This window comes from Homo sapiens, chromosome 3 (genome assembly GCF_000001405.40).
Source record: "Homo sapiens chromosome 3, GRCh38.p14 Primary Assembly".
NCBI classification, from domain to species: domain Eukaryota; kingdom Metazoa; phylum Chordata; class Mammalia; order Primates; family Hominidae; genus Homo; species Homo sapiens.
The window spans coordinates 179,075,717-179,312,795 of NC_000003.12; the positions used below are offsets into that span (position 1 = coordinate 179,075,717).

At 38.6% G+C, this 237,079-nt stretch overlaps 2 protein-coding genes, 1 long non-coding RNA gene, 1 other non-coding gene and 1 pseudogene across 10 annotated transcripts, besides 17 other annotated features; 1 reads left to right on the plus strand and 4 right to left on the minus strand.

Annotated features, from left to right (window-relative positions):
• Positions 15,557-15,636: an enhancer, noted in NCBI's record as "active region_20859". NCBI's record gives its function as "activates an Ori minimal core promoter by ATAC-STARR-seq in GM12878 lymphoblastoid cells {active_cell/tissue: GM12878}" and the evidence as "EXISTENCE:reporter gene assay evidence [ECO:0000049][PMID:35858748]".
• PIK3CA-DT (PIK3CA divergent transcript) lies at positions 25,655-72,257 on the minus strand. The gene is made up of 3 exons (NR_125401.1): positions 72,200-72,257; positions 57,053-57,155; positions 25,655-25,839 (listed from the first exon to the last, which is right to left on the minus strand). It is a non-coding gene; the product is annotated as a PIK3CA divergent transcript (long non-coding RNA).
• Positions 71,356-71,465: an enhancer, noted in NCBI's record as "active region_20860". NCBI's record gives its function as "activates an Ori minimal core promoter by ATAC-STARR-seq in GM12878 lymphoblastoid cells {active_cell/tissue: GM12878}" and the evidence as "EXISTENCE:reporter gene assay evidence [ECO:0000049][PMID:35858748]".
• Positions 72,076-72,195: an enhancer, noted in NCBI's record as "active region_20861". NCBI's record gives its function as "activates an Ori minimal core promoter by ATAC-STARR-seq in GM12878 lymphoblastoid cells {active_cell/tissue: GM12878}" and the evidence as "EXISTENCE:reporter gene assay evidence [ECO:0000049][PMID:35858748]".
• On the plus strand, positions 72,410-164,377 carry PIK3CA (phosphatidylinositol-4,5-bisphosphate 3-kinase catalytic subunit alpha). 2 transcript variants are annotated; one of them, XM_006713658.5, is made up of 21 exons: positions 72,410-72,503; positions 123,034-123,461; positions 123,974-124,183; positions 125,574-125,824; positions 127,828-128,073; positions 128,787-128,872; positions 133,879-133,984; positions 134,470-134,622; positions 134,715-134,849; positions 142,494-142,618; positions 143,480-143,561; positions 143,855-144,019; positions 144,233-144,336; positions 145,270-145,441; positions 148,365-148,471; positions 148,984-149,105; positions 150,246-150,324; positions 153,556-153,726; positions 154,288-154,405; positions 154,509-154,660; positions 158,378-164,377. In XM_006713658.5, the coding sequence occupies exons 2-21, from the start codon at positions 123,110-123,112 to the stop codon at positions 158,646-158,648; spliced, it is 3,207 nt and encodes a 1,068-aa protein (XP_006713721.1). In that variant the 5' UTR covers positions 72,410-72,503; positions 123,034-123,109; the 3' UTR covers positions 158,649-164,377. The 2 variants fall into 2 exon arrangements, with proteins under 2 accessions (XP_006713721.1, NP_006209.2); NM_006218.4 differs by lacking the exon at positions 72,410-72,503 and adding an exon at positions 72,641-72,887.
• Positions 72,686-73,155: a silencer, noted in NCBI's record as "silent region_14910". NCBI's record gives its function as "represses an Ori minimal core promoter by ATAC-STARR-seq in GM12878 lymphoblastoid cells {active_cell/tissue: GM12878}" and the evidence as "EXISTENCE:reporter gene assay evidence [ECO:0000049][PMID:35858748]".
• Positions 72,686-73,504: a biological region, named in NCBI's record as "H3K27ac hESC enhancer GRCh37_chr3:178866509-178867008".
• Positions 73,005-73,504: an enhancer, noted in NCBI's record as "H3K27ac hESC enhancer chr3:178866509-178867008 (GRCh37/hg19 assembly coordinates)". NCBI's record gives its function as "activates a minimal SCP1, AML or CMV promoter by ChIP-STARR-seq in naive H9 embryonic stem cells {active_cell/tissue: H9 hESC(naive)}" and the evidence as "EXISTENCE:reporter gene assay evidence [ECO:0000049][PMID:30033119]".
• Positions 73,216-73,265: a silencer, noted in NCBI's record as "silent region_14911". NCBI's record gives its function as "represses an Ori minimal core promoter by ATAC-STARR-seq in GM12878 lymphoblastoid cells {active_cell/tissue: GM12878}" and the evidence as "EXISTENCE:reporter gene assay evidence [ECO:0000049][PMID:35858748]".
• Positions 74,066-74,115: an enhancer, noted in NCBI's record as "active region_20862". NCBI's record gives its function as "activates an Ori minimal core promoter by ATAC-STARR-seq in GM12878 lymphoblastoid cells {active_cell/tissue: GM12878}" and the evidence as "EXISTENCE:reporter gene assay evidence [ECO:0000049][PMID:35858748]".
• Positions 83,110-83,189: a silencer, noted in NCBI's record as "silent region_14912". NCBI's record gives its function as "represses an Ori minimal core promoter by ATAC-STARR-seq in GM12878 lymphoblastoid cells {active_cell/tissue: GM12878}" and the evidence as "EXISTENCE:reporter gene assay evidence [ECO:0000049][PMID:35858748]".
• LOC124900560 (small nucleolar RNA SNORA25) lies at positions 93,367-93,494 on the minus strand. The gene has a single exon (XR_007096309.1). It is a non-coding gene; the product is annotated as a small nucleolar RNA SNORA25 (small nucleolar RNA).
• Positions 98,838-98,917: a silencer, noted in NCBI's record as "silent region_14913". NCBI's record gives its function as "represses an Ori minimal core promoter by ATAC-STARR-seq in GM12878 lymphoblastoid cells {active_cell/tissue: GM12878}" and the evidence as "EXISTENCE:reporter gene assay evidence [ECO:0000049][PMID:35858748]".
• Positions 111,666-111,890: a silencer, noted in NCBI's record as "fragment chr3:178905170-178905394 (GRCh37/hg19 assembly coordinates)". NCBI's record gives its function as "represses an EF-1alpha promoter that drives an FKBP-Casp9 reporter gene in an ReSE screen in K562 erythroleukemia cells {active_cell/tissue: K562}" and the evidence as "EXISTENCE:reporter gene assay evidence [ECO:0000049][PMID:32094911]".
• Positions 163,987-191,334, minus strand: KCNMB3 (potassium calcium-activated channel subfamily M regulatory beta subunit 3). Of its 6 annotated transcripts, NR_028135.2 has the most exons (5): positions 183,232-184,175; positions 175,027-175,218; positions 168,779-168,977; positions 167,093-167,568; positions 163,987-164,348 (listed from the first exon to the last, which is right to left on the minus strand). NR_028135.2 is itself a non-coding variant. In NM_001163677.2 (4 exons), the coding sequence occupies exons 1-4, from the start codon at positions 190,992-190,994 to the stop codon at positions 164,280-164,282; spliced, it is 522 nt and encodes a 173-aa protein (NP_001157149.1). In that variant the 5' UTR covers positions 190,995-191,334; the 3' UTR covers positions 163,987-164,279. The 6 variants fall into 6 exon arrangements, 5 of the variants coding, with proteins under 5 accessions (NP_001157149.1, NP_055222.3, NP_741979.1 ...); NM_001163677.2 differs by lacking the exons at positions 167,093-167,568; positions 183,232-184,175 and adding an exon at positions 190,933-191,334; NM_014407.3 differs by lacking the exons at positions 163,987-164,348; positions 183,232-184,175 and adding an exon at positions 175,320-175,899 and having other exon boundaries at positions 167,048-167,568.
• LRRFIP1P1 (LRR binding FLII interacting protein 1 pseudogene 1) lies at positions 181,544-185,851 on the minus strand (annotated as a pseudogene).
• Positions 185,469-185,898: a silencer, noted in NCBI's record as "silent region_14914". NCBI's record gives its function as "represses an Ori minimal core promoter by ATAC-STARR-seq in GM12878 lymphoblastoid cells {active_cell/tissue: GM12878}" and the evidence as "EXISTENCE:reporter gene assay evidence [ECO:0000049][PMID:35858748]".
• Positions 187,089-187,590: an enhancer, noted in NCBI's record as "H3K27ac-H3K4me1 hESC enhancer chr3:178980593-178981094 (GRCh37/hg19 assembly coordinates)". NCBI's record gives its function as "activates a minimal SCP1, AML or CMV promoter by ChIP-STARR-seq in naive H9 embryonic stem cells {active_cell/tissue: H9 hESC(naive)}" and the evidence as "EXISTENCE:reporter gene assay evidence [ECO:0000049][PMID:30033119]".
• Positions 213,585-213,879: a silencer, noted in NCBI's record as "tiled region #12572; HepG2 Repressive non-DNase unmatched - State 23:Low". NCBI's record gives its function as "represses a minimal TATA promoter and a strong SV40 promoter by Sharpr-MPRA in HepG2 cells {active_cell/tissue: HepG2}" and the evidence as "EXISTENCE:reporter gene assay evidence [ECO:0000049][PMID:27701403]".
• Positions 215,245-215,987: an enhancer, noted in NCBI's record as "H3K27ac-H3K4me1 hESC enhancer chr3:179008749-179009491 (GRCh37/hg19 assembly coordinates)". NCBI's record gives its function as "activates a minimal SCP1, AML or CMV promoter by ChIP-STARR-seq in primed H9 embryonic stem cells {active_cell/tissue: H9 hESC(primed)}" and the evidence as "EXISTENCE:reporter gene assay evidence [ECO:0000049][PMID:30033119]".
• Positions 225,925-226,341: a transcriptional cis regulatory region, noted in NCBI's record as "candidate enhancer chr3.5052 targeted for multiplex CRISPR interference". NCBI's record gives its function as "positively regulates MRPL47 gene expression in K562 cells {active_cell/tissue: K562}" and the evidence as "EXISTENCE:mutant phenotype evidence [ECO:0000015][PMID:30612741]".
• Positions 233,978-234,027: an enhancer, noted in NCBI's record as "active region_20863". NCBI's record gives its function as "activates an Ori minimal core promoter by ATAC-STARR-seq in GM12878 lymphoblastoid cells {active_cell/tissue: GM12878}" and the evidence as "EXISTENCE:reporter gene assay evidence [ECO:0000049][PMID:35858748]".

Here is a 237,079-nt window from a genome sequence, read left to right on the forward strand (position 1 = left end):
TTTTCAACACAATCCTTCCTTACAATCAGAGTAAAGCAATACAAAAATCTCAAATCCAGCAAAATAGGCTCTCGTGCATTTTAATAATATTCTAACATTTTTTAGCCTAAAAATAAAATATGAAGAAATAGTGGAAACATGGCAACAGCAGTCGCAAATTTTTTTTCCCTGAATTCCCCTAATTTTAAAAATGGACCTTGAGAAGAATGTGTATTCTGAAAACAAAAGGGGGGGCGCACAAAATAGATAGCAAAACCAAAGGCCTATAGCCAACTATAACAAAATATAGGAGGGAGTGGGGACAAACCACCAATAGCTACGAGACCTGTGTGGCATCAACAGGAGAAAGTAGAGAGAAACAACAGGGCAACTGACAGAAGAAAACCAAGGTGCTCTCAGCTCTCCATATCCACTGGGTTCTGCAACCACAACTATGGATCAAAAATATTTTTTAAAAAATTTGAAAATAATATAACAATGATCTACAGAGCATTTACTTTGTATTAGCTATTATAGCAATCTAGAGATGATTTAAAGTTTACTGGAGGATATACATATGTTATATACAAATACTATGACATTTTATATCAAGGCAGCTGCAGATTTGGGTATGCTGGGTCTGGAGGGTCCTGAAACCAATCCCCCACATACTGAGGGACAGCTGTAGCTGATGGGACTCACTGGAAAGTTCAGAGAGCCAATTTGAGAACAGTAACTGAAACTGAGAGGAGCTTTGCGCTTCTAAGAGTGGATTCGTGCAATGGGTAAGAGGGGAGTTTTGACAGGACTTGTGGATGGAATGGTTATATAACAGGCACTGTAGCTTAAAGAAAATTAAAGTTAGTTTCTGGGCCAAGTTTGAGGACTAATAACCCTGGAAACACAGACCTCAGAGCTAACTGAGAGTGTGTTCCTGAGTAGACTATACAAGACACAATATTTATAGGTTCTGCTACTAGAAAATGGGAGAAGGGGAGTAGTGAAGCAAAGGGGATGTTCTACGGTTTTGATTGGTGCTCATTGACATTATATGTAAGATAAAGCAAATATGTGCTTAACGAACATGTAGGCCTTGGAGTCTGGAGAGGAATGATTGATTTTATCCTGCCTTTGTGTTTTATCTGATAGACAAGGTTGTAATTACCACAAGTCAGTGAAATATTTGACAGACTCCAGCCCTGCAGGTGTGAGTACAGCTTAGTTCATAAACCTAGATTTTATTAGCCATATCTCCAACCTGTAGCTATCTTGGGCCACTTTTAAAATTTATATTCTGATTTTCATTTTTCCCATAGACTGAAGCAGTTTGGGGCCCATAAACTCTCGGATCTAACTATCCCAAACTCCTTTCCCAAATGGAAGAGAAAATGCTGGGATTTGAATCCAAAGAGTATAGGTTAGAAAAATAGGAAAAAAAAAAAAAAACAGGAAGGAACCAGGAGATCTCAGAAAGTAAGTCACTGCCTTTGGAAAATGACAGGAGGACAAGAGCAGAGGGAGCTCTAGAGTCTGAATTAAGAAATGTGTCCTAAACCACCTATCCGTCAGCTTCTGATCACATCTGTGATTCAACTGCCAGCTTGCAAGAAATACAGATGGCAAAGAAATACCTTAAACTACACTCTGGGCCTGAGCTCAGCAAAATCCAGACTATAGGACAATGACCTGATATATACAACAAGTACATTACACAGAAAAGGCGGGGCAGGGAATGAAAAGGGAATGTGGAGATTTTTTAAAGTCTTAAAAGATTTTAGGATATAGGCAAAATCAAATTACAATGTTTAAGAATGAATGCTTGGGCGATAAGCCATAACAAAAAGCAAAGAGTTAATTACAATAAAAATTGGAATAGTGGTTCTTTTTCCCAGCGGGTAGGCAGACGGGGTGTGATTGGGAGAAGAAACATGGAAGGTTTCTGAAGAAGCTGGCGAATGGTGAGGAACCTCCACCATTTACCAGCTACTCCAGTGTCCGCACTGTTTGCTAGCTTACTACTTATTAAATACTAAGCTACTTACTAAATTACTAGTTTACTAAATAATAACCACTATCCTTACTACTTACTAAACCTTACTACTACTGGAACAGTAGTCCTCACTATTCACACAGGTGGCGGTCAAGAAATAAAACTTCTAATAATGCATTAAACTGTAATTTTTAATGCATTTTTCAATATCTATGTCATATTTTACAATACAGAAACTTTTAAAAACAGAAGAAAACTAATAATACCTTGTCATTGTATAAAATGCAGAAAGATATAAAGCAGAAATAGACTTCTCATAGTCACACCATGCTTTTTTTTTTAAGTTTGCACCATTTCCTTTCAGGCATTTTTCTACCCATGTAAAGACATATTTTTAGTGAAATTGGATTACGCTATATATGTATCTTTTTTTTTTTACTTATATCGTAAGTGCTTTCAATAAATAATCCTAGAACGTGGCACTTTCAATGGCTCCATAATATTCCATCCAATAGACATAGTAAAATTTAAACATTCAGCCAGGCACGGTGGCTCACACTTGTAATCCCAGCACTTTGGGAGGCCGAGGCAGGCGGATCATGAGGTCAAGATATCGAGACCATCCTGGCCAACATGGTGAAACCCCGTCTCTATTAAAAATACAAAAATTAGCTGGGCATGGTGGCACGCGCCTGTAGTCCCAGCTACTCGGGAGGCTGAGGCAGGAGAATCACTTGAACCCGGGAGGCGGAGGTTGCAGTGAGATGATATCATGCCACTGTACTCCAGCCTGGTGACAGTGCAAAACTCCATCTCAAAAAAAAAAATTTAAACATTAACTTGTTGTTGGGCATTGAGTTTCTTTCCACTTTCTCACTAAAATAAACAGCACCTCATCATTGTTCATATATCTTGATTTGAATTTATAAATATTTTTATTAGATTAAATTATTATAATATGAAGTTACTAGATCAAAGGGAATGAACGCTTTTAAGGCTTATAATACATTTTGCCAAATTGGCTTTCCGAAACAGTGGCCCACTCAACATTCCCACTAGGCCCTTTCTGAGTGTGATCCTCTCACTGTTCACACACAATATTGCTTATTACAAAATTTTTCTTCTTTACAATTTGCTAAGCAACAAAATGGTATGTTGACATTTTCATGTCTTTCCTTATTTAATTTTTGCAGTTATTTTTTGAGAATTGTCTGATTTTGTCCTTTATTTTTCTTCTGGAGACTAATCTCATTTATTATGCAGTATACACTTTTGAGAACATCAACCCATTGTCTCTTTATGTTAAGAGTAGTTCTCCTAGTTTTTTGTTTACTTGCTCTCTCTCATGCACTCTCTCTCTGTCTCTCTCTCTCTCTCTCTCTATATATATATATATATATTTTTTTTTTTTTTTTGAGACAGAGTCTTGCTTTGTCACCCAGGCTGGAGTGCAGTGGCGCTATCTCGGCTCACTACAACCTCCGCCCCCTCCCCCTACCCCCAGGGTTCAAACGATTCTCCTGCCTCAGCCTCCTGAGTAGCTGAGATTACAGGCACCCACCACCACACTCAGCTAATTTTTTGTATTTTTAGTAGAGACGGGGTTTCACCATGTTGGCCAGGCTGGTCTCAAACTCCTAAGCTCAGATGATCCCCCTGTCCCAGCCCCCAAAGTGCTGGGATGACAGGCATGAGCCACCGCACCCGGCCAATATTTTTTTACTTACAGAAATTTTAGGCCACGCATGGTGGCTTATGCCTGTAGTCCCAGCACTTTGGAGGCCGGGGCAGGAGAAGGCCTTGAGCCCAGGAGTTTGAAACCAGCCTGGGCAATATAGTGACACTTCATCTCTACAAAAAATGAACAAAATTAGGCAGGCATGATGGGATGCACCTGTAGACCTAGACACTCAGGAGGTGACGGAGGGAGGATTGCTTGCACCCAGGAGGTTGAAGCTGCAGTAAACTGAGATTGGGTCACTGCACTCCAGCCTCGGTGACAAAGCAAGACAAGACAAGACAAGAAAGAGAGAGACAGATAAGGAAAGGAAGTTTGACTCATCCTATGGGTCTCGGCTTCTATGACACCTCTTCTGTGAAGTCTATTCTAACCCTAAAGTTGCAGTCACCAGTCCCTCCTGGGTGCATATATGCCAAGTATCCCATACCTCCCTTCGTAGATCTGAGAAAGAAGCCAACATAATACCCTGCTCCTGTGCTGAACAATGTTAAAACCAAACATAGTTTCCCATCTTCTGTTAAATGATTCTGAGACCAGCCATACTTTCCCGTACCTGTGTTTAACAAAACTAGAACAAGCAGAACAAAACTTCGTTACTTGCTTCTGGAAATTTTTGCTCCTAAAAGATCAGAATGTGAACCTATTAAAAGAGCTACTTGTGAAGACGAACTGCTTGCTCTTTTAGAGACCCTTGCCTCACTGAAACTGCCCTCTGGAGGGGCCCACATGGCATGTGACCTTAGAAGTAGATCGTCCAAGTTCCAGTCAAGCCTTTAGATGGCCGCCTCCTGACTTGACTGCAACCTCATGAGAGACCCTGAATCAGAACCATCCAATTAAATCAGTCCCAGAGACCTAACCACAGAGACCATGTGAGGTAATGAATGTTGTTATAAACTGCTAAGCTTAGGGTAATTTTGGGGTTTTTTGTTTTTTGGTTTTTTTTTGGTGGGGGGTTGTTTGTTTTTTGAGACGGTGTCTCGCTCTGTCACCTAGACTGGAGTGCGATGGAGCGATCTCGGCTCACTGCAACCTCCATCTCTGCCTCAGCAGAGGCAATTCCTCTGCCTCAGCCTCCCCAGTAGCTGGGATTACAGGCACCCGCCACCACTTCCAGCTAATTTTTTTGTATTTTTATTAGAGACAGGGTTTCACCATGTTGGCCAGACTGGTCTTGAACTCCTGACCTCGGGCAATCCACCCATCTCGGCCTCCCAAAGTGCTGGGATTACAGGCGTGAGCCACTGTGCCCAGCCAGCTTGGGGTAATTTTTTAGGCGGAGATTAATATAAGTCCCCCTACCTTTTTGTGACTCTTTAAACTATGTATACAGATTACTTCGTTAAAAATGTGTATCTCTCATTCCTAGTTTTTTGTTTGTTTTATTTTTACTTTCCTTGCTTAGTATTTGTTGTTTATACTTCTTGATTAACTTTAGAATCACATTGTCAAATTCCTCAACTTCCATTGCGATTTCAATTGAATTTTGTCAAATCTATACATACATTTGTGGATAAGTTAAAATTTTACACTATTCTCTTTCCTACCACTGTACAATGATTGAAGACTTTCATGCTCTTCACTAACATTTTGTGATTTTCTTCATTGTATGTACAATATTTAATGAAATTCTAAAAAAAAAAGCATTTTCTTTTATGTAATATTTCTGGCATAGAGAAAAATTACCAAAGTCTTGAATTATATTCAAGTGTTTAAAATACTTTATTGTCTACTTGTACTATTGCTAAAATTCTACACTCTTCCTTGTGGACAGGTCTATCAATATACAAGAGAGAAAATGAATATTTTTAATACAATAGCAATCACATTTCTTTTCTGTATCCTGTGAGTTATATGATTATCCAATTTAGGTCTTATGATCTGAAAGCAGTAGAAATAATTAGCAACTTTCCTAAAAACTGTATTCCTTTTCTGATCCAATATTCTTTTCCCTCTCTCAACCTACACAACTTCTCTGCTACTTCTAAAATTACTAGAGTTAACTTTTGTTTTAATTCTGTGTCTCTTATTCAAATTGGTTAGCTTTCATTGTTGCTTTGCCATTGACATCGCTAGTGTGAACTTAATTTTGTATACCCATTATGACAAAGAAAATCAAACCATATTTCCCTTTGACCTTTTACGCTTGCAGTCACAATACTATTTTGAGGAAATGCTTGTTCATTATGCATACATACATTCTTATCTGCATCATTTTGTGTATGTGTTTATCAGTGCTGTCCAACAACGAGAAGAATGATACATTTATTTAATGTTGGAATGTAAGGATACTACAGTAAGAGCCTACTATGCCAGGCACTATACCCTAGCTAGGTACTCTAGCCAGGGCTTTTATACCCTAGCTCATATCATCCTCATGTTGACCTAAAGAAAAAAATGATGCAAATTTAATATAAGTAGAGAGTTTAATTGGGGCAAGTTTGAGGATTGCAACCTGGGAGCAGAGATTCATGTTGCCCTGAATATATGTTCCAATTAGCAGCAGTTACAAGTAGGCTTATAAAGCAGAAGAGGCAGTTCCTAAGTTGTTTACCAAGAATTTACATTACAAAACATGAGAGCCAGTGAAGTGGCTCACATCTATAATCTCAGCTACTCGGGAGGCTGAAGTGGCAGAATCCCTTGAGGCCAAGAGTTTGAAAGCAGCCTGGGCAACATAGCAAGACACCATCTCTAAAAAAAAATTTTAAGCTGTTGTTTGACTATACATTGTTCTTTGTAACACAAATTCCAGAACATTGAGATAGTGAGTGAGGCAGCTAGTCAGGAACAAATGCCTTTAAATAACTGCCCCAGGCACAAGGGGGTTAGCGCATGAATGACTGAAGTCCCATATTCATGTTGTTCTTGGCCTAATAAGTTTTGTACACCTTGCATAGCTCAGACTGCTCTGAGATATTTTTCTTTTCTCAGTCACAATAATTCCAGTGAGGTAGATATTATTTTACTTATTTTAGAGATGATTCTGAAATGTTAGGTTACCGTTCAAAGTTATTCAGCTTACATCTCCCTGTACCTTTGTTTCTACTAGATCAGAGCTTCTCAGACTTGAACATGCATGCGAATCACCTGGCAATCTTTTTAAAGTACAGATAATGTCTCAGTAGTCTGACGTTGGGATTGTGATTCTGCATTTCTAACAAGCTTCCAGGTGATGTCACACTTTGAGTAGCAAAGCATAGATCACAGTGAATTTAAGGCAATGTGACTCATTGGAAGGATTACAAACTTTGGAATTTGAGCATCTGAATTCAAATTTGAATGCAGGTACTTAAGGCCTTCTGACTTAGCATGGAACTTCACTTCCCTAATCTAAAATGCAGAAAATAAGACCAGCTTCATAGGATTGTTAGGTTGAAAAAACAATGTATTTCCAGTACCTGACATGTAGTAGAAGCTCAATATTGATTTGTCTTTCCTTGGGAGATTAGAATGTTGCTATAAATCTTCTAGTTATTCAATATGTATGTTTTTTGTGACAATGACAGAAACACACTCAAATTGATTTGGTCCAAAGGAATGGAAAGACCCTGGAGATTCTCTAGTAGCCCTACTATAGGGAAGGCAGCTGGGAACCTGGAAGTGAGGACTCAGATGCTGCCTGGAGTCTCTCTTGCTCTTTAGGAGTTGTTTCTTTCTTAGGGCAAACAGAGTTCACTCTGCTTCACTGCAGCCTTGGTTCTCCCACAAGGAAGGAAACATGGGTGCCCAGAGTTCCCAAGGCTTTCAGCTCATGACTTCCACCCTCAGGAAAGACCGAATCTCATTCTGTTCCAAACTTAACAACCTTGACCCAGAATTTGCTTGAATAAGAGTAGGTCAGATGTCCATGCCTGGATCCATCATCTCTGGTCAGAGGGACAAGCTCAGAGAAGCAGGTCTTGCTGTGAAGTACCAGCTACTTCAATTGGTCAGCTGGTGACAACTATACTGACTGACATTTAAGTGCTGGAAGGAAAAACTGAACTAGGTGTCAGGAACCTAGGTAGATGTACTGATTATGCCACTCATTTCTGAAATGATTTTGGATAAATCAATAGCTCTGGGCATCATCTTTATTTGCATAATAAATTATTTGGATTAGATTATATCTCAGTCATAGACAAATATAACATTTTATGAATCTCTCTCTCTCTCTCTCTCTCTATATATATATATATATACAGATGATAGAAATGTAGGATTTCTTCAAGTTTAAATGTAAGCTGCTTAAAAAAAATCTACAAAATGGCACATTGCCCTTTAGTATTTTCCAAACTATTGAAGAATGACAGTTATGCCTGACAAAGTCCTAGAGGTCCATACCAGTGCTGATGTTCTTTAATGTCAAGGTGACTTACAAGTTGCATTTGAAAAAAGAGTGCACTTGAAGTTGATAGAACTCTTTATGATTTGTTATAACTCTGGCCTTTACTGTCAAATTAGTTTTTCTTTTCAAGCAAGGCAATCCCACCCTCCCTCTGCTTAACAAAACAAGGGCTTGAAACAACAACCACAGGTAATAGAGGCATGTCTACAGTTGAAGTTTCATCTAGAAACATATGAATAGAGAAAGGTTCATTGGTGTCCAAAAAAGTGGCCATTACTTTAGGGGAATCCATCACCTCATTCATGTATTCATTCATTTAACAAATTCAGTCAAAGCCTGCTTTGTGTCAGGTACTATTCTAGATGCTGGGGATACAGCAGAGAACAAGACAAAGAAATCCCTAAGCTCTTTGTTCTTGCATGCTAATTAAGAAGATAAACAGGAAGTCCTAGCCAGAGCAGACAGGCAAGAGAAAGAAAGAAAAAGCATCCAAATAAAAAAAGAAGTGGTCGAATTAGCTCTCTTCTTTGATGATACGATTCTATACCTAGAAAACCCCTGAAGACTTCACCAAAAGGCTCCTGGAACTGATAAACAACTTCAGTAAAGTTTCAGGATACAAAATTAATGGCATTTATATACAACAGTAATGTTCGAGCTGAGAGTCAAATCAAGAAGAATACAATTTCACTTACAATAGCAACCAAAAAAGGAATAGGAATACCTCTAACCAAGGAAGTGAAAGATCTCTACAAGGAGAACTATGAAACACTGCTGAAATAAATCATAGATGACATAAACTAATTGAAAAACATTCCATATTCATGGATTGAATCAATATTGTTAAAATGGCCATACTGTCCAAAGCAATCTATAGATTCAACACTATTCTTATCAAACTACAAACATCATTTTTTACAGAATTAGAAAAAAACTATTCTAAAATTCATATGGAATCAAAAAAGAGCCCAAATAATCAAAGCAATCCTAAGCAAAAAGAAAAAAGCTGGAGGAATCACATTACCCAACCTCAAACTATATCATAAGGCCATAGTAACCAAAACAGCATGCTACTGGTACAAAAACAGACACATAGACCAATGGAATAGAGTACCTGGAAATAACAGTCAGCTGATCTTTGGCAAACTTGACAAAAATAAGCAATGGGAAAATGACTCCCCATTCAATAAATGGTGCTGGGATACCTGGCTAGCCATATGCAGAGGAATGAAACTGGAACCCTACCTATCACCATACACAAAAGTTAACTAAAGATGGATTCAGGATTAAATGTAAGACCTCCAACTATAAAAATCCTAGAAGAAGATGCTGTTGAGGTTGCGGAGAAAAAGGAACACTTTTACACTGTTGGTGGGAGTGTAAATTAGTACAACCATTGTGCAAGACAATGTAGTGATTCCTCAAAGACCCAGAGGCAGAAATTTGACCCAGCAATCCCCCAGTCAAAGACTATGCTGAGTATTAGTAATTCAGGTAGTGAAAATATACTGTTAATAAGGTTCTCTGACAGAAAAGACAACCCCAGTTCCAAAGATTGGAGGTGAGCAGGAAGACCATCTCACTCTTTTGCAATTTTTTTTTTTTTTTTTTTGAGACAAAGTCTCGCTCCGTCGCCCAGGCTGGAATGCAGTGGCATGATCTCGGCTCACTGAAAGCTCTGCCTCCTGGATTCATGCCATTCTCCTGCCTCAGCCTCCCAAGTAGCTGGGACTACAGGCACCCACCACCACACCTGACTAATTTTTTGTATTTTCAGTAGAGACGGGGTTTCACCGTGTTAGCCAGGATGGTCTCGATCTCCTGACCTCGTGATCCACCCGCCGCCTCGGCCTCCCAAAGTTCTGGGATTACGGGTGTGAGCCACTGCACCCAGCTCTCTTTTACAATTTCTCAGCATCCTGTGGAAAGCAAATAACTGGATTTACCAATGCATCCAGGTTGGTCAGGCACTGGAGAAACAATAAAACTTTACTTTAGAAATGGAGAAGGAAGTCTGTATCTCAAGGAAAATCAAATTTCACCCCAAGCCTGACGTTTGTCATCAAATGGGAAGAATTGCCTTCATAATAAGGCCTTTCAAATGATAAATGGAAAATTTGTACAGTAAACTTTAATAAACATTCAATGTAGTCATGAAAGATTAAAGATTTTAGAAAAACACTTAGATATCCTAATTTATATATCTTGGTCAGCTTCTCTTCAAGTTTATTTAATTGTTTCTATTGTTTAATTTCACTTTTCTTTCGGTTTCCATTTAGTAGGAGAAGATCCACCAGTAATTGAAGATCTTTCTGAAATCAGTTGAAGATCAGTGAAATAGATGACTGTCATGTGTTCTGGAGAATAACTGGGCAAATGAGCACATCCTATTCTCAACAGCATAAATGTACTGAGGCAAACAGGCAACTTTGTTTTATTGGGCTAGTGCAATAACTCAAAATATTATTATATTGCAATTTATTTTCAAAGAAATCATCAGAGACTATAAGATAAACAAAAACCAAAAGAACAAAATGAATATATCACAAGGAAAAGTGTTTGTCTAGAAAGGCAATTTATTAGGAGTCTGGATGTGATTTTTAAAAAAGTCTGTTTCTTGGATTTCTTTATATTTGTATTATAATCATACATTGCAAACTCTGTCAACCATTAATCTTCCCAAACATACCAAAGCTCTGAAAGCCTCAGTTTTTAGAATCACCCCCAAAGATTTACCTTATCAAGGCAATTTCTATATTTAATAAGGTCTTGCTGTGCAAAGGGTATGTAATGTTGTAAAGATAAAGTCATAAATAGAAATGTCATTCTACAAAACAAAGACAACACAAAAAGAATAAAAAGCCATAAGCTGAAAAAAATCTTTGGCATATGTATAATCAATAAAGGATTAGAAATCAGGCTGGGCGTGGTGGCACACGCCTATAATCCCAGTACTTTGAGAGGCTGAGGCTGGTGGATCGCTTGAGCTCAGGAGTTCGAGACTAGCCTGGGCAACATGACGAAACCTCATCTCAACAAAAAATACAAAAATTAGCCAGGTGTGGTGGTGTGCGTCTGTAGTCTCAGCTATTCAGGGGCTGAGGTGAGAGGACTGCTAGAGCCCAGGAGGTCGAGGCTGCAGTGAGCCGTGATCATGCCCCTGCACTCCAGCCCCAATGACAGAGTGAGACCCTGCCTAAAAAAAAGGATTAGAAACCAACAAAAGATTAAAATTATACATGTGTACACAACATACAAGAATTCTTTATAAATATATTTATATTTATAAATATATATTATTGTGAATTAATCAAAAGGATAAAACCCAATAGAAAAATAGGCAAAGGTAATAAAAAGAATTTCAAGGAAAATAAATCTCAAATGGCTAATAAACTTATATAAAGATGTTTAACATAATTATCAGGGGAATGAAGTTTTTAATTAAAATTACAACCTCAATGAGATATCATTTCACACCACCATATCAGAGAAAAAAACCTGAAAATTCAAATTCCCAATTTTGATAATGATACGAAGCAATTCTCATTCTTTGGTGAAGTTAAATTGGCACAGACCCTTCGGAAAACAGTTTTTAATTACGTAGTATAGTTGACCATGTGTATACTCTACGGCTGAACAATTTCAGTCCTAGATATAAAATCCAGGAAAAACTTGTACCAATGTTCATCAGGAAATGTGAACAAAAATGTTTACAGCAGTACTGTAAAAAAAAAAAAAAGAGAAGAAACCCAAATGCTCCTCAAGGTAGAATTTATTAATAAGTTATGGTATATTCATAAAATAGAATACTACAAAGCAATGAAAATTAAACTACAGCTACTTACATCCACATGGATAAATCGCAAAAACAATGCTAAACTGAAAAAACAAGCCAAAGAAGAACACATAAAGAGTGATTACCTTTATATAAAGATTAAAAACAGGCAAAACTAAGCTATGTATTATTTAGGGACATGTTACCAGGTTGTAAAAACAATAAAGAAAACTAAGGGAGTTATTAACACAAATTATGGATAGTAACTCCTTCTGGAGATGAATGATTGGCATGCAATCCAGCAAGAATATATCCAGGGATTCCAGCGTATTTAAATTACAAACACTTCGTCCATTAGTGGGTATATGAATATGAATTATTTTTCCTTAAATTATACATATAGGTTTTCATATACTTTTGTGTATGTATGCTATATTTTCAAAATAAAAATAAAAAACAAGACCTACAGAGTGTAATCGTAGGATCAGAGAAGGGAGATTGAGCCTCTGATAGAGACGTTAGGTCAGTGGTAACGAAAATCACACCAGTGTATACCCTATGGTCGAGTTATTAACCTACCAAGTGTGGATTTAATTAAACTCTCAAGCGACTATCTTTCCCATATTAACAAGTTCTTGGGAGCCATCTTGTTAATCCTCCATTCTGGTTACATTCATGAGGATAAGCCTTTGAGACACCCTTGCTGGCTTTTTACCACATAAGACATTCAGAGAAAGAAAAGGTTTTTCATCATATTGTTTGGAAATAATTAAGTCAAACAATAAGTTTCATACACTATTAATAAACTATGTGGCCTTGAAGAATTTACTTAATTTGGACGAGCCAGTTTCCTTATCTGCAAGATAATAGCACTGTGGCAAAGGCATTTATTGCTATCAATAGGCTTCCCCCATGCTTTCCAATCTCTTTGCAGTTAGAGGGATCACATGACTACTAATGGCCAATGAGCTTTGAGCAGAAGTGACGTGGAACTTCCTGGACAAAGGGTTTAAGACTGCCTATGCTTATCCTCCCCATCAAGGCACTGTGGAAGCCACATGAGAAGTAGGAACAGAGAATTGCTGCTTAGGGAGTTGCCCTCCCAGACCCATAGTAGACTTTGTGTGAGTGAGAAATAGAGTTCTATGTGTTAAGCTACTAAGATTTCTAGGTTTCTTTTTATCACAGCATAACCCAGCCTATACTAGCTGATACAAAGCCTTGTCTTGAAACCAGAAAACATGCTGTTCAAGTGGTCACTCACTACTCTCAAACTAGCTATTTTTGCAATTCTCTGGGCATCCTTCAATGAAATTAGCTGCATATGTCTGACAATTTTTTTTTTTTTTTTTTTTTTGAAATGGAGTCTCGTTCTGTCGCCCAGGCTGGAGTGCAGTGGCACCATCTCGGCTTGCTGCAAGCTCCGCCTCCCGGGTTCACGCCATTCTCCTGCCTCAGCCTCCCGAGTAGCTGGGACTACAGGTGCCCACCATCACGCCCGGCTATTGTTTTGTATTTTTAGTAGAGACAGGGTTTCACCGTGTTAGCCAGGATGGTCTTGATCTCCTGACCTCGTGATCCGCCTGCCTCGGCCTCCCAAAGTGCTGGGATTACAGGCATGAGCCACCGCGCCCAGCTCATGTCTGACAATTTTTAACTTTGTTTTAATTTTAAATTTTGAAATAATTTTAGACTTACAAGAGTTGTAAAGTTAGTACAAATAATTCCAATATAACCATCACACAGGTTTCCCAGATATTAATGTATAGCCTATAGTATAATAATAAAAACCAGGAAATTCACATTGATAGAATATTTTTAAACTATAGACCTTATTCAAATTTTACAAATTCTACCAATCATGTCCTTTTTGGGGAACCAGGATCCCATTCAAAATTATATGTTGCCAGCACAGCAGTGTTTTGTAATTGTCCTTATAGAGATCTTTCATCTCCTTGTTGAGATGTATCCCTGGGTGTGTGTGTGTGTGTGTGTGTGTGTGTCTGTTGTAAATGGAATTGCATTCTTGATTTGATTCTCAGCTTGAACACTATTGGTGTATAGAAATGCTACCAATTTTTGTACAATGGTATTGTGTCCTGAAACTTCACGAAGTTGTTTATCAGTTCTAAGAGCCTTTTGGCAGAGTCTCTAGGGTTTTCTAGGTATAGAATGATATCATCAGCAAAGAGAGAGAGTTTGACTTCTTCTTTTCCTATTTGGATGCCTTTTATCTCTTTCTCTTGCCCGACTGCTCTGGCCAGGATTTCTAGTACTATGTTGAATAGGAGTCGTGAGAGTGGGTACCCTTGTCTTGTTCCAGTTTTCAATTGGAATGGTTCCAGCTTTGGCCATTCAGTATTATGTTGGCTGTGGGTTTGTCATAGATGGCTCTTACTTTCAGGTATGTTCCTTTGATGCCTAGTTTGTTGAGTGTTTATCATGAAGGGATGTCTGATTTTATAAAAGTTTTTCCTACATCTATTTAGATGATCATAGGACTTTGTTTTTAATTCAGTTTATGTGGTGAATCACATTTATCAATTTGCATATGTTGAACCAACTTTGCATCCCAGGAATAAAGCCTACAGAGGTGATACAAGTAAATGAAAAAACATTCCATGATCATAAATTGGAAGAATCAATATTGTTAAAATGTCCATACTGTCCAAAGCAATGCACAGATTCAACAGTATTCCTATCAAACTACCAACATCATTTTTCACAGAATTTTTAAAAAATGATTCTAAAATTTATATGGAATCAAAAAGGAGCCCAAATAGTCAAAGCAATCTTAAGCAAAAAGAGGCATCACATTATCCAACTTCAAACCATACTATAATGCAAGCTTGTCCAACCTGTGGCCCAGAATGGCTTTGAATGTGACGAACACAAATTCATGAACTTCCTTAAAACATTATGAGATTTTTTTGCAATTTTTTTAGTTCATCAGCTATCATTAATGTTATCGTATTTTACGTATGGCCCACAACAATTCTTCTTCCAATGTGGCCCAGGGAAACCAAAAGATTGGACACTGCTCCTAAGGCTGCAGTAACCAAAACAACATCATACTGATACTGAAACAGACACATAGACCAATGGAACAGACTAAAGAACCCAGAAATAAAGCCACACACCTACAACCATCTGAACTTTGACAAATGCAACAAAAATAGGCAATGGGAAAAGAACTCCTCATTCAATAAAATGGTGCTGGGATACCTGGCTAGCCATATGCAGAATAATGAAACTGGACCCCTACCTATCACCATATACAAAAATTAACTCAAGATAGATTAAAGACTTAAATGTAAGACCTCCAACTATAAAAATCCTAGAAGAAAACCTAGGAAATACCTTTCTTGATATCAGCCTTGGCAAAACAAAAAACAAAAAACAAAAAAAAAACAGTAAGTCTAAGTCCTCAAAAGCAATTGCAACACAAACAAAAATTGATTTGGAACCTAATTAAACTAAAGAGCTTCTGCACTGCAAGAGAACCTATCAAGGGAGTAAACAGACAACCTATGGAATGGGAGAAAATATTCACAAACTATGCATTTGACAAAAGTCTAATATCCAGAATCTATAATAACTTAAATAATTCAATAAGCAAAAAACAAATAACCCCATTAAAAAGTAGGCAAAGGACATGAACAAACACTTCTCAAAAGAAGACATACAAGTTGCCAACAAACATATGAAAAACTGCTTCATATCACTAATCATCACTAATCATAAGAGAAATGGAAACCAAAACCACAATGAGATACTATCTCATACCAGTCAGAATGGCATTTTTTAAAAAGTCAAAAAATAACAGATGTTGACAAGGCTGTGGAGAAAAGCAGACATTTATACACTGTTGGTGGAAATGTAAAATTAGTCCAGCCACTGTGAAGAACAGTTTGGAGATTTCTCAAAGAACTAAGAGTTGAACTACCATTCAACTCAGCAATCTTATTACTGGGTATATACCCAAAGGAAAATAAATTATTATACCAAAAGGACCCACGCAGCTGTATGTTTGTTGCAGAGCTATTCAAAACAGCAAAAACATGGAATCAACCCAGTTGCCCATCAATGGTAGACTGGATAAAGAAAATGTGGCACATATTACCATGAAATACTATGCAGCTATGGAAGAATGAAATAATATCCTTTGCAGCAACATGAATACAGCTGGAGGTCATTATCCTAACTGAATCAATGCAGGAACAAAAAATCAAATACCACATATTCTCACTTATAAATGAGAGCTAAATACTGGGTATGCATGGACATAAAGATGGGAACAAATAGACACTGAGGACTACTCGGGAGAGAGGGAGAAGGGCAACACTGAAAACTACCTGTTGATACTATGCTTACTACCTGGGTGATAGGTTCAATCACACCCCAAACCTCAGCATCACACATACACTTTTGTAACAAACCTGCACATGTACCCCGATTCTAAAATAAAAGTTGGAAAGGAGAAAATAAAAACCACATGTGGCATTTGATTTCATATCACTTTTAGTGTGTAATAATTCCTTAGTCATTGCTTTTCTTGACCTTGATATTTTTGAAGAGTACTGGTCAATTTTTTTGTAGAACATCACTCAATTTCAGTTTGTCTAGTGTTTCCTCATGATTAAATTCAGATTTTGTATTTTTGACAAGAATATCACAGAAGTGAGGCTGTGTTCTTTTTTTTTTTTTTTTTTTTTTTTTTTTTGAGACAGAGTCTCACTCTGTCTCCCAGGCTGGAGTGCAGTGGTGCAATGTTGGCTCACTGCAACCTCCGCCTCCCGGGTTCAAGCAATTCTCCCGCCTCAGCCTCCCAGGTAGCTGGGATTACAGGTGCATGCCACCACGCCCGGCTAATTTTTGTATTTCTAGTAGAGACAAGGTTTCACCATGTTGGTCAGGCTGGTCTCAAACTCCCGACCTCAGATGATCCACATACCTCGGCCTCCCAAAGTGCTGGGATTACAGGTGTGAGCCGCTGCACCCAGCTGAGACTATGTTCTTTACAGTGCATCATAACAGAAGGCATATGATGTGAATATGTCTAATTATTGGTGGTGTTACCTTTGATAATTTAAGGTGGTGTCTCCCAGGTTCTTCCACCGTAAAGTTACTCTTTTTATCCTTATAATTAATCAGTGTCTTGTGGGGAGATACTTTAATATTTTGTGAATATTCTGTTTACAAGATCATCATACTTTCACTAATTTTAGCATCCACGGATGATTCTTGCCTGAAATAATTGTTACGGTGGTGTTTGCCAAATGGTAATAATCCATTTTCCATTATTATTCTACATGTATTAGCTAGAATTCAACTGTAAGAAAGAGCTTTCCATTCTCCTCCATTTATTTATATATTCAATTATTTATTTATATTGGTATGGACTCGTGCATTTATTTTATTCTATGGGCTATAACCCATTATTGTCATCGTTTAATTTGTTGCACAAATTGTCCTAGATTTGGCCAATGGAAAATCCTTAAAGTTGTCTCTTGTGTCCTTTGATGTATTCCCATTACTATTTAAGCACTTTCTTATTTTCTGGCACCACAAGATGTTCTAGGCTTCTCCTCCTACTTTCCCTGTCATAGTCCTAGAACCAACTACATGTCCATAGAGCCCTAGGTCTTTTCACTGAAGAATGGTATTTAGAAACCAAGATGTAGGCACTAACTATGCCTGACAACTTTCTATGCCTTGCCATTTAGGAATTTCCCAAATCTCTGCCTGCACTGATTATTGTGATTTTTCTACATTACTAATTTACATCTTATTTTCTGTTTACCGCTGCAGCTCCTCTGTTTATATTAAAGCCCAATCAAGAAGTCCTAGCTGGTATTAAATTCAGTACATGGGCTTATTTTGTTTAGTCATTAACATTTTTTAAATCGGTAGATTTCACATGAGACAAATCCTAGCTTCTCTTGAAAATCAAGAGTTCATCTGAGCATCATGCTTAAGAGCATGGACTCTGGATTTGAAATTGGGTTTGAATTCTAGCTACGCCTATCACTAGCCATGTCACCTCAGACAAGTTACTTAACCTCTCTCATGCTTCAGTTTCTCATCGGCTAAGTGGGGCTAATAATAGTATGCAATCATAGGGTTGTTCTGGGATTAAATAAATTAATTTATATAAAGCACTTAAAGCAAGGTCTTTAAATAAATTAATTTATATAAAGTACCTAAAGCAGAATTATATAAAGTACTTAAAGCAGGGTCTTTAAATAAATTAATTTATATAAAGTACTTAAAGCAGAATTACGTGTTAGGTTTTGTCATTATCTAGTAACAGTAGGACTGCAGTCCACATTGCAATAATCAGCTACAACTAAATAACAGCTGCTGAGTGTGTCAGAATGGCCAAGTGGTCTAAGGCACCAGACTCAAGCTTTCCCTTCCTGCACTTGGGACTTCTGGTCTCCACAGAGAGGTGTGGGTAAATAACAGCTGCTGCCTTCACATACATCATGCATTCCTCACCACCCACAGTCCCCACTACTCCTTAGAGTATGACCTGTACTGAGGGAGAGTGTCATGTGGCATTTATCATCTTATGATCCACCTATTATCTACTTGGCCCTGGAAGTCATTTGAATATGTACCCTTGCTCTAATAGGAAAGGCCTATTATAAAGCAAATCATACAATTCAATGAACTTGGCTCAGGTTTTTAAAACTATGACATTTTGAAGGTTTCCTTCCATTTCACCAACTACCTCCAAGTGCTATTTGAGGTTAGCAGCAACTCAGAAAAGAGATATGCCTCTTTCTCTTTTGATTATTCTAAGTCAAGAGCTAAAAAAACTTACCTGAATGTATTTAATGCCCTACAGATCTTAACCCCCTTTTTCTTGATGAAACTAGACCCCATCCAAAACTGTCCCACTTCCAGGGTGTGAAACATCATGCCAAAGCAGAGCAGACTGACTTATTCTAGTACTGTTTCTTTCTTTCTTTCTTTCTTTTTTTTTTTTTTGAGATGGAGTCTCACTCTGTCACCCAGACTGGAGTGCAGTGGCACGATCTCGGCTCACTGCAACCTCTGCCTCCCGGGTTCAAGCAATTCCCCTGCCTCAGCCTCCCAAGTAGCTGGGACTACAGACGTGTGCCACCATGCCTGGCTAATTTTTTGTATTTTTAGTAGAGATGGGGTTTCACCGTGTTAGCCAGGATGGTCTTGATCTCCTGACCTTGTGATCCGCCTGCCTCAGCCTCCCAAAGTGCTGGGATTACTGGCATGAGCCACCACGCCCAGCCATCATCTAGTACCTGTTTCTAAAACAACACATATCTTCCCATTCCTCTCCATTTTCTTTTTTTTTTTTTTTTTTTTTTTAAGACGGAGTCTTGCTCTGTTGCCCAGGCTGAGCTGCAGTGGAGTGATCTCAGATCACTGCAACCTCTGTCTCCTGGGTTCAAGTGATTCTCCCACCTCAGCCTCCTGAGTAACTGGGATTACAAGTGTGTGCGGCAATGCCCAGCTAACTTTTGTATTTTTAGTAGAGACGGGGTTTCACCATGTTGGCCAGGCTGGATCTTGAGCTCCTGACCTCAAGTGATCTGCCTGCCTCAGCCTCCCAACGTGCTAGGATTACAGGTGTGAGCCACCACGCTAGGACACTCTCCATTTTCATAGCTCCCAAATAGCATATTCAATCTGTCTCTCTCTCTCTTTTTCTCTTCTCTTTCCCAGTACACAAAATACACACATATGCACACATGTGTGTGCACACTTTTATAGAGACAGATGGCATCCTGTTCTCTTAAGAAAAAAAGGAGTTTGAATTGTTGAAAGCTAGTGGATATGCAGAACTCAGATAAATATAACCTCTTCAGAAGCAGGGAGTGGGATGTTGGAATTAAACTAAACTAATTCCTATTTTTTCCTACTACCAAGTATTTCTAACTCCATTTCTTGACACCGCTGGTAATGTGACCCGATAGTAGATATTATTCAGCCTCTGCAATCATTTTGGAACAGTACTCTGATTTTCCCTTAGAGAACTGTTTCTACCCTGGTACACAGAGTATAAAATGACTGTCAGTCAGGGTGTCACCCTCTCCTAGACAGGGAGTGAGGACATGATCCAAGCTAAGTCCAATCAATGACCTCTCCTAGGAATCAGAATTTTGAAACAAGTGAAAAGGAATGGGAACAGTTTCAGACAATTCATTTTGGTAATGGCACCTTGAAGAGAATTCCATGACATCTGGACCATGGATCTCACTAATATTAGTAATTTAACCTCTCTAAGCTTCAAGGTACTTATCTGCAAAATAAGCATAATAATAAAAATTGACAGAAAAGATACTGAGATTAAATTAGATAAAACATGTAAGCAAAATATCCATCACTGTGTCTCAAAAGGGAGTTATAGCTCAATAAAGCAGAGGAATAATAATTAATTATTACTATTTAGAATGAGCACTATGATTCCAGGCTAGATTTCATATTGAATATAATAAAAATAGCTGACTATATTTTCCTTCAGAATTGCCAGAAAGGAGAGACTACAATTTCTCCTGGAACAAAGCCCAGGAATTCACAACTTTTCTTTCTTTCTTTTACTATTATTATTTTTTCTTCTTCTTCTTCTTTTTTTTTTTTTGAGACAGAGTCTCGATGTGTCGCCCAGGCTGGAGTGCAGTGGCGCAATCTCGGCTCACTGCAAACTCCGCCTCGTGGGTCTACGCCATTCTCCTGCCTCAGCCTCCCGAGTAGCTGGGACTACAGGGGCCCACCACCACACCTGGCTAATATTTTTGTATTTTTAGTAGAGATGGGGTTTCACCGTGTTAGCCAGGATGGTCTTGATCTCCTGACCCCGTGATCCACCCTCCTCGGCCTCCCAAAGTGCTGGGATTACAGGCGTGAGCCACCGTGCCTGGCCCACAACTTTTCTTTCTATGAGCAAGATCTCATATCCCTCTTGCTATGACGAGAGAGGGATATAGGCATTTCAGTTTCATTCAGCCTGGGCCGTCACTTCTTCCAAGCTTCTAAGAGCCTCCCTAGCAATTTGTCTGCACTATTCTCTGGGGTCCTTGTCAGGAAATCTCACATCCCAAGAGAGTGGCCCCAAGTCAATACACTCTTCTTTATCCAGTCTTTCATTTCAGACCTTGGCCGGAACCTTCCGTAGCTCCTTTCAGTGCAGGTAGACTAATTCTTGCAGCTTCTTTGGGACATGGTCTTTTTCTTTCCATGTCAAGTCTAGCTCATTCCTGTATGGGCTATACTGTTACTTAGTCTTAGTTATCAGCCTGGCAGCCGGGAAAGGTAATGCAGATCCTGAGGGAGCCTGTGTTGCTTCGCACAGCAGAGGCCTCCGTAGTGTCTTCCCATACTGGGAATAGGAGATGAGAGTGCTAACTCTTAATAGAGAGAGATGGGTGCCTCTGAAGGTTCTGAGGGTACAGATCTCCAACTCAATGGGTAGCTCCAGAATAGAAATTGCCTATTAGAACTCTTACAATCTACTTTATATATTTGAATATAGAAACAATATTTTAAATTAGTTACTGCCAGGAAAAAATGAATCAAAAAGCATGTCATGATAAATGAATAAGATGCTATTGCAATGAATGTATCAATTTTGCAAAATCAGATTGGAGCAAGCTATTACCAAGTATCAGTTTCAGTTTCTTGTCAATTTTCTCTTCTCTCTTGGAGTAACAATATTTTGGGAATCCCAGAGTCTCAAAAATATGTGAACAGAGATGACAAGAAGTTTGTATGTATGTATGCTTGTTTGCTTTTACTACATTGTAAGCTATGAGGAGAAATAATCAAGGAAAGACACTTAGAATGCAGCTACAAAGACAGAAAGCAAGCAGAAATTTCAAGTTACTGTAGGACATTCTGTGAGAACAAGTCACTAATGACATAAGGAAGACTGATAGGTTCCCTACTCTGGGGTCAATCTTGGGATTACCTATCCAAAAACATTTTCAGTGAATATAGTGACATTTTACCATTGAAGCTGTAATTTTTATCACATTTAAATAGTTTGCAGTCTTCAAGATCAACTTTCTGCACACAATGCTCAAACTTCATTTTTGATTGAAGCAATACTATTGTTTTCAGTGAAAACTTTCGCAATTTATCATGTACCATCCTTTTAAACACACTAAGTAAAGGGAAATGGTTTTGAGACGAGATGTTCTCAAAATGAAGCAGGCTGATCCGAAGGTAGTGAGTTATGTCAGTTGTTTGTTCCTAGTCAGTTATAAATCGAACTCCTGTTTCTACTTCCCCACTTCTAGCCATTGCATTTGACTAGTCTAAATATATAACAGAAGCAGTGTTCACTAATAAATTCAAGATATAAGCACTCCCAAAGTTTTACATGTGATTAATTTGGCCCCATTTATTATTTTTTAAGTTGCTGCTCTGTTCACTAACAACTCATGTATTTTATTGAAATATTTTTGTTTGCACTTTGCAAATAGACATAATTTCACAAATATTCTCATTGCAAATAGTAGTAAACAAAAATCAGTGAAAAACTAGATCAATATTTGTCTTCAACGTAACGTGTGAATACACTTTGAGCATATGAAAATGTATCCTTCAATAATAGAGTTCAAAAAGGTCCACTGTTTCAGTTCAAATACCAATTTTTGAGGCAAAACATGTTTTGGCCAAATCTGCAGTTCCAAATCTTCATCAAATCTCCTCCTGGTCAGTAGCTTCGTTACCCACAAGGATTCTGAAACAGATTTTATAGGTGGCTTTAATTATATCATTTTTTTGTTTAAATTATTGTATGGTTTTTTTTTTTCAGTTTGAAAATTTTTAGTGACTTTCTTCATTTGTGTGGTTGGTTTTTAAACACCACTGAAAGAGCGGTTGTTTTGTATAGTTACTCATCCCCATAAATCATACTAAGGTTTAAGCTATTTTGTACATCCCCAATAAGACTCATGCTTACAGAAATATCCACGGAAGAGGCATCTCCTGCCCACCAAATATCTATATGCTTCTCCACATTTCCTTAAACACTTGCAGCCAGATAATCTCAATGTAAGTATTCTCGGCTGGGAAAGAAAATACGTAAGCAATTTCTAAGTCAAAGCATTTAACAGCCAGTACATGATCTTCCAAATATGGAAGCTGTGTTTTGCGATGAGTCACAATATGAAAGCAGACTAGCTACCCGAGTATCTGTCTGGAAGGGAGCTGCCCTGGAGAGTCTATCGGATCTATAATCAACTAGGCAAGTGAGAAATAAGCCATTGCATTAAGCCACTAAGATTTTGATGTTAATATGCTACCACCCATAACCTAGAATCTGAGTACATTCTCCATTTTTTCATTTACTGCTGCCTCCTACTGCTCACTCTACTGTAGTTGGAGTAATGCTAACTTTTTTTCTGGGAAGTTTAATGAGGAAGTCTTCAGGGACCCTTCCACTTGTTCACAACCTTTGATCATTTTGGTTATTTTATTTTAGTATGAACATTTTATATATTCATGGGTTTTAAGCTTATGCATCAAAATGTTTATTTTCCACCATCAATGGGTGGTCCTAATTGAAGATGTAATTTAAAATATGTAGCATTTTAAGATGACAAAAAGAATCATTACAATAGCTCTTAAAATGGAATTTCAGGTATATTTGTATTACAAGAAAACTCACTGGCATAGGAAGTAAAACTAAGCAGAGCTTCATATATGTAAACAAAACATTTGTTTATGGGAAATTATGTTAGTAAGTTACACTGATATGTGAGAATGAAATGTTTTCTATAATCAAATTATAAGTAAATACACAAACAAATACATATAGGAATTTGAAAAGATGCAACCTCATGCTTCAAAATAATGAATATGTAAGCCTCTATAGGATAACTGAGAAATCACATGGTCTGGGTGCAAGCAATACTCTGGAGGGAGTGGATAATGAGGAGGAAATTGCATTTACATAATCTAGACTCATAGTAATAATGTACTCAATTGTGTATGGGTGGGGAGGGGAGCAAATAAACCAATGATATAAAAGTCAAAATTTCTTAGCGATTCTTGGTTTGTAATAATATAAAAACACATAAAAATTGAACAAATATAAAATATAAAATTTGTATAAATGCAAACGATAACTGCTGCTTTTGCTTATGGATTTATATGACAAATGTTTTAAGAAAAAAAAAAAAATCCAGCTGGCTGCAGTAACTCACGCCTGAAATCCCAGCACTTTGGGATGCCAAAGAACGTGGATCAGTTCAGCCCAGCAGTTCAAGACCAACTTGGGCAACATGGTGAAACCCCGTCTTTACAAAAAAATACAAAAATTGGCCAGCAGTGGTGGCACGCACCTGTGGTCCCAGCTACTCAGGAGGCTGAGGTGGGAGGATCACCTCAGCCAGGGAGTCCAGGGAGGTTAAGGCTGCCGTGAGCAGAGATCGCACCACTGCATTCCAGCCTGAGCGATGGAGTGAGACTGTCTCCTACACACACACGCACACATACACACACACACAATCCATGACTTTCCTCCAAAATCTTAACATAGATTTCAGAAAGATGAGACTTGTGAATTCTTTGGGTTTAATTACCCCCAGCACACTAATATGTATAATCCCGGGGTAAAATTACTGCAATTTGAGAAGCTTCACTTCCGTCTCCCTGAAGATTATGCTTGGATCATACCAGGACACCTGAACACTTTGAATTTTGATTGATTGCGTAGATTTTTCATCAGTGCTTTCACTGAATGATATTTCATTTTTATGCCATCAATTTACATTAAGGGAGTAACAGAAAAAACACATGTAACTCACTACTAGAGCTATTTTTGGTATATTGTTGAGAGCATTGTACACAATTGCATATAATGTCCCCTTTATGCAGTTCAAAGAAATAAATGTCTTTCCTACCTCAGTCTAGAAAAAAAATCAACTTTCCTTTTCCTAAGAGACTGGTTTTTTTTTTTTAAGCTAATAACACTGTATCTTATAATTTGATCCCTGTGGTGGATATCCTGCCAAGATGGCCCCCAGTGATCCCAGCCTCCTGATATTCACATTCTTAATTGATTTCCACAATGTACCAGAGATGGTCTCTGTGACCAAAAGAATACTATAGAAATGTTAGTATGCCATTTCCCAGACTAGATCATAAAAGGCATTATAGCTTCCTCTCTACCTTTCTTAAATCACTCATTTTGGGTAAATCCAGCTGCCATGTTATACAGACACCCAGGCAGCCCTGTTCAGAGGCATGGTAAGGAACTGGTGTCTCCTACCAATAGCCAGCCCAGCAAGGAGCCAAGGTCAGTAGCCTTGGCCAACAGCCATGTGATGAGTTATCTTGGAAGGGGATCCTTCAGGCCCAGTCAAGCCTACACATAACTGCAGCCCTTGTTGACATTTTAACTGCAGCTTCATGAAAAATTCTGGGCCAGAACCACCCAGCTAAGCCACTCCTAGGTTCCTGATCCTAAGAGATAATGTTTGTTGTTTTAAGCAGCTGAGTTTTGAGGTAACTTGTTATACTGTAATAGATAATTTATCAATCATCTTCACTCTTTTTTCTGGCTGTTATGGATACTAGATTCAAACATGAAACTCACCTCTAAAATCTACACAGGACTCCCATCATTTATTTTTTTTACCCTAGCATTATTTTTTTTGCTGTATTTCCTTATTTTTTTAATTTTAATTCCATTTTCTGTTTATTTAACTTTACTACAATATGCCATAAGCCACCTCGAATAGTTTTGGGGAATGAGGCAAAGTAATTTTTATGACAAAATATAACCAGAGGAAGATAATAGAAGCAAATAAATAAAACATTGCATGTTACACCTAAGTTTGAAGTTTTCTTCAATGTGGAGGAAACTACAGTTTTATTTGAAACTTTTAAAACAGATTTAAACATAAGTTCTAGATAGAAAAAAATAAAGATATTCAACAGTTATAAGTGATTAGAAATGAAGATCATATTTTTATCTTCTAAGTAGTGATTCCCAAGCACCAGTCCATAAATATATTTTCACCAGTCTGTCAGAAAACAAGAAAAGGAACAATGCATTCAATTTTCTATTACATTAAATTTATTCAACTTAAATTTGACTGTTCATATTGAGATCTATCGTCTTCCTAATTTTTATGTGCCTTCTTTTATAATATGACCATAACAGTCAGTGGTGGTTGTTTGATGTTCTTAATCATACAATTTCCCCATTCCCTCTCCCCAGCATTTATGTGTTTTTGTTCAGTTTTGTCTTATTAAGTGTTCACTGTGCATGAAACTACTAAGTGCAGGAACCCCTGCTCCTAGAGAAGTACTGAAGAATGGTGGGGCAGGGGCAGGATAATGTTTGAGGGGGGGAAAACACACCTTCAATTTACCCTTTGTTTTCATAACACTAACTATAGGAGCAAAAGCTCAACACCTTGTATCTCAGGTTTCCCCCTCCCTGATCTGGTTGAGTGTCATTATTCTAGAGCAGTCAGGTACCTACCTTTGGACCTTAGGCCCTGCGGAGATATATAAGAGAACATCCAATCCTTTGGCACACAAAAATTATCTGTAGTCTGAAAGAGTATCTCCAGATAATATATACACTATGCTTGAAATATGTAGAGATGCTGGGTACAGTTAATCAAATTCCATTAAAAGTGGTCTAACTTCAGGGAGATTTTTATATATTGTGTCTTCTCCCAATTACCAAATACAAAAATACAATTACTATACCATAGGCATTTTCTTAAAATTTTTCATGCTTTTAAAAAGGGGCCTTTGAGATAGTGGGGAACAATTGGTGCTATATAAATGCTTTTAAATAGATTATAGGAGACTTAAAGAAGAAAATTGACAAGAAAGCATAACTAAATGGTTGAATATTTTTCCCCATAATACAAGCTGCTGGGAAGGTTTTCAGCAGTGACGAATTCACAATCTGACACATAACTCTTTAATTTGCTTTATAAGGTTAAGTGGTTCCTTGCTGCCATCTCCAAATGAAATTAAGTTGCCTCACTTTAAAAGGTGAAATTCTTTCTTTTTCAGATTCTCCAAATAATTTGTTCATTATTTCTAATACTCTGTTTATGAGACAATAAAACCAATTTCCATAAACCACTCTAGAGAATTAGTAATTACTTCATATAGCAGAGCTCCAGTTTCCACAAGTAATGTAAGAAGATGGTCACAGACTACAACTTCTCAGTGAGGAGTCAGTATATTCTTTATCTCCTGTGGTGTTTTGAATATTTAAACATGCCTGCAGTACTGTACTTTCCATTTCATTTTATCTCACCTGTGCTTTGCATTTCCCTGTGATAAACTATCTATTGTGAACTTACATCTTTCCCAATACCGGATATTGTATTCTTTGAGTAACAGAAACACATGTTCAGAATCAATCTAGCCAGTTTTTAATTTGGGGAGGATGAGAGATACACCTGAAACTATTCTGCTACCTTTTAGCAGAGCAGATGGACCTGAAAAAAAGAAGGCAAGGAGTTAACCTTTCTTGTTTCTCCAGCAACTTTTCCACAGCTATTTTCCTCCCTTTTCAGCGACTGTTTTCTAATCTAGGTTTGCTTTCCCCTCAAATCTGGAGGATAAATAAAGCTCTGCAAAGTAAATGGCATGTGAAAAAAAAAGCTACATCTTAGAAATGGAAAGCAAAACAAAAACAAAAACACACCTAAACCCAATGCTCGAATGTATAAAACAGGAAAATAAGACCCTGAGTGGCCTATGTGTCCGGACTAAGGTCACACCACTACTTACAACAAACTGCCAGGATTAGAATTCAGGCTCCCCAGGGCCAGCCTAGAGTTTCTCATATGTAGGAATTCATGATGTTAATGGTAGAAGTGGATGGAGAATTGGGGAGGGGGGGAATGAAATATTCTTTTTTCTTTTCTAAGAAACAGGGTCTCACTTTGTTGCCCAGACTAGAATGCAGGGGTATAATAAGAGCTCACTGCCTCAAACTCCTGGGCTCAACCAATCCTCCTGTCTCAGCCTCCCTAGTAGCTAGTACTATAGGCATGCACAACCAGACGTGGTTAATTTTAAAAAAAAATTTTTTTTTCTTTTTTTTAGAGACAGGGTCTCACTATGTTGCCCAGGCTGGTCTCAGACTCCTGGCCTCAAGCGATCTTCTCACCTTGGCCTCCCAACGCAGTGAGATTACAGACCTGAGCCACCATGCCCAACAAAGACGAAATATTCTAATAAGGCATTCCATTTCTAATTTGATGACTCTCCGAGGAAATTCTAAGAGGCCCTATGTCTAGAACGGAAGGAAGTCCTTCATCTGGAGTCTCTTCCATCACAGCAAATGCTGGTTTCAAAAACAATTTAATTTTACATTTGCTTTGAAAAGTCTAGTAATGTTGTCATGGCACACCTACCCAGCCAACATTTTCTTTAGGGCCACAAGTTTTCTAAAAGTGAAATAAATATAAAAAATAAAAACATTTCCCATTTCACAGAATGCAAAAAGAAAGGGGAGTGGAGAGGGAGAGAGAGAAAATGACACTATAATAAGTGTATGACAATTGTCTTGGTCCATCCAGGCTGCTATAACAAAATACCTTAGACTGAGTAACTTATAAACAAAAACAATTTATTGTTCACAGTTCTGGAGGCTGGGAAGTCTAAGATCAAGATGCCAGCAGATTTGGTGTCTGGTGATGGCTTGTTCCTCATAAATGGTGCCTTTTATGTGTCCTCATGTGGTAGCAGGAACAAACAAGCTCCCTGGGTCCTCTTTTATAATGGCACCAATCACATTCATGACGGTGAGGATTTTGCCCTCCTGACCTAATGACCTCCTAAAGGCCCCAACCTTAACACTCTTGCATTGGGGATTAAGTTTCAACATATGAATCTGAGGGGAACACAAATATTCAGACCATAGCAACAGTGAAAGCTAGTGAACAAATTAAATGATATTTTCTGACCTTAATTTACTTACAATTGTTTTAATTATCAAGAAATAATATTACCTACCTCATTTTTACATTTTAAAAATAATTGCCGGCCGGGTGCGGTGGTTCACGCCTATAATCCCAGCACTTGGGAGGCTGAGGCGGGCGGATCACGAGGTCAGGAGATCGAGACCATCCTGGCTAACACGGTGAAACCCCGTCTCTACTAAAAATACAAAAAATTAGCCGGGCGTGGTGGCGGGCGCCTGTAGTCCCAGCTACTCGGGAGGCTGAGGCAGGAGAATGGCGTGAACCCGGGAGGCGGAGCTTGCAGTGAGCCGAGATCGCGCCACTGCACTCCAGCCTGGGCGACAGAGCGAGACTCCGTCTCAAAAAAAAAAAAAAAAAAAAATCATTGTCAGCAAAAGATTAATGAACTTTGAGCAGATGAAGTACAGGAATTCAGGACACAGTGATACTGAACAGAAGGTGTTTCAGATTGCACCTCATCCCATTTCATTACCTCAGAATGTATTTAGTTTTTAAAATTATATTAATTACCATTACTAGACCTACAGTCTCTCGAATTGTATACAGGTTCTTTCACTTACTTAGCTTTAATGCATAGAATCTAATCTCCAAAATTATCATTATACACTATTAAATAATATCATCATAATGATGGCACTCTCTCACCTTTCATTGAAATTTTTATTATGGCTTAAGTTTTTAAACGAATTATGAATGGCAGTACTCCTCAAAAACCAAGAGAATATCATTTTAGTTAACAAAACATTACAACATCAACTTCATTACACTAGATGGCAGCAAACAATGAGAAGGGCCAAATACATAAAAGGAAACACATGGGTACCACATAAATATTGAAACACTGGAGTGAGTAGAGGCAATAGTAATATCTGGGAAAGAGAAATAAAGCTTCATCTTCACTGACTCTTGAACATTTTTCAAGATTTGTCATTAATTATTTCTTTATCCAATAAACATTGATAGATTATTAAATGCATTGACAGATTAAGTAACAAATACATTGACAATAAATTAAACATTGATAGATTATTAAACAAAGACTATAACGAAGTGCTATGAGAGTATTTCTTCTGCTGATTTTATAATTCTCCGATAGCAAGTACGGACTTAATTTGTTGCTTTTGTACAGGCAAAAACTGTATTTTTGTCTTTGAAGACTCCATGTTTTCCCACACAACTTTGATACATAGCAAGTCCTCAGATTTTACACTCAGCTACTTACTAGTCTCCAATCATAATAATACACTCTCATATCTCTGTAGTTTGCATATGTTATTTCTCACATGTGGAAAGATGCCCAACCTTATACACACACACACACACACACAAAACCACAAACACAGACACCATCCCTTTCAAGTTCTTTCTTTTTTGCCAAGCCTTCAGTGACCATCATAAGCATATCAGTGCTCCCATAACGTTCTGAAAATGCCTATATTAGTGATAGTTCCATGTAATAGCATATTTGACTGCCTCCTCCCCTAGACTTTCAGCAGTATGTCATATTTTGGTATAGCCACCACCCAGCATTTCTCTCACAGAGTAGGCTTTCTGTAACATTTTGTTCAGTGATTTAGGTGTGTTATAGAAAGTCAAGCTTCTGTGTTTGAGGTCTGATTATGACTCATAAATGTAGGTACCAATATCTTTTGGTGTGGTAGCATATTGATAAGACTTATGAAACTGGCCAATAAAGGCTGGGTACAGTGGCTCATGCCTGTTATCCCAGCACTTTAGGAGACCAAGGCAGGAGGATCACTTGAACCCAGCAGGTCAAGGCTGCAGTAGCTATAATCACACCAGTGCACTCCAGCCTGGGTGACAGAGCAAGAACCTGTCAAGAAAGAAAAGAAAGAAAGAAAGGAAAAGAAAAGGAAAGGAAAAGAAAAGAAAAGAAAACTTGTCAATAAGTCAGAAGCCCTTCCAAGACAGATCCAAAATTCATGATAACTCATTGTTATGTAATACTAATACTACGGAGAAGTATAAAGTAGAGGAGAAGCAAAAAAAAAAAAAGAGAGAGAGAGAGGTAGCATAAGGAAGAGAATAGTGGGGAGAAGAGAAGTTAGAAGGAGAAGAAGACAAAAAAAAAAGGCTAACAATGTTCCATGCACTATGCTAAGTACTTTATCTCATTAAATTGTTATAACAACCTTATGGTAGATATATAAATAACCCCATTTTACAAAAGAGGCTCTTAAAGTTTAAGAAACTTACTCAAGGACACAGACAGTAGGTGATGGGGTTTACAAAGAGTCTATTGACCTTTATCTTTGTCTGAAAACTACCCTTCAACTAATTCCACATTCAGTCCACTTGTTAGATAAATAATATGTAGGTTTTCTAAATACACTCTTGTAACGTCTTGGTTTATCCATCACACAGCTTTAGGACAGGAGAATTCAAGTGAAACAGTATAGAATCACCACTGAGTACTTCTAACTTACATTAGATTAGAAATATTTGTCAAAGATTATGTGAATTAAGAAATTTGAGGCCGGGTGTAGTGGTTCACGCCTGTAATCCCAGCACTTTGGGAGGCTGAGGCGGGTGGATCACTTGAGACCAGGAGTTCGAGACCTGCCTGGCCAACATGGTGAGACTCTGCCTCTACTAAAAATACAAAAAATTAGCCAGGTGTGGTGGTGTACACCTGTAATCCCAGCTACTGCGTGGGCTGAGGTGGGAGAATCGCTTGAGCCGGAAGTGGAGGTTGCGGTGAGCCGAGATCATGCTACTGCCCTCCAGCGTGGGCGACAGAGCGAGACTCCGTCTCAAAAAAAAAAAAAAAAAAAAAGGAAAGAAAGAAATTTGAGTGCCAATGATAGTTGATTAAATCAGGTTGACAGACTATGTTTAATGCTTCCCATGATTTATAAGTGAGCAAAGCAAACCTCTAGAACAGCAGTTCCCAACCTTTTTGACACCAGGGACAGGTTTTGTGGGAGACAATTTTTCCACAGACTGGGGTAGGGGTGATTTTGGAATGATTCAAGTGTATTACATTTATTGTGCACTTTATTTCTATTATTATTTCATTGTAATATATAATGAAATAATTATACAACTCGCCATAATGTAGAATCAGTGGGAACCTTGAGCTTGTTTTCCTGCAACTAGACAGTCCCAACTGGGGGTGATGGGAGATAGTGACAGACCATCAGGCATTAGAATCTCATAAGGCAGTGCAACCTAGATCCCTCGCATGCAGAATTCACAGTAGGGTTTGCACTCATATGAGAATCTAATGCCACCACTGATCTGACAGGAGGCAGAGGTCAGGTGTTAATATGAGCAATAGGGAGTAGCTGCAAATACACATGAAGCTTTGCTTGCTTACCCACCACTCGCTTCCTGCTGTGTGGCCTGGTTCTTAACAGGCCACAGACTGGTACCAGGGGTTGAGGTCCCCTGCTCTGGAGTATATACATAATTATCTCTTTATAGGATATTTATCATTTACTCTGCTTTATTTTTCTTGATTTTCGTAGCTGACTTGGACATTTGTTTGCCTCCTCTCCCCACACCTCACTCCCAGAATCTGTATCCCCTTCCATCTTTTTGGCTTTTTGTCAGCTATCCTTAATATAAAAAAAAAAAAAATGAAATCCAAAAGAATTAGACAACGCAGTGAGCAAATGAAAACTTAAAATACACAAATAATGACTATTCATGTCCTGTGAAATAATAGACAATAGGATATCTGTGAAACAAGAGCAGGATGCTATAAGAACACTCAGAGGCAAAGTATGTTAGTTATCTATTGCTGCATGACAAATTACTTCAAAACTTAGCAGCTTACAACAAGTATTATCTCACATAGTTTCTGTGAGTCAAGAATCTGGGAGCAACCTAGCTAAATGGTTTGGAATCAGAGTCTCTCATAAAACTGCAGTCAAGCTGTCATCTGGGGCTGCAGTTTTCTGAAGATTTGGAGGACCCTCTTTAAGATGATTCATTACATGGCTGCTGGTAAGATATCTCAGTTTAGCTACACAGACCTCTCCATAAGATTCTGGTGGGTTCTCATGACATAGTTACAGCAAGTAATCAAGAGAAAAAGCAATCAGAAAGCCACAATGTCCTTTATAATCTAGTCCCCAAAGTCACACACCATCGCTTGCTCTTTTTCTAAAATTCATTAGAAGCAAGTTACTAATCTAGCCCATATGCAAGAAGAGGGTTATCAGGCAAAAGTTTTTTGATAGGAGCATCAGAAAATTTGTGGACATACTAAACCACCACACAAGACAAAAAAAATTGCTCTAGGAAATGATTATATATGTGATCAAAGCACGACCATCAAGATAAAAATTCAGTAGAAGTACTATCAGGTAAAGTTGAAAAAATTTGCCCAAAAGTCAAAGATGATTAATATGAGAAAAAATGGCTCAAAAAATAGAGCTTTAATCCAGAAGTTCAAACACCCAAATTATTGGAATTTCAAGAAGAAAGAACAAAGAATATAAAAGTGGGACATAATTGTATTAGGTTGTTCTTGCATTGCTATAAAGAAATACCCAAGGCTGGATAATTTATAAAATAAAGAGGTTTAATCGGCTGACAGTTCTTCAGAAAGTACAGGAAGCATGGTGCTGGCATCTGCTCAGCTTCAGGGGAGGCCTCAGGAAGCTTACAGTCATAATCATGGCAGAAGGCAAAGGGGGAGCAGATGTGTCACATGGCAAGAGCAGGAGCAAGAGAGAGGGTGAATGGGGGGAGAGGCCACACACGTTTAAACAACCAGATCTCATGAGGACTCACTATTGCAAGGACAGCACCAAGCCATGAGAAATCCACCCGCATGTCCCAAACACCTCCCATCAGGTTCCACCTCCAACGCTGGAGATTCTCATTTCAATGTGACATTCAGGTGAGACAAATATCCAAATTATATCGATAATTAAAAGATTTTCCCAGAATTGAAGGACATAAACCTCCAGCTTCATAAAAGGATTCCCTCTTGCTGAGCACAATGTATTAAAAAATGAGCCAGACCAAAACACAAAAACATCAGGAATAAAAAAGAGATACTAAAAGCTTCCAGAATAGAAAGACAAATATATACAAAAAACCAGGACAAAAATGATATAAAACTTCTCAACAACACTGCATCTAGAAAACAATGAGGTAATGTCTTCAAAATTCTGGGTGAATACAACTTCTATATTTTTTTTTTGAGATGGAGTTTCACTCTTGTTGCCCAGGCTGGAGTGCAATGGCATGATCTCGGCTCAACGCAACCTCCGCCTCCTGGGTTCAAGCGATTCTCCTGCCTCAGCCTCCCGAATAGCTGGGATTACAGGCATGTGCCACCATGCTCAGCTAATTTGGTATTTTTAGTAGAGATGGGGTTTCTCCACGTTGGTCAGGCTGGTCTCGAACTCCCGACCTCAGGTGATCCACCCGCCTCAGCCTCACAAAGTGCTGGGATTATAGGCATGAGCCACCACGCCTGGCCAACTTCTATCTTAATTCTATAATCAACTAAATGATTTGCTATGGACTGAATTATGACCCCCCAAAATTTGTATATTGAAGCCCTAACCCCCAGTGTGATGGTATATAGGGATGGTGTATTTGGGAGATAATTATGTTTAGAGGCCATGTGGGGGCCAGTGGCAGTGGCTTACACCTGTAATCTCAAAGCTTTGGGAGGCCAAGATGGGAGGAACACTTGAGGCCTGGAGTTAGAGACCAGTCTGGACAACATAGTAAGACCCCATCTCTAAAAATAAAAAAAAAAAAGAGTGGGGCATGGTGGGATGTGTCTGTAGTCCTGGCTACTTGAGAGGCTGACAGGCAGGGATCGCTTGAGCCCAGGAGTTTGAGGTTACATTGAGCTATCATCATGCCACTGTACTCCAGCTTGGGTGACAGAACAAGACTCTAATAACAATAACAAAAAATAACAATACAAAAATAACAAAATACAAAATAATACAAAAATAACAATAACAAAAAAAGAGGTCATGAGAGTAGAAACCCCCATTATGGGATTTGTGTCCCTAGAAGAGATGTCAGAAAACTTACTCTGTTACTCTCCTCACCACATGAGGACACAGTAAGAAGGCAGCACTCTGTAAGCTAGAAAGAGGGCCATCACCAGAAACCTGCCATATTAGCACTCGGACTTTCAGTCTCCAGAACTGTGAGAAATACATTTCTATTGTTTAAGTTACCCAGTTATGGTATTTTGTTATCATAGCCCAAGCAAAGACGGTATTAATTACTTGTGAGGGGTAAACAAAGAATGTTCAGACATGTAAGGTCTCAGAAATGTATGCCTCATGCTCTTTTAGGATGTTGTAGCTAATACGTGTTATTAAAATGAGGGAATAAAGAAAGAAGGAAAATGACATGAGATAAAATAAGCAGATTTGACACAGAAAATCCATAAAATCTCAATATAGGAACCATGCACTTGTGTTGTTTTAGACTGAAGTCAAAATTGGAGGAGAATATAAGGCTCTGGGGAAAAATGCATATGACATAAATTATCTAACAGGTTTCATCCTATATATAGTCGACTGAGTGTGGAAAGAATTAGCAATATATACATAAAAATGAAACAAATGAAAAGATAGGATAATTTTAACTCCAAGAAATATTAAAAGGTGTATGAGACTGGGTGCAGTGGCTCATGCCTATAATCCCAGCACTTTGGGAGGCCAAACTGGGAGGATTGCTTGAGCCCAGGAGTTCAAGGCCAGCCTGGACAACATAGCGAGACCCCATCTCTTAAAAAGAAAAAAGAAAAGAAAAGGTATATGAAAAATAAAATAACAATAATACTCTCTATGGCTCAAAGTAAATAATATTTACATAATTTAAATCAAGTTCTGACTAAGAAACTTTTAACACAGTAAACCTGGCCATTCACCTGGAAAATTATTGTTATGAGTTTTTTGTTTTTATTACAATTTTCTAAGCAACATCTATCTAGGATCCAAATTCAATATATCTGAGGTGAGGACTAAACATATTTATATTTTATTACATTCCTCAGGTATTTAAAAAATGTGACCAAGTTTGGAAACCATTATTCCAAAGAATTCTGAGGAGAGTGAGATAAACATCTTCATATTTAAGTATCACCTTTCCTTCATATTTAAATACCACCCTTCTCTAAAATTGTTAGACATGGTTTTCTAATATTTTTCAGTGAATAAATCTACTTTTCCCCCCTAGGTCCCAGAATTATCCTCACTTTATGGAATCAAAGTGGAGGAAAGAGGAAAGAATTTGTAAAGCAAATCTTTAAATTTTGAGTTCCGTGTAATGCTCTTCTCATATTCATACACAGCGAATGGTAACCTGCTCTCTAGGAGTACTAAAGAAAATGAAAGGAAGTGACTTAAGCTACAGCAAAATAGCCTGAAAGTAAAGAAGTTTCCTGACATTGAAATTTGTTAAACACTAATGTGGGTGTCCAGAGATGTTATGAAATATTCACTTTGGAGAGTTTTTGGAAAATGTCCCATCTGTAGGGGTTTAGAGAATTAAGCCTGAGGAAGATGACTGGGAAGATTGAAAACATTTACTCATTCATTTAGTAAGTACTAGTTGAGCTACTATTAAGTACCTGGCACTGTTTTAGGTGTTGAGTATTTTAAGATAGGATTTTTCAAATGTATTTGATGATGGAATCCTCAAATGAAAGTGTACAATAAATCTCCATCAGAGGAATTTCGAATATATCATGTTTATTTGGATAAAAAGAAATAGAAAAAAATTCTCACAAACTAATTGCTGCAAGAAAATAAAATACATTAACAAAATACATCAAGCTTAGAAAAACATCTTTAATCTCATGCTTTTGTTATAAAATGATATACATTTGCAAATTATGTTTATACACATTTTTATAGGAGAATCAACTAAATTTTTTCAGAACTTGTGGGATTTCATCAAGGTGATCAGATACAAGATAAATATACAAATCAGTTTTATTTTCTGTAATCAGTTATAAAATGTAATGGAAATGTTGGAGTAGGGATCTGTTCCCTACAGCAACAAAGACAATGGAATATCTATTGATAAGATTATAAGAAACATATAAGCTCTATATAAAGGACCTGGTAGTAATTTACTGAAATACATATCAAAGCACACTTAAAAAATGGAGAATTCCTAGAATGGAAAACTCAGTGTTGTAAAAACGTCTGTTCCCTGCAAATTAACCTATAGATTTAATGTAATTCTAAATAAATTCCCATATGTAGATGGGTAGATAAGCTGGTATAACATGGAAAACAGACTATAAAGTTCATTAGGAGAATAAAATACATTAAAATAGCCAGAAATAGATGCTACATCGACTACAGAAGTTTAATTTGTCTCCCTTTAGTCCCACCTAAAAATGGCATTAAATGTATTTTTGAAAAGGATAAATTCACAAGGAAAATAAGGAAAATCGGGAACACCAACTTACAAAAGATGTCAACAAATTTTTGGAAGGTGGAAACAAGATGGAGAAATGACAACAGAGAAGAGGAGGATGCCGTAAGTTAACCACCAAAACGAAGCATATTGACTCACCTCACTTAACCCCTGGGAGGCTCAAAATATGGTTGAACCAGGTGACCTAGTTCTGCAGATCCTAACAGCTGATCGCCCTCCAATGAAGGCTACTAGTCAGAGTACCACCCAGCTTTTTTGAAGCCTCATTATAAAATATAAACTGATAGCCTGGGTCACCAGGCATTTGAGGAAAGCCCCTAACAATACAATACTCAAATAAAACAGCAGGGAAAATGGAAATCCAACCTAGATGAAAGAAAATGAACAAGACATCCAGACATTTTGTTATGCATATATGCAAAGAACACATTGCATAAATGATATACAAGATGTGATTTTTTAAAAAGTAACATTAAGAGAAAACATAGCTCTATAACATTAAAAGCATGGTCATAAAAATTCAAAATTTAATAGGGGTATTGGACTGATAAGTTCTAGATAGTACAGCAAAGAGAAGATTAAAGAGACAGACTGTAACACAGATAATATTAACAAAAATAAAAATGAATGACACAGGAGGTATAATATCTGACCAATGAGAATTCCAGAAAAAAGAAAATGGTAAAAAATAATGAAAATAAAACTTTCCAAAGGAGAAGAATCTCCATTTAAAAAATCAACTGAGCACTCAGTAGTATGAATAAAAAAAAGAATACACTAGTATCATTAAATTCCAGCATCAGAATCATGAAATTATGGTACACCTAGAATAGCATCTACTCTACTCTTTCAGAGGAAGAATAGAATACTCTATGCTTCCAGAGGAAAATAGATCATTCTAAAATGATGACAACTGATTAAACAAGAATCATCAAAGAATCCTAAAACTAGCAGATGAAAGTAATTTAGGAACAGTATAATTACATAGTCAAGTATTTCCCCCATATATCACTTATTAATTACAAAAGGAAAAATAGTAACCTATAGTGGAGAAATTTGGCAAAAGCACCTAAACCAAGTGATCAAAGTTAGTATCACAAATACTAGGGCAAACTGACGTTGTGTGCCTCTCAATGTGATGTTTTAAGAACAGATCAGCATTTATGTAGTATTCCTGCCAAAAGTATGTAAGCTGAACCCAAGCATGAGGAAATATCTGACAACTCCAAACTGAGGGATATTCTATAAAATAAATGGTCTGTGGTTTTCAAAAATGTAAATGTCATGAAAGACAGAAAGTCTGAAGGACTGTTCTAGATTAAAGAAACATAAACACTTGGAAACTAAACGCAATGTGTGACCTTAGATTGGGTCACAGATCATGATTTTTTTGATGTTTTAAAGGACATTACTAGAATAAATGATAGAATTTTAATAAAGATTGTAGAAAAAAGTACTATATCAATGTTAAATTTCCAGATTTTCATAATTGCACTGTTGTTATGTAAATGAGTATCTTTGTTCTTAGAAAATACACACTTTAATGGCTCAAAAAAAAGGACATTAAAATGGAATCTAATTTCATAACAGTAGGCTGGGCATGGTGGCTCACACCTGTAATCCTAACACTGTGAGGCTGAGGAGGGCAGATAGATCACTTGAGATCAGGAGTTCGAGACCAGCCTGGCCAACATGACAAAACCCCGTCTCTACTAAAAATACAAAAATTAGCCAGGTGTGGTGACGTGAGCCTGTAGTCCCAGCTACTCAGGAGGCTGAGGCATGAGAATCTCTTGAACCTGGGAGACAGAGGTTGCAGTGAGCCAAAATCGTGCCAATGTACTCCAGCCTGGGCAACAGAGCAAGACTCTGTCTCAAAAAACAAACAAACAAGAAACAACAAAAAATACCAGACTAAGCAATAGCTTCATGCTTTTATAATTCAGGTCACGCTGTGCCACCAAATTAGTTCAGATCATATAAGGTTTTGCCACTACATGATTTATGAAAAGAAAAAAACCTGTAGTTTTCGGAGCACTTGAGGTTTCTAAATTGTTGGTAAGAGACTGCAATACACATGAGGAGGATTACCTGGCACAAAGGCAGGATAGGCCAGGCACAGTGGCTCATGTCTGTAATCCCAGCACTTCGGGAGGCTGAGGTGGGAAGGTTGCTTGAGGCCAGGAGTTTAAGACCAGCCTGGACAACATAGTGAGACCCCATCTCTACCAAAAAATTAAACAGCCAGGTGTGGTGGTGTTTGCCTGTAATCCCAGTGCTTTGGGAGGTCGTGGCGGGAAGATCACTTGAGCCCCGGGAGTCAAGGCTACAGTGAGCTATGATCACGCCACTGTACTCTAGCCGGGGTGACAGAGTGAGGATTACAGGCATGAGCCCCCACGCCCAGCCACGCCTTGACCCTTAAATTGAAACGCTACTATTAATGTTCTATCCTTCAAGTGTGTAAGGGCAGAACCATGGTTGATAGCCACTAATTTAACCAAGCAGTTTCAATCTGTGGTTCTCAGAGTGTGGGGACCAGCAACATCAGCATCATGTAGAAACTTGTTAGAAATGCAAATTTATAAATCCCTTCCCAGGACTACAGACTCGGAAACCTTGAGGGTAGAGTCCAGCAATCTGTGTTTTAGCAAGTCTTCACAGTGAGTCTGAAGCTCTCTAGAGTTTGAGATCCACTGGTCTAAGCTCTTACTTACATAAACAGTCTAAGATTGTATGATTGGAGGAAAGTTCAAGAATGTGTGTTCATGCATTAATCACTTCCTAAAAACCACTAAACTGGCATTTATATAATCTTCCTGATCAGATAAAACATCTAAATACTTACACATAAAGACATCTGTGAAAGGAAAATAAATCTTGGAACCCCAGACTCACTAAGCCTAAAGGAAAAGTCAAGCTGGGTCATGCAAACCTGCCTCCCATTTTGGCTCCTAAATAAGATGGCTACAAAGATGAAAAACTACACACCTCCCTCACACTTGGCCCATGAGGAAATCCTTGTGGGCCCCAAGATCTCTACCTTAAACCAGTTCCGGTGAAGCTCACCATGGTGATGTAAATTCATAGCTTATCTTCACAGGTGTGGGGACATAGGACAGAACTCAAAATCATCCCTCCGTTCACCTGAGACAAATGTATATCTCATTGCTTCTTCTGCTCTATTTGTCTATGTTGTCTTATGTAAAAATGCAGATTCACTAATCCAGACAAAGGCATAAATGACTGTTTTCCCACTTCTCACATGAAAATTGTGTATTTCCCAATATCCTGCCCTTTCCTCTTTAAATATTGAAGCCCTCAAAATCATCTTCAGAGAAAGGCATAGACCTGCCTCCCAGGCACACATCCTTAACTTTGGCAAATAAACCTAAAATGACTGAGACTTGCCTCGGTCATTTTTTTTGATTTACACAATAAAGGGAATACAGACTTAACAAAAAAATTCATTTTAAAATAAAGCAAAATAATTTCCCATATCTGAATTGTGACAAGAATTTGAATTTTTTTTCTGAAGAATGGCTTCAGAAAGGGAAAAGAAGTTCCCATATAAATTTCAAGTTTCTCAACACTCCCAACTTAAAATATTTGTACACAGAAATCATTAACAGTTAATTCCTTGACATATTTCAGGTGTTATCTTCTCTTCCCTCAAGGGAAACGATGCATCAAACAGAACTGTGATTTTTCAGGGCTAACTGTACCTCCCTTGGTCTTACTTTACTCTTAAAGAAATATAAGAATGAAGTAAATACCAAGGTCGTGAAGGACAGGCTTAGTTAGGAACCAAGCTGTCTTCTTTCATCTTGAAATACTCATGCTACCTAAAAAAAGAGACACTTGAGTCATTTTTTAAAAATAAGACTTAAATGAATTAATCTTTGTTAAAGTAGCAAAGTATATGAGAAAATACTCACCAAGAAAATAGTGTTTCATGTATTTTTGGAATTAAAAAGGGACTTAGATTCTGAAATGTCAAGTGACTTTTATATGTTTTATTATTTTTTTAAAGAACTTGTGATTATGTCTTCTGAATAAGGCACAATGTGATCAGTCCACACAGGCATAAATTGACCAACAAAAACAAGTTCTTTCTCCATGTATCATAAATGGATCCATCTGGGGTGAACACGCTGGTTAATTAGGGGTTATGACATTGAACAGGATATGTCATCAATGCAGAACTCTAAACAGGGATGGTAAATTCCACTACCCAGTAAAATTTCATGCATAAAAATAAAAAATGAATATGAATTCATGGAATGAAAACCTGATGCACAGTACACGTTTTAAGTATAGTGTTGATGTGTTTCCATTCCTTCAGTGTATTTTTAAAAATTTGAATATACATATATAGAGAGAGAGAGACAGAGAGAGAGAGAGAGAGAGAGAGAGAGATACAATAGAAGCTTTTAGTGAATGTTTAAGCTCTTTCCAAGTCAACATTTTGGGAAAGTTTTCAAAATCAAAAGGATTTTATTCTGCATTGTGACTATTATTTTTACCTATACTCCCAAAGTACATAAGAAATGAGTATTATTCTGACCTATACCCCACTTTCAGCATTGAACAGACAGAAAATCAACAAAGAAACATTGGACTTAATCTGTACCGTAGACCAAATGGACCTAATAGATATTTACAGAATATTCCATCAAACAGCTACAGAATACACATTCTCTCAGTACATGGATCAAGGATAGACCATATGTCAGGCCATGAAACAAGTCTTAAAATATACAAAAAATTAAAATAATTTCAACTAACCACAATGGAATAAAATTAGAAATCAATAACATGAGAAATGCTGGAAACTATATAAACATGTGAAAATTAAACAATATGCTCCTGAATGACCAGCAGGTCAATGAAGAGATTAAGAAGGAAATTAGAAAAATGTCTTGACACAAACAACAATGGAAACACAACATACCACAACCCATGGGATATAGTGAAATTTATAGCTATAAGTGCCTACAACAAAAAAGAAAAAAAACTTCAAAAAAAAAAAAAACTAATGACGTATCTTAAAGAACTAGAAAAGCAAGAGCAAAGCAAACCCAAAATTATTAGAAGAAAAGAAATAATAAAGATCATGGCAGAAATAAATGAAATTGAAATGAAGAAAACAATACAAAAGATCAATGAATCAAAAGTTATTTTTTGTGTGGAAAAGAACAAAATTGACAAAACCTTTAGTGAGATTAACTAAAAAACAAAGAGAGAGGACCCAAATACATAAAATCTGAAATGAAAAAGGAGACACTGCAACTGATAACTGCAGAAAATCAAGGGATCATTTGTGGCTACTATGAGCAACTATAGGCCACTAAATTGAAAAACCTCAAATAAATGGATAAATTCTTAGACACATACAGCCTATCAAGATTGAACCATGAAGGAATCTAAAACTTGAGCAGACTAATATCAAGTAACAAGATCAAAGTCATAATAAAAAGTCACCCACCAAAGAAAACTCTAGGACCCAAGGGTTTCACTAATGAGTTTTACAAAACATTTAAAGAAGAACCAATGCCAGTGCTTCTCAAACTATTCCAAAAAATAGAGGAGGATGGAACACTTCCAGATTCATTCTATGAGGCCAGTATTACCCTGACAACAAACCAGACAAAGACATATCAACAAAAGAAAACCATAGGCCAATATCTCTGATATATATTGATACCAAAATCCTCAATAAAATGCTAGCAAACTGAATTCAACAACATATTAAAATGATCAGTCATCATAACCAAGTGGGATTTTTCCCAGGGATGCAAGTATGGTTCAACACATGGAAATCAATCAATGTGCTACATCACATCAACAGAGTGAAGAACAAAAACCATATGATCATTTCAATTAATGCTGAAAATGCATTAGATAAAATTCAACATCCCTGAAACCAACCTGGACAACATAGGGAGACACTGTCTCTACAAAAACTTTAAAAATTAGCTTGGCATGATGGCACATACCTCCAGTCCCAGCTACTGAGGAGGCTGAGGTAGGAGGAGTTCTTGAGCCCAGGAGGTTGAGGCTGCATTGGGCTGTGATCATGCCACTGCACTCTAGCCAGGGCAACAGGATGACACTCTGCCTCAAAAAATATATATACATATATATATAATATATAATATTTTATATATATTTATATATTATATATTTTTATTTATATATTACATATATACAAAAACATCCATTCATGATAAAAAGCCTCAAAAAACTGGGTATAGAAGGAACATACTCCAACATAATAAAAGCCATATATCACAGAGCCATAGCTAGTATCATACTGAATGGGGAGAAATGGAAAGCCTTTCCTCTAAGATCTGAAACAAAACAAGGATGCCCACTTTTACCACTATCATTCTACATAGTACTAGAAGTCCTAGCTAGAGCAATCAGACAAGAGAAACAAAGAGCATCCAAATTGGAAAGGAAGATGTCAAATTACCCTTGTTTACAGATGATATGATCTTATATGGGAAAAACCTAAAGAATCTACAAAAAAAACTATTAGAACTGGTAAATTGGAGCGCCGCCCGGGAGGCAGCGGCTGGAGGAGCGGACGGGCCCCGCGGGGCCCGAGGGCAAGGAGCAGCCGCCTGCCTTGGCCTCCCAAAGTGCCGAGATTACAGCCTCTGCCCGGCCGCCACCCCGTCTGGGAAGTGAGGAGTGTCTCTGCCTGGCCGCCCATCGTCTGGGATGTGAGGAGCCCCTCTGCCTGGCTGCCCAGTCTGGAAAGTGAGGAGCGTCTCCGCCCGGCCGCCATCCCATCTAGGAAGTGAGGAGCGCCTCTTCCCAGCCGCCATCACATCTAGGAAGTGAGGAGCGTCTCTGCCTGGCCGCCCATCGTCTGAGATGTGGGGAGCGCCTCTGCCCCGCCGCCCCATCTGGGATGTGAGGAGCGCCTCTGCCCGGCCGAGACCCCGTCTGGGAGGTGAGGAGCGTCTCTGCCCGGCCGCCCCGTCTGAGAACTGAGGAGACCCTCTGCCTGGCAACCACCCCGTCTGAGAAGTGAGGAGCCCCTCTGCCCGGCAGCTGCCCCGTCTGAGAAGTGAGGAGCCTCTCCGCCCAGCAGCCACCCCATCTGGGAAGTGAGGAGCGTCTCCGCCCGGCAGCCACCCCGTCCGGGAGGGAGGTGGGGGGGGGGTCAGCCCCCGCCAGGCCAGCCGCCCCATCCGGGAGGGAGGTGGGGGGGTCAGCCCCCCGCCTGGCCAGCCGTGCCGTCCGGGAGGGAGGTGGGGGGGTCAGCCCCCCGCCTGGCCAGCCGTGCCGTCCGGGAGGGAGGTGGGGGGGTCAGCCCCCCGCCCGGCCAGCCGCCCCGTCCGGGAGGTGAGGGGCGCCTCTGCCCGGCCGCCCCTACTGGGAAGTGAGGAGCCCCTCAGCCCGGCCAGCCACCCCGTCCGGGAGGGAGATGGGGGGGTCAGCCCCCCAACCCGGCCAGCCGCCCCATCCGGGAGGGAGGTGGGGGGGTCAGCCCCCCACCCGGCCAGCCGCCCCGTCCGGGAGGGAGGTGGGGGGGTCAGCCCTCCGCCCGGCCAGCCGCCCCGTCTGGGAGGTGAGGGGCGCCTCTGCCCAGCCGCCCCTACTGGGAACTGAGGAGCCCCTCTGCCCGGCCAGCCGCCCCGTCTGGGAGGGAGGTTGGGGGGTCAGCCCCCCGCCCGGCCAGCCGCCCTGTCCGGGAGGGAGGTAGGGGGGTCAGCCCTCCGTCCGGCCAGCCGCCCCGTCTGGGAGGTGAGGGGCGCCTCTGCCCGGCCGCCCCTACTGGGAAGTGAGGAGCCCCTCTGCCCGGCCAGCCGCCCCGTCCGGGAGGGAGGTGGGGGGGTCGGCCCCCCGCCCGGCCAGCCGCCCCGTCCGGGAGGGAGGTGGGGGTGTCGGCCCCCCGCCCGGCCAGCCGCCCCGTCCGGGAGGGAGGTGGGGGTGTCGGCCCCCCGCCCGGCCAGCCGCCCCGTCCGGGAGGGAGGTGGGGGGGTCGGCCCCCCGCCTGGCCAGCCGTGCCGTCCGGGAGGGAGGTAGGGGGGTCGGCCCCCCGCCCGGCCAGCCGCCCCGTCCAGGAGGTGAGGGGCGCCTCTGCCCGGCCGCCCCTACTGGGAAGTGAGGAGCCCCTCAGCCCGGCCAGCCACCCCGTCCGGGAGGGAGATGGGGGGGTCAGCCCCCCCCACCCGGCCAGCCGCCCCATCCGGGAGGGAGGTGGGGGGGTCAGCCCCCCGCCCGGCCAGCCGCCCCATCCGGGAGGGAGGTGGGGGGGTCAGCCCTCCGCCCGGCCAGCCGCCCCGTCTGGGAGGTGAGGGGCGCCTCTGCCCAGCCGCCCCTACTGGGAAGTGAGGAGCCCCTCTGCCCGGCCAGCTGCCCCGTCCGGGAGGGAGGTTGGAGGGTCAGCCCCCCGCCCGGCCAGCCGCCCCGTCCGGGAGGGAGGTGGGGGGGGGGTCAGCCCCCCTGCCCGGCCAGCCGCCCCGTCCGGGAGGTGAGGGGCGCCTCTGCCCGGCCGCCCCTACTGGGAAGTGAGGAGCCCCTCTGCCCGGCCAGCCGCCCCGTCCGGGAGGGAGGTGGGGGTGTCAGCCCCCCGTCCGGGTGGTGAGGGGCGCCTCTGCCCGGCCGCCCCTACTGGGAAGTGAGGAGCCCCTCTGCCCGGCCACCACCCCGTCTGGGAGGTGTGCCCAACAGCTCATTGAGAACGGGCCAGGATGACAATGGCGGCTTTGTGGAATAGAAAGGCGGGAAAGGTGGGGAAAAGATTGAGAAATCGGATGGTTGCCGTGTCTGTGTAGAAAGTAGAAGACATGGGAGACTTTTCATTTTGTTCTGCACTAAGAAAAATTCCTCTGCCTTGGGATCCTGTTGATCTGTGACCTTACCCCCAACCCTGTGCTCTCTGAAACATGTGCTGTGTCCACTCAGGGTTAAATGGATTAAGGGCGGTGCAAGATGTGCTTTGTTAAACAGATGCTTGAAGGCAGCATACTCTTTAAGAGTCATCACCAATCCCTAATCTCAAGTAATCAGGGACACAAACACTGCGGAAGGCCGCAGGGTCCTCTGCCTAGGAAAACCAGAGACCTTTGTTCACTTGTTTATCTGCTGACCTTCCCTCCACTATTGTCCCATGACCCTGCCAAATCCCCCTCTGTGAGAAACACCCAAGAATTATCAATAAAAAAATAAATTAAAAAAAAAAAAAAAAAGAACTGGTAAATTCAGTAAAGTAGCAGAATATAAAATCAATAAACAAAAATTAGTATCCTTCCTTTCTTTTTATTACTTTTTTTTTTTTTTTTTTGAGATAGAATCTCACTCTGTCACCTAGGCTGCAGTGCAGTGGTGCAATCTCGGTTCACTGCAACTTCCACCTCCCAGGGTCAAACAATCCTCCCACCTCAGCCTCTTGAGTAGGTGGGACCACAGACATGTGTCACCACACCTGGCTAATTTTGTAGAGACAAGGTTTCACCATATTGCCTAGGCTGATCCTGATCTCCTGAACTCAAGTGATCTGCCCACCTCAGCCTCCCAAAGTGCTGTGTTTAGAAGTGTGAGCCACCACGCCTGGCCAAAACATCAGTAGCATTTCTATATGCCAATAGTGAACAATCTGAAAATGAAATCAATAAAGTAATCCCATTTACAATAGCTACAAATAAAATTAAATACCTAGAAGTTACTTTAACCAAAGACATGAAAGAACTCTACAATGAAAATTATAAAGCATAGGTAAAAGAAATGGGACACCAAAAAAATGGAAAGATATTCCATGTTCATGGATTGGAAGAATCACTATTGTTAAAATGCCCATACTACTCAAAGCAATCTACAGATGCAATGCAATGGCTATCAAAATACCAAGGACATTCCTCACAGACATAGAAAAAACAATCCTAAAACATATATGGAACCACAAAAGACCCAGAGTAGCCAAAGCTATACTGAGCAAAAAGAACAAAACTGGGGGAATCACATTACCCCAGTTTTTTATACACACACACACACACACACACACACACAGACATATAAATTTGCACGTGTTTAATTTTTACAGTTTACATATACATACCTCAATATGTAATATATACATATATATAAACTGTAAAAATTAAACTAAGTGATTTAAAAAATACAATAGTATTTTATCTTTATAAAGTGAAGGTGGATTTTCTGTTGCTGTTGTTGTTTGAGACAGGGTCTTACTCTGTAGCCCAGGCTGGAGTGTACAGTGGCAAAATTTTGGCTCACTGCAACCTCTGCCCCCCAGGCTCAAGTGAATCTCCCACCTCAGCCTCCCAAATAGCTGGGACTACAGGCATGCACCACCATGCCTGACTAATTTTTTGTATTTCTGGTAGAGACAAGGTTTCACCATGTTGCCCAGGCTGGTCTTGAACTCCTGAGCTCAAGAGATCTGCCCACCGCAGCCTACCAGAGTGCTGGGATTATAAGCGTGAGCCACTACGCCCAGCCAGGATTTTCTTTGTATGACACCAAGCCTGAAAACTAAACAGAGAAAAGACTGGTAGACTTGACTATATAAACATTTAAATATTCTGTACTATGCAAGATATCATAAACAAAATTAACAGATAAATGACAAACTGGGAAACAATATTTGTAACATATAGAGAGGGGTTCCAAGATGGCTGACTATAGGCATCCAGCACTCACCTCCTCCATGAAGAAAAACCAAAATAGCAAGTAGATAATCACACTTCGAATAGAGCATCTAAGACAGAACACTAAGATTCAACAAGGAAATGACAGCAAACACCTGAGGCATGGAAGGAGAGGAAAAGCAAAGTATCCAGTTAGGCCAGGATCAGCTGGGAACCCAGAGAGGTTTCTCAGTGCAGGCAAAGGGTAAGCGAGAGATCCCCAGCAGTCCACATTCCCACCACAAACTCTCATAACTCTAGCCATTGGAGAGCCCCTCAACCTTCTTGGGCCCTTAGCCTCCACTAACAACCACAGCCTAAGCCACTGAGGAAATCACAAACAACACTGACATTATTTATAGCCAAAGAAATCATACAGAGACTACACTACTGCATGCACCTAGAATCAAAACCAAAATGTCCAACCCAACCAACAGCACAGATACATCTTCAAGAAAAAATCTTGCCCTAGGAAATCCAATCCAAAAATTGGAAGAAATAACTGTTATACCAGATGTGCAGATAACAACATAAAGACACAGAAACATGAAAAAGCAAGGAAATATGATGTCTCAAAAGGAACACAATAATTCTCCAGCAACAGATTCCAATAAAAAAGAGATGTATGAAATGCTGGGAAAAATGTTCAAAATATTCATTGTAAAGCTTAGTGAGAGACAAGAAATCACAGAATACAAAGGAATCAGAAATGTGATTCAGGATATGAATGAGATAGATATCATAAAAAAGTATGATACAGAAATCCTGGAACTGAATAATTCAATAAATAAAATTTAAAAATACATTTCAGAGCTTCACCAGTAGACTAGATCAAGCGGAACAAAGAATTTCAGAACTTGAAGACAAGTCTTTGAAATAATCCAGCCAGACCAAAATTTATTTAAAAAAAGAAAAGAAAAAGAATGAACAAAACCTATGTGACATGTGAGACATCATAAAATAATCAAATGTTTGAATTTTTGGCATTCCAGAAGATGAATAGAAGACCAAAGGAATAGAAAGCCTATTTCATGAAATCATAGCTTAAAAGTTCCCAAGTCTAGTCAAAGACTTAGATATCTAGATACAAGAACTCAGAGTTCACCAAATTGATACAGTCAAAAAGGTCTTCTCCTAGCACATTATAATCAAATTGTCAAAAGTCAAAGACAAAGGGAGACTTCTAAAAACAGCAAGAGATAAGCATCTATCATATGTAAGAGAACTCCCCTGACCCCTGCCATCAGATTAACTATGGATTCCTCAGCAGAAACTTTACAGGCCAGGAGAGAATTAGATGATATATTCAAAGTAGTGAAAAAAAAAAAAAAAAGCCAGCCAAGGATACTATACCCAGCAAAGGTTTCCTTCACAAATGAAGGAGAAAGCAAGTTTTTGTTTGATTCCCAGACAAGCAAAAACTGAGAGAATGCATCACCACTAGTCTGATTCTATAAGAAATGGTTACGGGGTCCTAAAACTTATAGTAAAAAAATTGCATCTACCATCATGAAAACACATAAATGTATAAAACTCACTGCTATAGCAAACATACAAATAAGGCAGAGAAAGGACTCAAATGTTACCACTATAGAAAACCATCAAGCCACAATGATAAAACAATAAGAGAGGAACAAGGGATATACAAAACTACAAGAAATCAAATAATAAATCAACGAGAATAAGCCCTCACATAACAATATTAACCCTGAATGTAAGTGAATTAAATTTTCCACTTAAAATTTGTAGGCTGTCTGAATGGATAAAAAAAATTACCCAACTATATGCTGCCACAATAAACTCACTTCACCTGTAAAAACACATATAGCCTGAAAGTAAAGGGAATGAAAAAAACATTCCATACAAATTGGAAACCAAAAGCAATCAGGAGTAGCTATACTTACATCAGACAAAACAGATGGTAAGTCAACAATGGTAAAAAGAGACAAAGATGGTCATAATATAATAATAAAGAGATCAATTCAGCAAAAAGATATAACAATTCTAAATATGTATGCAACCAACAATGGAGCACCCAGGTATATAAAAACAATATTATTAGATCTAACAGGAGAGATAGACTCCAATACAATAATAGTTGGAGGCTTCAACAACCCACTCACAGCATAAGAAAGACCATCTGGATAGAAATTTAACATAGAAATATTGGACTTACTGCACTTTAGACCAAATGGACATAAGAGATATTTACAGAATTACATTCTGTAAATTGCAGTTGCAGAATATACATTGTTCTCATCAGCACATGGGACATTCTTTAGGATAGATCATATGTTAGGCCAGAAAACAAACCTCAACAAATTTTTTAAATCAAAATTATGCCAAGTAACTTCTCAGACCAAAATGGAATAAAATTAGAAATCAATGACCAGAGGAACTTCAGAAACTGTACAAGCAGAAATTAACACATTCCTGAATGACCATTGGGTCAAGGAAGAAATTAAGGGGGAAATCAAAAAATGTCTTGACACGAATGAAAATTTAAATACAGTATACCAAAACCTATGTGATATGGCAAGCAATGCTAATAGAAGTTTATAGCAACAAACATCTACCTCAGAAAAAAAAAACCCACAAAGCTCTCAAATGAACAACCTAATGATATACCTCAAAGAAACAAAAGCAAGAATAAACCAAACCCCAAATCTGTAGAAGAAATAATGAAGATCAAATATAAGAGCAGAACTAAATGAAATAGAGACTAAAAAGATCAATACAAAGGATCAACAAAACAAAAATGGTATTTTTGTTTTTGTTTTTGAGATGGAGTTTCGCTCTTGTCGCCCAGGCTGGAGTGCAGTGGCATGATCTTGGCTCACTGCAACCTCCGCCTCCCAGGTTCAAGCGATTCTCCTGCCTCAGCCTCCCAAGTAGCTGGGATTACAGGCACCTACCACCATGCCCGGCTAATTTTTTGTATTTTTAGTAGAGACAGGGTTTCGCCGTGTTGGGCAGGCTGGTCACGAACTCCTGACCTCTGGTGATCTGCCCGCCTCAGCCTCCCAAAGTGCTGGGATTACAGGCGTGAGCCACCACGCCCGGCCCAAAAGCGAATTTTTTTTTTTTTTTTTTGATTTGGTTAAAACAAACCTTTGCTAAAAGGCAGCACAGAGTAATGCTTGCCTGTAATACTTTATTTTTTTATTTTTTTATTATACTTTGTTTTAGGGTACATGTGCACAATGTGCAGGTTAGTTACATACATATACATGTGCCATGCTGATGCGCTGCACCCACTAACTCGTCATCTAGCATTAGGTATATCTCCCAATGCTATCCCTCCCCCGCCCACCCCACAACAGTCCCCAGAGTGTGATGTTGCCCTTCCTATGTCCATGTGTTCTCATGGTTCAATTCCCACCTATGAGTGAGAATATGCGGTGTTTGGTTTCTTGTTCTTGCAATAGTTTACCGAGAATGATGATTTCCAATTTCATCCATGTCCCTACAAAGGACATGAACTCATCATTTTTTATGGCTGCATAGTATTCCATGGTGTATACATGCCACATTTTCTTAATCCAGTCTATCATTGTTGGACATTTGGGTTGGTTCCAAGTCTTTGCTATTGTGAATAGTGCCGCAATAAACATACGTGTGCATGTGTCTTTATAGCAGCATGATTTATAGTCCTTTGGGTATATACCCAGTAATGGGATGGCTGGGTCAAATGGTATTTCTAGTTCTAGATCCCTGAGGAATTGCCACACTGACTTCCACAATGGTTGAACTAGTTTACAATCCCCACCAACAATGTAAAAGTGTTCCTATTTCTCCACATCCTCTCCAGCACCTGTTGTTTCCTGACCTTTTAATGATTGCCATTCTAACGGTGTGAGATGATATCTCATTGTGGTTTTGATTTGCATTTCTCTGATGGCCAGTGATGGTGAGCATTTTTTCATGTGTTTTTTGGCTGCATAAATGTCTTCTTTTGAGAAGTGTCTGTTCATGTCCTTCACCCACTTTTTGATGGGGTTCTTTGTTTCGTTCTTGTAAATTTGTTTGAGTTCATTGTAGATTCTGGATATTAGCCCTTTGTCAAGATGAGTAGGTTGCAAAAATTTTCTCCCATTTTGTGGGTTGCCTGTTCACTCTGATGGTAGTTTCTTTTGCTGTGCAGAGGCTCTTTAGTTTAATTAGATCCCATTTGTCAATTTTGGCTTTTGTTGCCATTGCTTTTGGTGTTTGAGACATGAAGTCCTTGCCCATGCCTATGTCCTGAATGGTAATGCCTAGGTTTTCTTCTAGGGTTTTTATGGTTTTAGGTCTAACGTTTAAGTCTTTAATCCATCTTGAATTGATTTTTGTATAAGGTGTAAGGAAGGGATCCAGTTTCAGCTTTCTACATATGGCCAGCCAGTTTTCCCAGCACCATTTATTAAATAGGGAATCCTTTCCCCATTGCTTGTTTTTCTCAGGTTTGTCAAAGATCAGATAGTTGTAGATATACGGCATTATTTCTGAGGGCTCTGTTCTGTTCCACTGATCTATATCTCTGTTTTGGTACCAGTACCATGCTGTTTTGGTTACTGTAGCCTTGTAGTATAGTTTGAAGTCAGGTAGTGTGATGCCTCCAGCTTTGTTCTTTTGGCTTAGGATTGACTTGGCAATGCGGGCTCTTTTTTGGTTCCATATGAACTTTAAAGTAGTTTTTTCCAATTCCGTGAAGAAAGTCATTGGTAGCTTGATGGGGATGGCATTGAATCTATAAATTACCTTGGGCAGTATGGCCATTTTCACGATATTGATTCTTCCTACCCATGAGCATGGAATGTTCTTCCATTTGTTTGTATCCTCTTTTATTTCCTTGAGCAGTGGTTTGTAGTTCTCCTTGAAGAGGTCCTTCACGTCCCTTGTAAGGTGGATTCCTAGGTATTTTATTCTCTTTGAAAAAATTGTGAATGGGAGTTCACTCATGATTTGGCTCTCTGTTTGTCTGTTATTGGTGTATAAGAATGCTCGTGATTTTTGTACATTGATTTTGTATCCTGAGACTTTGCTGAAGTTGCTTATCAGCTTAAGGTGATTTTGGGCTGAGACAATGGGGTTTTCTAGATATACAATCATGTCGTCTGCAAACATGGACAATTTGACTTCCTCTTTTCCTAACTGAATACCCTTTATTTCCTTCTCCTGCCTAATTGCCCTGGCCAGAACTTCCAACACTATGTTGAATAGGAGTGGTGAGAGAGGGCATCCCTGTCTTGTGCCAGTTTTCAAAGGGAATGCTTCCAGTTTTTGCTCATTCAGTATGATATTGGCTGTGGGTTTGTCACAGATAGCTCTTATTATTTTGAGATATGTCCCATCAATACCTAATTTATTGAGAGTTTTTAGCATGAAGGGTTGTTGAATTTTGTCAAAGGCCTTTTCTGCATCTATTGTGATAATCATGTGGTTTTTGTCTTTGGTTCTGTTTATATGCTGGATTACATTTATTGATTTGCATATATTGAACCAGCCTTGCATCCCAGGGATGAAGCCCACTTGATCATGGTGGATAAGCTTTTTGATGTGCTGCTGGATTCGGTTTGCCAGTATTTTATTGAGGATTTTTGCATCAATGTTCATCAAGGATATTGGTCTAAAATTCTCTTTTTTGGTTGTGTCTCTGCCTGGCTTTGGTATCAGGATGATGCTGGCCTCATAAAATGAGTTAGGGAGGATTCCCTCTTTTTCTATTGATTGGAATAGTTTCAAAGGAATGATACCAGTTCCTCCTTGTACCTCTGGTAGAATTCGGCTGTGAATCCATCTGGTCCTGGACTCTTTTTGGTTGGTAAGCTATTGATTATTGCCACAATTTCAGATCCTGTTATTGGTCTATTCAGAGATTCAACTTCTTCCTGGTTTAGTCTTGGGAGAGTGTATGTGTCGAGGAATTTATCCATTTCTTCTAGATTTTCTAGTTTATTTGCGTAGAGGTGTTCGTAGTAATCTCTGATGGTAGTTTGTATTTCTGTGGGATCCATGATGATATCCCCTTTATCATTTTTTATTGTGTCTATTCTTCTCTCTTTTTTTCTTTATTAGTCTTGCTAGCAGTCTATCAATTTTGTTGATCCTTTCAAAACACCAACTCCTGGATTCATTAATTTTTAAGGGTTTTTTGTGTCTCTATTTCCATCAGTTCTGCTCTGATTTTAGTTATTTCTTGCCTTCTGCTAGCTTTTGAATGTGTTTGCTCTTGCTTTTCTAGTTCTTTTAATTGTGATGGTAGGGTGTCAATTTTGGATCTTTCCTGCTTTCTCTTGTGGGCATTTAGTGCTATAAATTTCCCTCTACACACTGCTTTGAATGTGTCCCAGAGATTCTGGTATGTTGTGTCTTTGTTCTCGTTGGTTTCAAAGAACATCTTTATTTCTGCCTTCATTGCGTTATGTACCCAGTAGTCATTCAGGAGCAGGTTGTTCAGTTTCCATTTAGTTGAGTGGTTTTGAGTGAGTTTCTTAATCCTGAGTTCTAGTTTGATTGCACTGTGGTCTGAGAGATAGTTTGTTATAATTTCTGTTCTTTTACATTTGCTGAGGAGAGCTTTACTTCCAACTATGTGGTCAATTTTGGAATAGGTGTGGTGTGGTGCTGAAAAAAATGTATATTCTGTTGATTTGGGGTGGAGAGTTCTGTAGATGTCTATTAGGTCCGCTTGGTGCAGAGCTGAGTTCAATTCCTGGGTATCCTTGTTAACTTTCTGTCTCGTTGATCTGTCTAATGTTGACAGTGGGGTGTTAAAGTCTCCCATTATTAATGTGTGGGAGTCTAAGTCTCTTTGTTGGTCACTCAGGACTTGCTTTATGAATCTGGGTGCTCCTGTATTGGGTGCATATATATTTAGGATTGTTAGCTCTTCTTGTTGAATTGATCCCTTTACCATTATGTAATGGCCTTGTCTCTTTTGATCTTTGTTGATTTAAAGTCTGTTTTATCAGAGACTAGGATTGCAACCCCTGCCTTTTTTTGTTTTCCATTTGCTTGGTAGATCTTCCTCCATCCTTTTATTTTGAGCCTATGTGTGTCTCTGCACGTGAGATGGGTTTCCTGAATACAGCACACTGATGGGTCTTGACTCTTTATCCAATTTGCCAGTCTGTGTCTTTTAATTGGAGCATTTAGTCCATTTACATTTAAAGTTAATATTGTTATGTGTGAATTTGATCCTGTCATTATGATGTTAGCTTGTTATTTTGCTCGTTAGTTGATGCAGTTTCTTCCTAGTCTCGATGGTCTTTACATTTTGGCATGATTTTGCAGCCGCTGGTACCGGTTGTTCCTTTCCATGTTTAGCGCTTCCTTCAGGAGCTCTTTTAGGGCAGGCCTGGTGGTGACAAAATCTCTCAGCATTTGCTTGTCTGTAAAGTATTTTATTTCTCCTTCACTTATGAAGCTTAGTTTGGCTGGATATGAAATTCTGGGTTGAAAATTCTTTTCTTTAAGAATGTTGAATACTGGCCCCCACTCTCTTCTGGCTTGTAGAATTTCTGCCGAGAGATCCGCCATTAGTCTGATGGGCTTCCCTTTGTGGGTAACCCGACCTTTCTGTCTGGCTGCCCTTAACATTTTTTCCTTCATTTCAACTTTGGTGAATCTGACAATTATGTGTCTTGGAGTTGCTCTTCTTGAGGAGTATCTCTGTGGCGTTCTCTGTATTTCCTGAATCTGAATGTTGGCCTGCCTTGCTAGATTGGGGAAGTTCTCCTGGATAATATCCTGCAGAGTGTTTTCCAACTTGGTTCCATTCTCCCCGTCACTTTCAGCTACACCAATCAGACATAGATTTGGTCTTTTCACATAGTCCCATATTTCTTGGAGGCTTTGTTTGTTTTTTTTTATTCTTTTTCTCTAAACTTCCCTTCTCACTTCATTTCATTCATTTCATCTTCCACTGCTGATACCCTTTCTTCCAGTTGATCGCATCGGCTCCTGAGGCTTCTGCATTCTTCACGTAGTTCTCGAGCCTTGGCTTTCAGCTCCATCAGCTCCTTTAAGCACTTCTCTGTATTGGTTATTCTAGTTATACATTCGTCTAAATTTTTTTCAAAGTTTTTAACTTCTTTGCCTTTGGTTTGAATTTCCTCCTGTAGCTTGTAGTTTGATCGTCTGAAGCCTTCTTCTCTCAACTCGTCAAAGTCATTCTCTGTCCAGCTTTGTTCCATTGCTGGTGAGGAACTGCATTCCTTTGGAGGAGGAGATGTGCTCTGCTTTTTAGAGTTTCCAGTTTTTCTGCTCTGTTTTTTCCCCATCTTTGTGGTTTTATCTACTTTTGGTCTTTGATGATGGTGATGTACAGATGGGTTTTTGGTGTGGACATCCTTTCTGTTTGTTAGTTTTCCTTCTAACAGACAGGATCCTCAGCTGCAGGTCTGTTGGAGTTTGCTAGAGGTCCACTCCAGACCCTGTTTGCCTGGGTATCCACAGCGGTGTTTGCAGAACAGCGGTTTTTCATGAACTGCGAATACTGCTGTCTGATCGTTCCTCTGGAAATTTTTGTCTCAGAGGAGTACCTGGCCATGTGAAGTGTCAGTGTGCCCCTACTGGGGGGTGCCTCCCAGTTAGGCTGCTCAGGGGTCAGGGGTCAGGGACCCACTTGAGGAGGCAGTCTGCCCGTTCTCAGATCTCCAGCTGCGTGCTGGGAGAACCACTGCTCTCCTCAAAGCTGTCAGACAGGGACATTTAAGTCTGCAGAGGTTACTGCTGTCTTTTTGTTTGTCTGTGCCCTGCCCCCAGAGGCGGAGCCTACAGAGGCAGGCAGGCCTCCTTGAGCTGTGGCAGGCTCCATCCAGTTCCAGCTTCCCGGCTGCTTTGTTTACCTAAGCAAGCCTGGGCAATGGCAGGCGCCCCTCCCCTAGCCTCACGGCCGCCTTGCAGTTTGATCTCAGACTGCTGTGCTAGCAATCAGCGAGACTCCGTGGGTGTAGGACCCTCCGAGCCATGTGCGGGATATAATCTCCTGGTGCACTGTTTTTTAAGCCCGTCAGAAAAGCGCAGTATTCGGGTGGGAGTGACCCGATTTTCCAGGTGCCATCTGTCACCCCTTTCTTTGACTAGGAAAGGGAACTCCCTGACCCCTTGTGCTTCCCGAGTGAGGCAATGCCTCGCCCTGCTTGGGCTCGCGCACGGTGCGCTGCACCCACTGACCTGCGCCCACTGTCTGGCACTCCCTAGTGAGACGAACCCGGTACCTCAGATGGAAATGCAGAAATCACCCATCTTCTGTGTCGCTCACGCTGGGAGCTGTAGACCAGAGCCGTTCCTATTTGGCCATCTTGGCTCCTCTCCCAAAAGCTGATTTTTTAAAAGATAAACAAAATCAATAAACTTCTGGCTGGACTAACCAAGAAAAAAAGTGAAATGACTCAAACAAAACCAGAAACAAAAAAGTTCACATTAAAACCTAGTAGAAATAGATAAATTCCTGGATGCATACAACCTACCAAGATTGAATCGGGAAGAAATAGAATACCTGAACAGGCCAATAATAAGTAATGATGTTAAATCAGTAACAAAAAGTCTTCCAACAAACAAAAACCAAGGACCAGATGTCTGCCAAATTCTACTAAACTTTCAATGAAAAACTAACATGAATTCTTTTCAAACTATTCAAAAAAATGGAAGAAGAGGGAATTCTCCCTGACTCATTCTATAAGGCCAGCATTACCCTGATATCAAAAACAGACAAGGACCCAACATCAAAAACTACAGGCCAATATCCCTGATGAACACAGACACAAAAATCCTCAACAAGATACTAGCAAACCAAATCCAACGACACATCAAAAAGATTATACACCATGATCAAGTGTCATATATCCCATGGTTGCGAGGATAATTCAACATATTCAAATCAATAAATGTGATACATCACATTAACAGAATGATGGACAAAAACCATATGATCATCTCAATTGATGCAGAAAAAGCACTTAATAAAATTCAACATCCTTCATGTTAAAAAAAAAAAACTCTCAACAAACTAGGCATACAAGTAACATACCACAACATAATAAAGGCTATATATCACAAACCCACAACTAACATCATGCTGAATGGGGAAAAGCTGAATGCCTTTCCTATAAGATCTGGAATGGAACAGGAAAGGATGCCCACTTTCACCACTGTATACTAGTCAACATAGTGCTGGAAGTCCTAGCCAGAGCAATCAGACAAGAGAAAGGCGGAAAAGAAAAAGCATCTAAATTGGAAAAGAGGAAGTGAAACTATCCCTCTTTGCAGATGACATGATCTTATATTTAGAAAAACCTAAAGTCTCCACCAAAAAACTATTAGATCTGATTAACAAATTCAGTAAAGTTGCAGAATACAAAATCAACATATAAAAATCAGTAGCATTTCTCTACACTAATAATGAACTAGCTGAAATAGAAATCAAGAAGGAAATCCCATTTATAATACCTACCAAAAAGTAAACTACATAGAAATAACCAAAGTGGGAAAAAAGCTCTCCAAGGAAAGCTACAAAACAGTGATGACAGAAATTGAAGTGGGCACAAACAAATGAAAGGACATCTCATGCTTGTGGATTGGAGGAATTAATACTGTTAAAATGACCACACTACCCAAAGTAACCTACAGATCCCATGAAATTTCTCTCAAAATACCAATGCCATTTTTCACAGAAATAGAAAAAATAATTCTAAAATTTATATGGAAACAAAAACGAGGCCAAATAATCAAAGCAATCTTAAGCAGAAAGAACAAAACTAGAGGCATCATACTACCTGACTTCAAACAGTTACAAGGATATAGTAACCCAAATAAAAATATATTTGAATAAATATAGACATATAAATTAATAGAACAGAATAGAGAACCTAAATATAAATCCACATTTTTTTTACAGCTTACTGATTTTTGACAAAGTCACCAAGAACATACATGGGAGAAAGGACACTTTCTTCAATAAATGGTTCTGCAAAAATTGAATATCCATATGCAGAATAAGGTAGATATTCCATTATATACTAAAATAAACTCAAAGTAGATTAAAGACTTAAAAGAAATATCTGAAAATATAACACTACTAGAAGAAAACACACAGGAAGCACTTCGGGACACTGGTCTAGTCAAATATCTTATGGCTAGGACCTGAAAAGCACAGGCAACAAAAATGAAAACAGAAAAATGGGACTATATTAAACTAAAAAGCTTCTGCACAGCAAAGAAAACAATCAGCAGAGTGAAGAAACAACCGTTGAATAGGAGAAAACATCTGCAAACTATTCATCTGACCAGAAACTATTATCCAGAATATACAAGGAACTCAAACAACTCAACAGCAAAAAGAAAAAAAAAAAAAAAAAGAAACAAAAAAAAATGCCATTTAAAAGTGGAGAAAGGACACGAGTAGACAATTCTCAAAAGACATACAAATGGCTAACGAGTATATAAAAAATACTCAGCATTACCAGTCATCAAGGAAATGCAAATCAAAAATCATGAGATATCATCTTGCCCCAGTTAGAATGGCTATTATTAAAAAGACAAAAAATAACAGATGCTGGCAAGGATTCAGAGAAAAGGGAACTCTTCATAGTGTTGGTGGGAATGTAAATTAGTACAGCCATTATGAAAAGCAGTATGGATATATCTCAAAAAACTAAAACTAGAACCACCATATGATCCAGCAATACCACTACAGGGTATTTATCCAAAGGAAAAGAAATTGGTATGTCAAAGGGATACCTGCACTCCCATGTTTATTGCAGCATTATTCACAATAGGAAAAATATGGAACCAACCTAAGTATCTATCTACCAATTGATGAATAGATGAAGAAAATGTGATCATATATATATATATATATATATATATATATATATGAATACTATTCAGCTATAAAAAGAATGAAATCTTGTCATTTGCAGCAACATAGACAGAACTGGAGGTCATTATGCTAAGTGAAATAAGCCAGGCACAGAGAGACAAATATTGCATGTTCTCACCCATACATGGGAGCTAAAACACTAATCTCATAGAGGTAGAGAGTAGAATGATGGTTACCAGAGACTGGGAAGGGTATGTGTGTTGTGGGCAGAGGATGAAGGAAGATTGGTTAATTGGTACAAACATACAGTTAGATAGAAGAAATAAGTTCTAACGTCCGATAGCAGAGTAGGTGACTATAGTTCACAACAACGTATATTTCAAAATAGCTAGATGAGAGGACTCGAAATGTTCCCAAAACATTGAAATGACACATACTTGAGGTGAGGGATATCGTGAATATCCCTACTTGATCATTACACAGTCTATGCAACTAACAAAATATCACATATGCCCCATAAATATGTGCAAATATTATGTATCAATAAAAATATTTTTAAAGTTAAAAATATATAGTTCATAAGATAGCTCAAATAAACTAATACAAATTTTACTTGTGGATAATACTCTGTGTTTAAAAGATACTATTTGCAAATAATCTATTGCTTCACTCCAAATAAATTGAAAACTATTAGATTTAATTATACTTTGAGATGATACATACTTCTTAATTGTTGAGGGATGTAGATTTTCTTTTCATTGCTAGTGCTTGTCTCTGTAACACATGACACTAGGTGATGTCTGGTGCCACACTTCCATTTGTAATAAAGACCTGTTCCTTTTCTAACAAGCAGCACACATATCAACATGTTTCCCATTCAATTTGAGTCCTTCTATAAATCTAGCACTTTTAATAATGTTTAAGTGCTACGAAAACAGTTTGGTCTCATGGAACTTACTTTCTTGTGCCATGACTCATATAAAGAAACAATAAAACATTTAACCATAGTTTCAAAGTCCTACCTCCAGTATGGTAGGACAAGCCCACTATAGCCTAATTCTCCCTCTAAAGCTCTAGATAAAATGAAATAACTACCTGAGGACTCTGAAAAGTAAATAAAAGTCAGTCAGTCATGGAAGGTAGTCAAAAATGTTGAGGTGCTACCTCCAACAGGTAAGTCTCCCAGGTCTTTGTTTTTCTATCTCATGGCTTTTCCCCCAAGGAAAGGCCCTAGTCACAGAACTGTGCAGAAGAGTAGCAGCATGAGTGGCTAAAACTGCAATAAAAACCTATCTTTCTAGACAGAGGAACCAGGAAAAGAGGCCTCAGAAGGCCAGAATGTGTGGTAATTTCCAGAGAGGAGAGAGCTGGAAAGGGGGATCATCTAAGTCTGTATATGAGCCTATGCAAGACTTGGGCTTATCCCTGAGCTTCGTAAAGGTTGCACAGATCAAAAGAAGCATAGCAAAGGTTTTAAAACCTGAACTAAAATTTAAACTACAAAAGGTGGCTGACTAGAAGCAGCTAGTGTGCACTGCTCTCATGGAGAGGAGACAGAGTGGTAAGTAAACATCAGCTCTTCAACTGAATCATCCAGGAGGACATTCGAGGATTCATCAAGGAAGCAATGCAACCCATGGAGAACAGAGAGGAGTGAGACAGGATAGCTGCTCACCCAGGATTGGTGTGGAGCCAAGGGAGACTCCCCAATCAATGTGGGGAAATGGTGAGTGAGAGCCCCTGGGCACCCACACTTCTGCCATGGACCTTTGCAACCCTGAGCTCAGAAGATCCTTCCTGACCCCTTCCACCTAAGGCCTCTGCACCGACACAGAGAGCTGCATGGAGTCTGGGCAAAGCCACCACTCAGGCACATGCAGAGACCAAGGGGCCCTGGACCCCTACTAGCTCATGGAACTAGTAGCTATAGCTCCAGCAATGGGGGAGGCCAGGCTCTCTCTCATGCCCCTAGGATAAAGGCCAAACCTATATATAGGGCTGAGGAGTGGGCAGACTGAATGCCTCGCCTTTGCTGTACCTTGCTGGACAAGGCCCACCGGCCTGGGACCCCCAGCATGACCACCCCAGCCCCACCTGAGCTCTCAGGCTGGTAGCAGTTCTGCATTTCCCTGGGACAGAGCCCCCAGAGGTAATAGGCAGGCCCACCATTTTTGCCACTGAGCAGCCCCACTCCTACTGGCCTCGGGCTCATGAGAAAGAGCTTAAGGATGACTGTGCTTCAGCACAGCATGGCTGCCTTACGGAAAAGTAGCCGGGACGCCTTCCATATGGGTCCCTGTCCCTGTTACTTTTCACTGGGCAGGGCCTCTCTACCTGGCTGCCAGTACAACTCTGCTGCCCCGACTTGAACACTTCAGTCAGTGGCAGCTCTGCATTTTACTGATGAGGAAATCCCAGAGACAACCCACAGCCACTCTGCCACTGCAGCTGAAGTGGTGCTGCGCTTATTGCCCTTACTCTAGAGAAGGAACAAAGGGACTGGTCACTTCACTGCCACTTCCAGGATACCACAACTGCCAAACAGAGAGGAGCCTAGTCTCTCTTCCTTGTGAGTGCCCACCCTGTACTCTTCACAAGGCAAGGCCCCCAGGAGCATCTATCCCACACCCAACTGAACATTCCTACTGGCAGTAGCTCTGTATTCAATTCAATGACAAGATTTAACTATCCTAAATATATATGCACACAATACTGGAGCACCCAGATTAATAAAATAAGTTCTTAGAGACTTATGAAGAGACTTAGATAACTATACAACAATTGTGGGAAACCTTAACACCCCACTGACAGTACTGGATAGATTGTTGAGGCAGAAAAACTAACAACGATATTTGGGACCTTAACTTGACATTTGGCAAAATGGACCTAACAGACATCTACAGACCATTCCACCCAACATAGAATGTACATTCTTCTCATCTGCACATGGCACATACTCTAAAATTGATCACATACTTGGCCATAAAGCAATTCTCAACAAATTAGAAAAAAAAAATCCTACCAGCCACACCCTTGGAACACAACTCAAAGAAACCAGAAATCAATACCAAGAAGATCTACTAAAACCAAACAATTAAGTGAAAATTAAACAATCAACTCCCCAATGACATTTGGGTAAACAATGAAATTAAGGCAGAAATCAAGAAAGTCTTTGAAACTAATGAAAACAAACATACAACATACTAGAAACTCTGGACACAGCTAAAGCAGTGTTACAAGGAAAGATGATAGTGCTAAATGCCCACATCAAAAAGTCAGAAAGATCTCAAATCAACAACCTAACATCACACCTAGAGGAATATGATAAACAAGAGCAAACCAACCCCAAAGGTAGCAGAAGAAGAGCAGAGCTGAACTGAACTGAATGAAACAGAGACAGGAAAAACCACACAAAAGATCAACAAAACCAAAAGTGGGTTTTTTAAAAGAATAAATAAGAGTGATAGACTGCTAGCTAGACTAATAAAGAGAGAAGATTCAAATAAACACAATTAGAAAGGACAAAGGGGACATTACCACTGACCAAGAATATTACGAATACCTCACAAACTAGAAAACATAATAGAAATGGATAAATTCCTGGAATCTGGTTCAATCCCAAGATTGAACCAGAAAGAACATGGATACTAGAACAGACTAATAATGAATTCTAAAATTGAATCAGTAATTTAAAAACTACTAACCAGAAAAAGCCCTGGACCAGAAAAATTCACAGCCCAATTCTACCAGATATAGAAAGAAGAGCTGGTACCAATTCTACTGAAACTATCCCAAATAGTTGAGGAGGAAGGTCTCCTGCCTTACTCATTTGATAATGCCAGCATCATTTTGATATCAAAACTCGGCAGAGACACAACAAAAAAAAAAGAAAATTTCAGACCAATATCCCTGACAACCATAAATGTAAAAATCCACAATAAAATACTAGCAAACCAAACCTAGCAGCACATCAAAAAGCTAATCCACCACAATCAAGTAGGCTTTATTTCTGCGATACAGAGTGTGGTTCAACATATGCAAATCAATAAAAGTGATTCATCTCATAAACAGAAACAAAAACTACATGAACATCTCAACAGATGCAGAAAAGGCTTTTGATAAAATTCAAATCCCTTCATATTAAAAACCCTCAACAAACTAGACACCAAAGATACATATCCTAAAATAATAGGAGATATCTATGACAAACCCACAGCCAATATCATACTGAATGGGCAAAAGCTGGAACTATTCTCCTTGAGAACTGGAATAAGACAAAAATGCCCATTCCCACACTCCTATTCAACATATCACTAGAAGTCGTAGCCAGAGCAATCAGACAAGAGAAAGAAATAAAAGGCATCCAAACAGGAAGAGAGGAAGTCAAACTCTCTCTCTTCATGGATGATGTGACTCTATACCCAAAAAACCCCATAGTCTCTGCCCAAAGGCTTCTAGATCTGATGAACAATGTCAGCAAAGTTTTAGGATACAAAATCAATGTACAAACATCAGTACCATTTCTATACACCAATAACATCCAAGCTGAGAGACAAATCAAGAGTGAAATCCTATTCACAACAGCAACAAAAAGGAATTGGAATACAGATAACCAGGGAGGTGAAAGAGCTCTACAGTGAGAATTACAAAACACTGTTGAAAAAAATCAGAGGTGACACAAACAAATGAAAAAAATTCTACGCTCATGAATAGGAAGAATCAGTATTTTAAAAATGGTCATACTGCCCACAACTATTTACAGATTCAATGCTAATCCTGTCAAACTACCAATGACATTTTTTAGAGAATTAGAAAAAAACATTCTAAAATTCATTTGGAACCAAAAAAGAGCCCAAATACCCAAAGCAATCCTAAGCAAAAAGCACAAAGCCAGAAGCATCACACTATCTGACTTCAAACTATACTATAAAGATAGAGTAACCAGGCACAGCGAGGGGGCTCACGCTGGTAATCCCAGCACTTTGGGAAGCCAAGGTGGGTGGATCACAAGGTCAGGAGTTCAAGCCCAGCCTGGCCAACATAGTAAAACCCCGTCTCTACTAAAAATACAAAAAAAAAAAAAAAAAAATTAGGCAGGCGTGGTGGCAGACACCTGTAATCCCAGCTACTTGGGAGGCTGAGGCAGGAGAATGGCGTGAACCTGGGAGGCAGAAGTTGCAGTAAGCTGAGATCTTGACATTGCACTCCAGCCTAGGCAACACAGCGAGACTCCATCTCAAAAAAAAAAAAAAAAAAAAGTTACCAAAACAGCATGGTACTGATACAAAAACAGACACATAGACCAATGGAACAGAATACAGAGCCCAGAAATAAAGCCATATATCTATAACCACCTTATCTTCAACAAAGTTGCAAAAACAAGCAATGGGGAAAGGACTCCCTATTTAATAAATGCTGCTGGGATAACTGGCTAGTCACATGCAGAAGATTAAAATTAAACCTGTAACTTTCACCATATACAAAAATCAACTCAAGATGCATTAAAGACTTAAATAGAGAACCTAAAACTATAAAGACCCTAGAAAAAAATCTAGGAAATACCATTCTGGACATTGGCCCAGGCAAAGATTTCATGACAAAGATGCCAAAAGCAATTGCAACAAAAACGAAAATTGAAAAATGAGACCGAATTAAATGAAAGAGCTTCTGCACAGCAAGAGAAACTACCAATAAAGCAAACAGACAATGTATACAGAATGGCAGAAAATATTTGCAAACTACACATCCAACAAAGTTCTAATATTCAGAATCTATAAGGAGCATAAACAAATCAACAAGCACAATACAAACAACCCCATTAAAAATGGGCAAAGGACATGAATAGACACTTCTCAAAAGAAGATAAACACACGGTCAACAAGCCTATGAAAAAATGCTCCATATCACTAATCATTAGGGAAATGCAAATTTAAAGCACAGTGAAATATCATCTCACACCAGTCAGAATGGCTATTATTAAAAAGTCAAAAAAATAACATATGCTGGCAAGGTTGTGGAGGAAAGGGAATACTTATACACTGGTAGTGGGAATGTAAATTAGTTCAGTCACTGTGGAAAGCAGTCTGGAGATTTCTGAAAGAACTTAAAATAGAACTACCATTTGACCCAGCAATTTCATTACTGGGTATACATCCAAAGAAATATAAATCATTTACCATAAAGACACAGGTATGCGTATGTTTATCACAGCACTATTCACAATAGCAAAGACACAGAATCAACCTAGAAGCCCATCAACAGTGGACTGGATAAAGAAAATGTGGTATGCATACACCATGGAATACTACACAGTTATTAAAAAATGAGATCATGGCCTTTGCAACAACATGGATGGAGCTGGAAGCTGTCATCTTAAACGAGTTAATGCAGGAACAGAAAATCAAATACTGCATGTTTTTACTTATAAGTGGTAGCTAAACATTGAGTATACACGGACACAAAAAAGGGAACAATAGACACTGAAGCCTATGGGAGGGTGGAGGGTGGGAGGAAGGTGAGGACTGAAAACTACTTCTCGAGTATTATGAGATTACCTGGGTGACAAAATTATCTGTACACCAAACCCCCATGACACACAATTTACCCATGTAACAAACCTGCACATGTACCCCTTGAACCCAAAATAAGAGTCGGAAAGAAAAATGAAAAAGAAAATTCTAACTATAGCTCAGACTAACCCCTGAGTAGCAAGCACATCCACAGCGTAGGACCAAAGCAGCATAGGAAAGACATTAAAATCAAAACCGAGATTAGAATCACTTTCCACAGAAAGCAAGAGTACACTTAGTCACATGGATTTCCTACTAAAACAAACAAAAAATTAATATTATCCAGAGGATAACAGAACACATAATCAAATCAACATAATATTCAAATTTTCCAATATACAATCCAAAATGACTCGACATATTAAAAAAAAAAACAGGAAAATGTGTCCAATTCTCAAGGGAAAGGACGATCAGCAAATGCCAATCCTGAGTTGATCCAAATGTTGGAATTATCAGAGAAAGACTTTAACGTAGGTACTAACTATGGTCCCTGAGGTAAAGACCTAACTTGAAATGAACAGAAAGGTATAGGTACTCAGGAGAGGAACAGAAACCATTGAAAAAAGAGCCAATCAGAAAATGAAGAGTTAAAAAATACAATATCTAAGATTTTAAAAATATCTGGGGGAGCTCAATAGCAGAACAGACATGACAGAGACAAAAGTAAGTGAACTACAAGATATAGCAACAGAAAATATCCAGCATAGATAGATATGAGGAACAAGAGAGAGGAAAAAAGATTGGAAAAAAAAATGAACAGAGCCTTAGAGACATGTAGGACAATTTCAAAACAGCTAACATTCTTGTCACTGGATTCCCAGAAGAGAATAAAATAACTGGGGCAGAAAAATATTTGGAAAAAGTAATTTCTGAAAACTTCCCAAAATTAGTGAAATACATAATTTTACAAATTCAGGAACTAGACACACACAAACAGAAGAAATAAAACAATACCTCAGCATATCAGAATCAAACCATTTAAAACCTAAATTTTTAAACTTTTTTTTTTTCTTTTTGAGACGGAGTCTCGCTCTGTCACCCAGGCTGGAGTGCAGTGGCGCAATCCCGGCTCACTGCCAGCTCCGCCTCCCGGGTTCACGCCATTCTCCTGCCTCAACCTCCCGAGTAGCTGGGACTACAGGCGCCCGCCACCACACCCGGCTAATTTTTTGTATTGTTTAGTAGAGACGGGGTTTCACCATGTTAGCCAGGATGGTCTCGATCTCCTGACCTCGTGATCCACCCACCTCGGCCTCCCAACTAAATTTTTAAATCTTGATATAATCCAGAGAAAAAAGAAAAATTACGTATTGGGGGAAACTATTTGAATGACCACAGATGAGACCTGAAAATAGTCTTTTTTATGTTTTTTAAATTAATTTATTTATTTACTTATTGGAGACATGGTTTTGCTCTGTCGCCTAGGCTAGAGTGCAATGACATGCTCACAGCACACTGCAGCCTCAAACTCCTGGGCTCAGCGGATCCTCCCACCTCAGCAACAGCCACCCGAGTAGCTGGGGCTACAGATGCATGCCACTAGGACCGGCTAATTTTTTTGTATTATTTTGTAGAGACGGCGTTTCGCCCTGTTGCCCAGGTTGGTCTCAAACTGCTGGGCTCAAGTGATCCACCCACCTCAGCCTCCCAAAGTGCTGGGATTACAGGCGTGAGCCAACACACCTGGCTGAAAATAGTCTTTTACGAATTTCAAAGCTTTGATTTCTCCATAAGTGCACTCCTGGTAACTTGAGAACATTACACATTTGTCTCCTTTCTGTGGCCAGAATTGTTTTGTATTTCAAGTATGGAAAGGAGCTTTGCCAGAATCCTCCCGTGCTAAGTGTAAGTAGAGCAGTTAGACTTTAACATGGTTGTGTGATAGTAATGACATTCATATCTGACTCTAGGCAAGGCATGGCTGGAATGAAAAACATTGACTGTTAAGTGTTTTAAGGTGAACTTCTCAGATACTAGATCTCTTAGCTCACATAGTGGAATTTTGAGGAAAGTACAGGGTTTGCTCTTCATCTCCTAAGAAATGCAATGATGATTCTTTAAAGTACTGATGGGTCAGGGAGGGGAGAAAACCATTAACCGAGAATTGTATAATCAGCTAAAATATTTTGCAGAAATGAAGGCAAAAGTAAAATATTCTCAAATGAAGGAAAATGAAGGGAATTTGTCACAAGCAGACTTTCTCTAAAAAGAATGTTAAAATTCTTCAGGATAAAGGGAAATTATACCAGAAGGAAAAATGGATTTTCAGGAATGAAGCAAAACATAAATGTAAATGGATACGTAAATATAAAAGATTATTTTTCCTCTTGAGTTCTATATGACTGTTGAAAGCAAAAATTATAAAAACATCTGATGGGGCTTCCATATATATAAATGTAATACATATGCCAACTAATGACATAAAGGTCAGGGAGTGGGGTAGGAGACAGTGGTAAATCTACACGGTTGCAAGGCTTCTTTCTACATTTTACTTGAAGTGGTGTAATAGTAATACTAAGTAGACCGCAAAACTTTAGGTATGTATATTATAATCCATAGAATTACCAAAAAATTACCAAGAAATATATTAAAACTACAATATAGAAATTAAAATGGAATATTAAAAATTTTTCAAATAATCCACAAGAAAGCAGGAAAGTAGAAACATAAAAACAAAAGTATAGAGGAAAAACAGAAAACAAATAATAAAATGGCAAGCCTAAATCCATATAATTACATTAAATGTAAATTAAACACAGCAATTAAAACACAGAAATTGTCAGATTGGAATTTTTAAAAAGAGATCTAATACGTGTTGTCTACGAGTAACTCACTTTAAATATAAAAATAGATATAAAAAAGATGGGAAAAAATACCATGGAAAAATTAATCAAAAAAAGCTGGACTGGCTGTATTAATATCAGACAAAGTAGATTTCAGAACAAAGATATTACTAGGAATAAAGAGAGATAGTACAGATTGATTAAAAAGAGTCAATGTATCAAAACACAAGAGTTCTAAATGTGTATACATCTAACAACAAAGCTTCAAAACACACAAAGTAAAAATACACAGAAGTGAAATGAGAAATAAAGAAATCCACAATTATATTTTGAAACATCAATGCTAACAAAATCATCAACTTGGTAAGAAACTACATTCTGCCCAACAATAGCAAACAAAATATTCTTTCATAAGTGCACATGGGACATTCACCAAGATATTCTGGGGCAACACAAATCTTAACTTGAAAAGAACTGAAATCTTAAAAGTACGTGTGTGTATGTGTGTGTGGGTGTATGGTTTTTTTTTTTTTAAGATGGAGTCTCGGTCAGGCGTGGTGGCTCACACCTGTAATCTCAGCACTTTGGGAGGCCAAGGCGGGCGGATCATGAGGTCAGGAGTTCAAGACCAGCCTGACCAATATGGTGAAACCCCGTCTCTACTAAAAATACAAAAATTAGCCGGGCGTGGTGGCACGTGCCTGTAGTCCCAGCTACTCGGAAGGCTGAGGCAGGAGAATCACTTGAACCTGGGAGGCAGAGGTTGCAGTGAGCCAAGATCGCGCCACTGCACTCCAGCCTGGGTGACAGAGCGAGACTCCATCTCAAAAAAAAAAAAAAAAAAAAAAAAACAGTGCTACATGGTAACTCATATCGTTATCTCTTGGTGTGTTTTTATTGTTTGACTTGGCAATTTTATACATCTAAAGTATACTGCTACATAATCAACTTGACTCTTATTTACAAAGGACTTCAAAGCTTAGTAGTGACTTAAGCGCTATTAGAGAATGTTTCGGTGCATATTTGAGTATCAGTTATGATTTTCAATGGAAATAAACCCAAAAGGCAAGTAACTGTCATTATAATTCTGATTATTAGAATAGAACAATAGCTACATACTGGACATTTCACCTCCCGTCTTTAGAACCCTTAGGATGCAATTATTTAATTTTGAAGTATACCATTTTTTGTTTCATTTACAGCCTGAGAATCATTATTTTTTTAAAACCTTCTTTCAGCTCCTAATCCTTGAGTGATGAGTTTGGTCATATAGATGCTTATATCATACAGATATTTTTATATCATATAGATATTTTAAACACTGAATAACATTGCAAAAACCTTTGAAAGCAAGATGACACCTAAGACCAATGGCTTACATATAAGGCAAACATTATCAACCGTGAATTGAATAGTAAATGCTACTCCTGTACCAATGAATGGTGTCATGCATTCAAGTACCAGGTATGGCTTTTTCTGCTATGACACACAACTTCTTAGGGGCAGATAATCACATAACAAAAAACATATTATGTAATTAGCATTTTCTTATTAAAAAATAAATTTTAGGCTGGGCATGTCGGCTGAAGTCTGTAATCCCAACACTTTGGGAGGCCGAGGTAGATGAATCTCTTGAGCCCAGGAGTTGGAGACCAGTCTGGGCAACGAAGCAAGACCCTGTCTTTACAAAAAATAAAACATTTTTAAAAATCACAAATAGGCCAGGTGCGGTGGCTTACGCCTGTAATCCTAGCACTCTGGGAAGTCGAGGGGGGTGGATCACCTGAAGTCAGAAGTTTGAGACCAGCCTGACCAACATGGTGAAACCCCGTCTCTACTAAGAAATACAAAAATTAGCTGGCATGTTGGCTGGTGCCTGTAATCCCAGCTACTCGGGAGGCTGAGGCAGAAGAATCGCTTGAACCCGGGAGGCAGAGGCTGCAGTGAGCCGAGACTGCACCGCTGAACTCCAGCCTGGGCTACAGAGTGAGACTCTGGCTCAAAAAAATAATAATAATAAATAAATAATAAATTTTATAAGGAAAAATATCCCTAGTATATTTTTCCCCACCAAGGTCTACCTATTAATATCTCATATAACTCTGTGCTTGAAACACAATTTGGGATATATTGCCTTAAAATTTACTTTGACTAGCAATTCAGTGTTCCTTTTTTAAAAAAATCTGTACTCTGGAGTAACAGTGTTCTAAAACTGTTGAAGAACATTGGTTCGAGAAAAACATTTAGAAACACAAACCCCTGGAATGTGAGATGAAAATCCGAGCTAAAGGGAGAAAAAGGACGAAAGAAAGAAAACACAGAAAAGAAAGAAATACAGTCAAGTGAAACTACGACCACAAAGAGGAACAGATCCATCTCATTTACCATTGGGGTATGGACGGACGTGCGGTGTTCGAGAAGACTGTTATTGGTCAGAGTTTTGCTCTAGAGGACAAGTAGGACTGTAACATCTCTAGGATGGGTCACTTCCCAAGCCCTCTATTACTTAAAAATTCAAGGAGGAACCGATGCTGGAGTACTTGTATCTCAGACTTCTAATCACTGCTCCTACGCTTTTCCAATATTACAACAAAAGACCAGTAGGGGGAGAAAAACGCACAGTACCGAACCCTTATCAGTAGTAATCTCAAAAGTCAACAGATTGATTTACTCTCAAGCAAACAGACTTCTAAGGTACGCAGCACCAAGACACTACCTTGAATCAAATCTATAGCCTATATGACATTTCTGAAGTCTCTGTTGGCATTACGCGAAAAATCCCCCACGTCTTCTGAATAGTTAGAATTGAATCCTACAAGCTGCTTCGAATCAGAATTCGATTTAAAAAAAAAAATGAGGGCATAGCAAAAGGTCTCCACGAAGTGAGTCAAAGGACTGCAGAGGGCTGTGACAGTGCATTCCGCCTTCGGGATGGTATACAACTTAAACCATGTCGGCAGAAGAACGCACAGCAACGCTTTGTAAAAAGCATTCTTTCTATTATAGAATCCATAACCACGCTGGTTAGCCACTGACAGCGGCGGTTAGCCACCGCACCTCCTCTCACCCCCGAACTAATCTCGTTTCCTCTATGGGTGTAAAAGTGAAATAACCCACTTGCTCCCAATATTCCTTTCTATATCTCTACCCCAGCTCGCCTGCTGCTCGTAGAAACAAATATACTACACGTACGCTGTCCTAGGATGACACAACACCCTCACTACTGCAGAAGACGGATCATTAAACAAACGTCAGAAGAGCAGCCCCAACTGTACATAAACTTCGGGCGGAAAAGCAAGACGCAGGCGCAGTAGCACATATTGTTACCCTATTTGCCCACTCCCTGCTCCTCCTCGCCTCAATTTCGCTTCCGCTTCTTTGCGCATCTGCTTCCGGGGGATTGTAGGCTCTGCCCCTCCTCAGCTCTTACCCTCTTCTGCCGGAGGAGGGGGGGGGCCGAGGGGGTGGGGAAGAGTTCGTTGTTTGTTTACACGATGTGAGCGGAAAAAGAGACCAATAAAGTTTATTCTGGAAACAAAAGGAAAAAAAAACAGGGGCGACGGAGAAAGGAGTCGGGGGCGGGGGCGTGTGGCGGGGGCTAGCGAGGAGAGGGAGCGAGAAGTAGAAAGCGGCAGTTCCGGTGCCGCCGCTGCGGCCGCTGAGGTGTCGGGCTGCTGCTGCCGCGGCCGCTGGGACTGGGGCTGGGGCCGCCGGCGAGGCAGGGCTCGGGCCCGGCCGGGCAGCTCCGGAGCGGCGGGGGAGAGGGGCCGGGAGGCGGGGGCCGTGCCGCCCGCTCTCCTCTCCCTCGGCGCCGCCGCCGCCGCCCGCGGGGCTGGGACCCGATGCGGTTAGAGCCGCGGAGCCTGGAAGAGCCCCGAGCGTGAGTAGAGCGCGGACTGGCCGGTAGCGGGTGCGGTGGGAATGGGGACCGGGTGGGTGCCGGAGACTCCCGGGCGCGCCCGCCGTGTTGGGCGGAGGCTACGGGCTGGTCGTCTCCCAGCGTCGGCCCGCGGCGGAGTTCGCCTGCGATCGCCGCACCCTCTCCCTCGCCTGCCTCTGGCCTCTCCTAGCTGCAGAGGCGAGGGCTCGCCGCTCCCTCTCCTTTCTCTCTGGCTGCCGCCTCGCTCTTCCTTTGCTTCTACTCCCAGTTTTGGGGACGGGGCGGCTGGAGGTTGAGGAAGTGCGCCCAGGGCCGCCGCCCCGGCCGCGGTGGCTCTGTCTCCCGCGCCCTGCACGCCCACCCAGCCCGCGGGTGGAGGGGCTGCCGCGAGGACTGCGGCTCAAGGGACGCGGGCGCGAAACCGCGAGCTTTTCTTGAGGGGCTGTCACGCCCGAGGACTCCGGCCCCGCCAGCCTGGCGGCCCTGCGTTTGCCTCTTACTGGGTTTAAATCGCCCGGCAGGGGTATGGAAGGAACACCGCTCCCCTCACCCCCGCCAGCTCCCCTCCCACCCTTCCTTTCGAGGTTGTTTTTTCCTTTTAGCTGAGACAAACGCTTAGATCTTTCATTCATAGACCTGAGACACTGACTCATGTGACTTGTCTCTTTACTAAGTGTATTATGTGATGCCTGTTCCATGGCTCTTAAGTGGCTCGGAAAGGTAGGGTAGGGCCCGGGATTGGGCTATGTAAACACCAGACGTTCAGCCGGCGTGTTTTTGACCTCGGCTCGAGGGGTTTATTTTAGGATGCTAAAGGAATAGTGATGGTGGCCAACCGTGTTACCAGACTTGGGAATCGAAAGCTATTTTTTTATGTCAATAATTGAGACTGTTTACATGGTTAAATAAAGGGTAGGGTAAAGGGAGCGCAACAAGAGGGTCTTTCTAGAAAACAGTCTGCATATTCTTTAATGAATTAGAGTTGTGATTTCATCTTGGTGAAGCTTCCTCATTCCAGCACTGCGCCTTTGTGCACATGCAGGACCTGGGTTTTCGGAACGATGTTTTGAATCATAGTTTGTGTGGCCGGGGAGAACCCCTTAGAATACTTGGGTAGGTAAATTCCAGGTTATCTCAGGGGATTATTTCTACTGCGACTTTTGAACCACTGAGGGCAATATTGGTCATATGTTATCCTGCTTAGAAATTGAATTTTTCTGAGTATTTGCTTACATTGCACCGTACAAAATTTGTTTATGTGCTGGATTGCGTGTTTTAAGAAAACTTCTGGAAAATACTCAAAATACCGTGTTGCTAAGTTAGTTTGGATAAATCAAAACACTTTGCTTTCAAAGCAACTACAGTCTTAACAATTTAACGTGTCTTTGTATTCAGGTTTTAAGTTTTTGGTGTTTTTTTTTTTTCCTTTTAACTGAAGCACTGAGGTCCGATTGACAGCATAGATCTCCATCTAAACATCACATGTTCTGGAAATTTTTAATTATCAGATTAACTGTTCTGCAGTGTCATCAGCCAAAATTATCTGAAGAGGACTGTGTGTGTTTACGTGTGTGTGTGTGTGTGTGTGTGTGTGTGTGTTGGTATTTTGCTTAAGTTTTTTCATCTCACATTTTGGGACAAAATAAAACTTCATAGCTTTTTTCAAAAGTTTCTTGTGCTTTTTCAAACTAGAGTACTTTCCTATTAAAATCACAAAATAGTTTATTTAAAAATGATAGCATATCGTAATAATAGCATCATGGGGGAAATAACAAGAAAGTAAAGGAATATTAATATTGCATGATTGTGCGTATAAAGTTTTAAAGACATTCCTGTCAGTTTTAAATAATTAAAAATGAAACACCTGTAAATATAGAAGAGTGTTTTTATTTAAGGTTAAAAAAATTTAACTAAATTGGTTATAGCATTAAAGAGATGTTACTAAATACAAATATTGTACTTAAACTGAAAAATGGCTTCATGGAAGTGTAAATTGTCATGGGCCTTGATATATTTAAAAGGGAGACTAAAAGTGCAGTGGTTTTGCTTGCTCTGTGCGTGGAACAGCCTTTCTGGTGGCAGAGCTTCCTTCCTGTCAGGATAAGGTCCTCTCCATCCCAAATCAGTATCCCCTTAAAAAACCAAAGAAAAAACCCAAACTTATAAATAATGCACAACATAAAGTAGACTGTAATAACTTTTTCTCTAAACCAGTTTACTTTGTGTGCCGCTTCTTATAAGTACCCTTTACTGAATAAAGAGTTTTAAACAGTTACGATTACCATTTAAAGGGCACTTGCTCTGTTGATCTGTTTATTTGAAGAGAGGTAACTTAATCCCATTTGATCTCTTGAGCAGCTACAGTAGCATTAAAAGGATCAGTTCTCTATTTTGTTATTTTATATCTTGAATTCCAAGATAGGGGTGATTCTTTAAATGAAGTGTTTCTTAAGCATTATAAAATATTTCATCTCCAGTGAAAGTATTTACAATCTTAAAAATTATTCAGCTTTAGAAGTATATGTCTTAGAATATCATGGTTTACATTTTATTAGCACAGTTATCAAATAGTTTTTCTTAAGTATTACCTTGAGCTATATTAACAGTGCCGTAGACAGAGTGGTATTACTATCCCTAAGAAATGGTATTCTAATCTGAAGTCAGTTGGCAGGTGACAGACTCATTGACAAAACCAACATTTTCCGACTCCTTTCACTGTATCATGCTGCGTCTAATCTCCAGCCTGTTTTTTAATAGAACTGAAGAAATTAGGGCCCAAGGAGGCTTAATTACTGAAGATCTCCATTTCCTATATTTGCAGTAATATCTTTATTTAATTTCCTTTACATCATGAACAGTGGTTTTCAATCCTGGCTACACATTAGAATAATCTAGGGAGCTTTTTAAAAGTACTCTGGTCTCATCCCCAGAGATGCTCATTTAATTGGTCTGAGATGGATCCCAGTTATCTGTGTTTTGTTTTGTTTGTTTTGAAGTTCACCAGGAAATGCTAATAGAAAAGGATGTAAAGCCCTGGCTGTCAAGGACCTGTATATTTGGTCCTTGCTTCTTTCTCTAGGTTTATTTCTCCTCCCTACTCCTGCAGCTCCCTTGGTCTTTTCATACTCTCCTGTGCAAATACAGTTTGTACTTCCTGAGACATTTGAACACTCCATTCTTCTTTAACTGGTTGACTCCTACTCATCTTTCACATCACCTCCTTTGAAAAGTCTAGCTTGAGTTAGGTATCCCTGCTTCCTGTTCCCATAGCATCGTGTACTCCCACTGTCATAGCATTAACCTCACTGCATTGTAATTGCCTATTTCTTTGTCCATATCCTCTACCAGGCTGTAAATTCCATGAGGATAGGGACTCCTATCTTATATACTGTACAGTAGTATTCTTATTGCCAAGCACAGTAGCCTGTACATTACAGCACTTGACTAAACAAATAAATATAGTAGAGACAGACTTCTTTAAAACATGTAGTGATTCATAAGCACCAGTTTTTATTCTTGCCAATTTCATTTAATATTTTTGGTCACTAAAAATGTACAACCCTGAAATTGCCACACATACGAATTTCATTTGGGGACAGTTGAGATGTTATAAATTGTATAGAGTGGCATTCCACCTCAGACATATACACACACACGCAAAAAATGAAGATTATTATCATATATAGTACTGCACTGGAAATAAGGAGACTTGAATTCTTACCCCTGTTTCACCACAAACATTTGGGCACGTCTCAATCTCTTTGGGTGTCATGTATAATACAGAGGGATTGTACGAGGTGCTCTACATGGTTCTCAGTGATCTAGCCTTAAAATTCTGTGAGTATCAACAGTATTGGCTTTGGAATTTGAGGCACCATGGTTCAAAACCTAGTTCTTAAACTTACTGGCAGGATTACTTTGGACAGATTTTCTTATCTGTAATGGGGGTGATTACTATTCAACAGAGTTGTTGAATTAAATGAGATAATGTAGATCCAAGAGAGTTCTTGCCCTGGATCAGGTGCTTAATAAATGTTCATTTCCTTTCTCCTTAGGAAGTGTTAGATCTCATGAGTGGACTTATCTGAGATAACAGAAGGACACAGTTTATGTAATAAATCCTATTTTCCACTTTGCTGACTGTTAGCACTGCAGGTGTGATTAGGGACCAAAAAACACTGTGACATTTGGTTTCAGTCTCTCAGAACCCCATTCCACTGTCAAACACCCAGGTGTTAGTCAACCTGCTTGGGAAATAATTATGCCTGGAAGTTTCAACCAAGAGAGAATAGCAAGTGCCAAACTATTCACACATATATAATAATATGCAGGAGGGTACAGTCTAAACTGATGAACTTACACTGTCTCCAAAGATAAGTAAAATCAGACTTCATCATTCTAAAAAAAGGAAACAAAATTAAGGATGATTTATAAAAGAAAATCCAAAGATTTTGGTGAAGTCTCTGTTCACCAAACCTTAAAATTCAGGAGCCATTATTTAGTAATTTTCAGGTGATATAAGAAATATAGGAAAAATTGGTCTTCTGGTCAGGACTAATTCCAGAACATAGGCACAAATAATGTTTTCAATTTCAGATTAGCGGTTACAGATATCAGCAGACTGAAGTTATTGATACCTTTCTCTACTTGGGAACTGTGTTTTAAAATTTAATATTGTGTTATATATATCACCTTTATTTATTTGGTAATATTGAAAGTAAACTTACACAGAATGTAATACAGGTTGGACATCCCTAATCTGAAAATTTGAAATTTTATATGCTCCAAAATCTGAAACTTCTTGAGTGCCAACATACGGCCATAAGTGGAAAATTCTACACCTGGCATGTTTGCTTTCTGGTGGTCAAAGGTACACAAACTTTGTTTCATGCATATAATTATTTAAAATACTGTATTAAATTACCTTCAACCTGTGTGTATAAGGTGTATGTGAAACATAAATGAATTTTATGTTTAGACTTGGGTCCCTAGTATGTCTCATTATGTATATGCAAATATTCCAAAATCTGAAATCTGAAATCTCCAGTGTTTTGGATAAGGGATACTCAAAACATTGCTCTGCAGAAGTTTCTTGTTACCAGTCTTATTTTTGTATAAATCAAATTTGCTTGCCTGAGTTTTCCTTTAAGTTTATGTGAAAGTGAATTTTATAAGTAACTTATTCGAAAGAAATACTGTAATAAAAATTAAAAACTGTGGATGGGGGAAACTGAAGTGTTAGGATATAAAAGATAAATATGAGGCAATATATAGTTAAAGTCTGAGGATTCAGCTTCAAGGCTAGAGATTTCCATCATTCAAAAAGATTATTCAGCTATTGGATATACTAATATTTTATCACTGTATACCTTATTCACATTTAATTATTATGTGAATCAGTTGATCCTGGTTAAGGACTTTTTAGGTGTTCTTTCTTTCCCTCTCTACCTATACAGTTTAGGGAGTTTTAAGTTAAAATATTCCAATAAAAAGTTTGTAAGTTTGTAATAAAAGTGGTGGCTTAGAGCTATCTTTTTCTTCAAATAGTTCTTAAAGTGAAACTGTGTCTAATACGTATTAGAGAGCTCTGGTTTAGATGCCTAAAACGGGTCCTCCTGGCCAGCAGACCCAGTACCTGTCCCTGGCCTGTTAGGAACCGGGCTGCACAGCTGGAGGTGAGCAGTGGGGCCAGCATTACCACATGTGCTCTGCCTGTTGTCGGAGCAGCAGCGGCACTAGATTCTCATAGAAGGACCAACCCTATTGTGAACTGCACATGCAAGGGATCTAGGTTGCCTGCTCCTAATGAGAATCTAATGCCTGATGATCTGAGGTGGAACAGTTTCATCCCCAAACCATCGCCCCCACACTTCCCCAATCCATGGAAAAATTGTCTTCCACGAAACTGCTCCCTGGTGCCAAAAAAGTTGGGGACCACTGGCCTAAGGGACTAAATTCCCCTTCGGACTGCTACTTTGTATATGTATATGGTGGGGGACAGATTGTAACACATTTTTGTGTCTTTTTCTATATTGATACAATAGGAATTGTAATGTGTTGCTTGCTAAGTAACATAATGAGATAATTCAAATAATCACAAGTTGCATAAAACTAGGAAAAAATGTGCACATACTAATTATTATTTTAAATTTATATTTAACAGAAGCATAATATTTTATATTTGGCCTGACAATGTACTCATTTCTCAAGCATCACTTTGGTAGTTAGCTTGATAATTTAAATTGTACTCATTTATAAGAGGTTGTGTTTTAGCAACTTTTGTACATTATTGCGATTGTTACAAAGGGGTCTTTATGATGGCTAGCATTGCCATTTGAAATAAATTAGGGATTTTTAAAAATCTATAAGAATTCTTACAGACTATGCTTGTCAGGTACACTTCGGATTTTAAGTATTTGTATAGTAAAGCCAAGGAAATCAGTGTTGTGATGTGAAGAAAAAAACTGTATAGGGATAGAATCATTTTGCTCTAATCATAACTCTCCTAACTCACCAGGAGTTAGCAAGGCTTAGTGGACGAATATGTCTTATAAGTACAACAAAAATATAAGGCACTATTATGAAGAGGATTTTAGGCATATGTTTTTGAACAGGAGGAGACAATGTTGTGTTTATTGTATCCTCAGCACATACTGTAGTGTCCAAATGTAGGTGATCAGTAAGCACTGATCTTTGTGACATAGAATCATATTTAGAAATAAAAATACTTTCTTATATTTCTATCAGGAGCCATACGCTTTATCTGAAAAGCAGGTAAATTGCTGTGTGCCAGTCTTATTTGATCATTTATTGAGCACAGATTTGGCCCTTTGTATTCGTGGGTTTTGCCTCCATGGGTTCCACTTACCATGGATTGAAAATATTAGGAAAAAAAAGGATAGTTATTTCTGTACTATGCATATACAGATTTTTTTTGGTCATTATTCCCTAAACAAAACAGTAGAACAACTATTTACATAACATTTACATTGTATTAAGTATTAAAAGTAATCTAGAGATGATTTAAAATATACAGGAGTAGGTTATATGCATCTGCTACCCCATTTTATATAAGGGACTTGAACCTCTATGGATTCTGGTATCCACAGGGGTCCTAGACCCAATCTCCAATTTTCCATAGATACCAAGGGATAACTGTATATAAGAAACACTTTTGTATAAGTTATTAACTAGTTGCCTATTTCTATTGATATTTGGAGACATTTTGGCAAAGATTGTTAGGTTACAGAGAGGCTGTGTGCTGTGGTGAAAAAAAATTCGATCACGAATCAGAAAACACGGTTTTTCCATTCATCTATTAACTAGCTGTTTGGCCTAAGATCTTGGCCTTTCAGAGCTTGTTTCTTCACCTGCAAAATTTCTAATACAACTCCCAAATGCTGAGATTCCTAGTATGTTAAAGCCTGTTTTTTTATTTCAGGGAAGAGTAAGTAAATCACTCCCTAGAGAGAAGACAGTCTAGCTCAGTTTGTTGTATTTTCAGAAGCTAAGATCATTTTGTCTGCCTGTTTATAAATTTGCACATATTTTAAAGGTCCTTGTGTGAAATTCTGTGGCAGAGAAAAGCTGCCATTGGAAAAGAATGGAGTGGAAGGATTTTCCCCCCTTTTTTGAAACCGTTAGTGACTTTGGAGAATAAATTGCTACAGGTGTGGTCAAAATTTTGGTTACTGGCACTGGGAGCAATTAAATGACTGCCAGACATTGAGAGTAGGTCATCTACTGCACACCAGTTGCCAGGGTTATAAAGGCCAGCAGACTTGTCACAGCACCCTTAATAGCCACTGGCCATCATCCTTACTTGTTAAAGACTTCTAGGAAAGTATATTCCATATTTCCCTTGGTAACTCATCCCTCTAGGTGGTTTTCAGAAAATGTGTTCTAATCTTAGAAACATAAATCTGTAGGCATGGTAAGCCTCTTTTTTCTAGGTCTATCCTCAGTTGTGCAGATAAGTATGTGGAAAGATAACAGAAATCATTGTATTTGATCAGAAAGCAGTGATGTTTATGCTATTGATTTATTGTTTTTTTCTGTTAATATTCAAATTACCTTCAACTTTTGAATATTTTTTAACCAGCACACTGCTCAGGTAATGAGATATTATTTAGAGTTATTTTGAGGATGTACTCATTTTTCAACAAGCTAAGCATATTTCTGCAGCTTGTTTTTCTTTGAGAGTTCTTGCTTTTCCAAGTTCTTTTTCCTGATGGACTTATGGCAGGTCTAGACCTGAAAGTACTATTGTATTTCAAAACAACTGACTGCCTTTAGCCCCACAGTGACTGAACTGTATTTTTTTCTTAGGAGGTTAATGTCTTTGGCAAGCTAAACATCCTTGGAATTTTTTGCTAAGTCAGCCACTATTTTGTGAATATAGATTTATGGAGTATATCATCAAATTCAAAGCAGCATTAATGGGAAAATTTGCGGAAAAAATATTGAAATTAGACACTACTTACAAACTCCAATCTGAAATGAAACCATACATGACAGCAGGGAAAGGAAAGAATTACATTTTGGAACCCTAACTTTTATGCATATAAATATCAATGCATAGTAATGTCATTTTAAAGTTATATGCCTTCTGAAGCTTTTCTTAAAATCTAATGGCTACTATTATTTGCAGTTGAGACCATGATAGGCAGCATCTTATGGTATTTATGAAAGTGATATTTGTGTTCTTTTTTCTAACTATATACCAATTGTAAAAGTTGAACATGACTTTTTCAAAGCAGTTTCTATACTTGATAATAACAGTGGTAGTAAAACTCAGAACAGTTTAAAATATTAGTAATTTTACAGTGTAGAGACTTTTCTTCACTAGAAATGACCAGCTTTCAGATTTCTTAGTGATATTATGAGACTCTAGATTTCTTCAAAATCATTTTGAGTAAATCTACCAGTGTATAACTGCTAAAGCACAGTTAAATGTATCATGCTGTGGTCTTTTTTGTTTGTTTGTTTGGTATAAATATCAGACATATATGTTTGTTTACTCTAAAACTAATTTTTTTTACCAATCAAAATTGAGGCACGTAATCTGACAATGGGACAGGATATTTGCAGTCAGGATAGTCTTAGAAAAGCCACAAAATATGGTCGATGTACTTAGACTTCTTTAATTTTCCTTGCCTTTTCCTAAATATATCTCATAATGATTAAGAGCATGTTCTCTAGAGTCAGACTATCGAGATTACTAGTTTTGTAACTTTGGGAAAGTTATTTAACCTGCTAAATATTCTCCGGGTAATACGTATTTCTTCATTTGTAAATGAGGGGTAATAACTACCTACATCACAATGTTGTAATGAGGATTAAATAAATAATACTTGAAAGCATTTAGTAAAGTGTGTTGTACATAGTAAGCACTCAGTAAGTATCTGTGAACTCCTTGAGAGTAAGAACCATGTTACATTCATCCATTTATTTGGGTGCTTTAACATTATGAAGTGAATTGAATTCTGTCCCTTCCAAGAATTTACCAGTGGATCCGATTTCTGGATAGTGGGCAATAAGGTTGCCTTCAAACAAGTTTAGAGTAGTTTTCAGTTCTTTACAATACTGCTTGCTTTTTATTCGTTAAAACTTTTAAAATTTCATTCTAGCTCTAGGAATCTGAATGCTATTTCATACCTACTCCTAAGGGAAGTTAGCATATGGATATTTAGTTTAATAGGAATGAGGAATTAATGGACAGAAGGTATTAAGTAAGTGAATGTACAATTTTCACATCTAGTCTGTGCTTCCTGTGGATTGATTTTCCCTGTCCATTCCTGGAATCTTCGAATTCCCAGCACTTATCTTAATAGCACTCTACCATTGAAGCAGTTTTGTTTTGTGCTGTTAGATACTTCCTTTCCCTGTCTTGTCTTTTTTTCATGCACTAAAGACAAGAGTTGTGTCGTATTGTCACATAGTCCTTATATTACAGGGCTTTTAAAGAAATCTCACGTCCTGTTTTCAAGCTGCTTGTATCTTGTTTGTCCATTCTACTTGCTATGAAGTCTTTATTGAATATAATATTAAACTCTTTTGCATATCATTGTTTGTTACCTAGGACACTCAATGGACATGTGTAAACTTTACAAGTCATTTATGTAAAAATAAGGAAAGCAACCATGTGTTTTAATTATTTCCATCAGTTCAATCTCTAAGTCTTTGCCTTTAATTACCAAACAGCTATGTGGTGCCACTGATACGAGTTTCTGTGGTATCGGCTACCTGGTTTTAGTACTGTTGTTACTACTTTATGTAAATGAGACTATTCACTCATATTTAAGTTTGTGGAAAATGTATATATGTTCTTGCGTTTTAGCAGTTTTGGCTAGACTGCTCTTGATGGTCATGCAGGGTAACTTACTTTTCTAAAGTTGATGATTTCATGGTCTGTATTTCTCATATACCAGGATAATAGTAAAATCTACACACTTTAAAAAACTACATATGTTGTTGTTAACATATATGGAGGTTTCTTCAGAAATTATCTGCGATTTTTGTTGTAATTGTTTTCATTGTTGTGTGCTTTTAAAGAATGACTTTTATTAAGCATGCTTCCAAGCTTTTTTGTACATGAAAAACTGCATATAATTTTGTCTCTTTTAGGGGGTGATATGTACAATGAAAAAATAACATGACATTGGATTGCCCTGGGGCTGACCAAGAGTTTGTTTCCATAGTAAGGGATTATGACTAATTTAGGCATTGAAGTTAAGAATTTATTACTTATTTTTAAATGACATCACGAAGAGTTACAGCTGAAACCCATGGAAGAAGTTTTCTTGATTTTTCTATATGTACACACAAATGTGTATTTTGAATTCCCATAAACCCAAACTTTAATATAAACCTGAGGAGGGGGAGCATTATGGACTTTGTATATGCTGCCTCCCTTAATCCTCACAATAACACTTCTGATACATGTGTAATCACTTCATTTCCATGATTAGGAAAATGAAGTCCCACATCAAATTAATACAGTAGAATCTCACCTCATTTATTTTACATGAAATCAACTGTACCTACTCAGTCAAACATAAAAACGTGACAAAAATAATACAGTCATGTGTAGCTTTACAGTGGCAATATGTTGTGAGAAATGCATCATTAGATGATTTCATCATTGTGCAGACACCACAGAGTGTACCGACACAAACTTAGATGGTATAGCTTACTAAACACCTATGCTATCTGGTACAGCCTGTTACTCCTGGGCTACAAACCTGTACAGTATATTACTATACTGAATACCATAGGAAAATGTAACACAGTGGTATTTGTATATATAAATATATCTAAACATAGAAAAGGTACAGTAAAATACGGTGTAAAAAATTTTAAAAATGGTATGCATGTATAAAGCCTTACCGTAAGTGAAGCTTGCAAGACTAGAAGTTACTCTGGGTGAGTTGGTGAGTGAGTGGTGAGTGAATGTGAAGGCCCACGACATTACTACACACTACCGTAGACTTGATGAACACTGCACCCTTAGGCTACACTAGATTTTTTAAAAAGTAAAGTAATTGCGCTACAATGTTATGACAGCTATGATGTCACTAAATGATGAGAGTTTGTCAGCTCCATTAATCTTACGGGATCACTGTTGTATATGTAGTCCACAGTTGACCAGAACATTGTTATGTAGCACATAACTAATGTAAATATTGCAAATCACATCTGACTACTGAGCTTTTGCTTCAAAGTAGACACTTAAAGATAAGAATTTGCCATCCTTTCAGTTGGTCTCAGTGCCTAGGTCTAGGTATGTTACATTTTGTTGTGTTGAGTGTGATTCTGTTATTCAGACATGTAATGTTCATACAACATGGCCTCTAATACCCAGCCTGTAGTGCCCAACCAAAGAAACAGCAGTTTGATCCGGTGCTGGAAGAGAAACTGCTGTTTGGGCTTGCTGAGCAATTGTATTGGTCTCCAATGTGGCCTGCAGATATGGCAACAAGAAACTGTCATGTATTCTCTTTGATATACACACGTGTGCACCCCACATGTAAGCCTTCACCCTTCTTAATTCTATGTATATTTTATATATTGTGTATATAGTTCTATTGTTTTAGATTGCTATATGTGCATTATATCTTTGTACAACACACAATTTTGTACAGTGTGGTATACAAAAACCACATACATTATACTTTATGGATGACTTGAGATTTTTCAAGAAAAATGTCGATTCTGTACAATCATAGACTCTGTTTGTTTGCACATACTCATTTCTAGAACATGGCACCCCAGAAATACCTCTTTCAGTTACTAGCTACTTAGTACCAACTTTTCAGGCTCACAAAACAGTAGTTTGTTCAATGTTACATAGTAGGCAAATTACTATTATGGTTCTGATCTAGAATTATAAGCAAACGTGCTGTTTCATTGCATCAGACCTTCCCTTCTTCCTCGGTGTAAGAGAGATCAAGTCTTCTTGGCTCAGTAGCAATGTCTTCTGTCCAGCTAGCAAGAATGGCACAGGAGGCTCAGGGTACACTTCTCATTACAAGGCCTTAAGGGAAGTGCTGCTTCTCCACACAGAGCAGATAGGACAAAAATTGGGTGTTTGCACAAAGGGAGCAATGATTCCATAAGGAGGTGAAAGTAACACATAGATTTGTCACCTTATTTACATTTTCTATCTTCTTGTCTCTAGGCAAAGGGGGTAACAGAAACCTGCTTAGTGTTTTTATAAAGTAAATTCTGCCTAGTATCATTGAATTTCCTTTAGCACATCCATAGACATACAACAGAACAGATAGGAGAAAGAAACATAAATAACAGGAAGTGCTGGGCGTGGTGGCTCACGCCTGTAATTCCAGCACTTTGGGAGGCCGAGGCGGGCAGATCACTTGAGGTCAGGAGTTTAAGACCACCCTGGCCAACATGGCAAAACCCCGTCTCTACCAAAAATACAAAAAATTAGCTGGGCGTGGTGGCGCGTGCCTGTAATCCCAGCTATCGGGAGGCTTAGGCAGCAGAATCGCTTAAACCCAGGAGTTGGAGGTTGCGGTGAGCTGAGATCACGCCACTGCACTCCAGCCTGGGTGACAGAATGAGACTCTGTCTCAAAAAGTGATAATAATAAAGAGATAACAGAAAGTCCAGTGGTCACAGGACCAGATGTTTTGAGATGCTTGTAATTCCAAATGTTCCATTTCCATACTGTTCTAATATGACTCAAGTAATTCATCTGGGGAATGAAACAGATTTTTCAAAAGCGCCTTCAGAATTTGGGCTGAGAAAATATCACTATATGTATATTTATATTTTTTTAAAAAGCTGAGTGATTAAACATTATTTCCTGTTTATTCAATATACCCTATAATTGACAATGTGGTAGACCCTGGGTATATAATGGTAAACAACACAAACATACTCTGTGATTGTACGGTCAACGTTTTCCTTGAAAAATCTCTTTAATTACTCATAAAGTACAATGTATATAGTTTTTATATATCACCTTGTACAGAAATATACATTTTATCTCTGTATAAAACATACAGAAATCTGAAACATGATGAAGTTATATATGCAATGTATGCAATACATGTATTTAAAAGTGTGAATTTATGTGTATATATATATGTATCAAAGAGAATACACATGCACAGATGATAGTTTGTTGTGGCCATATTAAGCCATCTTTGCATTTTAAGGATAATTTCTACTTGTAGAAATTATCTACAAGTAGATAAACACATTATCTAAACACATGTTGTAGAGTCACACTCTGCCACACCCATCTAATTTTTCATATTTTTGGTAGAGACAGGGTTTCGCCATGTTGCCCAGGCTGGTCTTGAACTCCTGGGCTCGAGCAGTCTGCCTACCTCAGTCTCCCAAAGTGTTGGGATTACATGCCTAAGTTAGACTTAATATCATACCCGGCCTGGTATGATAGGATTTCATTCCTAGGAAAACCAAGAGTCAACTGAGAAATTGTTAGAATGAATAAGAATTCTAGAGTAAATAGATGTAAGGCAAATATTTAAAAATCAATAGTTCTTCCTTATGATAGCAGTAATTGTTTAGAAAACGGGAAAAAAACCCATTTAGAATAGTAACAGAAAATATAAAATTATAAATGAGCCAATGTGAAGAAACCTAAAAATCTACTTGGATGTTGGAGGTTACAGGGAAAGGAATATCATGTTTCTGAATGGGAAGTCCAGCAATTACAGATACCAGTTTTCCTCATTAAATTACAGGTTTAGCCTAATTCTCTTCTTTAAAAAAAAAAAAGTGAGAAATTAGCAAGGTAATTTTTAATTTTGTCTGAGAAACTATAAACAGATAAAAGTAAGGTATCTTTTGAGTGGAAAATGAAGGACAGAGCGCTAACCCTGTAGCTTATTAGCTATCAAAATATACAATACAATTAGAGTAAATGAAAGAGTTGAATACTGGCATACACATTGATAGTAAAATTGGTAAAAGGGAATAGAGATCCCAGAAACACTCTAAATATGATAAAGAAGTAATCAGAAATTAGGAGAAAAAGGAAAACTAAGATTTGTTTTTGAGAGTATTAAATACTTAGGAAAATAGACTTTTGAATCTTTATTTCATCTTACATACCAAAATAAAGTCTAGGTAAGTTGAAGAGTTAATTGGAAAAGAGTAAACTTATGCCTAGTGTCATTTTAAAAAGACATTTATGTGAATGGGGAAATACTTTCCAAAGCTTCAAGAATTGTAAGTACTCAAAAGGAGGAACAATCATTCGTTCGACTCTCAAATAAGATTGGGGCATGGCAATGTGCCCCCTCTAGTCCAAGCTACTCAGGAGACTGAGGCAGGAAGACTGCTTGACCCCCGGAGTTTAAATGCAGCCTGCTAGCAAGACTCCCTATCTTTAAAAAAACAAAAAAAGAAAAAAATCTCTTTCTCTCACCTCCTCTCCCCCCAACCCCCATACAAGTGAACAAATTAAAAGATGTGCAGACCAGGATTAGAGTTCTGCAAAAATTCAATAGATGTTTGTCTTTAAATTTTTACTACAAATACTTTCAAAAGCACCATGACCCATATGGATGAATGAGCAAAGAATTTGAGAAGTTGGGCTCATTTACTAAAGAGGAAATGCAGGTACAAGCATAAGGGACATGTTTTTCCCTGACAGGTAATTGAAGAAGTGAAATTTTAATATGTAGTGATTTTTTTTTTTTTACTTTTTGAGTTAGCAGAAGTATTTTTCTAATGATGTTTTTGCTGGTGAGGGTGCCATGCAATGTGCTTGTCCATTTATTTCCATTGACAGTCTGAATTGGTTTAACCCTTTCGAAAAGCACGTGAACAATTTGCATGCCTTTAAAATCAACATACAGTTTGACCCAATAATTCTCTTTGCAGCATTAGATATAATAATTTACAACAGCTTATGTATTTAACAACTAAACTGTTTAACATCTCCCGTGGAAATAGGTTGTCATAGAAAATGTTTATGAAGAGTTTACAATAATTTGCGGAAATGTTTTTGTAGTGAAAAAAGATACAAAATTATGTATACTATATGAGTACAAGTATACAAAACTATAGAAAACAAAGAAATAAACCAAAAATATCCAGACAAAACTGTAAGAGAATACATAAAAGATGCTAATATGGTGTCTTAGGTACGTTTTCTTTTGGTTTCATCATTCATCTGTGCACCGCTATATTTCCGATACTTACAGAGCACAATCCCAGGCCCATAATAGACCTTTCAGTCAGTGCTTAAGTGAATAAATTTCTGTAATAAACATGGGATTCATTTACATTGAAAGAAATATGAATACACTTTCCATCCAAGTTAAGAAAAGGAAAAATGTGGGAAGCACTCTAGAAAGGAAACTGATTAATACCTTACAATTAGATTTTGTTTTCAGAATGTTTTCACATCTCTATTTTATGCGATCCTTTTCTGTTCTAATTTAATAATATCATTACTTACCTAAGTTAGAAATTTGTGCTAACCGGCTGGGCGTGGTGCCTCATGCCTGTAATCCCAGCACTTTGGGAGGCCAAGGCGGGTGGATAACCTGAGGTCAGGAGTTCAAGACCAAGCCTGACCAACATGGCAAAACCCCGTCTCTACTAAAAAATATAAAATTAGCCAGGCATGGTGGCGCATACCTGTAATTCCAGCTACTCAGAAGGCTGAGGCAGAAGAATCACTTGAACCCAGGAGGCGGAGGTAGCAGTGAGCCAAGATTGCGCCATTGTACTCCAGCCTGGGCAACAAGAGTGAAACTCTGTCTTAAAAAAAAAAAGAAAAAGAAAAAAGAAATTTCTGCTAACCTTGATTCTATCCCTTTTGACCTGCCAAATCCAACTGATTACCAAATCTTGGGTATTCTTTCTTAGAAATGTCTCTGGATTTTAGCCCCATCTTTTCTCATAATCACTGCCTTAGTTTATTCCTTTCTCATTTCACTTTACTGTCCCTACCTGTCCTTCTACCTTTCTACTCTCCTCTTTTACTTTCCACACTGCTGTAAAAATTGTCAGGTAAATAGCAGAATTTTGTGTGTGTGCTATTATAAATAGGCTGTATGGAAGAGACTGGGGGGAGATTAACACTGCTTTCACACTGCTATTACAATAATCACCCTAAAATACAAAATTGATCTGCTTAAAGCTTAGTAATTCCTTATGACCTATATTGATGCTTCTCAAACTTGGGTTGTATAAGATCACCCAGGAGACTTGATAATGTGCAAATTATCCAGACCCTAGAAATTCTGGTTGAGTGGATCCATAGTACTGGGAACCTGAATTTTATTTTTATTTTAATTTTTTGAAACAAGAGTCTCACTGTGACACCCAGGCTGGAGTGCAGTGGCTGATCATAACTCACTGCAGCCTTGAACTCCTGGGCTTAAGTAGTCCTCCCACCTCCACCTCCCAAAGCCTTAAGATTGCAGGCATGAGCCACTGTGTTGAGCCTGGAACCTGAATTTTAATAAGGCTTCCCTCTCATGATCCTTACGCATATGATCCCAGGACAAGATGTTGAAGAACAGACCTTGGGATAACATGCAGTCTCATTAATTTACTGTAATTCTCACAATTTGGCATCAGCCTTCTTTTCTGTGCTCATTTTCTACATTTTTTTCTCATGGACACCTTACAGTCTAGTCACTCTGAACTGCTACATGCTCACCTAGGTTATTGTGGACCCCTGTTCTTGTGCTCATGCTGTTCTGTGGTTCACAGCCTTTTTTGCTATGGCTTCTCCTACTCAGTAACATGTTGATCTTGGTACACTATCTTCAGCTTATATGTAATCTGAGTAAAGTATTCCCAGACTCACTCTCCTAGACAAAGTCTATCTCTCCCTCTTCTGTATTTCCATAGCCTCTATTACAACACACATATACTAAATTACACTTCTTTTCATACCTTCCTCACTAGACCATGAACCTCTTGAAGTCAGGGATGCCATATTTTAGATCTTTTATTTAATCTTAGAGTAAAAGCCTGGCACAAAATAATTGCATGCTAAATATTTGTCAAATCATTAACAATCCAATAAAGAAGGCAAGGAGTAATTAGTCCCATTTTCAGTGAGGAAAATGATATCTTGAGAAATTAAGTATTTGCTTTTAATTACCCAGCTTGTAAGCGTAGGCTCAAGACTTACACATAAGAAATCTGGCTTCTTTTCTGGTTTTGGTCTTTACAGAAAAGATAGAGAATAACTGTAAAATTACCCCTTCCATTTTTACCCACACGGCTCACATGTTCATTTAAATTACCCCCTCCATTTTCTACCCATAAAGCTCACATATTAGTTTATGTTTTATCATTTTATGGGTAAAGGTGTTTTAATAAACTTTTACATCATATTCACACTTTATAAAAATAAAATAATGCCTATTCCTCTAGGGTATGAACAGATTGCTGGATATTAAGCCATTTGTCTCTCACTTTCACATCTAACCTTCTTTACTCTGCTTTGTAATGCTTATTTATTTCTCTTGCAGAAAGCATGTTATAGTGCCTTATGGGATGTCTACAAATATTTGTTTAATCAAATTGAGCTAATATTTATGTAGGAAACATTTTATTCTGCAACAATTAAGGCAAACAGATATATGTGTGTAAGTATTCACATGGGTTTCCACTGTAGTTTTGAAAGCTCAGTTTCCAAAGTTTAGATGTGTTTAGCCTTACTGTAGACTTCACTCTTAAGGTGTTGATGGAAATCAACAACCAGCTGCAAAATTCAGATCCAGTATGCCATAGGATACATGTAGCCACGGTTTAAACCAAATGTTAGCAATGAAATATTTAGTAGCAACTGTTCTTTTAAAAGAAACATTTTAGATAATTAGAGTCGTCTTGTAATATCTTATACCCAGCTGTCAGCTTTTTACTTTTTCTGCCAATATTTCTGGAACTGAAACCAAGAAAATGGAAATTAGGGCACCACACTTTGAAATGTATTAAACACTTGAAAAACTGTTATATCTTATAGGATTTCCAAAAAGAGTTCTTCAGTGCCTCAGAAGATTTTTATAAAAAGCAATTATCTACAATAACCCTCCCCAGTATTAAGCTGAAATATACACATACCTTAGTAAATAATAGGAGCATTTGGGAAGTGGAAGAATTGCCTCTTAATAGCTACTGGACTTGAAGATTATTAAATTTGAGCATTCTAATTCCATTTTTGAAAGTTTCTGATATTGTTTCTTAATTTTGTTACCATGTTTAATCAGTATCTCACTAGCCTTTCATTCATTTCTTTAGCTTCTGTTACTATCTTTCTACTTTTAAGATACTCATATCTTCATTTTCTGCCACATCAACTTTCAGTAATATTCCTGATTCCTCACTATGTTAGACAGTGATAATAGTGTCTCATTCTTCCTTTCAAGTCTTTCCCACCCTTCTACAAAATGTTATATATAATTACTTTTTAAATTGTCAAGTATTGATAACATTTGCATTCTGTTCTATAACCATATTTAAATCCTCTTTCTTTTTAACTATAGATAGATTGTAATAGTTGAACCTAGTACTATTTACATTAATATTATATAAAAATGTTTCACTTTACAACCAAGTAGAGTGCTACAGTTGGATTTCTTTCTCTGAATCTGTGTCCAGCATCATGAACTACGCAATGAATATTCTTTGCATTCAGATCATATGGTTTATCTTTTCATATATTCCACATACTGCTCAAAATTGTGCTCTTTTGCTTCATTTTTAGCATGATGTTATACATTTTTTGTTTTCCCCTAAAGTTTCCAATTACTTTTCTTTTTTCTATTGTGAAAACCATAAAAACGGTATTCAGCGTGCCATTAGTGCTGCTGGACTCCTCAGTTCTTCATCTGTTGCTTCAAACCTGTTGTATTGTTTTTCCTGAATACTTTTTACTCTGGAATTCAGATTTCATCTTCAAGTTTGGGCATATTACTTTCTGTAATTAAAGTTTATCTCAGGACTGCTTTTTCTTAATGATTTGTTTACGTTATTTGACCACTGGTTCAGTTCCACCATTTCTAGCATGTGGTCTCTTCCTCTTTCTTGACCTCCACCTTTGGTTGGCTAGAGTAATTAATCAATTAAGTGCCTTAGAATTGGTTCAGGGGAAGTAAAACTTTGGAAAACTAATTGTCTGAAAAGACTTTTATTTTTTCTTTACACATGATAGTTTGCTGAGTATAGAATTCCTGGTCAAATTGTTTTCCAGCATTTTAATTACTGCATTGTTTTTTACTTGTTATTGATGAGAATAGCATTGCCAGTCAGATAATTTTTCTTTTGCAGATTACTTGTTTTTCCATCTCTGAAAGCTTTTAAGCTTTTATCTCTATCTTTTATTGTCTAGTATAGTTCTTTACATTTATTCTGCCCACTGGTCCCTTTTAATCTAAACATGTAAGTCTCTCCAGCTCCCAGATGTTTTTCTTTTATATCTTTAATTTCCTTTCTTCCATTTTTCTCTTACCTCAGAACTTGTGCAATAAGGAAGTATTCAGTTGTTGAACCTCTTTGATTTATTGTATATCTTTTTCACCCTTGTTTCATTATGTCTGTCTTTTTGCTCTATGTTCTAGCAATTTTTTAAATTTTGCAAATATAGGTGAAATGTTATATCCTTATGATTTTATTTTTATATTGTGTTTGTTATTCTATTAAGATTCATTTCAATATAAGGTATAAATTGGAAACCCACTCTTTTTTCCCAAATGTCTAGCCGTTTCCAGGTGGTCTCTTCCCTATTGATTTGAAATGATACCTTTATCATGTAACACATTCTGTGTCTATTTTTTTAATTTCTGGGTTTTTTTTCCTTTTGTCTGGCTCTTTATGAGCCGTATCTTACCATTGTGATTATTGTAGTTTCATAATTTTTTTTTCTAGAGAAGAGAAGGTTTGGTTAAACTTTTGAGATGTTTATTTATTTTCCCACGTCAACAATCATGGACTATCATGTTATGTTTATGAGTGGCTGAGTCATATCTCCTGAGGAAAACATAGCACCATTGAGTGCTACAGCATCCTATAGAGAACTTCAGTTTTTGGTCATACTGTTAAGACCTCTTGGTTTCACAGCCCCACAAGCCCTCTTTGAAGTGACCTATCCAGTAGGGCTAGACCTTTCTCTCCCCCTGCCTTCTCCCCTCCCCTAATTTTTCTGGTCTCCTGCAATTTTTTTTTAAACATTAGAATCAGCATGCTTAATTCTACACACAAACACAAAAATCCTATTGGCATTTTATTGGGATTACATCATATGTGTAGATTATCTAAGGAAGAATTGACATTTTGGGAATTGGTTGTCTTCCTATCCGAGAATGTGGAATGTTTTTCCATGTCTTCAATCTTTTGTGTTACTTGGGAGCATTTTAAAGTTTTCTTCGTTTATTTTAAAGCAGTTAAAATTCATTTTTTTTCAGTTCACGTGACTAATCAATTCTACCAGGACCGTCTATTAAATAATCTGTCCTAATTAAGGTTCTGGGGTTTTTCCCTATACAAAATTGCAGCAACTATTGTACTTAAGTTTGTTTCTGAACTCAGTTCTGTTCTCTGGATCTGCATGGGCCAATACTATTCTATTTTTATAACTAAGGATTTAATACCTACTTAGGCTAGCCCCTTCTCATTACTCTTCTTTCAAACATTCAGTATATTAAAAGCTGTTATAATACTTCTTACTCTGTTTTAGAGGTGGACATAGACATTACACACATACAAAAAAACTGCAAGCCAATCTCACTTAAAGTATTAGTTATCTTAAATAAAATATTAGCAGATTCAGTAGTTTGTTAAAACACACACACATACCATAGCCAAATGGCATTTATTCTGGAAATACAAAGGTCATTTTAATCTTAGGAAATCTGTAACAGACATTAATTCTCTCTCTTTCCCTGCCTCCCTTCCTCCCTCCCTCTTCCTTTCTCCAGCACAGACATGCACATGCGCGTGCACACGCGCGCGCGCACACACACACACACACACACACGACCTTAGTAAAATAGGGATAGAAAGCTATTCTTTGACGTACTAAGTAATAGATATACCAAACTAGAAGCTTCAGTCAGGCTTAATAATGAAAGACTCGCATTGTCATTCATATTACGAATAATTCAAGAAACAATCAATAGCTATTTTTTTGCCTTGCTTTTGTAAGGGAAAAAAGTAATATAAAGGAGAAGACATATTCGCAAATTTTAATTTCCTGTATCAGTTTCTCCTGACCACTCACTCACATTCTCCCCAAAGTGAAGCCAATGTTGGTAACGGAGTGAATTCTAGTGGGGGACATTGGAGGGGATATAGAAATACGTTTGTTCATATATGCTTTTTAACACAGATTTTTAATTGTATTAGTATAAAAGTGTGATAAACATGCTTTCATTTTAAATATCTTCTGAACCTATAAATTATATTCCCCTTTTAAATTTTTGTTTAATTTTTATCATCAAAATAAATGTATCTTCCAGTAAGGACAGTGTGAGGAGGTTGGATGATTTCCTTCTTCAGAAAACAGGCATCAAAATACTGGAGTAACTGTGTTAATGTCAGCCAAAATAGATTGTAAGAAAAGGAGTATTATTAGAGATAAAGAGGAACATTTCAAAATTATGAAGTGACAAATATGGCAGGAAAATATAAAAATTCTAAATGTATATGCACTTAAGAGAGGCACAAAATGCATGAAACAAAGATTGATAGAACTGAGAGATGAAATAGGCAATTCAATATTTAGAAGAGTTGGAGATTTTAATACTCTTCTCTCAACAGTTGATAGGATAAGTAAACAGAAAACAGGATACAGAAGACAGGAATAAAGCAATCAGCCAACTCAATCTAATTGACATCTGCAGAATACCCAACAACAGTAGAAAACACATTATTCTAAAGTGCATTGGTAACATTAGCCAGGGTGAATAGTATACTGGCCCACAAAAATGAAATGTTTTAATAAATATGGAAGAATTGAAATTATATGGTATGTTTTGCAACTACAAAGGAATTAAAAATCATGGAGAGAAATAAGGAAGAAATAAGTAAAATCCCCAAATATGTGCAAATGAATACTATTTCTGAGTAACCCATGGGTGAAAAAAGAATTCACTGGGCAAAATAGAAAATATTTTTAACTGAGTGAAAATGAACACAAAATGTAAGAAAATATTTGGTATGTAGCTCTCAGGCAGTGCTAAGAAAGAAATGTTTGGCTTTAAATGCTTATGCCAGAAAGGAAGAAAGGTTAAAAAGTCAATTATCTAAGCTACTACCTTAAGAAGCTAGAAAAGAAAGAGTAAAGTGTACCAAAGTAAGTAGAAGAAAGGGAGTAATAAAGATCAGAACAGAAATCAAGGAAATCAAAAGCTGGTTCTTTAAAGAGTTCAGTAAATCTTTAGCTAAAATGAACAAGAAGGGATGTAAATTAGAAATACTGAGAATGAAAGAATGGGTATTACTACAGATACTATAAATACTAAAAAGATAAAGGAATATTATGAACAAGTTTACAACAACCAATTTGGCAACTTAGATGAAATGAACAAATTCTTTGAAAGATACTAATTACCAAAACTGACTCCAAAAGAAGTAGAAAATCTAAATAGACCTATATAGAGTAAATAAATTGAATTAGTAGTTTAAAACTTCCAATAAAGAAAATCTGGGCTTTAATGGCATAGCTAGTAATTCTGTCAGACACCAAAGGAAGAAAAAAATACAAGTCCCAACCACATTTTCAGAAAAGCAGGAGGGAGGAGAGCATCACAATTCATTTTATGAGGACAGTATTACTAGATACCAAAGCCAACACAAAGGCATCCCAAGAAAAGAAAACTAGCAGCCAGTATTCCTCATAAATGTAGACACAAAAATCCTTAGCAAAATATTAGCATGTTTAATTAGCAATATTATATTTAAAAGGATAATACTATAATCATGGTCAAGTAGGATTTATCCCAGCAATGCAAGGCTCACTTAACTTAGAAATATCAATTCTGTGTAATATACCATACTAATAAGATATATTTGAAAAAAAAGTGATCATCTCAATAGATGCAGAAAAGTATTTGACAAAATTCAATACAAATTATAATAAAAACTCTTAGCAAGCTAGGAATTGAAGGCAACTTCCTCAACCTGATAAAGAATGTCTGTGAAAAAAAAAATCATACTTCATGGTGAATGATTTTATAGTTTTCCACTTAAGATGAAGAACAAGGCAAGGATGTTTGCTCTTACTGCTTTTATTCAGCATTATCCTGGAGGTCCTAGCTAATGCAGTAAGGCAAGAAAAAGAAATTTAAAGGATATTTGGAATGGAAAGGAAGAAGTAAAACCAAATAGATGGCATTTATACAGAAAGTTCTAAAGAATCTACCAAAAAGAAAAAAAAAAAATACTAGAACTAACAAGTGACTTAGGCAAGGCTGTAGAGTAAAAGATAACAAACAGGAATTAATTATATTTCTAAACACTAGCAATGAACCATCCAAAAATGAAATTAAAAAACCATTTACAGTAGTATTGCATAGCTAAATACTTAGTAATAAGAATAGATACACAAACCTGTACACTGAACACTACAAAATATTGTTGATGGAAGTTAAAGAAGAACTAAGTTAATTGAGAGGTACACTATATTCATGAATTGGTACACTATGTTCAGTGCAGTCCCAGTCAAAATCTTGTCAGATTTTCTCATAGAAATTGACAGGCTGGTTTTAAAATTTATATGGAAGTGCAAAAAACATAACCACACATAAAAACTATAAAATCTGAACACTTACAAGTACCTGATTTGTACTTGCTATAAAGCTACAATAATCAAAATAGTACAGTATTAGCATAAGGATAGACATATAGATGGATGAAAGAGATTTGAAAATCTAGAAAGAGTAATTCTTAATATAGTAATATTTTTCAATTAATTTCTTATTTTGGACAATTGGTATATCCTATAGATCTTTTTCCCGTGATTTAATGAAATGTAACATTTATAATAATTTTCTTTTTATTGAACATTTTTGCTTTGTATATTATATGTTACCTTATTTGTTAATAAAAACACATAAATAAACTTGGTTAGGTATTATTTATGTGGTAACTGATTTTCAACAAAGGTGCCAAGGTAATTCAATGGGAAAAGAATAGTCTTTTCAAAAAAAAGAAAGGCCGGGCGCGGTAGCTCACGCCTGTAATCCCAGCACTTTGGGAGGCTGAGGCGGGTTGATCACGAGGTCAGGAGATCGAGACCATCCTGGCTAACACACAGTGAAACCCCGTCTCTGCTAAAAATACAAAAAAAAAAAAAAAAAAAAAAAACTTAGCCAGGTGTGGTGGCGGGCGCCTGTAGTCCCAGCTACTCGGGAGGCTGAGGCAGGGGAATGGCAGGAATCCGGGAGGCGGAGCTTGCAGTGAGCCTATATCGTGCCACTGCACTCCAGCCTGGGTGACAGAGGGAGACTCCATCTCAAAAAAAAAAGTGCTAGAATAACAAAAAATTTATTAAAAATGGATTGATGGTTCATAGACCTAAACTTCAGTTCTTACCCCAGTAATTACCTACGTGGTGTATTGACAACAAAGGAAGAAAACTTGTAGAGGTGGGTTTTGGCAGTGTTTTTTTGTTTTTGTTTAGAGGTGGAGTTTCACTCTTGTTGCCCAGGCTAGAGTGCAATGGCACAATCTCGGCACACTGCAACCTCCGCCTCCCTGGTTCAAGTGATTCTTCTGCCTCAGCCTCCCAAGTAGCTGGGATTACAGGCCCCTGCCACCACACCTGGCTAATTTTTTGTATTTTTAGTAGAGACAGGGTTTCGCTATATTGGCCAGGCTGGTCTCAAACTCCTGACCTCAGGTGATCCACCCGCCTCGGCCTCCCGAAGTGCTGGGATTACAGGCGTGACCCATTGCGCCCGGCCCGGAAGTGTTTTAAAACTTGGTTGTAGTGGTGGTTTTTACAACTATACATTCACCAAGACTCATCAAACTGAATTTTAATTTATACCTCAGGTAAAGCTAAAATAAAGTAATACATGCATATTATTTTCAAATTACAACTGAAAGGTTAATAAAAACATCAGGCCGAGCATGGTGGCTCATGCCTGTAATCCCAGCACTTTGGGAGGCTGAGGTGGGCGGGTCATGAGGTCAGGAGTTCGAGACCAGCCTGGCCAACACAGCGAAACCCTGTCTCTACTAAAAATACAAAAAAATTAGCTGGGCATGGTGGCAAGCACCTGTAATCCCAGCTCTCGGGAGGCTAAGGCAGGAGAATAGCTTGAACCTGGGAGGCGGAGGTTGCAGTGAGCCGAGATTGTGCCACTGCACTCTCTAGCCTGAGCAGCAGAGCTAGACTCCATCTCAGAAACAAACAAAACATCAGTTCATTACTGTATCTCACTTCCCCCCCATTCCCTCTCACAACTTTGTCTTGTCTCATGTCATGCTTCAGGAAACCACTTTCAACTATTTAAGCTACTACTTCTGGTATTTGCCACCTTATAATAATGGGGTATATTGCTCTGTCTTGGTCCACCAATATTTGACATTATTCATTAGTTTTCTCTTATAATTTTAATGCTCATATCTTCCTTTGCCTTATCTCATCATCCTATATTTAATCATTACTGGTTAAATCCACATTTAGTTATTTCATTATTCAATGACCATATAGTAATAAAGCAAATGCTACATGGGGTTATATTTTTTCTGTTACAACTTTCTTGTTGTTTTTTAATTAATTGCTTCATCTCAGAAATCTGCTTAGTTACCATTGTGTCTGAATTTGTCTTTCCATGGGCTTCAATCCATCTTTGCAATAACTCTCACATGTGATAATTAGTTTGGTTATTTTCCTATAATATCCTTCATAGAGCCTTCAGTATTTCTGATTTAATCTTGATTGCTTGCTAGGTCTGTTTCACAGCTGTTATCTCAAGACTCTTTTTTGTCTTCATCCTGGAAATTCCCTACACCTGCTTCCTGTGTTGAAGCATTGATTCCTCCTATGCCCCATACCTTCATGGTTGACTACCTCATTCTATAGGAGCTTATCCTCTCGTGGCATCTTGAAGAGAGATAACTGGGAGGTAATTTTTTTGAGATTTTACATACCTGAATATGTGTTATTCTACTCCTACAATTATGTGATATTTTAAGTGAGTGTAGAATGCTAGATTGAAAATCATTTTTACCCAGATATTGCTCTGGTATCTTCCAGCTTTCAATTTTGCTAGAGTTCTAAGTGCCACTCTGTTTCCTGATTTTTTATTTATTCTTTTTTCTCTCTGTCTGGAAGTGATTAATCTCTTCTCTTCATTTTATGGTATGGTACCTTGGTGTGCATCGTTTATCTGTTGTGCTGTGTACTCCGTAAGTCCCTGCTGCTTGCAGACTTACATTCTTCTCGGAAGTATCCTTGCCTTTTTTGGTAGTTCCCTCTCCTTTGTTTTCATTATTCTCTCTGGAACTCCTACTAGCCAGATACTACACTTCCTAGATTGTTTTTCTAAATTTTTACCATTCCCTCCTCTTACTCATCCCTTTCTTTTTATTCTGCCTTCTGGAAAATTGCCTTAACTTTAACTTCAAACATTTGTTGATTTTTTTTTTTTTTCAGTTCTTATTCTCTGGTCTTATTGGTTCCTCTGCATAAGGATGCAGTCTTTTATCTTTACAGTTTCTTTGACATTTTCCTCTGTCCCATCATTCTCTGTTTCTCACCACTTCTGTTTCATTTTGGTCTCAATCTTTAATATTGGAGACATTCCTCAAATGCATGAAGATCCTCAGTGGTCATTTATATTTAAAAGATGTGAAAAGCTGACCGAAAGCTCTGGGTGTGAAGTCAGAGCTCTTGTCTATTGGTAAACTATGCTGTAGGAAATCTTCATATCACAATTTTTCTTTAGGTTAGTTTTGTTTTCTCTAGTTTTGAATCCTTTCCAGAGGAAATCTATAGTCTTCTCTGTGGGGGCTGCTTATGTTTTAGAGAAATACTGAAGAAAGGGACTTTGGGTCTCTTTAGAGTTGCACATAATCTTCTGGTTTTAGTCATATCTACTTCTGTATCTATTGAAGTCCAAAGCATCTTGAGTTTAGTTTTTCCAGAAATTATGCCTTCTGATTTCTGCATGATTGGGAAGTCACTGAGTACACCAACTGGAGTTGGAGACCTGGAATTCCAGTAGTTCCAGGAACCTCCTAGTCCTGAACTTAATGGGGTTTCATGAGAATTGACTGGCTTCTTTAGGCACTTAAATTTAACATTCCTCACCTCTGGTGAGGTTTTTGTTTGTTGTTTGTTTTTTCTCCCTGTCTTTGTATATTATGGTTTAGGGTTACAGTTTTCCAGCTTCATCAAAAAAAGAGTTTTTCTCATTCTCCTTGTTTAGAAATGATTGGTGACACAAAGGTCTGTACTCTGATATTTTAAGATCCGAAGTGTATTCTACCCCTTTTTTATAAACTATTTTGCAGCTGTTCCTTCACGACTTTGCTACATCTTGGAGATCTTTTCATGTCAGTACCTACAAGTCTATATCATTGATATTATCAGCTATATAGTACTCCATAAAATGCTTTATTATAATTTATGTAATCATCTTCCTATTGATGAAGATTTTGGTGGTTTCTAGTTTTTGCTTTCATGAATATTGTTGCAATGAATATTGTTTGGCTTACTTTTGGGTGAATTTTTACAAAGACATCCATATAATAAGTTCCCAGTAGTGGGGTTGCCTAATCTAAGAATAAGTGTATTTAAAATTTGAATCATATTGTCAGACTGTCTCCCAGAAAGTTTACATTCCTACCAACAATCTGAGAGAGCTGTCTTTGCAGTTACTAGGTTTCATCAAACTTGTTTTTTTCAGTATGGTAGGTTTAAAAATGGGGATACATTTTTGTTTTTATTTGCATTTTTAAATATTTTCTTAGGTTAGTTGGCTACTTAAATTTCTTTTTCTGAAAACTTTGTATTTATAGCCTTTTAAAATTCTTATTGACTTGCCTGAACTATTTGTAAATTACAGAAATTAGCCCTTTGTCGTATGTGTTGCAGGTGCTTTTCCAGTTTGCCAGTGGTCATTCATTTTGGTTTATGGTACTTTTGATAGACCAGAATCTTTGACTTTTATTTAGTGAGATTTATCCATCTTTTTCTGTGTGGCATCTTGGTATTATAGCATTAATATTCTCTTTTCTTTTTTTTTTTTTTTTTTGAGATGGAGTCTCACTCTGTCGCCCAGGCTGGCGTGCAGTGGCCTGGTCTCCACTCACTGCAACCTCCGCCTCCTCGTTTCAAGTGATTCTCCTGCCTCAGCCTCCTGAGTAGCTGGGATTACAGGCATCTGCCACCACACCCAGCTAATTTTTGAATTTTTAGTAGAGATGGGGTTTCATCATGTTGGTCAGGCTGGTCTCAAACTCCTGATCTCAGGTGATCCGCCCGCCTTGGCCTCCCAAAGTGCTGGAATTACAGGCATGAGCCACCACGCCCAGGCTATAGTTTTTCTTTATCTGAACAATAACTAATTATAAAGTATAGTGGAAGAGAAAAACCCATTCAGAAAATTAACAAAAAGATCACTTATCTAGAAATAAACTTAAACCATAGCAGAGCTTACATGAAGAAATCTTTTAAAACTGAGCAAGGATTTGTTGGACAGGACACAGCACTAATCTCAAAAGAAAATTTGATGAATAGGTCTTATTCATAGTTTTTGCTCATCAAAAGACAGCATTAAGAAAATGAATAGACAAGCCACAGAATGAGTTAAAAAAACAGAAATTCCCAGCATTTACAAGGGATTAAAGATGTGTATCAGAATATATAAAGAACCTCTGAAGGCCAGGTGTGGTGGTTTACACCTTTAATCCCAGTGCTCTGGGAGGCCAAGGTGGGAGGATCATTTAAAGCTAGGAGTTCAAGACCAGCCTGGTAACATAGTGAAACAAGATTCTGTCTTTACAAAAAAAAAAAAAAAAAAGTGTTTGGGTTTTTTTTTGTGTTTTTTTTTTTTTGAAGTTAGCTAGGCATGGAGGCATGTGCCTATAGTCCCAGCTATTCAGGAGCTTGAGGCTGTAGTAAGCTATGATCATGCCACTGCACTCCAGCCTGGGTGACCAAGTGCGACCTTGTCTCTAAAGATCAAAAAAAAAAAAAAAAAAACTCAGAAATTAACATTTAAAAAATTATGAACTACTTAATATAAAAATGGGCAAAAGACTCGAGCAGACATTTCACAGAAGATATACAAATGGCCAATAAGCACATGAAAAGATTTCCACCATCATTATTAGTCATCAGTAAATGCAAATTAAAACCATGATAAGATACCACTACAAATTCAAACCATCATGAGATACCCACTAGAATAGCTGAAATAAAAGTGACTGATACTACTGAATAGTTATGATATAGACCAACTGGAATTCTAACTTATTGCTGGTGGGAATATAAGAACTATTTCTTATAAAGTTAAACATAACATTTACCTAATGTGTCAGGAGGTTCCCAGAATCATCCCTAGGTTCCATGGTTCGCTAGGACAACTCACAGGACTCAGCATGATGTCGTACTCATGGCTCTATCACTTACTACAATGAAAAGACACAAAGCACAGTCAGCAAAGGGAAAAGGTGAATGGGGCAAAATCCAGGGGAGACCAGGTACAAGCTTCCAACAATCCTCTTCCGTAGAGTCTCACAAGACACACTTAATTCCCCCAGCAAAGAGCTGTGACAATACTTGTGAAATCTAACCAGCCAGGGAAGTTCGCTACAGATTCAGTGCCCAGGGCTTTTACCGGGGTCTGATCATACCCTCTGCTCAGCGCACACCCAAATTCCAGACTCCCAAAGGAAAGCAGGTATTAAGCATAAACCATATTGTTATCATAAATGCTTTAGACACATGGAGCCAGTCTTATCAGATGGGAATCAGGGTAGGAATCCTCCTAAAATCCAAGATCCAAGTTCCCAGACACCAAGCCAGCCTTGCAAACAGGCTTTTTTAAGGATAAGCATAAGAATATTAACTCTTTTCTGCAAGTTTACAACCTAGCATTTTGCTAAGTATAACAAAAATTGATGTAGGAATTTTGATAGCCGATGCTGGAAACAGCCCACATATTCAACAACTGGAAATTGTATAAACAAGCTGTAGTATATTTTGGAATACTACTTAAAAAGAACTAACCACTAATACATTAAAACATTGATGAATCCCAACCTGTTGCACTCTTCTCATTCTGTACCTGACAGTATGTTAACCAAAAGAAGCCAAATACAAGAGTATACACTGTGATTCAATTTATGTAAAGTTAAGACTCAGCAAAACTAATCTATAATTACAGAAACCAAAATGTGATTGCCTGGGGGCAGAGAGAGAAATTAATTGGAAAAGAGCATGACAGAATGTTCTAGGATAATAGAAATGTATATTATATATCTTGTTTTGTGCAGTGGTTACGTGGGTGTAAGAAGTTGTCAAAAGTCATCAAACTTAATGCTTAAGATGTGCAGAGTTCGTTGTATGTTAACTATAGTTCAATTTGAAAAATTAACTACTGAGAAACATTGAAATCCAATGACATTCCTATCCAAATACATATTTGGATAGGAAAAACATCTTGTAAAGATGTCAGTTCTCCCTGTTCTCAAAATAACAAGAAGTTTTGCCTTGATTTTTGTTTTTGAATTTAGCAAAATATTCAAAAGTTCATCTGGAATTATCAGCCAAGTTTAATAAGACTGTGAAGGGACTTTACAGAAGCTACTTGGGCTGAATTTAAAGGATGAGTATGATTAAAATGGCAATAAATGTGAATATGAGGTAAAAGATTATGGAGCATATTTACAAAGGCAAAAAACTGTAAAGGGAAAAGATTGATCTAGTAAGATTAGAGCTTGGAGTGTGGGAAAAATAAGAGAAGAGCACAGTTGTAATGTTTGAGGCTTGAGTCAAGGCTGTATTGCATAGTTACTAGAGATCCACAATATTGTCTTAATTGAGTAATGGTGTAATTAGATATATGTTTTTAGATAGCCAATTCTAGTGACACTGTAGATAATGAAGTGGGTGGGGAGAAATTGGATACTTTGTGCTTTCAGGGCCTCTTGTCTTAGTTCATACTGTCTACTTAACCTGTTGCACTCTTCTCATTCTGTACCTGTCAGAAATCAGGCCCACTTTCTCCTAAAATTACCACGTTCTGCCTTGTAGATTGTTAGATAATAAGGTCTTTTCAACCTCATTTATATACTTCATTTATATACTTGTATGAGTGTTTTTCTCCTCCTTTCCTTTCCATCACCCATCCCTTTGCTTCAGCTGCTAGTGTCTTAATAGAAGGTAATTGCTTAATGAATGCTTGTTGAATTAGAGACAGATCAGTCCTGCATATGAGAACTCTTTTAGGGTCTAATAGTGATAGAGAAGATTGAAAAAAAAAGGTGATGAATTTGAGGGTAATTTAAGGGGTGGAAGTGATGTCATGCAAGAGAGGAGTTGAAAGCACCAAATGTTTTAACCTTGGAGATTGAGAAAGTGGTGATGTCATGAAGAATGTATTCCACATTTGAATAATGAGCAGAGTAAGAGGTACCAACAAATGAAACAATTAAAGGAGGCCATAAAAACAACAGAGATCATTTCAACATTCTATTGAGGAAATTTGGGGGGACACACTTTAATTAAATAATAACATCAGTATTTCTTTACCTTTGTAACTTTTAATTAATGAAGATGTTTTAAGATGAAATATAAAATGTGAACCTGAGAACTGTTTAACATTTAACATTATGGATATACATATCCATGTTTAGAATGTTCTCTGTGTATTAATGCATGATTTTGTCATAAATACCCCACTAGGAAGAGAAAGGTCGGAGAGAGTGTGTGTGTCTCTATGTGTGTGTATTTGTGTGTTTTGTCCTGGCAAAAAGACAAACTGAGAGAACAGAAGAACAAAAGAGCAGTACTGAAAATAGCTAGATTAAAGGTTGTTTTTCTGTCACCACACACCAGATATGGAGAGTAGTAAAAGCAGACAGATGGACAGTTCTGTTAGTTTTGGAGTGTGTGAATAGAGAAAAGAAACATTCTGTTCCTTTTATTCAGAAAAGGAATTTCTAGACTAAATTACTGGTATCAGCAATAAGTTTCATATTCTGACCAAAGAAACATTATTTTTTTTTTACCCTAGGGATAATGACTCATGCTGTTCTCAGAATTTTGCTTTTGTGGAAACTAAAGTGCAGTCATAAATACGGCACTGTTATTTAGATCTTAGTGCTAATGATACTATTGTGAGTAGACTAGTGATGGGTAAGAACACTAGTATTATAAACCCAGTTGTAACAAAGAAACCAAGCACATCTTAATTAGCTGATTCTAGATGGGAAAGTAGATTTTTTAAACAAATTAACTAATTGTTTTAATTCTGTGAATTATGCAATAGAAATAGGACCCATAATTTTATTTTTTTAATACTTCATTATTTTGAGGGGTTTATGTCAGAAGTTAAATTTCTAACTTCCAATATTGACAGTGGAGATAATTAAACATATTTTCTCTGCCTTTTTTCCTTATGTTCCTCAAAATTAGTATAAGTCTACTAAATCATAGTCACATACACCATAAAGCACCTATCAAAAGAGTATCAGCTAGGTGAAGTTCAAAGATTATATTCTAGTTTTATTTTAACCTTTAAAGTCTTGTAATTTAAGAAATAGAGGTTTGAATGTCTTCTTTATATACCATAGTACTAGATGCTCTCACTCTGAATTTTTACCATGTCAGGATACTCCATCACATATTTATCTCTGTAATTATAATTATTGGGCACATACACAAAAGAGTTGTCCTTTACGGTATCTCTGTCCAACCTAAAAACTTTCCCATTTCTCTTCACTTTAATCTCTTCAGTCGTTCCCTTTCCTGAATTACCTCTTTACTCCCTAGTGACGGCTTAAAGTTTTAGATCTTAAAGTTCCCTTTTTCAAACTTTCTTACGTCTTCCTCTGTGCCTTTATTTTAATGTCAGCAGAAGTTAGCTCATGAATCATAACATGTGAAGCAGTTGTTTGGAATAATTGACAGCTTTTAATGACTTATGTTAAATAGCCAGTTTAAAAGTTTTTGTCAGTTGATAAGCTTTATAAAGAAGCATTTTAATGTATTAAATCATTGTAAGTAATTTATTGTTTAACTGCATGCCTTGGGTGGTTAACTAATGTCATACAGAGCATCAGTGAATAAGAGTGGCAGTATTGGCTGGGTGCTATGACTCATGCCTCTAATCCCAGCACTTTGAAAGTCAGAGGCAGAAAGATCACCAGAGCCCAGGAGTTCAAGATCAGCCTGGGCAACATGGCGAGACCCCATCTCTGCATTAAAAAAAATTTAGCTGGGCATGGTAGCACACACAGGTAGTCCTAGTTCCTAGCTACTCGTGAAGCTGAGGCAGGAGAATTGCTTGAGCCTGGGGTTGGGGCTGTAGTGAGCCGTGTTCGTAGCACTGTACTCCAGCCTGGATAACTGAGAGAGACCCTGTCTCAAAAAAAAAGGGTAATATTCTACTCACTGATCATGTATGTTGCTGCTTTTACACAGTTATACCCATTTCAGTTTGTCATTCTCATTGCTTGCTTTTTAAGGTATAGTAATTATAATTTCCAAGATACTTGGTACATTGAACTGTACATAAGTATAAATAAATAGTAAATGCTTGAAAGGGAAAATAAAGACCACTTACTAATATTTCTCTCCCACCATTGAAGTATTTTGGCTGTATTGTATTATCGAAAAGATGGATTTTTTAGAAATCTGTGCTTACATGACTTCACATTGTTGTTGCTTTCATTCATAGAACTTGTCTTCACATCTTAGCTAGGTGACACTTGTGCTGAAATTAAGCTACCCTCTCTCTGATTGCACTTCTGGGAGATCTGAGTTTCTTTGCTTGCCAAAGTTATTACTTCAAGCTTTCCTGTTGTGAAATAGCCCTTTTGCCAGAGATCAAATACTGAAGGATGATAAATCACTATTAGTCAATAATTGCTTGCAATGGACATTTTCATTATTACTAACATAATACTAGGATATTTTGTTATTGCCAGAAAATGGGGCAGATGGCAACCAATTACATCAGGATATAAAGTTATTGTTTGGTCTTTATCATGGAAAAAGCATTGTTATTTAAATCAAATTTTTACTGTATATCATGTCTTTCATCCAATGTCGTAACATCCCAGATAGACTTGGGGTGTATTCACTTAAAAAAATACAATATCTTACGTTCATTAGAGTATAGTTGGAAGAAAATGTATTATTTTTGCAAGAAGCTGTTTATGGATTTATCTGATTAATTTATGTAGAGCCAGGAAAAAGTTGTTTTGACCAATAAATTTGGCATTTGAAATGAGCAGGTTAAGAATAGACATTAAGTGATCACCTTAAGTGCAATAAAATTTCAGTGCACTATACATTCTGTGCTTTATATCTATTTGTAAGAATACCAATAATATATCAATATGGTATAAGAGGAAAGAATAAGAGATTACTATAATAGCTCCTAAGAAAGGAAATCAGTCCAAGGACATAGGCTGAGGTTGTGATGTGGACAAAAAGATAATAGCAAGGATAGATAAATAACTAGACAAAAATGTCAGGGACCTAAGTATTTATATGGCAAACAAGGATACTCAGTACATCTAGAGCCAGACTTTTTCCAGTGTCTAATCCTTGTTGTATATTAAATACTTTGGGAACTAAAATATGTTTTATGACACTGTGTTAACTGATGCATAATTATGTAATGGAAGCCATTAGGGCCTGTGTCTTGGCAGGAATTAAACTAAAAGCAAGGTCCTTCTAGTATTTTTGGTAGAAGATTATTGGCTAGTGCCTATTTTCACAGCACATACTACTAAAATTAGGAGGACGACAGAAGACGAGCATTGCCCCTCCCTGTGCAAAATTGATAGACACATTCAAGAAGTATTCCATATTTTTAAGCTAATCTTTTTATTTGATTCACTTACCAGCAGGCTGTTTTCCTGCTGCAAAGCAAATTGGTGGAGTCCATTTACACCTTCTCCTTAGCCTATAAGTATTGGCAGAATCACCACCACGATCACAGCAGCACAGTCCAGACAGTGTCATTTGATTTTGAAAATATTGTCCTTGCAACAGCCAGCTAGGACAATGACATACTAATATCTGCTTTGCTTATTATTTGTGCCTGGGAGTATGTAATCATAGTCAACAGACACCATAGCTACAGTTTTATGACACTTGGTCTCAGGAAATAGAGAACTCTACAGAAGACAGTAGACCATGATGAAGCTTTATCATTAGTCCCTGGTTCTCTCCCCTCCAGATCACTTTGGCCTTCTGACAGACAGTACAGATAAATCTGTTAAGTTTGGAATGTTGAATTGGTCAAAAATGAAAATAATAGTCCAAAGCAAAAAGACCTTCTGTGAAACATATGTGGATGCAATTAGGTGAATATATTGTATCTGCTGGTGTCCCCAAAGTTGATAGCTTTATTTATTGGACCAGCCTAGACTGAAAATCTTCTGTTTAGGCATTTTGGTGGGGATTTTTTCCCCTCTGTGGATACCGACTGTTATATTTAAGGAAGATAGAACAATTGGTTCTACCAAGAAACCTGTAGCTAACCCAAGTTTCACTTTATGATGGCAGCACTTTAAAAGTTTGGTATGAAAGACTCATCTCTTCTTCATTCTCAAGACAATAGGGCTAATCAGTGAGATGCAGGCAAGTTTTAATTTATCTAAATACTAAAGAGTATCACTAGAAGGGATAGTACTTGAATACAAGTCCCTATGGTGACTAAATTATGTCCTCACCCCATGATATAAGGAAATAAGCTAGCCGTTGATTTTTGATGAAGAAAGACTGTGGGAACAGTGTGTAGCAACTGTTTTCCAAGAAGTTATCCACTCTCACCCATAGTAGTGGAAAGACTTGAAAGAAAGTTGTTGAGGTGTTCAGAGCCACAGAAAGGCCTATTAAGTCATTGAGCTATACTAGAAAGAAACATAAAAACAAAAGAGCAGAAGCCATTTGATAAACTTCAGGGGGGAGAAGTTCTAATCCCTGATGACTTACAGAAACATCTTGCCTTCAGCTTCTTACAGATCTTTAAAAGAATCAGGTCAAGTGATTTGAAAGACATATTGCTAATATTACCTTTTTCTAGATTCTGTAGAAATAAACCATTTTTCCTCTGCTCTCACACTACAATAATCAACACAGAAGACTTCTGTAACTGCTGGTCGCCAAGAAGTATATGGGGATTTCTCCCCACCAACAATCAGTCAGTTGATTCTGCCGCAGATTCTTCAATAGACAGCAGTTGAGTATCCTGTAATTCAATTCAGTTCTGACACTATCTGCCTAGAGATAGCATCAGATCCCATAGATTGAGGGCTCAGTCACAAGACTGCCATCCATTTCCAATGGCAGTCATAAGCTTCAGGTTGTTTTACTTGTGCTTCTGACTGACTGGCTATAAATCAGCGTTCCCATGACCCCCTCCTTGGGTTTGATTAATTTGATAGAGCAGCTCATAGAACTCAGGGAAATACATTTCTCGGTTTATTATAAAGAATACTACAAAGGATATAGATGAAGAAGATGCATAGGGCAGGGCTTGTGGGAAGGGGTGTGGAGCTTCTGTGCCCTCTGTGGACACACCACCTTCCAGGAACCTCCACTTGTTCAGCTATCCAGAAGGTCCTCGAACTCAGTCCTTTTTGGATTTTTATGGAAACTTCATTAAGTAGCATGATTGATTAAATAATTGGCCATTGGTGATCAGCTTAACCTTCAGCCCCTCTCTCCTCTGAGGAGGTGGGTAGGGGGTGGAGGTAGGGGTAGGACTAAAAGCCCCAGTTCTTTAATCTTGCCTTGGTTTTTCTGGTGACCAGCCCTCATCCTGAAGCAACCTAGGGGCTGCCAGCCACCAGTCAACTCATTAGCATACAGAAAGACCCTTACCACTTTGGAGATTCCAAGGAATTTAGGAGCTGTGTGCCAGGAGAGAGGACAGAGACTAAATATGTATTTCACAATATCACATAGATGTTCTTAATTTAATTAAGATGTTAATCTAGATATTCTTAAACTCTTAATGAACTCAACAAGCTGAGCCCTGGATAATGTACCCTTTTGTTTCTTTCTTTAGCTCACAAGAAGCCAGGAAACAACTATTTTATAAGTCAGCCAAGTCCAGAATGGTGTTAGCTTCATTATGGCAAGAAAGAGTGAAGTTACTTTTCGTGAAGCCCTGGGCTTTTTGAAGAAAAAGAGAGGAGAGGTGGTTTTAACATTGACTTTAAGTTGAAAAGTAGAGCCCTTTTATACTTTTTTCTTTAATAAATCCATCAATCAAGAATGGAACAATGTGTGGTTAGCATCATCTTTGAAGTTCCAAGTCACAAAGGGATTTTCTTCCTGAAGTATGTGGGATGTGAGTCATTTGTAAATGGGAATTACGAAGGACAATGAGCCCTATTTTTTTTGGTTATCATCAATATAGGTTTGGTTATAAACTTGTTGTAAAGAGTTAAACCATCAGGACCTTTTCTCTTAGAGTTCCACAGGAGCTGAAATGTTTGCTTAGTAGGAAATCGCAGTAACATTTCAAGAACCCTTCCGTATTTTGCATTTCCTTTATATTAGACCATGATTCCTTGCTAAGTTGGTCTCTTCATTGATCTCATTGGTTAAATTTTCATTGAGGCAACCAGGTGCATAGACTTCTATTTTCACTGTCTTCAGTATATACAGTTGGTCCTGAAATGGATATACAGCTGGCAAACTTAAATACCTTAGGATTGTTTCTCTCTTTATGCAAAAGATGCTATTTTTTAGTCATTTTATAAGGGAAGTGTTTTTTTTTTCCTAATTTAAAAAATTACCCTCTATATGATAACCAAATTTCCTTTAAGTGTTGCTTCAGTGAACCAAATAGTGTTTTACTAAGTGTAGGAGTTCTAGCTAGATAATATCTACCATCTCTTTACAACAAGCCTGAAACAGTAAGTTCTGTTTCCCTTTCTGGACACATGCATTTAGATAACATTGATCCAGTAGATAAGAGAAAGGGAGGCCGGGTGCGGTGGCTCACACCTGTAATCCCAGCACTTTGGGAGGCCGAGGTGGGCGGATCACGAGGTCAGGAGATCGAGACCATCCTGGCTAACACGGTGAAACCCCGTCTCTACTAAAAATACAAAAAAATTAGCTGGGCGTGGTGGCGGGCGCCTGTAGTCCCAGCTACTCAGGAGGCTGAGGCAGGAGAATTGCTTGAACCCGGGAGGTGGAGGTTGCAGTGAGCCGAGATCGCGCCACTGCACTCCAGCCTGGGCAACAGAGCAAGACTCCGCCTCAAAAAAAAAAAAAAAAAAAAGAGAGAAACGGATCCTTTATTGAATTTCTGTGTTCCAAGCACTATGCTGAGAACTTTACATATACCATCTCATTTAATTCTTTTGTTTGTTTTTCTTTGGGATGGAGTCTTGCTCTGTCGCCCAGGGTGGAGTGCAGTGGCACCATCTCGGCTCACTGCAACCTCCACCTCCCGGGTTCAAGCTATTCTCCTGCCTCAGTCGCCCGAGTAGCTGGGACTACAGGCGCCCGCCACCATGCCTGGCTAATTTTTTGTATTTTTAGTAGAGATGGGGTTTCACCATGTTGGCCAGGCTGGTCTCGATCTCCTGACCTTGTGATCCGCCCGCCTCGGCCTCCCAAAATGCTGGGATTATAGGCATGAGCCACCATGCCCGACCCTCATTTAATTCTTATAACATTACTGTGAGATAGTAACTATTTTTATTCACCTTTTGCAAATAAGGAAACTGCCTTCAAATGAGCCTACAAAGAAGACTTAAGAATTGGAGAGTTCTCCCTAGGGTCAGTGGAATTCAGGATGATGGTGCACTGATCTCAACTAAAACGAAACTACTGGTTGGACCATTTCTTCTCAGGACTAGATTGTGTTAATACACATTCTTCTCTTTGCTACTATATGTTAAATAATCTGGAGATTTCCATAATGTTTCCAGGTTCCTTGGTTACTCATTTGCTACAGGTGTTGCTAAAGATGTGTAAAAGCTCAAGTCACTAGTTAGGCTCTCTTTGTGGTTTGATTAGCTTTTGTCCTTTTCTTTGGCCAGGAGACACTCTAATTCTGTCCACCTGTCTTACCAGTGCATGCCATTGGTCACAAGGTGGGTTGGTTAATATAAAGGAATAAATGAATTGGAGACCAAGTATTGTACTACTGGAAAAACAAAGGCAAATGTTAGTATATTTTTTTCCATTTGGAATAGTAGTCATTCTTTTAGTTCTGTATTTTGAAATCATTATTTACCAATACAGTCTTCTTGATGTGAAAATGCAAACAGAGTTTTCAGTGTTACCTGATTTAGGGTCACTGGAACTGAGAGTGATGGTTTACTTCTGACTGCCTGCTGCTGCTTTTATGTGAAACTGTGATAATCTGCCTTGACTCCCTTCCTCCTAGGAAAGAAAGAAATAAAATAATTAAATAAGAAAAATATTTAGTAGAAAACTCTTTATCACTGTGGAATCATTTGTATCCTATTAAATGGTATATTATGAAATATATATCGTTTTCCACATTAAGTACATTTGCCTTTTCTCATAATCCTATCTCACCTTCACCTTTATTAATGTTTAGTCACATTTTGAGCTTATATTTTAAGAAACTTTAATTTGTCCTTTTGCATGCTGAAATTTGAATTTTTAAAATTCAAGTATGCTGGGCACAGTGGCTCACACCTGTAATCCCAGGACTTTGGGAGAATGAGGTGGGCAGATCACTTGAGGTCAGGAGTTCAAGACCAGCCTGGCCAACATGGCAAAACCCCATCTCTACTAAAAATACAAAAAAGTTAGCTGGGCATGGTAGCACATGCTTGTAGTCCCAGCTACTCGGGAGGCTGAGGCAGGAGAATTGCTCGAACCTCGTAAACAGAGGTTGCAGTGAGCCGAAATCATGCCACTGCACTCCAGCCTGCGTGACACAGCAAGACTCCATCTCAAAAAAAAAGTAAAAATAAAAAAATAAAATTCAAATTGAAAAAGTTCATTTTCACGATTAAATTCATATTTACAGTGCTGCCAAACTTAAATACCTTAGGATTGTTTCTCTCTTCATGTAAAAGATACATAAAGTGACTACACATTTCAGTATCTGGTATGGTTTCTCTTTATAAAATACAAAATTTAAAGTTCATGCTTTATCTAATAATCTAAGATCCAAGTATTAATCTATACTTCATTAATGGTTCTTTACCACATTTGATTCTGCTATTCAAACTGGATTCTTTTAACCCAACCTTGGTCACATTTACTGATAATCAGAAGTCCACATTGCTATAAATACTACTCACCTAAGCCTTGATTATTTGTCATTAAAAAAAAAATGTGTTAGCACAGATCCTCTCTAAACCCATTCATGGGCCTCATATTAGGAAACCCTTGTCTTATATAATGCATTAAATCTCTGAAATATATTTTTATAACATGTTTCTTAGCACTGTAAATATGAATTTGATAATGAAAATGAATTGCAGTTCCTCACTAAAGGAATTTAAATTTTTTGCATACTAGTGATGAGGACTTGATTTTCCACCCTGAAGTTGTAAAGGTCTTTCAGTCTCTCTAAAAGTGTGAGTTAAATCTGTTTTCTCACGGCCAGCTTTTAAAGGTCAGTGAAGGACGGCACTTTGAAAGAAATGGATAATATGCATCCTTCCAGAGCTAGTATATATTACAGCTGTCCCTTTGGACTCACTCCAGAAACAGCTCAGTGACTCTTAGAGGAAGAGAATTTTAGAGGCCCTAACTGGGGCCCAGAAAATTGTACTGAAGGATACTTGCTTCCTGTGCATCTCCACTATAGTAAAATTTGTTTAAAATTACGCTTCTTAGCCCTCAAATCCAAATGGTCTCTTGAGTGCTTTTGATTTTTCTTTAACCATCCGTTTCCTACTATTTCTACTGCTACCTCGCTTTGTTCAGGCCCTTGTTACATTTTCACTAGAGTAATTTCAACAATTTAGTTTTTCTACCTGCTCTTCTATGCTCTAGGATTATAGTGCATAAAAAAAAGTGCACTATATATATAGTGCACCCCCCCCACCACCCCCAGCATAAAAGACCCTATCCTGAAAAAGTTCATAGCCTAATAGGAGGTCAAACATGACTACAGATAATTTTAATGAGTATGTTGAGGTACAGTTATAGAAATACATATAAAAGGCTGTGGTAACATTTAAAAAGGGAGTAACTGACTCTAGAAATATTTAAAGTAACTTTCAACTGCAGTAATAAGACCATTGAATTATTAACCCAGATTTGAATCATGTTGTTTCTGTAGCAAATGTAGAGGGAAGTTTTGTTCTCCTGTTCCAAATCAGACTAAAGATTCATTTGGTAATTTAAAAATCAGAAAAGCTTTTTTTTTCTCTCTCTCTCTCGTTAATGGGTTGTAGGGGGGTGAAAGAACCGTCTCTGTCTCCTCTGGAGGCTCAGTATTTGAGTCCAAGAAATAAACTTGACAGTAGACAGATTAACAGGAGAAAAGGCATGTAAATGTATCGTATGCATATGCATAGGGGTCCTACAAAGTATGAGACTCAGATAAGGGCCAGACGGCTGAAGCTTAAATAGTACTTTTAGCTACAGAAACAAATATGGGCTTAAGGCTCCTGGAGGGTGAGGGGAAGAACTGTACTGTGAACGAAAATTGTCTTGCTCTGCGGATAAAGTCTCTCAGATAGTAGCCCTCAGAAGAATAGGTGAAAAGTCTGTATGGGCCTGGTGTCTTGGGTGTGCGGACCTCTAGTCTCCTCTCCTGTGATAGGAGTTAATGTAAATTCCAGAGATGGGGTTCACAATTCCATTCCTTCTGGAGGAACTTCCGTCTTGATAAGGGAAACTTCAGAGAAAGCCCTTTCTTCACTTGAGGAGAGAAGATGAAGAGACAGAGGTACAGGGGAATGTCAGACCTTGGTTCTGATGCTGCTTTTTTAGTTCAAAGAACTCATCATGTCAAAGTGTCATACTTTGGGGTATAGTTTCCTGACCCCTAACATGAGCAAATAAAGAGATGTAACTGAGTTAGCCACAAAACTATTTTTTTCTGTTGGCTCTATCCAAAAATGAGAGTGGAAAATGTTCTGTGAACATATATCTAAAAGTATGGGTAAAACTTGTTTTACAAACTGTTGGTCATTCAGCAAACATTTAAACAGCTTCTATACTTGTGGAACATAAATAACTAGAAAATACAAGCTGCTTATTTTAGCAAATTGTGGCTGTTTGCATTGCTCAGGCTGCCAGTTGTGCCAATTGTGCTGAGGTATGCTTCAAAATAACTTTCTTTCTTATTTTTAATGACTTTTTAATGCAGGTACAATATCGATGTTTTAAAAACATAAGTATTTGGTGTTTTGTTTTGTTTTGTTTTGTTTTTTGAGATGGAGTTTCGCTCTTGTTGCCCAGGCTAGAGTGCAATGGCGCAGTCTCGGCTCACTGCAACCTCTGCCTCCCAGGTTCAAACAATTCTCTTGCCTCAGCCTCCCAAGTAGCTGGGATTACAGGCTCCCGCCACCAGGGCCCAGCTAATTTTTGTATTTTTAGTAGAGACGGGGTTTCACCATGTTAGCCAGGCTGGTCTCAAACTCTTGACCTCAGGTGATCTGCCCTCCTCAGCCTCCCAAAGTGCTAGGATTACAGGCATGAGCCACCACGCCTGGCCTAAAAACATAAGTATTTTAAACATAATACACTTTTGAAATTGAAACCTGAACTGAAATATATAAAATATACTTTCTGCATATTTTAAAGTAGTTAAGCCAGAAAACATCTTAGGCTGTATTTATAGAGACTGGTAATCCATAGTCAAGTAATAGTTTTCTGTACTCTGCCTTGGAAATACTGATTCCAGAATATTGTAGTAGATTTTCATTGCCACATTTTGAGATGAATATTAGCAAAAGGGCATATCCAATGATGGCAAAAATGAGATGGTAAACTATCTTGCCTGAATTATGGTTGAAGGAATTGGTGGAAAAAGACCCAGGGGAAATTCTAATAGCTTTCAAGTATGTGATGAGATAGAGAAAGTGGAACTGAGGGAATGAACAAGATAATTTAGGAGTAACTATGTTTAGGGATAACTTCAGAATTACTCCACAAAAAGTTCCCTGTCAGGCAGTAAGCTCCCAGCAATGAAAGTACCCACTTAAATCACTTCTGAGATACTTTCCTATTTCAAGATTTTAACTTAAGGGCTTAAAGAACTTAGGTTGACACTGTATAGGACTGTAGTTTGCAGAGGCAGGGTTTGGGATAACTTCTTAGCCACTGGGCACTTATGCGGTTGATACCAGGTAATTCTAATACATTACAGGGATCAGCAAACTTTTTTTCTGCAAGATGCCAGATAGTAATATTTTAGGCTTTGCAGGCCATATGGTCTCTATAGCATCTGCTCAACTCTGTTGTTGCAGTGCAAAAGTATTGTTGACATTATGTAAACACAGTTTGTTACCTGTGTTCCAATAAAACTTTATTTACAAAAGCAAGTGGTGAGTTGGATTTGGCCTGTGGGTCATGCTTTGACGACCCTTGCCTTAACTAATGAAATCTAGAAATAGAGTTCTAATGTAAATATAGAAAGGCTTTCAATCTAGGGATTAAAAATCGAACTGTCAAGATGTCATTGTCTTCTTGGTCTGAAAGAGTACACATCAAGTGTTCAAAATAGTGAATTGCCCAATGAATTAAGAAACCTTCCAGTATAAAAGTCAAATGACAATGGAGAATCTGATACTGTTTTTTACTCTTTATTTCTGCTACTTAACGTTGTTCTTAAAGGCGTCGTTACTTCTGCTGGGTAGTACTGTCTACTCAGTTGGACTGCTGATGCAGACCCAGTCCATACCAACAAGTTAACACAGGTTCAGGCCTTCTGAGAACCAAAAGATTTTTAAGTACTTCCTTCCTAAATACAGTAACTTTTAACAGTAATTTTAACACCAGAAGCAAGAAGTAAACAAAAATCTCTGATGATCGAGGCATCTGTTGTCATATATTTTGTGCTCCTAAGGTCATACAGCAGAGCCTCTTGTATTATCTTTTGGTCTGTTGGCCTTTAGTTTATAGTTTGTAAAATGGTGGTCACATGTCAATGCTGACTAGAAGAAGGAGATGCTACTGTAATCAGGCAGGTTGGCCTTCGCTGAGAAGTGACCATTGATTGCTAGAAAACAAAGAAATGGGAGGCATTCAGCAACCTGGGGTTGTTGGTTTTAGGACCAGAAATGTACCCCCAAGTCTCCACCAAATTTCTCAATAATCCTGAAGAGTTTTGCTGTTTGTGTTTTAATATAACACAGTAATTGGTGCTTGTAATGAGGACTATAATTCATCAAAAAGGTAAATTGTGAATTGTGCACACGCACACACACTCTTCTAAGCAAATGGGACTGCTCTATTTTGAACAGTCTTCAAATTGAAATAACTTATTTCGATATGTAGAAAATTAGGATAAGCAAAACCAATTTATTTACTCTTAAGAGTTCCAGATAGTAGTGATTTGTCAGTATGCATATGAATCTTTAGTCCTGGCATTCTGAACTCAAAACCTCAATAGAGTGGTTTCTTGACCCTTAAAGTGTTTTATTTTTAGTAAATACATTTTTAATTCTGTGACCTCAAACCTCCAAGCTACATTATGATTTCATAATTTTATAGTGATTTATCCCCCCATTGCTTTAAATTTAATAATCCCATCCTCTTTATTGGTATTTAATTTTTTCTGTAGTCTAAAGGCCCTTTTATTTAAAATGTTATATATTCTGATTTCTTAATTTTAGGGATTTTTCTCTAGACAATTGAGAATATGTAATTTTTACACTTTAATGTTCATTTGATTATAACCTACACTTGAAAAGCAATTTTTAAAGAAATCTGAGAGAATTTAAAAATCATTTTAAAAGCATCATGTCATTTTTAGCTCAAAATACTTCAGAGAATTTATTTTATTTTATTTTTTTTGGAGACAGGGTCTTGCTCTGTTGCCCAGGCTGGAATGCAGTGGTGCCATCACGGCTTGCTGCAGCCTTGACCTCCCAGGCTAAAATGATCCTCCCACCTCAGCCTCCTGAGTACCTGGGACCATAGGCATGTGCCACCACACCTAGCTAATTTGTTTGTTTTTTTGTAGAGATGGGGTCTTGAGCCCAGGCTGGTCTCGAACTCCTCAGCTCAAGGGATCCTGCTGCCTCAGCCTCCCAAAGTGCTGGGATTACAGGTGTGAGCCACAACCCCCAGCCCAGAGTCTCCTTTTTACTAACGGTGTACAACATAAAATTCAAACTCTAACATGGTTTTACATCTGGCCCCTACCTACCTTTTGCCTCTCCTTCTTTGTCACATACTCCACCTGTTCCCATGCACTTTAGACTCAAGTAATGAAAAACAGCTTGTATTGCTAGGAACAGGCCGCATTCTTTCATGGTCTGACTTTATACACACTCTCTTGTGGCAACCTAGAACACCTGTCTATAGGCTCTCTTACATCAGGCCATACCCTTTCTGTGAAATTTTTAATCTGTAATATTCTACTGAAACTTTACCTCTCTGAAGCCTTCCCTAATCTCCTCAGGCTTTTCCATTGTTCATATTCTGTCTTGTAACAGTTATCACATTGTTAAAGTCGTTCCCCAGTAAACTATGAGACCCTTAACTGTGGAAGGGAAGGCATCTTTTTAACCTTTGTTTTTGTGCCATACTTAGCCTAGAGCCTGACATTAAGCAGGTACTTCTCAAAAAAAAAAAAAAAAAACACAGGGTAGAGACAGATAACAAGGGATTCCTGACACCTACGCTGTAGATAGCTATAACATTTCAATAGGAATCTTGGGAATCTGGGGAACTGGAAGCAGCTGGGAAAGCACCGGCATCTGAGCCACTCAGTACTCTTCCAGGCTTGTGTGTGAGCCTTGCCACCTTCAGGTATTAGCACTTGAAATCTAACTTCTTTATGAAGCTCCTTATTTACTTGCCTTCTCGGTGAAAAAAAAAAACAACAACAAAAACCGTTTCCTTCCCCATCTGGTGCCAGCACTGTATAATTCCTAATAAGCTTGAAAAGATAATGTTGGCAATACTTTACAAGTTTATTGCTAATGTTTAACATTTATTAGGTGCTTGCTGTGTGCTGATCTCTGTGCTTACATATTTTTCATATATCACTTCATCTATCTTCACAACAGTCCAGTGAAGTAGATGCCATTATTATCCCAATTTCACAAATGGGAAAAATGAGATTCATTGAGATAAATTAAACTACCCAAGGCCATACAACTATAGACTAAGGGGGCCAAAATTTGAATCTAGTGTAGATTCAAATTAGAGCTCATTCTCTTATTCACTACTGGGGAATATTGCCTGGCCATAACTGAAGTCCAAATAACAGCATGGTTATAATATGGGCTTTAAAATAATCTAGACCTGGATTCAAAATCCATTTATTGGAGGCAAGTGACTTCACTTCTGATCTTCAGTTTTCTCATATGTAAAATGATAATATCTACCTCAAAAGTGTTACTGCCCACCCATGTACATGGTACATACTAAAAAAGCAAATGTTAGTTCCATTTGCCACTTCTACACTTTATGTGAACCCTGGGGGTAATGGTTTGTACAGAATAAGGCCTGGCATGAGAAGACAAAAACCATCTGACAAATAAAAAAGCTGTCATTCTGTCTACCAGAATGTCAACCAGTGCCTGCCTTCCAGGATCAACAAGTGTTTTATTACCATAATCACATTTATTCTCTTAATGAAAAGGGTGTGTCTTGAGTATTTAATAGTTAATTACCCATAAATATACTACAGTAGAATAAGGAATAAAACCAGTGATCTGTCTACTATAGTAACTAGGTTTCTTTCTTGGTAATACTTAGGGAACATATGAGGGTTCCCTGTGGGTTGTTATTTATTATATAAAATAGTTGCTCTGGTAGTTCCATAATAGAGACCTGTCAGTGCCATTCAGCAGAGAAAAATCATAAACACAGCTGCTGTTTTTGTGTGGCTTGTGGTTTTGGTTTTGTTTTCATTTGAACTTTTTTATGCAGGCATGTCATCATTTAAAAGTAGTCATTTGGCGTTTTCCCTTGCATTCTTCAGATTTTTTGTAGGCTTAAAAAAATTTAAGTCACTTCTATAATTGTTCATACAGATTGATCCATCTGGTCTTTTTACTAGCCAATGAAATTTTTGACATGTAGGAAAAAGGACAATTATTTTAAATTCTATAATTTCAGTGGATCTCTTTTATAAGTTTGAAGAAAAATAGTTTCAACTATCAAAAAATATTTTTCTTATATTCTTCATTGTTTCCTGTTAATTTCTGTATTTTCGTGGGGGCTAAAAAGGCTAATAATTTCTGCTATTCCTACTCTTCACATCCTTTGTGTGTTATAACTCTGAAGCATACCATAATTATTTGTTTGCAACCAAGAATTGGTACAGCATAAATGTCTAATCAAATTAGGCCCTCTTGCTCTCTTTAAGTCACACTGGCTATGAGGTGGAGGTGGATTATAGGGGGCAGGCATCAATTCAGGGAGACCATTTAGGCCTTTGCAGTGGTCCAGACAAGAAATATTGATGGCCGGCCCAAGGTACTAAGAGTGGTATTTGAAGAATGTAGACAGAATAAAGAGAGAATTAACGAAGCTTGTTGATGGGTTAGATGTTGATTGGTGTGAGATGGAGAGAGGAGTCAGGGATGGCAGGTTTCCTCTCTTCTTTCTTGTTGTGTTTGTTCAACTCTTGCTTATCTTTTTTTTTTCTTTGTTTTTTGATGGAGTCTCGCTCTGTCGCCCAGACTGGAGTGCAGTGGAGCGATCTCGGCTCACTGCAACCTCTGCCTCCCAGGTTTAAGTGATTCTCCTGCTTCAGCCTCCTGAGTAGGTGGGATTACAGGTGCATGCCACCACGCCCAGCTAACTTTTGTATTTTTAGTAGAGACGGGGTTTCACCGTGTTGGTCAGGCTGGTCTCAAACTCCTGACCTCGTGATCTGCCCACCTCAGCCTCCCAAAATGCTAGGATTACAGGTGTGAGCCACCATGCCCAGCCACTTATCTTTAAAGGATTAAGTTTATGTTTCCTACTATGGGAAACCATCCCACCCCAAACTTGATGACCGCATTATGTGCTTTTATAGAACCTGGCACTTCTCCAGGATAGCATTTATTCTGTTTTGTAAGTGTGAATGTAATTACCCTACACACAGCATACACATAATCTTCATATTCTTTGCCTTGTCTTGTGAAGGCAAGGGCCATGTCTATCTTATTCGTCATTAGATTCCCACATCCAACATAGTCCTGGGGACAGCACCAATGCACTTTTGGTGCATAAGCAAATAGTGTCATTTATAGCTCTTACCTACAATATCTGATAGACTAATCAAATATAGTAGGTTATCTGGGCCTTTTTGATTCATGTCTCTAGCTTAACTTTCATTTTTTTCTTATTTGGTATCTCTCACTTTGCCTTTTGATATACTCTTACAGTTTCGCTCACTGAGTAAAAGAAAATATAAACAGCAAGAAGTAAACTTGTGTTTTATGGATTTTGATAACATCTTCTAAAAGACCCCCCAAGATTGTTGATGTCTAAAAAAATTAAGGGCCTTCAACTCATAATAATACTTAATAGTTCTTAAAATATTACAAACTGATTGGAACATTGCACTAACAGAGAGAGTCATGGATCTTATTTATGTGTAGATTCATTTCAGTCAGAAGTATTAGGACTGGTTTATTTGAGAAAGTAAATAGATCATTACAAATTCATCGTCATACTTCAAGGAAAATTCATTGATGACACTTTCTAATATTGTGACTATATACCTAAATCATACTTTAAGAACAGAATGTCTAAGATATCACCTAGATAAGAATCAATACAAAAAGAAAAAGGAAAATTACAAAGATTGATTTAAGAAAGACAAAAGACTAAGCCATAAAATTTCTCATTATTACAGGTTGAGGGCAGGGAGTGAAAAAGGAAAAGGATTTGACTTCTCTAGGCATGGTTTTACTTATTTTAAAATAAGAGCAGTGGACCCATGATCTGAAAGATTGTTTCTGGCCTAAATTCTGTTTTTCCGTAAGATAGAAGAGAATGATAAAGGTGATATGCAATGGGAATTTTGGGTTGAATTGCAACTTACTTTTCATTCTTCCCATAGCCTCATCTCTGTCTTGATGAAACCTTAGAGAATCCACTCAAATATAGTGTTTTCTTAAATGACTTTATTAAATTTAATTAAATACAAATGGTTTTTCTAATCTCTGCTGAAATAAATTCTTTGTAGCCTAATTTAGAGCAACAGTCTAGATTAGAATACTTAAGATGAATTATTACTACTTAGCCTAATCAAGTCAAACTATGGAAAATGAGTTTTTACATTTTAGCAGTGTTATAAATGTATTCTTCTGTAGTTGTGTCTCTTTTAACATATGTTTTCCTTCTTTGATTTAGGTTTCTGCTTTGGGACAACCATACATCTAATTCCTTAAAGTAGTTTTATATGTAAAACTTGCAAAGAATCAGAACAATGCCTCCACGACCATCATCAGGTGAACTGTGGGGCATCCACTTGATGCCCCCAAGAATCCTAGTAGAATGTTTACTACCAAATGGAATGATAGTGACTTTAGAATGCCTCCGTGAGGCTACATTAATAACCATAAAGCATGAACTATTTAAAGAAGCAAGAAAATACCCCCTCCATCAACTTCTTCAAGATGAATCTTCTTACATTTTCGTAAGTGTTACTCAAGAAGCAGAAAGGGAAGAATTTTTTGATGAAACAAGACGACTTTGTGACCTTCGGCTTTTTCAACCCTTTTTAAAAGTAATTGAACCAGTAGGCAACCGTGAAGAAAAGATCCTCAATCGAGAAATTGGTATGATACAATATCCTATTCTAAAATGCAAATAACCATAAAGCTTAACTGTTGTCCCTTTCTAAAATATTTCTGTCTAAACCAATACCTTCGTAATCTTAAATAGCTTTCTAAATAAAAATCATAAATCTAAAGTATGTTTTACTATCGAACTATGGAACTATTTTTAACACCTTGATATTATTCCATAAGGTTTTATTTAAGAAATGTCATTTGTGGGATGACTTAGATTTGTTATATCTCAGTGTTGTTATTCTTTTAAAAATGATTGATAGGAATGTTTGCTGCCTTTGCTCTAAATTGCTGAATATATTATTTTTTATATATTAAAAATATTCAGGACTGTCAACTTTTAATATATATGCATTCATCAAAAATTTGTTTTAACCTAGCGGTACTTTTTTTACTTTATTGTGATCTTCCAAATCTACAGAGTTCCCTGTTTGCAAAAAAAACATGTTCATGCTGTGTATGTAATAGAATGTTATATTCTTTATGTAATTTTATTAAAGGTTTTGCTATCGGCATGCCAGTGTGTGAATTTGATATGGTTAAAGATCCAGAAGTACAGGACTTCCGAAGAAATATTCTGAACGTTTGTAAAGAAGCTGTGGATCTTAGGGACCTCAATTCACCTCATAGTAGAGCAATGTATGTCTATCCTCCAAATGTAGAATCTTCACCAGAATTGCCAAAGCACATATATAATAAATTAGATAAAGGTAAGAAAATGACTAATCTACTCTAATCATTACTATAGTGCAGTCTTCTACCTGTGTCTATATCTTTGTATAGTCTTTTTTTTTTTTTCCAGCTAGATAGTAAGCTTCTTGAAGGCAGGGACTGCTTATACTGACAAGATATAGTTGAGTGCTAAATAGAAATTATGTACAATCAATATTTATTGGTTGAATTTTTGTGTGAATATGATACTGATTTCTTGGTAAATTGTCTATAAAACGGAAGAAGTATGAGTTTGAAATTTACTATTTTTTAGGATTCAGAATTAGAGCTGATTATCTTTTCATAAATAAAAACTATAAATAGAAACATTTTATGAAATTTTGGGAAAACTTTATACATTCTTGTTATTATATATCATAAATACACCAGAAAAAAATAAGTAATTTTCTTAAGTATTAAATGCAGTAATTCTGATCATGGGTGATAATATATAGGGAGATTTTTGATATTTAATATATTAGTTTCTAGAATTAAGGGAACAAGAAACTAAACTATATTGTTTTCAAAATGCATGTCATTGTATCAGATAAATATCTATATTTTTCAGGGTAACAGTAAAATTATCAATTTGAGTTAACTCTCACACACTATTAAATATCAAATTCTGTTAGTAGAATAAGTTAAGACATCTTATTACTATTCGTATTTTTCAAAGTAGTTTAATGCAACATAAGATCTTTCAAAATTCTTTTCTATTCTAGCATATATTTTAATGCTCTTTTCATTTTCCCGAACATTCTTTGTGAAAAATTTTCAACATATAGACAACTTGAAAGAAATGTACTGTGAACAACCAAACCTCTCTAAATAGTTTGTCTTCCCGTTTTCTTCATCTTTCTCTTTTCTTCTTTTTTGGACTCCTGGCTTAATCTTAAAAGGAGAAAATTAGACAATGCATTTCCTCTCCCCTCGTAATTTTCTTACCTTTCCTCCCTCACATTTTCTGTCATTCTAATTGAACATCTTTAAACCTCCATTGGTTCTTTCTTTACTTCCCATAGTTACCAAAAACTTCCACCTTAGGCACTGTCAAACCTTTGAGACCATCATGAATCACTATTCATAGGGGCAGTACCCATGAAGTATGTCATACAGTTTAGAATGGAAATTAGCTTGGTCTCAGGTACTTGTGACCCACATATCACAGTTTTGTGTGCTTGTCATAAAACATGAGATTTGGGAATGATCTGGCAGCCCGCTCAGATATAAACATTTTCTGTTTCTACCTGATATTTACCTAGTTTTAATTGGGCTGATTAAAAAGCATTTCTGATATGGATAAAGTAATGATAGTGAATACTTGTTGAAATTTCTCCCTTGAAAAATGAAAGAGAGATGGTGATTGCATCTAATGTTTTCCTGTTATAGGGCAAATAATAGTGGTGATCTGGGTAATAGTTTCTCCAAATAATGACAAGCAGAAGTATACTCTGAAAATCAACCATGACTGTGTACCAGAACAAGTAATTGCTGAAGCAATCAGGAAAAAAACTCGAAGTATGTTGCTATCCTCTGAACAACTAAAACTCTGTGTTTTAGAATATCAGGGCAAGTATATTTTAAAAGTGTGTGGATGTGATGAATACTTCCTAGAAAAATATCCTCTGAGTCAGTATAAGGTGAGTAACAAGTTTCAAAATATTAATTTTTAATTTAAAAAGTAATCACATTGAGGATGAGTATCTGTATTTTTTTTTTTTTTTTGAGACGGAATCTCACTCTCGCCCAGGCTGGAGTGCAGTGGCGCGATCTCGGCTCACTGCAGGCTCTGCCTCCTGGGTTCATGCCATTCTCCTGCCTCAGCCTCCCGAGCAGCTGGGACTACAGGCGCCCGCCACCACACCTGGCTAATTTTTTGTATTTTTAGTAGAGACAGGTTTTGCACCATGTTATCTAGGATAGTCTTGATCTCCTGACCTCGTGATCCACTCTCCGTGGCTTCCCAAAGTGCTGGGATTACAGACGTGAGCCACCACGCCCAGCCAAGTATCTATTTTTAGGATATACTTCTTGATAAGTAATATTAGTAAATAGCGTTTGTAAGCTTATTCTTTTAATTCTGTGATTAATTCGAGAGGCTGAAAATGTTGGCAGTTACTCCAGCTCCCAAATATAGATATTCCATGGGGTTGTTGTTTTTGTTGTTGTTTGTTTGTTTTTCGAGACAGGGTCTCGCTTTGTCTCTCAGGCTGGAATGCAGTGGTATGATCATGGCTTACTGCAGCATCAGCCTCCCAGGCTCAAGCAGTCCTCTCACCTCAGCCTCCTAAGTGGCTGGGACCACATGCGTGTGCCACCATGCCCAGCTAATTTTTGTTTGTTTGTTTGTTTGTTTAGAGACAGAGTCTCATATTGTCCAGGTTGGTCTCGAATTCTGGGCACAAACAATCCTCCTGCCTTGGCCTCCCACAGTGCTGGGATTACAGGCGTGAGCCATTGCGCCCAGCCTATTTCGTGATTTTTATCCCCTCCAACCAGTGGCTGTGGAATGGAATTGAAATAGACATTTCAAAAAATCCATGACCTACTGTTAAGATATACTATTGATACTTTCCTACTCTCTTTTTCTGTTTATTAAATAAATACCTATAAGAAGCAACTACGTTTGTGCCAAGCATATGTCGAGTACTAATTTACATAACCAAGTAAAACCTGGGCCTGGCCTTCAGGTTGCTTATTTTCTAGTGGGGCTTATGGGTAAGAAAATAATGTGTATATAGTAACATTTATATTAAAAATCTCGTCTTAACTACCATTTCAAAATTCAGACCAGTATATTTTAACATTTTTTGTAAATATCCATAATGTTACTGGTCTCCACTATTTGTGGTTTTTTGTTTTAATTTTAGCAAAACTAATGTTTCTCAGGAAATGTTTGGACAAAAAAGCAAGTGAACAGCAGCCTTTGGATGGGACATCAGTATGACTTAATAGATTGAATGACAGAGGCGTCCTAAGTGATATTACTTTTCTGTTATCATATACAATGTTTTCATAATGAGTATCCTGTGATCCTTGTTTTTTTTTTTTTTTTTTTGAGACGGAGTCTTGCTCTGTCGCCCAGGCTGGAGTGCAGTGGCAGGATCTCGGCTCACTGCAAGCTCCGCCTCCCGGGTTCACGCCATTCTCCTGCCTCAGCCTCCCAAGTAGCTGGGACTACAGGCGCCCGCCACTACGCCCGGCTAATTTTTTGTATTTTTAGTAGAGACGGGGTTTCACCGTTTTAGCCAGGATGGTCTCGATCTCCTGACCTCGTGATCCGCCCGCCTCGGCCTCCCAAAGTGCTGGGATTACAGGCGTGAGCCACCACGCCCGGCCGTGATCCTTGTTTTTAATTCCTTTTTTTGCCTCCAGTTAAGGGTAGAACTACAGTTTCAAAAGTTGACCTTAATTTTTTTCTTTCGTGCAATTTATATTCAGAAGTGTTTGATTGATCTTGTGCTTCAACGTAAATCCTAAATGTTAGTATTTTAAATGTTATAGGAACTACTAGTAAATGTGGTCTATAATGTTTAATTTTTTATCACCTTTGCAGATTAATATGTAGTCATAATACTCTGACATGTTACTTTTAAAATGAAAAACCTTACAGGAAATGGCTCGCCCCCTTAATCTCTTACAGTATATAAGAAGCTGTATAATGCTTGGGAGGATGCCCAATTTGATGTTGATGGCTAAAGAAAGCCTTTATTCTCAACTGCCAATGGACTGTTTTACAATGCCATCTTATTCCAGACGCATTTCCACAGCTACACCATATATGAATGGAGAAACATCTACAAAATCCCTTTGGGTTATAAATAGTGCACTCAGAATAAAAATTCTTTGTGCAACCTACGTGAATGTAAATATTCGAGACATTGATAAGGTAAAGTCAAATGCTGATGCTTATTATTTTATAGAAATTATTTTAGATAACCTTTTTCTTGCACTATACAGTAATCTGTTGACCTGTAGTATGTTTTCAGATGGTTAGGAGAACATCCAAATCTCCGAATGTAAAAATATATCAAGAATTTTACTTGAGCTTCCATCTACCTTAGCTATTATACAGCTCACAGTCCTTTGTTAATAATTCTAATATTCACAATTCTAGCTCTTAAAATCAAAAGTTTTACAGAATTCGTTTGGCAGAAAGACCTGGGCCAACCTTAAGTGAGGGTTTTTATAATCTTTATTAACCCCACTTAGTATAAAATTCCGGTATCTTATTAAAGAAATATTAATGTCTTTATGAGGTACTGCTTCACCAGCTAAGGAAGTAGTATTTAGTAAGTACGTGTACCAATTTAGCTTTCTAAAATATGGAAAAACTCTGAATTACATACCTCCCTTAAGGGGATTGTGGGCCTATATTTATGTTTTAGTAGTCTGATGTCTCCATTGTTATTAGTGGATGAAGGCAGCAACTAATTTTGGTGAAGACTCTACATCAGTATTAACGTGTTACATATGTGAAAAAAAGGAGAACCAAGCTATATCTGAACAAAAATTCCGTGGTTTTATATTTGAGTCTATCGAGTGTGTGCATATGTGTATGTTGAGTGTATACATTAGTATATACCTACTTTTTTCTTTTAGATCTATGTTCGAACAGGTATCTACCATGGAGGAGAACCCTTATGTGACAATGTGAACACTCAAAGAGTACCTTGTTCCAATCCCAGGTAAGGAAGTATATAGATTTATATTTCCAAAGGTTATATTAGTGTTTAGCAGTATGATCCATAAAAGTAGTATATTTTTTTAGACCAGCCTGGGCAACAAAGCAAGACCCCATTTCTACAAAAAGTTTTTCTTAAAAATTAGCTAGGCACTGGCCAGGCACGGTGGCTCATGCCTGTAATCCCAGCGCTTTGGGAGGCTGAGGCGGGTGGATCACGAAGTCGGAGTTTGAGACCAGTCTGGCCAAGATGGAGAAACCCCATCTCTACTAAAAATAAAAAAACATTAGCCGGGCGTGGTGGCGGGCACCTGTAATCCCAGCTACTTGGGAGACTGAGGCAGGAGAATCGCTTGAACCTGGAAGGCTGAGGTTGCAGTGAGCTGAGATTGTGCCATTGCACTCCAGCCTGGGCAACAGAGCGAGACTCCGTCTCAAAAAAAAAAAAAAAAAAAAAAAAAAAAAAAAAAAATTAGCTAGGCACAGTGGCATGTGCCTGTAGTCCCAGCCATTAGGGAGGCTGAGACAGGAGAATAGGAGAATTGCTTGATCCTGGAAGTTCCAGGCTGCAGTCAGCTATGATCGTGCCACTGCATTCCAGCATTAGTGAGACCTGATCTCAAAATATATATATATTTTACATCATTAGCTTTATACAAGCTATATATTAATAAATTACCAGAAATGTACATATAGACCAGCAAGACTTTCTGTCAAATGAGTATCAGTCACAGGATTATTTTATTGATTCTGTCTAAAGTTTTATCAGAATAGTTTCTGATTGTCTCTTTTCATTGTATCAAAGAGAGAACAGAGTATGGTTATAATTTTATGCTAATCATTCCCCACATTAGATTAAAAACCTAGCATTTTATTCTTTTCCTGTCTCCATCATCATTCACATGAAGGAGAAGTAAGAGTTGGCAAGCAACTCCATAACCAAACTACCCTGAGGCAGTTTCCTTCAAATCACTCCCAAGAATAGATATTTATGGCTTTCAAATAAAGGGTCTTTGGTAGCAAATTAATTTGTTAGTGGGAGAGGGAGTTATGGGGAACATTTTAAATTATTACTGCCTGGATGTGATGAAGAAATAAAAAGTAGTATAATCCAATAGCTGACTATCCTGCATTTCTTTGCTTCTCTCTATACAGTCATTTGGGAATAAGAGTACCCCTGAACGTAATAGCAGTAATATTTCAAGAGAACTCAAATTGTTATTGGACTTTATGATAAAATAACAATAGAGCTAACTAGTGACTCCTCCAGAAGTAAATCTCATAATGAATTTAGACTGAGTTCTAAGACATTCAAGAAAAAGTTCTGGTCTTGTTGCTAAAGATGGCCACCCTTTTAGAGCCTAGGTAAGGTTAAAAGAGATGGTAGCCTTGTCTGCCACAGGGAAGGAAGATAGTTCCTCAGCCTACCTAAACCACTGTAGGTCAGAAAACGTATCATTCAGGTCAGAAATGAGATTGTGACAACAAACAACTTCAGGATCTTTTTTTTTTTTTTTTTTTTTTTGAGTTGAAGTCTCACCCTGTGGCCCAGGCTGGAGTACAGTCAAGTGTAAGCGATTCTCCTGCCTCAGCCTCCCTAGTAGCTGGGACTACAGGCACATGCCACTGCGCCCAGCTTATTTTTTGTATTTTCAGTAGAGGGGGGTTTCACCATGTTGGCCAGGCTGGTCTTGAACTTCTGACCTCAGGTGATCCCACCCACCTTGGCCTCCCAAAGTGCTGGGATTACAGGCCTGAGCCATCATGCCCGGCCAGGATCTTTTTAAATTCTTGCTAAAACAAGAGTTTATATCCCACTCATACTGGTATGCCTCACACTGATTAGTGGGGTGGTTGTAGCAGGAAAAGAAAAACAACATTTGAGGAAATAATAGCCAGAATTTTTCCAAATTTGGTAAAAACTATAAACCCGTCAATCCAAGGAGTTCAACAAGCCCCAAGCAAAGACCCCAAAATAATACTGGATAGAATTATCCTAGCTAGCTGTTTCAAGTACCACAAGTTAAACTAGCTTTATAAAAGTAAAAGGCTGGGCGTGGTGGCTCACGCCTATAATCCCAACACTTTGGGAAGCCAAGGCAGATGGATCATTTGAGCCCAGGAGTTTGAGACCACCCTGGGCTATATGGAAAAACACAGTCTCTACCAAAAATACAAAAAATTAGCCTGGGATGGTGGTGTGTGTACCTATAGTCCCAGCTACTCAGGAGGGTGAGGTGGGAGGATCACCTGAGCCCAGGGAGGTTGAGACTGCAGTGAGCCATGATCGTACTACTGCAGTCCAGTCTAGGGGGCAGAGTGAGACCCCGACTCAAAAAAAAAAAAAAAAGTAAAAGATAAACTTATTTAATAATATATGATTAAAATGTTGAAATGTTAGTAAAATAGCTATTTAGAAAGGACTATATTTGTCTTTAAGCATTCTGTAGTCTAAAAGGTGAAGTATTTATGGTAGTGTGAAAATTTAAGTAAACTTTTTAAACTTTTCTGTGCTTACAAAAACAAAAATCAGATAAATGAATATGAAGTTATTAAAAAGATAGAAAAGTAGATTTTAAAAATTCTTACTAAATATTTGTTTCAAATCTGTGCTTCTTTTATGCTAAATTAGATGCTTTATGATTTCTTTGTAAATGTTACAAGTATCTCCCAAAATCAGAGTCAATTTGGACTGTATACACACACACAACCATTTTCTAGAAATAAAGAACTTAATTGAGCATGTGTATATGTGTGTGTGTCTGTGTGTTGTGGGATGGATGGACTTTAGAAGAAAAGAGAAACATGCTTTATTTTGTTAGCATAGGGCTGAACAAGTAGATTTGTAGGACATAGCTCTCTTAGAGTATAGAACACTTCTTATTAATTTATGAGCACTTCTAAAGATTTAGGAATAATAAAAAGTCTGGTACATTAAAGTAATATATCTTTAATTTTTCTTTTCTTTTTTTTTTTTTTGGAGGCGGAGTCTTGCTCTGTCGCCCAGGCTGGAGTGCATGGCACAAACTCGACTCACTGCAACCTCTGCCTCAGCCTCCTGAGTAGCTGGAGTTACAGGCGCCCACCACCACGCCCAGCTAATCTTGGCATTTTTAGTAGAGATGGGGTTTTGCCACGTTGGCCAGACTGGCTTCGAACTCCTGACCTCAGGTGATCCGTCCACCTTGGCCTCCCAAAGTGCTGGGATTACAGGTGTGAGCCACCATGCCCAGCCTAATTTTTTTTAAATCATTGCGGACTTAAGTCCCATAATATTTTTCTCTATATGTTTCTACAATTATATGTGTTACTGGGCATGGTAGTATGCGCCTGAAATCCCAGCAACTCAGGAGGCTAAGGGAGGCTGAGGCAAGAGGATCACTTGAGCCCAGGAGTTCGAAGCTATAATGCACTTTGGTCATGCCTGTGACTAGCCACTGCACTTCAGCCTGGGCACATAGCAATACCCTATCTCTAAAAAATAATAATAATAATAACATTTGTTTTTTCTTTTACCTTTAGAATTCTTGCCACATTTCCCCATTTTAAATGTGTCTTGTTTCTATAAATAGACCATATTTTTAAAAATCTTTATCCATACTTGAGCAAAAATGCTAGAATAAATGGAACTTATTTTACTGATGAAGTTTATTACTTAGTTGGCTAATTAAAAATAGAATTGTTATACTATTTTATTGTTGATTAAGAATTATTTTATTTATAATCAAGATTAGACCAGAATGATAAGACATTTGAAAAGTTTTTAAAATTACTATCTAACATATGAGCTTCTATCATGGGACAATTGCTATTCTAATTCCTTTGCTTGTGTTATCTCATTTAATTTTATGAGATAGTTATCAACCTTATGAGGGTAGGTACTATTATTAGTCCCATTTCATAGAGGAGGCAAAAGACAAAGCAAGGGTCACACACTTAGTGAAAAAGGGGAAATAAGATTCTACTCCAGTCTGATTTCTGAGCCCATACTCTTTATCCATTGTTATAATGTTTTTTTAAAATACAAAACTGTTTATTGTATGTGGTTCTTTACAAATATGTTCACCAAAGACAGACATAATTTCACATGTAGCACCCAGTAAATTGAGGGAATTTATCATTAAAATTCAAATAATTTTTTATCTTGTTCACTTTTTGTAGCAGTGTTTTATTCTTCCCTTATGAATGTGAAGTTTCATTACCTTTTATAAAATAATTATTCTTCAATTCAAATACTTTATGTATCCATCATTTTATTTACCTACTGATTTATTTAGTGGATTCCTTTGGATAAAACTATATTATGTATAAAAGTAACTAAATGTAATCATAATAGGAAATCTTATTTTACCTTTAGTTTTCCTTTTGTTTGACTTTTATGAGCAAAATTATATATATAAATATATAGAAATAATAAATATATATTTATATTATGTATATAGTATATTATATAATATATATTATAAATATAAATAAGTTTTTTAGTGACGTATGTAGCACACATGCATAAAAGTATACAAATCATAATTGTATAGTTCAGTCACAAAGTAAATACCCATGTCTTCTGCTTTTAACAAATGCACACATTTCTGTGGTTTTATTCCTACAATTGGAGCTGGGTCACAGGGAATACATATGCTCACTTTTATTAGATTATGCTTTCCAAATTGGTTGTAACAAATTATACCCCAATACTCTTAGTGTATGAGATTTCCTATTACTGCATAACCTTACCACCCCTTGGCATCATCAGTCTTTATAGTTTAGCCATTCTTATGTATAGTGATATCTCCATGAGATTTTAATTTTCATTTTCTGTATGACTAATAATGACTCCCTTTTCATGTTTATTAACTATTTGAATATGACCTTATAAAGTGCCTTTTCCAATCAATCTCTTTCCTGTTTTTCGTTTGGTTGATCTTTGTCTTCGTGATTTGTAGGAGTCATTTATATACTTTGATGAAGACTTTTCTTGATGTATTATTTTTGCTTTAAAATTTTACATAGGTGGAATGAATGGCTGAATTATGATATATACATTCCTGATCTTCCTCGTGCTGCTCGACTTTGCCTTTCCATTTGCTCTGTTAAAGGCCGAAAGGGTGCTAAAGAGGTAAAGTATTTCAGAAGGAACAATTATGTTTACCTTTAAAAACTCCTGATTATACCGCTGATTGAATTTTTTCACAAATTGGATGTTATTTTATATTTAAGAAAATAATAATAAACCTATTTTTAAAATTTTAATAAATGTATCATGGAAGAATACCTTGGGAGAGCTTCAGGAATTTATGATGAATATGTTTTGAGTTCTTATTGATACCATTTTTAAAAATGCAAAGTGACTATATAACAGGGATTGCATGCAAATATCTCATGCTTGCTTTGGTTCATATTTTCTATTTATAATTAAAATACATGTAATTTCAAATGGGGAAAAAGGAAAGAATGGGCTTAAACCTTGAAAAATCAATTTTTTTTTTTTAGATATTCCCATTATTATAGAGATGATTGTTGAATTTTCCTTTTGGGGAAGAAAAGTGTTTTGAAATGTGTTTTATAATTTAGACTAGTGAATATTTTTCTTTGTTTTTTAAGGAACACTGTCCATTGGCATGGGGAAATATAAACTTGTTTGATTACACAGACACTCTAGTATCTGGAAAAATGGCTTTGAATCTTTGGCCAGTACCTCATGGATTAGAAGATTTGCTGAACCCTATTGGTGTTACTGGATCAAATCCAAATAAAGTAAGGTTTTTATTGTCATAAATTAGATATTTTTTATGGCAGTCAAACCTTCTCTCTTATGTATATATAATAGCTTTTCTTCCATCTCTTAGGAAACTCCATGCTTAGAGTTGGAGTTTGACTGGTTCAGCAGTGTGGTAAAGTTCCCAGATATGTCAGTGATTGAAGAGCATGCCAATTGGTCTGTATCCCGAGAAGCAGGATTTAGCTATTCCCACGCAGGACTGGTAAGGCAAATCACTGAGTTTATTAAGTATCAATTATAATCTGTGGATTTAGGTAGATACTTTCTCTATGGAAAAGGATCCATATATTTTACTGGCATAGATACTATGAACTCTAGGACCAATATTGCAATAGAATTAAGTTCTCTATATGCTAATATTTTTACTGCACCTCTGCTTTTTTAAAGCCCTAGCTTGCCTTCATTCATTTAACAAATATTTATTGAATGCCGACTATGTGTAAAGCACTGGGAAAGGCACTAGGTAATAAAGTCATGAACTAAACAGACCTTCATTGAGTATGCACTCTAACTGTGAAAACAGACATTAAGCAGATAAAAGCAGAAATATAAGATTACAGTTGACCCTTGAACAACATGGATATGAACTACACTGGTCTACTTATATGTGGATTTTTTTCAATAAATATATTGGAAAATTTTTTGGAGATTTGTGACAATTTGAAAAAAACTTGGAGATAAACTACATTGTCCAGAAGTATCAAAAAAATTGAAGTTAGGTATGTCATGAATCCATAAAATATGTATAGATACAAGTCTATTTTATCATTTACGACCATAAAATATACACAAATCTATTATAAAAAGTTAAAATTTATCAAAACATACACACACAAACACAGACCATACATGGTACCACTCATAGTCAAGAGAAATGCAAACATATATAAAGATGCAGTATTAAATTGTATCTGCATAAAATTAACTGTAGTACATACTGTACTACTGTAATAATTTCATAGCCACCTCCTGTTGCTATTGTAGTAAGCTCAAGCATTGCATATATCCACTTAAAATGCTATGTAGGCTGGGTGCAGTGGCTCATGCCTGTAATCCCAGCACTTTGGGAGGCCGAAGCGGGTGAATCACCTGAGGTCAGAGTTCAAAACCAGCCTGGCAAACATGGTGAAATCCCGTCTCTACTAAAAATACAAAAAGCCGGGTGTGGTGGCATGTGCCTGTAATCCCAGCTACTCGGGAGGCTAAGTTAGGAGAATTGCTTGAACCCGGGAGGCAGAGGTTGCAGTGAGCCGAGGTCACGCCATTGCACTCCAGCCTGGGCAACAGAGCAAGACTCCGTCTCAAAAAACAAAACAAAACAAAATGCTATGTAATGCTGATCATCTCTACATGAGTACTTCATCACTTCAGTAAATTGTTTATTGCAGTGAAAAGTGATCTCTCACAGTTCTTGGATATTTTTCATCATGTTTAGTGCAATACCGTGAACCCTGAATAACACTATGAGGGCTGTAAGGAGTGCCTCTAGTGATGCTAGAGGTACTCTCAAGAAGCAGAGAAACGTCATGACGTTACAAGCAAAAGTTGAATTGCTTGATGTGTACCATATATTGAGGTCTGCAGCTGCAGTTGCCCTTATTTCAGACAGACAACTAATCTTGTAAACAGACAACATAAACTTTGTTTGTTTTTGTTTTTTTGAGATGGCGTTTTGCTCTTGTTGCTCAGGCTAGAGTGCAATGGCACAATCTTGGCTCACTGCAACCTCTGCCTCCCGGGTTCAAGTGATCCTCCTGCCTCAGCCTCCTGAGTAGCTGGGATTACAGGCATGCGCCACCATGCCCAGCTAATTTTTGTATTTTTAATAGAGACGGGGTGTCTCCATGTTGGTCAGGCTGGTCTTGAACTCCTGACTTCATGTGATCCACCCGCCTCGGCCTCCCAAAGTGCTGGGATTACAGGCGTGAGCCACCGCGCCCGGCCAAACTTTTTTTTTTTAATAAGAGATGGGGTAGGTGGATCACACCTGTAATCCTAGCATTTTGGGAGGCCGAGGCGGGTGGATCACGAGGTCAGGAGTTCAAGACCAGCCCGGCCAATATGGTGAAACCCCGTCTCTACTAAAAATACCAAAATTAGCCAGGCGTTGTTGTACATGCCTGTTAGCTACTCAGGAGGCTGAGGCAGGAGAATCACTTGAACCTGGGAGATGGAGGTTGCAGTGAGCCGAGATTGCGCCGCTGCACTCCAGCCTGGGCAACAGAGTGAGACTCCGTCTCAAAAAAACAAAAAACAAGAGAGAGATGGGGTCTCACTGTGTTGCCTGGGCTGGTCTCGAACTCCTGAGCTCAAGTGATCCTCCCTCCCCTACCTCCCAAAGTGCTAGGATTACAGGTGTGAGCCATCATGCCCGGCCAAAAGACAAAATAAATGTATAGTATCAGTAAATACAGTACAGTACTGTAAATGAATTTTCTCTTCCTTATGATTTTCTTAATAACATTTTATTTTCACTGTCTTACTCTATTGTAAGAATATAATGTATAGTACATATACCAAGTAAGTGTTAATCAACTGTTTATATTTCTGTTAAGACTTCCAATCTACAGTAGTCATTTGTAGTTAAGTTTTTGGGGAGTCAAAATTTACACATGGATTTTCAGTTGTACAGGAGATCAGTTGCCCCTATCCCCTATATTGTCCAAGGGTCAGCTGTATAAATCACATTAAGTGCCAGGAAGGAAAAAACAATAGTGAGCTAAGAATAACTAACTGAGGATTTGTGGGGAAAAGGCAAATATATATATATTGGGTTCAGGAAAGACCTCTCTGAGATGATAACCTTGAAGTTGAGACTGAAGTACAGCTATACCTCTGAGGTATTGTGAGTGGTCTAGTTCTAGACCACTGTACTAAAGCAGAAATCACAATAGAGTCACAAATGTTTTGGTTTCCCAGTGCATATAAAAGTTCTGTTCACATTATACTGTCATCTGTAAAGTGTGTAATAGTCTGTCATCTGTAAAGTGTGTGATAGCCTTACGTCTAACACAACAATGTACATACTTTAAAAATATTGCTCAAAAATGCTGATGATCATGCAAGGCTTCAGCAAGTTGTAATCTTTTTGCTGGTGGAGGGTCTTGCCTCAGTGTTGATGGCTGCTGACTTACCAAGCTGGTGGTTGCTGAAGTAACGTTAGCGTGGCTACAGCAGTTTCTTTAAGACGACAGTGAAGTTTGCCACATTGATTGACCCTTCCTTATGTGAAAGATTTCTCTGCAGCATGTGATGCTATTTGATAGCATTTTGCCCACAATAGAACTTCTTTCAGATTTGGAGTCAGTCCTCTCAAAACCTGACGTTACAGTTAACCAGCTGCATTAGCCCCTAACAAGAGAGTCAGCCTGAAGCTTTGAAGCCAGGCATTAACTTCTCTTCTCTAGCTGTGAAAGTCCTAGATGGCATCTTCTTCCATTATAAGACTGTTTAGTTTACATTGAAAATCTGTTGCTTAGTGTAGCCACCTTCATCAGTTATCTTGGCTAGATCTTCTGGATAACTTGCAGCAGCTTCTCCATCAGCACTTGCTGCTTCACAGCTTCTTTTTTAAACCTCTTATACCAACCTCTGCTAGCTTCAAACTTTTCCTCTGAAGCATCTTCGTCTCTCTCAATATTCATAGAATTGAAAAGAGTTACGGCCTTGCTCTGGATTAGGCTTTGACTTAAGGAAAAGTTGTGGCTGGTTTGATCTTCTATCTAGACCACTAAAACTTTCTCCATTTCAGCATTAAGGCTGTTTTGTTTTCTTATACTTCATTCACTGAAGTAGCACTTTTAATTTTCTTCAGGAACTTTTCCTTTGCATTCACAACTTAGCTGTTTGGCACCAGAGGCCTAGCCTTGGCCTGTATGGCTTTTGACATGCATTTCTCACTAAACTTAACATTTCTAGCTTTTGATGTGAAGCAAGAGACGTGGCACTCTTCCTGTCACTTGAACACTTAGAGGCCATTGTAGGGTTATTAATTGGCCTAATTTCAATATTGTTGTGTCTCAGGGAATAGGGAGTCCTGAGAGGAGGAAGAAAGAGGAGCAAAGGTTGGTCGGTGAAGAAGTCAGAACATGCAACACTTATCGAATAAGTTCACCATCTTAATTGGCTCATGGCACCCCCAACTGCATCAGAGTAACATCAAAGATCACTGATCTTTGATCACAGATCATCATAATATATAATAATAATGAAAAGCTTGAAATATTATAAGAATTACCAAAATGTGACACAGAGACAAAAAATGAGCCATGCATTTGGAAAAATAGTGCCAGGAGACTTCCTTTACATAGGGATACCACCACAAACCTTCAGTTTGTTGGAAATGCAATATCTGTGAGGTATGATAAAGCAAAGCACAATAATACAGGGTACACCTGCACAAATATATTGTTAGTTGAGCTTGGAAGCAGAGAAAACAGCAGGTCTTCACCATGTTATCCCAGGTTCCCCAGGAAAGAGCGTATGTAAGATGGAATTTAAATATTGATCTAGTTGTCTAATCTTGGCCATAGCTTTTGAACCACAGTATAATTATCTAGGTTCAAGAACCATTAACTCTCCCTGATTTCTCAAGGGCAAAGATGTCAATGCCACGAGAAGATGTTTGTGTTCATTGGTGTTTCCAAATATATTACTTTTTCTTTGGCTTTGTTGGCTATAGATAAACCAGCCAATGAATTTTGGGCCAAGAAGTCCAAAACACCCCTATCCCATTAACAGTAACAGCAGCATCAAGAGGCAGCCTGGTATATTGCACTTAGGAAATTTATTGATTCATAGCTGTGTTCTCAGTAAGGCGTTTACCACTACTTTTCGGAAAACAAATTATCTTTTCTGCATATATATTTTTCTGCATTTAAAAGATACGAGTCTCTTTTTTGAGCAGTTCTCTTTGTAAGAATTGATATTTGATGACTGTATTCTTTCTTAAAAGAAATTTTATTTCAAAGAAAAGAAATTTGCTTATTTTATAGCAGAATAAAACTTCTATTTTTCAGTTACAATTTGTATCTATTGGAAACTTTTGTAAATCTAAGATACGACATGGAATCTTAGTTTTTCTGTATCTTAAATATTTTACTATTTCATCATCCTAGAAATTACTTCATCCATATTCATTATTTCCAACTATGCTAAAAAAGACTAAAATAATATGAAAATATAAAAGAAGGATAGAATAGCCTAGAAGGACAATAAAATAGTGAAGTAAATCATGATGTTACATCATCCTTCAGTTTTCTTATTGCATTGCCCAGTGTCTTGCATCATCTTTCCAGAAGTATAGAAGAAGTCTGCAGACACTGTCTTTGTAATTTTTTTGTTTGGTTGGTTGGTTTCTTTCAGGCTTTCATTGGACACTTGAGAATTCAGAATTTTTCACTTTTCACCCAGAATGATGACAGATGAAAACTGACCAAGGAAGATATTTCACAAGCATTAGACAAATCATAATATGAATGTAGATAGATAGTAGCAGCCTAGAGCAGAGTTTCCCAACCTCAGCACTATTGACATTTTGCGCCAAATAATTCTTTGTTGTAGGAGCCATCCTGTGTGTGCAATCCAGGATGTTTAGCATCCCTGTCCTCTACCCTACTGCAGGCCAGTAGTGCCATCCTGCTAAGTTATGGCTATCAAAAATGTCTCCAGACATTAGCCAAGGTTCCTGGGTGGTCAAGGGGACACAAAATCACCCTAGTTGAGAACCACTACTCTAAACTCTAATCATGGTGAAGTTTATTATATAAATGAAATGTCAGATGACAACACCTAAACTGTCTCTCAGTTATCTTAAGTCTTCTCAAACTCAGGATAATGATGAGTAAAGAATATATTTCTAACAACAAAAAGGAAATTTGATAGTATTTCTAAAGACAAAAAGGAAATTTGTATTCACATTCAGTTAGTCATTCCACCAGAATGACTTCATCACACAATATTTTGTGACAAGAACCTGAACAGCCTGTTTTACAGTATTCTTTTCATCTTTTATTATATGCACCAAAATTTTTTTTTAAATTTTCTTGAACCTCTAAATCTACGTTAAAAATTTACCTGATACACTTTCTAAATGGACAAATGCCGAAGGTAGCTGTGTATACAAATGTGACTAGAAGGAAAAAGATGATATAGAAATAAAATAACTCCTTGAGTTGATCATTCTGATTGGCATTTATAGAGTAGAAATGTTTTGTAATTACAGAGGAAAAAAGATGGCCTTTCCTTCAACAGTTATGAGCCGTCAGAATTTTCAAAAATACTGCATTTTGACAATGTAGTTTCTAGTTTGACAATGATATATTTATCTTCAAAACCAGGAAAATGTAGATAAGAATTTGGTTTTATAATATTTAAATTCTTATTAAAATGTCTAATAAAATTGTTTTCCCCATCACTTTATTCTTCTGTAAGTTATTTTATATTTAAAATGTAAACAAATAAAAATAAGTAAATAAACAGTAGCAGCTTCTTTTCCTGATAAATCGAGGATTGAGTATGTATTATCTCTTTCCTGGACTACTGGAATAACCTCTCCCTCCTTCCACAGAGAAGCCATAATAATCTTTATGAAATACAAATCAAATCATGGTATTCATTCTTTAAATAGCTATCAATAAAAATAAAATCCCAACTTTATACCCTGTTCGCAAATTTTACGTGGTCTGAATTCAGCTTACATTTCTTCTTTCCCTTGTCTATTGCCCATCAGGCTCACTGGCTTTATTCCTTCACACCAAACTAGTTATTTCCGGGGTGGGAGGAAGGCTTGCAGTGTTTTCTCCATCTGCAATAGTCTTTCCCAAATCTTAGTGTGGATAAAGGTTCCTTCTTGTTACTTGAATCACAAATACTATGTTCTCAGTCATTCTCTGTTACATCATCCAGAGTACATTATATCAATTTTCCAATATTTTTATTTATTTGATTTCCCACTATAACAGAGGCTCTGTTAGTGCAGGGTCTTTTACTATTTTGTAATCCCAACAGCAAGAACAAAACAAGGTACATAGTACATATTTAATAAATACTTGTTGAACAAATATGTGCCGGTAATATTTCTTCATGCTGCTGAATAAGTTAACAGCATATAAACACATACAAACCAAGTGGCATGGATGTCTGCTTTCATTTTTAGCCTTTTAAAAATATATGTAACCCATCCTAAGGGGTTTATATTTGTTTTGCATAATACATTAATATGTACTCATTATTCATTACACAGTTAATATATCTATATTTGCAGGGAATATACATTGCTTGGAATTATACAAAAAAATATTATTTTTCGTTTTCTAATATTCAGGATACAGTGTTTTAATGGGGGTGTTTCTTCATTCTTTTTTTCTTACTGGTTTTTACTTTTTAAATTTGAAAGCTTTGCAGGGATCATAAGGATCTGTTCAGGCAAAGAACATGAAAGGGTTTACATTTTTATCATTTTAGTGTTTCTTATTCTCTATATCAAAAACATTCACAGATAAGTTAACAAGATCCTCATCAGGAGGAAAAGTAAATTGTTCACTACCATCCTCTAGTATCCTAATCTGGTCTTGTTGTTGGCTAACTTCAGCAGTTACTATTCTGTGACTGGTGTAATATTAACCAAATAAATTACTGGATTTGTTCTACAAATATTATGTCTTAGATTGGTTCTTTCCTGTCTCTGAAAATAAAGTCTTGCAATGAAAATAAATTATTTTACAACAGTTAATTAGCAATGTAAAATTTATTGAAAATGTATTTGCTTTTTCTGTAAATCATCTGTGAATCCAGAGGGGAAAAATATGACAAAGAAAGCTATATAAGATATTATTTTATTTTACAGAGTAACAGACTAGCTAGAGACAATGAATTAAGGGAAAATGACAAAGAACAGCTCAAAGCAATTTCTACACGAGATCCTCTCTCTGAAATCACTGAGCAGGAGAAAGATTTTCTATGGAGTCACAGGTAAGTGCTAAAATGGAGATTCTCTGTTTCTTTTTCTTTATTACAGAAAAAATAACTGAATTTGGCTGATCTCAGCATGTTTTTACCATACCTATTGGAATAAATAAAGCAGAATTTACATGATTTTTAAACTATAAACATTGCCTTTTTAAAAACAATGGTTGTAAATTGATATTTGTGGAAAATCATACTACATTGGTAGTTGGCACATTAAATGCTTTTTCTTACTCTGAATTCCTGATATGACTTTCTTTAGGATTGTTTAAAATATTCTAGTAGTTTTAGGTCAATTTAGATGTGATTTAGTTGGTCTAGATATTATAATTTTTAGGGGTTCCCTTTCATTTTTCTTTTTTCTTACGTTTCTTCAAATAGTATAATGCCTTATTTTCATTTATGAAGAAATTACCCTGCTGTTGGTGATACGGGTATATTTAAATAAACCAGTTGCAGTGCATTTCTGCAGAAAGTCCATTAAGACATAAATTTTGTCCAGTAACTACAGTAGAAGTGGTGACTCTATGATTCATTCATGTTGCATAAGTAGGTGAAAAATATGAGCTATATGAAGAGTGGTATAACATATATTCATAATTTTTCTTAACTGTTAACTAAATGTAAGTACTTATAATCCATTTGCATTTTCCTTTTGTGTTCTTTGCCATTATAACTGTGCCTAAGTATATATGTAAATATATTTCCAACTATAGTGTTAAACACTGATGTCTTTTGAATTTTAAAAAAGCTAGTAATGTAAGAAGTTTGGGACTTCTTAAGAAGATTCATATGGAGAAGTTAGACATGTCAACCTTTTGAACAGCATGCAAGAATGTTTATGTTTATTTTGTTTCTCCCACACAGACACTATTGTGTAACTATCCCCGAAATTCTACCCAAATTGCTTCTGTCTGTTAAATGGAATTCTAGAGATGAAGTAGCCCAGGTAAATGTATGTTTGAGATTACTAGATAACTGTTGTACAAATTGGTATGTCACTTAAATTGTTTTCTCTCAGAAAGTCCACATAAATAAATGAAATAGACTAATAGTAATATAGTGTAGAAAAAAACACCCTTAACATTATTTCCATAGATAAAACTAATTAGAACTGTAAATTCTAAGGAGATTATTTATCTAAACTAATTTTAAAATCAGAAGTTAAGGCAGTGTTTTAGATGGCTCATTCACAACTATCTTTCCCCTTTAAATATGATTTATTGTCTTTCTCATACACAGATGTATTGCTTGGTAAAAGATTGGCCTCCAATCAAACCTGAACAGGCTATGGAACTTCTGGACTGTAATTACCCAGATCCTATGGTTCGAGGTTTTGCTGTTCGGTGCTTGGAAAAATATTTAACAGATGACAAACTTTCTCAGTATTTAATTCAGCTAGTACAGGTAAAATAATGTAAAATAGTAAATAATGTTTAATTACAATAATAATTTATTCTAGATCCATACAACTTCCTTTTAAAAAACCTACTGCACTAACTAGTTTTATGCTTAAAAAAAAAAATTATTACCAGTAATATCCACTTTCTTTCTGAAAAAATTTTCTTTAGATCGGCCATGCAGAAACTGACCCTGATTTGTTTTTTTGGAATCACCTAGGTCCTAAAATATGAACAATATTTGGATAACTTGCTTGTGAGATTTTTACTGAAGAAAGCATTGACTAATCAAAGGATTGGGCACTTTTTCTTTTGGCATTTAAAGTAAGTCTAATTATTTTCCCATTAAATTCTTAAGGTACATATTACTTGCTTTCTTAATAGATTTATAAATATGTATTACTTATATACTTTTGTTTATGTTTGGCTGGAAGAGTTTTCCATACTAAAAGTATTTTGTACCAGTGATGAGCTTCTCAACTTTTGCTCTTTGAAATTTAAAAAGCAGTAAATTCAAAACTAAATTTTAGTCATGAATGAGAGCTTAAATATTTTTAAAGATTTTTGTTCTACTTAAGTCAAATTTTCTAGGTCCAGATGAATATTGCTGTAGGTTTCACTGTGTGTATGGATTACAATATCCCCAAACAAAGAAAAAAATGTTTTACCTTGAAATTCAGAACAATGTCAAACTCCCGTGGTTCTTACTGAAAAACAAGCTAATTAAGAATAAAAAATGTTTTGTAGAATGTGATATATGTAGTACTCAAAAGTTACAGGTCATAAACCATATAACTTTTCATAAATTTAGAAGCAGATTTATATCTAATATGATATTTTAAGTGTTAAAATTTAATAATGGAACCCAGAAGTTAAGTTGAAAACAAGAAGCATAGGCGTGTGTCAGAAGAGTCAAACAGCATTCACTGAGCGCTTTGTTCCCTCCCTCTTCATTTGATTATTTTTGTGCTCAATTTCCTTTTTTCATGTTTTTATATCTTGTACTGAGATTAGTCAATGAAAACTAGTTGAAATAAACCTAAAAACTAGATGTTTATTTAATCACATATTCAGGAACTACCTGAAACTCATGGTGGTTTTGTTTCTAAATTACAGGTTTTGAATAATTTTATTATTAGTATGATTGTAACATTTATTGGATTTCAAAAATGAGTGTTTAAATTGTTTAGCAAAGATTATTTGTATACTGATTTAAGACTATATATATATATTTTTAATTTTGCACGATTCTTTTAGATCTGAGATGCACAATAAAACAGTTAGCCAGAGGTTTGGCCTGCTTTTGGAGTCCTATTGTCGTGCATGTGGGATGTATTTGAAGCACCTGAATAGGCAAGTCGAGGCAATGGAAAAGCTCATTAACTTAACTGACATTCTCAAACAGGAGAAGAAGGATGAAACACAAAAGGTGTGTGACTCTAGTTTGTGTTTGAGACTCTTTTCACTGCAGTGGGGCAGAGTTGTTTAGAAGCCCAGTGTATATACAGATCATGGTCCTTGGAATCAAGCAGATTAGGATTTGGAACCAAGTTCCACTGCCTCTCAGCTGTGTAGTGTTAGACACGTCATGCAGGCTCTCAGGACTCATTTTCTTTGTCTGTAAAATGGAAATAATACCTGCTTCATAAGGCCATTGTGAGAATTAAATTACACGAGATATGCAAAGAACCTATCACAATCCTTGGAACATAGAAGGTGGCCAATAAATGTTAGATCCCTTTACTTTCCCTTCCTTTCTCTTATTCAGGTCCCTAAGTATTTACAGTGATTATTTCCTTATTCTGTCATTTATTGTCTCTCAGTAATGACCCTGAAAATGAGTGGAAAGAAGTTAGTTTTTACATTTCCAAGTTTAAAATGGATTTCGAGTCACTCAGTAAATATATCACACTCTAGTCATCTGCTGTCTAGCTTAGTATAACTAAGAGTAGGAAATACAATGTAAACTTTTTTTTTTTTTTTTTTTTTTTTTTTTTGAGACAGGGTCTGGCTCTTTTGCCTGGCCTGGAATGCAGTGGTGCAATTTCGGCTCACTGCAGCCTTGACCTCCTGGGTTCAAGCCATCCTCCCACCTCAGCCTCCTGAGTAGCTAGGACTATAGGAGCATGCCACCACTTCCAGCTAATTTTTGTATTTTTAGTAGAGACAGTGTTTCGCTTTGTTGCCCAGGCTGGTCTCCAATTCCTGGGCTCAAGCAGTCTGCCCACCTCGGCCTCCCAAAGTGCTGGAATTACAGGCATGAGCCACTGTGCCTAGCCCAATGTAAACTTTTTTATGACCTTTTCCTACACCCTATTCTTTATTCAATCCAATCCACCACATCCTAAATTCACCACCTCTTACAATTAAAAGGAAGCTCATTCCTCACCTCTAGTAAAAGGAAAAAAAAAAGAAAAATCGTATATTAGTGAGTCCCCAAAGGACAGAGAATGTAAGTTAGCAGTACTGAATGAATTTTTCCAGCATCTTCATTACTAGTACTTGAAGGAAAAAAAAAAATTAAAACAAAGTTATTGTATTAATGTAAATGTCATACAGTGTGAGTTGATTTTATTGAAGTGTGATATATAAATTCAAATATAGGATGGTAGAAAATAATTGTACTCTTTCTGATACTGGAATTTATGAGCAAGAAGGGTCTAGATTGCCCTGGAAGAACAAAATTTATTGTATTTATATATTGTAACTGAGCTGAGAAAAAAGAAACTAAATTTTAGATACATTTGTAAATACAGATGTTCCTCAACTTATAACAGGGTTATATCCTGATAAACACATCATAAGTTGAAAATATCGTACAGGCAAAAATGGGCATTTTGTAGATGTGATGGGATGCGAAAACACAAAACACAGTATCCAAAAAATGCTGGCCACACAGTACGCTGTAGACTATTGGTCGTTTACCCTCATGACTGCATGGCTGACTGGGAGCTGCGGCTCGCTGCTGCTACCCAGCATCTCAAGAAAATACTGTGTTGCATATCACTAGCCCAGGAAGAGATAAAAGTTTAAAATTTGATGTATAGTTTCTACTGAATGCATGTAGGAAGAGATAAAAGTTCAAAATTTGACATATAATTTCTGAATGCATGTTGCTTTCACACCATCACAAAGTTGAAAAATAGTAAGTCAAAACCATTGTAAGTTGGAGACCATCTGTGTAGGCATTTCTTCTAAGCTGGAGTTTTTATATCACAAATTGGCTATGATACAGTGGATTAATTAGGAACATGAAATTCATTACTCAGATCATTATTGGCTTAAATGAGATTTTGATAGGGAACTAAGATTGCAGTCATAGAAACAAGAGCAGTTACTTTGAGTGGCTTTGTGTTTTGTTGTAACAATGAGTGATAAAATATAAGAAGCATTGTGCTAACATTAGAGTTGTCAGTGATAGAAATGCCTTTACATGAACAAGAGCTATCTAGTCAGTGATGATTAGATTTTCTAACTATTCATTTGTATATAACAAGAAGAAAAAAACTTATTTAAATTCCAGCATGAAAATTAATTTATTATAATTCCTAGCTCCTAACCACTTTTTCCCCCACTCACATTTTATATTTTCAATAGGTGAAAGTTTCCTAAAATAAAATCCCAGCTATTGCGTGATAACTCAGCAGTCTGGGCTCTGATTTGAATTGATTAAAAAGGGATATTGTTTTGTAGCCACATACTAAAACCTGAATATAGTATGAGACTCCATGTAACAAATGTTTTTACAAGTCCTTTTCCCAACAATTTCTTTTAGCCTCACTAGACCACTTTCACCCAGCAAAGAGAGTATGAATGCTGTGTTTTCTTAAAAGCCTAAAAGTAAGGTTATTAAGCTAATGTAACATGGTCTCCTTAGTTTTTCCTCTAGAACACAGATCAGCAAGTTTTCTTAAAGGGCCAGATAGTAACTGTTTTAGACTTTGCAGGCCCATGTGGTCTCTGTCTTAACTATTCAACTCTGCTATTCTCGTAAAAGCAGCCAATATGTAATGAATGGGTGTAGCTATATTCTAATACAACTCAATTTACAAAAACTGGCAGCTGACCTGCCGGTTGACTAGCCCTGCTCTACAGCCAAAAGCATTGCCACTATCACCAAGCAGATTTCATCTTCTTACAGGAAGGGGTACACAGTGCTGCCAGTCTTGCTTCTGTCTCTGAGTGTTGCTGCTCTGTGTTGTAGAAACCCTCTTAATTAGAAAGCAGCAGTCTAGGATGTAGATTCAGAGACTGTACAGTACTGAGGTTCTCATGTGAGAAAGAGATTAGCAGTTAGTTTTATCTTTTATTAAGTCAGTTTCTTACTGTGACTATCCTTTTTTTTTAATCAGGTACAGATGAAGTTTTTAGTTGAGCAAATGAGGCGACCAGATTTCATGGATGCTCTACAGGGCTTTCTGTCTCCTCTAAACCCTGCTCATCAACTAGGAAACCTCAGGTACTTTCTTGGGGGTTTCATTGATATATTTAAATAAATACCTTTTCTGGATAAAATCTTGAGAAAAGTAAAAATGTCTGTTATAATTAGAATGTTCAATAATTTATGCTTCTCTCTCTCATTCTCCTACCCTCAAAATAAGAGTAGTATATCTTAAGTTCAGTACTGCCTTTATTCAGAATGAGTTTTTACTACTTAAATAATACAGTTTAAAACCTTCTATGGCCAGAATTTCTGTTACCATAGGATAAGAAATGGAAATGTAATATCTGTAAAACTAATGATATATCTCTATATATTTGTTGGAAATTCATATGCAATTATATAACTTTTAAAACTTTTAGTTTTTTTTATACTCTTTAGGAATGGATTCCTAAATAAAAATTGAGGTGAAAGTTGTAAATCTTTGTAACACTTCAAAAAGCTATATTGTATTTATATTTTAAAATAAATTTCAGGGTAAAATAATAATAAAGCAAAGGTACCTAGTAAAGTTTTTAACTATTTTAAAGGCTTGAAGAGTGTCGAATTATGTCCTCTGCAAAAAGGCCACTGTGGTTGAATTGGGAGAACCCAGACATCATGTCAGAGTTACTGTTTCAGAACAATGAGATCATCTTTAAAAATGGGGATGGTAAGGAAGAGTATTAATGAGCTTATGATGCATGAATTTAGCTATCTTTTTATACACAGGATATTTATGAACCATGAAAACTACTGAAAGCCATTTAAGGAATATACACATGTGATAAAATATGTAATATTTATCAGATGTCTTGACCTTTGAAATATGCATGTATAATCAATGAAAAGAAAAGAAGTACTAGGTTTAGATCAGAAGTCCTGAAATCAGTTTTTTGTTTTTTCTTTTTCCTGTTCCCTGCCTCCAACCCCCCTCCCGTGGACCTGTGTAGAGAAGTATTTTTTGTTGTTGTTTTGGTTTTTTTTTTAATCAGTTTCTAATTATCATTTGCTTAGCTGTGTGAGTATCCATTCATTCCATAAATATTCTATGTGCTAGGCCCTGGGGTTTTAGCAGTGAAGAAAACAGAATCCCTGCCCTCTTGGAGCTTACAGCCTAACAGAGAAAAGAGGGACATTAAATGAATAATTACAAAAATAAAATTGCAAGCATGTTGCAAAGGAAGAGTGTAGTCTGCTCAGGAACCATATAAAAGAAGGTACTTATATGGAGGAAAAGGCTATGGGGGGAGTGAAGGAGGATCATGGATGGGTTTTCAATAGGAAATGACATTTCAGCAGTGAATTCTGTTGATCCCAATATTTTAATATAAACATGTGTTCAAATTTAAGGATTCAGAAAAATAATTACTATAAATGCTTTAATTAAAAATTTTTGTGAGATGCATGCTCACTTATCCTACATTGTTATTCAAATATGTTTATGCAAAGACTTTAAAAGTGGATTTAAGAATCAGAATATTAAGAGCCATTTGTAGTGGTGCATGCTTGTGATCCCAGTTGCTCTGGAGGATTACTTGAGCCCAGGAGTTTTAGACCAGCCTGGGCAACTTAGCAAGACCCCATCTCAAAAAATTATAAATACATTAATAAAGCTATGTAAAGGCTTTGAGTGGACATATACACTCATTTATAAATTTTTTGAAAAGAAATCAGAATATTGCTTTCCTGAAGTTTCTTTTGAAGAGTAAATATAGCTGTATTTGTTTTTCATTTGAAAACCATGTGATGGCGTGATCCCCAAATTTGCATCTGTGGCATTAAATGGTGATACATATTATTTGAATTTCAGATTTACGGCAAGATATGCTAACACTTCAAATTATTCGTATTATGGAAAATATCTGGCAAAATCAAGGTCTTGATCTTCGGTAGGTAACCAGTAAGGCAACCTGTATGTTGAAAGTTATCCTGAAAAAGTGAACTATTAATAATTATAGAAGCATATAGAGGCATATGTCTAAAAAGAAATGTATGCAGTAATTATCAGTAGTTGATTACACTATAGTACTTTGACATATCCTCCTCTTACTTAGAATAGCTAAATTATATTCAGCTAAGTAAAAAGAGCTAATAAGCTAATAAACACTCTGCTACTGCCTCTGGAGTGTCACCATTAGGAACAAGACAAAGGAGACACAAAAGACCCCTGTTTTCATTCAGAAATTAAGAGTTTAAAAGAAAGTTTCATAATGGGAATTTTCTAATTCTAAAACTGTATAAATCCTCAAATATTGGAATCAGTTTTGCAGCAAAATTATGCAACCAGCTATCTTAGAGTTTTTACCAGTCTGTTGGTTTCTACCCAACTTTCCACAATATCAGTATTATCACCAAGTTTTCTGTCATGCTTCATCTTCTCCTAGTCATTGTTGCTTCTAAAATGTTCTTCCTTACCTGACTTGTCTTTTTGCAAATCCATAGTCATTCAGGCAAAGCCCACTCTGTCCAAAGTATTTTGGCCTATAAGTGGACATAGAGTCAAGTCTAGCTGTAACAACAGGGTACATTTAGTAGGAATTGCAGGTAACACCAGACAAGGGCTTATTTGTATGCCTCTTATAAATTTTAAGAGTAGCTAGTATACAAAAATGTGTCAGTGACAAATAGTTGTACCCTTTTATTGCAAAGAAGAAAGTGGACATTTCAGGTGACCTGCTAAGGCACAAAATTGTCATCAACTTCAAATTTGTAACTCCTGATACGTAGCTTAACCCCTGCTGCTTTCCAAAAATGGTTAATGTTATATGAATCAAATTTCATTTTTTGGTATAATTTCCTGTGTCATGAGAGATCCACATGCCACTACTACCATGTCCCCCAAAGGAATAGACTGTAAAAAAGATTATAGAGCTAAGAAAGAGTAAAGGAGATAACCGTGTAACGCTGGTTAATTACATTGTTTAATTATAAAGTAATGACTTTGCAAAAAAGCATCTGAAGTTAAGATGATTAGAAATATTAATGGTTTTTTAGTCTTGTATTTTCTGAATATTTTTTAACTTAAGTAAATATAAGTAAAAATTTTATTTCAAGTTTAACTTTAGATTAAAATTATTTAAGTAAAATCATAACAGCATTTTTATTTATACTTGGCAAAACTATAATTCAGAATCGGGTTTATTTTAACCCTGCTTCTTTTTTTTAATAACAAGACTTAGAAGACAATTAAATTCTGTAAACTGTGAGCATGTTCAACAGTGATAAAAACATAAAATAAGAAAGAATGAGCAGGAGTACAACCTTAAGATATTTCCCTATTTACGAGGGCAGGTAGAAGAAAAGGTTGTGTAAGAGAAGTCATCAAAGGAAGTTGGAGTACTAGAGGAAGTGATTGACAATTTGTAGGGCCAGGGCTTCAAGGGGGTTAAAAGAATAAGGCCTGTGAAAAAGCACTTGGATTTAGTGACTCATCATTAGTTTTAAGAGTTTACTCACTAGAGTGGTAGGTGTAGAAGCTAGGCTACAAGGAATTAAGTAAGAAAATGAAAATAAGTATTGACCGTATTAGGAATTTAAGAAATAAAGGAAAGGTGGAAAATATGGAGAGTAGCTTACGAGAAGAACAGAGCAAGGAAAACCAAACTTTGGATACTTACGTGTCAATCTGAATGTTAGGTGCTTTTTTTCATTGTCTCTTTAAATCCTCACATCTGCACCCTTGACTAAGTGTCCTATTTAATTTTCTATGTGAATAAATGAGAGGTACCCTAAAAAGCATTTGTGCCACATCCCAAGTATTATGGTTGTATCAAAGGGAAACATTTGTGGGATTATTTGAGTTGTGAGCTGAACTAGCTGCTGTTTTTATGGAACACGATTTTTACTTAAATAACTAGTAGGCAAGCTATGGTTATTCAGACATGGATATTTGGCAGACATTTTCTTGAAAATGAACAATATGTGCCTGTCTCTTTGAAGAAAACAACTGTGACAGTATTTGTTGCCAATGATAAAATTCAAACTTGCAACAAAAATTTCATTAGAAATTCAAAATTAGAATTTTGAAAATTCTAATTTTCATTATCTGCCGCTGAACCTAATAGAGTCCCTAAACTTAACATCTTTCTGATGAGATTCTTGGTAATATTAACAATTGTGGTTTTTTAGTATGGTATAATGAAAAGTATCAACATTTGGAACATCTACAAATGACCATGCAGGATACTATAAAATCATGTATGGGTAAGAGATCCATTAAAAGGCAAGAAAGACAAATTGATTTTAATGTAACTGAGTATGAAAAGTTTATTGATACAGTTTTAGATTACATTTTGCAACTTAAGAAACTTATCTTGTCAGGTTTTAGAATAGTACCAAAGAAAAATATCACAATTATCTGAAAAGTCTATTATAATACTCCTTCTTTTTCTACCTACCTATCTTTGTGAGGCCAGATTTTCTTTTTATACTTTAATTAAAACATTGCATTAGATTGCATACAAAAGCATATATGAGAATCCAGCTGGGTACTATGAAGCCAGACATTTAAAAATTTTTTTAAATGTGAAAGAATTTCACTCTTCTCACTAAATTTTTTAAATGCATTTTTTGTTTCATGAAATATGTTACTTATATTAACATGTCATAGTTTGTTGCTTTTAAATGAATTAGTAAATATTTAAAATTTTTATTTTCCCTATTTCAATTTCTAATATCATTAGATGTAATTCACATAACTAAAAGCTCTTTGGAGTCCTCAGTAATTTCTACAAGTGTAAAGGAGTCCTGAGACCAAAATTGAGAACTTCTGCCCTACAGTTTTATTTCGATGTCAATTAAACATCTTTAAATTAACACATATTTTTAAAATCATAAATGTTTGTAAAATTTTAATTGCCACAATAATTTTCTTAATTCTTTTCTGATAAAAATACAGTGCTTTCTCAGTTGAAGGTTATAATAAATGATGACAGGTAATTTTGAGGATTATTCCAGGAGTATGTTTATCACACCATAAAAAAGAAAATTAAAATTGGGGAAAGGCAGTAAAGGTCATGCATGACAAATTTACTAATAAAATACTCATGTTTTAGCCTGTTAAAACATTTGCTATTTTAAAATTCCATCATTTAATTGTAAACGTGTTACTCCTCTTTCAGAATGTTACCTTATGGTTGTCTGTCAATCGGTGACTGTGTGGGACTTATTGAGGTGGTGCGAAATTCTCACACTATTATGCAAATTCAGTGCAAAGGCGGCTTGAAAGGTGCACTGCAGTTCAACAGCCACACACTACATCAGTGGCTCAAAGACAAGAACAAAGGAGAAATGTGAGTTGTATTATTCTTTCTTCCTATGTTAATCTAAGTTTTTGTTAGATGAGTCTGTCGGTGTTTGTGTATTCCTCTGAGTTAGAACAGAGAAAACAATTGTACTTTCTATGGAAAAAAATATGCTCAACCTTTGAAATATTTGATGTTAATGGATTTAAATGATTATAATTACTTTTAATTTGGTAAAATCTTAAACATTCATCTTATGTATTATCTAAAATGTATTGTTATTGCTTATTCTTTTTAAAACAAATGAATATTGCACATTCAAAATTTTATTTCTAATTCATTGTTAAAATGATTAGAAAAAAATAATTTTAATGACATGCTAAGTATTTTTTCACATGAAGAATTATGCTTTGGTCAGGGAACATCTGGAAATTTCCTTAGAAACCCATGAAAACTTCACAATCTCAAAATCTTTGGACATAATTTCCTTATTCGTTGTCAGTGATTGTTTTCATTGTTTAAATGGAAACTTGCACCCTGTTTTCTTTTCTCAAGTTGGCCTGAATCACTATATTTCCATACTACTCATGAGGTGTTTATTCTTTGTAGATATGATGCAGCCATTGACCTGTTTACACGTTCATGTGCTGGATACTGTGTAGCTACCTTCATTTTGGGAATTGGAGATCGTCACAATAGTAACATCATGGTGAAAGACGATGGACAAGTAATGGTTTTCTCTGTTTAAAATGTTTTGGTGTTCTTAATTTATTCAAGACATTTTGTATCTGCATATATCAAACTATAACATAATTTCTTATTTTTGAAAGCTGTTTCATATAGATTTTGGACACTTTTTGGATCACAAGAAGAAAAAATTTGGTTATAAACGAGAACGTGTGCCATTTGTTTTGACACAGGATTTCTTAATAGTGATTAGTAAAGGAGCCCAAGAATGCACAAAGACAAGAGAATTTGAGAGGTGAGCTCGAGCAATTAAAAACACAAAATAAAGAGTTCTGGCTGCTCTATTAGAAACAATCAATATTTTTCAAGCAATTTCAAAATAATAAATGTTGGCTGGGTGTGGTGGTTCATGCCTGTAATCCCAACTCTTTGGGAGGCCGAGGCTGGAGGATCACTTGAGCTCAGGAATTGAAACCAGCCTGGGTAACATAGAGAGAATTCATGTCTACAAAAAAATTTAAAAAGTAGCCAGGCGTGGTGGCATGCACTGTAGTCCCAGCTACTCAGGAGGCTGAGATGGGAGGATCACTTGAGCCCAGGAGGTTGAGGTTGCAGTGAGCCATTATCACGCCACTGTACTCCAACCTGGGCAACAGAGTGAGACCCTGTATCAAAATAAATAAAATGAAATAATAGAAGTTCTTTTACCACTTCAGCAAAAACTATTTTTTGTTTGTTTTTTATTCTATCTTATTTCAATAGCTTTTGGGGTACACGTGGTTTTTGATTACATGGATGAATTAAATAGTGGTAAAGTCTGAGATTTTAGCGCACCTGTAACCCAAGTAGTGTGCTTTGCCCCCAGTATATACTTTTTTATCCCTCACTGTTCTTCCCACCGTCTCCCATCTGAGTCTCTGTAGTCCATTATATCACTCTGTATGCCTTTGTGTACCTATAGCTTAGCTCCCACTTACAAGTGAGAACATACTGTATTTTCAGGTTTTCCATTCCTGGCCTCCAGCTCCATCCCAGTTGCTGCAAAAGACATTATTTCATTCTTTTCTGTGGTGGAGTAGTATTCTGTGGTGTATATGTACACTTTCTTTATCCACTCATTGGTCAGTGGGTACTTAACGTTGGTTTCATATCTTTGCAATTGTGAATTGTGCTGCAGTAAACATACGATATGCATGCAGATGCCTTTTTGATATAATGACTTCTTTTCCTCTGGGTAGAGGGATTCCTGGACCAAATGGTAGATCTACTTTTAGTTCTTTAAGAAATCTCCATACTGTTTTCCATAGAGGCTGTACTAATTTACATTCCCACCAGGAGTGTATAAGCATTCTCATTTCACCACATCCATGTCAACATCTGTTGTTTTTTGACTTTTTAATTATGGCCATTCTTGCAGGAGTAAGGTGGTATCTCATTGTGGTTTTAATTTGCATTTCCCTGATGATTAATGATGTTGAGCATTTTTTCATGTTTGTTGACCATTTATATATCTTCTTTTGAGAATTGTCTATTCATGTCCTTAGCCCACTTTTTTTTTTTTTTTTTTTTTTTTTTTTGAGATGGAGTCTCACTCTTGTTGCCCAGGCTGGAGTACAATGGCATGATCTCAGCTCACCGCAACCTCCACCTCCTGGGTTCAAAGCAATTCTCCTGCCTCAGCCTCCCAAGTAGCTGGGACTACAGGCACATGCCACCACACACGGCTAATTTTTGAATTTTTAGTAGAGACGGGGTTTCACCATGTTGGTCAGGCTGGTCTTGAATTCCTGACCTCAGGTGATCCACCCGCCTCAGCCTCCCTAAGTGCTGGGATTACAGGCTTGAGCCACTGCATCCTGCTTTAACCCACTTTTTGATGGGATTCTTTGTTTCTTGCTGATTTGAGTTCCTTATAGATTCTGGATATTAGTCCTTTGTCAGATGCATAGTTTGGGAATATTTTCTCCCATTCTACGGGTTGTCTGTTAACTTTGATGATTCTTTCTTTTGTTATGCAGAGGCTTTTTAGTTTAATTAGGTCCCATTTATTTTGTTTGTTTTTGTCGCATTTGCTTTTGGGGTCTTAGTCATTTATTATTTGCCTAGGCCAGTGTTTAAAAGAGTTTTTCCTAAGTTATCTTCTAGAATTTTTATGGTTTCAGGTCTTAGATTTAAGTCTTCGATCCATCTTGAGTTGATTTTTGTATAAGGTGAGAGACAGGGATCCAGTTTCATTCTTTTACATGTGGCTAGCTAGTTTTCCCACCACCATTTATTAAACAGAATGTCCTTTCTCCAATTTATGTTTTTATATGTCTAAGATCAGTTCGTTGTAAGTTTTTGGCTTTATTTCTAGGTTCTCCATTCTGTTCCATTGGTCTGTGTGTCTGCTTTTGTGTGTATCTGCTGTTTTGGTAATTATAGTTTCCTGGTATAATTTGAAGTCCAGTAATGTGATGCCTCCAGATTTGTTCTTTTTGCTTAGTCTTGCTTTGGCTATTCAGACTCTTTTTGGTCGGTTTTATATGAATTTTAGGATTTTTTTTTCTAATTCTGTGAAAAATGATGGTGACAGTGTTTTGTAGTTTTCCTTGAAAAGATCTTTCACCCCCTTGGTTAAGTACATTCCTAGGTATTTTTTTGAAGCTAAAAGGGCTTGTGTTCTTAATTTGATTCTCAGCTTGGTTGTTGTTGGTGTATAGCAATGCTGCTGATTTGTGTACACTGATTTTGTAACCTGAGACTTTACTGAATTCATTTATCAAATCTAGGAGTCTTTTTTTTTATCTTTTTTAAGACAGAGTCTTGCTCTGTCCCCCAGGCTAGAGCGTAGTGGTGCGATCTCAGCTCACTGCAACCTCCACCTCCTGGGTTTAAGCAATTCTCCTGCCTCAGCTTTCCAAGTAGCTGGGATTACAGGCATGCACCACCATGCTCAGCTAATTTTTATATTTTTTAGTAGAGATGGGGTTTCACTTTGTTGGCCAGGCTGGTCTTGAACTCCCAATCTCGGGTGATCCTCCTGCCTCGGCTTCCCAAAGTGCTGGGATTATAGAAATGAGCCACCACACCTGGCTGAAATCTAGGAATTTTTTGGAGAACTCTTGGGTTTTCTAGGTATATGATTATGTCATTGGTAAACAGCTATAGTTTGACTTCCTCTTTTCCAATTTGGATGCCAATGTGGGCTTCCTTGTCTTGTTCTAGTTCTCAGGGGGAGTGCTTTCAGCTTTTCCCCATTCAGTATGATATTGGCCGTGGGTTTGTCACATGACTTTTATTATTTTGAGGTAAGTCCCTTCTATGCCTAGTTTGTTGAGTGAAAAACTATTTTAATTTTTTTTTTTTGTATTTATTTGTGTGATGCTGTGAAGGAAAATGGAAAGGGAATACAATTTAATTTGTTGAGCTAATTAAGGCCTAAAAAGAAAGTAATCCTTAAACTTCATAACACATTAAAGGTTTTTATTTACTGAGCTTTAAATAGTTGGACTCCACCTCTATATTGACAAATAATGTATAGTGCTTAATACGACATTTTTTGGTCATACACTTTGAGGAAAGTCAGTCAACCATAATCACCTTGTTTATTCATAACTTTTTTACCACCTTATGGTATCTCATTAGACTATATCAGACTTTAAAGTACTTTTTACAATCTTCTATAAAATTCTGCTTTGTCTACAACACAGTCCTGACTCTAGCTTAAGCACAAAAGGATTTAGTATGAACCAATTCATACATTTAATACTTATTAAACTCCTGACATGCCAGGCATTGTTGTAGGTGCTGGTAATAAAGCAGTTTTTAAAAAGTCCTTATTCTCTTGAAGTTTACATTCTAGTGGGGTAAAGGGAATCAAAAGATGTTGGTAAGAGAAGTGAGAGAGGAATGCTATTTTTTTATAGCTTTGTCTACGAAAGCCTCTCTAATTTTGTGACATTTGAGCAAAGACCTGAAGGTATTAACATCATTTGCTCCAAACTGACCAAACTGTTCTTATTACTTATAGGTTTCAGGAGATGTGTTACAAGGCTTATCTAGCTATTCGACAGCATGCCAATCTCTTCATAAATCTTTTCTCAATGATGCTTGGCTCTGGAATGCCAGAACTACAATCTTTTGATGACATTGCATACATTCGAAAGACCCTAGCCTTAGATAAAACTGAGCAAGAGGCTTTGGAGTATTTCATGAAACAAATGAATGATGCACATCATGGTGGCTGGACAACAAAAATGGATTGGATCTTCCACACAATTAAACAGCATGCATTGAACTGAAAAGATAACTGAGAAAATGAAAGCTCACTCTGGATTCCACACTGCACTGTTAATAACTCTCAGCAGGCAAAGACCGATTGCATAGGAATTGCACAATCCATGAACAGCATTAGAATTTACAGCAAGAACAGAAATAAAATACTATATAATTTAAATAATGTAAACGCAAACAGGGTTTGATAGCACTTAAACTAGTTCATTTCAAAATTAAGCTTTAGAATAATGCGCAATTTCATGTTATGCCTTAAGTCCAAAAAGGTAAACTTTGAAGATTGTTTGTATCTTTTTTTAAAAAACAAAACAAAACAAAAATCCCCAAAATATATAGAAATGATGGAGAAGGAAAAAGTGATGGTTTTTTTTGTCTTGCAAATGTTCTATGTTTTGAAATGTGGACACAACAAAGGCTGTTATTGCATTAGGTGTAAGTAAACTGGAGTTTATGTTAAATTACATTGATTGGAAAAGAATGAAAATTTCTTATTTTTCCATTGCTGTTCAATTTATAGTTTGAAGTGGGTTTTTGACTGCTTGTTTAATGAAGAAAAATGCTTGGGGTGGAAGGGACTCTTGAGATTTCACCAGAGACTTTTTCTTTTTAATAAATCAAACCTTTTGATGATTTGAGGTTTTATCTGCAGTTTTGGAAGCAGTCACAAATGAGACCTGTTATAAGGTGGTATTTTTTTTTTTCTTCTGGACAGTATTTAAAGGATCTTATTCTTATTTCCCAGGGAAATTCTGGGCTCCCACAAAGTAAAAAAAAAAAAAAATCATAGAAAAAGAATGAGCAGGAATAGTTCTTATTCCAGAATTGTACAGTATTCACCTTAAGTTGATTTTTTTTCTCCTTCTGCAATTGAACTGAATACATTTTTCATGCATGTTTTCCAGAAAATAGAAGTATTAATGTTATTAAAAAGATTATTTTTTTTATTAAAGGCTATTTATATTATAGAAACTATCATTAATATATATTCTTTATTTACATGATCTGTCCCATAGTCATGCATTGTTTTGCACCCCAAATTTTTTATTGTTCATAGCAGCATGGTCAGCTTTCTTCTTGATCTATAGATGAGGCTCAGGCACTATCCCATTTATACCAATAACCAGTGTATAACTACTTAAGGAAAACATAAAAACTTCATCTTCTTTCCTTTTATTTCTTATGTGAATCTCCCGTCTTCCATTCTCTTTTATAATTGAGAATGTCTCAATCATATGAAATTAGTTACCAGAATTAACACAATTTAGACTATCTTCCTGATTCCTTAAACCCCTTTACTGAAGTATACTCATGAATAATACTTTAAAATATGGGGGAATAGAAACCATGAACTTTTTACCTTTTTAAACTATTTATCCATATCTCCAAAGTAGAACATTAAACCATTTTAAGATATGTCTCATTCCCAAGTAGTCAGAGCTCACTCTCCAACTTTATTAAATACTATTTGAGCACAGGACACATTCTTAAACATTTTGAAAAACATTAACCCAAGATGTAGAGGCTACTGCTAGTCGTCATTCTAGAATCTGATATTTTACTCTGTATTTGAAATGAATGATTAATGTCCTAGGAAATTAGCTTTAGCAGATGTCCAGGTGCCACATCAAAAAAGTGCAATAATTATTGACAGTTTTTTAGATTAGGCATATTATTGGAAAACAACTTTATAAAGAGTGAACATTGTATACTCTAGTAAAACAGCATCACTTTAAAAATATTCATTTATGAAATCTGTTACCTATAGTTGAAGTCTTGAGTAGTGAACAAGGGACTCTAATACCAATACTCTTAATATCTGGCTATTTTAGATCCCTTAAAGGGCATAATTATTGGAAATTTAGGTATTTCACTAAAGCATGTATATAATATTGCCAACAAGAAAAGTAAATTTGAAGATTAAGGGAACTTACTTCTGCAAACTGTCTTGCGATAGTTAAGCAGAATTTAAACTCTGTTTTAAGCAGGAAACCAGAAAGATTATTTTGCAGTTGTAGAAGATTTCATAACTTATTAAAACTTATTAACATTTTGTGTTGTTTAGATATAGGCAGTTGATACATACTAACATCCCAGCCTTTTCAATATCAGGGTTAAATTATAGGAAAACTCAGTAAAATGGTACAAATCTGAAAGTTTGATGGTAGAAACTGAAGATTTAACAGAGAACTGTGTTTTACCCGAGTGCCAAAAATGCTGTGAGCCTCCTTGCACAAAATTTATACCACTTTTGCATTTTTATCTATCAGTCCAGATAGTTGTCTCCCCTCCTTCTCCCAGGACCTCTCCACCATTAAAATGCACAAACCACATGGCCGATTTCACCATTTACATTTATTTTCAAAAGTTACTACAACCAAATTAATTCTATTAGAAGAAATGTAGACAAATTCTATAAAGACTATAGATTGTGACCTAAGAAAGAAATGAGGCAAAGAACCAAACATTGAATTAAATGCTACATGGGTGACTAAGATCTGTTTCAAGTCAGTGATAATATAGCCACTTCTGGGTACTTCAGTATCAGAGATCAGTTCTCGTGGTTTAGACAGTTCCTATCTATAGCTGACTATCCTTGTCCTTGAATATGGTGTAACTGACTATTGGCTCTACAGTTTTATTGGGCCACTTAAGAAATATTTCCTTGAATAATTATTTTGAGAAAAAGTCTAAAAGTAATAAAAATAATTTTAAACACACTGTAGTAAGAAATGACTGTTGGAAAATTATGCTTTCACTTTCTACCATATTCTCAGCTATACAAAACCATTTATTTTGAAGATTTTTAGACTACTGTTAATTTGAAATCTGTTACTCTTATTGTGGAATTTGTTTTTTTAAAAAAGATGTTTCTAATTGGATTTTTAAAAGAAGAATGGAATTTGGTTGCTATTTTACAATAGAACCTAAGCTTTTTGTGGTTCTTAGTGTCCTATGTAAAACTTAGTGTCAAAGTAATCAACTTTGAGATTTTCCCTTCTATTCTGCTTTATATTAAAAGCCCATTAGAAAATGGGAACCTGGTGAATATATAATGAATTGTAAAATATTTTAATGTGTAACTTTTTCAACTGTGAAACTGACTTGATTTTTTGATGAAAACAGCTGCTGATAAAGTATTTTGTGTAAAGTGTAGTTCTTATTAATCAGGAAAATGATGACTTGATTAGACTGTATATGCCCTCTTGGATTTTATTTTAAATGGATTGGTGACTTTCACATAGGTAAAACACAGTCCATCTGTATTCTTTTTTCCATCAAAAATCGAGTGATTTGGAATTATAAAAAAATTGTGAGCAGCCTATTTGAAAGGCATCATGGAAATTTCACAGCACAATAACACGGATTTGTTTTTTCTTAATGATGTAAATCCGTTTAATTCATACTTTGATCAATAGCCCATGCTTGCCAACTCTGAAGAAATTTAATTTCCAGCAGTATTTTAAAGCTAGCCTGTTAACTTTTTCTGAATATTTAAAGTTCCTCTTTTTTCTATGTCTGCACAAACTGCAGACCTGGGCTGGACCCACATACTCAAGAGTCCACCTTAAGAAATTATTTTGATGTCCAAGACATCACTAAAATATTTAAGTTTAAAGATAATATGTGGTGTTAATAGATTGTGGTGCTTTTACTATTTAAAGACAACTTTCATACTTCAGATGTTTTTGAGAAGAGGGGAATGTGAGGGGAGGGGGCAGAACAGGGAGGAGTTGTTTGAATGAATTACATTCTTTATATCCATCCTGCTCATTTGGGGCATGTCTTTAAGAGAAGGCTGAAAGTTGTGAGAGTATATTGTATACCGTAAGAGAATCAACTCTTCATCATGGATGGGATTGTGAAGGCTGAACTATAAAATTCAGCATTGACAGCATCCTCAATTAATAATTCTTGGTGACAGAATAATACAGCTGGGCTGTTTTTTAAAATATAAACAATACCATTTTTAATTATTACATTAAAAATTGTAAATATATCTATGTGCCATGGCCTGGGAAGCCTGCTTTCTTTTTTCATAAAAATTATTTTTACTGTATGAAAAGATCATGGGGTTTAGCTCAAAATATCTGTGGTCCTGATAAAATTGGATTGGTAACTCTACCTCAGAAGGAAAATGGGAAAAAAAAATAGATGAGTCACAATTCAATACTTCAAGCTCAGAAACTGTGCAGATCACTGAATTTTAGATTTATAAAGTCAGAGTTGGCATGCCTTGTTTTTAATGATATGGAAGACCTTAAGAAAAAAACTTGGCTGAAGTTTAATCGTTGGTCCAGCCATTTGAAAAAGGCAATAGTTTGAGGAGGTTCCCGAATTCGGCATTTGAAATTCATTTTGTTCTCTCTTCTTCATTATTAGTGCATTTGGTGTGTGTATACTTGCACACAATTCTGTTTGTGTACACACTGCTTGCTTAGCCCTAGTCAAGAGGCATCTTTTATAAAAGGTGTAAAGAAATATCAAGGTTCTAAAATTCGGAAGAGTTTAGAATTTATTAGGAGTTTCCCAAGTTGGGATGTTAGTCTTTAAATAAACTTCATGCACCTATTCCACTTAAGGTTTTGCACCTCCTTTTTATTAGTGCAGTGCCATTTCTTCTGCTTGATTTTAGGTATGTTAATATTCCAGCCTTGCTAGTTAGCATAAAGTGACAGGTGTGAGCCATGAGGAAATTTTCTGACTTAATTTGTACACAACTACATATAAGAGTTTTAGTGGAGGAAAAAAATTAGTCCCTTGTGCGTATACAGTAGTTAGGTAAATGATTTTTCTACCAACAGTATACTCCATTCCTCATGTAGGTAAGTACAGAAAAGGTTTTTAAATGTATTTTTTTAGCCAGTTAAAGTCTATGAATCTATCTGCAACCTTATTTAATCTGTCACTATAATAATTTTGTGGTTATGCTAAGAACCATGTATACTTTTAGGTATTCTTATTTTTGTCAATTTTTCTAGGTTGGCAAGGAGGCAGAAAACCTTCATTGTTTCATATTAAAATATAATTAGACTAAACTTAATTCTAGTATGAATTTCCAAAATCATTATCTATTTATTTCATTTTTATTTAATTTTGTTTTTATTTCATTTTTAAAAGTCCCTTGTTCAATTTAACTTATGTTCCTAAGAGAGGTTGGAGAACTTGGCCTTCATCTGATTTCAAAAATGTTTTGAGTTTCAAATGAAGTTAATGGTTTCAGTGTGATTCAGTCCTCAGACCTAATTGGGTTGAATAAAATCTAAAAGAATATACCCTTTTGGAGCATAACATTTTAATACCTTGGGGAATGTGGCACTACCAAAAGAAGACTACTAACACGTCAGATGTTCACCTGGAAGCTTTATCAAGAAATTCGAACCACCCTTTTGGCCCCATTAATTGTAGCAAGTTTATTTCTCTATATTTTGTCATTCAGTGAATTGAAGTCCTGTGGTATACTGCATTCATTAGAAGAAAAACGTTTTTAATGTCCTTTTAATGATGGCCCAGAAAGCATTTGACACAGCAAGATGCATGTGTTACTATATTGAGAATATAGAATAATAACAGTATCACTAAATTTAAGACCTCTTCCCAGTCTTGCTGTTCCTAGCAAGAAGTTTGGCCTGTGACTGCACTTACTGTTTATGCTCATCAGAAACTGTCAATGTCTGCTTTTCTTTAACTCTGCAGTCTGTAACATCACGCTGTTTATTAAAAAAAAAAAGAAAAATTACTTTTTGTGTCCAAACAATCCTTAGTGTACTACATAAGCAAAAAACTGTGATAATTCTCTTTTGCCATTCCTTTTGAAAAGCAAGCCGGTGTTGCTAATAATCAAAATTTAGCTGAATTTGAGTTCTTTTCAGTAATGACTAAGAATACTTGATTGAAAATCTGAAACTATTATACCTTAAAAGCCAATTTTTCTACCCCAGTAAAGTGATGAATATTAAAGGAATGTATGTTTAAATATTTACTTCCTTTAAGCATAAAGAATTATATGCTTGTATTTTAAGAAATATATGTATATACATATATGTATGAATGTATGTATGTATATGCAATAGGTAAGTAGACTTTTTTCCAAGTCGTTTGAAGATCAGAACCTAGAAATGAAGTTAGGCTAGAAGCAAACTGGTTTTGCTTTCAGTTCTCATAAACATTGCAAAAGGTAAGTGTGGGCTTTTCTTTGACCATTAATGCACATAGGCATTAACAACTTAGTATTTCTGAGCAATTAAGCAAATAATTACTTAAATTTTATTTATTTGCCAAATGGTTTAAATAATTTTGAATTGACTTTGTTCTCCAGGGATAATCTCTCTCTTTGCTGGAATGAATCAGGTAGCTCCTATCTAAATGGAAAACTGTGGTAATTGAAACACACGCTTTATATTTTAAATTAGCAGTTTTGAATTTGTTAGGGAAAAAAAAAATCCCAGCAACTGCATATTGTTAGGTAGAAGTCAAATTTACAAAAACGGAATAGAGATGTGCCCTTGAGAAAAGTGTAGAATCTCAATGTGCAGATGATTTAAAATGTGCGTGCACATCAAATGTTCATGTGTACTTACATACTTTATTACAGAGAAGTCTTTGGTATACAAAATAGTTTACCACAACCTTTTAAACAGCAGGTTCTGGGCCTTAAATGCGTATCACATTTAGCCAAGAGAACTCAGGTAGGGGCATGGAAAATGAACTGCAGCTCCCTATCCCTAGCCTCTATACCAGCTGTCCAGTGAAAAGTACCAAGGCTCACTGAATGTTATAACCTAGCAGATTTTTAAATAAATGATCTAACATTTTTGAGCACTGCTACTAGATGCTAGAAGCTAAGCTAAAGTTTCACCTGCCCTACTTTGCTTATTCCATAAAATAACAACTGCGTGAAAGAACGGGTTATCCCCATTTTATAGATGAGAAAAGAAAGGTTTACACAGGTTAGCTTATTTGCCCAAAGTTGTAATTATGGCCTACAAAGTCAAATAAATCCTACTCTGAGACACATGTTCTTTCCACCATTGCACACTAGAAAGGAAAACACCAAGATTATTCATTACTCATCAAGTCAATATTGCTGTATTCAGCTAATTTAGTAATATGTGTCGAAATTAATTGCTAAAAGGGATTAAACTGACTTAGAATCAGTTTTTTGTTTGATTACATCTACATACAAAAGTAGCTTCAAATGTCTCATTCCACTGTCCATAATTTAAGATTTTTGAGTATAATAAAATTTTAAAGATACTTTGAGGCACTTTGGAAAATCAGACCAAAATCTCTTTTCCACTCATAGATTCGGCTTAATCAACCTGGAAAGCATTTGTTGAGAGCCTTATGACATCATTTAATAACCATGGTTGATTCATTAATTAAAGTACAGACAATTGTTGACTATCCATGTGGGACTTCTTTTCTATTAGGTTGATGCAAAAATAATTGCGGTTTTTCGCCATTAAAAGTTAACAGCAAAAACTGGAATTACTTTTGCACCAGCCTAATACGATGTGGATCATCTGAGATGAATGTTAAAATCCAGTATAGCTTCTTCATATTTCTGGCCCATTTTTCCCACCAGAAAGTGCACAAAGTGAAATGAGCTTATGAAAAGCTTAATTAACTAGAAAAATGTTACTGAAAGAAAAATTACATGGTACATGACAAGGCTAAATACTAGTAACTCTAAACTTAGTGAATTTTCTAGGCAGCAGCTTTCCTCTGCTGTCTAGACTGGTAAAGAACAAACTAAAGCCAAGCGCAGTGGCTCATGCCTGTATTCCCAGCACTTTGGGAGGCCAAGGCGGGCAAATCACCTGAGGTCAGGAGCTCAAGACCAGCCTGACCAACATGGTGAAACCCTGTCTACACTAAAAATACAAAAATTAGCTGGGCGTGGTGGTGCACACCTGTAATCCCAGCTACTTAGGAAGCTGAAGCAAGAGAATTGCTTGAACCCAGGAGGCAGAGGTCACAGTGAGCCAAGACTGTGCCACTGTGCTCCAGCCTGGGCGACGAGCAAAACTCCATCTCAAAAAGGAAAAAAAAAAAAAACTATAATAAATATGTTAGCTCCATGTTTTCTTAAGTTTTCTACCAGATTTTTGTCTTTGTATAGTGAACAAACTGTTAAGAACTTTTTTATGAGAAATATTTTAGTATGACTATATTGCATAGAGTTAGGCTGATGGTTCAGTGTTCAGTAGATTAGATACCCTCATTGTTTATTTCCATATTGACTGGTTCTAGCTAGAGCTGAAATTAGGCAAAGAATATCTTGAACTCATTTTGCTATACAGGAAAAAAAACAGTGCTTCCTTAGCTCATTTGGAAAGAGATTGGGATTAGAAAAGATGGTGAATTTGTATGTATTTATAGAAATAAATAGAATACAAAATGAGGCTTTTAAATTTTTTCCCACATGAAAATATGATACTTTAATTATTACCTTTTACATTATTAGTTTGCAGACAGGCATAATTAGGTCCTCAGTTGCAGAAATCACAGACATCTGAAGGCCAGCACTTTAATTTGGCCACCGTCTTAAGATTTCTCTGCTCTTCCTTTGCTCCTCCTCATAATGCACAGTTTGAACTGATGCTGTTCTATATAAGGTACTTTTCCACCTACCTCATCTCTGACTACAGTGCTATATTTTTCACACAGTAAGGACAGGTGTTGTGTTAATCTCACCATGCCAACAATCAGGGCACCACCTAGCAGAGTCAGTGAAGGCCAAAATAAACAGTGGAAGATAGCCATTTGGTCATACTTTTTTATAAGAATGACATCTTCAGATTGGCTGGCTGGACTGTAGAAGCATGAAAAGGGGGTTCCATTTTTGTGATCGAAGAATTCTTTTATGTCCAGAGCACTGTTGAGCAAATCATTTCTATCTTGGTGGCACTTAGGTGTGTAAAAGCACTAGGAATATGGAAGAGGGAAAAAGATAAAGGCACTGTCACCAATACCAAATACTTAACAGTTTTTAATTATGAAATAGCTTCAGGCTGAAGTTATTAGTGGGCAGTTTCAATCTTAGAAGGTGGTAAAATATTACATAGCTCATGGGAAAGGGTTGATTGGAGGGCCACAGTGAAATGGCCATTTCCAGTCATTAAGCAAGGATGTGGAAGAGAATTCTTAGTTATATGACATTGCAGGAGAGTCAGTGACCAACTTCATAAGGAATATGACTCCTCCCTACATGCAGGTTCTTGGACTCTTGGACAGTATGAATCCGTTTGTCCATTGAACAAAAATGTATTGGGCCTCACTATGAGCTTTCAACGCTTAGTAATGCCTCTGTTGTCTCTGTCTTGATCTCCTGTAGCAAAATATCACCCTGAAGAAAAGCACGTTGAGGCTTTTGCTCTAGACTCACAGAGAGGGAGCCCCACCTGGACTTTGGTTCCTGGGAGACAGAACCAGTGGAGAAGGGAGCTCTGTCAGCTGGTGACTTTTTTCAAAAAAGCTTGAGGTTTATTACCATATCCATTAGGTACTTGAGGTACTGTGCTAAAGGCCAAAAACTGTTTGAAATCTTAAAAATCATTGCATCCCAAACAGAAAACAAAAGTCATCGGATTGAAATTGATGCTTAAAGACAATAAAATGTAACATGTCAACTAATCTAACACAACTCAACTTTTATAGTTAGGTATAAATATAAATTTTAAATCATATGAAAGACTATTTCAGGGATCATTTCTATAATTCGTTAAATCATATGAACCCATTGTGTAACTTACTAAAATAAAAATAATCTTTACATTTATTTGATAAGAAAAATTACTTGATTCAAGGGAGACTGTGAGTACACTGTAGCATATGTCATATGGCGCGGAGTGGAATCTCCAAAAGAAAGACTCCCCACAAATGACTACTCATTGGCTCAGCCTATAAATTCCAGACACCAAGTTGTGAAATTGGAATAATTTCTCTCCTTTCTATATACCCCATTTCTCCACCAAGAAGAAAGCTTCATTTATCCTGATTTGATCACTATAAAAATGTTCACTCCAAAAAAATAGATTTATCCCTAAAGACAGCCCTGGGTTATTTATGTACCCTGCTAGGGACAGTCTGGCAGGGAAGGGTTGCTGTCATAAGAACTCTTTAAACTTTACAATACCTTGGGATTTATCTGGACAGCCTCTTCATTATAATGTAGGAGAGCTTTCTGACCTGGATGGCTGAGGTTCACAAACACCTGAAGACACGGGTACTTCCCCTGACCGTGGCAGTGCACACCACAGGTGAAGGCACAGTCCAGCCAGTCGTCCATGATATCTGTGTGGATGGCAGTGCAGGTCGATTCTTCTCTCTGAATGCTTCAATTTGAAAAAAAAAAAATGTTCTTCACTTATTAGAAAATTTCATTCTACATTTTGGTGTGGTTATGAGCTTATGTACACAATGCCCAAGGCATTTGTGTACAAGGCATTTGTGTATTTTGAGGTGGTGCAGGATCCTTACAGCAGGCACATAATAAACAGGGAGCATGGAAGACACAGAGTTGGGGTAAAGAGCCACAAAGTGCCAAGTTCCACCTCACTTCTGATGACCCTACTGGCATATTTCTCACTACACCAGTGGTTTTCAAACTTCAGAATCATCTGTGAGTTTGTTAGAATGAAGAATTTGTTAAACTGTGGATTCCAGGGCTTCATTCCAGAAATTCTGATTTGGTAGGTCTGACTTGAGGCCCAGGAATCTTTAATAGTATTTAAGATGCAGGTATTTGGAGAACCACAGTGTAAACAGTGTTAGCATTACCATAATGCTGTAACCACCAAGATTCACCCTCACTCAGGAATCTCATCACCTCTCATGCTCATCATCTCAAGATGCACTGGCTTGTCCTGATGAAAATGTGCCTTTGGAAGGAGTCTAACTACAGGGCCGTTGGTCAACATAGCCTACACAATTTCTGGCAACAAGGTACAATTCCACATACCCACTACTTCCAAAGAGGCAAGTGCAAATCATACATGGAATCTCTCAGTAGAATACTTACCATATTTTTGCTATCAATTAAGTTCCTAGAGGTCAAGAGCTATATCCAATTCATCCGTATGTTCCTCAAAGCATGAAACAGAATGCTTCTCACTGAGTAGATGTTTAATAAGTGCTGTACTGAATTAATTTTTTTGGGGGGGGGGATGGAGTTTCGCTCTTGTTGCCCAGGCTGGAGTGGTGCAATCTCGGCTCACTGCAACCTCCGCCTTCTGGTTTCAAGCGATTCGCCTGCCTCAGCCTCCTGAGTAGCTGGGATTACAGGTGCGCACCATCACGCCCAGCTAATTTTTTGTATTTTTAGTAGAGATGGGGTTTCACCGCATTGGCCTGGCTGGCCTTGAACTCCTGACCTCGTCATCCTCCCACCTTGGCCTCCCAAAGTGCTGGGATTACAGGCGTGAGCCACGGCTCCTGGTCTGAATTAAATTTTACTTGGAAAATTTCTTGAGAATTTTCACATGTAATACATATGCAAAACATCCCAGAAGGGACAGACAAAATTCCTGCCATGAAGACCTTGTGGTGATGTTGAAGAGAAAGGACATGTGTATATGTATGAAATAATTTGAAAACAAGTCCAAGACAAAGTAAACGAGGGGAAGAGGAAACGCTTTGATTGAATATATGAGACCAGCTCTTCATATACCCTCACACTCACATATAGGTGGACTCCTGTGTTTACTTACCGGTTCCTTAAACATAATAAGTTAGATTAGCAAGCTCTAAAGTCAGAATGTTTGAAAAGCAGGGCCAGGCGCAGTGGCTCATGCCTATAATCCCAGCACTTTGGGAGGCCGAGGCGGGCAGATCACTTGAGGCCAGGAGTTTGAGACCAGCCTGGCCAACATGGCGAAACCACGTCTTCACTGAAAATACAAAAATTAGCTGGGCATGGTGGCCGGCACCTGTAATCCCAGCTATATAGGAGGCTGAGGCAGGAGAATTGCTTAAACCCGGGAGGCAGAAGTTGCAGTGAGCCAAGATTGTGCCACTGCACTCCAGCCAGGGCAACAGAGGCCGACTCTGTCCCAAAAAAAAAAAAGTAAGAATGTTCGAAAAGCAATATTTAGCTAGGTTCATAATGCACTCTCACTAATCTCTTTGACCAAAATAATCATTTTCCCTTATTAATATAACAAACTTGAGACACACTGTGCAGTTTAACATGGCCTCAAGGTCTGGGGTATAAAAATCACTAGATATGGCCAAAGAAAAAATACTGGGCAAGTGAAAATACAAAAGCGGAAAATAAGATTATTTCATAGACTTAGCACTGGCCTGCTTTTTCACTAAATTAATTTATATGTTTATTTTAACTAGGCATCTTGAAATAATAATTTAGAGTTACTTTTTTATCTGTTAGAACTTAAGCTCTCTAAATCTTGACCGAGTACTGAACTGAGTATGATTTGAATTTTCCTTAAAGATTTTAGAAAGCTTCAAAATAGAGTGGGACATTCTGTCCCATGCACAAGGCCCCGGTCAGAGCCTTTCAGGTGGAACCAGGGATGTATTTAGGGCTAAAAAATAAGCATGTTCCTTCAATAGCATCGGGTGTGTATTTGGCTACAGCTGTGACAAAATCCATCATCTGATTGAGGGATGAGAGGTTGAGGGAGTGGGGATAGGTATGAACTACGCAGGGCTTCTTAACTACCACCCTTTATGGAGCAAAACTACTCGCTGAGATGGCACAAGATGTAAGGCAAGAGAGAGATGAGAACTCACCACTCTTAGGCATTCACTTAATTAATTTAACCAAATAATTTCCAGGAATGCTTAGAAAAGTAAAACTTAATTATGAGCAACAGTTTGGTACCAGCTTGCAGAAGGTACCCTCAAGCCATCTCCCAAATATGTCACATTTTTAAAAATGATCTGCCTGTGCACACACACGGACATTTACTCAACATTCCCATACATTCAAACATTCAATCAAATTACATAGACATGTAATGCATATATATATATATATGATGAGAGGAAAAGGAGTAAATGAAAAAGAGGAAAAAAAGACAGAATGAAGTCAGAAGTGAGGTATAGCCAAGACAAGAGAATCGCTTGAGCCTAGGAGTTTGAGACTAGCCTGGACAACATAGTGAGATCCCACTTCTTAAAAAAAAAAGTTTAAAAAAAAGTGAGGTACAAACATGTAATCTGCAGACCATAAGATCCCTTGTAGTTATGAGAACCGAGCTACAAAGTTGCCTCTGGGTTTCCTAGCAGCCAAAGCAATGAAGGAAACACAACCAGATACAAGACTCCTGGCGTCCATTAAATGAAAGTAAGCTGGTTGATCAGGAGCAGCACAGCTTCTCCTGGTGCTAATACCAGAGAGAAGCTTCTTCTGGAATTCTTCCAACAGTGGCACTGTGTGCTATAGTAAATGGTGACTTCTACATCTTTCCCCTAACAATGGTAACCTAGGAATGGCAGGAGATGAATCATAAATAACAGAAGTAGGCCACTCTCTTCCTTTTTTATGACCCCTTTCCCTCACTGAACTCCTAGGCCTTCCTCTTCCACTCCCCCTGGGCCTCCTGTTGCTCTTTGGCTGTCCAAAAAAAAAAGGGCTGTCCAAAAATAAAGCAATGTCCAAAAAGCACCCCTTGCCTTCCTTTTACCCTGAACTGACCTGGCCCCAGAGTACCACATGTTGTGTGGGCCATCCTACAAAATTAAATAGCCCCTCCCCTTCCCTAATCAGAACCCCCATTCCCCTCATTTCAGCAAACATCATTTAGGTATTAAGAAGCAAGTCTTACGTCAGAATGACAGGCATATTATTTACCGGCTATGTGAACTTGGGCAAGTTACTTGGCCTTTCTGAGCCTCAGCTTTCTCATTTATAAAATGAAAACTAAAATAACACTTCCATCATGGGCTGCTGTAGGTTTAAGTAGGATAAAATATAGTATGTATTGAGCATACAGCATATACTTAATAAGTAGCAACTAAAGTTGACCCTTGAACAATTCAGGGGTTAGGGATGCCAACACCACACCCCCAAACCTGCAGTCGAAAATTTGCATATAACTTTTGACTCCTCAAAAATTTAACTACTGGTCAGGCATGGTGGCTCATGCCTGTAATCCCAGCACTTTGGGAGACCAAGGTAGAAGGATGACTTGAGCTTAGGAGTTCACGACCAGCCTGGGCAACATAGGGGGATCCCATCTCTACCAACAATTTAAAAATTAGCCAAGTATGGTGGCACACACCTGTGGTCCCAGCTACTTGGGAGGCTGAGGCAGGAGGATCGCCTGAGCCCAGGAGGTCGAAGCTGCAGTGAGCCATGATTGAACCACTGCACTTCAGCCTGGGTGACAGAGTGACACCCTGCTTCAAAAAAAAAAAAAAAAAACTTAACTACTAATAGCCTACTGTTGACTGGAAGCCTTACCAATAAACAGTTGATTAAGACATATTTTGTATGTTTATATGTATTATATACTGAATTCTTACAATAAAATAAGCTAGAATAGCCAGGCACAGTAGCTTATGCCTGTAATCCCACTGACTCAGGAAGCTGAGGTGGGAGGACTGCTTGAGCCCAGGAGTTCAAGACTGCAATGAGCTGTGATCACACCACTGCACTCCAGTGTCACAGAGCAAGACCCCGTCTCTTTTTTTTTTTTTTTTTTTTTTTGAGACAGAGTCTCGCTCAGTCACCCAGGCTGGAGTGCAATGGCGCAATCTCGGCTCACTGCAAGCTCCACCTCCTGGGTTCACACCATTCTCCTGCCTCAGCCTCCTGAGTAGCTGGGACTACAGGTGCCCGCCACCGTGCCCAGCTAATTTTTTTGTATTTTTAGTAGAGACGGGGTTTCAGCATGTTAGCCAGGATGGTCTCGATCTCCTGACCTCGTGATCCACCCATCTCGGCCTCCCAAAGTGCTGGGATTACAGGCGTGAGCCACCGCGCCTGGCCCAACCCCTTCTCTTAAAAAAATAAATAAATAAGCTAGAGAAAAGAAAATGTTATTAAGAAAATCATGGCCAGGCATGGTGGCTCACGCCTGTAATCCCAGCACTTTGGGAGGCCAAGGCGGGCAGATCACAGGGTCAGGAGTTCAAAGGTCAGGAGTTCAAGACCAGCCTGGCCAACATGGTGAAACCCCATCTCTACTAAAAATACAAAAATTAGTGGGCATGGTGGCAGGCGCCTGTAATCCCAGCTACTCAGGAGGCTGAGGCAGGAGAACTGCTTGAATTCGGGAGGCAGAGGTTGCAGTGAGCCAAGATCGTGCCACTGCACTCCAGCCTGGCGACAGAGCAAGACTCCGTCTCAGAAAAAAGAAAAGGAAAGAAAATCATAAGGAAGAACAAGATCATGTCATTTGCGGGGACATAGATGAAATGAAGCTGGAAGCCATTATCCTCAGCAAACTAATGCAGAAACAGAGAACCAAACACTGAATGTTCTCACTTAAAAGTGGGAGCTGAATGATGAGAACACATGGACACCTAGAGGGGAGCAACACACACTGGGGCCTCTCAGTGGAGTAGGGGGAGGGAGAGCATCAGGAAGAATAGCTAATGCATGCTGGGCTTAATACCCAGGTGATGGGTTGATCTGTGCTGCAAACCACCATGGCACACGTTTACCTTTGTAACAAACCTGCACATTCTGTACATGTACCCCGGAACTTAAAACAAAAATTGAAGAAAAAAAATCATAAGGAAGAGAAAACATGTTTACTATTTACTAAATGGAAGTGGATCATCATAAAGGTCCTCTCCCTGTCCTCTTCATGTTGAGTAGGCTGAGGAGGAGGAGAAAGAGGAGGGATTGATCTTACTGTCTCAGGGGTGGCAGGCACAGAAGAAAATCCATTTATAAGTGGATTCCCGAAGTTCAAACCCATGTTGTTCAAAGGTCAACTGTATCACTACATATATTGAATAAAGAACCTAATTAAAAGGAAGGAAACTAATATGTATTGAGCAACTACTATGTGCCAGGTAGACACTGTCAAACTCAAAAAATTCAGACTCAAAAAACTTTTATTGTGCTCACATACAAGGTTTAACTCTCTCTTGGAATACCAACATTTTAAGGGGAGGATTTATGACCTAAATGAAGAAACTATAATTTGTGGATTACGTGTTTGGAGGTATATATAGATTATGAGATGGGAGGAGGCAGTGCAGGGAAATATCTTTGACCTTCTCGCCACCTCTTCCTCCACACCCAGCTGCCCCCAGCACTGACAGCGGAAGAGGAATTGTATTTTTCTTTTTCTAGACCATGGCAGAGAGTCACAGATTGAGAAACCAAAGCCAGCCTCTCCTCCTTTACCGCTGTGCCTGGATCTTATCTGAATTGGAAACTCTAGATTTCCTTCCTCTGTTTCTTACCTGAGCATAAAAGGCTTTAGAATGGTTGTTCCGAGCAAGAAGAACATTAGGACTGAGAAGCCCATCATGGCAAACCCCAGCATCACGGCTCGGTCCTCTCCAGCACTGGATGGCAGCCTCTTGTGCACATCTAGTGGGTCTCCATCACTGTAGTCTGTCTCTCTCTTCTTCCCTGAGGCAGGAAAGGCTGTCCTTTGGGGAAAGGGAGAAGGAGATACTGCAGTGAGCTCATAAAGAAGGGGGAACATTTCCAATCCATGGGGACTGGAGGGATAATCTCATTTGCTGCCTACCTGTGTCTCGTGAGCAGGATGAATGCAACAAAATGAAATCCCAGTTCAGAGCTTGGTGAAAAGTCCATCTAAATAAGCTAAAGTGATGTGTAATCAAGTATTTTTAAAGATATTGTAGCAAACAAGCCTAAGAAATGTTGCCTCATGCAAGTCTGTAGAGATCTGTTTAATCAATAACTAGAGAATGTTGTATGTAAATAAGTGTTACGAACTTTGTTATCTTTCAGGGATATTGCACGTCCCTCCTGAAAATTTGTTTACATTCTCCTTTGAATTCCACATGGAAAGAATGACTCAAAAAGTTCACATTTGGAATTAACAGCGTCCTGAACAGGGTTTGACTTATTCTTTCATATTCACCTGTTGGAAAGGCAGCATATCCACCACCAGAATTTCTGGCCACTGCCCAGTCCACTCAGAATTATGAAGTTGTCATGGCTTCTTTGCTCCTCTCACCCTCCTTCTCCTCCTCTCTGGCCACTCATGGTTCTGCATAAGTGTCCCTTCATTTCTTCTCTCCTCTCTCCACTGTGCCTGCAAACCTGCTCCAGCAAAGGATGAGATACATTCTCGCAGGGCAGGGTGTCTGGTGAACAGAAGAGTCCAACACAAAGGTCGCAAACCGGTGGGCATGGCGGCATCCAGCCCACAGATGTGTTTTGTTTGGCCTTCTCTGTCGTTTTTTGTTTTTGTGTTTTTTGGTTTTTTTTGAGACGGAACCTCGCACTGTTGCCCAGGCTGGGTACGATCTCAGTTCACTGCAACCTCCTCCGCCTCCCAGGTTCAAGCGATTCTCCTGCCTCAGCCTCCCTAGTAGCTGGGATTACAGGCGCCGGCCACCATGCCCAGCTAATTTTTGTATTTTAAGTAGAGACAGTGTTTCACCATGTTGGCCATAATGGTCTCGAACGCCTGACCTCATGATCCACCCACCTCAGCCTCCCAAAATGTTGGGATTACAGGCGTGAGCCACTGCACCCGGCCTGGTTTATTATTATTTTTTTAATGTGGGATAACTTGTTAAGACCTTAAAAATCATGACATTTCTCATAAAAATGCTGAGTTCTGACTTTGGAAATAATCCCAAGATGCACGTCCCTGCAGATGAACAGCGGGCCCAGCAGAGCAGTGGCTGCCCCTGTGGAAGGTGTGTTCTCTAGTTTGCCAAAATCCCTCCACTTCCTACAGTGTCACTGATTTGCCATTCCCTGCTCAGTAGCCATTTGAGTTCCAGAAGTATCTCCATTTTAAGAAGCTTAATGAAATCTTAAGCCAAACAAATGCAGCACTAATGGTAGAAACACAGGCTCCATCAAGCTTCCTAAAAGCTTACTGCATTTTAAAGTCAAGCAAAAACCCCATCAAGGAAATTACTGGTTGTTTTTTTCCCACAAGCATAGTTTATGCCTTATCCCACATCCTTCCCCTTCCCTCTCCCTAGCTCCCTTTTCCCCCAGCAACATCTTTAGGTTCTAAAGCGAGTAAAAGGAATGTCAGACAATCCAGAATGTTCCAAGAGCCTGTGCCAGGAAGCACCAACCTCAGAAGGTGGGGCACTCCATGGTTAACACTTCTTTGGGACCCGAGGATCTAGTTTAGGAATTTTTAGTTGTCTTTGATATTTTACTCATCCCCTATCATCCTACCACCAGAGAAGGGGCATGGAAAAAAAATTTAATGAAATTTGAACCTGTACTTTTTTTTTTTTTTTTTTGAGATGGAGTCTCCCTCTGTCACCCAGGCTGGAGTGCAGTGGGGCAATCTCGGCTCACTGCAACCTCCGTCTCCCGGGTTCAAGCCATTCTCCTGCCTCCGCCTCCTGAGTAGCTGGGACTACAGGCGCCCACCACCACGCCCGGCTAATTTTTGTATTTTTAGTAGAGACGGGGTTTCACTGTGTTAGCCAGAATGGTCTCCATCTCCTGACCTCGTGATCCACCCACCTCGGCCTCCCAAACTGCTAGGATTACAGGTGTGAGCCACTGCACCCAGCCACATTTTCTAATTTATCAATAAATATGACAGATTGATTAAAAGAAAGTTTTAGCCCTAAAGTAGAGTTTGATGGTTTTTGTAGTTTCCAGGACCCAATATCCTGCATTTTCCCTTGTGCTCTAAAGCTGGACTTTAGTTGCTCTGTAGCGTAAGGTATCCCAGAGGTTTATTGTAAGATATCCTTGGAATCCATGGGTGAAGAGGCTTATAATGAGGTCGCTCTTCTAATGCATCTCTAATACATTCTTTAACATACCCAATTATAATGGTATGTTATAAAAAACCGGCATAACCCGATTCTGATCTAATTTAGGAATAAGACAGACCTGTACTGTCCTAGACAAGACTTTTTATTTATAATTTTTCTGCCCACTTTGTTCCAAGGCTTTATGAAAAGTTGACAACTTCATAAGTCACTTGGAAAGAAGTTATTTCATGTGTGGGGAAGGGATAATATAAAATAATCATAAAAAACTAAAACATAGATAGGTTTGGCCAGGTGCAGTGGCTCATGCTTGTAATCCCAGCACTTTGGGAGGCCAAGGTGGGCAGATCACCTGAGCTCAGGAGTTTGAGACCAGCCTGACCAACATGGTGAAACCCTGTCTCTCCTAAAAATACAAAATTTAGCCAGGCACGGTGGCATGCGCCTGTAATCACAGCTTCTCAGGAGGCTGAGGCAGGAAAATCGCTTGAACCCGGGTGGCAGAGGTTGCAGTGAGCCAAGATCATGCCACTGCACTCCAGCCTGGGCGACAGAGTGAGACTCCATCTCAAAAAAAAAAGTAAATAAATAAATTTAAAAATTTTTTTAAAAAGCCCACATAGATATGTTTTTATTATTGTAAAAGTAACAGGCTTCTGTTTCAGTGGTATGGTACACTAGACACCCACTCTAACTACAGACAACTAAAACTTCTGGCCAAAGCTTAAAAAGAATTGGAAATACTCAAAAGACAAAAACTATGTGAAAGTAGGAACCCAGAAAGGAAGGTGGACAGAAGTCAAGTTTTAACTTGAGGGCATTTGCGGAACTTGGTGAACTTGAGCTTTTGTTTCACAGTTTATAGGGTCACAGGGACAGGAGACAATGTCCAGGGTCTATCCGAGGTATGTAGTTTAATATACCATCCAACTAGAGCTGGGACCCCAAAGGACTTAAAAGTCAGTGTCAGGTTGAACTGGAAATAGCCCCTCTCCCTTCACCCACACCGTACCACTCCATAGGAAATGGCAAGGAAAATGCCTTTCTCAAACCTTAACACTGACTAAAAGAGGAAAACTACAATCTCCCCTGAAATTTTAGATAATCCTCAAGGGGATCCTCAAGGGAGTTTACAGCCTGAATTCATACTACCTGGGTAATACAAAAATCTCAAGCTAAGAATTTCGTGTAATGTTGTTTAAGTAGGTAGTGCCCTCTGCAACCTGGCAAATTTAAATACGTATGTTCTCTGTAGGCACACACATTTAACTTAGGCCTTAAAAGAATTCTATAGGCCAGGCGCAATGGCTCACGCCTGTAATCCCAGCACTTTTGGAGGTCGAGGTGGGCGAATCATGAAGTCAGGAGATCGAGACCATCCTGGCCTACATGGTGAGAAACCCTATCTCTACTAAAAACACAAAAAATTAGCTGGGCGTGGTGGCACGTGCCTGTAATTCTAGCTGCTGCGGCAGGAGAATCCTTTGAACAAGGAGTCGGAGGTTGCAGTGAGCCAAGATTGCGCCACTGCACTCCAGCCTAGCGACAGAGCAAGACTCGTCTCAAATAAAATAAAATAAAAAAAGAAGACGTATATAAATGTCCAAGGAGTATATGCACTCATTTAGAAGTCATAAAACACACAACAGCCAGGCGAGGTAGTTCATGGCTATAATCCCAGCACTTTCAGAGGCTAAGGCAGGTGGATCACCTGAGGTCAGGAGTTTGAGACGAGCCCGGCCAACATGGCTAAGCCCTGTCTCTATTAAAAATACAAAAATTAGCCAGGTGTAGTGGCAGGCACCTGTAATCCCAGCTACTCGGGAGGCTGAGGTGGGACAATCACTTGAACCCAGAAGGTGGATGTTGCAGTGAGCTGAGATCGTGCCACTGCACTTCAGTCTGGGCAACAGAGCAAGACTCTATCTCAAAAAAAAATGAATAAATAAATACATAATAAAAAATAAAATAAAAGTCATAAAACACACAGGAAATCAAGGCGTTTGAGTGCAAAAAAAATAGACCACAAAATGAGATCCACGAAAAATTTCAGATATTTGCATAGAATATAAAATACACATCTGTAACATATTTAAAGAAATAAAGGAAGGATCCAAAATGTCAGAAATCAAGGAATTCTAAAATGTAGAGCTAATATTTAAAAAAGAATTTATAGAAATCAAAAATAAAATAATTGAAAGTAAAAATTTAATGAACAGACATAACACTCAATTAGATACATCTGAGAAGATAATTAGTGAACACAGAGCTGGATCTGCAAAAATAGCCAGAGTATAATACAGAGAGATTTTTAAATGGAAAGTATTAAAGAGAGGTTCAGAGACATGAAAGATAGATTAAATAGTGTAACATAATATCTATTCAGAATTCCAGAAGAAAAGAGACATAAGTCAGAAGCAATATTTTAAAAAGATAGTCAAATTCTAGAACTGATTGAAGACCCAGTTCCCAGACTCCAGAAGCCCATGGAATAAAATAAAGAGGAACCCACACTTAAACACATCACAGATATATTGCACAGCTACAAAGACAAGAGAAAATCTTAACAGTCGCCAAAGAAAAAGACAAATTAACTTCAAAGTAATGACAATTTGGCTGAGAGCTTACTTCTCTGTAACAAGACTAGAAGCCATAAGGCAAGAATATTATCAATATACTGAGAAAAAGTAACCACAGAATTCTATGTCTACAAAAAAATCCTCTCAATGAATAAAGACATTTCAGACAAAGACATTTCAAACACAAAACTGAGTTTGTCCTTGATAGACCCTCACTGAAGGAAAAGGGTCAAGTATTTACTCAAGGCAGAACGAAAAAAATCCAGATAACAGCTGATATTTAACCAGAAATGAAGAGCAAATACAGAAGTAAACAGGTAAGTAAAGATATTAACTCTAGGCTGGACACAGTGGCTCACGCCTGTAATCCCAACACTTTGGGAGGCCCAGGTGGGCAGATCACCTGACGTCAGGAGTTCCAGACCAGACTGCCCAACATGGCGAAACCCCATCTCTACAAAAAATACAAAAATTAGCTGGACGTGGTGGCACACACCTGTAATCCCAGCTACTCGGAAGGCTGAAACAGGAGAATCACCTAAACCCAGGAGGCAGAGGTTGCAGTAAGCCAAGATCACACCACTGCACTCCAGCCTGGGCAACAGAGAAAGACTCCATCTCAAAGAAAAAAAAAGATATTAATTCTACAAAATAATAATAATAGTAATTATCTTATTACTATTATGTCTTGTGGGGTTAAAAGAAAAGATAAATACATGACAAGAGAATATAATTTAGAGGGAGTAACAGTGATAATTTTTCCATGGGGAAAAATAAAGACATTAATTTCATGTTGAAAAGTTCAAATATGCATGCTAAATAGAAATATCACCTTTCTCTACTCTTTTAGGTGATACTCCAGAAATTCCAAACTAGTAGAGAAACAAAGAATGGAAGGGAAAAAAATCAATCCAAAAAAGGCAATAAAGAAGAGGGAAAAACTCATGAAAAAGTCAGGACAAATAGCACAAAATAACATGATAGAATAATGTTATTGCATCAGTATATCAGTAATTACAATAAAACTAAATGGAGTAAATGATCCAGTTAAAAGATAGAGAGTAGGGCAGGCTGTGGTGGCTCATGCCTATAGTCCCAACACTTTGGGAAACCAACGTGGGAGAATCACTTGAACCCAGGAGTTCGAGACCAGCCTGGGCAACATAGCAAGACCCTGTCTCTACACAATAAAAATTAAAACACCATCCAGTTGTAGTGGCACACCTATAGTCCTAGCTACTCAGGAGGCTGAGCCAGGAGGATTGCTTGAGCCCAGGTGTTTGAGGCTGCAATAAGCTTGATTGTGCCACTGCACTCCAGCCTCAGTGATAGGTGAGACCCTATCTCTAAAAAAACTGTTTTTCAAATATAAAGATTGTCAGACTAGATTTAAATACATATAGATGGTCCCCCAACTTAAGATGGTTCCACTTGCAATTTTTTTTACAACTATAAAATGTTTTTATTTCAATTACATAATAACACTTATGTTTTCCTCAAATTTTAATGAGGATTTGGTCTTTTTGCATTCAATTCTATCTTGTAACAGTAATATGAATCTACATAATTTCATAAAATGTCAACATTCATAAGGTACATTCCTTTGTGATTTTATATTTTACAATTAAATCTAACTTTACAATTATTTTTAAATGTTTCTTTATATAGAAAACAGATATTTTCTTCAGGCAGATCAAAACAAGAATTTTCCAATAAGAATATACTGGGACATAACAAATGAAAACATTTATAACAAAATACCAAAAGTGATTCAGCTCTTTAAAATATCCTACTCCAGTCTAATTTGTAGTTTGCACAAGAACAAGTAACCTTTTTTTACTGTTCTTTTGAATGATGATTAGAAATTCAAACAAAGAGAAGTAATTTTAAGGTTCAAAAACTTTTTCTTTTTTTTAGAGACAGGGTCTCACTCTGTCTCCCAGGCTAGAGTATAGTGGTGCAATCATAGCTCACTGCAGCCTTGAACTCCTGGCCTCAAGCGATCCTCCAAACTTGGCTTCCCAATGTGCTAGGGTTACAGGCATGAAAACATTGTTTTGTGTGTGTGTGTGTGTGTGTGTGTGTTTTTTAGACAGAGTTTCGCTCGTTGTCCAGGCTGGAGTACAATGGCTTGATCTTGGCTGACTGCAATCTCCGCCTCGCAGGTTCAAGCGATTCTCCTGCCTCAGCCTCCGGAGTGGCTGGGATTACAGGCGCCCACCACCACGCCTGGCCAATTTTTTGTATTTTTCGTAGAGACAGGGTTTCACCATGTTGGCCAGGCTGGCCTTGAACTTCTGACCTCAGGTGATCCACCCGCCTTGGCCTCCCAACGTGCTGAGATTACAGGCGTGAGCCACCACACCCGGCCAAAAACATTTAAAAAATGACTGTCCCTGCTCAAATACTGCAGTAGGAAATGTAATTTGACATGTATCACTTCCAGAAAAAATCTTTAAACTTTGTATAAAATGAATTTGATACATCATCAGCATGAAGTTAAAATCTCCTACAAAGTAAATTCAAGTATCATCAACAATGAGATCCAAAAGCATTGGTTCAAAATCAAAGACTTATATGAGGTGAAGGCAAATAAAGCCCCTCATGCTTTCAGACCTTTACTTGTTATCCTTAAAATGATTATTGTTCTAAGGTGCAAATCTTTTCAGTGACCTATTTGCTATTTGGCGGTTTATCTCCTTTAAATAAAATACCATACAGGTTATAATGTATATTTTAAAATCAAATATGAAAGTACACATATATGAACAAGACATTAATTTAAATATCAATTATATTCATAATACAGAAGTCTAAGAATGCTATTTGGTCATTTCAATTAGATGCTGATATATTTGGTCAAGAATATTCACATTCCTATCAGCCTAAGGCAAATGGTAAATGCTTCTATTTTTATTAAGTGGACTATAAACAGTAGACATTATTGTTTGATACTACTGGATATATGCTCTCAATTAGAATGTACACTGATAACAAATATGTCTTTCTAATCTGGGTGATAACCTCAATGATTACATGGAAATCTACAAGTAACAGTCTATAACTTAAAGCAGTAGATCACCTGGTGATTGGCATACAGTGCATCTCTATGAATTTAGAACATTCTACTTACATTGGCAGTGGAGAGAAAAGAGCCCCTCACACTCAGACTTCCTGTGCACCACGCCTGCCGCCTGCCTCAGCTTAGGACATGGTACGGTCTTCTTTGCTTTTGCCCTTCTCGTTCCCTCCTCTGGTATCTTCTCTGCTTTCTGGATTGAAGTCCCCCGGCTCTCCTCCTGGTGCCAACAAGTCATGGTTTTTTAGGCTATTGCTGTCTAAAGCTTTCCTGATGGTCTGACTTGGATGTTCTGACATCCCACACCTCTCTGTACTTTCTGCTTCACAGGCATCACTAATGTCCTGTGAGGGACTTTCATTTTTGGGTACGGTGCAGTGATCTGCATCTTCGCTCTCTGGTTCTTCAGGATTGCTTTAAGTGGCACCAGCTATTTTAGCATTATCTTTTGCAACACCTTCATCTAATTCTTCACCACCAGCCCTCGGGCCTGATGATTGAACTGTGACATCCTCAAAATCTAATGTGTCTCTACCAGCTAGTACCTCCTCAGCTGCTGTTTTTACATCATTGCCTTCTTGGTCAAGTTTTCCATCCAACTTCATTTTAGGATTCTCTGGACAATCAACATTTTCACTGCTTTCTGCTGCAATTTTCTGTTTTGGATTTTCAGTCACCTCGTTTTGGGCTTCCACTGCTGACTTTCTGTCAGTAGACTTTACCTGCTCTTCTTCCTTAATTTCACTTAAATCTGTGTTCTGATAAGTTAACTCTTTTTAAACATCTTTAAGGGTTTCTATGGGTACTGGGGATTTTTTCCTCTTCTTTTTCTTTTTCTTGTTCTTTCTCTTCTGCAATGAGTCCAATGCCTCTCCCTGTTGGTCATTCTTTTCTTCATCTGGCTCTTTCATATCTGAGGGTTCACTTTGAGTGTCTACTGTACTTGGACCTGTCGCCTCCTGACCCTTGCTCTCAGTTCCTGCTGGAGAACCAGGAACTTCTGTCTTGATTGGTTTCTCATCCCTTAATCCTTTTTCTTCACCCTCTTCTTCGTTGTGATCCCTACCTGCTTCTGTACTCTGCACTGGAACCTCCTTGGGCTCAGCTGCTTCCTGGTTGGTGAATTCTTTCTCTAAACTATGCCCTATGCTTGTCTCTAACTGTTGGGGGACCTCTACCATACATCTGTCATCATGATAAACTGTGTCATCACTATGCCCTAAAGGACATGAGGCCACTGTGTCTGCCTGCTCTCCAACCTGAGTCACCGCTGCCTCTCCCACATTCTCTGTGTGGCTCCCACCATCTAAGTCACTCCAACAGTTGGATGGCTCAAGGGGAGTTCTGGTCCTGTCATCTGGTGCACCCATGACCTCATTTGACTCAACCTGTGCTGTGTTTTCAGGGAGAGAAGCGCTCTCAAGAATTTGGCTTTGAACCTGTTCCTCATAGGTAGCACCTGCTAAGGTTCCTAGGAATGGGGCAGTGTCTTCAGAGGATTTCTGGTCCTCGGTATTCTCACCAGCAGTGAATACCTCTATGTCCACACAATCCTTCACTGTGTCCTCTGTGTGTTGTTCTTTCTCAGTATTGTGCAAGATTTCTCTTTTCCCCACATTCGCCACGATTTCATTCTTCACCTCCACCTCACTGGCTTTCCTAGGGTCCCATCCCCTGTCGACTTGAGGGCATTTAACTCTTCTTTCGTCATCTTGGTAGGATCTTGGTATCAAACATTACTGAGAGTGTCGGAAGTCTCTCCATTGGTAACTATTTCTGAATTTAGGATTATTCCATGTTTCTCGAGCATTTCCTCTGTTTGCTTCAGGGCCTCCTTGACTTCAGCAAACTGAAACTGCAGTATACTGTGGGCGTGTTTTTCCCTTTCAAATTATTTGTTTTTCTCTTCGTACTGCCGCCTATATTCAGCCAGCTGTTCTTCAATCTCCAGCAACATATCTTTCAGGGTGTCAACTTGGTAAATGAAGTTTGTGTTTTCATTGTCTAACTGAGCATTGGAAAACATAGCCTTCTTACATTTCTCTTCAACTTCTGCTAGAGAGTCCTTGATTTCCCTGATGGACGCCTCGGTGTCGATGGATATAGAGGTGTCTCCGCTGCCTCTCTGAGAGGAAGTCCCACCCAGAAAGGCCAGCGTGGCTGCAGACGGGCCCAGCATGTTACGAGACCCCTTCTCAGTAAAATATTTTTCTGGTCTCTCTTCTACCTCCTTCTGCTGCCGCTCCAGCTCCTTCATGGGGATCTCACGAGCCTCCGCGCGGGCCTCCCGTTTTGCGGCGAGCCGGGCCTCCGCCAGCCTCTGCGCTTCCGCGCTCAAACAGTAGATCTCCCGGCTCTGCGTGGCCGCGGGGCTGGTCAACCTGCTGGGCTCGGCCCGCTCCACCCGGCGGGAAACGCTCGGGGACCGTGCCGGAGCCCCCCCCCGCGGGCCGGGCCAGGGGGCGCGCGCTCTGTCCGCGGAGACGGAGCCACTCGCCGCGAAGTGAACGCTCGCGCTTCCGGGGCCAAGAGCCAGCCCGCCGGGGAGCGGCTCGCGGGACTGGGCTCGGGCGCAGCCGGCAGGGGCGGGGCGTAGGTGGCCGCGGGCTGAGCCTGGCCGGGGGTGGAATGGCGCGGGGGAAGCGGGGCTCGGGCGCCTCCGCCCGCCCCATGGCCCGCCCCGCCCCACACTTGCAATTTTTTTACATTACTATGGTGTGAAAGCAATATGAATTCAGTAGAAACTGTACCTCAAATTTTGAATTTGCATTATTTCCTGGGCTAGCGATATGCAGTACCCTACTCTCTTGAGATGCTGGGCAGTGGCAGCCAGCCATAGTTCCCAGTCTGCCACACAATCATGAGGGTAAATAGCTAATACTCTGAAGTTTTCAACTTACAGTATTTTCCACTTATGATGGATTTGTCAGGATGTAATCCCACTGTAAATGGAGAACTATCTATATGCATGTTTTTACAAAAGATACATCTAAAACACAGATACAAAAAGGGTGAAATTTATAGGCAAAATGTAACAAAAAGCAAACATGAATGTTAAAAATTAAAAAGCTTTATTAGAAATTTAAAAATAAGTGTTTTAACACTGATTAAAGGCTCAATTCACACGGAAAATGTAACAATGCTAATTTGTAGGTACCTGATAGCATTGTTTCACTGATTAAACTACAAGAAGAAATAGACAAAATCCACTATCAGATTATGATGTATTTTTATACACTCCCCCAGTAATTTAGATAGCTTGACCTGAACAAACCAGTAGGGTAATAGATTTAAGTAAAGCAATTAACAAGTTTTATCTAAATGATAAATATAGAATACTCACTTCTACAGAATATATATTATTCTCAAGCATGTATGGAACATTTATGAAACTGTGTCCGGAATTGGTGGGTTCTTGGTCTCACCGACTTCAAGAATGAAGCCGCGGACCTTCGCAGTGAGTGTTATAGCTCTTAAGGCGGCGCCTCTGGAGTTGTTCATTCCTCCCGATGGGTTCGTGGTCTCCCTGGCTTCAGGAGTGAAGCTGCAGACCTTCGCAGTGAGTGTTACAGCTCATAAAGGCAGCGTGGACCCAAAGAACGAGCAGTACCAAGATTTATTGCAAAGAGCAAAGGAACAAATCCTCCACAGCGTGGAAAGGGACCTGAGCAGGTTGCCACTGCTGGCTGGGGCAGCCTACTTTTATTCTCTTATCTGGCCCCACCCACATCCTGCTGATTGGTCCATTTTACAGAGAGCCGATTGGTCCATTTTACAGAGAGCTAATTGGCCCATTTTGACAGGGTGCTGATTGGTGCGTTTACAATCCCTGAGCTAGACACAAAGGTTCTCCACATCCCCACTAGATTAGCTAGATACAGAGTGTGGACACAAACGTTTTCCAAGTCCCCACCAGAGTAGCTAGATACAGTGTCGATTGGTGCATTCACAAACCCTGAGCTAGATACAGGGTGCTGATTGGTGTGTTTATAAACCTTGAGCTAGATACACAGTACCAATTGGTGTATTTACAATCTCTTAGCTAAACATAAACGTTCTCCAAGTCCCCACCAGACTCAGGAGCCCAGCTGGCTTCACCCAGTGGATCCCGCACCGGGGCCACAGGTGGAGCTGCCTGCCAGTCCTGTGCGTGTGCCCGCACTCCTCAGACCTTGAGTGGTGGATGGGACTGGGTGCCGTGGAGCAGGGGGCAGCGCTCATCAGGGAGGCTCGGGCGGCACAGGAGCCCACGGAGGCGGGGGGAGGCTCAGGTATGGCGGGCTGCAGGTCCCAAGCCCTGCCCCGCGGGGAGGCACCTAAGGCCCTGTGAGAAATTGAGCACAGCAGCTGCTGGCCCAGGTGCTAAGCCCCTCACTGTCCGTGGCTTGTAGGCCGGTCGGCCACTCGGAGTGCTGGCCCGCTGAGTCCACGCCCACCTGGAACTCGGACTGGCCCGCAAGCTCCGCGCACAGCCCGGGTTCCCGCCCGCGCCTCTCCCTCCCCACCTCCCTGCAAGCTGAGGGAGCCGGCTCTAGCCTTGGCCAGCCCAGAAAGGGGCTCCTCAGGCGCGGCCAGAGTGGGCGCCAAGGCCGAGGAGGCGCGGAGAGCGAGCGAGGGCTGCAAGGGCTGCCAGCACGTTGTCACCTCTCAAGACCTGACTACAAACTTAGCCACAAAGAATTCCTCAACAAATGTCAAATGATTCATGAAAGTAATATATTTTTATATGCTCATTGTATGAAACTTGAAAAATACAAAAAAAAATGTACAGAAGAGAACAAAAACTCACCCACAACACTTAAAGGTAATGATTGTGCACTTGGTTTGCTGGGTTAATCCCCTCCTGCTCTATATTAGGTTTTTTGTTTTTTGTTTTTTGTTTCTGTTTTGTTTTTCTTTTTCTTTTCTTTTTTTTTTTTTTTTTTTTTTTGAGATGGAGTCTCACTCTGTCATCCAGGCTGCAGTGCAGTGGCATGATCTCAGCTCACTACAACCTCTGCTTCCCGGGTTCAAGCAATTCTCCTGCCTCAGCCTCCCAAGTAGCTGGGATTATAGGCGCCGGCTACCACGCCCAGCTAATTTTTTTGTTTTTAGTAGAAACGGGTTTTCACCATGTTGGCCAGGCTAGTCTCGAAATCTTGACCTCAGGTGATCCACCTGCCTCGGCCTCCCAAAGTGCTGAGATTATAGGCATAATCCACCGCACCTGGCCTATATTGTTTTAAACAGAATGAGATCACATTAGATATGATTTGAGATTTTTTTGTTAATCTTATCTTTTTCACTTAACATAATAAGCACTTTCCCATGTCATTAACAATTCTTTGTAATCCTATTGGCTACATAATGTTCCATCAATTAGATATGCCATATTTCCTTAACCATTTCCTTATTATTGAATATTATTAGGTTGTTTCCAGTTTTCTCAGACCATAAACAGCCTTGTAATTAACTTTGTTGTATTTACAAGCATCTTTCATCCAAGGACCTCAAAGCACTTAAGTATGATCTAGTTTGCTTTCTAGTCAGGAAGATGGATAAAAAGCATATTGATTCCTTTTTCTGCCAGTAATACATGTCCGCTTCTAACCAGTGTATTACCTTGAGCTGTTTTATTCATAATCAAGGCAATATCCACCACCTTCTATTCTCTTCACTGCAGATAGGACTGACTTTCCCACCCAGCCCAAGTACGACACATGGCTACAGGCAGCTTCTGGCTTAGCCTGAGGCAAACTCAATTACAAACAGCCTGAACACACTCACCTGGGTGTGATCCCCACAGAAGCCAGCAGCCTCTCCCTCCAGCACTGAAACTTTTGCAAGAAGTATTCCTTAGAAACATGCTGTGGCTCATCAAAACTTCATAATTCATCTGACATTCATTTCACGGGTGTATGTGAAATGAATGTCTAAACATGAAGTACACTATATTAATATTTCCCTGTAATTCGTTTTGGTTACAGAGGAGACCCTTGGTAATTATTTTTACTCTTCTATTTTTTAATTACAACATTATTTAACAACTTATTTTGAAACAGCAAATAAGGTTAAGTCAACATAGTTCATCAAGTTCAGCAAGAGGAAATAGCAATAATTCAGTTGTGCATTTCAGAAATGAAAATGGGATACAGTAGTTTGCTTTGATGACAACACAACTGCCTTTATATCTAGTTAATTGTGTGACGTATGGGACACTAAAACTTGTTTGCTTGCATGTTTGTCATTTGATCTTTTGCCATAAAGTAATTCATTTTAATTGTCTGTTCACAAAAAAATTGGTTCATGTCTAGCGAGAAGAACACCTTTCTTTCCTCTGTAGTCTGTCTGGTCCTTCTTCCCTGAACCCCCATCTTATCCAAACTCCTGTATCTCACTCTCCTCATGCTCCCTCTCAAATACCCCTGAGTGCAGTTAAGTGATAATGGAAGTGAGTAACATGATGACCATTACCATCTTTAATGTTTTCCAATTCTCAGCTCCCAACTCCACTAGAGCCAATAATAAATCATGCATATTTCCAGATAGTGAGTGAACCTGGTTCTGAAATGTACCCCTCCCAACAGGTTTTTCTTTGTTTGAGACAGAGTTTGGCTCTTGTCGCCCAGGCTGGAGTGCAATGGCACAATCTCTGCTCACTGCAACCTCCTCCTCCCAGGTTCAAGCAATTCTCCAGCCTCAGCCTCCTGAGTAGCTGGGATTACAGGCGCGCCACCACCATGCCCAGCTAATTTTTGTATTTTTAGTAGAGACGGGGTTTCACCATGTTGGCCAGGCTGCTCTCGAACTCCTGACCTCAGGTGATCCACTCACCTCGGCCTCCCAAAGTGCTGGGATTACAGGTGTGAGCCACCGCGCCTGGCACAAAAGGTTTTAGTATCCCATTTGTCCAACACCCTCAGGCATCACTCTTCTCTCCATTTTGGTTCCCACATTGACTGCCCCATGCCCCAACCCTAGGGCAGGCAAAAGGGGTGCAGGTCACTAGAGGCTTTCAGCTTCTTTGCTTTTCATTTCCCTGGGGAGAAAACGGGTCCTGAAAATAATCTCTCACTTCCCCCTTTAAGGAGAAGAGTAGGGTGGGTAATAACAATAGCTAAAAGGCTAGAGTTTAGGGAGGTGTAGAGCGTATACCCGGTATAACAGTATAGTTTAGAGAGGATGTGGTATACTGTGCTGAGACACGCAGGGGCTCTTACTATCTGCATTTCACAGATAAGGAGATGAGGCAAACAGAGAAGTTAAGTGACTTGCCCAGTCATATGGCTGATTAAGTGGTGAGCTGGGTTTGAATCCAAGGGCTGTGACTCCAGGGCTTCACCAATGGGACCTGCCCAGTCATATGGCTGATTAAGTGGTGAGCTGGGTTTGAATCCAAGGGCTGTGACTCCAGGGCTTCACCAATGGGACCAAATGCTGGTCTAATTTCTTCATTCCTCATTCAACCAACAGATCATTCTTGAGCACCAACTATGGGCTGGGCTATGATCAGTGCTGGGGAGCTACAGGTGAGTTTAAAAGGTCTCCAGTCTCCAAGAACTGGCAACCTAGAGGATAGAGCCAACAGGAAAGGCTGCAGCCCCGTGATGTGAGTGCTACTGGGGAAGCCTGCTGGGTACCCTGGGAGGCATGGCAAGTGGGCATCCTCAGAGAAAAAGGAAACACTCACTCCCCAAGCTCGAGATGTCCCCTCTTCTTGCAACTGCTTGTTCAGCCAGATTCCCACTACCGGCAGAGCTTCCGGAAGTGACTTACCTCCCCTGGCGCCTCCGGCTGCCCTGAAGTGTGATTTGCACGGGGATGCTGAAGGGCTGCATGAGGCCAGGGGTCTGAGAAAATGGCTCCCTTTCACCTGAGTCATGCCCCTGCGGGCGCAAGAAAGGTGAAGCTTAGACATCCACGGAAGTGGAGTCCCAGCGGGAGCCCCCAGCCCCCAGCGCAGCTGCAGCCATTAGAAGCCCCCCGCCTTCCTGGAGAGGTGAGAACTTCAGGCAGGCTAGCCACGTGGTTCTGCAGACTCCTGGCAAGGCGGAGCGGTCAGTTCTAGATGATCAAGAAGGACCTGCGTGGTTTGCTGCAGCCGAAGCTGCTTCTCTCTCTTTGCACTGTGCTTGCCGCCACCTCATCACCTGTGTTTCCGCCTCGGCAGCCGGGAGCATCGCCATAGAGACCTCAACGCTTGTGGAAAGTTCTGAGGCCCAAGGGGACCCTCTATAATTGGTGAGGGACGTACTCAGTTCAAGGTTTATAAGAAGAGGAAATGTTTTGCCCTGGCCGCGTTTCCTTTTCCACGTATTGTCTGTTAGAGTGCAAGCTGAAATAATGGGTTTTCTAGTTAATGGCATGTTCCAATTAAGATAATTCGCTTTTAAACCATATGTGATTTCCCAATTTTTCAAGATACAAAGGGCCATAAAATAACTCGCCATTAAAATTATCTCAAATTTTAAGAAAAGCTGTATCAAATATTATTTTATCTTTCTCTGATGACTTAAAAGACATTTGGGGATCTTTCCACACTCCCAAATTAGGAACATCAATTACCATTATATTATAGTACCACACATTGCTACAGGCACCTGTAGATGTGGATGACAGAATGCCAAAGAGACCATGTTTGCTGTATGTTTTTCAGTCAAGGCGATATTATCTTAACATTTTCCAAGATGGTGTGGGCAAGAATGTAAGCGTAATCTCATCTATAAATATCCATGTACATATAGCTATATAAACTCTTACTTGCAGTCATTTTAATATTGCTTAATAAAAATATATACTTAATAGACTTTTCATTTGTATTATTTTTCTATTTCTATTTTATAAAATATTTGTTTGGGTTTTTTTGAGATGGAGTCTCCCTCTGTCACCCAGGCCGGAGTGCACTGGCTCAATCTTGGCTCACTGCAACCTCCACCTCCCAGGTTCAAGCGATTCTCCTGCCTCAGCCTCCCGAGTAGCTGGGATTACAGGCATGTGCCACCACGACTGGCTAATTTTTGTATTTTTAGTAAAGACAGGGTTTCATCATGTTGACCAGGCTGGTCTCGAATGCCTGACCTCAAGTGATCTGCCCGCCTAGTCTCCCAAAGTGCTGGGATTATAGGTGTAAGCCACTGCACCCAGTCCGAAGTATTTTAGTGAACAGATGCAATTTGGAATAAAAAATAATGATAACAACTGGAATTTCTTCTTTCTGCCTCCTTCTTCCAACTTAACCTTGTATATATGGATAGCTTTTCCTTTTCAGACTTATTTGTGCTAATAAATTTCCCCTGCAACTTGGTAACTCTCTTCGAAGAAGTGTGTGATTTGCTGCTGCTTTTATGTATTTGATTCAACCTCAGAAATATGATCATTTTTTAGTCCATGAGGATCTTGTCACACAAAACTTGCACCTGCCTTTACCAGAGCCTCCTGGTCATTCTTATCTTATGATTCCGGTTCCATTTAAAAGAAAATACTCATGGACAATAAGTGAGAAGGAGCAACATAGCTTTTTGCCCTCTGAACTTTTTCCCTAACGCCCCTTCACTTGATAACCAACTGGCCTCTCTGTCCACCAAGTACCACACTCACTCCACTCTTGGCCTGAAAGCCAAGCCCCCTACACACACACACTCCATTCAGGACTCACAGCCTATCTCTCAAGAAGAACCTAAAGTGGTCGGTGTGAGTTGCAATCCCAATGTGTGCATTCAGGAACACAGCAAGGCTAAGCCACTTAGAATGCAGTGATAAGAGATGCCAGGCACTGTACCTCTGGTCTCCTGGACCCTCCCTCAGCTTATTCCTTCCTCTGAGTCACTAAAGGTCACTTCCTGCTCCATAAAACAGCAACCATGAATTAACTGTCAAGTTCACAACGTGGGCCCCCTCCCAATCTGACCCAGAGGCTTTGACACTGGGTTCAAATTCTAGCTTTGTAACTGCAAGGAACCCTTTAAAAACTTCCTGCCCTGCTTTTCCAGAGTAAAAAGGGAGTAAATAAAAACTCAGTGTGAGTTGCAGGAGCATGGAAAAACTTAGTGTCTACAAACTGTTGTGAGATCTATATATGAAAGAGGCTATTACTGCAAAGTGCTAGCATCGTGGATTCCAGATTCCAGAGTCCACAATCATTTCTTTTGCATTTAGTAGATGCTTTACTTAGGGGAAAAAAAAGAACCCTCTTTGCCTTTCACCATACTGGAGAAACTACTTCCTCATTGTTTTTCACATTCTCTCAATTAAATATACAATACCTATTATGGCTAAGAATTATTTTGTAGCTGAAATTCTCCATGTTCATGAAAACTATGTCTGTGTTTTCCAATTTAGAGATGCACAAATCATTGACAACAACCTAAAATTTACACAACAGCCTATGTTCTTTGCGTGACTATCTATATTTGTTCGTAGGAGAATAAGTAAACCCCTAACTGGACAGTTATTCCAATATGGAGAATTTTTGCTGATGTGAGCAAGAATTCAAACTGTCAAAAGTAAAGTCACATCTGATCTTACATTCTCTTTGCAGGAAAACAAACAACAAGGAAGTATGATCTGTGCCACAAACTTCTGGAGCCTTCGATGGGATCTTTCCTTTCCTTTACCCTGATTATTATCTCCAGCCATCTTGCTAATCAAATGGGCACCTGACTGCCTGAACTAGGCTCACATCAGAGAAACCAGCGTCACCTCTGTGCAGATGCTTTTCCTGCTCTGAGTGATAATACTAGTGGCTACTATTTATGAGCTAGTTACAGTTCTAAGTCTATACAAATGTTAATTCACTTTTTGGGCTTTTTCAAGAGCAGAGAGCTACACTGACTTACACAAGCTCACAAGAGCCAGAGAACTTGGCCTATCCTGGCATACAAACAACTCGATGGATAGTGAGGCAGAAACTAATAGAAATAATAGCTGAAATTCTTTGACAGTTCAACAGCCCTCAATACTTTGTCTTGTTTGAAATCCACTGTGATCAAGTCTTTACCAGGTGGCACTTGCTACAGATACATTTCATATTTTAAGTTGAGGTAATTGTTCTACTACATGAGTGGTTCTTGAACTCAGGTGTGATCCTCTGTTAAATACAGATTCCCAGGTCCCATCTCTAGAGATTCTGATAAAACAATTAGGGTAAAGGACCCAAGAACTTGCATTTTAAAAAGCCCTTCATATGATCCTAACACAGGTGACCCTACATTTATACTTTGGGAGACATCAGCTCACATTATACAGTAAATAGACCTTGGAGGCCTGGGCTTAGGAACCTAAGCACCATTTCTAGTCTCAGGTTATGCTGCCTCCTTGGAACTCAGCTTATTTCTCTGTGCAATGTGGGAGTTAGAGCAGATGATTTAATGTGCTTTTAAGATCTGCCTTTAAGCCGGGTGTGGTGGCTCACCACCGTAATCCCAGCACTTTAGGAGGCTGACGCAGGTAGATCTCCTGAAGTCAGGAGTTCGAGACCAGCCTTACCAACATGGTGAAACCCATCTCTACTAAAACTACAAAATTAGCTGGCCATAGTGGCGCATGCCTGTCATCCCAGATACTTGGGAGGCTGACGCAGGAGAATCACTTGAACCCAGGAGGCAGAGATTGCAGTGAGCCACGATCAGATCGTGCCATTGCACTCCAGCCTGGGCAACGAGAGCGAAACTCCATCTCAAGAAAGCAAAACAAAACAAAAAAAGATCTGCCTTTGAGATCCAATAAAGTGTATGAAACCGTAAGTTTGCTTGCAGGAAGCAGGTATCTTCTCTCCTGGAGTGACAATAATGCAAGGATTCCCCCATCAGCTGCTGAGAGGCAGCGCTCACCCAGAAAGAAGAGAATTCAACAACTGCATGCCCAACCCAACTTTCCCTAGACACATAATGATAACTTGGGTGCCCTGAGTAACCATGTGCCAGGGATTGTGCTCAGTGCTATGAGAACATAATGTCCTTCAGACACAGAACTTGAGGAGGTAGGAACTTTTTGCGCATTCAGCAGATGAGGACACAGAAGACCAGAGAGTCCGAGGAACTTGTGCAAAAATCACAAAGTAACAAGGGCTAGGTCCGGGGCTCCAGAACAGATCACATCCAAAAGTCCATGCTTCTACTGACAATATTCGGCCTCCTCGCTCAGGAGGAGCTTGGGCTTATTCTTTTAAGTGTCTTATTCTCAAGGCTTGAAGGAGCCTTAGCCCTTTGCGCCAGGAATGTTGCTGGCCAAGTTGTTATACAGACAGGATGTTCATAGCTTTTTATAAGTCTGCATGTCTTGATCACTTTTAGATAAATTCTATTCCGGATCTGATGAAGCCCCCATTCTTGGCAAGTGATATCTGATCATGAATTTTGATGCATTCCTAAATGTTATAGAATAACCCCTATTAATAAGAACACAAATAACCTGAATTCTTAATCAATTAGAAGTTATTTTATTTTGTTTTTTTTCTGTTTCACTTTCTAAGGAGAAAAAGACAAAGAATAGAAAAATAAATCTATATCCAGTGCTTAATTTTTTTTGTATGTGTGACAGAGTCTCACTCTGTCGCCCAGGCTGGAGTGCAGTGGCGAGATCTCGGCTCACTGCAAGCTCTGCCTCCCGAGTTCATGTCATTCTCCTGCCTCAGCCTCCCGAGTAGCTGGGACTACAGGCGCCAACCACCACGCCCGGCTAATTTTTTGTATTTTGTTTAGTAGAGACAGGGTTTCACCGTGTTAGCCAGGATGGTCTCGATCTCCTGACTTTGTGATTCGCCCGCCTCGGCCTCCCAAAGTGCTGGGATTACAGGTGTGAGCCACCACACCTGGCCCCAGTGCTTAATTTTTAAAAATAAAATCCCAGGCCAGGTACAGGGGCTCACTCCTGTAATCTCAACATTTTGGGAGGCTGAGGCAGGTGGATCACTTGAGGCCAAGAGTCTGAGACCAGCCTGGCCAACATGGCAAAACCCTGTCTCTACTAAAAATACAAAAATTAGCTAGGTGTGGTGGCACACATCTGTAGTCCCAGCTACTTGGGAGGCTGAGGCACGAGAATCACTTGAACCCAGGAGGTGGAGGTTGCAGTGAGGCAAGATAGCGCCACTGCACTCCAGCCTAGATGACAGAGTGAAGCCCTGTCTCAAAAATAAAAAATAAAAATAAAACAAAATCCCAGGAAAGTCCTTGAGGATTAGTAGTAATTCACATAACTCTGTTGTTTCAGGTAAGACAAATACATGGATAGTATGTTCCCGACCCCATGGCGCACACCTTTGTTAGCTCCTGCTGAGCTTGAAATTTTAGCTCCATGAAGGCCTGAATCTGTGTCTTTTATTTATAACTGTATCACCAGCTCCTGGAATAGTGCTTGGCATGGATGCTCAGTAAATAGCTCCTGGATGATTGAATAAGCTGGACACTACTGCAAAAACTATTCTGTATTCACCACTAAAGGCAGCAACTTCCAACAAATTGGGGTAGGCTTGAAAGATTAAACCATTAGGCTATCCCTGTATAGCTCTTCTATTTATGTCTATAGTCTCTCCACATTGTGAATTAAAATTCAAAATGATGGCTGTGAGGATCTGCAAGATTCCTGCTCACTCTATTCTACAAGCATTTAATGAGCCTCTCATAGTGTAGAGTTCAATTTGACTCAAATATTCCACTTTAGTGGAATATTTAGTGGCGCCTCAAAAGGAACGGTGCCACCTCCTGGTGGGCATTTGGGAATCTGTGGGTGAGGGTGTTTCTTGGTTGTCACCATGATTGGAAGGGCACTGCCAGGTACTTAGGGAGTGGAGAGCTACATGTGGCAGATGTCCTACAGTTTGCAGGGCAGTCCCACACAACAAAGAATTGCCCGAAGTGTGATGGAAATTAATTTCATGTCCACTGCAAATTAATGTAGATGACAGGGCTACTTATTATGATCTGAGTTAAAACCTAATGCCATTTTACATGAAGTACAAAATACCTTGTGTTGAAGTATTTTTTGTGCTTTTTCAATATCCACTGAATTTCCCCAAAATGCATCTACTATGTAAATCGAGAGAAATTTGTACTTTGTTTTATTCAGACATTTCCAAAGTTCTTCACCATTTTAGGAAACCACAACACCATCAGCAAAGCTGTTCATGGTACTTGAGTTTCCAAGGCAATAACACACCCAATACAACCTGTTCCCAGCTGTCACATCCACACTGTCCATATACATGTCAGCAGCTGACCACTTCATTCTATTACTGATGTAGCCATGCTCAAGGATTCACATGAAGAATTAAATATTTAATGAGAAATTACTGGCTGGGCGTGGTGACTCACACCTGTAATCCCAGCATCTTGGGAGGCCAAAGTGGGCAGATCACTTGAGGTCAGGAGTTCAAGACCAGCCTGGCTAACATGGCAAAACCCCATCTCTACTAAAAATACACAAAAAATTAGCCAGGCATCATGGCGCATGCTGTAACCCCAGCTACTTGGGAGGCTGAGGCAGAAGAATCGCTTGAACACAAGAAGTGGAGGTTGCAGTGAGCTGAGATCACACCATTTCACTCCAGCCTGGGTGACAGAGTGAGACTCCATCTCAAAAATAAAATAAAATAATAATAATAAACTACTTAACTTTAATTTCTCCTGTATCCCATAGTTAGGCCATTATATTATTTTTTAATGCATGCAGGTAAGCTATACTATCTATGCACTTGATTTCAGAATAGTAAAGTGTTTGCTTTAAAAGGGGCATTGGGGGCTGGGCGCAGTGGCTCACACCTGTAATCCCAGCACTTTGGGAGGCCCAGGCAGGCAGATCACGAGGTCAGGAGATGGAGACCATCCTGGCTAACACGGTGAAACTCCATCTCTACTAAAAATACAAAAAATTAGCTGGGCATGGTGGCAGGCGCCTGTAGTCCCAGCTACTCAGGAGGCTGAGGCAGAAGAATGGGGTGAACCCGGGAGGCGGAGCTTGCAGTGAGCCGAGATCACGCCACTGCACTCCAGCCTGGGTGACAGAGCGAGACCCCATTAAAAAAAAAAAAAAGTTGGCAGGGAGGGTGCATTGGGGCATTGGGGCTAAAGGAATTGAACACTACTGTTCTCCTTGCTAAGAAAGCGGACAATTATGGTTTAGGATTTTTTTTCTAAGCTTGACTGAACATATTGTATTCCTTTCCTGACCCAAATGGGACATGTCTACTCAAGTGGATCTATACTCCCATCTCAGTTGGTTCATTTGGGGGAGGTTTCAACATGCTTGTGCAGAGAAACGCAAACAATTCCTGCCTTGAAAACATCCAGCCTTCTCTATATGTCTAAGTTTATATATAAGAATATGTAAGCTGTCCTTTTCTTCCTCATCACCCCACCATCCTGTACCATTTTTAGGAAAGATCATTGACAGAGAGAGAGAGAGAAAGATTTTTCTAGTACTATATGTTTTTTATTTCTTCTAAAAAAAAAAAAACAAACAGGATACATGTACAGAACATGCAGGTTTGTTACATAGGTATACGTGTGCCATGGTGGTTTGCTGCACCTACTGACCCATCCTCTAAGTTCCCACCCCTCACCCCTCATCCCCCACCCCGCAACAGGCCCTGGTGTGTGTTGTTCCACTCTCTGTGTCCATGTGTTCTCATTGTTCAACTCCCACTTATAAGTGAGAACATGCGGTATTTGGTTTTCTGTTCCTGTGTTAGTTTGCTGAGGATGATGGCTTCCAGCTTCATCCATGTCCCTGCAAAGGACATGATCTCATTCTTTTTTATGGCTGCATAGTATTCCATGGTGTATATGTGCCACATTTTTTTATCCAGTCTATCATTGATGGGCATTTGGGTTGGTTCCATGTCTTTGCTATTGTAAATAGTGCTGCAATAAATATATGTACACATGTGTCTTTATAGTGGAGTGATTTATAATCCTTTGGGTATATAACCAGTAATGAGATTGCTTGGTCAAATGGTATTTCTGGTTCTAGATCCTTGAAGAATCACAGGGCATATAATATTATACTATGTTACAATGAGGAATCTGGGGGACTGAGAAACTTTCCCAAGTCCCACAGCTCATGAGTGGAGTCGTCAGGGTTTAGACAGCCTGCCTTGCAGCTGCCAATCAACAGACAGCTTACAGTCTTTGGCCTCTGCTCACCCCCTTTCCTGACTCCTTAACCATTGTGATCTAACTTCTCCATCTCATCACTGGAAAGTTGCTTTCTTTAAGGTTATTAACCCCTCAAGCATCAAATCTATTCTAGCACCTATTATCTTTAATAGAAAATTTTAATTACTTGTTTCACATTATTTTGTTTTTAATTCACTAATTAACTATACCTGTGGTTCTCAATCTTGGCTGTATCTAGATCATCTATGGAGACTCTTAAATTTACACGTTTATTTTAAATAGGTAATATTTAACCATGGTTCACCACTTTACAGTGAAGAGTCCTCCTCCCATCCCTGTTGCTCAGCTACCCAATAACCCTCCACAGAGACAACGGTATTACCAGTTTTTCATATATCTGGACCTTGTAAAAAATACAGACTATTCTCCAAGAGACTTAAAGTTATTTAATAGGCCAGTATTGGCCGGGCACGGTGGCTCACGCCTGTAATCCCAGCACTTTAGGAGGCTAAGGCAGGTAGATCACCTGAGGTCAGGAGTTCGAGACCAGCCTGACCAACATGGTGAAACCCCCATCTCTACTAAAAACACAAAAATTAACTGTGTGTCCTGGTGGGTGCCTGTAATCCCAGCTACTCAGGAGGCTGAGGCAGGAGAATCACTTGAACCCGGGAGATGGAGGTTACAGTGAACCGAAATCACACCATTGCACTAAAGAGCTTCTGCACAGCAAAAGAAACTATCAGGACCAGGCATGGTAGCACATTGCACTTTGGGAGGCTGAGGCAGATGCATCCCTTGAGGCCAGGAGTTCCAGATCAGCCTGGCCAATCTCCTTCTCTACTAAAAGTACAAAAATTAGCTAGGCGTGGTGTTGTGCACCTGTAATCCCAGCTACTCGGGAGGCTGAGGCAGGAGAATCGCTTGAACCTGGGAGGTGGAGATTGCAGTGAGCCGAGACCACGCCACTGCACTCCAGCCTGGGCAACAGAGTGAGACTTTGTCTTTAAAAAAAAAAAAAAAAAAAGGCTGAAACAATAAACTCAAACTTTTATTAGAGGCTCTCAATATGTTCTAACTGGCCTTCTTATACTTTCCCTCCTATCCTTGCCAGCTTTCTTCTGACACCAGCCTTCCTTCCTTCCCTCTCCATTCTTGTCCTACATCTCTATCTCCAGGATGAAGCATATGACTCAGGCGTAGCCTATCAGAGCAGCACATCCCCTTACCCTCATTTGTGATTCAAGGCGGGGCATGTGAATGAATATAGAGCCAATGAGCCATTAAGGAACGTTTTTTGGGGTTGTTGGAAGAGAGACAAGCTTTCTTTTTCCACAGGACTAGAAACTGAGATTAAAGCTCTGAATACCTGGGACCTTCTCATGGTAGCAAAGAATGAAACCAACATGATAGAAGGTAGATTCAAAAGCTGAACAGAAATGAAATTCTGACCATATTGCTTGAGATCCTAGATGAAACTGTACCTAAATCAGGCTAATCAAACTACTTGATACTATTTTATTTACGGGAGCTAGAAATTCCGGGGTTTTTTGGTTTTTTTTTGTTTTGTTTTGTTTTGTTTTTGGTTTGTTTTTTTTTTTTTTTTTTTTTTTTTTTGCTATAAAGACGTCTTTTTGGTGACTTTTAACAAATGGGTTCTAATTGATTCAGCTGAAATACCAGCAGAGCTGGAGTGAGGTGAGGGAGGACATTACAGTATGTAATCTGAAGCATGTGCCCTAAAAATTCTTATTATATTTGTTTCCCTGCAATCTCACATAGTAAGTACCCTTGGTACTCCCAATTTCTCTTCTCTCTCTTCCCTACTGACCTCGACAAAATAGTTCAGCCTTCCATCTCTGAATGGCTCCTCTCCAGTTGACCAATGCCTTTTCTTGTGTAATTCTGTTTAAATCCCCTGCTTCTTCCAAACCTTATGTTTATCTGTTAAACCAGTCAGCACGATAAGGTGTGCTAGGCTTAGCACTGCAAAGACGGGATCTTCCTTAGATAGCATTGGTTGGTAAAAGGCTAGAAACATGGAGATTTTCTTATTTGTATCCCCACCACATGCAGTTTCAGTAAATTCTAATTGGAACTACATTGTATGAGCATCAGAAAAGTTTTTGCCAGACCAGAGAGTACACAGGCAGCAGGCCTCTGGATTATCCTCGACACATTCAGCACATAAGCCTCGCAGACTGGCCACTGCTCCAGGCCCACTAGGTCATTCAGAGAGTACAAGATCCATGCCCCACAGTCGCTGACTATCTTTCATAAACATTAAGTCAAATCATAAATATTATTAAATACCCACTCTATGCAGGGTAGTGGGCAATGCCTCCTTTTATACAATATCATTTTATTTTTATTAACTTTGTCATTTTTGTAGTCGGCTGCATCATCAAATCATTTATAAAATTTAAAATATTTTTATTCGGCCGAGCGAGGTGGCCCATGCCTGTAATCCCAGCACTTTGGGAGGCCGAGGTGGGTAGATCACTTGAGGTCAGGAGTTGGAGACCAGCCTGGCCAACATGGTAAAACCTCGTCTCTACTAAAAATACAAAATTAGCCGGGTGTGATAGCGCATGCCTGTAATCCCAGCTACTCGGGAGGCTGAGGCAGGAGAATCGCTTGAACCCAGGAGGTGGAGGTTGCAGTGAGCTGAGATCACGCCATTGCCTGGGCAACAAGAGCAAAACCCCGTCTCAAAATAAAATAAAATAAAATTTTTTTTATTAATTCAAAAGAATACAGAGCAGCATGTATTATTTTAATTGGTGGCATGGCCCATGAGTGCCAGAAGACAGTGAAGGAGAGACAGGACAGAAATAAGCTTCCTGAAGCTGGAAAGACCCAGACAGTTCCAGAAGAAAAGGCAATATCTGGTAGAATGAGAGGAAGGCAGATATTTTGAAAGACCATTTGCAAGACTGTGGTAACTACAACTTTTGTCTGCTCATCCCGCTTCCCACCCCTTTTCTTCTGATTCCTTTGGAGAAACTACTCCTTGCCCACATGTGTCCTTAGGGATCTCTCAATTGTGGTATCCGGCCACCCTCCCACAGGGATGAGTATTTCACCCAGATCATCCAGTTCACATATACCATGTTCCCAGTGAGGGACTACTTCCAGAATGAACACACGATCCAAGCGGAGCAAATGAGTTTTCTCTGAGAGTAGTGTAAGGATGCTGGAAGACAAAACTTCTATTTTCACCAGGGCTGTTCAGCTAGAGAATTTTATTCAGAGATATTGTCACCCATCTTACCTACCACATAGAGGGAACTTGTCTGTAGGACAGACAAGGAGAGGGAAAAAGGTAGAGAGAGAAAAGTTGCCCAAATGAGAATGTTTGAACTTCTAGATCCAGCTGTGCCTGAAGCCAGTCCACTCCTGGATACACTTCCCTGTTACATGAGTCAGTAAATTCACTTTCTGCTGAAGCCAGACTGACTTGGGTTTCTTTCATTTGTCTCTGAAAGAGTGAATTTCTGCCATCTAGGTAAAAGAAAGAAGTTTCACCAAAATACGAAAGTAATTATTCTTATTTTCTGCCTTCTTTTGCAGAAAAACTGACCCATTCGCATACTCATAAAGATGGTCATGAGTGAAGTACCCATCAACTTACCCACTTTAAATGATCTAGGAAAGGGCAAATAGGCTAGAAAATCAAATTTGCTCTATGTGCCAGCTATTAATCATGAATTAAAGCCTACCTTCTAACTGAATATGAACTGTTAATCATAATGAATTATAATTATCAATCAATCATAAATTGAAGCAAACTATCAATATTGGCAAAGTTAAGTGACCACATTCCCATTAACATTCTGGCAGCAAGGAATCAGTTCTCTCTGTAAGGACATGCTACACCACGACTACTTCCAGAGCAAATGATTACTTGCCTCGCTTTGCAGCCAGGTGGGCAAAAACAATCAACAACTTCATGGGTTACCCCATCTGATTCGTCCAAGCTGAAATATTTATGCCTTGTTTCCCTGACAAGTAAAAAAAGGGAAACAGCAAAAGAAATCCTACAAATCTTAAGCCTGGACTAGATTGCAAAGTGCCAAATGCAAAGAAATATTCACCCTGAAATATGTTAATGGCATTTCCTTTTTTGCATCTCTAACTGTGTGGTCTTTTCTCTAGTCAGCCCGAGACACAGAGCTCTCTGGGGCAGCTAAGCCAGAAGTGGGGATAGGATTTTTGCAATAAGGATGTCAACATTCAATCTCTGACATTCAAATGTATAATTTTGGTGACTGCAGCAACAGTAGAATTTGAAAGCCAGGCTTTGTCAAAAGAAAAGGATTTTCTACATGGCTTTATGTTCCTCTTTAACATTTGAGAAGCAGATCAGGCGAACCCAAGTCTGGGGAGCTCAATTTTTTCAGAACCATAAGGATGATGTAACTTCTAATTTTCTCCCAGAACACAAGTCCCACAGGCTTAGGTGAAAAGATCAGAAGGAAGTGGAAATCGCAAAGGTCACCCTGAGCCTGACACATAGTGAGTGCTCAAAAACTACTTGTCCACTTGAACTGGAAAAATTCAGAGGTGAGGGCCTAGGTAGGGGGCTTTCCCATTCTGGCACATTAACAGTTAGCAAAATTTCCCTTCACTAAAGTATAAATTCAGGAAATAGGAAGAACCCAGGACAGATAATCCACCCACAACTTCACCCCTCAGGCTCTATATTCCAAATTAGGAAAATGGGTTGAATTTATTCCCACTTGGTTGCATACTGTGTATCTGTTTCTGGCTGAGTTGGCTGCAGCTATGACCCAAACTCATTGATGCTATGTTCTGAAGATATAAACTTAAATCTCTTCTCCAGAGCCACATCTGTGAGATAAAAAAATGACACCACATCACTGAGTTATTTCCCAGCATCATCATAGGTCAAGAATGGACCAAACCACCACTCTAGGACCAGCCACCTCTGCTGGAAAGACCGCAGCAGCACCAAGCAGCCTGAATACTCACAGCTCCCTCTGCATGAGGGGCTGATATGAACTCCTCTTTCCAGAGGTTTTGCTGAATGTGCAAAAAAACACCAATAACAAAAATCTATTAAAACTGAAACACCTTCCTGGGTGGAAGGGTAGGACAATTAACTAGTTGAAAAGATCCACTGATTAAGCTGGGTCAAATTAACTCAAAATAAATGGGAAGACCAATGTCATTCATTTAAAAATATTTCTTGAGTGCCTACCACATACTCAATGCCAGAATAAAAGATGTATGAGGCCAATTCTGCTAACCACTCATTTTGCCCCATCCACAGTTGGACTTACTGCAGAGGGCTGCTCAGGCTGTGCATTGCAATGGTACCTCCAAGAAGTACCATTCACACAAGCTAGTAACTGCAGGATGGACCCTGGGAGTTTGCAACATGGTGGCCCTGCCATGACATTTATATTCCTGCTGGTGAAAGAGCTATAAAGGGATAATTATGTGGGACAGGTGCAGGAATAAAGGTATGTGCAAAAAGTTATGGAAACCTGGTCAAGTAACAAAATAGCTCTATTCTGCTTGACATCCATAGCTTCCCTCAAATTAAGGGAGCAGCAGGCCCAGGGTTCATGTGTCTACAGGCATTCCTGCAAACAGCATTCTTGTGCAACAGGAAGCGCCTTTAGAAAGTAGTTAATACCAGGCTGGGCAATGTGGCTCACGCCTGTAATCCCAGCACTTCAGGAGGCCAAGGTGGGAGGATCACCGGAGGTCAGAAGTTCGAGGCCAGCCTGCCCAACATGATGAAACTCCATCTCTACTAAAAATAAAAAAAATTAGCTCGGGGTGGTGGCAGGAGCCTTTAATCCCAGCTACTCGGGAGGCTGAGGCAGGAGAATCGCTTGAACCCAGGAGGCAGAGGTTGCAGTGAGCTGAGATCGTGCCACTGCACTCCAGCCTGGGTGACAAGAGCGAGACTCCGTCTCAAAAAAAAAAAAAAAAAAGAAACAAAGTAGTTAATACCAGGTGAAAGTGAGAGTTCTTAGCTTCCAGGCTAGCTCCCAAAGCACAAACCCTGAGCAATAGTGAGGTAGCCGGTGTGGTGCTGACCACAGACGCTGCACAGCCCACAAAGCAGGTGACTCAGGAATCCACAAGGGATCATTATTCCTTTTGCTTTTTGTCCCAGGAACCTGCAGTTGACTGGCTGGTGTTAAAGAGTAAAACCATGAGCTTCAAGTCAATGACTAGTAAAAAAGAAAAAGAAAAAAAAAAGTGAACCCAAAAGGTGGCTAAATATTTAGTTTGCTTTAAAAAAAAAACCATTTGGTGATTTCTCCCTGTCTTCTGGAAGAAAAATCTTAGTGCCAAGTTCATCAGTCTTTTGAGCACCTCTGTGCTTGCCAAGGGGGCTGAGGACATCAAATGACTTCAGTTGCCTTAGTGCACTCTTATGGGACACACAGAAGAGTCTCACTTCAATGACCCATAGGGGCAGCATAATTGAAACTAATACCCTCTTAGATAAGGTCATATTTAGAGTTGCAAGTTACATGTGAGGATATCTCCTTCACTGAGTTGTAATTCTTTGCTTTAAACATCAAAGTAAATAAATTACACAGATAACAAATAAACAAATAACCCTAACAGAAATAATGCAAGGCCAGGCACAGTGGCTCACGCCTGTAACCGCAGCACTTTGGAAAGCTGTGGCGGAAGGATTGCTCGAGCCCAGGAGTTTGAGGACAGCCTGGGTAACACAGGGAGACCTGGTCTCCGTTTTTTAATATTATAATATGTTTTTAAATTTGTTTCAAAAAAGAAATCAGAGAAGAGATAAAAAGATGCTACAAAAAAGGATAATTTTTGTTGATTATTACATAATAATAATTGAATAATAATTCTAAATAAATAAATGTAACAATAATAACTACCATTTGTTAGCTATTTTGAAATAAGTTCTCATGTTGTTGCCCAAGCTGGAGCGCAGTAGCACAATCATGGCTCACTGCACCCTCAACCTTCCAGGCTCAAGTGATCCTCCCATCTCAGCCTCCTGAGTAGCTGGGACTACAGTCATGTGACCACAATAGTGGGCTAATTTTTTTCTTTCTTTCTTTCTTTCTTTGGAGAGACTGGGTGTGACTATATTGCCCAGGCTGGTGTTAAGCGATCCTCCCACCATAGCCTCCCAAAATGTTGGAATTATAGGCATGAGCCACCGTGCCTGGCCTGAGTAATTATTTCCTAATTACCATATCTCATCATGCCCCAGGCACTGTGCATTGTCTCATTTAATCCTTAAAACAGTCCTGTAAGATAGATCCTAACAGACACCAACTATCAGATGAGGAAATTGAGGCTCAGAAAGTAACTTGTCCAAGAATACACAGTAAACTGAAAATAAGGGATGGAAAAAAATATTCCATGCAAATGGAAACCAAAAAAAGAGCAGGAGTCAGATAAATAAATTGGATAAATCAGACAAATAGATTTCAAGACAAAAACTATAAGAAGAGAACAAGAAGGTCACTATATAATGATAAAGGGGTCAATTCAGCAAGAGGATATAACAATTTGATAAATATATATGCACCAAACACTGGAGCACCCAGATATATAAAGCAAATATTATTAGAGAATCGCTTGAGCCTGGGAGGCGAGGCAGAGGCTATGGTAAGCCAAGATCACACCACTGTACTCCAGCCTGGGTGACAGAGTGACACCGTGTCTCAAACAAATAAACAAATAAATAAAAAAAAACTATACCAATCCTACTCAAACTATTCAAAAACACAAAGAAAGGAGGGAATACTTCCAAACTCATTCTATGAGGCCAGTATTATCTTGATACTAAAACTAGACAAAGACACATCAAAAAAATAAAACTATACACCAATATTTCTGATGAATATTGATGCAAAAATTCTCAAATACTACCAAATCAAACTCAATATTCGATAACTCATCAATATTCACTAACTCAATCACTCATCATTCATTATGACGAAGTGAGATTTAGCCTAGGGATGCAAAGATAGTTCAACATATGCAAATCAATTAATGTAATACATCATATCAACAGAATGAAAGACAAAACTATATGATCATTTCAATTGATGCTGAAAAAGCACTTGATAAAATTCAACAGCCCTTCATAACAAAAACCTCACAAAACTGGTTACAGAAGGAACATACCTCAACATAATAAAAAGCATATACAACAGATCCAGAGTTAGTATCATACTGAATGGGGAAAAATTGAAAGCCTTTTCTCTAAGATCTGGAAAACAACAAGGATGCCCACTTACACCACTGTTATTCAACATAATACTGAAAGTCCTAGCTTGAGCAATCATACAAGAGAAAGAAATAAAGGGCATCCAAATTGGATAGGAAGAAGTCAAATTATTCTAGTTTTCAGATATGATCTTATATTTGGGAAATACTAAAGATACCATCAAGAAAACTATAAGAACTGATAAACAAACTCAGTAAAGTTGCAGGATACAAATTCAACATACAAACATCAGTAGCATTTCTATATGCTAACAGTGAACAATCTGAAAAAGAAATTTTAAAAGATCCCATTTACAATAGCTACAAATAAAATTAAATACCTAGGAATTAACTAACGAAGTGAATGATATCTAAAATGAAAACTATAAAACATTAATGCAAGAAATTGAAGAAGCCACAAAAAAGGAAAGACATTACATGTTCATGGATTGGAAATATCAATAATGTTAAAATGTCCATATTACTCAAAGCGATCTACAGATTTAATGCAATGCCTATCAAAATACCAATGACATTCTTCACAGAAATAGAAAAAAATTTCTAAAATTCATTTGGAACCACGAAAGACCCAGAAGAGCCAAAGCTACCCTGAGCAAAAAGAACAAAATGGGAGAAATCACTTTATCTGACTTAAACTTATACTATAAAACTACAGTAACCAAAACAGCAAGGTACTGGCATAAAAACAGACACATACATCAGTGGAACAGAATAGAGAACCCAGAGGTAAATGCATACATCTGCAGTGAATTCATTTTTGACAAAGTTACCAAGAGCATAAATTGGGGAAACGACAGTCTCTTCAATAAATGATGCTGGGAAAACTGGATATCCATATGCAAAAGAGTGAAACTAGACCTGTTATCTCTAGCCTTATACAAAAATCAAATCAAAATGGATTAAAGACTGAAATTTAAGACCTCGAACTATGAAACTAGTAAAAGAAAACAGTAAGTCCCAGAGTAGGCAAAGATTCCTTGAGTAAAACCTCATAAGCACAGGCAACCAAAGCAAATGTGAACACATAGGATCATATCAAATTAAAAACTTTCTGCATAGCAAAAGAAAGAATCAACAAAGTGAAGAGACAAACCACAGAGTGGTAGAAAATAATTGCAAACTACCCATCTGACAAGGGGTTAATAATCAGAATATAAAAGGAGCTCAAACAACTCTATAGGAAAAAATATAATAATCCAGTTTTTTAAATGGGCAAAAGATCTGCATAGACATTTCTCAAAGGAAGACATACAAGTGGGAAACAAGCATACAAAAAGGCATTGTCATTGATCATCAGAGAAATGCAAATCAAAACTACAATGACATATCATCTCACCCCAGTTAAAATGGCTTTTATCCAAAAGTCAAGCAATAACAAATGCTAGCAAGAATAGGGAGAAAAGGGAACCCTTGTACACTGTTAGTGGGAATGTAAATTAGTACAATCACTATGGAGAACAGTTTGGAGGTGCCTCAAAAAACTGAAAATAGAGGTAGGTATATACTCAAAAGAAAAAAAATCAGGCTGGGCGAGGTGGCTCACGCCTGTAATCCCAGCACTTTGGGAGGCCGAGATGGGTGGATCATCTGAGGTCAGGAGTTTGAGACCAGCCTGGCCAACATGGTGAAACCCCGTCTCTACTAAAAATACAAAAATTATCTGGGCATGGTGGTGAGTGCCTGTAATCCAAGCTACTCAGGAGGCTGAAGCAGGAGAATTGTTTGAACCCGGGAGGCAGAGGTTGCAGTGAGCCAAGATTGCGCCACTACACTCCAGCCTGGGCAACAGAGCGAGACTCTGTCTCAAAAAGAAAAGAAAAGATTAAAAGATATCCCAAAGATATCTACACTCCCAAAGATATCCAAATCTTAGCTATTGCAGCACTATTCGCAATAGCCAAGATTTGAAAGCAATCCATCAACTAACAAATTGATTTTTTTTAATGTGGTACATATACACAATGGAGTACTATTCAGCCATTAAGAAAATGAGGTCCAGTCATTTGCAATAACATGGATGGAACTGGAGGTCATTATGTTAAGTGAAATTTAAGCCAGGTACAGAAAGACAAACTTCACATATTCTCACTTATTTGTGGAAGTTAAAAATTAAAACAATTCGACTCATGGAGATAGTAGAAGGACGGTTACCAGAGGCTTGGAAGAGTATGGGGCGGGTTGTTGGGGGGTGTAGGGCGGGGAGTGGGATGGTTAGTGGGTACAAAAAACAAAAAGAATGAATAAGACTAGTATTTGATAGCACAATAGAGTGACTATAGACAAAAATAATTTTTTGTACTTTTTATTTCTTTTCAATATTTATAATTTATTTTGCAAATGTAGGTTTCATTAGTGATTCCTTTATTTGATTTTATGCTATTTTATTTTACTTTACATTACGGGATACATGTGCAGAACGTGCAGGTTTGTTACATAGGTATACATGTGCCATGGTGGTTTGCTGCACCTGTCAACCCATCACATAGGTTTTAAGCCCCGCATGCATTAGGTATTTGTCCTAATGCTCTCCCTCCACTTGCCCTCCACTCCCCGCATTTTTAAACAACTAAGAGTATAATTGGATTGTTTGTGACACAAGGATAAATACTTGAGATGATGGACACCCCATTTACCCTGATGTGATTATTGCATGCCTGTATCAAAATATCTCACGTAACCCATAAATACATAAAACTACTATGTACCCACTTAAATTAAAATAAAAAATAAAAATAATAAAAAATAAAATTTGCCATGAATAAACATTGATTAAATGAAACAGCATGAAATGAATCTGTTATCTTAATACTTGGAGTTGTCCCAATACCTGAAACAAATGTTCTATCTCTTGCCCTTTTGATTTTTCATCCTTCTGCCAGGGATATCAGTTGAAGGTTGAAGTGGCAGAGAGGAATTAGGGAGCCTGTATAAAGTAAAACAAGCTTGGTGCCTGCTACAAAAGCTGGCTTTTTCATGCTGTCTTTGAAATACAGTCTGTATTTTACACTTCTAAAATATCTCAGTAAGGACAGTAAATTTTCAGTGGTTAGAACCATGTATCGTAGAAACCTCCGTGGTTCACAGTGAAACCCAGGAAGGAGGGAGGAACTTGTCTTCTTTCCCAAACAGTCTGAATTACATCTTTCAGCAATTCTACATCTTGAGACCAGCAAGCTATAAAGGCCTAGAATATAACTAACAGAAAGACTGTCAGCGCAAAAAGGGAATAGTAAAGGGAGGAAGAGACATGAGCTGCAGGATTAGAAAGTGGGCATCTGGATTAAGTCAAGGATCAAATCTGAACATGGCTGATCCATGTCGACAAAGCCATGCATTTCCTTTGACCTCGTAAACCTCTTTACACTCTGGCTCTTTTTTTTTTTTTTTTTTTTAGACGGAGTTTCGCTTTTGTTGCCCAGGCTGGAGTGCAATGGTGCAATCTCCGCTCACTGCAACCTCTGCCTCCCAGGTTCAAGCAATTCTCCTGCCTCAGCCTCCCAAGTAGCTGGGATTACAGGCTCCCACCACCACACAGGAACTCGTGCTTCCTAAAACCCTCCTACCTTTGTTTCCTCTTTTGGTCCTCATGGGTATTTCTCAATCAGAGAAATGAGAAAGTTGGGGGAGAACTTATTTCAACATGGTCACAGGCACTTTGATTGGTGCCTTACACATGCTATTTCATTTAATCCTTACAACAACCTTATGAAGAAGATGTGTTTCTACTCCTCAGATGAGAAAACTGAGGCCCAGTGAGGTCAAGAAGTTTGCGCAAAATCACATAGCTGGCAAGGGGGGATATAATTTATACTCTCTACTTTGAAAGTCCATGCTCAAAGCCACCCGGAGCTGAAGCTTCCCATTAGCTACCTAGAACAATAGGCTTTATTGTTGGAAGATGCAATTGAGATCGCCTAGTCTATCACTATCCAATATGGATACAATGTGGACCATATAAATAATTTAAATTTTTCCAGTAGCCACATTTTTAAAACATTAAAAAGAAACAGGTGAAATTAATTGTAATAGTATTATTTTATTTAATCCAACATATCTAAAATATTATCACATAAACATAGAGTCAATACAAAAATGTATTAATGAGATAGTTTATAGTGTCTTTCACACTGTTCTTTAAAGACGATTTTACACTTCTAACCCATCTCAGTAAGGATACTAAATTTTCAACGGCTAAAGTAAAATGTAGTGCTGTCAAAGTTACTACGTTTTGTTTAAAAGAGAAATGTTTTATGCCGTTCCCATTTTTAAATTTAAATTTGACAGTGCGGCAGCTTACACCTGTAATCCCAGCATTTTGGGAGGCCAAGGCAGGTGGATCGCTTGGGCCCAGAAGTTTGAGACCAGCTTGGGCAACATGACAAAACCTCATCTCTACAAAACAGTACGAAGAAGTAGCCAGCTGTGGTGGTGCACACCTACAGTCCTGGGTACTCAGGAGGCTAAGCAGAGAGAATCACCTGAGCCTAGGAAGTCAAGGCTGCAGTGAGCTGAGATCATGCCACTGCACTCCAGCCTGGGTGACAAGGGATACCCTGCCTCTAAGTAAGTAAATAAGTAAATAAATAAATAAATAAGAATTTGAATTCATTAAAGTTAAATACAATTTAAAATTCAGTTTCTCCCCAGCCGCACTAGCCACACACATTTCAGGTGATCAATAGCCATATGTGGCTGGCGGCCACTGTATTGGAAAGTGTCAAACTAGCTGAAATACCTCAACTTACAGATGAAGAAACTGTAGCACAGAGAGGTTAAATGACTTGCTCAGAGTTATTGTCAGTTCGTAGCTGAGTTGGAACTAACCCAAGCTTCCTAACACTGACCTTTCTATCACACCACGTGTAGTGAGGCACTGTTAAACTGATGGGTTGCTGAGGTTGATTTTCAGGCATTTTGGGGGCCATCCCTCAAACTGACTACATTCCCCTTCTGGCCCTCTCGCTCTTTGGACAAGCTCTCCTTGGGGACTCCTACATCGTCACCATAATTCCACCTGTAAAGCTCACCCGGAGCGTGCCCCCAAGCCAGGTCCCATATGGCCCTGTTCATAAGAAAGAAGTATGAATGAATATATATATTTTTAAAATATTTTGACAAAATGACTTAAATCTAGTCATTTTTACACTATTTCCAAGGACAATTTAATAATGTATGCCAACAATTTTTAAGCATACCTTCATCCTCCAGCAGAAAGAATGTAGCAAATTTCTCTTGTTAACATTATTTTATGGGTAGAACCATGAGATGCTAAGAAATTGGACAATTTACCTAAGATTGCATGAAGCTTCAGGAGCTGACAAGTTGAGAACGCTTTCTATTCCTGTTCCTGGCCTCTTTCTAAGTCATAGCACTTCTCTTCGATTACCTGCATTTTCTAAATAGAAGATGAGGTCTGAATTTAAAGTAGAAAAGATTAGTATGTAAAAGCCCAATAGTTGAGATTTTTGTCATCCAAACAAAAGTCAAGGTAAAACTAATATTTTTAATTCAAGATAAACTCATATTAATAGCAAGGTAATGTCCAAATTAATACCAAGGGCAACAGATACATCACTGTTTGTAGAGACTAATTTTTCACGTTGATTTGTGGGGAGTCCTTAGCAACACTCATTAGGAGCAATGCTGTGGAGGTTTAGGTGGCCCTGAAATTGATTTATGTCTTACCATGTCTTAGGTCTCATTTTTATAGACAAAGGTAGAGCTATACAGTACTCTTAACTGATGGTAGCCATGGAATTCTAAGCCTTGAAATGTAGTGTATGTAATGACCCAGAGAGGATCATCATTCCTCAGGAAGCAGATCTGCTGATAGAGAGCTGGAGCTTTTCTGCTGAGTCAGGGAACTCATAAGGTAAACCTTGGAAGAAAACAAGGGAATGAATAAGACGGGGAAGCGAGGTGCCCCATAAAAATGCCTTGCAAAAAATAACCCAGAAAAGGAATGCAACTTTTTTCTCTTCTGGGTTTTCGTTTTAAGATCAATCTGTTCCTCGGCTGATATGTAATGAATAAAAATCTGCCTACTGGAAGTGTCCACATAGCGTCCTCACTCTGCTCTTTGTCTGCCACAGGTTAGGCCCTCAAATCCCCAAAGACAGCAATCTCCTCTTCTCTCCAAAGACTTATCTTTCTGCAGGTTAATCATACTCAGCTTCTTCAACTCTTCTTCATAGGACAGATTAATTCATTCAATCAACAAGATCACACCCTATTACGTTCCAGGCCATGTGCAGTGCACTCAGAACACAGAGATCAATGGGATGCAGTCCCACCCACACACTTCCCATGTCAGGGCTGATTTCCAACAGGCAAAAAATGCTACACGAGATGTGTTGATTTGCAATGAATTAAATTATAACTTCAGGTAAATGATGTTCATCCTCTGGATATATGATGTTCATCCTCTGGATATTTTTTGAGAATCTTTTATGTACAGAGCGTATTTTAAGCCTTTCTAACCAGGAGAATCCTTAAGAAGTGGGGGTGAAGCAGTTTTTGCCCTCAACAACTAAGACTTTAAGCTTATTGCCTGTGTCTGTGGCTATAAAACTGTTTGCATTCTCATTAGTTATTTGCGCACTAAGAGCAGAATTGTGCATCTTTTCCACTGGAAAGTCACAAACATGGTTAAATTTAAGTAGACTCTGTGTGCTTGCATGTGTTCACGTAATAACAAGTATAATCCTTAGAAAAACACTTTATTGAAGTACGATGGCAGGAAAAAGATTGTTCATATTTAATGTGCACACCTTGATGAGTTTGGGGATAAGAATACACCTGTGTAACCATCACCACCATTAAGGCCACAGACATACACATCACCTTCCAAAGTTTCCTTCCACCCTATTTTATTATTATTATTATTATTTTCATGTTAAAAAACCTTTAAGATCTATCCTTTTAGCAAATTTTAAATATATAGTACAGTATTGTTAGCTATAGGCACTATGCTGTATAGTAAATCTCCAGAACTTATTTATCTTACATAACTAAAAATTGTTCAGTTATCTTTGACCATCATCTTTTTTTTTTTAATTTATTTTTTTATTGATAATTCTTGGGTGTTTCTCACAGAGGGGGATTTGGCAGGGTCATGGGACAATAGTGGAGGGAAGGTCAGCAGATAAACAAGTGAACAAAGGTCTCCGGTTTTCCTAGGCAGAGGACCCTGCGGCCTTCCGCAGTGTTTGTGTCCCTGATTACTTGAGATTAGGGAGTGGTGATGACTCTTAACGAGCATGCTGCCTTCAAGCACCTGTTTAACAAAGCACATCTTGCACCGCCCTTAATCCATTTAACCCTGAGTGGACACAGCACATGTTTCAGAGAGCACAGGGTTGGGGGTAAGGTCACAGATCAACAGGATCCCAAGGCAGAAGAATTTTTCTTAGTACAGAACAAAATGAAAAGTCTCCCATGTCTACTTCTTTCTGCACAGACACGGCAACCATCCGATTTCTCAATCTTTTCCCCACCTTTCCCGCCTTTCTATTCCACAAAGCCGCCATTGTCATCCTGGCCCTTTCTCAATGAGCTGTTGGGCACACCTCCCAGACGGGGTGGTGGCCGGGCAGAGGGGCTCCTCACTTCCCAGTAGGGGCGGCCGGGCAGAGGCGCCCCTCACCTCCCGGACGGGGCGGCTGGCCGGGCGGGGGGCTGACCCCCCACCTCCCTCCCGGACGGGGCGGCTGCCGGGCGGAGAGGCTCCTCACTTCTCAGACGGGGCGGCCTGGCAGAGACGCTCCTCACCTCCCAGACGGGGTCGCGGCTGGGCAGAGGCGCTCCTCACATCCCAGATGGGACGGCGGGGCAGAGGCGCTCCCCACATCTCAGACGATGGGCGGCCGGGCAGAGACGCTCCTCACTTCCTAGATGTGATGGCGGCCGGGAAGAGGCGCTCCTCACTTCCTAGATGGGATGGCGGCCGGGCGGAGACGCTCCTCACTTTCCAGACTGGGCAGCCAGGCAGAGGGGCTCCTCACATCCCAGACGATGGGCGGCCAGGCAGAGACACTCCTCACTTCCCAGACGGGGTGGCGGCTGGGCAGAGGCTGCAATCTCGGCATTTTGGGAGGCCAAGGCAGGCAGCTGGGAGGTGTAGGTTGTAGCGAGCCGAGATCACGCCACTGCACTCCAGCCTGGGCACCATTGAGCACTGAGTGAACGAGACTCCGTCTGCAATCCCGGCACCTCGGGAGGCCGAGGCTGGCGGATCACTCGCAGCTAGGAGCTGGAGACCAGCCCGGCCAACACAGCGAAACCCCGTCTCCACCAAAACCAGTCAGGCGTGGCGGCGCGTGCCTGCAATCGCAGGCACTCGGCAGGCTGAGGCAGGAGAATCAGGCAGAGAGGTTGCAGTGAACTGAGATGGCAGCAGTACAGTCCAGCTTCGGCTCCGCATGAGAGGGAGACCGTGGAAAGAGAGGGAGACCGTGGGGAGAGGGGAGAGGGGACAGGGGAGAGGGGAGAGGGACCATCATCTTTACTTCCTTCTGTTATTAAGCTATTACCATTCATTATCCATCAATGTCAAAAACATCATTTGCTCATTCATTTATTCATGAGTATTTGAATCCCTATCATGTACCAGGCACTGCTCAAGGCTCAGGAAAAACAATGGTGCATGTAAAAGACCCAAATGTCAGCCTTTGTGGAGCTTATTAAGAGTTATGATTCCTGGCCGTGCACAGTGAATCATGCCTGTAATCCCAGCACTTTGGGAGGCCGAGGCGGGTGGATCACTTGAGGTCAGGAGCTCAAGACCAGCCTGGCCAGCTTGGAGAAACCCTGTCTCTACTAAAAGAATACAAAAATTAGCCAGGTGTCGTGGCGGGTCCCTGTAATCCCAGCTACTTGGGAGGCTGAGGGTAGGAGAATCACTTGAACCTGGGAGGCAGAGGTTGCAGTGAGTCAAGATCGTGCCATTGCACTCCAGCCTAGGTGACAGAGCAAGACTCTGTCTCAAAAAAAATACAGTTATAATTCCTGTCTTGTTTGAGAAATAATGCTTTGCAAAATTCCAACCACCTCAAGCATTGTTTAAAAAAAAAAAACAAAAAAAACTCTTCAGATTAATCCTCTGTGCAGAAAAAATGTTTAAAAGATCAATTATCAATCATTGAATTACAGTTAGCCCATCAGCTCTTCCTAAATAGTACTTGCTTAAAGACCCACAAAGGTGCTCCAGCAGAGTGTTTATCAGAAACTACAGTTAACTTTCTTCTACTTTCCTCTCTGTCCTCCACTTTCTCTTTACTTTATTTAAGGGAAAGCAAGATGTGTTCCTCCAGGGGATTGTTTCAGAAAATCCCTTTCTCATTTGGCTCATTTCCATGTAAACAGTGGTTTCCAGATGAGGTAATGGGTCTAATGGGAATTTGAATTATCTTCAAAGCATTAGTTAAAGGGGAGTCACCAGTTTAGGGGGCTGATCAGCCAGCGAATGCTCTGCTCTCTGTTTCTAGGTAATAATTAACAGAAGGTCTTCCGCAAGCAATAAATATCCTTTGATGTCCCCCATTAAATTGTCTCCTGATATCAGCTTTCTGTATTCTCCCTTGGTGGCACTTACTCAAATCTTACAGAGTCATTTACCCAGGCTCAAGAGCAGAAAACTCATGAACTGCCTGGAGGTAGCATCTGAAAAGGAGAAGCCGTTACACACAATTCTTTTCCTCACCCCACTCCCAAAAACTTACACTGGGCCAGGCATGGGGCTCACACCTGTAATCCCAGCACTGGGCGGGGAGCTCATGCCTGTAATCCCAGCGATTTGGGAGGCTGAGGAGGCCGGATCACCTGATGTCGGGAATTCGAGGCCAGCCTGGCCAACATGGCAAAAACCCGTCTCTACTCAAAATACAAAAATTAGCTAGGTGTGGTGGCGAGTGCCTGTAACCCCAGCTACTCAGGAGGCTGAGGCAGGAGAATCTCTTGGACCTGGGAGGCAGAGGATGCAGTGAGCTGAGGTCATGCCACTGCACTCCAGCCTGGGCTACAGAGCGAGACTCCATCTCAAAAACAAAAACAAAAATTTACACTGCAGCTAACAGTTTTCTAGAAAGGTAGGCTATTACCACAGAACTTCACTATCAATGCCCACCTTTATAACTCAAAGACAGACCAAATTTACTGAGAAAAAGCCATGCAATCCAACAGAAAAATAAGTAAAACTTGAACAGATACTTCACAAAACAAGAAATCCAAATTGTCAATGAAAAGGTGTAAACCTCATTAGTTATCACGCAAATTGCAACCACACTGATACACACTATCCTGGCACTGTAATAGCCACAAATAAGGCGGGGGACAAAAAGAATGCCAAGTGTGGGTAAAGATTCAGAGTAACTGGAACTCTAATGTTGGTGAGGTTGTAAAGTGGTATAACCATTTTGGAAAACAATTTGGTAGTATCTAGTAAAGTTAAAGATATACATACACATGAAAAAAATTATAGTATATTCAAGCAGGAATATCATTTAACAACAAAACTGATCAACTTCAGCTACATGCGGCGATATGAGTAACTCTTACAGCATAATGTTGAGGGCAAAAAGACACAAAAGAATTTATACAGGCTGGGCACAGTGGCTCATGCCTTTAATCCCAGCACGTTTGAAGGCTGAGACAGGCAGATCACTTGAGCTCAGGAGTTCGAGATCAGCCTAGCCAACATGGCAAAACCCCCTTTTGTACAAAAAATACAAAAATTAGCTGGGCGTGGTGGTGCACGCCTGTAGTTCCAGCTACTCAGGAGGCTGAGGCATAAGAATCGCTTAAACCCGGGAGGCAGAGGTTGCAGTGAGCCAATATTGCACACTGCACTCCAGCCTGAGTGACAGAGTGAGACTGTCTCAAAAGAAATATAAAAGAATATATAGACTATGATTTATACAAAGCTTGAAAACACACAAAAACTATGCAATATTGTTTAAGGATGTACGCAGACGTGGTTAAACTATAAAGAAAAGAAAGAAAGTGATTAACATAAAGAAAACAGTTTCTCCTGGAAAGAGGGCAGGGATTATAATCAGAAATTGATAGGTGGATTACTCTGAAGTGCTCACAATGTTTAATTTTTTAATCTGAATGCCAGTTACATGGATGTTTCCCTTATAAATATTGTTAAACTGTGTGAATTAATTGATGCATATTTCTAAACAAATGCGCAATATTTTCCGAAAAAAATGTTTTAAAAGGTAGAGCTGGGACAAGCTAGGTAACACCATTGCTCATCTCCCTTGGCCTCTCACCTTATCAGTTATTTTGATGTTTCTTATTTTTAACATTATTTCTTATCTGGGAAATGTTTTCTTTGAGAAAGGAATAAGAAATGTAGGGGTTATTTTTATCTCATAGATTCCCCACACATAAATAGAAAAGCAGAAGAAAAGAGGAATCAGCAGAATAAAATAAAGAATTGCTTCTGTCACTGTGAAGGCTAAACATTCGAATGCTAATTTTACTGCAAAGTCTGTGACATATAAATCCCTGTATTTTCTGAGTCTCATTCCCTCAGCAGAAAGAGAAAATAGTAATTGCCTTCTTCACTAGGGTGGGGAGGGAATACTTGCCTGTGAAGCAGCGTTATCTCGTCAGCTCTTTGAAGCTTCCTTCAAATCTTGCAATATGAAAACAAACAAGCAGCACAACGTCAGAAGAAAAGAAACCACATAAGAAAATAAAAAGATACAAAGCAAAATCTCAGTGTTGAAAAATTTATATATTACTCGTTTATTAATAAATCAGAAACTACAAGAAGCTATCACCCATTCATTCACTTATTCATTCAACAAACATTGACTGATCCTTTACTACTCTTAAACATTGTGGGAGCTGAATAAGACATGGTTCCTGTTCTGAAAAAGCTTACAATTGAGTCAAGAAAAAAACGTCTGTACATACTTCTTCCCTGGAGCCCAGGAGTTCAAGACCAGCCTGGGCAGCACGGTGAAACCCCAGATTCTACAAAAAATACAAACATTTTTTGGGAATGACAGCATGCCTGTAGTCCCAGGTACTCAGCAGGCCGAGGTGGGAGAATCACTTAAACCCAGGTCAAGGCTGCATTGAGCCACAATTACACCACTGCCTTTCAGCCTAGGCAACAAAAAATTTGGGGGAAAAAAAATACCTCACAATTTAATAAGTATGAGTCCCTGCTTTAAATTACCCATAAATCATAATTTTCTCTCTTGTAGCAGATAAGTGCTTACGTTTTGGATACAATCCTTATTTCATAAACTTGCAGATGACAATCCCCATACGTTCCCAGTTGTTGCATCTCTCGTCACTCTAAGTGATTCTCAAACTGGGGAACCTAGTCATGGAAATTCATTTGATGAGACAACTAAGTTAAATTTGGAAGTTCAGTCACAAAGAAAACAACTGTTTTTTGGGAAAGGCAGTTCTGACTTGTGTGTAGATTTGCATGTGGTGTTGCACGATGTATTGTGATTGGATAAAACCCTAATAGTGTTTTCTCCGTTCAGAAGCAGGGGACTAATTATAAGAAAACACTTAGCAGATTGAACTGAGGCATTAACATAGGGGGTTAATTAGCATTTCCACCCTGGGGAAACTCAAAGACGTTTCCGCTGACCTTCATGAGCTAAGTTAACCAAATCTTGCATAGACTTTCATCCTAAGAAGTCTAATTTTAACGGTTGCTTAGAATACATTATAGACTAACTCATTATAGATCCTCAACTCTGGCCTCTCATTAGAACGACTTGATGAATTGTATATGTACATTTTTTTATGCTTATGACCTGACCCTTATCCCAGAGTTCCTTGATGAGATTATTTGTGCCTATATTTTTAGAAAGCTCCGCAGGTGACTCCTATGCCAACCAGGATTTAGAATCAGAAAAATGAGCTGCAATAAAGAAATCTGGTTCTAACCCAGGTCTGCCACGACTAGCTACTTTAACTTTGAGCAATTCCCTAAAATCTGTCTTAGCCCCAAATCCTCATTAATAAAAGAGGGATAATAATGATTATAACTACCTCCCACTATCTCATGTAAGAGAAAAATCCTGAGACTACAGGTGTTATAAAAGTGCTCCAAAATGTTTCATATGAACGCTGATTTATTGTGATTATCAAATCCAATGATTACAGCCATGCAAGATGGCTCACACCTGTAATCCCAGCATTTTGAGAGGCCAAGGTGTGCAGATCACTTGAGGTCAGGAGTTCGAGACCAGCCTGGGAAACATGGTGAAACCTCGTCTCTACTAAAAATACAAAAATTAGTTGGACTTGGTAGTGCATGCCTGTAATCCCAGCTACTTGGGAGGCTGAGGTGGGAGGATCACTTGAGCCCGAGAGGCAGAGGCTGCAGTGAGCTGAGACTGAGCCACTGCATCCAGCCTTGGCAACACAGTGACATCCTGTCTCAAAAAAAAAAAAAAAAAAATCCAGTAGTCACTTCCTTTTACGGTTTACCAACATTGGAATTTGGCCTCTAGTTTCTTGAAATATTGTTTGCTCGTGGATTCCATGACATGACACTCTCTCGTTTTCTCTTACCTCGGGGACCATGACTCTTCCATCTTCTTTTCTGGCTTTCCTGCTTTGTTGGAGCTCTAAACAGTGGACTACCCAGGGCTCAGTTGTGGTTTTTCTCCTTTTCTCTGTATACATTCTCTCCTTAGTGATCCCATCCAATTTCATGAGACCCATGGTTTAAAATAGGCATCTCTATAATCATGAGTCCCAAATTTACATCTGTAGCCCTCATGGTTGTTAACCATCCAAGCACCTACTTGACTTCCCCATTTGGAGGTCTACACCATCTACTGAAGATGTCCAAAAGAGAATTCCTAGTTCTCACTCCCAAAATTGTTCATCCCAACAATTTCCAATGTGTGTGTGATTTATTACAAGGAGTTGGTTTATGCCATTGTAGGGGCTGTCTAAGCAAGTTCACAATCCAAACAGCAGGTAGTCCAGAAAGGAATATTGGTCAGACTTGAGCTCAGCAGGCACAGGCTAAAGCCATTGTATCATCTCCCCTCTCTCTCCTCTCTCCCTCAAAGACTGTCTGACAATGGGCCAATAATCAAGTTATTCAAAGGAGATTCCATGCTCCCCACCATAGAATCTGCTCCCCACCTAATGCCGTGGGCTGGCGTTAGGTATTGTAGAGCACTAAAACAGTCTTCTCGAAAGATCAACCCCCAAAATTTCTTAGTCTATCTCTCTCACCTCCTTCTGGTTCAAACACTTTAATAAGGTGGTTTGGTCAATGCATGTGGCTATCCCCAGAGAGAGATCATTTCCTTTTAGCCTCCTTCTTTGTAATGATCAGGAAGAAAGAAGGGGTTATATAGACCTATTTTGAAAATGTGAGATTTTTACCCCGACCATTTCTGAGTACAATGATTCTTTTATTCCACTAACAGCAGCCCCAGACTTGTGTGATTGGTATACTTTCCATGTAACAGTCAGGCAAAAAAGATGCCTAAGCATTCAAAATTACTTGATTCTCTTATTGAATTCAAACTTGTTGGACTGACATGGTCCTAGATCCTAGAGGTAATGATCACTTGGTTCAGTACATCAATCACCAAGTCCTTGTAGAGTGGTCTGTGTGAGCCAAGGTGGAAGATATAATGGATCTCTGTAAATTTCATTAAAATGCCCTTGTTCCTCTCATACCTGATCCCCCTGGGTACAAATAGGAGATTCTTAGAAAAAAAGGTACGGTTACCAGAATGGACACATCAATTTTGTGGCCATGAAGGGAAAGCAACACCCTAGCACCAGAGTAGGGAATACCTTAGACCCTGGGAAGTAGAGGGAGGGGCAGAAGAGTTTATGCTCTCTCTGTCTGTTATACCCACCAACACAGTCTGGCAAAATGATCTTGTGGTCTACTTGTAACAAGCAGCAGCTGTGAGGGGAAATCTGACCTACCACTGAGTTTGTCATCCCTGTCTATATGCTAATGAAAACACAGAAGCTCATGTGGATATGTCTGGTGCTGAATTATTCCCCTATGCCTGAGACCACCGATGACAGTTCCTGAATGTGCCCTTCACCATTTGTGTACAAACACAAGGACCAGCACAACCTTGTTTCAATCTCACTGATACGTATTTGTATACTTCTCCTGATACCCAAAGGAGCCTTAGAGGGCAAGGGTTAGATTGTTGGGAGAGGCTTCACCATGAGCCCTGAGCTTCCTTGCACATTCTTGCTGAGAATGCTCAGAACACAAGGCCCTCAGAGCTCTTCACCCAGGCCATTTCTCAGGGTGATAGTTGCCATGAGTAACCTTGTGGGATGAAGTAATGTTTCCTTCCCGGACAAAGAGCAGGCTGTTTACAGCCTCAGCTTCAGTGTTCTTCTCCTGTAAGACCACTGTGTGTTCAGTCACCCATCAGTGTCACTCACATTACTCCGTGGAACTTGAGGGGCAAGAGGAGCTGATGCCAAAATGCTTATTCTCATTCAGCTTATTGTACCACCAATATGAAATCCTTTTTCTCTGTCCCAAGATTCTTATATCTCCTGTCAGCATTCATGAAATAATAACAAGCTAACTTATTAGCTTGTACACAGGGCACAATCAGACCCCTGATCTGATTTATATAAGGCCAAATTTCTGATTTAAAAAATCTGTGTGTATTTAAAATATACATGTGTGTGTGTATATATATGTATGGCTCCTAATGGTTCTGATTCTTTGATTGAACATTCACTGATACATCTGTTAAAAGGCTTCTATCCAGACTATAACAAGAATCCTTACAACTCTTACAACTCAGTAAGAAGATAAACAACTCGATCGAAAAAATAATTGGCAAAAGATTTTAATAAGCACTTTTCCAAAGTCAGTAGGAAAATAAAAATTAAAATCACAGTGAGATACCGGTTTTAAAAACTGAAAATACCGAGTTTACAGAGAAAGTGAATAAACTGAAACTATCATCCATTGGTGAGAATGTAAAGTAGTGCCGCCTATTTTGAAATAGTTTGGCAGCATTAAAAAAGTTAAACATACTACCCATATGACCCAGCAATTCTACTACTAGATATCTGCCCAAGAGAGATGAAAACATACATCTACACGGAGACTTGTACATGAATATTGCAGTATTAGTATTATTACAGTAACAGTATTATTCATAGTAGCCCAAAGTAGAAACATAATAGCCCAAAAGTAGAAACAATGCAAATGTCTATCAACTGGTGAATGGATATACCAAATGTGGTATATCCATAAATGGAATATTACTCAGCAATAAAAATGAATGACTACTGATATATGCAACAATATTGATGAATCTCAAAGGCATGTGTTAAGGGAAAGAAGCCAGACAAAAGACGATTTATTATGGTATTTCATTTGTATGAAATTTCTAAAAAAGCAAATTCATTATCTGTTGCTGCATCACAAACTTAGTGGCATAAAACAGCACACATTTATTATCTTCCACACAATATTATCAACACACATTTGTTCTCTCCCTCTGGGTCCCACTAGGCTGTAATCCAGGTGTTGGCCAGGGCTGCAGTCCCATCAGAGGCTCAACTGAAGAAAGGTCTATCTCAGCATTCCCTTAGGTTATTGACAGAAGTCACTTGTTGGAGGCTGGAGAACTGAGAGGCTGCCACGACCTGCCCACAGTTCCCTATCACATGACCCTCTTAATGGCTGTCACATAGCAGCTTGCTTCTTCAAGGCTTTCAGGAGGGCAAGAGAGAGCCAATCTGCCAGCAAGTCAGGATCTTATATAATGTAACATAAGCACAGGAATGACATCTCATCACATTTGTTATGCTAACTTAATCACAGAGGTGACATCCCATCACGTTTGCCATATCCCATTGGTTAAAAGCAAGTCATAGGTTCTGCCCATACCCAAGGAGAGGGTATTATACGAAGGCATGAACACCGGGGGTAGGAATCATGCAGGTCACCTCGGGGTCTGTCCACCACAGAAAGGCAGAAGTATAAAGACCAAAAGCAGATTGATGGCTGCCTGTAAAACAAAACAAAACAAAACAAAACTGTCTCTACAATTAAATAGTTTCAAATATCCTCCCTGAAGACCTTATTTCTGTTCTTTCAAATGTCATCAACAACTTTTTGAAACCTCTCAGTCATTTGTAGAACTCCTGACTGTTCACTGAGTTCCATTCTGAATTTACACCCTCATGTAAATGATATCCAAGAGACTGACTGAGCTCACTCATGCACCCTCTTACAAGGCTCTTACTTTGTCTTGCTTTCCCTACCTTTATTTATTTATTTGTTTGTGTGTTTGTTTGTTTTATTGTGTTCATTTTTGAGACAGGGTCTCGCTCTGTTGCTCAGGCTGGAATGCAGTGGTGCGACCACAGCCTTGACCTCTTGGGCCCAAGCAATTCTCCCATCTCAGCCTCCCGAGTGGCTGAGACTGCAGGCATGAGCCACCGCACCTAATTATTTTATTTTGATTTTTGTAGAGACATTCTTACTATGTTGCCCAGGCTGCTCTTGAACTTCTGGACTCAAGTGATCCACCCGCCTCAGCCTCCCAGTGTTGGGATAATGGTGAGTCACTGCGCCCAGCAACACCTACATTTCTGTTTTCACCAAGCAAAGCAGAGATATGGAGGGAGAAAAGTGGGAACACAAGAGTAGGAAAAGGAGCCAAAACATGTTTCTTCAATGCTTCCCTCTCTACACATTAAAAAAAGAAAGCTAACAAATGTAAATTTGTAATACCAATAATTATATGAGAAGGGTATTTGTTAATTGCTATACAAGACTCACTGCTGTCTTCTCCTACAATTATTTCTAAAATCCGTATAAAATGACTTTTTAAATGTTTTTTATTATTATTATTATTATTATTATTAGAATTTTGGCCGGTCTCGGGCTCACACCTGTCATCCCAGCACTTTGGGAGGCTGAGGTGGGTGGATCACCTGAGGTCAGGAGATTGAGACCAGCCTGGCCAACATAGCAAAACCCCATCTCTACTAAAAATACAAAAATTAGCCAGGCCTGGTGGCGGCCGCCTGTCATCCCAGCTACCTGGGAGGCTGAAGCAGGAGAATTGCTTGAACCTGGGAGGTGGAGGTTGCAGTGAGCCGAGACGGCACCATTACACTCCAGCCTGGGCAACAAGAGTGAAACTCTGTCTCAAAAAAAAAAGAATGAACTTTATATAAAACTACAATATTACAATTTCTGAAGAAGCAAGACATATCAGATCATAGAGTTCTCAAATGTAACTGTATAATATTGTTCTCTTTTTCAGTATAGCAGAGGCAAAACTTTACCCTCTTAGAATTTTCAGCTGGGCCTGAGAATTAAATTGACATAAAACAGATTAACAGAAGAAAAGCACATGAATTTATTTAGTGTAAGTTTTATGTGACACAGAATTTTTTATAAGAAAATGAAGACCCAAAGAAGTGGCACAACCTAAATGCTTTTATACTGGTTTGAACAGAGAGAGGCAATTGTGGAAAAGTAACTAAAATATATGGGGAGGCTAGAGGCAGATAAGAGCTATTTTAACAAGTTTTGTTTGTACAGAATTCTCTGTGCTTCAACTCCCTGTCCCTAGTGATAAAAATGTTATTTCCTCCTAGTGTAGGGAGGATACCTTTCATACAGCAGTTTTATCTCTTACTTTCAGGAAGAAAAGAGACACTCAGAACATTCTTCTTATACCTGTTGTTTTTTAAGTCCGTTTAGCTCAAAATAATTCTTACGCCAAAGTGGCATATTTCGGGGTGACATATTTTGCCACCCTTCATCAGAGACATTATCCTTTTTGTAAGAAATTGAAAAAGAATTCAATGTCCTTTTTATGTTAAATGTTTGATCTACAGGGGAGTAGAAACGTTCTTTTGACTGATATGTGCCCATTTCCCAAAGATATAGAGCACTAGTGTCTTTTTGCAATTATAGGCAAAGAAAGTGTTCTCAGTTATAAGACCTCTTTTTTTATTTTGGAGACAGAGTCTTGCTCTGTCACCCAGGCTGGAGTGCAGTTGTGTGATCTCAGCTTGCTGCAATCTCCGCCTCTCAGGTTGAAGCAATTCTCCTCCCTCAGCCTCTCAAGTAGCTGGGACTGCAGGCGCACGCTGCTACACCCGGCTAATTTTTTGTATTTTAGTAGAGAGAGTGTTTCACCGTGTTGTCCAGGCTGGTCTCCAACTCCTGAGCTCAGGCAATCTGCCCACCTTGGCCTCCCAAAGTGTTGGGATTACTGGCGTTAGCCACCATGCCCGTCCTTAAGATATCTTTTCCTATAAATTTTTTCTTTAATTTTTGAGGCCAATTACAATTTGTCTATGCTACATATTAAAGGAAAACAAGATTACATTTAGCACAAAAATATGTCTTATTTTTGGTTTACCGAAGCCACACATAATGGTCTTGGGTAAAAAACATCCTGAGTTCAAGAAGCTCCAGGACCACTGAAACGGAAAACAACAATAATCACAGATATAGAGAATTAACAGTCTTTTCTACTCAAAAGATTCTTGGTAGGAGAAAGAGAAATCCTTTATCCACATGTAATTTAGAAAAAAAACTATAAGCTAGCTTCTCCTACGACCAAAAGAGGCTAAAAGAAAACTTATATTTTTCTTTAAATATAAAAATGGGCCGGGCATGGTGGCTCATGCCTGTAATCTCAGCACTTTGGGAGGCAGAGGCTGGGGGATCACTTGAGGTCAGGAGTTCGAGACCAGCCTGGCCAACATGGTGAAACCCGTCTCTACTAAAAATACAAAAATTAGCCAGGTGTGGTGGCAGGCACCTGTAATCCCAGCTACTTGGTAGGCTGAGGCAGAAGAATCGCTTGAACCTGGGAGGCGCAGGTTGTAGTGAGCCGAGATCGCGCCACTGCACTCCAGCCTGGGCGACAGAGCAAGAGTCCATCTCAAAAAAAAAAAAAAAATATATATATATATATATATAATATAATCTACCAATATAATCTACATATTTGATTTAAAAATAAAATCTGCTAGTATAATCTACATATATGATTTTAAAGTAAAATTTTAAATTTTATTTAGAATAAATAATTTAATAATTAATAATTAAAATTAATAATTTTAAAAAATTTATTTTTATTTAAAAAGGGTATTATGCTGAGTGAAAAAGCCACTCTCAAAAGGCCACACACTGAATAATTCCATGTGTACAGCATTCTCAAAAATCACAAAAATATAGAGATGGAACACAGTGGTTGTTAGAGGTTACCTGGGAAGCGGGGGGAAAGGGATAGGAGGTGTGATTATAAAGGGGTAGCATCAGAGAGATCTTTGTGGTTTTGGACTGGTTCTGTATTGTGATTGCAGTTACAGGAATCTCATATGTGATGAAATGGCATCTGACTACACACACATTGTACTAATGTCAATTTCTGGGCTTTAATGCTGTACTAACGTTACATAACAATGTCAATACTAGGGGAAACAGGGTGAAGGGTACACAAGACCTCTCTCTATTGTCTTTGCAACTTCCTGTGAGTCTATAATTGTTTCAAAATGAAAGGGTTTTTTTGTTTGTTTGTTTGTTTTTAAAAGATCCCCAGGTGATTTAAGTACACACAAAATTTTGGAAACAATGACTCTGTTTGTTTACCTCAGTCACAAATGTGAAATAAATAGGAATAGAGTTATTATTTGTTCAGATGGTTCGGTAACAACCTAGTCACCTGGGGAGCCAAATAAAGAAAAAGAAACCCAGGCTTCAGACTAAATCAGATTCTGGGCTGAGCGCAGTGGCTCATGCCCATAATCCCAGGCAGGAGAATTGCTTGAAATAAGCCTGGACAACATAAAGAAATCCCATCTCTACAAAAAATAAAAAAATTAGCCAGGCATGGTGGCAAGTCCCTGTGGTTCAGCTATTCTGGAGGTGGAGGCAGGAGGACCACTGAGCCTAAGAGGTCAAGGCTGCAGTAAACTGCAGTTGTGCCACTGCACTCCGGTCTGGGTGACAGAGCAATACCTTGTCTCTAAATTAATCGGTCAATCAATCAATCAGGTTCTAACAAAGTGGCACTTGAGATTTTGCATTTTTCACACTCTCAGGTGAGGAGCAAGGACAAATTTCTGCCAAGGAATTAGACTGAAAAGATGTAGTGCCACATATGTGCATGCTTTTGTTAATATGTATGAGAAAAGTGGTCACTAATCTAGTCTTTTTCTTTTCTGTATCATCATGGAATAGTCAGTAACTAGTATCCCTAGGAATCATTATGAGGCTCCAAATCGTTCTGAGAAAAGAAATATATTTGTAAACACAAGTACATAAAATATTTACAAATATTTCTGTGATCATCAAATACATCTTCATTGGGAGGAAGAGTACTGAAGACAATAAAACAGCCTTCACAAATACACAGGGGGCTGTGAAAAGAGAAGTGTAAGTCATTCTTATACTAACTGGAGTTGGGGTGAAGAGTCCTTTGCTCTCTGTCGGCAAAGCTGTGAGTCCAGATCTGCTGAGAGCCATCCCCTTACCCTGACACATCCTCTCTAGTCCTTCCCACCCCACAGAGCTCTGATAAATCCCATCCACGGGGCAGGGAGAGTGAATCAGAGGCACAAAGAGAAACAGAAAAAAGGAAACAGAAAACTTGGTTTCAATTGTTTTCACTTGTCCTCTTTCCTGTCTCATTACAATTTTTAAGATAATGCTTTACTTATATCAAAGTAATATATGTACATATTTTTTAAAAGTCCAGTAGTTTTTGGCATTTGTTTGTTTGCTTATTTGTTTGTTTGAGATGGAGTCTTGCTCTGTCCCCCAGGCTGGAGTGCAGTGGCATGATCTCGGCTCACTACAACCTCCGCCTCCCGGGTTCAAGCGATTCTCCTGCCTGTCTCCCGAGTAGCTGGGATTACAGGTGCACACCACCATGCCCGGCTAATTTTTTGCATTTTTAGTAGAGACAGGTTTCACCATGTTGGTCAGGCTTCTCTCAAACTCCTGACCTTAAGTGATCTGCCCGCCTCGGCCTCCCAAAATGCTGGGATTATAGGCATGAGCCACCGTGCCTGGCAAGTCCAATAGTTTCATAAGGTTTCTAATATACAGCAGCAGTCCCTCCCTCCACCCCTCCTCATACCCAGTTTCTGCCCTGCCAATGGCAGCCACTTCCAACTCTTTTGGCTATAGTGTCTGACACTTTACTCCATATTCCAGACATCATGATTATATAGGAATTTGATATTTCAAGTTCAGATATCTTCTACTGGTATCCTATTCCTGATCAAAAGGGTTTAGATCTCTTCTACCTCCATCTGTTTATGTGGGAAAACCACCCTCACAACATGCACACACCCACACCCAAACACTCACTTCCTTATGTTTTTTTTTATTATTCTTGTTAAATATTTAGTATTTATATTATAGCAACTATCTAAATACATATTGCTGTTACCTGAGCCACTTCACTTTTAATTTTCCTTGGAGTTTATATGTGCTTCATTTGGCTTAATTTTCTAATTCATTTCAAGCTCTGTGCTAGAAGTATAAACCTCCTTTTGGTGCTTTTAAAAATACTGTGTATTCTACTTTGTTTGTTTTTAAATTTAGACATGTCTGGAGCTCTCCACCATTCCGTTTTAATTTCGATTTTTAAAATTCTAGGCCTGCTACATTATTGTATTCTGGGAATTATATTTACCATCATCCTGGCAATTCTCATTTTTCTTTTGTGTTGTTACTGGAGCTCACATATTTCTTTCTTGATTCACCCTCTCTTTCAATAGAGTATATTATCCAGAGCTTCCTGAAAAACAATTTGTTACAGTAAGGGTTTTAAAGCCTTGGTTGTCTTTATGCTACCCTTATTTGATTGATAGTATGTTAGCTATAGAATTCTAGATTGGATTTCATTTTCCCTTGGAAATTTGAAGATATTGCTTCATCATCGTCCAGTTTTCTATGCTTTGTATGTGTTCTACCCCCTTCTCCATTCCTTGAGTTTTAAAATCTTCTCTTTAATCCTGATGTTCTAAAATCTCACAATGCTCCATCAAGGCGTAGGAATTTTTTTTCCATTTATTTTGCTGGGCACTCTATGGATCCTTCAATCTGGACTCATGAGCTTTTATTCTGAGAAAGTTTCTAATACTTTTTCCTGATTATTTTCTCCTCTCTTTTCTATGTTCTGTCATTTTGGAACTCCTCATTTGAGCATTGGATCTGCTCAAATGATCCAACTTCCTCATATTATTTTTTAAACTTTTGTTGATTTAATTGTTTTTTTCCGTGTCACCCACACTGGAGTGCAGTGACACAATCTTGGCTCACTGCAGCCTTGACCTCCCAGGTTCAAGCCACCCTCCCACCTCAGCCTCTTGACTAGCTGGAACTGCAGGTCCATGCCCAGCTAATTTTTGTAGAGGCAGAGTTTTACCATGTTGCCCAAGCTGGTCTCAAACTCCTGAGCTCAAGACATCCACTAGCCTCAGCCTCCCAAAGTGCTGAGATTACAGGCATCAACCATTGCACCCGGTCCCTAATCTAACTAGTAATTTAGCTAATGCATTTTTAATTATCAAAAACGTTTTCTTGATTGTTGAATGTTCCTTTTTTAGTTTAGTTTTGTTTTTTTTTTTCCTATTTCATGGCTCAAAATCTTCTTCTCCCTGGATTGTCTCTTTTCTTCTAATTTAAAAAAAAAAAACAGTGTTTATTTTCTTTCTTGTTGAATGCTTTTCCCAAATCTCTTATGGTCCTTGGGTACTGCCCACATTTAAGAGTAAGTAAGGCTCTACAAAGCTGTTTGGGAGCACAGTGGTAGCCTTTATTGTAGGGTGATCAGGCCAGGACCCAGCTATTTTCCTGGGGGCCCACATTGTCCCCTGCCCATAACTAAAGTTTTTTCCCTTCGATTCTCTGGTTTCCCAAGGGAGGAATCATCCTGTTTCTAAGTCTGTAAGCCAGTCTTCTGACAGCTGAGTCAGGGAAGGGGGCTGAAGTCTAACTATAGAAATGCAGACTTTATCCAGTTTATCACTGATGGGCATTTGGGTTGATTGCATGTCTTTACTATTGTGAATAGTGCTGCAATGAACATATGCATGCATCTTTATAATAGAATGATTTATATTCCTTTGGGTATATACCCAGTAATGGGATTGCTGGGTCATATGGTGTTTCTGATTCTAAGTCTTTGAGGAATGGCCACACTGTCTTCCACAATGGTTTAACTAATTTACATTCCCACCAACAGTGTAAAAGTGTTTTCTCCACAGCCTTGCCAGCTTCTGTTGTTTCTTGACTGCATAAAGAAACTGTGGTACATATACACCATGGAATACTATGCAACCATAAAAAGGAACAAGATCATGTCCTTTGCAGGGACATGGATGAAGCTGGAAGCCATTATCCTCAGCAAACTAACGCAGAAACAGAAAACCAAACACTGCATGTTTTCACTTATAAGTGGGAGCTGAACAATGAGAACACATAAACACAGGGAGGGGAACAACACTTACTGGAGCCCGTCAGGAGAGGGTGGAGGAGGGGCAGAGCATTAGGGAAAAGAGCTAATGCATGCTGGGTTTAATACCTAGGTGTTGGGTTGATAGGTGCAGCAAACCATCATGGCACACGTTTACCTATGTAACAAACCTGCACATCCTGCACATGTACCCTGGAACTTAAAAAAAAAAAAATAAAAGAATTATAAAGAAAAAAAAGAAAATGCAAACTTTCTGTCAGTTCCTTTTTAGTAGGATCTTTCTTCTGTTTGCTACTCCTCATATTTCTAAATCCAGAATCTCTCTAATTCTCTCTAGAAAGTAAAGCTTCAATCCTCTCTTGGGGTGAGAAGTTGTAGCCTGGCTATGTAGAGAAAGAGTTCTAAAGGCCTGACTGCTTTCTTTCATTTTTATGCAGACTTCCTCATGTTTTTAGTCCCAGTCATACCCACTCTTGCCTGTTGTGTCTAATTCAAACCTTTCCAGAATTCTGCTATGAAAATCAGCCTGCTTCTTGGGAGTCACCCTCCTATAAGCAGTTAGATTTAAGAAAATGAAAACCAGCCTTACTGGTAATCAGCCTGTGATATTCCTAACAGAACATGAACAATGTTTCCAAGGAATATGAGCAAGGTCATAGAAACAACTTTTCTATGTAAGAACATACCACAGTTGCAGAAACACCAACAACCTTGGCCCAGTGTGGTGGCTCACACCTATAATCTCAGCACTTTGGGAGGCCAAGGTGGGAGGATCACTTGAGACCAGGAGTTTGAGACCAGGCCAGGCAACATAGCAAGGGAGTTTGAGTCCAGGCCAGGCAACATAGCAAGACCCCTGTCTCTACAAAAAATAATAATAATAAAATAAAAATAAAAAATAGCCAGGATTGCTGGCACACACCTGTAGTCTTAGCTACTCAGGAGGCTGAAGCAGTAGAATCCCTTGAGCCCAGGAGGTCAAGGCTGCAGTAGGCTATGATTGCACCTACTGCACTTGAGCCTGGGTAACAGAGCAAGATCCTGTCTCTAAATAAATAAGTAAAACTTTAAAAAAAAAAAAAAGACTAACAATCTTTTCTTCTAAGTGACTGCTGCTTTGTTACCAATGACATCCTCAGTCTGAGTTTGTTCCTCAGCCTCCTGAAAAAAATGTCTGAGATATCCAATTGCTGAAATTCCCCCACTTCTTGGCTATATCCCACTCACAGTTGGCAGCCCAATTCCTAATCCTTATGCAGCACAAATCTAGTCCTATAAGGAGCCCCTGCCTGTTCCCTATGCTCACTTACTGAGATGCTTCCAAGGTTCCTCTGAGGTGTATTCTCCCTTGCTGCAGCAAACTAAATGAACATAACTTGTTTAACTCCAGTTGTGTTCCTGGTGATCCCTGGCTGGTGGACTTTGACAGAACTTGGCTTTCTGTGGTCTGCTAAGTAAGTTAACTCTTGTATTAAATATATCCATTTTGCAGGTTCTGAAGTATTCATGACCTCTCTCCCTCTAATGTTGACACAAGTTACATTCTCTGTGTCCTTTTTCTCCCACTTGTATGTGAACCAATATGTTACTGTTGAAATTGAATTTCTATCACTTGCAACAGCTACCTGATAGTGTTACTAGCAGACAATACACTGAAACAGGAATCATAAATGAATAAATCTGAAACCCTGTGCTATGCAAATAAGCTATGACAATGAATTTACAGTATATGGTCTATCCCCAGATTGGCTCCTTCTATGAAGTGTCTGACCTGCCTACTAAACTCCAACTGTACATCAAATTCAACAAGACCAAAACTTAACTCATCCTCTTTCCCCAGCAGACTTGCTCCCCATCCTGCATTACCTATGCCAGTTAATCTGCCACTTAGTCACACAAGCCAGACTCTGGGAATTCCTTCTAGACTGTTCCCTCTTCCTCACCTCCAAACACTCTGTTATAACCAAGTTCTGACTCTTTCACTTCCTATTTCTTGAATTTGTCTGGTTCTTATGTCCTTAATACCATTGATCTATTTCAAAGTCTTTATCTTCTGCCACCTAGAACAATGCAATAGTTTCTAACTCTTCCATCTCCAGGGAAACAACCCTTATTCCACATCACTGTGGCTAGAAATCCGTTGCTAATGCACTGTTGCTTGTACTAGAATACAAATGCAATGGTTATTCCCCCATTTATCAATGGCTTCCTGTTGGCTATAAGACAAAGTCTAAGCTTCTTAATAAGCCATACAAAACCCTCTCAGACCTGGTCCCTGCCCATTTTGCCTGTCTCTAAACACATTCAATTTCAAATTTAACCCCTTCTTCCAGAAATGTCAAGACATGTATGTTACTCATTGTCTTTATTTATGCATTCCCTTTGGCCAATAAACTTCCCCCTCTTTGTCACTTAGCTGATTCCTACAAGTCCTCCAAGAAAACTTCCCTACCCTGCATCCCCCCACCCAGTAACATGTCCAATCCAGAAGACTATTAGTTTATCGTAATCTTTGAGAACCTTTGTTTTATTCAGCTTTGTATTCCTCAGTGAGTAGCATAACCACAGGCATATAATGTGCATTTTATAAATAATGTTGATATTTTCTAACATGGATAATCCTATGAGATGGGAATTATCAACACTCCTCTTTCTCCCTCTCTCTCTCATAAATTTAAGAAGGCTGTTTTATGAATTTGTAAATACTGCTTTTAGTGAATAATAACACATCAATATTGATTTATTAGTTGAGACAAGTGTACCGAAGTTATGTAAGATGTCAATAATTGTTAAAACTAAGTGAGAAGTATTAGATAACTCTCTGTACTATCTTTGCAATTTTTCTGTAAATCTAAAGCTATTCTAAAAATAAAAGATTCATTTTATTTTTTAGAGATGAGGCCTAGCTATGTTGCCCAGGCTGGAGTTCAGTCGCTATTCCCAGGTGCGATTATAGCCTTGAACTCCGACCTCAAGCGATCCTCCTGCCTCAACCTCCCAAGTAGCTGGGACTACAGACATGTGCCACCACACCTGGCTTGGAAGCCTTATTTTAAAAATGGATCAAGGATTTGGCAGAAAACAAAAATAATTTTGAATTTGTACTATCCATAGATATTTGATAAGAACTGTTGCTTGCTATAAATAATGTTAGCAAAAGCTTACAAAAAATCAAATAGATATCTATTAAGTTGTTTTACTTTTTCTATTTTTAGTGTATCTATGCCATTAAATTTGAAGTGTATTTTGTATTTGTTTTTTTAGAAATGGGGGCTTCGCTATGTTGTCCAGGCTCGTCCTGAACTCCTAGACTCAAGTGATCCTCCTTCCTCAGCTTCCCAAAGTGCTGGGATTACAGGTGTGAGTCACTTTGCCCAGCCTGAAGTGAATTTATTATAAACATAACATTGTTGGATCAATTTTCTTAATCTGCTCTGACAACCTCTCTCTGTTAATAGCATATTTAGACCATTTGCATTGAAAGTAATTATTGATATGTTAGGGCTTAAATCTGCTATTTAAATTTTGTTTTCTGTCTGTTTCCTCTGTTTCTCTTTTCTTAACTTCTTGTGGGTTATTTGATTTTTAATTTTTTTCTCTTGATTTATTTGTAGTGTTTTTGAGTATATCTTTTTGTGTAGTTTCCTTAGTGTTTGCTCTAGTTATTGCAATATACATATGCAACTTACCATAGCCTACTCATATGAATGGTGTTTGACAAACTCACTTGATGTTTGACCACTTTGAGTGAAATGTAGAAGCCGAATTTCATTTAGGTCCCTTTACCCTCTCCATTTTTCAAATACTATTATCTTCTGCATTTCCTCTTCACATAATGAGCACCAAATTGCATGTTATAATCTTTGCTTCAACACATAAAAACACTTACACACACAAACACACCTTGTGCATATGTGATTTCATATTCATGCTAGTGTGTTTTAAGGATAAATTTCTAGAAGTGAGATTTATTAATCAAATGGCAAATTTATCTGTAATTTTGCTAGTATTGTTCAAATCTTGCGTCAAGGGGTGTATCATTTTACATTCATGAAATTGCTTATTTCCCTACAATCTCTCTAAAAGAGTTTTTGGTTTTTTGTTTGTTTGTTTTTTAAGATAGGGTCTCACTCTGTCACCCGGGCTGGAGTGCAGTGACATGATTTCGTCTCCCTATAGCCTTGATCTCCCAGGCTCAAGTGATCCTCCCACCTTAGCCTCCAAGTAGCTAGGACTACAGGCACGTGACACCACGTCTGGCTAATTTTTGTAGAGATTGGGGTTTCGTCATGTTGCCCAGGCTGGTCTTGAACTTCTGAGCTCAAGTAATCCCCCTGCCTCGGCCTCCCAAATTGCTGAGATTACAAGCCTGGCCCGCCACGCTCAGCCTAAATTGTTTTATTTATGCCAATGTGCCAGTGAGAAGTGAGAGCTCAAGGTAGTTTTAATTTATATTCAAATTCTTATGAATTAATTTAAGCATTTAAAAAATACATTTAAGGGCCATCTCTCTTTATAAATGGTTTTGTCTCCATTTTTATTTTTATTTTATTTTATTTATTTATTTATTTATTTATTTATTTTTGAGACAGAGTCTCGTTCTGTTGCCCAGGCTGGAGTGCAGTGGTGCGATCTCGGCTCACTGCAAGCTCTGCCTCCCGGGTTCATGCCATTCTGCCTCAGCCTCCCGAGTAGCTGAGACTACAGGCGCCCACCACCACGATGGGCTAATTTTTTGTATTTTTAGTAGAGACAGGGTTTCACCGTGTTAGCCAGGATAGTCTTGATCTCCTGACCTCGTAATCTGCCCACCTCGGCCTCCCAAAGTGCTGGGATTACAGGGGTGAGCCACCGCGGGAGCTTTCTGATAGCCCCTTATAACTAACTCTGCCTACATGTATTTCATCGATCAGACCTGCATCTTTATTCTTCTTCTTCTTCTTTTTTTTTTTTTTAAGACAGAATCTTGCTCTGTTGCCCAGGCTGGAGTGCAGTGTCATGATCATAGCCCACTGTAATCTCAAGCTCCTGGGCTCAAACCAGCCTCCCAGCTCAGCTTTCTGAGTAGCTAGAACTGCA

What these genes read in the sequence shown, in the direction of transcription:
- PIK3CA (XM_006713658.5), top strand. Translation starts at nt 123,110, where the DNA reads ATGCCTCCACGACCATCATCAGGTGAACTGTGGGGCATCCACTTGATG. An exon ending in AGAAGGATGAAACACAAAAG is followed by an intron (nt 145,442 to 148,364) that starts GTGTGTGACTCT and finishes TTTTTTAATCAG; the next exon opens with GTACAGATGAAGTTTTTAGT. An exon ending in AATCAAGGTCTTGATCTTCG is followed by an intron (nt 150,325 to 153,555) that starts GTAGGTAACCAG and finishes CTCCTCTTTCAG; the next exon opens with AATGTTACCTTATGGTTGTC.
- KCNMB3 (NM_014407.3), bottom strand. Translation starts at nt 175,387, where the DNA reads ATGGACTTTTCACCAAGCTCTGAACTGGGATTTCATTTTGTTGCATTC. An exon ending in ATCCTGCTCACGAGACACAG is followed by an intron (nt 175,219 to 175,319) that starts GTAGGCAGCAAA and finishes CTTTCCCCAAAG; the next exon opens with GACAGCCTTTCCTGCCTCAG. An exon ending in CTGTCCAGATAAATCCCAAG is followed by an intron (nt 167,569 to 168,778) that starts GTATTGTAAAGT and finishes CCATATTCCTAG; the next exon opens with TGCTTTTACACACCTAAGTG.